The sequence below is a fragment of the Denticeps clupeoides genome, chromosome 12 (assembly GCF_900700375.1).
Source record: "Denticeps clupeoides chromosome 12, fDenClu1.1, whole genome shotgun sequence".
NCBI classification, from domain to species: Eukaryota; Metazoa; Chordata; class Actinopteri; order Clupeiformes; family Denticipitidae; genus Denticeps; species Denticeps clupeoides.
In genome coordinates, this window is record NC_041718.1 from 12,621,402 (window position 1) to 12,852,492 (window position 231,091).

General features: G+C 42.9%; 14 protein-coding genes and 1 pseudogene across 35 annotated transcripts; 10 read left to right on the forward strand and 5 right to left on the reverse strand.

Annotated features, from left to right (window-relative positions):
- Window positions 1–455: 455 nt before the first annotated feature.
- Window positions 456–3,786, reverse strand: fam217bb (family with sequence similarity 217 member Bb). Of its 3 annotated transcripts, none has more exons than XM_028998365.1 (5): window positions 3,269–3,786; window positions 2,960–3,100; window positions 2,498–2,570; window positions 2,293–2,345; window positions 456–2,207 (listed from the first exon to the last, which is right to left on the reverse strand). In XM_028998365.1, exons 2-5 carry the CDS (start codon window positions 3,025–3,027, stop codon window positions 989–991), a joined length of 1,413 nt encoding a protein of 470 aa, XP_028854198.1. In that variant the 5' UTR covers window positions 3,028–3,100; window positions 3,269–3,786; the 3' UTR covers window positions 456–988. The 3 variants fall into 3 exon arrangements, with proteins under 3 accessions (XP_028854198.1, XP_028854197.1, XP_028854199.1); XM_028998364.1 differs by having other exon boundaries at window positions 2,960–3,147; XM_028998366.1 differs by lacking the exons at window positions 2,960–3,100; window positions 3,269–3,786 and having other exon boundaries at window positions 2,494–2,545.
- On the forward strand, window positions 3,295–5,968 carry ppp1r3db (protein phosphatase 1, regulatory subunit 3Db). Its single transcript, XM_028998368.1, has 2 exons — window positions 3,295–3,731; window positions 3,810–5,968. The coding sequence occupies exons 1-2, from the start codon at window positions 3,653–3,655 to the stop codon at window positions 4,751–4,753; spliced, it is 1,023 nt and encodes a 340-aa protein (XP_028854201.1). The 5' UTR covers window positions 3,295–3,652; the 3' UTR covers window positions 4,754–5,968.
- A 5,773-nt stretch (window positions 5,969–11,741) lies between these two features.
- phactr3b (phosphatase and actin regulator 3b) lies at window positions 11,742–48,210 on the reverse strand. 6 transcript variants are annotated; one of them, XM_028998560.1, is made up of 14 exons: window positions 33,246–33,304; window positions 32,487–32,643; window positions 30,392–30,553; window positions 29,966–30,043; window positions 29,510–29,659; window positions 28,623–28,856; window positions 28,218–28,416; window positions 27,892–28,082; window positions 26,961–27,114; window positions 15,077–15,132; window positions 14,156–14,217; window positions 13,523–13,663; window positions 12,741–12,817; window positions 11,742–12,302 (listed from the first exon to the last, which is right to left on the reverse strand). In XM_028998560.1, the coding sequence occupies exons 3-14, from the start codon at window positions 30,546–30,548 to the stop codon at window positions 12,287–12,289; spliced, it is 1,515 nt and encodes a 504-aa protein (XP_028854393.1). In that variant the 5' UTR covers window positions 30,549–30,553; window positions 32,487–32,643; window positions 33,246–33,304; the 3' UTR covers window positions 11,742–12,286. The 6 variants fall into 6 exon arrangements, with proteins under 6 accessions (XP_028854393.1, XP_028854394.1, XP_028854391.1 ...); XM_028998561.1 differs by lacking the exons at window positions 32,487–32,643; window positions 33,246–33,304 and adding an exon at window positions 47,831–48,210; XM_028998558.1 differs by lacking the exons at window positions 32,487–32,643; window positions 33,246–33,304 and adding an exon at window positions 47,831–48,061 and having other exon boundaries at window positions 28,218–28,413; window positions 29,966–30,040.
- A 992-nt stretch (window positions 48,211–49,202) lies between these two features.
- acot8 (acyl-CoA thioesterase 8) lies at window positions 49,203–52,021 on the forward strand. Its single transcript, XM_028998741.1, has 6 exons — window positions 49,203–49,337; window positions 49,778–49,914; window positions 50,024–50,249; window positions 50,330–50,487; window positions 50,562–50,753; window positions 51,139–52,021. Exons 1-6 carry the CDS (start codon window positions 49,204–49,206, stop codon window positions 51,258–51,260), a joined length of 969 nt encoding a protein of 322 aa, XP_028854574.1. The 5' UTR covers window position 49,203; the 3' UTR covers window positions 51,261–52,021.
- A 79-nt stretch (window positions 52,022–52,100) lies between these two features.
- On the forward strand, window positions 52,101–56,021 carry srsf6b (serine and arginine rich splicing factor 6b). Its single transcript, XM_028998740.1, has 6 exons — window positions 52,101–52,348; window positions 52,738–52,937; window positions 54,198–54,319; window positions 54,402–54,604; window positions 54,900–54,977; window positions 55,100–56,021. Exons 1-6 carry the CDS (start codon window positions 52,242–52,244, stop codon window positions 55,536–55,538), a joined length of 1,149 nt encoding a protein of 382 aa, XP_028854573.1. The 5' UTR covers window positions 52,101–52,241; the 3' UTR covers window positions 55,539–56,021.
- Window positions 56,022–56,969: 948 nt separating this feature from the next.
- On the forward strand, window positions 56,970–60,347 carry ift52 (intraflagellar transport 52 homolog (Chlamydomonas)). 2 transcript variants are annotated; one of them, XM_028998738.1, is made up of 13 exons: window positions 56,970–57,391; window positions 57,489–57,576; window positions 57,672–57,801; window positions 57,874–57,949; window positions 58,064–58,135; window positions 58,563–58,689; window positions 58,774–58,857; window positions 58,937–59,005; window positions 59,093–59,247; window positions 59,331–59,418; window positions 59,708–59,816; window positions 59,916–60,061; window positions 60,138–60,347. In XM_028998738.1, the coding sequence occupies exons 1-13, from the start codon at window positions 57,273–57,275 to the stop codon at window positions 60,183–60,185; spliced, it is 1,311 nt and encodes a 436-aa protein (XP_028854571.1). In that variant the 5' UTR covers window positions 56,970–57,272; the 3' UTR covers window positions 60,186–60,347. The 2 variants fall into 2 exon arrangements, with proteins under 2 accessions (XP_028854571.1, XP_028854572.1); XM_028998739.1 differs by having other exon boundaries at window positions 57,287–57,391; window positions 57,500–57,576.
- Window positions 60,348–60,495: 148 nt separating this feature from the next.
- LOC114800987 (uncharacterized) lies at window positions 60,496–61,676 on the reverse strand. The gene is made up of 2 exons (XM_028998931.1): window positions 61,480–61,676; window positions 60,496–61,160 (listed from the first exon to the last, which is right to left on the reverse strand). Exons 1-2 carry the CDS (start codon window positions 61,505–61,507, stop codon window positions 60,496–60,498), a joined length of 693 nt encoding a protein of 230 aa, XP_028854764.1. The 5' UTR covers window positions 61,508–61,676.
- A 172-nt stretch (window positions 61,677–61,848) lies between these two features.
- mybl2b (v-myb avian myeloblastosis viral oncogene homolog-like 2b) lies at window positions 61,849–68,407 on the forward strand. Of its 2 annotated transcripts, XM_028997947.1 has the most exons (15): window positions 61,849–62,042; window positions 62,656–62,752; window positions 63,057–63,128; window positions 63,270–63,362; window positions 63,648–63,868; window positions 63,962–64,109; window positions 64,191–64,253; window positions 64,334–64,528; window positions 65,458–65,736; window positions 66,509–66,651; window positions 66,743–66,842; window positions 66,930–67,040; window positions 67,366–67,476; window positions 67,612–67,743; window positions 67,835–68,407. In XM_028997947.1, the coding sequence occupies exons 1-15, from the start codon at window positions 62,023–62,025 to the stop codon at window positions 67,961–67,963; spliced, it is 1,914 nt and encodes a 637-aa protein (XP_028853780.1). In that variant the 5' UTR covers window positions 61,849–62,022; the 3' UTR covers window positions 67,964–68,407. The 2 variants fall into 2 exon arrangements, with proteins under 2 accessions (XP_028853780.1, XP_028853781.1); XM_028997948.1 differs by lacking the exons at window positions 63,057–63,128; window positions 63,270–63,362.
- Window positions 68,408–69,115: 708 nt separating this feature from the next.
- Window positions 69,116–77,481, forward strand: rpn2 (ribophorin II). Of its 2 annotated transcripts, XM_028997945.1 has the most exons (18): window positions 69,116–69,180; window positions 69,492–69,682; window positions 69,783–69,878; window positions 70,078–70,253; window positions 70,546–70,621; window positions 70,814–70,948; window positions 71,080–71,256; window positions 71,812–71,930; window positions 72,872–72,977; window positions 73,930–74,021; window positions 74,114–74,228; window positions 74,379–74,573; window positions 74,656–74,742; window positions 74,845–74,940; window positions 75,123–75,198; window positions 75,333–75,462; window positions 76,336–76,427; window positions 76,762–77,481. In XM_028997945.1, the coding sequence occupies exons 1-17, from the start codon at window positions 69,168–69,170 to the stop codon at window positions 76,385–76,387; spliced, it is 1,932 nt and encodes a 643-aa protein (XP_028853778.1). In that variant the 5' UTR covers window positions 69,116–69,167; the 3' UTR covers window positions 76,388–76,427; window positions 76,762–77,481. The 2 variants fall into 2 exon arrangements, with proteins under 2 accessions (XP_028853778.1, XP_028853779.1); XM_028997946.1 differs by lacking the exon at window positions 76,336–76,427.
- Window positions 77,482–77,768: 287 nt separating this feature from the next.
- Window positions 77,769–78,873, reverse strand: ghrh (growth hormone releasing hormone). The gene is made up of 5 exons (XM_028998692.1): window positions 78,794–78,873; window positions 78,314–78,409; window positions 78,130–78,234; window positions 77,923–78,048; window positions 77,769–77,844 (listed from the first exon to the last, which is right to left on the reverse strand). The coding sequence occupies exons 1-5, from the start codon at window positions 78,868–78,870 to the stop codon at window positions 77,778–77,780; spliced, it is 471 nt and encodes a 156-aa protein (XP_028854525.1). The 5' UTR covers window positions 78,871–78,873; the 3' UTR covers window positions 77,769–77,777.
- A 678-nt stretch (window positions 78,874–79,551) lies between these two features.
- cdk5rap1 (CDK5 regulatory subunit associated protein 1) lies at window positions 79,552–84,051 on the forward strand. Of its 4 annotated transcripts, none has more exons than XM_028998687.1 (13): window positions 79,552–79,978; window positions 80,562–80,665; window positions 80,737–80,771; window positions 80,856–80,956; window positions 81,041–81,251; window positions 81,700–81,820; window positions 81,895–82,128; window positions 82,436–82,533; window positions 82,685–82,740; window positions 82,956–83,086; window positions 83,216–83,365; window positions 83,466–83,606; window positions 83,691–84,051. In XM_028998687.1, exons 1-13 carry the CDS (start codon window positions 79,786–79,788, stop codon window positions 83,838–83,840), a joined length of 1,725 nt encoding a protein of 574 aa, XP_028854520.1. In that variant the 5' UTR covers window positions 79,552–79,785; the 3' UTR covers window positions 83,841–84,051. The 4 variants fall into 4 exon arrangements, with proteins under 4 accessions (XP_028854520.1, XP_028854521.1, XP_028854522.1 ...); XM_028998688.1 differs by having other exon boundaries at window positions 81,898–82,128; XM_028998689.1 differs by having other exon boundaries at window positions 79,836–80,162.
- On the reverse strand, window positions 83,950–88,176 carry LOC114800851 (bactericidal permeability-increasing protein-like). The gene is made up of 16 exons (XM_028998691.1): window positions 88,072–88,176; window positions 86,786–86,916; window positions 86,583–86,697; window positions 86,365–86,496; window positions 86,116–86,271; window positions 85,934–85,997; window positions 85,781–85,841; window positions 85,544–85,635; window positions 85,275–85,451; window positions 85,133–85,192; window positions 84,868–85,035; window positions 84,699–84,766; window positions 84,552–84,594; window positions 84,412–84,475; window positions 84,250–84,326; window positions 83,950–84,168 (listed from the first exon to the last, which is right to left on the reverse strand). Exons 2-16 carry the CDS (start codon window positions 86,886–86,888, stop codon window positions 84,127–84,129), a joined length of 1,422 nt encoding a protein of 473 aa, XP_028854524.1. The 5' UTR covers window positions 86,889–86,916; window positions 88,072–88,176; the 3' UTR covers window positions 83,950–84,126.
- A 9,748-nt stretch (window positions 88,177–97,924) lies between these two features.
- Window positions 97,925–158,788, forward strand: LOC114800397 (band 4.1-like protein 1). 8 transcript variants are annotated; one of them, XM_028997718.1, is made up of 26 exons: window positions 97,925–98,112; window positions 132,151–132,224; window positions 132,709–132,876; window positions 136,635–136,739; window positions 139,854–139,896; window positions 140,643–140,718; window positions 140,961–141,179; window positions 141,399–141,486; window positions 142,013–142,165; window positions 143,634–143,731; window positions 144,366–144,541; window positions 144,785–144,969; window positions 145,324–145,359; window positions 146,037–146,072; window positions 146,744–146,887; window positions 148,105–148,191; window positions 148,544–150,163; window positions 152,013–152,069; window positions 152,317–152,673; window positions 153,014–153,121; window positions 153,571–153,648; window positions 154,214–154,273; window positions 154,817–154,912; window positions 155,329–155,409; window positions 155,561–155,677; window positions 156,261–158,788. In XM_028997718.1, exons 2-26 carry the CDS (start codon window positions 132,162–132,164, stop codon window positions 156,264–156,266), a joined length of 4,257 nt encoding a protein of 1,418 aa, XP_028853551.1. In that variant the 5' UTR covers window positions 97,925–98,112; window positions 132,151–132,161; the 3' UTR covers window positions 156,267–158,788. The 8 variants fall into 8 exon arrangements, with proteins under 8 accessions (XP_028853551.1, XP_028853550.1, XP_028853553.1 ...); XM_028997717.1 differs by having other exon boundaries at window positions 97,926–98,112; window positions 144,770–144,969; window positions 152,320–152,673; XM_028997716.1 differs by having other exon boundaries at window positions 97,927–98,112; window positions 144,770–144,969.
- On the forward strand, window positions 153,853–153,969 carry LOC114801501 (uncharacterized; annotated as a pseudogene).
- An 11,684-nt stretch (window positions 158,789–170,472) lies between the features above and the next one.
- On the forward strand, window positions 170,473–216,467 carry LOC114800709 (potassium voltage-gated channel subfamily D member 3-like). Of its 2 annotated transcripts, none has more exons than XM_028998415.1 (7): window positions 170,473–170,600; window positions 171,091–172,264; window positions 207,330–207,492; window positions 211,777–211,878; window positions 214,766–214,858; window positions 215,128–215,384; window positions 215,797–216,467. In XM_028998415.1, the coding sequence occupies exons 2-7, from the start codon at window positions 171,165–171,167 to the stop codon at window positions 215,990–215,992; spliced, it is 1,911 nt and encodes a 636-aa protein (XP_028854248.1). In that variant the 5' UTR covers window positions 170,473–170,600; window positions 171,091–171,164; the 3' UTR covers window positions 215,993–216,467. The 2 variants fall into 2 exon arrangements, with proteins under 2 accessions (XP_028854248.1, XP_028854247.1); XM_028998414.1 differs by having other exon boundaries at window positions 170,475–170,600; window positions 171,029–172,264.
- The last annotated feature ends 14,624 nt before the right edge of the window (window positions 216,468–231,091 follow it).

Sequence of the window (231,091 nt, forward strand, 5' to 3'; positions counted from 1 at the left end):
AAAAGGAAGAGAAGCCAGATGACAAATCTGTCCCACGATGATGCAGCTAAATCCTCAGAATACAGGGCTATAAATTGTCTGCTCCCATTAAATCATCCGTGGTGTTCTTTGTTTTCTTCTGGTAACATCTGGAAAAGCAGGTTCCCAGGTCCACTGCTGTGGGAATTTCATGGGATTAGATCCACCTGTAACTTTATTTATGTTTCTTTTTGCATGGCACGTGAAATATCCGGCGCCGTGGGACAAGCACAGCGAGGGCAGTGGCTTTTAAAATGTGCACATGGGGCTCGATCAGGCGGGTTTATTACTTTAAGTGATAAGCAGGTAGAAACGAGCACCTGACTTCAGATTTCACTTTAGAAGATGTGATAAACAAACTCATCTGGCCAGACCTACTTTCGCATTTGACCATTATCCAATTCACAGTTACACTTGACAACCATCTGCACAACAAATGAAGTGAAATTCCCGCAGTACATTTATTGCATACGAAAAAACCCAACCAACCAAAACACATGACTCAAGACAGAAGTGGAAACCGTGAACCTTTTCCAAATAAATACATTACTAGGTCACTTGTGTTGCTTCGATGAGTGCAAGTACATCTATTATTAATTCAATATCAATATGTTTACCTGACAAATTTTATGTAAGCAAGTAAAAATCATAGAACAACCAATCCAATAAATATCAAGAAAAAAATAAGTACAATCATATTAAATGGTCTTCAGAACACTAAATAATGTTAACATTCATCAAATGAGTCAAGAAACAATCAAGCATTGTTTAAATATATCAGACTTGTTTCAGTGCATCAAATACGATCTCGACATCCAACTGTAACTCTTTGCTATTTATGGAATAATATGTTAAGAAATGAAATACACGAATATGTAAGGATTGGCAGAATTGCCATATTGGCCCTTTTCAAGACTAATTAAAGCACTTATAACAGTGCATATCCTGTGTTGGTGGCACCTGCCAGTGCTCATTGTGGGACTTTGTTCCTGCATTCGGTAACTAATTCCGCACGCTTCGCCTTTCTGGGTGCTTTGGCAGTGGTAGAGCTCTTACACTGTGCTGGCTGCTGGGTGTTAATAGCACCAGTAACGCCTGTCCGTCTTGCCCCGGTATCTCTCCCACCCCGGCACGGGCCTCCCACGTCCACAGCATGGTCCATTCCGCTCAAGGCGGGGTGAGAATGGCGAACGGGACTCAAAGACGGGTTCCGGATGTTCCCCGCCGCCTGCATGCGCCTCATGTGGCTGCTCCCGTTAAGGCCGCTGGTCCTGTGTCCGCGGGACAGGCCGCAGCGCTCGGTGGCCTGAGCGCGGCTCTCGCTGCTACTCCTCTTGGGGAGGGCCGGGGGGGGTGTCCTTTGCTTCAGCAGGGGACTCGGCCGCGGATGGAGGTGGTGCGCGTGAGAATACGAGCGGCAGGCGAAGGAGCACAGGGGATATCGGCTGCGGCAGTTTGGGCAGGTGCAGCTCAGCAGCTGGATGGGTGGGGTGTTGGTTATGGAGGACAGGAGCGTGAGGGGAAACGCCCGCTGACACTGGAGGATGCACTTGGGTGAGCTCAGGCTGGAGGAGGAGGAGGGCCCGTGTGGCCGGTGTCGTCTGGCGAGCAGCTCGACGTCGGCCCGCCCTCCGCTCTCCTCCCGCACCGTCTGGATCTGCCGCCACTCCAGTTGCAGCAGCCGCTCCAGGTACTTCTCCAGCTGGCCAATCGGCTTGGGGCGAAGGACACCCTTTCCCTCCGTGTTGAGGAACACCGCCAGCTGTCGCAGGCTCCAGGCATTGAACGGTGGTGGAAGGAAATCTGGATAGCTCTTACTGACACGACCCTGGGTTCGAGATCCAGTGGACGGTGGCTGGAGGTCAGCCAGGTCGATGACTTCAGCTCTTAAATTCAGCTGTGGGGGCGCCGAAGGGGCGGGGAGCCCTGAAAGTCGCTCTGAATCCGAAAGGTCACTGCCACTATCTGTGTCCTCGTTTGACTTCCCACTTCCTTTTTGGGTCTCCCCCTCTGGAGAGCCCCTCCTGGTCTCAGGCCTCATCTTAAAAGACACCAACTGAGAGCACCGACCGCTCCTTGGACCACCGTTCGCCGAGTCCTTGTTACCTTTCCGCTGAGACTTGGGTCTCGAGTGCCTCTCTTTAACCTCCGATCTGAGGGGCGTCGAGGAGTTGCTCTTTGGCGGATTGCTGCAACAAGGTGATGGCGGTTTTACCCCTTCTCAAACAACACATTTTAATCTCGACCAACACAGTACAACAGTGCGAGTCTCACCTGAGTGCGTCCATGACCAGAGCTCTGTCTGGTTTGGGCCGCCGTCCTTTCACCTGGTGAGGTAGAGAATGCCGCATGGTTACATCTTCGCAGACACAGCAGCGCTCCAGGCACACTGTTCTACATGGTGCACGACACGTTGTGAGGTATTTGTGGACCTACAGATGAGTCGGTCCTAAAATACCACACTCTCTCACTCACTCACACTCTCGGGCGCTGGAGCTGCGCTGTCTCGCAATGGGCCGTGCGGCACACCGGACTTAGGACCGTTTCTACTTCTTGTTCACCGAGAAGAGGAAAATAAAATGAACAATAACCATCACACTTACAGCAGTAACAAGGATTCTGCAAAGTTTTTATCATTTTATTTAACATATATCAGCCAGTCAATTTCAGTCTGAAGTTATATATTTGTCTTAATTTTTTAAAATACTGTTTTTTTGTATACTTAATGTGTTCTTTTAAAACTATAATTCCTATTGCTATTCTAGCAGTGCTGCTGACATTACATTTTATTATGAATTATTACTTTTATTATTATTATTCAATAAAATCGATACTAAACAATGGAAGTTCGTCGTCTCGCGACGCTTTTGTAAGCCAGCCATCTTCAGAAAGGTAAAAGAAGAGCGTAATGCTGATTGTGATGAAGATGAACTGTGTTCACCTGGCCACGGAGCCGCCGCTGCACGGTTCCCTCACGGGCAGCTGATTCCAGCTGTTCATCACCGTCATGGCTGAGGATCAGTCCGACCTTCCACGAGAAGAGTGCAACGAAACACGCTTCCCGCGTCCCCTGTGTTGCATGCTGCACACGACAACGTCCATCGACGTGGATCCGAGGAGGAAAAAAATCTATCAATCGATCACCGATCAGATTCAACTGTCGAAAGCACCCAGGCCCCTTTTTTTTTTTTTTTTTTTTTTTTTTTTTTTCCCGCACACACGCGTTGCATGCCACGGGGTTACGACGTACCGTGTCCGTTCGTCCCGTTTATCGGTTTCCCCCGATTACACCTTCCAGCGCGCATGGCCTGTCCGGCGCGCCGCGAGGCTTCATGGGAAATGTAGTATCCATGTACTCAGCACCTGCGCCCCTTGACATTCCGAGCGCGTTTGGCCGCCGACCGGCATAAACGCGGAAGATATTCGACGAACGAGCCATTAGGTCGCACATCCGCGTCGCCGTATATAGAACGCGAGGCTACGTGCTGGCGAGCAGCTCCGCGGCATATTGCGTTACGCACGGTAGCCTGCTGGTAGTCTTCCCGACGGGATTTAAATGTCACGGGGGGGGGGGACAATGTCAACAAACGGACCGTAACTCTGGGGCTGGGGGCAGCCTGCGACGACTCCTCAGATGTGCCGGAACCCGTGCAGGACCTGGGGCTGCTCGTCACGGGGAAGTTTCGGGAAGTCGGAGGGAGACGGGCTTGCAAGTGAGTGGCGTGCTTTCCAGCGTCAATTTGGGTGATTTGGATCGTTTGGAGGACAGATCTGTTTTGTTTCGGTTTCAGATAAACACATGGGCACCGTGCTGCATGACGGGAACATGACCGAATCCGGCCCACTTCTGCAGCCACTCCAAACGAAGACTGGGCAAAATGTCCAGTTCACATCCGGCGTCAGCAGCGTGTCTCGGCCATTCGTGACCGTTCGTCTGAGGGACGTCTGGGACCCCAAACCTGAGGTCAAGAAGGAGCCGGTTAGGATCCGACCGCCCAGCCCAAAGCCGACGGCTCAGTGGCAGCCGAGACGGAGCCTCTCCTGTGAGCCCGCGCCCAAAACCATCATGAGGAGGCGGGCGCAGTCATTGCCTGCTTCCAGAAAGTCATCTCACGACCCCAGACACTTGCAGGTTCGGTTCGTGGACTCTCTGGGCCTGGACCTGGAGGAGGTGAAGGTTTTCAGGGTTGGGGAAGACCCTAGTGTGCCCATGCATGTCATTTCCAGGCTCATGATGAACTCGGAGATGTTTTGGGGCAAAAACCTAGAGCTGTCCCTGCCGTACTTCCAGCCATGCTTCCCAGAGGATGCGTCCACCCATCCTGGCTTCCTGGAGCGCCTGTTCCGCCAACGCGTGTGCCTTGAGCGCGTCCTGTGCTCCGAGTTGGGAATTATTGGTACTGTTCAGGTTCTGAACTTGGCCTATGAGAAGGAGGTCACGGTGACGTACTCCTTCACGGACTGGAAGAGCCTCACGGACACGAAGGCCGTCTGGGTGTCGACCGTACGGAGGGAGACGCCCGGACAGCTGGAATCCGACGTGTTCCGCTTCCGCCTGCCCGTCCCACCCTTCATCTTGCAGCCGGGGGCTAAGCTGGAGTTTGCCATTTGCTTCCAGGTCATGGGCGCAGAGTACTGGGACAACAACAGTGGCCATAACTACAAGCTGATCTGCCATAACTACAAATTAACAGTTCCAAAAGAGTGTGAGGACAGCATGGTGCACTTTATTTAGATTACTGCAGAAACGCAGGGATTATAATATGCACAATTAGATTGTTTGGGAATTTTATATGTAACTTCAGGAATCCTGCACTATTACATAAACACTGCAGCCGCTTGTTCTAATAGAGTTATTACACATGTGATATATGTACATTTTACACAATATTCTGCATAGTTTTATTTGTGAAATAAGTACCGTAAAATGGTCATTTAAGTTCTTTTCTGCTTTGCGTTTATATGTACACATTGTGTGCAAAGTTTTCTTCATGACACACTTTGAACGTAATGAAAGTATAAATATATGTAATTGAATTGATTAATTTAGCCATGGCCTCGCCAAATCACAACAAATGCGCATGGACAAGTCTACACAACGGATATTTATTACAAATCACTCTGGTCACTCCCGACCTTTCTCCTACAGAGCTTACAGAGACCTTTCTGGCAGCCGGGGGCATCTCAGGATGGCATTCTTCCATCTGCCATGCCCCACAGCTGTAGAACCGCGTGCTGAATCGTGCCGTGTGTTCTAAGAATAACCAGCTGCACACCACAGTAAACAGCCAAATCCTCTCATGAGTGACCTCTGACCGTTTTCACTTATAGGCCTTGGAAGGTTGTAGGTTCTAAGGTCATAAATCTTGCAGTTTATTAAAGCACACTGTGAGGATCAGAATCCTCTGCCAATGTGTATTATGTATGTCCAAGCATGTCCAATGCTCCTTATTCAAGAAACCGTCATCTTCATCTAATGCATCTTTATGTGCTGTCCACTCTGTAAAACCAGATTTTAACAGTGCATTTGGGACCTGCCATGCAACTTTGGTAATAAATGGCCTATTTTCTGAGGTTGAGGTTGAAGTTTATTGTCATATGTACAAAGTACAGCGTACAGAGCACAATGGAATTCTTACTTGAAAACCTCTCCCACGTAGACAGAACATAGAACATGATACATAGAAGACATAGAAGGCAAAGTGCAGCAGCAATAAATAAAATTTCTAGACTCACAGTGGACTCACAGAGTGACTCAGCTGACAAGATAATGCATGAAGTGCAATATGATGTTTTGCTTTACAAGCAGCGCTCATCTTCCTGTTCGAAAAGTTTGTTTGTGATTATATTAACTATGCACCAGCAGCACACGTTTTAGAACCACCTGTTTTCATGTTCTTTTGCACATTGTACGTTTCGCTGATGACTAATAAACCACATCTCACCGTGACGCCTTTCGTCAATTATTTTTCTGCACAGCAGATGGCAATGTTGAGCTTTTCAGAGCCAACCTAAAATAAAAAAATGTGAAGTGATGGTCCCATGTGATACACAGCAGCACAGCACACGGTGCACAGAGTAAAATTTGTCATCTGCATTTAACCCATCACCCTGAGTGAGCAGTGGGCAGCCATGACAGGCGCCCGGGGAGCAGTGTGTGGGGACGGTGCTTTGCTCAGTGGCACCTCAGTGGCACCTTGGCTGATCGGGATTTGAGCCGGCAACCTTCTGATTACGGGGCCGCTTCCTTAACCGCTAGGCCACCACTGCCACAAATGTACGAGCCAGCCAGGAGTCGAACCTAGAATCTTCTAATCCGTAGTCAGACGCGGTATCCATATCCATCCAAGCCTGTAAGGTTTCACAAACCAGTTGATACAAATTCTATTTATCTTTAGGTTCTTTTATTAGTTTTTTTGTAGACGTTTGTAGCTGATATGTTTTACCTTTGAAATTTTAACAATTCTATACAATTGTAATAATTTAATAATAGCAAAGCTTTGCACAGCATGTGAGCATTTGCATGTGGATTCAGAATGTAATCATTTAGTATTTCCTGTAGTTATTAGAATCAGAAAACTTTATTAATACCACAGAAATGTAAGGACTGTCATACCACACAAGAACACAAAGAGACAAGAGCATTATAAAATAAAGTACAGTACAGGCCAAAAGTTTGGACACACCTTCTCATTCAATGTGTTTTCTTTATTTTCATGACATTTAAATTGGTAGATTCTCACTAAATTCTAGTTTCTTCTAAATAGCCGCCCTTTGCTCCGATTACTGCTTTGTACACTCTTGGCATTCTCTCGATGAGTTTCAAGAGGTCGTCACCTGAAATGGTTTTCCAACAGTCTTGAAGGAGTTCCCAGAGGTGTTTAGCACTTGTTGGCCCCTTTACCTTCACTCTGCAGTCCAGCTCACCCCAAACCATCTGGATTGGGTTCAGGTCCGGTGACTGTGGAGGCCAGGTCTCCACTTTTTGTTAAGTACATAACTCCACGTGTGTTCATTCATAGTTTTGATGCCTTCCATGAGAATCTACCAATGGAAATGGTCATGAAAAGAAAACACATTGAATGAGAAACTGTGTCTAAACTTTTGGCCTGTACTGTCTGTCTAAATAAGAGCATTGCACAGTATTGCAGATAAAAAACGGACACACATCATAATAATACACATAGTCTTTCACACAATGACAGTTTTATGAATTATAAGTAAACATACAGTTTATGCTGTTGTTCTGTTAATACTGATCGGGTTTGTGTGTGTTTGTGTGTCACTTGTAGAATTACGACTGTGATGTGAGACTTAATGCTTCCCAGACTGGATGTTTTTACATAACTGTGGTCATATTGTGGCCATTTTCCCTAAATGAGGATGGATTGAGGCTTTGGGGCACATTGAGGGTCTGACTCCTATTTGATCATCAGTGCTACAGGCTGATTCAGGGCTCTTCTATGATTCAGCATGTCCTCACGTGTGAGTCAGAGCAACATATTTCTGGCTTGGTCCAGAAATCACAGTGTCAACAATTGATTCTAGAGAATAAATTATTAACTAATAATTTTCAATTTATTAAAAATGAAATAGGTTCTTACACATTTGTATAAGGAAAAAGTCGAACTAGTCCTAACTGGAAGATCAGGAAGTATTAAAAAAAATCCATATGAAGTACAGGATGTATTTGAGAAGAGTGTGTATGCATATACACATATAAAATTAATCCTAGTAAAATACAATTACAGTGCTTATATTGAATTTACATTTGTAGCATTTGGCAGATGTCCTTATCCAGATCAGAAAATGCAATTTATTGGTAAGCAAGATAAAATTCTGTGAGATATTATATCAAGCCAGTAAGACAATAAGATTTCATGACAGCCGCTTGTCACAAGACCAACACAACACATTGAAGGATAAATATAAACAGTTAATAATAATTCAAGTAATGATTTAGTTTTATACATTCTTTATATTGATGAAAATGAATCAGCCATGATTCACCCTATTTATGGCTCATGTTGCAGTCTGATTTATTTTTCATTTATTTACAGGGTAATGGAAATAAATCTAAAAAGCTTCAACTCCATCTTTCTGGAGAGAGAAGACAGTTCTTATTTTTTTATAAGACATGCCCTCGAACCAGACCTGCACAAAGTGTCAAATTATCCCAAAATTCATGAATCTGCTGTCAAAATGTACTTCTCATTTCAGCTGAATAGCCAGAATCCCTGAAGTGTCTTTCGTATGAATGTTGCTCAGTGCTTCGTACCAGACGGAAGATTCCATTGTGTCTGCACTTTTTCCTGCTCGCAAAGCTGTGACCCAGTTTGAAAGCGTCCAGAGGAGACAAGCTTGCCTTCCTCCCTGATCTTTATGTATGAGAACTAATTGTCGTCATTAATAGTGATGAAGCTGATACACGCTGTGAACTATGCAGACATGGCCTGTGCAGACATCTGAGGAGTGGATGCACAGAAATGAGTGCATGATGCAGAGAAATGAGCGCCAGATCCACTTTTTTTGTCTATAGCAATGAAACAATATTTGTGTAACACGTGTTTCTCACGGAATGAATAGGAAAAAAAGTCATTTCATCTGGGGAAATAAAGAACCGCAGCAGACAATACAAGAGTTCTGGGTGCGACTCAGGCAAAGGCGCTGTGAATGAAATGTAGGCCATGCATGGCTTTGACTGACGTGTCAGACCGAGTCATTCATCCCAGACACGGCGTAGGCTTGGCCTTACACCGAATAAACACGCTCTCTGTTTGCGGCCACAAAGGTCCCCACTTGGACATGCGCCCCCCCGCCGCTCCGTCTGAACCGGGGAGGGCCCTGAGAGGAAAACATGCTATACAGGACCGTAAAAGCCATTATTTACATTTTTAAAGTCATTTTGAATAGATTCTTCACAAGCGTTGAGGCAGCGTTGAGTTGAATGGATTTGTATGTCACACAACAGCTTTGTAAGACCACAGAGTGACAAAGGCAAGGACAAACTCCCAGGAAGTAAGAAGGAGGAAACCTTGAGCACAACTTAGCTGGGGAATCAGAATCTTCTCAGACTACAGGGTGGGCCATTTATATGGATACACCTTAATAAAATGGGAATGGTTGATGACATTGAACACATTTTATAAGTGGTCAGAAACTTGTAAATAACTCATGAAAGAATAGAATTTTAACGTTACGTTTGCACACCATTGTTTTTCTTGTGAAATTACCAATAAATTTGATGTGTCACGTGACCCTCTTCCAATTGAAAAAAACAAAAGTTGGATCCAAGATGACCGACTTCAAAATGGCCACTATGGTCACCACCCATCTTGAAAAGTTTGCCCCCTCACATATACTAATGTGCCACAAACAGGACGTTAATATCACCAACCATTCCCATTTTATTAAGGTGTATCCATATAAATGGCCCACCCTGCAGAACCAGTTAACAGAAGGGCTACACAGAGAAGAAAGAGACATGTTTAGTCTGAGACATTTTCAAAAGAAAATAATAAAGCAATAAATCCACCCACTTCCGATATTTTTTACCCCAGGCGCACAGAACTGATTGGATGTTTTCTTAAGCTCTCTCAGTGGTTCTGAATGCACGGTGCGAGGGAGGATGCCTGAAACCCGGCAATTTTTTTCTTGCGGAATTCACGGGATGAGCTGCTCCCAAACCAAAGTGACACAAGAAGAACACTGTGTGTGTGTGTGTGTGTGTGTGGGTGGGTGCACCTCTCCATGGATTTATATAAAAGGACATTGCATCCCCCCTCGGGGAGAAGGAAAGGAGCTACCGTGAGAGGCATCCCACTTCATTTTTTTACTTTGTCTTTTTCTTCCGTTCAGCCCTGGTCACTGAAGAAGAAGGAGGCATTTGGCTTCTGATTCACCATTTTAAATGCATACATAAATTATACATGATATTGGAAAAACAAAATCAGCATATCTGGCATATATTATAGTTTACTATAATTTATTCTTTACTGTATTTTACTGTGTAAACTCAAAATGAAATGGAGGTCATGTAGTGGTTGCCTGAGTGTGTGTGTTTATGTGTGTGTGTGCGTGCGTGCATGAGTATTGAGGACACGTCCTTAGATGTTGCTCAGACTGAGATCACGGCGAGGCCAGTCTTCCCCGTCCACCCACTCACCGCCCAACTTCCCCCTCGGCGAGCCGCGTCCGGAGCTGGATGCTCGGCTCCCGGTGGGACGGTGCCTGGGGTCGGGCTGACCACCTGGGCTGCAGTCCAGTTCATGCTCCACTTGCTCTCGCCTCGTTCCCGGCATCCGTGTCTCCTGTTTCACTACGTGTTGAAAACAGCGTTAACGCAGCGTCTCACAGATCACATACAACCTGTTTTCAGACTGTGTTTAGATCTATTTTACTGTTAACCATCCATAATATTGGTCCATGGTTATACTATAGTATTTTACACAATTGGAAAAAATTGCCACAAGCTTGGCACACCTATCCTTGGCCAGTTTGGCCCATTCCTCTTTGCAGCACCTTTCAAGATCCATCAGGTTGAGTGGTAAGTGACGGTGCACAGACATTTTAAGAGCTTTCCAGAGATGTTCAATCGAACTCAAGTCTGGGCTCTGGCTGGGCCTGTCAAGGACAGTTGAGTTGTCCTGAAACCACTCCTTTAATGTTTGAGGTCTTGGTTTTGTGATCTGGGTCGTTGTCCTGCTAAAAGATGAACCAATTTGTTTCTCATGGTTTGAGAGTTCTTCAGGTGGCTTTTGGCAAACTTGAGGTGGGCTACCATGTGCCTTGTACTAAGGAGTGGCTTTCATCTGGCCACTCTACCATAAAGACCTACTGCAGAGATGGTTGTCCTTCTAGAGAACCTCTGGACAGAGGGACCATCATGTCCTTGGTCACCTTCCTGACTAAGGCCCTTCTGCCTTGATCACTCACTCTGGTTGTTTCAAACTTATTCCACTTACGGATGATGGAGGCCACTGTGGTCATTGGGAACTTAAAAGCAGCAGAAATGTTTCTGTGACCTTGACCATATTTGTACCTCGAGACAATCCTGTCTCAGAGGTCTACAGACAATTCCTTTGACTTCATTCTGGGTTTGTGCTCTGACATGAACTGTCTACTGTGGGACGTTGTCCATGTAATTGTTTATTACACAGGTGGACTCCAATTAAGCTGCAGAAACATCTCAAGGGTAATCAGGAGAAACAGGATTTTGAAACTCAATTTTGATTTTCATGGCAAAGGCTTTGGATACTTATGTATGTGATTTCATTTTTTTATATATAACTTTGCCAAAGCCTCAAGTAAACTTTTTTCACATTGTCATTATGGGGTGCTGTGTGTGAAGACATTCATTAAACATTAAGTTCAATTATTCTACTCAGGGACACAATGGTAGTAAGTGGGGTTTGAGCCTGTGACTTTAAGGTCTTAAGTTTAGGTTCGTAGGCGAGCGTGTTACCCACTAGGCTACTACACCTCAATACTTGGAATATTCTCTTGCCAATTCATGCCCATGTGGTATTTGAGGTGAAGTCATTAGTGGGCGAGCATCAAGCCCACTCAAACTGCGTCCCTGACAGCTTATTTAAGACTGTCACTATCAGGCATGTCCAGCCCTAACCTTTACCAGAAGAGCCCAACACTCTGCTGTATGTATAAAATACTGTCTACACTAAAAATCCCCATTGAGGAAAGAAAGAAATAAACAGCACACAGAGTTAAAAATTCAAAACTTGTATTGTGCAGACAATAAATAGTGCTTACAAAGGTAAGACATGGACTCGTTTTAAGATCACCATTTACACAGTTGATATGAAATTCACTCAAATTTTCCCACGGTTTCTGAGGTGCGACTACCATTACTGGTGTGGGAAAGGTTCAGCAGGTTACATGCAAAAAATTCCCCCCAAGCCCACCCCAAGACCTCTTTCCCTCCCCTCAGATTGAAAACGCGACCTTCAAAAGGAGTCGTTATCATTTTAAAAAATAGTCTTGTATACAACACTGAGCGTTTGCGTCCCCCTCATGGACTTCCTGAAGGCTGCAGGGGGACGGAGGTGTCAGGCAAAACTGAGGTGAAGCTGCATGGGTCGCCTCCTGCGGCAGCAGCTCCAGAGACATAGCCTCCAAGGGTCACTGCGCCCTCCACCAAATCTCAGCACGCCCCACCCTGTGGGACCACAAGGTCGGGGCATCAGAAGAAGCCTCACGAGGTCTTCTTGGACAGGATTGACTTTGGCATTTCTTCACAGAAGAAACCTCGCTATGGCCGATGAAACCTGCAGGACAGGGACGCAAGGAAAGGCACAAGGTCATCGGTGAGACACGCTGATCACTGATCCTATGGCCATTAAAATCTGGGTCTGGCATAAGCTCATTTTTAGCGCAAGCTCTCCTCTTTGACGGCTAATGGCTATTTTTGCACAGCGAAAATAGGCTTTAACGTAAGCAAGACGTAAACCGGCCACGAACATGCATTTGTTATATTTGTCAGCCTGTGCTAATGTGGGCAGAATCCGCAGTCGCTGCTCCCATGAGAGGTCAGCATGGTTATATTTGTACAATTACCCTACATCATGAGAAGGACTGCACTATAAATAGCTTATGGGAAGGTAGCATTATTTATTTCTGGAGAGGTCAGTAAACCCCTAATACATCTCGCTTAAAGCAATATACGGTTACGCCGCAGTGCTGTGGAGCAGCAAACGCACGCTCACCTTGTCAAATGCTTGCTTGACGCATGCACCTCCATCTCGTTGCTCTTAAACTCGTTCAGCTCTTTCCGTATCGCTGCCTGCCAGGCACAAGATCAAAAACAACAGCGAACAACATTAATGTCGGCCCTCAGGTGCGACCCAGAAGCTGCAGGCAGCCGTGCTCAGGTGGCGACGCTCCGGGGGGGATCGGGAGGGGAAATGAAATGGGACGGAAAGAGAGGGGGGCACATCTGAAGATTCTGTTGTTTTTGTTCACTCCGAGGGCAAGTGTTAGCGTGCAATAGCTGAACCATAAACATAGCGCAGCTTAATGTTTAAACAGAGCAATTTTATAGCTGTGCACGGTTTATTTTTTCCTATATTGCATCTGCAAAAATCCAATAATTTTGTGAAATGCATAAATTATTTATTATTTATTCATTATTATTAATATAGAAATTATTTACATTTACAGCATTTATCAGACGCCCTTATCCAGAGCGACTTACAATCAGTAGTTACAGTCCCCCTGGAGCAACTTAGGGTTAAGTGTCTTGCTCTGGGACACAATGGTAGTAAGTGGGATTTGAACCTGGGACTTCTGGTTTATAGGCGAGTGTGTTACCCACTAGGCTACTACCACCCTAATTATATTAATATAAATGCTGGGACCTGTTTTTTCACAATTTAGCCCAAATCATAACCCAATGAGAATGACGTGGGTGGGTGAATTCCTGGATGGTTTTCTGAAACATTCAGGCTGCAGGACACCCGAGCGGCCTGCAAGGGGAGCCAGCGCTTACCTTGTCGGCAGCAGAGAGCCTGGTCCAGGGCTTGTCTGCTCTCCTGTCATAATCCTGAGCTTTCGCCACCTCTACGTAGTCACTGAAACGGATCAGGATCTTCCTGTCTCGCAGTTCGTCAACCGTGGGCCGCTGATTAAGCTGCAGAAAGAAAAACGGCGAAATGAAAAACGCCGTTACAGTATATCACACTGAAGCATTTATTATGAGATCAACTAGGTGTTTCAATTTATAATGGCACTATACACTGTGACATAAGGTGGTGAAAACCAACCCTCTCTGGTTCATTCATAGTAATTACCGTATTGGAAGTGACATTGGTGTTTATGCCTGATCTGTTTGCATGATGCCATTAAAATAAAGCACATTCATTCAAGACAAACAGAGGCGCAGCTGACTCATGCATGTGTCTAAAGCTCTCTAGAAACATATGTTTAGCGTGTTGATGCTGCATGGGTGTAATTTTTTTATGAGCTTGGTCGCTGTCGGGCCATCAAGACGTATTTTGAGTCAGGTGTGTGAGTCACTGGATCAGACATCTGTGTATTCGCTGTAGTGTGTGTGTCCGGCTGTTATCTAGTTGGAGATTAGTGACTGATGGGATTCTTGAGCCCGCTGACCGGTGTAAAGTACCTTTCGATTCAGCCGCTGCTTAATTTCCCTCCGCTCCTCCTGCTCAGTCTGGTCGTTCCTCTCTGCGAATCATAGGAGGGGGAAGAGAAGATAATCACATGTCAGCAGAAATGTGAGACACAGAGGACAGACGCACGGGGCCAGACTAACTGATCCCTTCAGAGTGCCACTCCGGGGGCATCAGACGGGTGCGATGGAATTGTACACGCAGTTCCTACATAATGAATTAAAAACTCAAGCCTGACCCCTAACAAAAACCAGGATCCGGGTTGACAGCTGTCCTCCTTACTGATAACACGAGAGCAGACAATGATCCAGAACCAGGACCCTGAGCAATACAGTTTCCTTTCAGAAGTCAGCCAAGGGTGCAATTTTGTGCTGAATTTGTTCTCTTTTTTTTTTTTTTTTTGATTGGTTAAAGAACAACGGATTATCAAAATCCAAGATCTGCTGCCCTGGACCTGAGAACATCGCTCTTTACTGGCGATCCCAGAATAAGAACACATAACGGAGCCTCTGTGTTTGGGAAGCGTCTCCGTAGCACCCTGTCCGCCCTGGATAAGGCTTAAGAACCGCTGCCTGGATTAGTTCCACGTGGTGGGACCGTGCCAACCTCCTGATCTTCCAGGTGCCACCACCCAGGAAGGGCTCGGAAAAACCTGTTCTAGATCCTTCAACTACCATGAGAATCATCGAGGTGCGAAATGTTACATTTGGTTAAATGAACTAAATTCTCCGACATAACAGCGTCTAATTTAAGATTTGCCATTCTACACATTGTATTGTTCGGCGCACGAAATGCGTAAGTGCTGCGCATGTTGTCGAAATGAAGGAGACGATAAAGACAAACTTTTCATAAAAGTGGTTTCAAATGTGTCCGCCAACAGAAGCTTGAGATGAAGAGGACACGAAGCGACTCACGTTTGAGGATGTTTCGGCTCTCCAGCTCCTCGACCGCCGGCCTCTGGCTCAGCCTCCTGCGGAAGAAGACCAAGATCACGTTCTGGACCATCCTCGCACTCCGAGTTCAGGAGAAGGAGCCTCCGAGAGCGGGTTTTTTTTTTTTTTTTTTTTTTTTTAGCAGTCCGGGTGCCTGGACGGGACGCGCCGCATCCTAAAGGCGCATCTTGAGTCCCGTCCCGGGTCCGAGCTGGGTCGGGAGATCCTCCACATCGGGCAAAAGCGACCCGTTTCTCTCGTTACCAAAAGCCTTCCCGAAATCCTCGAGTTAAAAAAAAATAATTATAATAATAATAATAATAATAATAATTTTGATTGCGTGTCGACGTGAAAAATAAAAGTCGAGAGGCGAACAAGACAAAGATTTTTTTGAGAATAAAAGAACCCCGTGGGAACGCCGCGCGTGGGGCGCGCGCCGCTGCTCCGCGTTCTGCTTGGCAACCGTGGGGCGCGCGCGCGCGCTCCCGCTTTTCACCGCGCGGTTGTAAAAAGGGGGCGGGGCCACGCGAGAGGTTTCCCACGCACGCTCGGTGCGCGCCCGCGGCGAGCGAGACGAGGGGGTCTCCTCTCGGTGGCCAGCGTGGTAGCGCACGGCCGGGTCCCCTTTTCGCATTAAAACCCGACGATTCCTCCTTTTTTTTTCTCCACGTGCTTCGGGTAAGAAAGTGTCTAAGCTCGGGGGGTGGAGGGGTGTTTCGGTGTGGGATCCACAGATCTAACTATCGGTCAGATGGACAGACAGGGGCCTTTGCACCATGCAATCATCAAGTGTTAAGAAAATGAGGAAAACAAGCTCACCCCCTCCCTTCGTGACATAATTTGCAATTCAAATTCTTAATGAGGGGCTCACGAGGAGTCTGGCCACGAGGATCTCCCGCACAGGTCCCTCATCGAGTGACACCGCTTCATTGGGGACATTTGTTTTAGCGAACACTGCGTCCCCAGTCTCAGCTGGTGGCAGAACGGTGGTGCGTGGCGGGAATTTGACGGCCGTGGTTGTGCCGAACAGCAGGTTTTGAAACAAAAGCATGGCTTCATTAGCACATATGGGGGACAATAATGAAAAAAAAAACCTGTTTGGCTCCTGGTCCAGGAACATTGGGCTCAGAATCAGTAAGCCGTACTGTACTGTACTACTACAAAAATATTTATATATACAGTACAGGCCAAAAGTTTGGACACACCTTCTCATTCAATGTGTTTTCTTTATTTTCATGACCATTTACGTTGGTAGATTCTCACTGAAGGCATCAAAACTATCAATGAACACATGTGGAGTTATGTACTTAACAAAAAATGGAGACCTGGTCTCCACAGTCACCGGACCTGAACCCAGTCGAGATGGTTTGGGGTGAGCTGGACCGCAGAGTGAAGGTAAAGGGACCAACAAGTGCTAAACACCTCTGGGAACTCCTTCAAGACTGTTGGAAAACCATTTCAGGTGACGACCTCTTGAAGCTCATCGAGAGAATGCCAAGAGTGTGTAAAGCAGTAATCAGAGCAAAGGGCGGCTATTTTGAAGAAACTAGAATATAAAACATGTTTTCAGTTATTTCCTTTTTTTTGTTAAGTACATAACTCCACATGTGTTCATTCATAGTTTTGATGCCTTCAGTGAGAATCTACCATTGAAAATGGTCATGAAAATAAAGAAACCACATTGAACGAGAAGGTGTGTCCAAACTTTTGGCCTGTACTGTAGATGCTGAAAATAATCAGAAGAGAGAGCTGGCTGATTTCCACGTGATTGGTGGACTAACGGAACAGACAGTTCTTTTTTCTTTAGGGCCCTTCATCTGAGATCAAGGGAGCCTCCCTACTGGCCTCTCGACTCTTGAAACGCACAGGCCGTTAAATGTCAAACGAAGAGATCTGAGCTGGGGCGCAAGTCAAAGGCACCACTTCGGTTGTGTGCGGTAATATTCTGTTGCATAATTTTAACACGAGCCGGCCTGCGACCAGCAATTTGTTACGATAGTACAGTACGGTCTGAGATGACGCATCTATGACATGGAGATGAACCCAAAACCTTTTGGAACATTAAAGCAATTATTTTATGCAAAAGTGAGACACTGAGCTATTCGTGACCATTCATCGGCACTGTTTGCAACATTTCTCTAATTTAGAAACTTGTGTTACGTCCCTAAGTACTTAGACCTTAGGCCTTAGTGTTCTGTTTTAGTTGTATGTGCCAGAGGGGAGGAGCTACTAATTCGCTGACTCCACCTACAGCACGTGACACGTCACCAGGAGACATTTGAGTTCATTGTGTTTCATGGTGTTTGTTTGTTCGTTTGTTTGGCAGAGGGTTTTTGTTACGTTGTACAAAGCGTTATTTGTCTCAACCATGTCACTTCAACACACTTGGCCCGTGTTTGTATTAAAGCCACCTGCCACCTCTCATTTGTTGGTCACATTCTCGGCCCCTACATGAAAACGTGACACTTGTGAAGCTCATGCACAAATCATACCAAAATAAGAAAGAGATTCAGATATTAACTCAATAAACCAGAAAGAGATGACAAAACAGAAGCCCACTGTACACCAATAAAACACACCAAATAATATTTGGACACAACTGCTGCTCAGGCTTCTAATTAAAACGACCCTCTGGTTCTCAGTTTAGGTAGGAAACATCTCATCTTACCTCATAGCTATTGGGTTTAAAAAAAAAAAGGGTCCATTTGCCCATCTGCCCTGATGAGGCATGTGCAGGCACGTTTTAAACATAAAAAAAATAATTTTTATGCTTTTAGGTCTATTTCCTTCTCAAATCCCTCAGACTTGTTGCAATATTCTTTCTGAGTCCACATTTTCGGACCTCCAGTGCAGTCATATAGAAGCTGATATGAAGCTGAGGAACTCTGGGTGGTGGTACAAGGGTCTGAATCGCTCGCTGACCTGCAGACGCGTCAAATCAATGAGCAGCCTTTGGGCGCAGACTACGATGGGAATGTCGGAGTGTGGCCCAGGACAAGGAAGCAGGATGAGTCAGATGCCACGGGCTGAAGCCCACCGAGGTGTGTCCTAATGTCTTGGACGCTGGAGTTTCTGAATGGCAGCCAAGTGCGCTGAAGATACCCGGAGGCTCCTGTTGTCAGGAGCTGTTAAAGCTGCACAGTTCGGCCCCGCAGTGCACCCAGCAAGATCTTATCTCCCAATCTGCGTTTTTCAATTGTAACCTGCATATCTCAAAGAGATAAAAAAAATATATAAATTCCGAACTGATATACCAGAGGGATTTCAACAAAAAGGTCAAAGCATCAAACCAGCTTTATATTTGGCAGTTCTCAATATTTCATCACAGGCGCGCCACACAGACTTGCCATTTATTGCAGACTGGCAGGCGGGAGATCAAGGGGAAAGGGGCCTGTGTCCACCCCGCCGAGGAGACGTCATGGGGCCCTCTTCAAACCGACGACGTCCTGTGGTCACCCTCCCAAAACCGTGGCCTTGCATGTACCCACAGTGACATTTTGGGAGGGGATTAAAACATAATCACGTTTTATTTACTTAAATGTCCAGATTACAGAATCTCACTACAGCCAGCAGAACGATCTCTGGAGCGCTCCCATCGGATTTAAACCAATTCGATTAACTTCCACCAACGAACCGTATCCCCACTTGCCCTGGACAGAAAATAAACACAACGGAAGAGCTATGTCCATTAGTAACCTAAATAAGCCCTCCGTCCTTTCCATCAATCAATTTTCCAATTGCGTCCATTTTTGCTCTAAACAGATTGTGGCGTTAGGTCTAAATAAGGACCAAAAATATACATAATATGTCGAATTTTCTAGTTTGGTGCAGCTCTAGTTCAAGAGTAAGAATAATAGAGAGAGTTTCAATGAGAACAGCGTTCATTTCCAACAATTGTTCTTTTAATTGCCGGGTGCAGTTAATAACTCGGCGTGGGCTGTGGGAGGAGCGTAGCTCCAGCTTGTCAAATTTTGAACGTGTACTTTTTTTGGGTTAACATCCGTGGAAACATCCGGCGTTTTTGCGTCACTCCTGTTACTTTGTAATATCTGCCAAACACAGTGATGCGGTGGGAACAGGAGTGTCGCCGCCGCCTGGGCCGCTGCCTGCGGAGCCTAATTTGGATGCGAGACTCGGCCAGAAACGCAGTTGATAGGATTGCCGCTCAACATGGGTGGATGCTTGACTCATCTTCACGAAATCCAAGGTCCTCTTTTAAAACAGAAAGTATCCAAATCTGATAAAGGCTTTTAATCAACTGTTGAATTTGTCATTGTTTTTTTTCTTGGGGTGCACTGATTTTTATCTAGTTATAATTTTAAAAAATGTTACTTGAAAAACAAGTTCTATTTTCTCTGGTCTCACAAACATAAGTAAAATTTAGCAAAAAAGGATGGTGTAAGAAGACAATTATAGTGTAATTACACTGACAAAGGATCCAAATCACTCCAAAACAAAGTGGTTACTCCTGTGACCCAGAACAGCTAAAATGATGCAGAAAAAAAAGAGAACACAGGGGTCCCCTTTAATGTCCATAATGTGCAAATGATGTGACGAGCCTGAGTCGTGCTCTGGGGACATTCACTGTCACGTCTCTTTCAGTCTTGAGCAAAGGCACATTCCATCTCCAATCACTGTGTCCTCCAAACACCCTCCTGCTAGTTCTTTCAGGAGATCTAATAACTGTACAGTTATTACAAATGCTTACAAAAATATCTATATTAACAACAAAAAAAGGGGGCACGATTTCAGAGTGATAAAAAAGAACGGGACATGGGCTCCTTGAATTATTTCTATGAGATTAAAATGGGAACGATTATTAATATTTCAGCAGATGAAACAGAAAAGACTTGTGTGCAGTGGCACTAGAACAACACAGTGGCCCATTATTAACCTGCCCCGTTGCCTAGCAACTGCTCGTGCCATTGAATGCATTTAAGATGAGTCTCCATGGAGCCTTCTGTTTCTTGAGAATTGAGTCGTGAGCTGAAGCTGCATTCTCTTTATTTAAGCACATTTATGGACAAAAACTGTAAAATATATATTTTAAAAATCTTGGCAACAAAAATTAACTACTAAATTATTTTGGCCAGATTTTAGGAGATTTTCTGTGTGCAACTCGTTACATAATTCCAGAGTGAAAAGAGACAACAAATAATCTGTAGTATTTTTAATTTAAAAGGATTTTTTTGTACAGTTTACTATATTGTCTAAATACAGTAACAAAGGCATTGCAGAGCAATGACAGCGATTCAATGCACACAATGAAAGTGTCTAAAATAGTCACCACTGATGTCACAGTCATGCCAGAAAACACTGAACAGCTTGCAGTGCCTTTATTTACACGGGCTTTTATAAAAGACGAACATGCGAGGAATGTGCGGATATGAGCAGCTGTGTGTAGGCGCCTGTTATTTTCGTGCAGTAACTGGAGCATCAGACGTGGACTTCCAGCTGCCCTCCTCAACCTTCACTGCCAGCTCCCCTAATCACAGTCCCACCTCCTGCTCCTCTTAGGCACAAGGAGAGTTTGTGTGTGCGTGTGTGTGTAAGAAAGAGAGAGGTAGAGGGAGGGCGAGTGCATGGCTTTCTTTTTTTTTTTTTTTGCAGAATTCAGCAGCCTCACAGTCTATTTATAGAAGCAGGCTGGCTCCGAGAGTGCTGCAGCATATTGATGCTTCTGCACAGGGCTATTGATAGTAAGGTCATCCCAGGAGGGGCTTTGTACAGGCAGTGGACAGCCTGAAGAGACAAAGGAAGTCGATCGGTACAGTGAACCACGTGCCCAGCGCTGGTACAATCAGCGCACTGGCAGGGGAACTGGGGAGGGGTTGGAGGGTTGGGAGGGGGTGGCAAAATCCAATTTCTCGCCCAGCAGAGTTAGCAACAGCCGTGTGGAAGGGAGGGTTGATCGGGGTTTTCTGCCGCAGTTTTTCAGCTCTGCTGACGATGCCGGGCTAAAAATAGCATTAAGAGGGGGGTTTCCTCAGTCCTGGTCCAACCCACTGCTCTGCATTCTGGTGCAGTCTCGCACAATCCTATCCTGTAACCGCATTACACAATAACCTCAAAGAGGAAAAGCACAACGCACATCACCCCAAAAAAAAATAATTAATAACATATTGCTAAAGAGAAGTGATAAAAACAGCAACAATGTCATCAAATAGTCATCTTGGCTAATTTAATTTGAGCAGAAAAACATATTTTTTCCTTTAATTAAGTGCCTTCATGTATACCTGCTTTGAACCAACCAAAACGCACATCTTTGAGCCAACATCTTCATACAGACATCAAATATATTCAGCTATAATTGAGTATTGTGTATCTATCCTATCTATTCATCTATTGTGGATCAAATTTATATGATGCTAGAGACAGTTAAAATGCAGCACAAATAACCACTTTGCATTTAAAGGGGGCAAGACTAGCTGTAGGACACATACCTAAAATGCTTGAATAAAAAAATGCGTCAATAAGACCTACAAAGGTCATTATCATTATTTAAATTTTTTGAGCTGTTAGAACATGCTAATCTCCCAGTGAAAGAACAAACTGTTAATAACAGGATGTGATGGATATGGCACCTATTAAGGCACATTAGGTGTCCTCCCATGCTGCCGTTTGAGTAAGCAGTACCCCCACATAACGTTTTAATGTTTAATAACCTGTACCATTGCTGGTCCTCTTTACGTGCCGTGCGTTATTGCTTTCCATGAATTCGGTGCATATTTAATAGCTGTGCAGTGCGCTAAAAACACGAGCATCTGATCTGACTGAACTCCCCAGGGCGTTACATGTTTTAGCACCAACGTCCCACACTCTATAAAGGAAATAGAGAAAATATGCCTATAATTGCAGAACAACTGAATAAAGCCGGTAGTGGGAGGGTGAGTGACCAATTGCCGTAATAACAACAGTCCCGAACTTGTTCATGAGAACATTCAGCTGCCAAAGTTATCGTGTTCCAGCTCCCCAGCTATCAGCAGATAGGAAGTACACACGGCTGTGAGCCTCATGCCCTCTGGGGCTTTCGGAGAAGACCCCTTGACCAGGATGGGACCTGCCCGTCATGTATACACCACGATAAATGATGCAGGATTTTTTTTTTTCATTTTCTTATTTGTAGGACATTCTTTTCTTCATCATTTACATAGGATTGTAGCTCAGAGAAGTGCCCAGCACTATATAGATTATTGGAGAATCCAGTGTGTTATGATATCATTGTTATCGTAGAAAACATATCAATATTTTATTGCAATGAGGAAATCTCTATAACTTCCACCCCTAATCAATAAAAAAAACAAGTTGGCAAAACCACAGGCACATATGCAGCTGACAGAAACTATATCCATTCCAAACCACTTAACCAGCACTCTCCAATCAATACTATACTACAATATGAATATCCATATAAAACACCAAACTGAAGCCAGTAAAACAGCCTGAAAAGTAATATCAGTATAATTATCTCTATTGTTATGAGTATGTGGCTCTCATTGGCTTCATGACAATAATTTCTTTTTAAGGCATATCAGCCAACCTTGCTGCTCTGTGGAAACATTCCTTCACAGCTAAATGAGTGTCCACTGCTCTCTTCTGACAGGTGGCCACTGCAGGGCACCGACCACCTGTCGCGGACGGTGCCGAGCCGCCCTGCACCTGTACTTATGAAGCTGTCATCAGCCCACTGACGGGCTGGGCTCGCCTCCCGCCAGCTTCTCGGAGCGCAGGGATTTATGGAGGGCTTTCCTGGTGGGTGGCTCTGCTCATAATTTTTTTTCCCTCCCCAATGCACCACAGAAGTTTTTCAAATTTCCAACACAAAAACCCATTTTAGTTCATGTTAACTTTATTTTAATGATTGCACATGCAAATAATTACTGGCCACATTGTTAGGACCTTTAATTCCTCGGCCACCAAGTCTGAATAGCTATAGACTGTAGGACATCTTCTGTCGATCAGCCGCTCACTACACCAACAGTGAGGTTCTGAGTGAATGGTCATTGCTGAGCACATGAGCCGAAACAACAAAAACGTAACTGTTTGCACAAGATGTTCTTTCCATTCACTAGTGATGATCAGCCCCATTAAAACTGTTTTATATCCCTTGGTACCTCATTGTATTCTGTTTTCCTTGCAGCACTTGCACTAGTTTTGTCATATTGTCACGTTGCACCACTCCTCCAGTGAAATGCTATTTCAACTATTCCAAGTACTTGCACAAGGCTTACTGATGATAATACCCTTAAACACAGGGTTCAACACTGTTGCTCCAGGACACAATGGCAGCTGCAGGAATTAGAAGAGAGAGGTTTAAACATTTGATTTTATGGCTTTGCTGGTCAATACACAGTGTTTACCAAAGTGTGGCTGCCATTTATGTCCCCAGAACTGTCATTCATTTGATGCAGGCGACTATTTACATTCTAACAAGTCATGCGCCTATTAACAGGACTGCAGGTGTTCTCCTGTCTCACATATGCAGCCCTGTTCACTAGGACACACGACTGATGTTGTTTACAGTTCTACCGAATAATCCAATAGTCCATCGGTGGGACATTCCACACGCAGTCTAACTACCCTACCCAGAACCCCCTGTCAGCATTCCTATTTGTAGCACACTTTCAATGATCAATGCATCCCTATGTACATTATGTAAGGTGGTCTATGGTCTGGCTTTTACGTAACCCATGCCTGCATTCTCACCACTGGTCCTGCAGTGGGGGTCCAGAGCAGAGAGCACCGTCAGACACCAGTCTGATGTGGTTTTAATGGGAAGAAGAAACTGCAGGGTTCCACTCAAACCTCCCAAAATTACTACCAAACAAAATCAAATTAGATATTTCAATTAAGTTATCTAATTTCAACTTCAAGTAAGTTGAAATTTGAAATTTCAATGAAGCATAATGCAACTTAGCATGCTCACATTTAGCCCCACTTAGTGTTTTGCTGTTAAATAGAAATGTGATATTGCAGCAAAGGTTCAGCATTTTCTTTACACCTTTCATGGATTTAATGCTAAGAATAGTGTGGTGAGTTGGCAGAATCGCTGCTCCTCACTGCAGTGCTGCGCCAGCTCTGGAGACCAGGTGTGAAATACCACAGGTGTGGTTATATAAAATTCACGTGTGGAGCTTGGGGCAGGAGTGCAATGGTGTGTGTGTGTGTGTGTGTGTGTGTGTGTGTATGTGTGACTTTGTGCCAACTCAAAGCTCAGATGATCCTCCTGATCTCTACCCGGCTTTACTCTCGCTCAGACAAAACAGCAGCTCAGCAGGCGCAACTTTAATTCCTCGAGACCTTGGTGGAAAAACCAATCATGTGGCATATTGGAGATTTGCAGGGTCTTTTAGACGTTAGGTGTTACAAGGGCCCTGCTCTCTCTTCTCTGGCTTAATTCCTAATTAACCAGCTCTGATCTGTTCTTGTACTGAATGGAGAGCCTCACCTACGCCCCACCAATGAGGTTTAGATCAGCTTTTTTTTGTGATTAGAAAAAAAACACAAGCAGCATGAAACAAATCACACAAAAAATAAATCAGTTTCTAAACATGCCTACAGATGGAGAGATGGGTAAATAAGGGAGGTTCACTTGAAGGAGATAACCAGGCGGAGAGCAGCAGCTTGGTTACCTAGCAATGGGTGCGATAGCACAATTATTGTATACGCAGTATAAAAAGCTGCCAAACAACCTAAATCACGTGGATGCATGTTTATTCGGGGAAAATGTATCTGCAAGGCCATGATCAGGAAAATGTTGTCAATTTTACATAATATTATTGAAGATACACATCCTTACTACTTTACTAATACTACTAATAATATCCTATGTATCATTATGTAGAACTGACCAGCTGAAGCTTGTTCTGTATTATATTTTTAATGAAAAAAATGACTTTTTGTAATACTAAATAGAGAAAAAATAGAAACTAAGATGGAGATCTGAATAATGAAATTAGTATAAAATTATGAACATTAGGGGCATTATGTATGCTTGTATTATAATATTTAGGGATATTTTAGTCAACTTTAATGTATAGTTTGGCATTTGTTTTCAATGCAAAAAGCCTGCAATAGCATCCCTGCAAACAGGCTTAGTGCAGCAGACATTACAGTAAATATTCTTTTCCCTATATGACAAAAATCACACCACTGGGAGAGGAGAAGTGCATTTGTCGACAAGCTTGCTCCCCCCACTGGTCGGTTAACACTAGAAGGGGGACTGACTGTGGTGAGGCACAAAATAACACTTTGAGACACAAAAGAAAACATAAGAAGAGCAATGCAATGCTACAAATAACGCCAAAAGCCAGCACATTCGAAACCAAAAATTAAAACTAGCAGATACTGCTGTGTGTGTGAGAATTCAGATCTTAAGACAGTTTTACAAAATGCTAAATTCTATAGATCCCTTTAACAGATTAAGTAAGTAGTTATTTGTAGTTTGCAGGACATTTTTGTTGTAATATTTTTCATAATTCTTACAGATTTTTGCTGTTTCCTAAAGAGGCCAATTAACACGCATTATTTCTGACATGTACAGAACTCACACCCAAAATAACATCCCTGAGTCCTGGGAAAGTGCAGAATGCAACATGAATGGGGAACAAGGTGCAGGGACAGTGTGCTTGCCCACACTGTAAAAAGTGAACACTGGCTAAACTTAAAAAAAACTTTATTATTCTGTCACACCTAATATTTTAGCCATGGCATAATCTGAATAAACCAAGCAAACCTGAGGTCAGTAGTAAAAAAAAAAATACAATTTACTCATAACCATTAATTTTAATTTAAAAAAGCAAACTAAAAAAAACACTGCAAAAAGTGAACACTGGCTAAAATCGAAGTAATCTTTTGCACTTAATATTTTAGCATTGACACAAAGTAAATTAACCAATTAAACCTGCTGTAACCTGTTTATTTACATCACATCAACGCTAAAATATTAGGTGTGATAGATTACTTCAGTCTTTTTAAGTTTAGCGAGTGTTCACTCTTTTCAGTGCAGCATGTCTGCTCAGCCACCTCAGAATGAATGAATGGATTATTAATTTCTTACTGTTGTCCTTACCAAGTGTTCCCTGAAATTGCCGGTACTGAATTTGACCTCTTTTTTTAGTGGTGAACAACCTTAATAAGCATTGTCTCGGTTGTAATATGAATCACAATGCTCTGGTTATATTTGTTTCAAAAACTGTATATACAGTACAGGCCAAAAGTTTGGACACACCTTCTCATTCAGTGTGTTTTCTTTATTTTCATGACCCTTTACATTGGTAGATTCTCACTGAAGGCATCAAAACTATGAATGAACACACGTGGAGTTATGTACTTAACAAAAAGTGAAGACCTGGCCTCGAGATGGTTTGGGGTGAGCTGGACCAACAAGTGTAAAACACCTCTGGGAACTCCTGTTGGAAAACCATTTCAGGTGACGACCTCTTGAAGCTCATTGAGAGAATGCCAAGAGTGTTCAAAGCAGTAATCAGAGCAAAGAAACTAGAATATAAAACATGTTTTCAGTTATTTCACCTTTTTTTGTTAAGTACATAACTCCACATGTGTTCATTCATAGTTTTGATGCCTCAGTGAGAATCTACCAACGTAAATGGTCATGAAAATAAAGAAAACACATTGAATGAGAATCTGTGTCCAAACCTTTGGCCTGTACTGTACTTGTGATGAGTCGTCTAACAAGAGGATTTTCATGCGCTCTTCAAAACATTGGTACAGATTCAGTAACCTTGAAAGGCCAGTGATGAGATGAAAGAGACAGTCGTACACGACCATAAGAACACACGGAGGCGGCAGACGAAATGAAATATTTAAGTCACGACGCAGAGGTGAATATGGAGGCAGAACTCACTTGGCGAGCTTCATCTCGATCTGCTGGCGGATCTCCTGCCGCTCCTGGTCGCTGCGCACAGGGAAGATGTTGCGCTCCTCCAGCTCCTGCTTGCTGGGCCGGTTACCCAGCTTGATGGCCAGCAGCTCTTTCCTTATCCTGCGTGGCAGCGTGCCTGTCACCACATACCATGCATACGTTACCTATAACAGCCGACTTTAACATACTCGTCAAGAGAGTCCCTCACCTACTCCGTGATGCTCCACAGAAACCAAACAAGTTATAACTGAGTACATGAGCATCGGATAACTGAGCATCTGTGAATGCAGTGCACGCACAGATCTTTTCATCAACTGAATAGCAGATGCTAACGAAACTGCTAATTCAGAGAGCAGCATCCATGTCTAGGGGAATTACATACATTTCACCAAATTCTTCTGATATTCTCGATTGATTTCTTTATACCCCTCTAATATTCATGTTCAATATTAATGATTGCCAGTTCATTCCTTAATACAGCATGGCAAATGCATTATTATTCACCGTCTGGAAGACCATATAACACACAATATAAGTGTTCATTTGGAAAACTACTTTATTCAATATTTAAGAAAAATTTAGATTTTGCCTTTTTTGCCTTGATAGTGCCATTTCCCTCTCCCTTTTCCGGTTTCTGCATCCTACTCCCTCGCTCCCCACTGACCCACATGCGGTGAGATCACACTGACCAAGAACTAGGGCAACAGATGTTGCTGACCAATCAAATCCTACCAGAGCAAACACTGCCCTTGCATTCACTAAACCAAATCTCTGGCTGGTCACTGAAAGCTGTGTTCATGTGACAGTGTGAAATCTGCGATTACTCGCACCCATCCAATCACTACTGTTGATGTTTAGGGGTTAACACAAAACTAATCTAAGCTTTAGAAAATGCTCACGGTCCCAGACGTACCAGAGATGACCGACTCATTCCAGCTGTCTGGGTCATTGTAATATTCGTCCAGACGCATATTCTCCTTGTTCTCTTCTGCTTCCTTCTTGTTCTCCACTTCTACACATGGCTCCTTCTCGGTGCTGGATGTGCGGGACAATCGTCCGTCCGAGCGCCTCTTGGGTGAAGAACGGACTTCCTTCCCGTTGAAGCTACAACGTAGCGATCAAACACAGAACTATTAGACAACCTTCTTCAGCACATTCAGGAAGGAATTCTGTGCCCCCTGTAAATGCATTACTTGCATGTGTGTGTAAGGGATTGTATCGTGAATGTCCCAGCCCCACCTGTCCTGACGATGTTTAGTGGCCAGAGCACGGTGCAGCTCCTCTATGATGCAGCTAGGGGGCAGCTGCGGGTGCATGCCACCCAGGTGAGGCGAGCCCGTCGGGGTGGAGATTTTCCCACGGAAGGAGTCTTTGGGGAGAGTGAAATTCCTGGGTAAGGTAGCCGGCGATGGCCTCACATGATTGGACTGGGATCCTGCTACACACAGGAGAAAAAAAAGGAGACCCACTTTAACACAGAGGTCGGTGTTGATGTGTAGACCACGTATGGTTCAGCCCGTGGGTAAAACGTATCAAATGCTGGGAGACTGAGATACTGCACCCTCCAGGAGAAGGAGACAGTCAAGCAAAGAACAAGAATTGAATCCCACTGCACACTGCCAAAGGTACGATGAGCCCACTGACCATCCAGACTTCCCAGTCGGGTGAGCAGCTTGGCTGGGAGGCTGGGAGGTGGAGGCGTGCTGGACTCTTTTTTGGCTGGTTCCAGTCTAGCCTCCTCCTTGATTTCCTGACTCTCAGTGGCCCCTATGCCGTTCCCGGTGATCACGTTGCTATAAGGAGCCTCTTCCTCCTCTTCTTCATCCTCATTTTGGCTGTGCTCCCCCATGGTCTCTATGCCTTCTGTGGTATCCCGTGCTGGTGGAAAAAAAAGCACGTGTGAGCATTTATTATCTGCGGTCTCTGTCGCCACCTAGTGGCCACAAGGGGTTTACTGTAACAATGTAAGCTTAAAATGTAGATCTTTTACATAATCATTTACTATTTTTCAAAGACTCTCTTCTATAGTTGAAAGTAGGAAGATTTTGAATGCAACAATTAAGACTACTAAAGAAATGTTTCACCATGGTCACCATATTTGCAGTTTAGATAGATTTTATCTTTGATTTCTAAGTTTTTAATTCTGGAAATATTATGGAAGGGCAAAAATACCTGAACTGCTATGAGTGCTGAGTGCTATGGACAAATTCCTGAGTTGGGGCAAGAATATAAATATATATTTTTAATTTAATTACATCAGGCAGTAATGTATGTTGAAAAGCAACATGAAAATGGTTTAAATGGGAAAAATATATGACATTTGCCTGATAGAGAGCACACACTGCATTTTAATTAATCCATTTATGGCTTTTGGCTTCACAAGCAACATTTTAAATCAACAATAGGGTCAAAGGCTATTCTGTTACCACCACAAAGGCCAGTAGGCTATGGTTCCTGCTACAGTGTACAGCTTTACTATATCTCACCAGCAAAGAAATAATGCTGGTTAGATACGGCCATGGAGGCTTCACCTGTAGATGTATTGTCTTCATCAGACCCTAGGTCCTCTGCAGTGCTGGCGAGTGGCGCCACCAGCTCCTCGTCTCTCTCCTCCCCGTCAGAATACTCCTGTGTTGGAGAGCCAGGTTCATCCTGGTTCCCCCCACAAGCTAAGGCCGATTCTGTTAAAATAATTGGAAAAGCTTAACCAGAAAAAAACTCAACTTTTTAAATACATGAATGTACTGAAGTTACATTGAGAAATAAAAAAAAACAGGAGTAATACATTTACAGCATTTATCAGACGCCTTTATCCAGAGTGACTTACAATCAGTAGTAACAGGGACAGTCCCCACAGGGTTAAGTGTCTTGCTCTGAGACACAATTTTAGTAAGTGGGATTTGATCCTGGGTCTTCTGGTTCATTAGCGAGTGTGTTACCCACTAGGCTACTACCACCCTAAGCAGTAATCGTTAAGTAATATATACCTGGTCCAGTGACTCCAAGTCCCTTCCTTGTCAGTTCATCTCTGTTCTGTCGTGCTGCTGTCTTCCTTTCTTGAGCTGCTGAGAATGAGACACATTTTTCAGTTACATTCAATGGCAAACAACATTACAAGACATTCCCCCCTTCTTCATCTGTCCCTCACAAAGGATTTCTCACACTCTCATGTGCAGTCATGTCTGGGTGATGCTGCATGTGCACTTCAGTGGATGTTAATGTCTCCGGGGTGAACAGTGAATAAACAAAACAAATGCTTCCAATGATGTTTGACGGTTCGTGTTCATTATGAATGTGTGATTGTAAGCCTCAATTAACATCTTGACAAGTAAATACTTAATGCCATTCCATTATTTTGGGCTAAAAAAAATTTACTTAAATTCAATAGAACGGTCCGGAATGCAGAGCCGTACCTGTGGAGCCCTGCTTCAGCTTCTCGTTTTTCTTTTTCCTCCATTTCCATGGCTTGAAGATGCGGCCCAGGCTGGCCAGCTTGCTGTTGCGGCGGACTGGGGGTGTGCGAACGCCCGTCACCAGGCAACCAGAGTGCAGCGCTCTCTGCTGGTCCATCACATCTGTAAGAAGGGAGAGAGATCAAACGGTGACAACACAGAACCACACAAATACCCACCCTCGTATTTATTTATTCACCTCAAGCAGCAGGCAGTAAGTAAGTAGAGTTAAAAGAATCTTATAGCAGTCTTACAGCAGATCCAGTGGTGGGACAAAACCTCCAGCGGTGCTTAATGAGGAACGCTATGGATTCGCTCAGAATAGAATGCACATCTGGGTCACCTCCTTGGGCAAAACATCCACTCTTAATTAAAAAAAGGAGCTAAAAAATAATCACCTCAAATTGTTAAATGCTTCTTCCTTTGCTGCTGACTTTTTCCTGCGATCCCTAAAGGTCGCACCAAATGCTGCACACGGCTCTTCCACACAAACATGCCAGCAAATAATTAGTCAAGGAAAATTGAGTCAGCTCTGAAAGGAAAAAAGGAACCCCCTGTCCATTTAACACTGAGGGGCAGTTTGTCCCTTATCAGTGGGCAGTGGTGGCCTAGTGGTTTAGGAAGCGGCCCCGTAATCAGAAGGTTGCGGGTTCGAATCCCGATGTGTCAAGGTGCCACTGAGTAAAGCACCGTTCCCATACACTGCTCCCCGGGCGCCTGTCATGGCTGCCCACTGCTCACCAAGGGTGATGGTTAAAAGCAGAGGACACATTTTGTTGTGTCACCATGTGCTGTGGTGCACTGTTTCACAATAACATTTCATCAAATTCCTCTTGTCAATATGAACAGACGGGATACGGGGAGGGGGTTCCTCTGTAACATGGGACCCTGAGCCAGCTCTCTGCTCCGCTGTGTCAGATGACTGCATGGAAAGGGGAGGATGAAAATAGGCCCGCCCACATAGTCTGGTTCAGACCAACACCTAAGGGAACCTGCAGATGAGCAGTGGGCTGCGCCGCTTGTCTCCCTCTGGTTCGTTATGTCACACCTACCGGCTCAGAAAAATAACACCTGTTCTTTAAGACCGGCGCGCCACTAAAGCTGCGATGCACTGTGGAGTTCCAGGTAATTACAGAAGGTGAGAAACGTTGTGCAAAATTAGAAGCGGTTTTAATGGCAGAAACTGCAGAGCAAATAACGACGTTATCCTGCAAGTTAAAACCTAAACATTTTTTATTACCAGTAATTACCAGAATCATCAAAATAATCATGATTCACTAAAATAGTCCATGCTGTTTTAACATGATGTCAATCGAAATTTTCATGAAGAAATCAATGGCCTTTGCGTAGCGTCTGTCTTTTGACGCTTGAATAAGGGTATGCCACACATCCCGCTTATTCAGAACATGCACAGATGCACAGATCCATTCCACAGAGAGTAAAAGGTGTGTTTCGTACAACAAATGTGTGTGTTGTGCATTTTTTAAGCAATGCTCCACTTTCCCCCCACAGCAAAAATAACTCACTCAACCCAGTCATTAAATATTCAGACTCCTCATACAGGGCAAAATGTGGTAATGAAGTACCGCAATGCATTGTGGGGGCATGTGAGGCAAGGTACTCAGTAATAAGGAATGAAAGAGGAACCCTGATTCCTCAACCATGTCTCGAGCACAGGGCACAGGAACTTCATAGGACCACCACACCATCTCCCCTACAAAAACACAGACTTAGCGAATCAAATGACAAAAAACAAAACAGTAATTGGACCACATTACAACACATCCATAACACTTTAACAATCCAATCTTCACAGCTTAGTTCCTCACCACAGTCATTCATTTGCAAGAGAGGTCAATGCATTCAGTGCACCATCAATACAAATAGACATTAGATGCCTACAGGGCCAGTTAAACCAACATTGGCCCGAGAAGCCAAACAACAACAAAAAAAAGAGAGAGAGAGAGAGAGAATGAGAAAGTAAAAAGCTGATCTAGGCGTGTCTGTGTCTCTCAGCCTTGAATGGAACACGTCCACAAACGAGGGAGACACTTGCCTCTGAACAACGAGAAAGAGGTCAGATGCACATGTCTTGTCTGCCCAGCTCACCAGCAGTGCAGAATCCAGGTCAAGCCTTTAGCTACAGCGGCGTGCAGACCCTGGGTCAGACTGCCGTTGCCATGGTTATTGCTGGGGATGCTGCAGAAAAGCCCCTTGGAGGCAACAGAATCATAGGAGCATAAGAGAAGAGGGGGTTGCTGGGTGGAGAGGGAGACTGTTGCCACGCAGAATGACAGGGAATGTTCGGGAACCAATAAGAGCCAAGTTATACATAATGCAAGTGTGGCATTCCTCTATTTTTTATTTTTATTTATTTTTCTGTTTCTTTTCAATTAACAGAGCATTAGAAAATAGGTTTCTGTCTTATATGAACAGTTATCAAAATGCATACATTAAAAAAAAAATTACAATGGTCATATAATATAATTATCAGTTTTAATTGAACACACATTACAATGTAAATGCAAATTGCTAAAAAGAAATTACTTTTTGTATGCAAATGTTTAACTGACCATGAGGATATTTGCATATTTGCATCTAAGTTGCATATATGAGAACAAGTACTGCAGATCGTGGAGAAATAACAGGCAGTCCCGCTCCACATGACAGCCACATGGAAAGCGCGGCAGCCGTGCTTCTTTCTACACAATCCCGCGGCCAAACAGGAACTGCGCAGCCTCAGATGCAAACAAAACGCACACACACACACACACACACACACACACACACACACAGCAACATCAGCAAAACTCACATGACATTTCCTCCGTGTCCGAACACGGGCTACCCGTCCTCCTCCCGCTGGCTTCGAACCTCAACTCACCACTACACAGAAAAAAAAAAATGCTGGGCGTGTAATGCCATCGTCAGATGTGGGAGGAGGAGGGCCTTGTCTGCAACAACCCCCCCCCCCCCCCGAGATAAGAGAGCTGAAGCGAAATGACATGAAACTGATCCGCTTCCCTGAGTTTTTCTCTGCCCGACCGGACCCACACCGGACTGTGCCACTGGCCCGGGCTACACTCACCGAATTAGAAAAGATTAGATCACACTGTAATTAAATAAGCTTAAAATAACAATGAAAATCATTCTTGTCCTTTTTCATGTTCATTTCAAAACATGCAACACATTCTATTTCCAATCTATTCCAATTCCAATTATTTTAAATATCAGAATTCAGTATTCTTTATCAGAAACTGTAAAAAAAAGACTGTTGTGGCCAGCATGAAAGTATACTACACACTGTAATGAAACATAAAAAGGACACGTCTACAAGGAAATATAAAAACTGTGGGTCTGATGTGGGTCCAGTTTCTAACAGAAAAAGGGCAAAACACGGCTGTCTGTCTGATTGATGAAACACGCGGGGGGAAAGAAATGTCGAGGGGTTGGTTCTGTGCCATATGCCACGTTTTTCTGCATGCTTGTTAACAAACTGGCTAACCAGGGCGTGCACCAAAATTGATTGAGTTAGGGCCCAGTTTTTAAGGTATTGCCTTTGCCGCATTGATCTGGGGCCCGAAACGCCATGGCGTAATCGGAGAGCTTCAGCCGTGGCCTGCGGTTTAGGCATGGGCAGTTTTATCTGACCGGTTATTGTGACAGCAATCAATGTCTTCAGAAACACAACCCTCTGCGGTTTGCAGAGGAAAAAAAAACTGACAATGCGAACATTAACGACGAAATGAAAGGCAGTGCTTAGAAATCCAATACAGCAAAGGAATTTAGAGCCTGTGCGCACCCCTGGGACCGCAGATCTGTAAGTAAAGAGGCGGTGGGGGCAATGAGGGAGGAAGGCACCGTCGCTGTCTCTGTAAACATGAAATAGAGCTCATACAATATTAAGACAAGCGGTATTGAGCACGAGCGATGAGTGATGGCGGTCGGGCGGAGAACAGACGGACCGCCTGTAATTCTGAGTGGTGCCGAGTCCCTGGGGAGTTCGGGTGGAGCGGGCAGCCGCCACTACATCAGCACAAATCAAAGCTACGCATAAAGGGGGATCGTCTGTTCCATGAGCTGGAGCTACGGTGGCTAAGTGCTTTACAATTGATTCAGCCGCACGACCTACAAACTGACCTTAACTGAACAAGGAGATAATTATTTATGGACATATAAAGGCAACAGAAAAATGTTTATAGCTGACACCAAATTTTGAGTGGCTGCAGAGGACCATATCCTGAAAATGCAACCCATACAATCATATATTAAACATCAAAAGCAAACCCAAACATCTGCTGGTAATTCAGACCACGTTTCCAGACCACCATTACAGGAAGGTACATGGTCCATGCTGGGATTTCTGTTATGATAAATGTATAGAGGTATACTAATCTTTTCATTCGAACCCTGCATCTGCATCCTCGTGACTATTAACGCTGGTTTAAGAATGTACTGTGAGTGTACTCCATTCTATGGATATGATGGTTTGCTATAATCTTATCTGCCGATTGACCCCGGTGCGGACATTTATTTAGCTTGACAGAGAAACTAAACGAAATTTTAACAGATGTATACAAAGCTAACTTAATGCTATATTAAAAAAGGGTCACGTATATTTACTGAGGTTAGCATGCTAACCAGCTAGCAGTAACCAGCTCTGCTGTTTAATACCAATGAGTTATGGAGGGCTACTACAGCATCGTGACTGACTTCAGTCTCACCTCAGTGTACAATGCGTGCGTCTCAATTTGAGAGCTGCGAAAGACATATTTGACGACTGGATGTAGTGCAAGAGGAATGGAAAGGCTTTCCCATTTGGCAGAGTCTTTCAAATGCATCCTTCATTTCCCAATGAGTCCTTTGAAGACCACCGATAAGCTGAGAAAAACACTTTTAAATCACATGAAAGGGATTGCTTCGTCATTGTGGTGCACAGCACACGCACGGCACACTACAAAATGTGTCTTCTGGGCAGCCATTAAAGGTGCCTGGGGAGCTGTGTGTGGTGACGGTACCTTGCTCAAGGGGACCTCAGTGGCACCGTGTCATTTGGGGCTTCTTTCCCCGCCAGGAAACCACGGCCCCACCACTTCATTTTATGCTGCAATGAAATTGTTTGTAATGTTTTTGTCATGATTGCAATTGTAAGGCGCAGCACTTCACGATTACCTCTAGACTAAACATGCAGAGACTACTGCTGTCAATAAATGCGGTACATCATTGCCAGGCCTTTGTGGACCAGGTCATCTGAAGATCTCATCCCACTAATGGAGTCACAACCAAAGAGGTAACATTGTTTCTTTTATTGACAGGCAGTCAGTCATTGATGGTATCATATTTTCTTCACTGCCTTCACAAGAGCTCAGAAAATTAAGATTCCAGATGTCTGCATTCTGTCATTTCAGACAATGAAGACCCACACAAACCTTTCATGAGACGTCAGCAATGTAACCCGTGTGCTAAGTATTATGTGTGCCAGTCTATGGTAGGTCTATGCTGTTAATCAAGACAGTGGTGTTATTCCAAGATCAACAGAAACACGGGGATACCGAATAATTAAAGAGACAGGACAGTTCTGCTTTAATCTACTCAAGGTTTGGCAGTGTGTGTGGAGGGAGGGATTTCTCTGAAGTACATGGAGTAGCTCACCACTTTGTTTGAAAATTGAGCCAGTTTCAGCAGGCCGATCTTGGCACCCTCTGGCTTGGGTCCAGGGGGAATGAGCTCAGAGGATGACATCGCCAGATCAGGTGCTTGTGTCCGCGGCGTGGTGGAAACAACAAGCCAGAGCTGTAATGAAGGTTGTCTGCAGCACTGTGGTTCTCGGATCAAGTGTGTCAGGTTATACACAGTATCACAGTACATGGGCCAGATGACTTACTGTGAAGCTGCAGTATAGTGTAACCGCTCTTTGGGGGTTAAAAAATGTACAGTGCCTCCAGCACAACAAGCACAAAATTTTAGCTCTATGCTCTATAGCTCAATATATACAAATATCTAGTCTAATATAAATTATTTAGATTATCCTGTTCTTTGCAAAAGAACAGCTATTCTAGCTGTTTGTGTCAAGTAAATATATAAAAGTAAGTTGCACCAATCTATTTGATCAACTAAAACACTTGCCTTTGAAAGAATGAAGAAAGAAGAAAAAAAGCTCATGATTAAAAGCATCTTTTTGTGCATCTGTGTATTCTTCAAATTTGTATTGTTAAATTGTGTTCTTTTGCGATGTGTTCTTTTGCGATTCTTTGATTTTCAGAAACACAATATTGATTTTAATTCTAAAGGTTTGCTGTGCTCATGTCAGGATTGCCTGCAGCTGGGCTCCACACCGGAACCCAATCCTGACGCCCCATAAATGCCGGAAGTTTCCGCCCGTTCGGGGTCGCTGGCATTTTCGTGAACTCTATGCACGAACTTGACCTTGTTTAGTTTTATGTGTTTTGAGTTCTGGCAATCGCCACACGCCTACGGGTTTGTTTATGTTCTTTATTTAAGTTAAATTCGTTTTCGGCCACCGCGCCAGTCTTTATTTGTGTTTATTGTTTATTTGTTAATAAAACCCCCTTCCCAGCATGTCAGACCTCTGCGCTTCCTTCCCTCGTAAGTCCGTAGACGTGACAGCTCAGTTGAGCATCCTAACAAAATGGCCATACTGGTTATGTTAACATTAGCACACGTATGTCAATAGCTGACCAGCAACATTATTTCTAACATGAAATTATTATTTTTGACATGAAAGCACATTGTAAGTCGCTCTGGATAGCGGGGTCTGCCAAATGCCTTAAATGTAAATTTCAATATATTGTAATATATTCAATAGTAATCTATAGGGGTGTTAGAAAATATGCATGTCCAATATACAACCTCCACTCCTGTAGATGGTGATGTACAGCTGGGTACTTTGATTTACTGCTTGGCATTCATGAAATTGCAAATCATGACAGACCAATAACCGCATATTGTATATCAGCTTTGCTTATACATTTTCAATGAAATGTATATTGTGATATAATGGTATCGTAACCCATGTGAAAAGTGAAAGTGAAGCGATACACTGCAGCTCAGCACACGGTGACACAACGAAATGTGTCCTCTGCATTTAACCCATCACCCTGAGTGAGCAGTGGGCATTCATTACAGGTGCCTGGGGAGCAGTGTGTGGGGACGGTGCTTTGCTCAGCGGCCCCTCAGTAGCACCTTGGTGGATCGGGAGTCAAACCCACAACCTTCTGATTACGGGGCCGCTTCCTTAATCACTAGCCTAAATGTATTGCAAATTAGTTGCCTTCATTCTGTTTGGCAGTGTTACGTCGCATCAATGATCACCTTCACCTTGACTTACTTTTCGGTCAGTGGTAGCTATTATAGAAGCAGTGTTACTGACGACCCCCCCTTTCCCACACCGGCACTATTGCTTTGTATATTATTCAGCCGGGAACTGTCCACAATGAGAATAACTGTGTCGTAATACGTACTGTATATATTAACAAAAAACAAAAGGCAAAGGATTTCAGTGCCACAAGAGTTCCCCGCACCTTCTAATCTGACTGACTTGCCTCTGTCTTCAGCATTAGCAGAGCCTCCAGATGTCATCCCTGGAAAGCAGTGAATACATTAGAAATACTTAATGTGGATTAGCGCAGCCTCTTAGGGATGCCCAGGATGGATGGTTTACACTTGCTCAGTAGTACGCATGGCACTGTGCGGGGGAAAATATCCTTTCCTATAATTTTATTACAATGTGACCTTGGCTTCAGCTTTTAGCAGGACAGCCCCAAAGGCTTTTGCTCTTTTGCACATAAAGGTTAAGCAATTCATTATATTTAAAGCGATGGCTATTACAGTGCTTTCTCACAGAGAGCAGCTTGGCATCCAAAATTAATTGCCTTCATTCTGTTCGACAGCGTTACGTCGCCCCAATGATCACCTTCACCTTGACTTACTTTTCGGTCAGTGGTAGCTATAATAGAAGCAGTGTTACTGACGACCCCACCTTTCCCACACCGGCACTATTGCTTCGTATATTATCCAGCAGGGAACTGTTTTAAAAGTACGTCGATAATGACAATAATTAGCATGCAGAAATGAGTCATGCTGAAAACTACACATCTGTCTCACATTTAAAACCAAGAATTAGTACTGTGGATTCAGGTTTAATGTGCAGTTTTAATCACGTATAGTTCAGTAGAGTTAATTTTTTGAATACTTGACACTTGCCTCTTTTAGAAGGATCCCATTATTTTCCTGTCCTGTACGTCATAATGAAAACCCACCAATAATGTCATCATTTAGAATTATATGTTTATTTCCATAAAAAGAATGCTGTGGGTATCAGGTGGGTGTGTTATCATGTGCAATGTGATGCTGTTATTCGTCTCTGAATGCATTTAGGTCAGTGCATGAAACTGTTATAAAATATACATACTAACATGTGCATGGCTGATGGCTCCGTTCAGCCAGACTCCCTGAAGAGCAGATGAGCCCATGAATGTTGTCACTAAGCAGAATAATGCCTATGCCTGCAGCACATTCACGCCCTCAAAAATGTCTGTTTCAAATGTTCTCATCTTTGCAAACAAACCGCCAGAAATGGCTTAAAAAAAAAGAAAAAAGCCCAGACTGCAGTCCCACCATGTACATCAAAGGGCAAAGCAAGCAACGGTGCTGAGTTACGTAACCCAATCGAGTTATCCACATAATAACCAAAGACATATCAACCCTTTGCGATGGAAGAAAACAAACATTATTGGAAAGGGCTAGATGGGCTCGGTACGTGCAACAGAAACGCAAGCAAGTTCAACCCGGCTTCACTCAACGCATTCAGCACTCAGCGCTCTCTCACTGCTGTTTTCCTTTAGCTGGATCAGAGCTGTATTATTTAGCCCTATTCCTTCCCAGGCTCTACGTGAATCTGGGCTATTTAATGAAGTGCGAAGACATCGGAGTGATGACTGTAATTTCTAATTTCCCTGCTCTCTCAAGCCTACTTTTGCAAGCTGGCAAGGTTACTTGTCTGCAAGCAAACAGGACTGCTGTCCCTGTTCAGCCTTTCATTAGCGCTGAGGCTTGGTCAGTTGTCACCTTCCTATTGACACACAGCCTGCCCATCCAATGGGGGAGCTGGAGAACAGCCCAGCATCTGCGTTTTCTTTTTTTTCCCGAGTTTGATTGGACCTGGGTGACATCATCATTTTTTTCACCCACTGTGTGGCGTTGCTGTCTGTGGTACTGAAGTCGGTGGCGACATCTCTGCATGGCGCTGCAGAATGGGCGACGGCCAGAGGGGTCCATGCTTAGTAAGTGAATTATCAGGCTCTCTACAAGGGACCCAGTTCAGCTTTACAGACATCTGTAGTCAGCATGACACCCTACATCAGCTCCCCAGAAAGAGGCCATTGTTCTAACAAATGTTCTAAGAAAGAAACATATAACTAACCCAAATTAGTGAAATCCCAACTTTTTTGCAATATTTTGTAATATGTGCCTTTCCCCAGCAGTTATAAAAGGTTTGGTAAAAGGATTTATGGGTATTCTGGCTTTGTGTATGTGTGCACTCACTATTCATGATATGAACCAAAAGACCACAAATTCACAGTTTACTTACTACCATTGTGTCCCTGAGCAAGAAACTTATCCCTAAGAGGGACTGTCCCTTTAACTACAGATTGTAAGTCGCTCTGAATAAGGACATCTGATAAATGCCGTGAATGTAAATGTAAATGCAAAGCCTCCCCCTCTCTTTCCACGTGACGATTTCAGCTCAGGCTCCCCTACCCAATGCCAAAAATGGAAAAGCTCCCTTCTCCCCCAAGCTCCTCTTTGTTCTCGCAATCTCCACCCCCACCTTGCAGCTTAGCCTCAATCTTTTTCCCTCTGCCTCTATTTCGCCTTTGCTTTTCATGCATGTCTTTCCATCCCCAAGATCCAGTGGCAGTTTGATGTTTTGAGCAGAGGAGAGAAAACACACCGGGGTCCCGATCCACCGTGCACGAGTTTCTGTGATCCTTGTACAGGCTTAAGGCCTGCCTGGCTGTGCGGCGTAGATGTGTGAAAGAGTGAGCCGTGCTGAAGGACGATCCTTGTGCTGAGCAGACCAATGACCTTCAACGGAGCTCAGACCAAACTGTACCCCCTGCTGCCAACCAGGTGGCAAGATGACCGCCGGGCCTGGGTTCCAGGCGTAAAGGGGAACGTGGTGACCCTGACATGGTGGGCAATGAGAGCAGGTCCCCGGTCACGTGGCGTGTCCTCTGTCAACGCTCTGCTCGTCCCGAACCCTCCTCTGAGTAGCTGGCCTTGAAGGGACCTCTTGCCGAGTGCGTGTAATTGTTTTCCCTGCAGACAACTTTGGCAGTGCAGCTCCGCTTTAACCTCGATCTTCACCGCTTGTCTCTCTGCCCCCGTGGGACTGGCCAGCAGGTGTCCTGTTCTTGGCAGAATTTCCTTTTTTTTTGTGCTGACAACTCAACGTGGGCCCAGAAACGAGGATATAATCTACTCTGAAGATTTTAAACCTATTATTTAAAGGGGAGGCGTGGTAGCTTCTCTTAAGACATCAACTCGGCTCATGCCATAAGCTGCTACCTACTTAACATACCCACAGAATTCAAATGGCTCCCAAGCTCCCAGCTGCCTATGAGGACAGGAGAAACTCTTTAGCCTTTCTTGTGATGAACCAACTGGCTTTGTTATGTAATGCAATACCCTCAATCTTCTTCCCTCTGCCTCTATTCTGCTTCCTTTTCAAGATCCAGTGGCAGTTTGATGTTTTGAGCGTCCCTGTCTGGAGATTTCTTTCAATCATTTCAGGCCGGCAGGCATGGTGGCAAGGCGGTTACCACTGGGGCCTCACACCTCCAAGGTCTTGGACCCATGTTGTCTCCAGTTTCCTACAGTCATCCAAAGGCATGGACACTAGGTGGTTAAATGTCCATAGCTGAGAGTACAAAAGTGAATGGTGTGTGTGTGCTCCCTGCAGTGGGCTGGTGCCCTGGGTCAGTTCCCGTACTGTACCCATGTTCCTGTACTGTACCCGTAGCTCTATACCCCTGCTATAGAAAATTAATAGGCGGTTAAAGAAAGTCATTTTAAGGCATTCATAGAGTAGGTTGATCACTTTAACCAGGTATATGCGCTCTGGCTGGGTGTGTACAGTGTTACGGGAGATGTTCAAAAAGCACAAACCGGGCACTATTTTAACATCTCAAACCACGTTGAGTCAAGCTAGCTAGCTCAGCATGCGAGCTGGAGTCAACCACTCAGCAATAGACGTTGCATTCATCTCAAATAAGCATGTTGCACAACAGACGTTGCACACATTGTCTGTACTTTGACAGTGGCAAAAGTGCCCGCTGCACTAGAACGTATCTGTTGCTGTTTTTGCATAATTAAATCACACCCCACTACATTCATACGCAGACATCCCATGTTCCCCAGACAGACACCCCATGTTTCCCAGACGTTCTCCTGCATATTGAGAGAGGCTCCGTGATGCCTGCAGATTGAATAAAATATCCTGGATATTACAGCAAGCCAACACAAGCATGCATGCGAGATAGTACCATGTGCATTGCAATGGACACACAATGGAATGTGAAAGAGAAAGAGAGAGAGCGCATGCATCACTACATGCATTGCCCTAGCTAGACAAAGAGCATCCTGATTGGCTTATTTTGTTAAAGAAAGTAATCAGAATGCAATGCTGGTGGAGGGTGACCTCCCTGAAATTAGTCTTTGCAGGTTGAAATGTCTGCATACAGTAGATATCTTTGTGCTGTATGGTGTCACTGTACTTTCATCTTTATGAAGCCCTCCAACCTCCAACAACTGCACGTCGCACTTTTTCAAACAACTGAGTGTTCAGCAAAATGACTAAATATAGCCCTCAAATTAATAAAACTTGAAGACTGTCAAAGGAGCCATAATCCCCAGCTGCCTGGGGAATATGTGAGAGAATATCTTGCTTTGTGGATTAATGAAGGACAGTAGCCACGTCCCACTTGCGGTGGACCATTTCATGCTGCGGCATGGCAGATAACACCATACGCAGGGGTGGCTCATCCAAGTGACAAAGCCACCTGCAAGTCTTCACAGATCACCATGTGCTGTCAATCACTTGACCGGCAAAGCGAATGCTTAATTCTCAGCATGGGCTGACTGGTGTTCGGCACCTCGCGTTTGCTGATACAAATTCGAAGGGTTTGAGAAGCAGCGTCACCCCTGGCCTTCTCAACTGTGGCCAAACGTCAGAGCTCATCGCCATCATCGCTCCTCACTTGACGCTGCATCATGGGGGTAGAAACTAGAGAGGGATGAGTCACGTCCTTGTTGGTTTCATAAGCCGACCCCTGAGCGATGCAGCCAGTCTGTGTGAACTGCTGCACCGAGGCCTGCCACCTGGACCGGAGGAACTGTGACTCTCATAATGCATGTCTGCTGGAGGACATAAGACCAAGGGACAGAAGGTCTCTTACTCTGAAACCCAGTGACTCACGGAGAGTCCTTTTTGTGGATCTAAGGGAAGTACAACGTTGAAAAATAAAAGTAAATCTTGTGTTTCTGCATTTGAGCTGTTTGTGGTTCACTTTAAGCCAATACCAAGAGACCTGACCCTTCGTACTGAACGCTGGTTATGTGCTGAGTGGAAGACAGCCAGGGTGGTGCTAAAAGTAAAATATTGTCACTACGTGACTATGACGTGTGCATGTCATTTTGGCCTCATAGTGATTCCAAAGGCGGTCTTCCTCTCAGTCGTACACATGTAACTATCGTTCTGTTTCCTTCCCTCCAGACCGCCAAAAGCGTGAACATCACATTGGAGCATATTGCCTGATGACATAGTGCAAACGTGCAAGCTTATTTGAAGTGGTGTCCGTTGGTCTCACGTCAACACATACAAACAATTACAAACAAATTCTCCGAACAGGTTCAGACCAAAGTCTTTAAAACCCTGTCCGCTATGAATATCTTTCAACAGACCACTGTATACCTCCTTTATTCACATCCGTGTCTGTGGCGCAGTGCGATCAGTCGCAGCTTCCTGAGTGCAGGAACCATGTTAATTAAAAATGGACACAAACAATTCGTTTGTTTCGTTTCAATTGATGATTATCCAGTGCTTGGTGACTGACTTGGGCGTCTATTTCTTAAATGGACCACTCAACATCTGCAGGAAACACGCACAGGTCACCAGGCCACCATGCAACCAGGGCCGTCAATAATCGAGGGCATTTTATTTATTAAATTATTATTTCTCAGACCCGGTAATAAACTCTCTGGCAACCAGACAGTCCGTAACCGATATGTAAACCGCCACACGTCATAGTCATACTCAATATTTTAATCAAATTCACCGTGAAGTGCGGATGCAAGCATATTTCTCCACGTGCTTTCAGCACCGCCCTGGCGGTGTGGAGGGAAGGTTTCTCATTTTCTGTATTCTGGCTTTTCGAACAGCGGCTCTCTTCCTCAAGTGGACATTCAAGATTGGGGATCAAAGCGACGGCGGGTGTGCGGAAGGACTGAGAGGCCTGGTTCTGAGCGCGGGGGAGGGCTACCGGGCAGTGCTGCATCAGTGCCAGCCCACATCAGGCTCAAGTGCACGGCAAGCAGGCAGCGCTGGGAATGTGCTTTGACGCAGTGGGGGGGCTGAGCTGCGCGCGGCAGAACAGGCAGGAGGGAAATTAATGGGATCCGACAGGACGGCGCTGGCCTCCACATCTCCGACGTACCAAGATGTTCCGGAGCCATTGTGTCACTTCGCATCGCAGAGCTGTGGCATTCCGAAAAACAAATCGGATTGCACACGCATTGCTTGAACAAAATTGCACAAAAAGAAGACATCCTAGATCTGAATGAATGAAACATTCTCATTAAATACTTTGTTCTTTACAGTTGAATGGGCTGACAAAACAATGGAAAAAATCTAAAAGCCATGGAGGTCTGGATTTGGAGTCACACTCAAAATTGAAGTAGAAAAACACACTACAGGCTGATCCAACTTTGATGCAATGTCCTTAAAACAAGTCAAAATGATGCTCAGTAGTGTGTGTGGCCTCCACGTGCCTGTATGACCTCCCTACAATGCCTGTTCATGCTCCTGATGAGGTGGCAGATGGTCTCCTGAGAGATCTCCTCCCAGACCTGGACTAAAGCATCCGCCATCTCTTGGACAGTCTGTGGTGCAACGTGGCATTGATGGAGCAAGACATGATGTCCCAGATGTGCTCTATTGGATTCATGTCTGGGGAATGGTTGGGGCAGTCCACAGCATCAATGCCTTTGTCTTGCAGGACCTGCTGACACACTCCAGCAACATGAGGTCTAGCATTGTCTTGCAGGAGGAACCCAGGGCCAACCGCACCAGCATATGGTCTCATATGGTCTGAGGATCTCATCTTGGTACATAATGGCTGTCAGGCTACCTCTGGCGAGCACATGGAGGGCTGTGTGGCCCCACAAAGAAATCCCACCCCACATCATTACTGACCCACTGCCAAACCGGTCATGCTGGAGGATGTTGCAGGCGGCAGAACGTTCTCCACATCATCTCCAGACTCTGCCACATCTGTCACATGTGCTCAGTGCACATGCCAAACATGCTGCACAGTGTTGGACTGTGAGCTCAACCCCCACCTGTGGACATCAGGACCTCCTACCACTTTCATGGAGTCTGTTTCTGACCGTTCGAACAGACGCATACACGTTTGTGCTCCTCCTGTTCCTCCTTGCATTATGGCGGAGGTAGCGGTCCTGCTGCTGGGTTGTTGCCACCTCCATCTCTCCTCCAGCGGTCCTGCTGCAGCCACCTCCATCTCTCCTGATGTACTGGCCTGTCTCCTGGTAGTGGCTCCATGTTCTGGACACTGCGCTGACAGACACAGCAAACCTTCTCGCCACAGATCGCATTGATGTGCCATCCTGGATGAGCTGCTCTACCTGAGCCGCTTGTGTGGGTTGTAGTCTCCTGCTACCACTAGAACGAAAGCCCCACCAGCATTCAGAAAGGACCAAAACAAACAGCCAGAAAGCGTAGGAACTGAGAAGTGGTCTGTGGTCACCACCTGCAGGACCACGCCTTTATCAGGGATGTCTTGCTAATCGCCCATAATTTCTACCTGTCGTCTATTCCATCTGCACAACAGCGTGTGAAATTGACTGTCGATCAGTGATGCTTCCTAAGTGGACAGTTTGATTTCACACAAGTGTGATTGACTTGGAGTTACACTGTGTGGTTTTAAGTGTTCCCTTTATTTTTTGAGCCGTGTATATCAAAACAAAAGCCCCAAGCCCACTGTCATGGCAACCGTGACACTTTACCTTTTCCCCCCACTTGGTCGGCAGCACGTGAGTAATGAGCTGAACATGTGAAGCGCTGACAAGGCGCTGGCGGGTGTTATACAACAATATTTACAGAGATGTTAATGCTGAGGGCCTGTCCACGGGCCCCTCCGTTTACTGGACGTAAAGACATTACGCGCAACAGAGCCTAGAGGGATCCCTCTGAAACATCACCTCAAAAAAAAAAACATCACCTTAAAAGAAATGCAATGCTTTAATGATGTAATAGCAAATGCACAGCGGCCTTCAGCCGGCTCTCGGCCCAACGTGACATGATGGAGCAGTGGTGCTGCTCCAGCAGTGTATTAGAACCTGTGGTGAGTCGTGCTCTATCAACGGCTGCCTCCTGATTAGACAATTTAATGGCAGGCTGTCCATGAAGCTGACCGTCAATGTAATTTCACCCAAAGCTCCTGGCAAGCGACCGTCACCACAGCCACCACACATTCCCAGCGAGAGAGCAAGGTAAAGAACGCGATAGCAATGAAAACCAATCGAGAGTTACCACCGGTGTTGATCACTAGACGCGGTGCTGGTTAAGTAAGGGTCTTTAATGATATATTAAGACAAACGTTTGCGGAACCAGGGTGGCATGCTAAGGGTGACGGGGCAGACGTCGTTTCTAATGACTGGCCAGTGCACCGAAAGCCATTTGTTTTGCAGGATCTGGAATACGAATGCAGATTTCATTTAGTACAAAAAAATAACGTTTAGAAACGGTGGTATAATAGCCAGCATGGTTCTGGCTCGAAAACTGCAAAAACAAAACCACATACAAATATGTTGCCATGGTAGCAGACCTTAAATTGAGTCCTGCACTGCTGCAGTGTCTACAGGTGGAAGCCCACCTCACCAGCCCCTGCGGTTCCGGGTAGAAATTGGATCGTGCTAAAAGCTTGTTGTTTGCGAGCGCTCAGCAGCTGCCAGTTTAACCTTGCTGATCACTTAGCACCATTAAAACTGTCCTTCCTCCATTATATACGTGTCGCATTTTATTTTTAAAATGAAATATTTACACATTTCGCGCTCATTACAATGCATGTATTTATTTTTTCAGTTTACCCTTTGAAGACTGCTGTACCGATGACACCTTTTGCAAAATGGAGCAAGAATAAGCCGAATGGCATGCAGTTAAAACATAAATAGATCGTGCAAAGGCGTCTGGTGCGGCTGAACCTGCCCTACAGCGTGTCGGCTCCATGTTTCCTTATTGACTCCAGCGAGTTTTCTTCATTGGGTTATCAAACACAATTACAGCGTAATCCATATTCATTGGAGCAGCCCAAGGAATCGCCGTCTCTCTCCTTGCAGGTTGGAGGCTCAGTCCCCTGGGTCACCATGGAAACAACCAAGCACACAAGGAGCACTGTCATCGCCACAGACGTCGGCTCTGTCCTGAGGTTCGGCCCTCCTTGCGCTGAAAAGGCCCAGGCCACACACTCGCCCGAGAGCCCTTGATTGATTTTAAAAAAGGGAAAGGGGGGGGGGGGGGATTGATGAATGGTGTCTGGGCGAGGATCCTGGCAAATTACAGAACATTTCTGGTGTTCTCGAAGAGAGCAGGGACAGAATTAGAAGTGCTGTGGGGGGGTTGACTTGAATGCATCAAAAATTAAAAAATTAAAAACGGTAATTGGGTAAATTTCCAGTGAAACCCTGCAGTTTAATTAAATCCTACTGCATCGGACAGGGTGACTGCGATGACTTGGGCGTTAAAACGGGGATGGCGCAGGGACTGGAGACGGTGGACTACACGTTTTGTCCCCGCTGCGACGATCTAATGCCCGTTTCTCCGCGGACCGAGGGGAGACCCGCAGTGCACGTCATTGGAAGCGTCTCGTCCAGGCGTCGCTTGCCCTGGACTCTCCTGAATTATTCAGCGAACCAGCAAATCAATTCCGACCCGCTGCTAATTGGCATCAGATTTATTCCATTTCCCCTGTCCCCCTATAATTATATATGTATTTTTTATCCATAAAGAAATGTTGGACGAACACACATATCCTCGCTCCCTCACATCTCGAAACGCGCCATCGGGGCCACCGGTCCCCCTACCTGCCCCGTTGGTGTAGATGATGCGCGCCTCGGCGAGGACGCTCGGGTCGCTCTGAGACCGTCCACGCCGCACCACGCGCGCGTCCGGGTCCTCCGACGTGGCCATGCGGGGCGGCGGGGAGCGCAGCCCGGTGGCGGCGTCTAGTCGGGTCCGGCGGCTGCAGCCTTCACCATCGGAGAGGCGGGTTGCTCGGGAAGGAGGGATGGGGTGAGGGGAGAGAGAGAGAGAGAGAGAGAGAGAGAGAGAGAGAGAGAGAGAGAGAGAGAGAATCCCGGAGGACGTGGGCGCGTCCGAGCGGACCCGCGTCTGCGCCAACGAGCGAAACGTAAAGGAGTCGCGGGTTATTTTGTCGCCTGAATCATTCACGGGACCACGCGAGGCCGTAGTGATGCGGGTTGTAAACAGTGCTCACATAAATCCCCTTATGTAAAAGCAGGATTTTTTTTTTTTTTTTTTTTAGATTTGGAAATATTGTAGAAATGCTGTACTGTCGTATTTTCCTTGACTCGCCCCTGGAGAGACGCGCTCGCGTTGATTCGGTAAATTGGCCGACGCTTCCATCTTGTGGCAGAAACGAATCACTGTCCGATCAACGCGAATTTCTCGCGAGTTGAAACATACGGACGTGCGCCAAGGCCGAGTCATCACTGGAGGTATAATCGAGACCAAATTTAGCAATGTAAATAAATCCATATTTAAAAAGATATACAGTACAGGCCAAACGTTTTGGACACACCTTCTCATCCAATGTGTTTTCTTTATTTTCATGACCATTTACGTTGGTAGATTCTCACTGAAGGCATCAAAACTATGAATGAACACATGTGGAGTTATGTACTTAACAAAAAAATGTGAAATACCTGAACTATGTTTTATATTCTAGCTTCTTCAAAATAGCCGCCCTTTGCTCTGATTACTGCTTTGCACACTCTTGGCATTCTCTCGATGAGCTTCAAGAGGTCGTCACCTGAAATGCTTTTCCAACAGTCTTGAAGGAGTTCCCAGAGGTGTTTAGCACTTGTTGGCCCCTTTACCTTCACTCTGCAGTCCAGCTCACCCCAAACCATCTGGATTGGGTTCAGGTCCGGTGACTGTGGAGGTCAGGTCTCCACTTTTTGTTAAGTACATAACTCCACATGTGTTCATTCGTAGTTTTGATGCCTTCAGTGAGAATCTACCAACGTAAATGGTCATGAAAATAAAGAAAACACATTGCATGAGAAGGCGTGTCCAAACTTTTAACCTGTATTTATATATATCAAAATATGATTTATTAATATATTAAAATACATATTGAAATAATAAAAAAGTGGGCGGTTCGAGTAGGCGCTTCGCCCGTTTCCGTGTCTCGTTTGTCACGTGACGCGTCACCATGGCGGAGCTCGGCGAGGAGAGTCCGGCGCGGCGGCCGGGGACGGAGGCTGCGGCCGGCGGCTCGGCGGACCTGCGCAGCGTCCTGGTCACCAGCGTGTTGAATTTAGACGAGCTCGACACCGACCTGTACAGGTCAGTGCGGCCGAATTTGGATGAAAATGCCCCTGCTGCAGGCTGCGTGTTATTGAACATGTTAGACGCGTCTGCGGGATGTGACAATGGTATCCTGTTTGGCGTCATTTATTGACAGTCCAGGTTATCGCGTCTGCTATTTAAATTGTGTTAAATAATGTGATGAGTATAATATACGACGATCAGTACAGGGAATTGTGTTGAATTCCAAGTTACGTTTTAACTCATTGGATCCAACCCAACGAATCGGCAGCTAATAGTGCGATCAGACCACGTTCTGTATCTCTTAAAGGAGCAGCAGCTCATTACTGCAGAGTCGAATTAAAACCCCTTCCAGGTTTTGGCTGACTCACTGTGTCAGGATGACTATCACCACTGTATTAAAAGCACCAATATTTTGCTGAGATTGTGATTTTAATCTTTTTTTTTTATATATATAGAGGAACTCATCACTGGATTCCTCGCACTCAACGTCTTTTTGGAGGCCAGATCATAGGACAGGCCCTGGTCGCCGCTGCCAAGTCGGTGAGCGAGAAGCACTTTGCGCACTCCCTGCACTGCTATTTTGTTCGAGCTGGTGAGGATCTCTTGTGGTCGGAGATATTTTGTTACAAAAGGGATTATCATGGAACAACTCTGATGAACTTTTGCTTTTTTTTCTCTCTCTCTCTCTCTCTCTCTTGCAGGAGACCCCAAGGTTCCCGTCTTGTACCAAGTGGAGCGGACGCGAGACGGCCGCAGTTTTTCGGTTCGTTCTGTGAAGGCCATACAGCATGGGAAACCCATTCTCATTTGCCAGGCATCGTTTCATCTTAACCAGCCGAGCCCGCTGGAGCATCAGTTCACGATGCCCACCGTCCCTCCCCCAGAGGACCTGCTGACGGTTGAAGAGCTCGTCCAGCGCTTTCTGAGGTGAATGTGGTCCGTCTTCTGCAAAGAGTCGGATTAACCTCACACACCTCGCTGACCTCAGAATTGCTCTCGCTTTCCAGTAAAACTGATTTGGCTGAGACTGCCAGACATGGGCTCAATAAAATACTGGCTGAGGAGGTTCCCATCGAAATAAAACCGGTCAACCCCCCAGATTCATTAAAGCACTTTGCCATGGAACCGAAGAAGCTCTTTTGGGTTCGAGCCCGAGGACATATTGGTAAGGATAAATGACGAAAGCCACTGTGCTGAATGTGTAAGGTGAATTGAGTAACCAAGCTCTTTTTTTACCAGGGGAAGGGGACATGAAGCTTCACTGTTGCGTTGCTGCCTACGTGTCTGACTATGCCTTCCTTGGCACTGCTCTGCTGCCGTACCCAAGGCACAGAGTCCAGTTCTCGGCCTCGCTGGATCACGCCATGTGGTTCCACAACAGCTTCCGGGCGGACGAGTGGATGCTGTATGAGTGTGACAGTCCTTGGGCTGGTGAGATTACAGCACACACGGTTCTTGATATGTGCTCATTGGGGTGGTAGTGGCCAGGTGGGTAACACACTCGCCTATGAACCAGGTTCAAACCCCAATTACTGCCATTGTGTCCCTGAGCAAGACACTTAACCCTATGTTGCTCCAGGGGGGACTGTCCCTGTAACTACTGATTGGAAATCAGTCTGGATTAGGATTTCTGATAAATGCCGTAAATGTAAATGTAATTGGCCACTTTATAGGCCACTACAGGAAGGAGGCATTGCAGCAATACTGCTGTGGTTTGTGCATCCTACAAACACGTTGTCAACATCATACTGTCAGGTCTGAAAGTGTGCGACTAAATGACAAGGTTTCTAACAGAATTTGTTCTGTGTATTTACAGGGGGCAGCAGAGGCTTGGTGCAGGGCCGCTTGTGGAGAAAAGATGGGGTGCTAGCAGCTTCCTGTGCTCAGGAGGGCGTGCTGAGAGTGAAAGCCAACGCGGAAAGCAGATCCAAACTCTGAGTTCAGCTGGCAGACTGTTTAATTGTTCTGCTGCCTAGTGTAAATGGGCTCTGTCGAATTTTGCACTGTTGAAACTTGTTGATCAAGATTCATGATTTTTATTCATCACATGCATAGTTGTACAAGTACAACATGCAGTGAAATGCATCCTGAACAGCTCTGTTTAGGTTGTGCATAGTTAAAAATATAAATTATATAAAACAAGTCAAATAGAATAGCAGAATTAGAATGTTCATGTAAAATGAAATAAAATAGTGAGTTACAGGGTGAAGATTCCAACTGAAGTGCGTTGTGCGATAACCAGTGTAGCAGTGACCGATGAGTAGTGATGAAACGAACAAACAGCAGTAATAAACAATCAGCTAGTCCGGGTGTGAGGGCATTCTCCTTCGTTCTGCGTTGTCCAAATTGATCTTGAACTAATTTCATGTAAGCAGAGCTGTAAGTTCGTGAGCAATTAAATCTTTCGAAATGAATATAGCAGAGTTCCTGTAATCATACGCCAGTATACAAATGTATGAATGTTCTTTTTTATAATCTTTATTAAATTTTTATATCATTTTTATATAATTAAATAACGTTTTGATATTAACTCCTGTGGGGCAATTTAGAAATGAACATGTTGAATTAATCAACCTATTGTCTGAATTTACAATATAACTGCAACCCTTAAAGTATTACATTGTCACAATTGCATTTAATCATTTGTTTATTTAATGTCTTCATATTGCTTCCAAGTGAATTAAAATGCATATTTTAAACCACAAATATATTTTTTGTTCCAAAACAATAAAAAATAAAGCGCAGCAACATTCCGAACCGGTAGGGGGCGACGTGCATTTCGGAGGTGCGCCTCCGGAAAAGCGAAGAAAATCCCAGCGTTCCGCGGAGTCGACGTGTGCGCGGCGATAGATAGATTTCCCCCCCAAAAAAAACTTATTCCGCGGGGAAAGCGAGCGCGTCCCGCGTCTCCGGACCGCCATGCCGCGCGTCTACGTCGGCAGGTTGAGTTACCACGTCCGCGAGAAGGACATTCAGCGGTTCTTCAGCGGCTACGGCAAGCTGCTCGAGATCGATCTGAAAAACGGGTGAGGGGAGAGTTCCGACCACGTTCCGGTTCGGTTGGCGCTGCGAATACCATTTTACTTTTTAACCGGGGCGGGCTGAACGGAGCCGATTGAGAGCGGAGCGTTGCGGGCTCCGCGGCTTCTTTGTCGCGGGCCGTGGACAAAATGGCGGATTGTCGGCGCTTGAGCTCCTGCCATTTTGCCTCACGACGGAGTAACATGGCCGAACGTCCAGTGAATCGCTTCACTTTTGCCTGTGTACGTGAACAGACAATCGAGCAGAATCGGAACTGTTCCCACGTTTACTCAGTGTGACCAGAATGAAAAACGAATATGATGTTCGTATAGGATTTTACCACCTGGGGGCCAGTACTGTGTTCTGAAAGGCCTCTTGTCTCCCAACTTTGCAGGTACGGCTTTGTCGAGTTCGAGGACAACCGCGACGCCGACGACGCGGTGTACGAGCTGAACGGGAAGGAGCTGTGCGGCGAGCGCGTGATCGTGGAACACGCCCGGGGACCCCGCCGTGACCGGGACGGGTACGGCGGGGGTTACGGCGGCGGTGGTGGTGGTGGCGGCGGCGGCGGAGGGGGCGGGGGCGGCGGCCGCAGTAAGTCACGGTCTCATTCCAGACCGGATCCGGCAGAAACGTGTCTTGTGTTGCAGGTCGGGAGATGCGCGCTTGCTCATGTTCTCGCGAGATTTGACCGGCTTGTCTTGGTTGGTGTGGGAGGCGCTCCGGGCCAGATGCTGCGGACACCCGCTCACCGCCATCCACAATTTATCCCATGAGATCTGTACATTTCGTTAGATTCATGTGTACTACGTTACCATTTACTAGTACTAGTTTAAAAGTTTTATGCCGCGCAATGCTGAGGTCTATAAGAAGATTTTAATTTAATTCAAATGGTTTACTCGAGGGGAATGGAACGAAGAAAAAAAAATGTTAATTGTTTACATGACAACTGTGGAGCCCCTACTCTCATTTTGTGGAACACTTTGAATAAATGTTATTTACTGGAGGCTGGTTGCCATGTAAACAAACCGTTTGACATGCTGTGTATGTACATATATCATTTGAATTCAACATTAACAAAGTGCTTGATGTTTCAATTTGAAAGAGTCCAGTGCGGGCTGAGTCCGAGTCCATTGAGGCTAAGATGACTGCCTGTCCCGTTTGGCCTTGGCTTTCACCTTACAATGTGTGTGTGACCTTTGCCCTTTGACCCTTGGCTGACCTAACCGGAAGCCATGATGACAGCAGCCTTTTGCCAATAGACCAGGGTGATGGTGAGGAAACCCATTGGTTTTTATGTTGAACGAAATACTGGAGCAGTAAAAGCCAAAACGAAGCTGCCATCTAGTCCACTTAATTTGTATTAAGCAGTGGAGGCCATTGCTGTGTGCCATTGGCTGACGGTAGACTGTGGTAAAACCGTCTGCATCTTTTTTCAATAAGTAACCACTTTTGCATTCATTCACTCTTGGTTTTGTAGGGGTAGCACACAATTACAGATCTTCTCTCACAAGGGTATAAACTAGTTACATTGTGCTTCAGTATAAACTCAGACTTAAATTTTTGCTTTTTGGTTTTATAAGACTATATTGGGCATTCAGGTTGTCCATTTAACCATAACAGATTGTCATTGGCTGTATATGGTGAAATACCTCTGCCAAGGCTTTTCAGATTGCATTAGTCACCAGAATGTGAGAGGACAATGGTGTCATTTTACTTTTGCTTTTTTTTTTTTCTTTTTTTTTTTCCCCAACAAGGCATAATGGGTACAGAGGTAATGCATCCTTAAGTCTTAATGTAGCTGGAAACCAGTGGTTGGCATGCCCTGACCTTTCTTTCCGCTGTTGTTTAAAGGTAGTAGTGGTTACAGCAGCAGGAGCCGCAGTGGTCGAGACAAGTACGGGCCGCCCGTTCGCACAGAGTATCGCCTCATTGTGGAGAACCTGTCCAGTCGCTGCAGCTGGCAAGACCTAAAGGTGAGCAGATTATGCTATAGCTTCACACACCTTATTATGGTGTCTGTAGACACATTTGCTCAACAAAGAAATTCTTTTGTAGGACTTCATGCGACAAGCAGGTGAAGTGACGTATGCTGACGCTCACAAGGAACGGACGAATGAAGGAGTCATTGAGTTCCGCTCATACTCTGATATGAGAAGAGCTCTCGATAAACTGGATGGAACTGATATTAATGGCAGGAAAATCCGTCTAGTGGAGGACAAACCCCGCCGACGCCGCTCCTATTCTGGTAGCCGATCAAGGTACGTGCTTTTGACACATTTTATAATTTTGGGCCTGTTAACAAATGAATCATTGTAATGTATTAAATACTGATTTCCTTTCACGTGTAACTATATAAATGTACAGAGGTTTCATTAACTATTCCTAGATGTCTGGTGGTTCTTTTTTCAATTCATGATTGGATTCAGAAAATCTTATTCTGAAGTGAACCTTTGTAAACCTGAAATGGCCACCTCTGGAAAGGACTAAATTGACTATAATGTTGATTTGTCTGAAAACATTTCACTGACAATGAATTTCTTTCCAACTCCTCAGATCTCGCAGCAGGCACCGTTCTCGGAGCCGTAGGAGCAGGAGTTCAAAGTCTCGCAGCAATTCAAAGTCTCGCTCCCGGTAAGATGACCTTAGAGCAGCGCTTCTCAAATAAGGAGCACTGCCTTAGAGTATGTTTATTTGTGAGTTATGAGCTTTTGTTCTAACTCTAACCAGTTAACCATGTGACTTTCCTCTTGCAGATCTCGTTCTCGCAGTAAGCGGAGATCTCGATCCAGGTCTGGGAGAAAGTCTCATTCCAAGTCTCCTGTCAACAAGTCTAGGTCCAACACAAGGAAATCTCGCTCCCGATCTCGCACCCGCAAATCTCTCAGTCGGTCTGTAAGCCACAAGTCTCGTTCACGGTCTGCACGGAAGTCTCGTTCCAAGAGCCGTTCTAAAGCAAAGTCGGACCGAGATTCCCGCAGCCGCTCCAAGGAGAAGTCTGTGAATAAGAAGTCTCGAAGTCGATCTGTGTCTCCAGTCGAGAATGGAAATGGGGAGCGTGCCAAGTCTGCGTCCCGATCTCCATCCCCTCAAGATGAACGCCATCCTTCAGCATCACCAGCTGAACGTTCAGCCTCCAGATCCCCGTCACGGTCCAAATCCCGTTCGCGGTCCAGGTCTGCGTCCCAGGATTAAACGTCTTTATGCATTTTAAGAGTGTATCTTCTGAAGTAGAAAGCCACAATTATGCAGTTTTTTTTTTTTTTTTTTTTTTTACAATCTGCATTAAAATGTGTGTGTAGCCATATGGAGACCACTTTGCATTGCATGAAAGCCTTGCAGCGCAGCTTTGATTAGTGGAGCTGATCATTCAGTTTTGTTTTCCAGGTATTCAGGGTTTTCACTGCCTGGCAGGTTTTCTTTATTGTCAACTAAAATGAAAGAAATTCTCAGTAATGACATTTGAGACCTGATGTTAAACGTTTTACATTGGAGACTTTCAGTAGTTTATTTGTTTTGGAAATTTGATTTCATGTTATTTGCTTTCATTGTCGTATGCTTCAATGTAGTCAAGCTGTAGCTACCTTTTCCCCCTTCCAGAAATAGCGTGCTTTGTAACTGTTCATAACTGTTCAACCATTTGTAATGTTTTGTTAAATAAAATGCTTGATTTAATTATTTGTGTTGCATCTGTGTAACAAGAGCATATGAAAGTATACTTAGTCAATAGACTAGAGAGGTTATCAATCACTGAATCTGAAAAAAAGCAGTGGACACCAATAATTTAGCACATACACAATTGTGAGGATTTATATATTTAGTGATTGTACATTTGCCAACACTTGGAAAGACTAGACAAGTTTGCACACAAAACATGTCCTCTGCATTTAACCCATCACCTTTAATGAGGATTGGACAGTCATGAAAGGTGCCTGGCGATCAGTGTGTGTGGACCATACATTGCTCAAGGTTAATTAGGTGACACCCTTTAATTACATGTCCGCTTCCTTACCCACCAGGCCACCTCAACTTATACTGTATTATCTTATTTAGGTAAAGTCTTATCTGTTCCAAAATAGCACTTCTTACTGTATACTGTGGCAACAACACAGTATTTGAACAGATTGCCTCAGTGTCTGTTTGAAGTGTCATTTGTCCATTATATTTCTGTTTAATAACATCCCGGGTTCGAATCCCACTTACTACCATTGTGTCCCTGAGCAAGAAAATAAACCCTAAATTGCTCCAGGGAGACTGTCCCTGTAACTACTGACTGTAAGTCGCTCTGGATAAGGGCGTCTGATAAATGCTGTAAATGTAAATGATTGTGTCTGTATTTAATAAATATTCCTATAATTATTTGACAGATTAACTGTAAATATAATTCAAATTATTCATAAAGGTCGGGTATTTAGAGAACACATTTCATAGTAGTTAATGATAAATGTAAATGCTGTAAATGTTCATGCAAATGCATGTACATTTCATTTTCCTCAATGAGAACCTGTAAATGTTATTGTTGCCAGATTACTTGACCAGTTACAGCTCTTTTGCCACTTAAAAAACCGTACTTAATTTTTTCAGACCTGGCAACCATGTTGCTAACATAAAGGCGGCTATAGTTACTGTTGTGGTTTCCCAGAATCCTCCTCGATACGAAGCTAATAGACCTAGCCTGTAGCTAAGTTCTGCACACGAAAATGCCTACAACAATGCCGAAACACCGAGTTACTTGTATTATTTGAATGCAGATTTCTTTCCCGCAACCTTCGCGAAAGTCAGGCATGGCGGCGGAAGCGAATCGATAAATATCCAGGGCTGCCCGTTCACCGATTTGTCGACCACTACGGCCGCGAGCCAAACGTCACCAACCCGGCAAGCTGGTGTCGTGGCGGGCGCCTTGCGCCTCGAAAATTCTGCGGACGTAACATGGACAAAGAGCCACGCAGCGTCGTTATATTTAACTCGTCCAAAAGGGAGTTGTACTCCGCGAACAACGGATACAAATCCATGCAGAAAAGGCTGCGGACTCAGTGGAGGATTCAGAGGTAACTGCGGTGTCTGCTGTGGCTCTTTTCAAATCACGTCAGCTCTTATAATAACTATTGCGTGTGTGTGTGTGTGTGTGTGTGTGTGTGTGCGCAGTATAAAAGAAGACCTCACTTTGGATAAACTTGCAGGTGTCAAACTGTGGATTACTGCTGGTCCTAGAGAAAAATTCACTGCTTCTGAGGTTGGTTTGAGGATCTGCATCTTTGTAAAGATTCCCCTTCCCTATTGTATGTATTATGTAATAAGGATGTGGATTATGAATGCACTTTTATACAGCTGGAAGTGCTTAAGCAGTATGTGGATAGTGGTGGAAATATCCTTGTGATGCTGGGAGAAGGAGGAGAAAGAAAACACGACACCAATATCAATTTTCTCCTGGAAGAGTTTGGCATCATGGTGAATAATGGTGAGTTTGCTGGAAAGAAGTCTCTGAGATGGGGAAGATAGAGGATAATTTGTGTTGTTGGCTTTCTGACAGATGCTGTGGTGAGAAATGTTTATTACAAATATTTTCATCCCAAAGAAGCGCTTGTGTCTAACGGGGTTTTAAACAGGTAAGGTTTACTGCCATGCATCAAGTCTGAAATGGTTTTACCGCTTCATCATTACAGGCTGCATTTATCATGGTTCATGTTGTGTGTTTTTTTATTTTTTAATTCGCCATTTAGGGAAATCATTCGAGCTGCTGGGAAAGCAGTGACGGGGGTCATTGATGACGAAAATGTCGGCAACAACGCACAGTAAGTCCCTTAGGGCAAGAATTAGCTTCGTTTAGTTGTGTGGATGCCGCATGGTGGTGTGGCATTTAGTGTCGTGGCCTCACACCTCCAAGGTTGTGAGTTGGGACCTTGTGTGTGGGGAGTTTGCACGCTCTCCCCATGTTCGTGTGGGTTCCCTTTGGGTTCTCCGGTTTCCCGACATCGTACAAAGGCATGCAGACTAGGTGGATTGGCGACTCTAAATAAATTTGCCACGTGCGTGTGGGCGCACACACAGGCCTGGATGCGTCCCGCCCTCCGTCCAGTGTTCTAACAGTGGATAGTGAGTGAGTTTGGCGGACATCAATATGATATCAGATATACGGACAGATACGGAGGGTTTGGTGGACATGAGATAGTGATATGTTGTGTGCAAATAGCCAAACCCTATTCTTTGTTTGCTGTACAGGGCACTTACCTTCATTTACCCGTATGGAGCGACTCTAAATGTAATGAAACCGGCAGCAGCTGTCCTGTCCACGGGGTCGGTCTGCTTCCCTCTCAATCGACCTGTTCTCGCCTTTTACCAAGTCAAGGTGAAATCAGAATAAATTCAATGTGAACAGGATTGCTGTTATTTGTTGTTGCCTTGCTAATAATTGGTTCTTTTTTGAATTAAGGATGGAGGCAAGTTGGCTGTCCTGGGTTCGTGTCACATGTTCAGTGATCAGTACTTAGACAAGGAGGAGAACAGTAAAATAATGGTAACTTTGGGGAAAATACATAACATGTTAAAGCAACCAGCTTTGTGATTTGTCCTAATTCATCATCCCTGTGGGCCAGGACGTCGTATGTCAATGGTTGACGACTGACACCATCCACCTCAATCAGATAGACGTAGACGACCCAGAAGTGAGTTCGCAGCTCCAGTTTCATGTAACTTTTTTTTTTTTTTAAATAACTTTTAATATGTGACCATAAAATGTACCGTTTTTCCAGGTCGCCGACTACACAATGTTACCAGACACAGGACAGCTGTCAGAGAGACTGCGCGTGTGCTTACAGGAGCAGGACGAAAACCCACGCGATTTCACCTCTTTGTTTAACACATCACTCCTGAAATTGTCGACAGACAGCCTGACCCACGTTATCAAGTGAGCACCGGTCTGACTGCATGTCCGGTTCGCGGTGCATTTCATGGCGGTGCCGAACTGAAAACCGCGCGTTTGCTCCGCAGTGCTTACAAGCAGCTGAACGTCAAACACGAGGCCCTGCAGCTCATCCAGCCCCAGTTTGAAACGCCACTTCCGCCTCTGCAGTCAGAAGTAAGCGACTGATGCACAGCTTTCCGGCAAAGTTAGAACCTTTACAGGGCCAAAATATTTTAAAACAATCACCTTGAATCTACCATGCATCCTCAAATTTAAATGCACTGGTTTAAATCTTAAAGCAAAGGTAAAGTCAAATCAGGGATGTTTTAAAGCGCTCTTTTAAGTCGTTCTGGGTAAGAGCATCTGCCAAATGCTGTAAATGTGGTGATTTAGAAGATGAATAGGTATGCCAACTCGACCTTGTGTACTTCTACATGAGATTCCTTTGGCTCTCTGAATGCAGGTCTTTGAGCCAGCTTTCAAAGACTTGCCCCCTCCCATGCTTGACCTCTTTGACCTCGATGAGACCTTTTCCTCTGAGAAAGTACGACTGGCTCAGCTCTCAAACAAATGTGAGTCTACAGGCTTACACTCATAGTCACAAACATTATTTCTTCAATTCTCTAATAAAACTTAAGGACTTTTTTTTTTTTTTTTTCCCCTGCTGCTAGGTTCAGATGACGATATGGAATTTTATGTGCGGAAGTGTGGGGACATACTTGGGGTGACTGGAAAGCTGGACAAAGAGCACAGAGATGCCAAGCACATTCTTGAGCATGTGTTCTTTCAGGTCGTGGAATTCAAGAAACTTAATCAGGTGAGCTCAGTTTGCGAAGGGCAGAGCAAGACGAAGACTAAAGTAGAAAATAAAATGTGTTTATCTTGGTTCTCAGGAGCATGATATTGACACCATGGAGGGACAGTTCTCACCCCACTCCTGAACCAACACGTTGGGAAGCAGAGAGAACATATGGAAGCAGCTGCGCACAGCTATCATATTTACAATAAGGCTTATTTTTTTTAATAAACTTATCCAGGTACATTTAAAAAAAACAACTTTATTTACTTTTGTAAATTTACATTAAACTTTTTGATCATCAAAATTCGAAAGTGTCAGTTTTGTCTGGATGTGCTTGTTCCTCGTGACTTATGGGGAGGGGGGGGGGTGTCAGTGAATTCAATTATTTTTTTTTTTTTTTTTTTTTTTTTTTTTTTTTTTTTTTTTACACTGACTGTCACCTACCAATTAACTCAGAGACCCAGGTTCATGGATGGGTGAAGCTGTAGCTCCTTCTCTGCCTCAGTTATCAAGGAAACCTCGTCTGACTGCAAGAGGAGCGCCTCCCTCCACGACCGCTGGCCCTCAGACAGGGTGGTGAAAGGTGGGGTGCAGGACCCGATCAGAGATGAAATCTCACCCAACAAGCTGCACACAGGGGGCGCGGATGCGTAATTTGGGCTCCAGGTAGAGTCCAGCACACTCGTCTCCGGCCCAAGCTTTGAGCCATCTGTAGGCTTAATGAGAGAGACTTCCCACGACGGATGCGTGCTGGTCAAGTCGATGCAGGACAAATTAAGCGAACTGGCTAAAACTGGCCTTTTGAAGTGAAAGCACGCCTGTGGCGTCGACGACTTGCTCCCCACAGCAGACAGAAGGCCAAGGCTCTCAGCACCGAGGTTATGCAGAGGTGTACTCTGATTGGACACCAGCGATGGGGACAGCAGGACACTTGGCGATTTAGCCAGGGGCGTCACAATAGTCGGGGAAGATCCCGAGTATTCCACCACAACACCCACAGTGGGATTCAGCCTGCTAGACGACGGTTCCACTGCTGCAGCCAACATGGAGGAGCTCGGGTCTAATACAAAACCTCTGTCGAGATCTGAAAGAGACAGACTCTCATGGCTCCTCATGTCTGGAAAAATAGCAGAAACAAAACGCCAGGCGTTACAAGGCTTCAACACATGTCATTTAAAAAGAAATCTACATTTACGGCATTTTCTTATCCAGAGCGACTTACAATCAGTAGTTACAGGGACAGTCCCCCTGGAGCAACTTAGGGTTAAGTGTCTTGCTCAGAGACACAATGGTAGTAAGTGGGATTTGAACCTGTGACTCTGTAGTCTTCTGGTTCATAGGCAAGTGTGTTACCCACTAGGCTACTACCATAATTACTATTAATAAACGTGTCAAAAGTAACACTATCACAGCCATAGTTAAAACTATTTCCTTACCTGCCGCACAGATTCTAGCAGCGTCCATGGTGCGTTACGGCAACGTTTTAAAAGCGTTCAGCTTGTATTTATAGGGCCTGTTAATCATGTCGGAAGTTTGGAAGAACAGCGTCACCCATGTTTAGGAAGTGCACGCGGCACTTCACCTGTTAGCAGTCATTTAATTACACGGTTTTTTTTTTTCCCAATTACATTCAATTACACCCCCAAACGTCATATTTAAAAAAAAAAAAAAAGAAGAAGATAAAACCGATAAAATCCTGCGCCCGTGAAAAAAAAAAAAACTACATTTCCCTCATTTGGGCGCGGACGGAGAGCCGCGCTGCGCATGCGCACAACTCCCGGGAAAACTTACAAAAAAAGAAGCGCGAGAGCGGACGCCGCGCGCGCCGCCGCTATGACCGTCCCGCGGCTTTCGGTGTCACAATAACAGCTCCCGGCGGCGCGGATTGACGCGATTCCAGACGACGACGTCGCGTTTTGTCGCATGCATCAGTCGGATTTGCTGCACCCGGGTTTGCCTTTGCGGGGCTTGGCGTGGAAATGTCCTGGTGGTCGCGCGGGTAAGCGGTAACACCATTGTCACCTCTCGCGGTCCCATTGTCCCCGGTCGCAGTTCGGTCGGGATTCCGCGGAGTTTTCGTGTTTGCCAGCTGCCGACCGGGCCATTGCGGAAAGAGCGGGTTTCGACGGGCCAGCAGCCAGGTTAACCTACACGATTAACGCCCCGACAGACCACCTCCAACCTTTTTTTCCCAGCTCAACTAATGTCGTGCTTGTCGTGGTTTACTGTACAGTGCAGCTCCTGCGTGGTGGTTGTGAATGACACACAATTCACGGTGGAGAAATGCTCGGCGCGAACAACCAGTTCATCCAGCACGACTAGCCCTAAATTGGAGGGAATTCAGGAATCGTACGATCGCCGATCGTAAACGTCAAGCAGCGTCGCCGTGATTAAAGATTGCCACTTGCAATTTCCCAATCGAACGGATCGGGTGTTTTTATTATTATTATTATTATTATCATTATTATTATTAAGACCTTGTGACAGCTTGACGCTAAAAGTCAACACGACGCCCGGTAATGGGGTTGGGGGCGAGGGGAACAGCGCGATTTCGTGTCAGTCGGCCCTTTAGCGCCCTAACACGTTGCTGCGATGCCGTTTTGTTCCCCCAGTGAGGACGGCGAGGAGGCCATGTGCCAGGACACCGACTCCGATGTGGCCGAGCAGAGGGACTGTGGGAAGGTTAAGGTGAAGTGGACGCAGGAGGAGGTGAGTTCGCAGTGGATCCGTTTTTTTAATGCGTTCTTATTTATATTTACTGCATTTACCAGACCCTCTTATCCAGAGAGACTTACAATCAGTATTTACAGGGACAGTCCCCCCTTAAGGTTAAGTGTCTTGCTCAGGGACACAATGGTAGTTAGTGGGATTTGAACCTGGGTCTTCTGGTTCATAGGCGAGTGTGTTACCCACTAGGCTACTACTTATTTATCCAACCCCATTGTTCATATTTACACCTTAAACATTGATCATCCCTGCAATTTTATGTGTTGACCCTCCCCTTTTTTACTAGGATGACAACCTAAGAATTCTGGTCCAAAAATGTGGCTCCAATGACTGGAAAAAAATCGCTGGTATCTTGCAGGTAAGTGAATGACACTAAATGACACGATGAAGTGCATGCCCTTTTTATGTGATTGTTAACAACCAAAATAAGTTAACAAACACACAAACTAAACTTGTTTCAAACTAAACTTTTTTCAAACTACTTGTTTCATTTCTTTAGAACCGTACAGAGCATCAGTGTCAGCACCGCTGGTGTAAAGTCCTAGATCCAGACCTGGTCAAAGGACCATGGACGAAGGAAGAAGATGAGAAAGTAAGTTTAACCATCATGGCCAGTGAAATGGTGTTGATCAGCGCGGTAGTCCCTAGTCAGGTGAAGAAAGTCCTCCGGGAACAGAACAGCTTGTCCGACTAAATGGTTCACTATCTGTTATAACACAGTTTCAAACCCCACTTACTACCATTGTGTCCCTGAGCAAGACACTGACCCCTGAGTGTCTCCAGGGGGACTGTCCCTGTAACTACTTACTGTAAGTCACTCTGGGTAAGGATGTCTGCCAGAAAAAAAAAAAAAAAATTTTAATGTAAATGTTCACAGGTTATTGAGTTGGTAAACCAGTACGGCAACAAGCAGTGGGCCATGGTGGCGAAGCATCTGAAAGGCCGTCTGGGCAAGCAGTGTAGAGAGCGCTGGCATAACCACCTGAACCCCAATGTGAAAAAGTCCTCTTGGACTGCAGAGGAGGACCTCATCATTTACAAGGCCCACCGCGTGCTGGGTAACCGGTGGGCTGAGATCGCCAAACTGCTTCCTGGAAGGTATTTCAGTTGCTCATGTAATCAGGTAATGTACTATGTTGTGTATACATGTTTTTATGACTAACATGTATATATTTTTTAAAATAAATTTAGAACGGACAACGCTGTGAAGAATCACTGGAACTCCACCATCAAACGTAAGGCCGAGATGGGTTTCTATGCCATGGTGGACCCATCCTTGAGAGTGGTTCATCAGGAGGAACTTGGAGAGGCAGTTCCTCAACAGAGCAATGCACAGCAGGTTGGCTTGACTATTACAACTCACCGGTGAAGGTGTCCTTCCCTACACATCTGCCTTGAGACTGATTCCCTGCTTTGACAGGTGGAGTTGTCTTATGACAGCGGATTGGAAGTCACTCCTGTTGTGGGGGAGACTCTGCAACAGGTACCTATGCTGGTTTATATGGCCTGTCACTTGAGCGTAAAAGATATGAAGAATGCCTGTTCATTTTTGTATACCTGCAGGAGACGCCAACTCCAAAAGCTGAAATTGTTCTGTGTAAACCCGAATCCCCACCATGTCGAGGAAGAGTGACCCCTAAAAGTGAGCCAGACAGCGCTGCAGAGTCGAGCACCAGTAGCTGGGTCCCAGACGGCTCCGGCTTCCTCTCTCCTTCTACAGCTCCTGCCTTGAAGGAAGTCATGGAAATGATGGAAGGGGTGAGTCTTGTGCTTGATTCATGTACATGAGGTCTGGGTTTGTCTCCCCCAATGAGGTCAGATGTAGACAAAATATCTGCTGTAATCTTTCATGTTTCCAAAGTTACCGGTTACCATAACATGCACTACTTGGCCATATACACACTACTGATATAGTATTATGTATGTTAGCTGAAGGGAGTGAAGCCTACAGTCCTTAGATTAGGTAGTAGCCCAGTGGGTAACACACTCGCCTGTGAACCAGAAGACCCAGGTTCAAACCCCACGTACTACCACTGTGTCCCTGAGCAAGACACTTGCTCCAGGGGGGGGTCTATCCCTGTAAGTCTGACTGTAAGTCTCTCTGGATAAGGTTGTCTGATAAATGCTGTAGATGATGTAGATAAATAATATTAATAGGTTTGCAGACCACTTGACCACCTGTAGCATAGAGGTGTGAACCTTCACTGGTCTCACGATTCGATTATGATCATCAATGTGTTGATATCGATGCATTACGATGCAATTTTCTGCTTAGTCATGAGGTTTTCAAATGCAAGAGTTAAGGGTCAACTGTGTGGACGCTTTGATTTGCTACAACGAGTAGAAAAACGGGTCAGTTTGCACTCCCCTGATTCCACAAACGTGGAAAAAGATGTCTGTGACGTCAGGTGAGCGTGGACTGAACACAGACCATCTGCTCATTGGAGAAAATCTAATCTAAATCTTTCAGAACTAACCATTTTCCTCCATTCCCATCATTCGAAGTTCAATAAATGAGCTAGGTGCGAGAACAAGGCCGCCGGGTGAAACTCTGACCCGGACCGGTGCTGTACTCAGATCAGGCTGCCACAGTCACTACCGCCACTACTTTTTAACGAGAATTTTAAGACCGCCGCCAGAATTATTAACGAGAATTATTGAAATCTCTCCATTATCCCCTATTTCAGGACATAGAGGGATGGAGTAATCTGACCGATGTGACATTTGACCTACCTGAGGAGAACCAGGGCTCCGAGGTGCTGCAGTTCCGTCTGGAGGGCAGCACGCTGCAGGAGCTCAGCAGGGCCAGTCGAGGAGAGCTGATCCCCATTTCACCCGGAGGGGTCACCCCACCTTCCATCCTGACACGCCGGAGCCGCCGCCGCATTGCCCTGTCTCCTGACCCAAATGACTCAATGACTCCAAAGAGCACTCCAGTCAAGATTCTGCCCTTCTCACCATCACAGGTAGTGAAACTAAGCAAACCAGCAAGTTCAGAAAAGTGTACCAGACATTTTTGCTATAAGCTTTATTTGATTTGTTTGAAGGTCCCCTGTCATGAAAATGTCACTTTGTGAGATGATTTAACATTAACACGAGTTCCCCTCACCTGTCTACGGTTCTGCAGTGGCTAGAAATGGCGATAGGTGTAAAGAGTACTTTGGTCATTCTGCTTCGCCATTCAGAGAGTGGCAGCTCAGGCAGTCGGATCTGGAATTTGTCCCCTTATGTCGTCACCTTTCTATTGCTTTGTCCGCCCAGAGAATTTCCAGCCCCTCCCCTAAAAAAAGTATCTCCACCGACCATCATGGTTTGAAAACGCGCAACGCATTGCAGTTGCCCTGTGATTGGATGTAAAAAGGATCACAAATGTATTTTAGTTCAGTCACACGAGACTCTGAAGAACCAGTGGGTTAGTTAATTTTTTTCTGGAAAAACGGCGACAGAATTTCCTTTTTGCGCCAAACTAAAAGTGTTGATGTAATTTCAGTGAACGCTCACTCGCTCCTCTTCCTCGTCCCGCCTGTCTCCTCCTAATTTGCATTTAAAGCTACAGACACCAAAAGTTTGCGTCCTGGGGAAATCTCATTGTGTGACGGGTGAAAAGTGGCTGTAATTCTGCACCGCCGGCGAATTTTGGAAAGAGACAGTGTTAGGGGACCAATAAGACCGATACAAAAGCAAAAAAAAAAAAATCATAATAGACAACCTTTAACATTTTAATGTTTCATTTTATAGTTCCTGAACATGTGGACCAAACAGGACACCCTGGACCTGGAAAATCCTTCTCTCACGTCAACCCCTGTGTGCAGTCAGAAAGCCATTGTCACCACACCCCTGCACCGTGACAAAACTCCACTTACTCAGAAGGAGAACTCAGTGTATGTCAACAAAGCATAAATGGGAACTTTAGCAATGAACTATGGATTGTATGGAGCAAATTGAAATCAGATTTTTGCTGTCTTTTTGCAGATTTATCACTCCGAACCATAAGTCTGATCTGGACAACATGCCTCGTACTCCAACACCTTTCAAAAATGCAATGGAGAAATATGGTCCGCTACGTCCTTTAGTGAGTATTTAAAATTACTCATTAATTTCCAGCAAATGTAGCTTTATCTTTTTTTCCAGCTTTATCTGACAAACTTATCATTTTAAGCCCCCTACTCCAAATCTGGAAGAAGATTTGAAAGAAGTTTTGCGTAGCGAGGCTGGAATTGAACTAATCGTGCAGGATGAGACTCCACCTGAGCAGAGGCGCAAACAGGCGGTGAGTTTGACTCTGAAATTTCTGAATTATTCTTTAAAATGTGGACCGAAGCATGGTTGGGCTTCATTATAAGTCCAGATTTTCATTATCACTAAATAACGCTCAAAGACTGGAATTTGGTAAGAAAAAACAGAATGGTTAAAAATACCTGTACTTGACTATTAAAAGAACCACCAAGATACTAGCTTGTGGCATCACTAAATCAAAATGATTTGATGATCAAGATGAAGCATTTTCACTGATATTTTGCCTATGCCTATTGTCTATGTCTGGGAAAATATTGAATTTAAACTTGGCTATTTCCTGCATCATGCATGTTTACCAGCATCGCCCTCCAATGAAGAAGGTGCGCAAGTCTCTGGCCCTGGATGTCATTGATTGCAATGAGCCAGTCCGAATTCAGCCTTCAAAGCCTGTTTCCAAACTAAATCCAAAGGTTTGCAGAATTCAATAAGCCTAACATATTCTGTGAATGTTAATATTTAATTTTATTAATAAATAGTGTCTTATTCATTTATTTATTTATTTGTTTGTTTATGTATGTATTTATCTATTGTTAACATTATTTTAGGCAGAAACATCACTGCCAACATCATTCAACACATCTTATTCCTTGAAGAAGGAGGACAGTGTGTTAGATCAAGGATTTATCCTTGGACCACCTGAAGTTGGAACAAATGCCAGTTCAGGATTTCCAGTGCCGGTAAGCTTAATAGTGAAGTTTAATATACATTTATAAACCTTAAAGATAATTAGGTAAATGTTTCTGATATCCTTTGTTGGTTTTTCTTTAGATGTCTCAAGAATGGGAAGAAGTTGTGTGTGGACGGACGAAAGACCAGCTGTTCTTGACTCAGAGAGCCAGACGATTTCTCCGTTCCCTCAAATCTAACGCACCCAACCGAGCTCTTATCCTGTCTTGACCATTCATTCAGAACCTTTCAGGCTCTTTCTCCTTAGTGCAGATCCCATTTGCTTGTTTTCTATGTAGTTAAACAAGGTGCTTAAGATAAGGGAAAACGTGATTACTTATTTTTGTCTTTGAGTCTTTTTTCAGGCAGTTGTCCTCTTTGTTTTTTTTTTTTTTGTTTTTTTTTATACATGCATTCTATTGTGTTACCTTATCTCATGACAATTAAATTGCTTATGTTCCCTCGTTGACATAAGGTATACATTACATTACGTGATGAGCACTCACTTCAGGATATTGAAAATGAACATGTTCAAATAGATTTCTTATTGTCTGGACCTGTGGTACTCAAATTTTGAAATACTTTTGAAAACTGCATGAAATGTCCATGTAAGCTGCAAATCAGGTAGACCTGTCATAGTGCTTAATTGCCCTAAATTACAACTGAAGTGAAATATGGAGTGAAGTGAATTTCTTTTTTTTTTTTTTTTTTTTATAAAGGAATGATCACTTTGCAATCGTAGTCCCTTAATTTAAACTATAAGTATGATGTGGTAAAACTTGGATCATTTTTGTGATCAGAAAGAAGCTTTGTATGTGAATATTAAAAATTTATTATTGCACATTAGGCTATAGTGTTTTCATTGTAACTAGTGAATGTTTACTCTGAAAATGCTAAATAAAATAGTTTTTTTTCTGCTAATAAGTCCTGTAGTTTGTGTAGCCCTGCTATGACAGAGGGATAAAGGGGGCGGAGTTAAAGTGACGTATCTGATCCTCAGCCAACCAAAAAGAGACACAATGACCAAAAAATGCCCGCTCTCCCTAGACGTTGTCTTATTTATTTTGAATAAGAATGTAGATAACATTGTGCAACCACAGGTTTTCTATAATTTTCCTTTTGGTGTTTTCAAAAACAAATATTATTTAAGCGTTTGCTTTTTTCCTTGTACATTAGAACCATTCGGCGTCTACCAACCATCCTTTGTAGGGGTGTTAATGTTCCGAAAAGCTCTTATAATATTGAAGCGTGTTGGAAAATGTGAATTGAGATTTGGAAATAAAAATATTTTATTTACTATAATGAACTTAGCTAATTTTAATATGAGCATTTCACCCTGGATACTTCCAAGTTGCTCTATTCGGCTAGAAATGGTACGGCTCACCTCACAACCGGAAGTGTTACGCGCTCTTTCGGTGACGCTGCTTTCGGCGACATGGCGCTGTTCCGTAAGTTAAATTGCTTGGCTTTCATTAATTACACGTTGCAAAATAACATTGTTGATGTAAACCGGATTGCTTTATCTGCTACACAAGTCTGTTGAGGCGTGTTTTGCCCTTAACCCTCATAGTGGGAGAGAGTGAGTGCAGGAGTCGTGCTAATGAATGGCTGCAGGCTCTGTGCATGTTGTGTAAAACGGAGTCGTCATCCTGTGCACTGCGTCTAATTTCCAATTTGTAATATTGGTGGCGTCTCGTGTAATAAAGACAACGTTTTATAATAAGTGTGTGCATTTTATTTTTCTCTTCTTTCCTTTTAGGTCTGTTGTCAAGTTTGGTGCTCTCAGGTCTTGTCCTTGGAGCTCACGCCCTGACTCCATCTCATCACCTGGCTGCGTCGGATGTGGCAAGACTGGAAGCTGTTTTGAGCCAGAGCTTCACAGACCTCCAGTCGGCGTACTACTCTATAGTAGGCCTCAACAAGTTGGGAGTGTCTGTCGCAGACACTGATGTAAGATTTTGTGTGGTTGTGTGCGATCACCATATGAACCTATTCATATTTTTTAAATAATAGCCAGCGTCTCTGACACTGATTTGCCCCGGCCCCTCAGGAAGCTTGCCGATTCCTTCAGTCAAATGTAGACCCCACCAGCATCGCCTCCCTCTTCTATGCAGCTGAAGCAAGCCAGTCTCTGTCTGGGTGTGAGGTAGTATTCTACATTATTCCTTGCATTATCAAAGTCAACGCTGCATTTTTTGTGGTCCTTCACTGTGTTGTTTCAAATTTCATAAATATAATGGTATGAAAGAATCAGTGAGTGCATGTTTATTTAACAGTGCCTGTGATACTTAATGCTTTGCTTCCATGTTAGTGATGCCCATGTATTTGCATTTTGGGTCCTCCAGATCCCAGTGTCCAATGAGACCCGTGATTTTCTACTTGCTGCCGTTAGTGAGGACTCCACCATTTCCCAGATCCACAATTCAGTCAGCACCCTCAGTTCCCTGGGCCTTCCATTGGCTTCCCAAGAAGTGGTCAGTGCCCTTACCTCTCGCATCACCAAGGAAGACAACGTCTACGCGTAAGTTTACTTTGCCACTTATTTTTTAAAAGTGAAATAGAAGTGATTGTTATTGTGAAACACTGCAGCACACAGTGACACAGTGAAATGTGTCCTCTGCTCTTAACCATCACCCTTGATGAGCAGTGTTTTTGGACTGTGCTTTGCTCTGTGGCACCTCAGTGGCACTTTGGTAGTTTGGGTTTCGAACAGGCAACGAGACTGCTTCCATTAGGCCACCACTGGGATTATCTGGGAATGTTTCCCCCCAACCCCCTCATTCACACTTAATTGTGTTCTGTTCTCTCTGCAGAATCACATTAGCTCTCCAGACGGCTGCCCATCTATCCCAGCAGGCTGACTTGTCTGGAATCCTGGAGGAGATTGAGGTGCTATTGTATAACCTCTATACACATTTCTATACCTTCATTTGAAAATAATCCATAGTCACTGTTTTGTTTAATTAACTATAATTGTATAATTGTTGTACAGAATAATTTTAATTTACAATTTCCTTTAATTATTTGCCATTTGATTGCCCCGTACTGCACCTTTTTATTCACTTATTACTCCTTTCTCAGGATCTGGCTGCCCGCTTGGACGATTTAGGTGGAGTTTATTTACAGTTTGAAGAAGGCCTGGAAGCCACGGCTCTCTTTGTTACTGCCGCTTATGCCCTCTCTGATCATGTGGACATGGAGCCTCCACTTAAAGAGGTTTGCTCTTTCTTGATTTCTCAACTTCTCTCTGACTGTTATCCGGCTTGCCCATTTTAAAACATTGGGAAGAAAACCTGACATTATAGAGTGGTTCCAGACCTTGTTATCAGCCAAACTGTTTTTTCCAGGATCAAGTCATTCAACTGGTGAACTCCATCTTCAGTAAAAAGTCCTGGGACTCCTTGTCTGAGGCATTCAGTGTAGCCTGTGCCGCTGCTGCCCTGTCGAACAACCGCTTCCATGTACCAGTCATCGTCAGTGCCCTGGGCCCTGCTACTGTGTCCCACAGACAGCCACTCCTTCAGGTAAATTAAAGAGAAGTGAGCCGATTGTCATTGTGATGCACAGCACATGGTGCACACATCGAAATTTGTCCACTGCATTTAACCCATCGCCATTAGTAGTCATTGGTAGTAGCCTAGTGGGTAACACTCGCCTATGAACCAGAAGACCCAGGTTCAAGCCCCACTTACTACCATTGTGTCCCTGAGCAAGACACTTAAGTTGTCTTAAGGGGGGGGACTGTCCCTGTAACTACTGTTTGTAAGTTGCTCTGGATAAGGGGGTCTGATAAATGCTGTAAACGTAATGTAAATGCGCCCTGCGGAGCAGAGTGTGGGGATGGTACCACAGCGGCAACTTGGCGGTTTGGCATTTGAACCCTTCCACTGTTAATAAATGACATTACCCTTCTTCAGAATCTCACTAAGAGGCTTAAGGTGGTTCTCTTTTTATCAAAACTGTCTCATGACACTACAGACAACAGTTTTTTTTCTGTGACTGCTTTTGATAGGCTTCACAATGGTATGTCCTGTTGTTCTCAATGTGTTAATAGCCCTTTCAATTTTTCTGCTCTACAGCTTCAGGTCACGAATGTCCTATGTGATCCTCTCACCTCTGCCAGTGTTGTAGTGGAGTCTGCTAGCTCTGTCACCACCAAGAGCGCCATCCTTAACCAGTCCCCTTTCTCCCTGAGAGAGTAAGCATTCCTTAATATGTGTCTCAACATAGCTGAGTATTGGGGATGTACTGCAGAACATATGAATGTTCATTCTGACAATTGAAAATGATGATTGTGATACAGCATTATTTGTATCATATATTTAATATCCTCTATAATGATGGAATTTAAGTCCCTTTGTTCAGTCATATCTTGCTTTTTTTTATTGAATAATACAATTAATTAATAATTAATACAATTAAAAAAAATAATAGATAGATGCCTTTATTTTTACTATACAAGTACAGTGAGGCAACATTTGGAGCAGACTAGGCTTTCAAAAAAGATGAATAGAATTAGGGCTGCAACTCTCGAATATACTGTCATCTTTTTTTTTTTTCAATAGTGTGTTATGCAACATGAAAGGCCTCTTAAAATGAGGAAGCAATTTGCTGTTATTTCTCGCAAAAAAGGTTTTTATTTAAACTCAACTTTTTCCTGTGAAACAATTATGTGCATGACGGAATACTATGAAATACAACTTCACAAACATATTAACCTAAAATATAAAACCTAGTTTTATTTTAATAAAAAAAGAACAAGTGGTGTACCCCCTGCTATAACCTATCTGACTGACTGAGGTACAAAATAGTAAATAAATATATATATATATTTACACACACACACACACACTCCAAAGACACATAGAATAAAGTGCACGATTACAACATTTAATAACAATAAGGACAGACAGGATGTGTGTGCGAGGTTAGTCGTTTTCTTTTAATATTGAAATGTCTGATAGGCCTGAGGATATTTCTTTTTTCCAGTATGCAACTTCCACCAACCAGAAGAAAAATTATTGGTTTTGATGTTTCAGTAATCATTTATCATGTTGGTTGCCCATATCCACTGAAAAAAATAACTGATTATATCATAATTGGATGTCAAGTAGTCACCTTATTCTTTTTTTATTCTAGTGGGATATTTGAACTGAACTTCATGAACAGCCAGCCTGCCAGTGGTTACTACCAGTTTGCTGTTGCAGTCACTGGAGACAGCCGATTGGTTGCCAACCACATTGAGGTCTCATTTTTTCTTTTTCTTTTTTATGTAATGAAAATCTTTATTTATTAAATGAGATGCATGGTTCATGTAATACAGCACAAAGCAAGGGTATAACAAAAAGGAAGGTCTTAGAATACAATTACATATCCATAGATATGTAGAGTCCAAATACAACATTGACACACTAATCAAATCAAATGTTACAATGTTTCAGGAATAAGCGCGAGTAACAAAACTGTAACCCTCAATTTACACACATAGGGTTACCCCAAGCATCAGAACTGAATATGTATCCTTTGGCAGTGTTGGTATTTCTGTCCTATCCCCCAGTAGGCATAAAGGTGGGGACTCTGGCAGGACCCCCTTTCCCCATCTCCAAAAACCCTAGTATTCCATTATATGCCAGAAAGGTTTGACCATGGTACCTTCCCATATTAGGTGCAAGAACATGCCCGCCTCCTTTTTACATTTCCATCATGTATTGCTATTTATCAATGCCATCTAGAAAAGCCCAATAGTATCAATGTAAAACTTTATATTGAATAAATTTACTATTGACTTCCTTTAATATATTTGCCATTCAGGTCTCACTTGTAATTTTTCTATACAGTCCTTCCCACCTTCTCTGTGGCCATGCAAGGCCTTGTTTTCTGGCACTGGGGTGAATAAGTGTAATGAGTCATTTTTCAGTTTAGACAGCTTTATTGCATATAGCTCATTTGCTTGTCAGGTTGTGGGAAATGTCTAATTATTCAGAGGTCTTTCCTTCACTGGCAAGGTCAACTGGGCAAGTCAACTTCCCATTGTTTGCGAAAGGTTGCAGGGGTGAAAACAGTTGACCGCAATTTCTCTTCCAGACTAGGTCATCATGGCTTTCTGCATCAAAAGCTTTGAAATATGTTACCATTTAAGAGCATGTCTTTGTCGAACTGACCTGTTTAAATTATCATGTCCTTTTTTGTTACCTTAGCTCAAAGTAAAAGTCTCCACTGAGGTGGTCATCTCTAATATGGACCTGTCTGTGGTGGATAAGGATCAGAGCATTGGAACCAAGACTACAAGGTTGGAGAACACTTTTCAAGTTCTGTTTGCTTTTTAAAAATCTAACACGTTCTATCCTTTCCTTATTATTGAATGTGCTTTGCTTTTTTCAGGGTGGACTACCCTAGCAAGGCCAAGAACTCCTTTGTTGCTGATAGCCATCAGAACTTTGCCATGTCCTTCCAGTTAGTAGATGTCAACACAGGAGTGGAGCTCACTCCTCACCAGGCATGTATTATAGCTCATCTTTAGATCATCCTTTCCATATTGCTTCCACTTTGGATAGATTTAATCAGGTTTTAATCCACATATTTGGCTGAACACACCAAGAGTACATGCAGCATTCAGGTTTACAAAATGTCTTTGTTTCTTTCTCAGACCTTTGTGAGGCTGCACAACCAGAAGACTGGACAGGAAGTTGTGTTTGTGGCTGAGCCAGACAGCAAGAACCTGTACAAGTTTGAGCTGGACACAGCTGAGAGGAAGTCAGAGTTTGACTCCATATCTGGGACCTATGCTCTTTACCTGATTGTAGGAGATGCTACCCTGGAAAATCCGATTCTATGGAATGTGGTAAAATAACTTCTTTCTTTCTTTTTATGTAGCTACTTGAACTTCTTAGCATAGTCATTAACTTTACTGAGACCTTTTCTAGGCTGATGTGGTGCTGAAGTTTCTGGATGAAGAAGCTCCAGCCACAGTTCAGACCAAAACCCTCTATGTGCCCAAACCCGAGATCAAGGTAAACTGTTCTCTGCGAGCCTTATTTGTTGATATCACCCCCCAATGACATTGGTCTCCATGTTTTTGGTGTTCTGTGTTAAACCAGACTTTGTTTTTCTAGCATTTGTTCCGTGAGCCAGAGAAGAGGCCACCAACTGTGGTTTCCAACACCTTCACTGCTCTTGTGCTGTCACCATTCCTTCTGCTGTTGATTCTGGTAAGGTCTAATTTACTGTCTTGAATTAAATGCTTATGCACTAGTTTATGCACTCTATTGTCAACAGATTCAATAAATTGTTAAAATAAGCCACAACAGGCAGTTGTTTAGATGGGCTGGACCATTTTCAATACTTTTGCATTACTAATTGACTATTAAACGCTGTTGTGCTTCTGTAACAGTGGATTAAGCTGGGAGCCAACATCTCCAATTTCAGCTTCTCTCCGAGCTGCATCCTTTTCCATGTGGGCCATGCTGGTGAGTTGAAAATTAAGTTGTTGTTTTTTTTTTTAAAGCATTAATTACAGGTCCTGTAAAAACTGTTATCACAATAAAAAGTCAATTATTACATCAACATGATCATTGTTAATACTATTATTGCTTTTTTCTAGCCATGTTGGGTCTTATGTATGTATACTGGACCCACCTCAACATGTTCCAGACTCTCAAATACCTAGCCATCTTAGGGAGCTTCACGTTCCTGGCAGGAAATCGCATGCTGGCCCAGAAAGCAGTGAAAAGGTACTTGAGACTATCTACGTGCAATAAATTAACATCCAAAAAAGGCTGTAACCTTCCGCAAGGAACTGGATAAAAAGGAACCTATTACATAGTAATAATAATAACTTAGATTTGTATAGCACCATTCAAGGAACCCAAGGTCATTTTTCACAAATCAGCCCAGAGCGAGAAGGCCTTAGACAATAAGTGGGTTTTCAGCTGGCTCTTGAAAATGTCCAGAGATGGGGCATTGTGGATGTTGGAGGGGAGGGAATTCCAGAGAGCATCATTGAAGGCTCTATTACATAAGGATGGAGAGTAGTCCTTTGTCCGTGGACCTTAGACTCCGAGATTTGGGGTGTAGGGGGAGCAATGGGTGATAAATACTGAGGGGTGAAGAAGTGGAGGCATTTGTAGGTTGGGAGGAGGTGTTGGGAATTGGTTGGGAATTGCAGATAGGTAGCACGTCATTCATTGAAGAGTCCTATTTAAAGTTTTAGTAGATTTTCTGGAGGAACAGGAGTGAGAGCGGTATGCCAGCATCCTCCCTTCACCTATCCTACCCTAACGTGTTCTGGTGTGACTGTAATGACCTGGTACTTAATCCAGTTTTCAAGGAGCCGAGGCAGGCTAGGGTTTAGGCAGAGTCGGGTCTTATCGACCCTGTGTATTGGTCAGGATCAAACTGGCATATGTTGAAACCAGTCCAGCACGCCTATTTGTGTGTCAAAATTAGCTGCTATCACCAGGTCCAAAGTTCCACATTGGATTCCCCTTTCGTCTTCTACTTTAGTGTAGTGCTTTTCTTTTAACCTTCCACTCTGTCTACTCTTTTCCTTTTTCCTCTTCCTCTCTCTCTCTCTCTCTCTCTCTCTCTCCCCGCTCCTGTTTCAGGATTGCCGCAGAGCAGAGTAGTAGGTTGGCAAAGTATAGGAGCCTGCGGTAAAGGCTTCTTTGCTAGTTAAAAAGCAGTCTTCCAGACTGAAGTAAGACCTGTGCATCGCACCTCTTCTATCCCATCCTTGTCTCTTGTGTGTGTGTGTGTGTGTGTGTGTGTGTGTGTGAGCACGTGTTTGAATGCATGAATGAACGTTCATTGAGAATCCTTGATCAGCACAATACAATCATTGCAACTATTCATTCTTGCCATCATGTGAACAGCATTAACATTTAGGCGCTTTCTCTGTTTGCCTGCACCCACTTTACGCATCGCTCTGTTAATACCACGTCATCTGCAATCGCCCTCTCCCCCCCTTCACTTTATTGAGAATCCAAACAATGCATAATTTTAAAACGTGTTTCTTCATTTGTATTTTCCAGACTCACTATGAAGTGATGACTGAACATTCAAAAGAAGACTTCAGGTTGTTCATTATTTTATTTAAACAAAAAATGTCAAGAAAACATGGTTGGACCTGGTTGGAAGCAAGACTGATGCAGTGGTGGAATGCACTTGTTTTTTTTTTTCTTTCCCTGTTTCTTTCTTCAAATTGGCAAGTTGAACCAGAAAAAAATGCAGTTTTTTAAATGCACTGTATGAGGTGGAATTTTGGATTTGACTGCTTATGCAGACCATCGCTATGTTTCTATTTTTTATTTTTTTGGGAATGTATGGAGAATACTGGTGCAACGTGAGGCTTGAATGGATGTCTACTGGATGTATTTTAATGGACGTTCATTTTCACTGTTTTGTGTGTTGATCTCTACTGAATCAGTGGATCAGTTTTTTTTCCTTTTTTCCACTTTGAAATTGGCTCACTGTATTTGTTACTGGGGGGAAATAATTTACACTAAAGAAATGATAGACATGGGCGACCTAATCCAAGTGGCATCCATGTGTGTTTTTTTTATGCAGCTCAGTTTATTTAGCGTAAGGTTTGAATGCCTTAATTAGTTACTGGATGAGGAGTCATCCTGAAACACCTCCCACTGTGGATCTGGTCATCCATGTCTGTTCCAATTATATCTCCTTTGCCAATACACAAACCATGAGCATTTTTTTGTAATTAATTGGAATAAAATTAGGTGGAATGGTTCAAAGCGTTATTTAGTTTTTCTGTGTGCATGAGTGTGTGTTTCATGAAAAAGGGTATCTTCATTTGCATGAAACAATATAAGTAATACAAATATTACATATTTAATGCACAGCATGTTTCTGAATTACACTTAGCTGGTGTGATGAGAAGGGATGACGTGGACATTTTGTAATACAATATATTTTATTTCATGTTTGTACATTCCAATGAATGCTTACATAAGAAACATAGACTCCCATATTTACAGCAGCAAGGAAACATGTACAAGCAGGTGAAATGACAAACTGATCAGTCCTTCAGTCAAAGTCGTTTGCTGTCTTCACTCTGCCTACAGTTCCCCCTTATGGCACGTAGAATCAAACATTGCCTGGAAGAAAGAGGTCGCAGTCATACACACCAGTTGGCACACAGTAAGTCAAATATTCAAGAATGACCCGTGACTCACCTGAGCCGCTTCACACCCTGCTGCTGACCCCTGAACCTTTCTTCTTCTTTAATGGTGGTGAGATCCTGTTTGTATGAGTCCTCATAAATTGCTGATTGACGTTTCACATACCCTTCCATTTCTTCCCTGATGACAAGAGGGACAATTACTAATACACATTATTTAGTTTTTTTTCCCACCATTCTTAGCACGTTTTACTTTACATACCCTGGCCTTTTCCCCATTATTGTCTGAAGAAACTTCCGGGCAGATATCTGCCCCAGTACCTTCCTGTAGCTGTTAGTGAAGATGGCATCAGCATGTCTTCCAGACCTGAGGTAGAATATAAATGATTGGAAGTGATTTGTCTTTAATGTGGTTTCACCATGCTTTAATCTGGTTTTAATCTCACCGAAATACTGCATTTTTGGTTGGAGAGGAGCTGTAGTCTGATGGAAGTTCCTCCAGGGAGGAACTCATAAGGAATGATGCTGCCCTCTGACCAAACCTGATGGTCAAATTTAATTTTGAAGAAAAAAAAAATAGTGATGCAAAGTGTAGGGAAAAAAATGTCTACTTAGAACTAAAAGTTTCAGCAAATTTCAAGATGACCTACTGTCGTCTCAAGGACAAAAATGGATTATTCTTGACATCCAAATGTTTACAATGAAGGCATACTAATCAAGGTGTGCTGAATTTGCCATATTAATAGTCTTTGCTTAAAATTCAAAATATATCCTGATAAATTCTGAATAAAATGTTCATGATCAAAAAAGTGACAGTATAAAGCAGTTGTAGTGCATGCAGAATATAATATATTTTGTAAGAATATTAACATATTAGCAATGCATTCAAATGTACTGGGAATATTTTATAAATATTTAGTTCATACCTCAGTGATGGATGAAGAGGTGACGATGACAAAGGAATCACCAAACAGAGTACCAGCAGCGCAGATCTCTCCATCATTTTAGAAAGTGCTAGTGATCAAAAGAAAACAGCTTTTCACTACAAAAACTCCGAATCAAAACCTTTTATTCTGACCCTCTCTTGGCTTACTTCCTGCATATTTCTACAACACAGTTTTTATGGCGAGTTACAGCAGGCATATATTTAAGAAATCATAGAATCCTTTTTAAAATGCATTAAAGATGTCTGCATAAGAGTTTCCATATTGACCTTGTGACATATTCTGAAGCAACTTTACCTGAATAAGTTGTGCTTGGTCCCACGGTAGTCCTGGTAGACCAGATGGCTCTGAATGAGCAAATGACTTTGGCTAAACGACGTTCTTCAGTCTCATCACTAGGCTCCTGATGATGATGATGGTGATGATGAGAACAGTGGTGGCTCTGAGCAGCTCCCAGGGAGGTGCAGGAACAGTCTTGCAGTGGGTGAAGTGCCCCTGCTGACCATCTTTTATAAGCCTCCCCATCAGAGGCCATGTGACGTTTCGCATTTCAGCAGTACTACTATTACTACTAATTCTACGAATCTGCTAATGCTACTGCTAATAACAACATCAGTCATACCAATACGTTGTTATTCTTGTTATTACTAAGTGTTCGCATGATTATCTACTTGTTTTGTCAGGATAAAAAGTTATACGCCTCATAGAATGTGTACCGCCAGGAGGCGGAACGTTGCTTAGCGGTCAGTAGATTTTAGGGGGACGTGTAAAGCTGTCGGACCGCGCCCCACGTATGACAAATATAAGGCTTTTTATGCGCTTTATTGGAGAATAATGATTTTTTAAAATCAGCAACACGCTGTTCTCGTGTATTATTATTAGCTAAAGGCTTAATTCTGCATTTACGTGAAGCTGAAAACCGCGAAGAACTCTTGGCTGCTTGGTTCCATATTTAGTTTAAACCGGCTCCGGCCATGCTGGCGGTGTTCATAACCCGCACCGGGCGCCTTCTGTCGTCCGCCGCTTCTGCTGGAGCCGGACGGAGGTGTAAAAGCGGGCTGCCCGGCGGCCCCGGCTTCCGAGACTTTCTTCGTCCCGCGGAGGAGGACGGGGAGAGGCGCGCTTATCCCGCCGAGGAAGGAAGCCCGCTCGGGGACGCGCGGAGAGGTCGGTGCGCTGGGCGTCGAGGAAAAAAGTACAAGGAAAAGGTTTCCTTTTCATTAAAGCAAAGAATTGGCTCGTTAATTAACTTGGGAGCCACACACAGGATGAAATGCATTTCTTTCCTGGTCTATTTTTTGAAAGCCATGAATAAAAAAAACATTAATGCTGTGCTTTTCCCCCCATCCTGGTAAGTGGGTCTGGATCTAGAGGGTTGAAATGACACTTTAAAATTAAATATGAAATAAGAGCTGAGTGGTAGTGAGTCAGTAAACCCTCTTTTAAATTCTTGTTTCGTTACACCGTATGGAGTCGATTCGTTTCTCCAGCCATGTGTTTTTTTTTTTTATTATAATATATGTATTTAATTATTATAATTGTGTCACAGATGTAGTGCAGCCGTCTTGCGATGTATGGAACATGTCACGATATCATTATTACAAGTGAGCGTGGTTGTATCATGTCGTTTAGGTTCTGTACAGGTGTCCATGCCAAGGAACAATTACTGAAGTTTTATCCAGTCCTGTATTAACATTACCCCCCCCAATATAGACTTTATTTTAATGGTGTTACTGTTACTCGTTTTCAGTGTTTTTTGAAACCTATGGTTGTCAAATGAATGTCAATGATACTGAGATTGCCTGGTCCATACTGCAGAAGAAGGGGTTTCTAAGAGCAGACAACCTTGCAGAGGTACGTCAGACAATTCTGGACGGCCCGGGCAATTTTTCTATTTTTGTGATTAATTAGCCTTTGATTTCCAGGCTGATGTGGTTCTCCTCGTCACTTGCTCGGTGAGGTGAGCTTAGTGGTGATGCTATAACCTCGCTGCTCTCATCCACCTCGTAAGGTATGAATCAGTAATGTGCTGTTCTGTGTTCAGGGAAAAAGCCGAGCAAACCATCTGGAATCGCCTCAAAGACCTTACGGCACTCAAAAAGAAACGGCGCAAAGGTCAAGTTCCTCTGAAGATTGGAGTGTTAGGTAAGGTGTTTTCAGGTTCATCCACATAGTGTACATAATCTTTTTGATTATTTGATGTATCGGTGTATGTTTGTCTGATAATAGGTTGCATGGCTGAGCGACTAAAATCGGAGCTGCTGGAACGAGAAAAGCTCCTGGATGTTCTGGCTGGTCCGGATGCCTACAGGGATCTCCCTCGCCTTCTCGCACTGGCTGATGGAGGCCAGCAGGCCAGCAACGTGCTGCTCTCTCTTGAGGAAACCTATGCTGATGTTATGCCAGTACACCGGGCTGCTCAGGGATACAGCGCTTTTGTGTCAGTACTCCAATATTTGGGAGCGTAGATTTCTTGTGGCCATGCTTTCCCTGTGTTGGCGTAGGTTTCCTTCAGATTCTCAGCTTCCAACCACCATACAAAGGGCTGTATGCTAGTTTGATAAGTGACTCTAAATTGTAATATATATTTATGATGTGAAATACATTATCCACTAAACACTTCTATCAGTTTATATCATAAAACGTCTAGTATTTTCCTGCAGACTAGTAAAACATAAAAAATGCATATTTAAAAAAAAAAATATATATATATATATATATTTTTTTTTTTCTGCATCAATCTGGTCCTGTGTTATACGGATTTGCTTTATACCGTTTCCTCGTGGATAATCATTCTACTGCTGCTACTGAGTCACTCCAGAGATGGAATCTCTGATTTTGTACATCAGATTACTGTGATAACGTGAATGTTTTTTTTTGTGCTGTAGGTCTATTATGCGTGGATGTGACAACATGTGCAGTTACTGCATTGTGCCATTTACACGTGGCAGGGAGAGGAGCAGACCAGTGTCCTCCATTTTGGAAGAAATCCGAATCCTGTCGGAGCAGGTGGGATTAATCTTCACCCCTGGTGAACTTCTTCTTCTGATTAAACGTTTAACCTGAAGTTGCTTGATTTCCAGCAGGGTGTGAAAGAAGTGACTCTGTTGGGTCAGAACGTGAACAGCTACCGGGACACATCGGAACAGCAGTTTTGTAGCACCGACTCTGCTCCACTTAGCCGAGGGTTCAGCACAGTATACCGGACAAGACAGGGGGGTCTTCGCTTCAGTGCCCTGCTGGACAAGGTGTCTCTCATTGACCCTAACATGAGGATCCGGTTCACTTCCCCTCATCCCAAAGACTTTCCAGATGAGGTACTTCTGCAGCCGTAATAAAATGATAAAATTTCATTATAATGTTGTTTTATTAAATTATGATTACAATGATTTTTTTAACAATAGAAAAATTATTTACACTCTGAAGCAGTCTGAAGCATTAATTCAGATTAAACTTCAGTACATCATTGGTAGATAAAATGTAGTATGTATGCAGATTATGTAGGAAGTACTGAATGACTGAAATGTGTGAGACTCTGCATTTGTGTGGATTGTCACCTTCCAGGGTGATTTCATATGGCTCTCAAAATTTTCAGCCAAATCAGAACTGTCTGTCTCTCTGCAGGTTCTGCAGCTGATTCAGGAGCGACCAAACATCTGTAAACAGATCCATCTGCCAGCCCAGAGCGGCAGCAGCCGGATGCTGCAGGCAATGCGCCGCGGGTGAGAACCACTTCCACCTTGAGTGCTTAATGTTCAGCTTTTTGTTCTCTATCTTTGCGAATGTGATGTGGCCTGGAGCATTTGCTGTCTTACAGAACAGGACAATAAGTACTCGATCACTGAAAGCAGTGCAATTTTCCTTGAGCTGCAGGTACACCAGAGAGGCCTACCTTCAACTGGTGGAAAATATCCGCAGGATAATTCCTGGTGAGTTGTTCTTATACTGTTCTAATAAAGCTATATTATCAATCTGTGGCAATACATTTGTAATATATTATTCCTCATTTTGAATATTTGTTAGAAATTGTTATATAGTTAATATTAGTGTTTAATGACGTTATAAAAAAACTTATAAAAAGTTGAAAACATTCAATATGCAATTGAGTAACAAAAGTTCCTTGCTGTTCTGCTTTGGGGTCCAGGGGTGAGTCTCAGCAGTGACTTCATTGCAGGCTTCTGTGGGGAGACTGAAGATGACCACCAGCAGACACTTTCTTTGCTCAGGGAGGTCCAGTACAATGTCGGCTTCCTCTTTGCTTATAGTATGAGGAAGGTGAGAACCTTGGTATTATATTATTGTTGTTGTTGGTTATGATCCCACCTGAAATAAAAATAGATTGAGGCACTGAACAGCCTTATGGAAATTATTGGCCACCCACGGCATTATTTTTTTTGTGTATAGAAAACGCATGCATACCATCGTCTCCAGGACGACATCCCATCAGAGGTGAAACAGAGGAGGCTTGAGGAGCTAATTGCGGTTTTCAGAGAAGAGGCAACTAAGATCAATGCCAGGCTCATAGGCAGCACACAGCTCATCCTAGTGGAGGGAGTAAGTACAGCAGGGCCAGCATTAAGGTCTGCCACCTCTGTCTGAAATCCCATATTATTCTTCTGTGCTTTGGAGGCTCTGATTTATTTTGTGGTTCCAGGACAGCAAAAGATCAGGGCAGGAGCTTAGAGGCAGAAATGATGGAAATGTGAAAGTGATCTTCCCCAAACAGGAAGTGCCTGTTCAGACCTCAGACAAGCGCACTGCTCCCATCAAACCTGGAGACTATGTACTGGTCAAGGTATATCTTATACATATTGTGTACAAGCCATCTGTTTGTATAAAGTCACGACTTACCTGATCTTCTGCATCATCTTTCTTGCAGATTACATCAGCCAGTTCCCAGAGTTTGCGGGGCCTTGCCCTGAGGCATACAACTCTGAGAAACACTCATCTGTCTGAGCTCCAGCTCAACAAACAGCTTTATGAGAGCACAGAACCTTCAAATGCTTCCTGCCTCAACACCTTAAGCTAATGTCAGTCTTTGGTGTGAAAATGATGAAGATGTGGTAGGACAATGTCAGATTCATGCTGTTGCACATGTTGTTGTTTGCTTTTCCATAATAAGGACACTGTCAAGTTAAGACTTTCAGAAAACTTTTATTGATCTTTGACCACAGAATATGGCAATGTCTTGTACATCAAATAGATCATGTAATTTATTAAATAAACTGAAATGTCACTCATGTGTTTCACTTAATTATTGCAGTGTTAATTTCCAGGTTGATCTTTGGTTGTTTGAGGAGCATGTCAAGTGAAGCTCATCCAGTAAACTGAACATCAGTTCCAATCAGCATGAAGTCCTAATAGAATACAAATGGGCAAAAAAAATAGTTGTAAATTGTATTTAATATTTCTTTTGTAAGCTTTGTATGATATCTGACCTTTAAAACCTGCACCCGTGTGTTGACAAGATTCATTTTTCCAATTGAAGGAAGGGGAAAGCCCTGCTGCAGACGAGCTTATAGAGAGAACATAGTTTTGAAATCCTTTACAATCTCAGTCCTTTATTCAAAGGTAGATCTATATTTCAGTAAAACTCTTACCATTGACCTTGGGTATCACGACCATTTTCAGAACCATCAGAACTATCTTATCCAGAGATTTAACCTATTTGATATACCATATTATTATTATGACTGAATGGAAGACTCTCTGTGCTACATTAAAACATTGTAAATCTCACCTGAAATGGACCCACGTAGCTTTGGCCCAAGGTCATGTCCATTCTAGTGTTTAAGCACACATTTGGTAAGAATGAAGGCCTGATTGCACATTGGTGATGTGTGACATCACTAATGACTGGTGACATCAGTTGATGTGCTATACTTACTTATTAAGGCTCACAGTTCCAGATAGCTTCACTCCAGTCACATAAACCAGAGAGCTGAAACTAACCCCCTGTGGGCAGAAGATGCAGGCAGGAGAAGGGAAGATGATTTTATGAGATATGAGAGGTTCTACTGAAGATACAGTGTTGACTTAAGATGTGTGTGGCTTACCACATTGAGGATGAAAAGGGGAGAGAGGGTGGTGTTGGGCTGGATGGCGTAGGCCGTTATGGTCCCTGAGGCCTGAATCGTGGTGATGTTCTGCTGAAATGTGATAGAAGGTGCCTTCACCATTTTCACCAGGAGCTTCATCATCATTCTGGGGTACCGCTTGGCAATCTGTAAAGGCAGAAATGTCCTGTTAGGTTCTAAAACTTTCTGCATCAAGCTTTTTGATTCCCATCTCCAAGTTCACGTCCAGGTTTCTTTTCATTACCTGTGGAATGAAGGCCCCGAATGTCCTGGTGTTGAGGCGGATGGGAGAACTGGGAGGTATCTGTGATCATACAAAAAGTACTTAGTTCCTCTCATTCCATCTGTCCAGCTCTCAATACCATCTCCAGCACGGAAAGACCCACCATGTCGTCTGTGATGAACAGGCTCAGTGCTCCAGCATTGTTGTAGGTGAAGCCTGCAGAGTTGGCTGTGAATTCAGACACCCCGATGTAGAGCATGTTGCTGGCCAGAGGGGGAAGTGAGAATGTTTTGGCGGAGAAGGGTGGCTCCTTGCGCTTCCCTATGCTGTAAAACTCACCCTGCGGAGGATTAAACCTCAGAGATTTCAGAAATGAGCGATGAGAAATGTTCCTGTGTTCACTTCTTTACATAAAGAATGTTTGCATCTTACCTTTAAACTGAAATCGATAGAAGACTGTGTAATAACAGGTGACTGAACCATAGAATACTCAACTACAGCGTATTTGTCTACTTTGGCAAGAACTAAATGGGAGAAAAATCATAATTTACATAATAAGCATGAGACACAACAGACAACGTATATTGATTTTCACATTATGATTCCTTTTAGCTGAGGTTGCATAGACACCCATATGAAAATAGGTTCTTGTTAGGTTAAGGCCCGTACCATTTAGAGTTTTCAGGTGAGGGTTTACCTCCGAAATGCCAGCAGCCACCAGGGGGCAGATCTGAAAGTAAAAGCCACAGCATTAACCTCTGATGGACAATTTTCATCACTGATTTATGAGCTGAAAGGACAGCACTGTCCCCATTCCCTCACCTGCTTTTGCAGGGTATCGCGTATCGCCTTGTCAATGTAGCTGCTGAAGAGGCTGTACAGCCAGCTTTAAGAGGAACAAGGAAGTTGTTATGTATAGTAACAGCTACAGCTCCATAGTACATTGCGTTGCATTTCGTGTATTTGTAATATGAATATTATGTAACAGCATACTGATATGTTACCTGGCTCCACCACGAAACTTGACGCTGGCACTGCTTATGCTGTCCGCACAGCTGGCAATGTTGACCTCGGGCCGACCTGTTTCATCACTCTTTAAACCTATTCCGCTAGTGATGGCCAGTCCGTTGACAAAGAGATCAAAGGAGCCACTGTCCTTTCTGCAGGGTCAGAGATAGGAAGTAAGAATGATCTGTCCTTCAAACCTCAAATCTTGACCTCTCGACCGGCTTATAATAGTGCTTGGTACCCACACGATGTGGAGATATTGGACCTTCCAGTTGCCATGCATCCTGATGTAGGCCTGTCCTATTGAAAGGCTGATTCCAGTCCCAGGCACCAGTCCCACAGCAGACTTTGGTAGCCCCAGAGCTGTAATTTGTATTCTTCCATCCCCCCCAAATAAAGTAATTATGTGTAGGATACGTACAACATTAAAAAGACACCTGATATGCTCTGCTGTGTTTCTCACCCTGTTAGACTGTATTGTACTTTGCCAATAGGAGACACTTTCTCTGCCCCTGAAAGGTCCGGCACCTTAATAGTCTTCAGCTTCTCCAGCAGAGTGGCAATGGCAATTTGCCGTCCTGTCGATCAAAAAAAAGCATTTCAATATTTATCTTCTGGAAGTGAATTCAACTGCCCACTTTTTGTCCATGGATCCACCAGACATACCATAATCCAGCCCCTTCTGTGTGATTCTGACCTTCACACCAGCGTTCGTGGTCTGTGTTGCAGGCAGCAACATGAGCAATGCAAGCACTCTCCACAAAGACATTCTGTCAGCAGTCAGTTGTGGCAAGGACCTGGATGAAGATAACATGATAATATGGTGGAAAAAACGGCATCTAAAGGCTAGCTTCAAGGTTCTTCGAAGTTCTTCAGTATTTTAAGGCACCTTATAAAGTTAAAGAGCATTGAAGTGCATGATGCATTGTGTCGTTAGTAGTGCTACAAAAATATCTACTTTTACAGGACATTGTACTAATTCTGGCTCAGTAATAATTCAACTCTCAACTGTCTGGTTAAGATCCTCCTTTTCCCATGGCTATGGGTGGAGCTTCTCAGATTTACAAATTGTTCCCTTCCTGATTTTGTAGCTGTACTTTGCTTTTATTTGCAAAAGAAGTAGACTTTACAGTACCGTATATTACATGAATTGCAATGACTCCCATTATTACATTTCAGCAGTAAATTACTCAATTACTATTGTAGCAATTACAAATACAGATGATGATGCTGTTCCTTGTAAAGCATAAAAAATGATTTCTGTGGGTCATACATGTATCTAAAATGTTTTCCTATTAAGTGTGGGATGCCCTTTACTGGTCTGGTTTTTACCACAAACATCATGTGGGGACAGGGGCGTTGGATGATATTTTAGCAGTTTTGCTCCAAACTACGCTTAATCAGTTTGAACAAGAGCCACCACGACAACAACTATGGCCATGCAACAACCGCATGTTTGTCCAGCAGAAAGTGCCACATGACCCGAGGATTGGTACGCCTTAATGATGGACATGGATTAAATTATGTTAGGTCTAAATTAAAGCCTTTTAAAAGAGAAGATTCGGGGGTTGCCTGTCTCAAATAACATCCATGTGACACAATAAGTGGAGGTTCTGGACCTGATGTAGCACTTGAGAGTGAAACTTCACTGTTGCAAGTTCATATATACATTTATTTATATACATATTTGATTTTAAAATGTACATTCACTCTGTTACCTGCTTTCTTGATTGTTATGATAATTACATCAAATAAATCTTGTTATCTTGAGTTCAAACTTTCAGATAAGAAGAACTATCGAATGGCCAGTAAAGGACAAATATATAGTCATATATCCTCACAAAAGCTTTAGGTAGCCCATCTATCATATTACAGTCATTATCACTGAGGAAAATATTCCAAAAGGTGTAACGCCTACAATACCAAAAGCAACAGACAATCGCTCCACTTACCTTAGGTCTGAGGAAGTTGTGGCGTAGCCTCTGTGCTGTGGTACGCATGTGACCGGGGCAGGCAGCTGTGCAGAGTGACAGTGCAGGAGAGACGCATGGCCTTTAATTCTCAGCACCCAGAGGGGAAGGCTGAGACTCAGGCCGCTCTGCATTCCTGATGATGTTACGCACATTATCTGCCTCCTTAACTATAACAACGTGATTTTTTGCACTGGTGTATCAAATGACCCATGATGATGTTTTTTGTGGAGTTATCTTTTAATAATTTTTTCATGTGTGTTATTTTACATAGCATGAGTCAAATCCCAGAGAAAATTTTAAATGGAAATTTCTAAAATAGGAACATCAGTATCAACAAAGGGTATTTTCCTGTGCAGTAGATCCCATTTGCGGATTTGCCTGAAGAAGCCTACTGAGCCACAATCTGCATTTTGAGTTAATTGTTAATTGTAATTAACTTGTTAATATATTTGCTAATAGATTACAGACTAGACAATATATTTGAATACTACTATTTTTGAATATGGTTTCATAATAGAACAAACCAATGATAACATTAATAATAAAAAATATGCAGTACAACATACTTGTGAATGTGCCAGCAGGTGGCTGTATTACACAAAGATCACAACTTGCTGTACCAAAATTTCACCAGCAAAGGATGTGAATCTCAGCCAGCAACAATTTATCATATTACTTGCAGATATGTTCTTAAAACTTGTGAATGTGAATTACAGCTATTGGATAATTACCAGGTTGTATTATTTGTACTTATTACATCTTATTTCTGAAAGTTCTAAGATTAAAAAAAAATAAAAAAGTTATCAGAGCCTTGCCCCATATAAAGGTTTCTAATTTTTGCAGTTCATCATATTTTTTGGTATTTTGGGGGAGACATTTCAATAACAAAAACATATAAAAACAGACCTTATCACAAATGAGTGCATTTGTAACCAGTTTTGAAACAAATTGGTAATTTCTGTAATGATCGATGGCCTGGCCTTGACATCTTCAGTTTTCTCTGCATCTTTTGATAAATGTAGGCATATCTCAAACCACACACACACAAGCACCTTCTAGTCAATGCCCAAAAAGCAGAAGTCAAGCCATGTATTCTTTTTTTTAAAACACAGATCATTCTGATTTATCATGTCAACATGCCGATTAAAAGCCATGTTTAAATTATTAAGTTACCAAGGAAGACAACTCATAACTCATTGTTACGGCTCTGAAAGGTTGAGCTTTCATTCCACATGGGGAGGTAAAAACATGCTTTTTTTGTGATGGAGTACAACCTTCTCTGACCATTAGCACAGTGTAGCCTTGTGTTTTGCTCTGTTTGTTTTATCTCTGCCAGATCAAAGACTGGGTTTCTGTTCTGTTCTGTGTGGCAATGATTATAGGACATCAAGGGTATATCACTCACGGAAAACGGTAGGCTTGTAACCTGAAAAAAACAGAAACTGGGAATCCTTTTCCTTTATACGGACCACTGGCATGGACACAGCATAGCATCTGCCACAGCAGGTCCAGCGCCCCTGCTGGCTTGTGACAGTACAGGTTTAGGTGGAAATTTAAGGATTTGAGGATTAAGAATATATATATATATAATGTTGTAAGCCAAGGCAGACAAAATTGTACAAAACAGGAACAGGAAGCGGCCTCGTACTCAGAAGGTTGCTGGTTCGACTCCCGGTCCACCAAGGCCACTGAGGTGCCACTGAGCAAAGCACCGCCCCCACGAGCTGCTCCCCGGGCGCCTGTCATGGCTGCCCACTGCTCACCAAGGTGATGGGTTAAAAGCAGAGGACACGTTAAACTAGACTAGACAAGTTAGACTAAACAAGTGTCCATCAAACGATATGTTAACAGGCGTGTATAAATGAAAACAAATAGCAGCGCAGGGTGTCGTGGAGGATGTGTTTCAAGGACAAAACATCTCTCCATCCCAGTGCCTAATTTAAACAGTTCTAGATTCTCCTAATTTGTTTCTGTTGTATAGTAAGGAAGTGCAGATACTGACTTGCTCTGCTGTGCAGATTCCATTTTACGTGACCGATTCCTGCATTACAGAACTCTGCATAACTTCTATAGAATGGAAGGCAATACAGTTCTTGCCCAGTTGATCGTTTAAACCAAACGTTCTGGATGTCATTTCTGTGATTTGCCACTGCTTGACCCACAGAGGGCTTCGGAGAGCCCTTCACCCCACATCTCATCTCAGTCCTGTGCATCGGCGTACCAAACGGCCACTGCATCAGTTGCAGCACGCCGAGTGAATATGAAGGAGTCTGGACTGGGGCTGGAAGTGCCTCCCCATCGGTCCGCTCGCGTCGCCAGAGCACGCCAGCGGCTTCATTTCCCCATAAGCCGCTGCACAATCCTGCCTTTGTCATTGCCTCGCCACAAAGGACACGCAGCAGGGAGGTGTGCGGGACCGGTGCCCAAATGCATCTTGGGCCTCGGCTCTGCAGACCCGAGATTATGTAGCCTTGCGTCTGTATCTCTGCTGCCCTGTACGGATCCTGCCGTTTCTTTCCCCACCTACGGCATGACTTAGCACTCGAACTGTGGCCTGCAGCCTACTGATGCAGCATTTATGTCACGTGTCACCCGGCTGCTACACCTTGAAAGGTCAGTAGGTGGGAACGACCCACTGCGAGGTCACGCCTACTTTCGAGCTTACAAGCATGGGCTGTCGGGAGTTTCTCAGGCTGTGGATTCGAGGCCCACCTGCCTTTATACATTTTTATTTTTCTAATTGCAGCAACCTTAATGACACCTTAATAAGAGACAAAATCCGTATATAGAAGCGTGCGGCAACAAATGCCAAACATCAAACAACCCCAAAGTATCTCTTCGTGGAGAAAGCAGATGCTCCTGTGATTTATTATTCTGATGCATCTTCAGAGCACTGTTTATTTCCTAAGCTCTCACATTTGCTTTGTGGGGAATTCATGAGAAGACAAGTAAATTGGTGTGTGCCAGGTTATGCCTCCGGTTCCTTAGCAACCCAACAGTCGGTGGGTAAAATCTTCTTTTTTTGTAGTGAAACAGGGTGTGAAGCACTTATTGATTAACATACAGCGCCACCTCTGTGTGTGAAATTTCATACAATGAGATTTAGCGCCACAGGAGCGCTTGGATTCGCTCAGTCGTGTGCCGTGCTGCAGGGACAGGGACGGGCGATCAATGCCCCTCTGTGTGAGGTATAAAAGGGGCAATGTGCCCCGGAGAAGGGCTGCCTGTCAATCGACGGCACTGCCACATGCAGCTGGCTGGCCCGGGCACGGCTCCACGCTCCACTGTCGCGGCCTGAGCGGAGGTGGGGGAGGAGCCAGCCTTCCCGTACGGTGCCAGCAGTCAGGTATGTATCTGTGAAGGAGGTGTGTGTGTGTGTGGGGGGTGAATGCTGCAGTCCACTGGGACCTGCAGGCTCCATGGTGACTGTTCGTCTCCCCTGGGTCCGCTCTGGGCCAGCTGTCACCGGAATGGAGAGTTGAAGGGTAGCGAATCTAATGAGCATGTCAAAAAAACACACACACACACACACATATTCACCTCTCAGTTTGAATATTTTTCTGCTTGTTTATAGTTATGCTGGGATATGGCGCAGTGTGTTTGGTACTGTATGTGAATTTTGTTTCCTCGTGCAGATATTTGCATTTGATTCCCCTCTACACATACACACACCACATCAAGTCACAAATCCCGAGCCCTGAAGCACCACTGTGCTTTTGTGAGAGTCCGGGGGGAGAGAAAGTCGGTCTGATGAATGTGCGTCTGTGGAATCTGTGGAACAGTGGCACACCCTCAAGTTCCAACTGGCTCTCCACCACGCAGACCTGGCGTACATGGAGAGATGGGCAATCTGCACCTACCCTTTACCCAACAGAGGACCTTACTCTGACTTTGAGGAGCAGCCAATATACTGGATATACTGAAGACCATTTTTTTCTCCTAACGTCCCTGTATAATTGTTGATGCTGCATCAATAACGGTATTTATTTTGAAGAATCCAATGCAAGGAACATATTTAGTATTTTGGTAGCAGGAGACTTTCACGATTGCTTTTTTCACTGTTGTTACCATCAAGACCCACTTCATTAGATGCTCATTAACTTGAGTGAATGACAAGAAAATGTTGAGCATAAACCTTCAGGACTGTTGGTAACCATACCCATTGTCTAACCTAAGGTGGTGGAGAAAAGCCAAGACTGAAAAGCTCTTTGTAGAGACTCAAATGTTTGTTTTTTTGTTTATTACCTAACGTAATGTGTGTTATTTCATAGTCATTTGTCTGCAATCTTGTTCTATAATGTTAAAAATGCAAGACACGTAAATGAGTAGGTGTGTCCAAATGATTGAGTGGTAGTGTAAATCTGGGGAGCAATGGAGAGTGGGATGGTGTCCCATAAACTATATAAAATAGTATATGAAAACAGAATTGCTCTAGCAGTCCTCTGAGAGGTGCTTTTTTTTTTTAATTAGATTTGTGACATGCCATGGCTGCACTAATGCCTGAACTGTTTATCCTCTTTTACTTGTCTGTTAGGGACAAGTCTTCCCTTCTTGGAACTGTTGGTTCACATCCTTTCATAAGACAACAGCAGAACACTCCTTTTTCAACTCGATGAATGAGTTTTTGAAGTGAAAATTCAGGTATGCTCTTTTATTGGAGAATTAACTCAAAGCATTGCTGTCATCAAGCCACCATGGCAAATTTGGCAGCACAAACACAATGCGTCTCCCTTCAATGTCTGTGGACCTGGCTGGCTTCTGAAGCCAAGACGTTTGCTGCCCAATATCCTCACCCATATCCTCACACTTGGCAATTATTTCTGCTTCTAACACATCAACTTTGAGAACAAAATGTTTGCGTGCTGCTTAAGAGCAATAATATTGTGATGAGAACATCAGTGTAACTCACCAATGATCTGTGTATTCTACAACAAATTGTTGGTGTAAGTATTCTTTTCTTTTTTTTTTTGTCCTCTGCATTTAACCCATCACCCTGAGTGAGCAGTGGGCAGCCATGACAGGCGCCCGGGGAGCAGTGTGTGGGGACGGTGCTTTGCTCAGTGGCACCTCAGTGGCACCTTGACAGATCGGGATTCGAACTGGCAACCTGCTGATTACGGGGCCACTTCCTTAACCGTTAGGCCACAGCTGCCCCGCCCGGGGAACAGTTTATGGAGACGGTGCTTTGCTTGGTGGCACCTCAGTGGCACCTCGGCGGATCGGGATTCGAACCGGCAACCTTCTGATTACAGGGCCGGTTCCTCAACCGCTAGGACACCACTAGCCCAGCTAGGACACCATCAGAGATGGGTTATCAGTTTGTTGGAAAGGACAAACTGATCTAATGAGTAGCTTGTATCAGGCTTTTGGACTTTTTTTCTACAGTTAGGACATCTGAGGATCATTCAATACTAATTTGTTTATTTGCAAAATTTAAATAATTTCAAATGCTGATCACGAATCAGGGATTTGTATGTTTGTTGCTTATGGTTTTTCATCTGAAAACATCACAGCTGTTTGAATTCTGTTTCTGTACACACTGTTGGCCCCAGTTGTTTCCTGCTGTGAATTATGAAGGAAATACAGAGTTGGAGAGGATTCACAAAATAGTGTAGGTCATTAGCATTTAGTTTTGTGCATGAAGGCAGAGTTACTTAAGCAAATGCTTCAACATGATTCTGGCGAGTGTAACATGTCCTCACAGAGGAACAATTATAGGATCAAAGTAGGTGGGGCTGAGCCAGTACATTCCACAGACACCAGGGTTATTAAAGAACTTTGTTACATGACATGAAGTGAATGCAGTACGTATGAACTCATAAGTGTCCTGCAACGCCGAAACGTAATGTTTCCAAAGCAGACTTTATTCTCAGGTAATACACAATACACTTGACAGCAATAGGCGGCCAGAGCTCTGTGCAGAGCTCTGAGACTCACCCAGGGCGGGGCACAAGCCCACCGCAGACGTTCAGTGCAGATGTTCACATTTACAGCATTTATCAGACGCCCTTATCCAGAGCGACTTACAATCAGTAGTTACAGGGACAGTCCCCCCCTGGAGCAACTTAGGGTTAAGTGTCTTGCTCAGGGACACAATGGTATTAAGTGGGATTTGAACCTGGGTCTTCTGGTTCATAGGCGAGTGTGTTACCCACTAGGCTATTACCACCCTAGATAGTGTGTTTCGTTTGAACGATTGGGGACAGGGCATGGGCTCCTGCAAAGGTATTTTTCATATAAAATATTTCCTGTGCTCATCTGAGAATTTTTGGAAATGTGTATGTGGATTAAACCGGTATCTTACATTGTTACCAGTGTCTCATAATATAAAATGTCACTTATAAGTGGACTGGACTGCCTGAAAAAGGCTATGTCTAGAAAGTAATGGCTAGCGTAATTGTCCAGTGACCAAGCTAATGCAGTACTTAGCATTCAAAAGACTTGTTTCATGTGGCAAGGTATAAGGTTAATTAAATCCCCATATTGTCTTTAAGTAATCTAACAGATTTTCATTGCCAATTTAGAAACATTTACATTATGTTTAGTTTAAACTAATTGTACAGGGTGCATACCAATGTACTGCCAGGAAACTTTCAGGGGGGGGGTTGCAGGAGTTCAGTTATTGCAGCGTTGCTGCACAATTGCGCAGAGTCATGTATGGAGCCATTGGTGACCCTGAACACAATTTATCTTCTTCCTGTGCAGCTGTCAGAAGGGCGGCCGCGCTGCCATCTGAAATACCCGGCCTGCCAGGATGCACATGGGCAACAGGTCATGACAGGGAGTGTCCTCCCTCCCCCACATCTGATGGCAGATGCCGGAGAGATGCACACAGTGCCCGAATGTAATCTAACCCCAGACCACGTAGCGTCAGACATCCAAAGCATCTGGGTGGCTGAAATAGCTCGTTTCGATTTATATACAGTACAGGCCAAAAGTCTGGACACACCTTCTCATTCAATGTGTTTTCTTTATTTTCATGACCATTTACGTTGGTAGATTCTCACTGAAGGCATCAAAACTATGAATGAACACATGTGGAGTTATGTACTTTACAAAAAGTGGAGACCTGACCTCCACAGTCACCGGACCTGATCCCAATCGAGATGGTTTGGGGTGAGCTGGACCGCAGAGTGAAGACAAAGGGGCCAACAAGTGCTAAACAGAAAAACACACTGAATGAGAAGGTGTGTTCAAACATTTGGCCTGTACTGTATCTTCATACATATCACAGAGGTATCCGTTTTAAAACAAAGGCTAAACCAAGAGTGGCAGAGGGAAACGCTGATAGGCGGAGACAGCGCAGGATAAGATTGTGAAGAGACAGGATGCAAGATTTTTTTTGTTCCTTTGCAAAATGCTGCAAGTCATCCATCACTATTGTCTCTCAGCCTTTGCTGTACAATGGTTATATGCTGGGTGTAAGTCTCCATTTAGTGTTGCTACTTACAAAATTACAACATTACAACAACGTTTGCAACGTTACAAGACACTGAGGCACTTAGCATAACTGGATGAAATGGAAAGACACTAGAGGCAGCAAAATTGATTACTCATCTGCATTAATCTGCTTTGCCCGACACACACCTTGTGAGCTGTGATCTGATGCAGCACCGCATCTCATCTGAATATTCCCAGTTTCAGCAGTTCTGTAAGCCACAGGGCCGGCCAGCCAAGGGCGACTCGCAGCAGCCTGAGCACAGCTTCCAGAGGGATGCTGTTCCTTCCAGGCCTCAACTTCTCACAGCCCTTGAGACCTCCACCCCGCAGGGGAAGGAAGGAGGAAGACGGTCCAGCGCATTGCAGCTGATAACGGGTCCACCCTGCTCGGGCGTACGTGCCACACATCTATCTCAAATCTGTGCTGCCAAGATATCAGCTGCTTGTTTAAAGGTATTGTGCACCGACTTTTATCGGAATTCAGATAATCAGGAAGACCAGAACCCTGACCAGTGTCAGCTATTGATTTCTCCTTCGCATAATCGCAGTAGCTCTGGCTTTGCCTGCATATGAATGGTGCTCCCGAGAAACAGCGCCACAACCAATTTTTTTCAGTGCTCTAATTGTTGAATTAAAGTTAACAAGCACTTACTACCTCTTCAGCCTCTTCACTTCTTTCTTCAGAACAGCTTTGGAAATGCAATGTATGTGTTATTCTCTGACAAACACAATAGTCCTTTGGGTGGTGAAATGTACTTCAAAGAATAGCATGAATGAGGTTAAAAAAAAAAAAGTGTAGTTCATGTTCAGGAGTTCAGAAGAACCCTGCAGCCTGCAGATTTGGAACCAGGAGACGAACAACAGAAAGATAAAGGAAAGTGCTGAATATGCGCATGTGATTGTTTTAGTTTCGAGAGGGTAGGATACATGTGCTGATCCCATGGTACAGTGTCCTTTTTTATACTGCAGTAGGTGTCTTGTGTCAGTTTTTTTGCTTACGTGAACAAGAGGGACCATGTGGCATAGCCCACTATGTGCAATAATTATTTTGTGGAGTATGCAGATCGTCAATGAAGGTGATTAAAGGAAGTAATGAATACATTCGGCGGACAGGGGGTTCTGCAGACACACTTTCCATGCACTTGTATCTTTAGAGGACAGTGTGACTGCAAATCAATAAAATGTGACTGTGAATAATCATCCATGTGAATCATTGGTGATGTTGTGAAAAGTTAAAAATCACTGCAAAGGACCTGAACATATTTCCTTTCCTTCCTGCAGAGTAACAGAGATGCCCTGACATGTGCCAACAGTTCAAATGCATCTTCAATGGCCATAACATTGACAGTGTCTTTATCTGATGCATATTTCCACTGAAAATGGAAATATGCATCATGCTTCATGCTATTGTTTTAATGTTTTGGAAGTTTTTTTCATGGATTTCTGCGTGCAAGTGACAGGGATTTTACTGATATGGTTAATAGATAAAACGTGTCTCTGCAGATTCCCCCTATTAAAGTGTGTGAGTGCATGACTCTAATTACAAATATCTTAATTAACTCTGCACAGTGATTGCACTGGCCACTGATTGGAAGTGAAGCACTTGAGCTTCGGAGCTGCTGCAAAGGTCATTTCATTGTGCAAGTTAGAGGTCAGAGATTGAAATGAAAGATGTTCAGCCGATTAATTCCGAGAGAGCAAACCTCACAGAATGTCATCTCAGGCAGTTTGGAATCAGGGGGCCCGGGGTGGTCCGCTCACAAGCCCCATGCCATGCAAACATAAGCCTAGCGGCATAAAGCTAGCCCGCTGCAGGCCAAATCCACCGCTGAGACACAGTGCGTTTGGAGGACACATCGTCATGCCCAACATCACCACCCTTCCATTAAATGTCTGTGCCATCACCCACCGCAGCAAAGTTTGATTTTGAAACATCAGAACAATGCTAAAAGGCAGGTATTATATTATTAGCTCCCTGTTCATTGAATGAATATTGCCAATTTAGGGTCAGATTTTCTGTACAGTGCTCACCAACCATTAGACAGGCAAGCAAAAGGGATGCATTTTTAAGACGAAGCGTCATGCTGCACAGACAGAAAAACAAGCAGCCGAGGTGTTACTGAGATTCGTTGGATATTATCTGCTGAGCTTGTCGCAGCACTTTTCCAAACATTTGGGATTGTAAATGACAGGGTGTCCACGTGGCCGAAGATTTGCTTACTAGAACTGTGATACACAAAGTAAGCTGGCCTGACCTCTCAGTCTTCATCTTTCCACTCTATGTGCATTCGAAGGCATTCATCTCGTCAAACCTATTTATATGTTAATAATAATAATAATGATGATAATAATAATGGGCGATCTTGACAGAATTACATGTACAGGTCAGTCTGCCGTTGAGAGGCTGTGTGAGAGGCTGTCTCTCTCTCTCTCTCTCTCTCTCCCGCTCTCTCCCTCTCCCTCTCTCACTCTTCACTGCTTCGGACGGTACGCGCGTCCCCAGCAAGGCAACAGTGGCGGGATTGCGGCGCGCCCAGGACCCTCGATGTTCCGCACCTGGTCGCGGGCTTGACGGTCACGGTAAGGCGCGGATCTGAGATTTCGCCCGTTTTTCAACCTGTTCGTCCACCAAATTGTTGATCTTACGCGCCGGGAACGCCGCGCGTGTGACGGTGTGTTTTTTTTTTTTTTTTTTTTAAACCCTCCCATGCTTCTCTGCTCAAGCCGATTCCCCACTTCTCTTCTGCACAGTTTTGCACCAGGGACCCGTTGCCGGCTGCACATGTCTGCGATGTGCGCATGACGGACTTGGGTCGTACGCAGATGTGACCGCGGGGCTTGTAATGCGACGGTGGGAATAAGAGCGTGGAGGGGCGGGAGGGGAACATGTGAACATATGACGATGACGTTACGCAGGAAACGGCGGCCAGCGGGCGAATTCGCGGAAATAAGGACCCGGGACTGGGATTCACGGAAGGGCTGTTTTTCTTGGGCGCGAGTGACAGCTTTGAACAGCGGGCGTGCGTGTTGAAGCGCCGCGCCTATTAATTCTGGGGGACCGAGAGTGCTGTTGCCAAGTCAGCTGATTATAAGCGAAAGTGATTTATCCCCCCCCCACCCAGAAAGTCGCTCTGTTGTGAGATTAAATAGTTGTGCTGTAGAGATAGCCCACAGCACAACATTTATTTAGTTTCATTTATAGTTCATAGTACTTCAGTTTTGAATAAAGTCAGTATTAGATGAGGCTCTTTGTATAAAATGCACTGACCATTTAGCGCCTGCTCCCTAAAAGACAGAAATAAATAAAAAACACAGAATAACTCACAGGTACATATTAACACTTCCTCAGTGTGACTGGTAGAATGTTTTTTTTTTTTTTACGACGAGATCTGGCAACCCCGGTTGAGACCTTAATTCCTTATGGAATGGAGTGGTGATGGCAGAACTATCCATGGTTGGCAGTGGCAGGGGGTGGGGGGGTGCAGAGTAAACATCACCATTCCATGAGGATGGTCATCAGGGCTCCAGGAGCCTTATGTAATATAACGACAAAGAGAAGTGCATGTGGAGACTGCTGCATTCAGAGATCTGAAGTGTTATGTGCTGTTCTGGTCTTAAAGGCTAATGATGTTTTTAAAAGAAATGCAGAAATGCATGAGAATGAAGCAGGCCTAATGAATGCAAGAGCCATATCTAATGGACATAACCGTGCAGATCTAATTGATTCAGTTTAATTATTACTACATTAGAACTGCAAAACAGTAGCAGTGTTTAATTATGCAGGCCATTTGAAAACAATAAATACTCTATAGTTTACTGGAATTGTAGCATGGATCTTAACCTGCAATGAAAATAGCTTTTGTTTGACCCTTTAGCCAGAGGCGGCATGTCACCTCTCCTGCAGGTTGGCCCTTTTTAACATTCCTTTGCTGCCCTGTACTTGCGTCTCTCACTGTGCCGGGCCTTTCTGATCTCAGCAACAACCTGAAGCATGTTTTCAGGCACCTCTGGTCTGAAGGAACGAAGCCGGAAGAGTCTGTTATCAAACATTAATGGTATTGTTTAGTTGGAGAATTAGTTGGTGAAGCAAGATAATAAAAAAAAAGAAAAAAGAAGTGAAGAATGGGCATGTGAAAAAAGGACAACCTTGCATCATACTGGCAGAATAGGGATCATTCACGATGTCACATCTGTCCTTTTCAAAGCCTTCCCACAATTATACACCTGCTGTGAGAAGCTGTGCGGTCGTTTCTCACCTCTTGGACACTGTGTGATTCTTTAAAGAGAAAATATTCATCTAGCACATTGCCGAGCACACACACGCGCTGAAAATGCAAGCCCTCCCTGGACGGAATTCTGGAGTCATTTCACGCCGCCTCTTGTGACGGCAGCATCGTTTATTCATCTGCCTGGATGGAACTGTCTCACGTAGGCTGCCAGCGTAAATTGGATTTTTTGACTTTGACTCAAGCTCCCGTGACACACGCGCCATTCAGTTCTGATGCGGTCCAGTCACAAACCCAGCACAAATTCACCAACGTTAGCGAACACACACACACACACACACACACACACACACACACACACACACACACACAGCTGTTATGCTAAACCTCACACCCTCTCAGACACTGGCAAACCCCTCCAGGCAGACAAGTTCACTCAGGCTGCTGGAAAAACAAGCAAGACGGAGTGCCTGCACCAACGCTTTATAAAGTGCATGGGGTACAGGCCCTGGCGAGGCAGCACTAGGCTGTCACCGGTAATTGCCGAGGCAGTGCATTATAAAAAAAAAGAACGCTGTAATTAAGGTGTTGTTATGGAGCAGGACCCGGAAGAGTCACATGGGCCCGAGCGTAAACACTGGCACGTTTTTTTTTTTTTTTTTTTTTTTTCATATATAGTGCAGGGCTCAGTTTCACCCGACAGCGCCGAAGCACCAAGATCATAGTAACGCAGGGAGCGACTGACGCCTTCTGTAACTGATACTCTCTCCATTCATGCACTTGCGCCCAGCAGACTGCGTACGGGTTCTGAAAACGCGTTAGCCATTGACAGCTCTCACCGCACTTCTGAAATGTCCATTTGTTCTGCCTCCACGTGGTGCTCCTGCTGTTCGGGGAGAAAAAGAAAAGCGCATAAGTGCATTGCAGAGATTCTTCTTTTCAGATTCAAAGCAGAATTGCACCGGCCTGAGTAGCATCTCATCGCTGACTGCTTTTACCATAATAAGTGCCGGGAACATGCAGCGGGGGAAAAGATAGATAGAGCTTAGAAATGATCATAGATCGTCTTCCTTTAGAACAGCTGGGCAGCCCAGTGCTGTACGAAATCCATGCAGTCTAGATATATAAATCTGGATATCTTCTGTAGGCCCATTAGGGGTTTTGTTAGATGCCATGTGAAGAGTGCCATTTGCTATTAAACAAGGAAAGAACAATAGAGACTGTAAGAGACTGTATTTTTCAATTTGGCTTGTGTAAAATAAGATCATGTAAAATCATGTTCTTATGTATCAATGTTAAACAATTAACTAAATAAGTTCATGTCCACTATTACATATAATATAATATTAGTAATGCTTTAATTTGGGATGAAATCAATAGTCAAAACAGGATGAGGTGTCTCTTGTTTTGCGAAATTTTGTAGTTTAAAGGTTTTAAAGACTCATTTCATGATAGTGGGGCCATAGAAATAGAAAACCAATGTTTTTTTTGTGGTGTTTTTTTTTCTTTTATGGGGTTAAAGTGCCATCACCAATGGTTTCCTTGCACACTTCTCCAATAATCCAAGAACACCTAACAACTGTTAGTTCCGGAGTAAATTGGCCAGGGGAAGTACACCAATTTCTTGTGTAGCCCAGCCTCAGTTGGCTTTAACAGACCTCTTTCCATTCCCCAGCCTCAAAAAAATGTAGTGGAAGAAAAGTGCAAGAAACCTAGGGAGAGGTCGAACCCACCTGGGTGGGTTGGAGGTTGCACAGTTGCTTCAATATCTGTGAATGTAATATGTTTTGCTGATATGAAATGATTTTGTGACTTCTGGAAAAAACAAAAACTCTCTTTGCTGTGGGTTGAGTCAGGTTGTCAGGCTTGAGACCAGAATGTGTAAAATCCACCGGACCGTAGGTTGTGTCTGATTAACTGCCTAAGCGACGATATAGAAATCGATACTCCCCTCACCTGACACACCATCCCACACGGTCCATTCTCTGCTTATTCTGCTTTCTACAGGCTGTGCCGATATAAATCAGTCTTAAAAAAACCATTACAAATTATGTTGCGCGACACTTGGGTACAACAGGTATGTAAACCGTATGATTGCGACTCCGACTGCTAGTGTTCAGTTTCGCCAGCGTGAATAAACCGAACATGAGGTATCACGCTGTCATGTGTGCGCATGTGTCCGATGAGCCAAAAAAAGTTTACAATGTATGCTGGGCCTCAATCTGTATCGTAGACACTTAGTACAGACACTGGGGCGCTCTAAATCAGAATCAGAATCGTGTTTATTGGCCTCGTATGTGCAAGCACATACGAGGAATATGATTCCGGTATAAAAGAAAACAACAACAACAATGTGTCAGGATGTGTGTAAGTGTTATTTGTACAAGTTGTAGGATATGTTTATACTGTTTATAAATAAACACATACACTGAATATAAATATATGCATGAATGTACATAGGTCTATAAGTGCATAAAGATGAACAATGTGCATTACAATAAATAGGCCGAAAATCGAAATCTTATAAACAGAGTGTACATAAAGTGCAGTGTGCAATCTTAAGGTGATTAAATGTGCCCTGCTGTACGCTTTGCATTAGTGTTATGATGCAAAAAAATGACACCTGGTTTATGTTTCATCACCTGCAGCCCCGTGGCACCGAGAATTAATGGAATGCGCGGCTGGGCGGGGCTCGGTGCCTTTCAGCCGTTTCTGAAACCAACGACATTTGTTTGTGACATCTGAAAATCCGAAACAGGCGCCGCCCACGCCCGATCAGATTCTGCTATTGTTTTAGAGGGCTGTTTTTTACAGAAGACATATCATGCAATGAGTACAATAACTTGTTTAATTGCCGTGTAAAAAGATTGTTATGCCTTTTCTTGAAAGTAAAACACAAACAAACTATTTTATTTCTAAGGCACTTTAAAAAGTTCACAGTCAACCAAAGTGCTGTACAGAATCCAACTCAAACCATAGCTGAAATCACGTAGGACACGATTACAGTTAAAAAGCTAGACTAAAACATTGAATTCTGCGCGCATCGTGGATGTGAGACGTCGAACGGAATGGGATTAATCTCTTTTTTAACCCGGGAAAGCCTTTTATTCGCCTAGACAGATCGTGATGACATTTTGTCTGATCTGAGGAAAGAGAAATGACTTTGCTTGTCAAACTGCTGATATTTAGGCCTTTGAAATGCTCGCGATGCTAAGCACAACTGACAGTTGGAAGGTAGGCTCGAGCAGGGATTTGTGACATTTTGCGAATAAGTTTGCCAGCACGGGGCACACAGGAGAACTCTTGACCCGTCACCCTGTTGACAGGGATTGGCGTCCCCGAGCGACCAGCCAGCTGCCTTTCTTCAGATCCCGGCTTCAAAGCTCTTCCCTGCCTTTTTTCGCCGCCGAAGTGGCGCATCTGTTGTAGTCGGGCCTGATAGTTTCTGTGTGTGTGTGTGTGTGTGTGTGTGTGTCTCGGCATGCACGGGCGTCCCCGTGTGTCACCGCGCGCGTCCTCGATTGCACGGCCCGGGCGGCTGCTTGCCAGCATTTGCAACGCAAATCAGCCGGCGTCAATCTCGGCTCGGCGAGTGTACCCGAGGATGCTGGGATTGATTGTCATCTCATCCCCCTTACGTCCGACTTGCATTTCCCAGCGTTCGCCTCAAGAACCCTTGCGTCCCCTCCTGCCGTTTCTCAGAGGACTTCATTTCATGCATTCTAACCGCAGCAGCGTCGGAGGGACGGGTCTGTAGCAGCTGCCATCATGACTTCAGACATATTCATCAGTCTCAGTAATGGGGGCTGAATGGAACGTTTGGGGGTGTCTCTGACTTCCTGGGTCTGGGGACAGGAATGGGCCGGGGAGTGAATGGGACGAACGACGTGCCTGCATGACTGTCGTTGCTGGCTGCGTGTGAGTATTTAGTGAGTATCTCTGGTATCCACCATCACCGCCACAGGGGGCGTAGAGCAAACAGCATCTCCCAATTCTCAGCTGAGCTCAGAATGCAAATAAACATTACCCATCCCCCTCCTTACACTCTCTCTCTTTTTTTTATTTAGCCCCACTCAAGCCATTACACAGCAACCACCGAAGGCACGGTGACGTCCCACGTGTGCCGCGCTGCCGAGGTTAATAAAGCGTGGGGTACTTGGTGTCCATTAGTACCTATCATTGTGAGGCTCATGCCAAATTCCTCATCGCGCCAACTCGCACCCTGGGGCTTCCGTCTCGGCCTTGCGAAGGGGTGGTGATGGGATAGCGGTGAGGTTTGCCCCCCCCCCTCCGAAGGCCCCGGTCACGTTGCTTCTCATGCACCCTGCGCCACTGTGCCACCCCACCCCGCCCCTCTCTCTGAGGGGCTATTTTTAGCGCGGCCCAGAGCTGTCCATCTTGGGCTTTTTCTTGATTTTTAAAATAAATGTTTTTCATATCCTGCACGATGCCTGCAAGTGGGGGGTGTAATGAATTGCTGCCGCTTGAATGTGGAACGCACAGCAACGTTGATGGATGCGCCGGAGAGGTTTTGCTGAGGCATGATGGGATGTGGCGGGATGTCCTTCTGAAGGGGAGCCGGCGAAGCCTCGTCAGAGCCACGCCGCCGTGCTCCGCGGGTCGCAGTGAGTCAGCAGATTCGCCGGAGCCAATTTACCCCCCCCACCATTGTCTTTTTACGCTTTCTTATCCCTTCTTTTCCTCCAGACCAGCCTCCTCTGCAGGAATCGTACACTGAGGTTGCCTGGCTGCTGTTCCCCTGCGACGTGTTCAGTTCGTGGATCATTGTCTTCAAATGCGCTGACAGTGGGCTGCTTTCAAGAATAAATTACGCCTATAATACGATGTTCGTGTCGGGGGCTGCATGCGCGCATGGGCTTCTTCTTTAATATTCCCCTCACCTGAAGGTTTGGGAGCTCAGATTTAGATTCCACGTGCTGGCACTGTTTCATGTGAAAAGCGAGACCCCCATCCCGAGAAAAATAGATAAAGGGGTCCCGGGTTTAATCATGTTCTGTGTGTGCAGCTTCCTGCAAGGTGCTGGAGCCCCACATCATTTTTTCATTGTAATTGGACAGGACATTGATCAAAAAGGAGTCTTGTTGTCTCGCTCCGTTCTCACCGACTGTGTGGGATGTCAGCAGGGCTTCATGTGCTTTTTTTTTTTTTTTTTTTCGGGCAGTAAAGACTGCACCCCGTCCCTCCGGGGCCTTCCTGTGGCTCCCAAACCGGTCCAGCTGGTTTGACACAGACAGCTCTCCCTCGTTCTCTTTCCGGCATCTGCGCCTCCTCTATGAGTTGAGCAACACTGCGGTCCCCGGGCGTGAAGTGGAAGGCGCGGTTACACAAGGCGGTTTCAGCACGATGCGCTCGGGAGCTTCATTTTCCCTTAAATCCCGCTTTTGCCTAAAGGATATACCATACCACTCACAGGCGAACAGGGAAATAAAGTTCTTTTGATAAATTACCTTCTTGTACTGATCTTGCAGAGACATCACTGGTCCGAGAACGTGAAAAGAACGGCGTAATTGCACAAAAGCATCATTTAGTTGGTTGCTATTCGCATTTTGTCCTTCATTTATTGGCTGTGATGGGGTTTCAGCGCCATTTCCAAGCTAGTTTTTCACCGTGAATCAATGACCTCTCCCGTGCAAAATTACACCGAAAGTGAGCAGTATTTTAAATCAATTCTGCTCCGTCTCACAGAGACTGCCACTTAACAGGCAGATCTTTTTAGGATTTGTTGAATTTCATTGGCGAGGGAGAGGTGCCAGTTGCAGAGGCAAGTATAGACACAAGAAAAAATTTGTTCCATGGGTGGAGTTGTGGAAGTTCGACTTTAGCCTGGCATCTCATTGCTTAGTTTAATTGCATATTAATACTGAGGTGATTCAGCCGGTATTATCCTCCGTGTATAAATATTTCATTCATTCATTCATTTATTTATTTATTGCTTTATTGCGAGATTCTTCGAGATTGTTCGGCTCTGTTGAACAGCGTTTCTTCTGCGCTGTAGCACCTGTTACCAAGCTGTGAAAACAGTCTTGAAAATAAACCTCTCACCGTGTCACTGTCAGCTTCAACACTGCTCTCCAACTCAGCCACCCTTCTCAACAGCCAGACTCGGCACACACACACACATACACACACACAGCAGAGCCAGCAGACCGGCTGCTTCTGGGCCCTTTCCAACGGTTAAAAAATCTGCCGCTTTTTACATGCACTTCTTTGTCTAGTTCATAGAAATTTAGAAGCAGTCAGATTAAGAATGGCTCGGTGACAGTGGGCACTTGAATGTTGCATCATTCACAATGAACAGAATGTTCCAGATCTCTTACAAAAATCATTGAAAGTGAATTTTTTTTGTGAAACTGAAGTGATTGTCATTGTGAAACACTGCAGCACAGCACACAGTGACACAACGAAATGTGTCCTCTGCTTTTAACCATCTTCCTTGGTGAGCAGTGGGCAGCCATGACAGGCGCCCGGGGAGCAGTGTGTGGGGACGGTGCTTTGCTCAGTGGCACCTCAGTGGCACCTTGGTGGACCGGCATTCGAACCGGCAAACTTCTGATTATGGGGCTGATTCCTTAACCGCTAGGCCACTACTGCCCCAAAATGTGGAAAATGTGCTCTACATAATTAATTATTGTTTTCACATTTGTACGTCCTCAATTTATTATACAGTTATTAAAAATGCTGTGAATGGATCAATGATATTTTGGGTCGCAGACTACAGAATGCAACCTAGTGAATCATATGAGCAAAATGTCTGAACTATTCTTTTAAAGCAGTGGTTCTGCTTTTCTCAATGAGCTCCACCAACCTTTAGCTCCCTGATTAGTCTCATTACGACTGGCATTAAAATTAAGTAACGAAGGCCCAACTAAACACATTGTTTACATTTTAGTTTAAATATGAATATTATTGACTGTTGACCGCAACAAGTTATAGCAATAAGAACAATACTACATTAATACAGTCACAAGAGAGTCAGATGTCAGCTGTAGTAGTACATTACCTGTGAGAGTTACAGTTAGAGTTACAGCGGTAGGTGTGGATGGGGGTTAAAGCAGCATGGGGCCGTTATCAGTGTCTTTGTGTGCATGACAACATATCAGATAACCCTCCCATGTGGATGCAAGTTTTTTAAAAACTGAAAATGTACCTCAAGTTATGTATATACTATTTATATTTTTACACACACACACACACACACACACACACACACACACACACACATATATATATATATATATATATAGCATATACATAACTTTCAGTTTTAAAAAAACTAACATCTGCACCGGAGCGTTATCTGATATGTTGTTCAAGTGTGTGTGTGTGTGTGTGTGTGTGTGTATATACTCAAAAAAGCAGTATCAGTTATTCTACAAATCTTTTATCTATAAAAACTAGTACAGATGCTACAGTAAGGCATATATATGGACATGTTGGCATGTAGATCAACTTTAAACTGTTCTGAATTTATGACAGCTGCTACACACTGATGTCCTGTAACTGTAATATTAGCTGCTAGTTGGAGAAATGGGCACTTTATTTTATGGAGAGACACCAGACACAGCGGTTGTTGTCAGTTTTGGACATGTCCTTGTTACTCGTGATACTCATGCCTTTAGCGCTGAGCCGGGCCACTCTCCCTATCTGAAGCGCTCTGTCACAGACAACAGTAACACACAGGGTCCCTTCAGCCTCTGCTCAGCCTCGCAGTGATCCTAAAAAGGACATGAATGGCCCTTTTACAAACAGGAGAGTGTTGGAGCCGGCTCTGGAGCCCGGCCTACCTTCCGTCTCACTGAAGGCGCGGCGTCCATGCACAGAGAGGAGCGAGCGAGCTGCAGAACCAGGGCTGACGATAACATGTGAAATGTTATCAGCCGACAGCTCAGCCAAAGCCAAGAAGGGCTGAAATAACATAAAACACACACGCTGGCATAAACAAACACCTCCTCTTCCTTCTGTAGGCACTGAGTTAGGGCTGAAGCTGCCAGCTGACAGTCAGAAGAGTGACTGCCTACTGGTGCCCTAGGAGTGGCTGTCAGAAAATGACAGACGGCGTGTAAGAAGTCATTGTTTTCGCAGTTTTTTTAAGTAGAGGCTACAGCAGTGTGAGTCTTCGCCTGGCAACTGAGCTTTTGCCAGTCACAGTTTTGGATGTCTTCAAGGCCTTCACTTGAAATGACTAAAGCACATTTACATGTGTACATTTATTTATTTAGTGGTGTTTTGTCACTACAAATTTCAAAAGTTTTACTACAAAGTTTTGTTCTTTATGCAATGAATTGCATTCACTGCCTTTGAGATTGTGTAAGAGATTTCAGAGAGCTACATTTGCACATTTTAAATCCTCCTGAATGAGGTAGTGGATGTGTGAATCATCCATGTTGGCAGCTCTCATTTTGAAAATCATCATTGAAGTTCATCTTCTGGTGTCAGAAGATGAACTTTCTTTCTTTTATGATTGCACTATGTGTGTGAAACATTATTTCAATGCACGGTATACTGTGTATACTGTTGTACTGACAATAAACCCATCTTGAATCTTGAATAAATTATGAAGGCATACTTGATATGACATTTGCAAAGGACCTTGAAGCTTTGGGCACGTCACAATTCAAGTTGGAAATGAATGATGGCTTAATGTCCATAAAATGCTGCCCTGAAATGCATCTTCCTTTTGTCAGTCTATAAGAGATCTTCCAGTTGGATCTGTCGCAACTTATCCCAAGATTCTGTGCCTTTTGGCAACTTATGAGGTACATGTACAGTTGGCCAGACACACACACACACACACACACACACACAGTACAGGCCAAAAACACACCTTCTCATTCAATGTGTTTTCTTTATTTTCATGACCACTTACATTGTAGATTCTCACTGAAGGCATCAAAACTATGAATGAACACATGTGGAGTTATGTACTTAACAAAAAGTGGAGACCTGGTCTCCACAGTCACCGGACCTGAACCCAGTCGAGATGGTTTGGGGTGAGCTGGACCGCAGAGTGAAGGTAAAGGGACCAACAAGTGCTAAACACCTCTGGGAACTCCTTCAAGACTGTTGGAAAAGCATTTCAGGTGACGACCTCTTGAAGCTCATCGAGAGAATGCCAAGAGTGTGCAAAGCAGTAATCAGAGCAAAGGGCGGCTATTTTGAAGAAACTAGAATATAAAACATGTTTTCAGTTATTTCAGTTATATATGTTAATATATATAATTTATATTATTTATAGTGTACAGTGAACTTTTTATATTATACTGTCGGCAAAGCCATTATACAATTTATTTTTTGCTGCACCTATCTAGTACTGTCTTCACAGTGTAAATTTCCCACTTGTGGGACTTATGGAGGATCATCTTATCTTATTTTTTCAAAAATATATGTAGGCTAGACCACACATGAAAGTGAAAGTGTCATTGTGATATACAGCACAGTGCAGCACGTGGTGCACACAATGAAATGAGTCCTCTGCATTTAACCCATCACCCTTGGTGAGCAGTGTGTGGGGCGAAATGAGACGCGTCTAAGGTGCACTGACCTCAATATAAAAGAACATGAGCTGTCTAAATCTTGCATCTTGCCAGGCAAGAAATATAATACCAAATTACTCAAGGAACCAAGCATTGAATGATTGTCATGTCTGTTATGCTTTCATTCATTCCTTGGATTCAGCCCAAAATGTGGAACAACGCTGTCCTTTCATCATAAAAGGAACCAACTATTCTTTCCAATGGAATGCATTTTTTTAAATCCAAATTTTCTTTTAAATTTCTTCTGAAACACAACAAGCTATGTACACATGACTGTCACCTGGCTGTCCACATGACTGCCAGCCGCATTTGAGTCCAACCCCTTTGGCAGCAGTAGACTGGCCTCTCCCTTGTCAATCTGAAGTGTAGGAAGTGTGTAAGTTCTTCGCATGAATTTTTCACAGTCGAGTAAACATGGCAACGATTGAGGCCAATCCGTCTTTTCTTCCCTGATCGAAGGCCCTGCTAATAAAAAATAACTGTGTTGTCATATGGTTTGTTTAGTCAGAGCCCAGCGTAATTCCCTTAAGGTGCAGCTTGAATAGCCTCAGGGCATACAGATGCCTGGATCAATTCCTACTGCTTCCATTTCCTCTAAACATATAAGTACCATGCTTTGGTTTTTACTGTATGCCAGCCATCCTCCATCGCAACCGATGTCTGATTTTGGCTCTGAAAGCAAAGTCAAAGCCTCATTTTCCCCTTTTCATTCGGGCAGAAGCTGTACCTGTTTCCCTAATGTCAAATTAAATGCAGCACGGCCATCTTGGAAGGGCATTTTATATTCTCCTCAAGCAGCACTAAATTGAATAAACCTTATCTCCACTTTGAGAAGCGGAATGCATTTTCACGGAGCCGGAGTTGTGTCTGCGTTTCCACAGCAACCGGGATGATTTGCAGCTTATGGTCTGTGCAATGCTATTTGCAGTCTTTCCATCCATTTGTGTATACCCCTCCGGTGAGTCTGATGAGGGACTCCTCTCCATATTATTTTAGTTAATTATTATGACAATAATAATTACGCTGAATCTCCCTGATTGTTTGTCAGTTTTCACAGCAGGGGCATGTGCGCACAGTTACTGAAATGAACTGAACTGAAATGGCTATATTTGTCATCTAAGGTCACACCAAATGACTATCGAGCAGGAGTAGAAAAATACAGCACATTCAGTATTGACCTACTGAGTCAGAGGCGCTTCGCTCAGAAGAAAGCTGAGCTGTTTGCCCGCATGGGTGGTATAAAACGAAAGCACGTTTCGATGTTGTTGCATGTTTAATTGGCTGTGCTCAAAAGCCAGGTGACACGGCGGCGCTCTGAGAGCGCACAACAGATTGCTCGGACCTCTCTGTGGATAGTGCCACAATCAGTGTCATGTCTTTCGAACAAACAACTGTTCGCTTTAAACATTTCATCTGCAGCCAAAATTCAGTACTTCATATCAGAGCCATTCAAATCATGCCTGTTCAGGTCTGGGCCCTGCTTCTACGTCGCTGATTCTGGTGGCGTCATGGCTGTGGGCAGTTGCACAATTTGCACAATCAGACACGAGTGGTTACAAGAGAAGGGCTGCATTTGCATGTGAAGGCCATGCCTGGTTAATGTTATGTTACTGATCATGTAGGAGTATTCAGAAAAGAAGCAGCTTAGTTATTTTATGTTCTGCTCATGCAAAGGTTGTGCAGAAGGCCATAAAAGCAGTATTCATTCAATTTGTAATACTTATCTAAAATATTTTAGATGTGCTAGGATTGGATTGCATGACTTTGCTTACAAACATGGTGTAATATTTCCCCTGAATTCCAAGACCAATATAATTTTTTTTTATGTTGTCTGTTTGTGTTCCTGATGCCTGATTGTGTGCGTCTGATGTTAAGGGTATAAATATAGTCTCATTGTCTCTATTCCTCTTTGGGTCATTGTCTGGGGTTAATAAATCCCCTGTTTTTGGTAGTCGAGTGTCTTTTTTTCCTGCCCTGTCCTGCCATCGTTTTTTTTTTGTGTGTGCTGAAAATGGCTCAGAACCCCATGTGCTGTTTGAAATTGTCAAAGGCGGAGGCTGACGTAGGGTGTACCATACGTCATGGTATTAACACGGATCAGAGGTGGATGTTTCCTGCCTCACACAGCCACAGCCCCATCCTGGGGATTACATTACACTTTAATCAGGTGATATTATATTGAAATGTATTAAATGACAGTATTGGCAGCGTCACTTTTGCCTAATGGCATACAGCCCTATAATGCAAATGATGTCAAGAAAAGATGTAATAAAATGGAATAGTCAGTTTCATGTTTTAACTAGCAAGGTTTTCACCGCTAATGAGTGAGTTGTTTTCCGTCTAGCCTCTGTAATGCTGCTGCACTGCTGGCAGAATCAGCATGGCGTAAGCAGCAATAAGACATTGAGATTGATGAATGTGACTGCAGGAGATGGGAAAACTCCTCACCCCCCACCCCCCCTTCTGACCTCTGAGCACCACCATGACTTGGTGGAGAAAAAAAATTGGCCCTGTGGCCTGGGGTTGCCCGGCAACACACTTTCCTGAAGGGTTATGCAGTGACCTTTTATTTCCATGACTGCAATGCTGTCATGTGTTCATTCAGCTCCTATTTTATATGATTAACCACATCGTGGTGCACCACTTCATCTGCATTTTATTTCAGGTTTTATTTACTAGGTGTATCATGGGTGTTACAGCTTTAAGATGCAGATTTGCATGAGGTTCCGTTAAACACAATCCTCTTGGGTTTTAAAAACTGATATGATCTGTGTGATCTTTTGAATTTATTGTCCCATTGATCAGCAGTTGTTAGCATTACCTGTCATGCTTCCATCTCACACAGATGGGATCTCTGGGTGTTGATCAGAAGACATGCTTCCAGGCACCAGCAGGAACACACTTTAGGTGTGTGCAGGCTATTTCCAGACGTATTTAAATGTGATAAACAATCAATTTAGCAAAACATATTAATCATCATTTCACACAATTGTGTATTGGCAAAGTGAATAGGAACTATTATATCTTTTGAATGTTTTTTATGTGTCTTTGCGTGTTTGCATGTTGCTGCATCCATAAAGAAATGCTTACGGGTAAAAACAGTAGAAAATTTGCCGTGGTATATTGTTTAATTCTGCCTGATATTGCTATACATTCTTTGTTCATTATTGATTTATTGCTAGTCAGCTAATTACTTACTCTTTCCATTGCAACTTGACTTCGTACAAAAATGTATTAAATGGATATTTAATACAATCTGACCCGGTCGTGACTCTGGCTTCATGTTCTGGTCCTGAAGTTCATGTTGTCTGTGGCTTTGTACCGATTCCTGTGTAAAGGGACTAGTGTGACCTGTTAGATGTCCTGTATGTCTGTACTCAAGTAAGAATTTGTTACTCCCTGTTTTCCGTGAAGTCGGCCTTTTTCTCCTGCATCCATGACTGAATGACCCCACCATCTTTGAATGCAGCCGATTTCCCCCCGAAGTCTTGCCTGGACTTCAAGTACACCCAACAGCTCTCTGCAATGGACCCTGCACTGCTCCTGACATGGCAGGAACTCGAAGGCCCACTGAGGCTACCGTGGGGTCAAGGAGACCTGTTGTACTGCCCCTGAGGCAAGAAAGCCACCACGTGGTCGAGGAAACCTGTCGCATGGTTCTGGTGCTCCTGGGGTACCCCAGGCAGGGAGATCGGCAGACTGCCCAGCGGGGGGCTCAGACTCTCCCAGGAGACACTCCTTCAGAGGGGGAGACACGGTCTTGAATCTGGTGGGGTACTCCAGATACGTGTTCCGTTCTGGAGTTTCGAACAACAAATCCTGATCACTGCCTAAACTGTGTCCTCTGTTTTCACATCCGTAATGAGGAAGACTTCTGATTAGTGAACTTTCTTTTAATAAGACATTGACGAAATGTTGGATTAACGTTCACTCTACTTTTTTGACGGATGAAAAAGTGTATCGTGCAGAATGCTAAGCGCGTTTTGGGGCTAAGAATGTTGCGGATGATTAAAAAAGACAGCGGTGAGCTCTCTTAACTGGAGAGATAGATTACTCATGATGGATTAGAAGCATCAGGAGGGCTGAGGCTGATGGAAACGACACTGCCACTCTAATGGCTCATTTGAATACCTTCCAAAAAAACTTCTGGCCGACAAAATTAAGGATGACAAGCAAATTGGAATGCGGGAAGTGGTGAGAAATGATTAAATACAAACTTCTTCACGTGGCTCTGAGCGTTTCGTCAGCACTTTCCAGCCAGGGATTATCCACTTGAGTGGGATTATGGGTACTCTGTGATGGATGGCACCTCCCTGCTCTCCCTGTCCTTTGATGTGTCCAGAGCTCATCGCTCATTCAGCTCTGTTTGATGGTTTTTATACCCACCACCGTTTTACTGAAGGTCCCCAATTACTCTGAGACGGAGGGCCAGCATACTAAAGAGACTGGAGTATAGAAATGCCTGGGCTCAGATCGATTCGCGCCACTCTGATCATATCGGTTGCCTGTGGCCCCACTGGCCGTCTCCACATGACCCACGGGGTGTGTGTAACGGCGCAGAAACGTTCCTCACCGACTGAGTCTTTGAACTTGTGTTTGTTTATCCAGCCAGGTCTGGTAGGGTTGGGTAAACATGTCTGATGTGCAGCGGCGATGGCACAGAACTGAGCTGTCCACTGGGGTCACCAGGGTCATCTGTGGTGTGGGGAGAGGTGGGCAGGTGGGCTCAGCCTGTGTACAGCATCCAGATATCTGATCAGTGTGGAGCTGCACACATACACAGACGCGTGAACAGGTTTTGACGTGTGTGTGAGAGGGAGAGGAAAAACCTAATAAATAATTCTGTGCCTGTGCAGTTGAGATGCTGCCCCAAAACAGCATCTTTGTAGATTTGATCAGTTACAGTCTGTGTAACAATATGCACTTTTTCAGACTAAAACAAGCAAAACAAGTAAAACAGTTTTTTTTCCACAGCAAGACTGAAGAGCAAGTGACAGGTATAATGATATATTTTGCCAAAATCAAATTCATATACTTAAGGATGTGAATCCTTAATGATTGAGATCACAGTATTCCACTTTGTTACATATAAATATCTTTGTACAGGTGCACACGCATGTCACACAAAGTTTTGGCCCATGGACCTCTTCAATATTAGCCAAAAAGCAGAGTGGCGGTGACAAGCATGACCAATATCTTACTGTATAGCACAATCTTGAGAGCATTATTGGAATTATACCAAATTTGTTCTGTTCTGACAGATAAACGAGAAACCATAATATCTCATCCAGTTGTTCCTTAGCAGCAGGCAGCAGATGGTCACATGACTTTGTAAATGAATGTCTCTTATTTCATTATTGTGAGACACTTTCACTATTAGGATGTGGAATAATAAATATGGAAAATGGAATGGTGATTTTTGCTCCCACTCTCATTCACACCCTCTCTTGTTTGTAAAAAATATGAGAACAGGGAGTAGGCAGTGCAGAGATATTGCAATATTTATGTATTTTAATCTTTTTAGATATGTGAAAGTTTTGCCGGTCGCTGCTGTGAAAGGACAAGGGGGACAGGACAACCCTTGGGGTTCGGTAGGCACCCTGCAAAGAAAAGAGAGTCAGGGCCACCTTAACAGACGCCACTAAAATGCCACTGATAAACGACCAGGGGGAGGGACGTTTAATACGTCTGCAGATGAATGGCAGGGGAGCACGGTGAGAGGTTGTTCCAGTGAAGCGAACCCAAGGACAGTAGCTCTCCTTTCACATCAGCACCATCCGCTTTTTCACCTTCATTTGTTGGATATATATTTTATGTGTTCTTTGGATGTAAAAAATGCTTATATATGTAATTATTTATATCTGTGACACAGTTGGGCACAGCTGAGCACATCTTCACTCAGCAGCGATCCACACTCCATCAGCAGGCATTAGGAGATTAATTTAATTTAAATCATTTAACAAGATTTACTGAGCACTGAACACGCTAGAGATTCTAAACATATGCCGGTCAGCAGCAGACATGTCCAATGCATAGTAAATCAAGCAAAACTGTGAATGTGAATCAAATTAATTATCTTGTCTCTTGCACAGTTTGCTTTAAGTAACACCATATATGCCAATGAATACATGACATGTGCATCCATTATATGCTGAATACAGAAACAAAGAAGCAGCATAGTCAGGACTTGCAGAGGCTCCATTTCTCCCATTATGAAGCTATTGTCTGTGGTCATGTCCTGCGAGCAACGCCTGCCCCTTTCCATGTACATATTTGCTAAGGGAGTGTGAACTAACGACTCAGCATGAATGTTCAACCTCGACCTGGCCAGCTGCCTCATTTACTGGTACACACTGTTCATTTACATTTACTTTTACATTCATAGCATTTGTTCATAAAGTCAGCTTCTTGTACCGATGAATTCCAATCCAAGGAAAGACTATATAGGTGATGCATTGACTGTAGATAGTGGAGACCAACGCCTCTTAAACAAGACACATATGTTCCTAGAAGGGCGTGAGGGACCGAGCAGGAGTGCACAGGTGGTTTTAGAAAAAAAGGGTTTTATTTAGTGGCAAAAAAAGAACAAATCACGAATTATTAAATCATGTTAAGGGCCCATAAAAGAGGTCAACAAATCCAAAATAAACTTAAACTAAAGGTAACGTAGAAAAAAGAATTGCAACTGAACAGATCAAGGTTAATAACATATTAACCTACCAACCTAACACGTAGGAGAAAAATATAATGGCTGATCAGACCATTAAAAGACACACCGGGATGAACAAAAGCAAAGACTACTCACGAACAAACCCAAACAACCGAACACCATCTTTAACCAGTCATATGAGGCAGTGGCAGTGGCAACCTGGCAGTGGCAACCGTAACACTGTTAACTCAAAACCAACTAAATTGATCCAGGGAAACAATGTGACTGTCAGCTAAATGTGCTACTACTGTGTTAACAGAAATAAATGTGATTTAAATGAAACCCAATTGTTCTCCATATTTCAGAAAATGATTGTATAATGAATTGTGTAATGTTAACATAATCTACATAAAATTGATGAGACAGAAACTAAATTAAAAGTGTTCCGTGTATACCGGTTACCACGGCAGCAGGTGCTCAGTGGTACTCAGTCCTGAACCTCCACCTGTACAAGCGCAATATTACAGTTTATCCCACTATACTGAGGCTGCCAGGCAGAAGTGTTTTTTTTTTTTATTAACGTCAAATATCAATTGCCATCCATTTGATTGCCCAGGAGTCACCAGTCAAGTCCCTGGTGATTCTAAGGAATTCTTCAGATCTTTTTCACATAAATCTATGTGTCATTAAAACATCAGTGTCAAAAGAGCACCGTGGAGCTGCTGATGACATGAATTCAAATGAATATTTTAGTATAGCAGTGATCCCCAACCACCAGGCCATGAACCCGTACTGGACCGTAGATCCTTTGTTAATGGGGCTGTTCTTTTTTTTAAATCTTTGTACAGACTGTTATATGAGCTGTTATTAGACTGTTTTGGAGTGATTTGTAGTCAAATGGGTGTAAAAGCAAGAACCATGACTAGCAAGAGTCATTGCATGGTTATGGAACTGCAAGCAGAATTTGCTGTTTCCATCTGGCTTTAATTTAGCTTCTTACATGCTATAGAACTTGTTTTTTTAAACATTTTTTAAATTCTGGGTGCTTTCAGTGTTTAAAATTGGCCACGTAGACATTTGCAATAAAAATATACAATAGTGTAATGCTGTACTAACGCTGTTATAGTTAACTACTGCAGTGAAATGCATTGTCCAAAAACGATGATTCTGCATTGTGGTAAGTTGGATCTATTTTGCTGTATTATGTCATGTCTACTCATTCTCCACTGATGTGAAAATGAGCTCTTTGCAGCTATGAACTATGCAGAACTGCACTCTGGAAAGTTTTCCGTGGGAGGTATATTGGCTTCACTGTTTTCTAAAGGTGTGTAAATCCCAAATAGACAAGTGCCCACGGCAGCGTGTGACATTATTTCCCTAAAGCTCAAGGTGAAATGAGTGAAACACAAGAATGCTTAACGGCCGCCGCTGACTCGCATCCACCTGGGGCAGCATGGTGAAGGAGTGTGTTTTCCCCACAAATCCTCTCGGTGGCGCGAAGGTGACCTTGTGTCATCACCGTTTATTTCCTCCGACAGATTGCGCCACAGATGTCTCCCGTTGGCGCCAGGCGCTGAGATTTCCATTTTTTAAAGTTACAGCCTGGCATTCACAGACTCATTGGTTACAAGTGATGCATTGTTGCACACTTTATGATTATAAATGGCTACCTGTGTCATTGTGTTTGAGCTAAATTGATTTGGATTGATTTTAAAATCAGGGCAGCGATAATCCGCTCCGGCCCAACGTGCCCAGCAGCTCCACATGGAGCCTAGAGCCATTTATTAGGAGACGATTATGTTGTGTTTGTTTATTTGTTGTGTGTCAGTGTCGAAGGCATTTTAGTTCCAATTGGGTGAGTGGTCCTGTCTCTGCGTGAATGACAGCAAAGATGAACCGATTAAAGTCTCAATGCTCAGAGACTGCAACAGACAACGAGCAGTCGGTAATTAATCACCAGAGATCAGCACTCGTTCCTCAAAGACAGCCAGAGAGAGCGGGTTTGTGTGTGTATGTTAGCACGTACACACATGCCTTTGTACTTCTGAGTATGCGAGTGAGTGTTTTGAAGAAGGCTCACAAATTGTGTCATTGCACCACAGCGCCTTGAGAGATTTCAATTCTTGGTTTGCTGCAGCTCTACATTTTATTGGGCTTTTCCAACGGACGCTGGTTGTCAATAACCCTTCATCACCGCGTGGCTCAGTGACAGGCCTTGCAGAAGAGGTGCCACCCAAACTAATGCAACACTTGAAATAAATTGCTAAGTGTCAGCACTGTTTAAGTCAATGCAGGGACAGTATAGGTGGTGAATAATAATTCAATGATCATCAAGACAACATTTTTCTTTTCTATGCATGAAGACTTCTGTTATGAGCACCACTTCAGTGAAGACAATAAAAAAGATTTTGTTCACATATTGTAAATATCACTTGTAAATGATACATTAACTTAACCTCTGGATTCAGTGTCGTTTGATTGAAAGTCTCATATTACAGTGCTGAAGAGGCTCTCTACTTGCCATGAGGGTTACATCAAATTGACCCTTACACCATCAGGGAGCCACCCAGAAGTGTTCCACTGTCAAAACAACAGCCCATTCATAGCCCATGTTTCCCCTTGACTACTGATGACTGAGGGAATCACACAGTTTTCTATTTGCAAATGGAAGTTTTGGCTGAAACCAAATGAAAGGAATCACTTGGCTGAAAGCTGAAACACTGAAAGAAATTTCATTGAAATGGCAATTTTTGTGTCATGGCTGTTTCTGCTGGGACTCCATATACTAACCTCATTAAAGTCAAGGTATTGCAATTGCATAAATTAACATTCATACTCAATAATGAATAAATGACAAAATATGAGTGGTCTTGTGATGCACCCTGCAAAGCAGCCAGCAATGCAACAAGCCTCTGTGGACACCGTGGTCAAAGAAGAATTTAATTGAATGTTGATCTCTGCACATTGTGACACATTGATGTGCGACCAATAGAAACAAAGCATAGCATATAGCATATTTTCAGTTTGTTAACTGAAATAATGAGGTACAGTTATAAAAAGCATTATGTGGTGGGATCGTGATGGTGGTGCCCAGTAATAGCATTACCCATGTCCAGTTTTTGAGCTGAACCCTGTGGCAAGAAGGGTGCATTCACTAGATGTCGTATTTTATTGTTTGGACTGAAAGCAGAAGTGCAATCTCCGCGGTGCACAAAGTGCATGCTAATGGCGTAAACCACGCCTACTTTTTTTTTTTTTTTACATAAAAAATACTCTAAATAAAAACTCTGGATGATGATGTGCCATGTTATTATATTTGTAGTGTTTCCAAAATAATTGACTTTACTGTAACAAAGCTTGCATATGACATTTTTATCAAGTTTAATCAAGCTCTTTCTTGCCATTCGATGTTGTACAATACGAAATGTGCCCAAACGTGCACCCTAAATGAGGACAGGTGAGGTTGAATGTAATTTTCTGCGGTGTTTTCCATTGCTTGTCTATCGATTGCACACACACACTCACAGGTTTTACTATCTGAGAAGAAATCACCATTGCGCCATCTATAGGATTAAGCCTGCGCCATTTAATTTTGAATCTATAGAGACACAATCGTGATTCTTTTGTTAATCGATTTTTTTTTCACATCCCTGTTTCTCATGTGTCGATAAAGGTTCGTTGGTGAGATAAAACTTCTGAGTAAATTTGTATTTCAGTCACTTTTATGTACAATCCTTGCAAAAAATAAAGTTAAATGTCTGACATGGGGAGGAAGTTGTGTAAAACATTACTAACATATCTCTCATCTTAAGGAATTACATGGCAAGGAATTGCAAGAACAGATAGCAAATTTGCTTACACATATCAGACCTTCTGAAGACCTGTGCTTAAGTGTTCTGTAACTAATTTCAACCAAGCCCTTCTGCGTCAATGGCTGATCACACTGGGTGACCCATATGGCCTGGATGGCAAACTGCCACCTATATCCTCAGCCAGTATTTGGCATTCTAGAACCATACCTGAGTGTGCTGCTGCACTGGTAGTTTGGTTTTAAACTACTTGAAAGAGCACCCTGCCCGTTTGCTGTCATGGGTGTGGCTTATATTCTTTATTCTCTTGCTCACATACTAAGGAGATGTAGCCTATGACTCTTACTACGTTACATTAGGCAACCCTCGACTTGTTACTTTTTAGAACCATTTATATGCTTTATTTTTGTCAGTAGGATAGTAGATCTAACACATCAGATCAACAACAGCAATAATGAGCAACAGAAATAAATTGCAAAAATGTGTGTTTCTGTGTTTTCTGTCAATATGGGGTGCTGTGTGTACATTAATTAGGAAAAAATGAACTTAAATGATTTTAGCAAATTGCTGCAATATAACAAAAAGTGAAATTTAAGGGGGTCTGAATAATTTCCCTACCCACTGTATTTGATAGTTTGTATGCTCAGATTTAGTCCATTAATTATTACAAATACTTGAGTAACATTTTTGGATACTCTACCGACCTCTGGTCATGTGATGAGGGCCTGCGAAATTTTGCATGCATGTGTAGGGATGGCCTCAGCCATGTCCTTTGAGGCACTGTGTAAAGTTTGGAAGTGGTGTTAGGAATGACAAAGGAAATGATTGAGCCTATTTGCATTGAAAGGGAAAAAAAAAAACACACACACACACACACACACACACACAAACTATATGTCAAACAAGATCTTTCTATCATTCTGGGGCAGTGGTGGCCTTGCTGGCAAGGAATCGGAAGGTTCAAATCCTTGCTCAACCCACCAGCGCCACGTTGTACCAATGACTGTCCATTAGTTGGTGGATGCTTTAGTCCAGGTCTTTGGAGGAGATCCCTCAGGAGACCATCCTCCACCTCATCAAATGCATGACCAGGCGTTGTAGGGAGATCATGCAGGCCACACACCTGTAGTGTGTTTTTCCACTTCAATTTTGAGTGTGACTCCAGATCCAGACCTCCATGGGTTGATCAATTTTATTCCCATCAATAGTTTTTGTGTGATTTTGTTGTCAGCACATTAAACTATGTAAAGAACAAAGTATTTAATAAGAATATTTAATTAATTGAACTCTAGCATGTCTTATCTTTGTGTTCTCTTTATTTTTTGAGCAGTGTGTGTGTGTATGTATGTGTATAAGTTTCATTTGATCAGGGACACAAAAGAACACACACACAAATGAACAACATAGCTACAATCAACTTTTTGACTCAAGTTACATGCTGTGCCATACTGAAGTATCCAGCTGTGTTAGAATAGTTTTAATGTTTCTAAACAGCCTGAGGTGTACATCAAACGTTTGATCCCTTTTCAACGTGCGGTACGCTTGAAAACAGAGCAGCATCTGAAGTTCCACAGGGGTGTAGTACGTTCTGCTGTCGGAAACGGTGAAAATGCAGAGAAAATCTCACCTCAGCCCCGGATTGTGCAGCAGGTCCTGTCGCGCTAGCCGGCTCTGCAAGGCAATACCAGTTGCAGGCTGGCGGCTTCCGTCCGGACTTCAGACCTCCATCGGGTCTCCCCGGTGACTGGCGCTTATTCACAGGCCCACTGTAATTGGATGATTATGCAAATTTTTGACTTCTGGAGGGCTAAGTGGCGTGCAGACGGCACATTTTAGGGCTGCATCAAAATTCAATGCTTCTGGAGGCTTTATTAGTTTAACTGAGATGACGCGATGATGGGAAGAACAGGCTTTATTGTAGAACTAACACAAAAGCAATGAAAATCATATATTCTTACGTTGTTATCTTTTTCCTCACAAAGAATTTAAGATTTGGACAGAGTTATTGAAGCGCTACCTGAACAAAGCTCTAAAATGCCACCAAGTGTCAAGATTTGCCAAAGCAATGTGGGTCCATTATAGTCAGCTCGTTTGAAATAGCCTGTCTGTAATATTCAGACTCGCCTCGCAACAGTGGACAGAGGGTTCAGAATTCCCTCTAAAATTGGCAGTAAGAAGACAATCCTCCTCCACCTGTTGGGGGATGGAGAGATGTATCATAGCCCTGGGCGAACCTGAGGATATCAGCCCAGAAGTGAGGTGGGGGCGTGGGTTGAGACACGCTTTTAGGGCAATTTTGAAGCTTACTTTTCCGCACCCCTCCTTCTCCTGATATCTCCAGGTCCGCTCAGAGGAGTGTTTTATCTCTGTGACAAGCGGAGTCATTTCTGCCACCCCTGGGACTGGGTAATCCGGGAGCTCTGAGTTATTGGAAGGAAAGGAGACTTATACTGATTCGCTACCTATGCATTATGCAATGCAAGATATAAATATATTTTACAATATCCAAGGTCTGAAAAAAATGATCCTGTGCTGGTGGAAGGGATTTGTAATGCCACGGCGGGTTGAGAAGTAGGTGGCACAAACACTTGACATTGTGAAGAAAGGTGTGTCTTTAATAAACGAAAAAGCGTGATGGGCAAAACAGACAGCAAACAACCCAAAAATAGCTTACATCTTTCAGGGTTCAGTGCAGCACAATCCATGGTCCCTCCTGGTCCTGTGAGTGATCACCTGTGAGTGAATGGGTGACAATATGAATATGAATATTGTCACCCATATGAATGGGTGACAATGGGTCACCCACACTCTGCTCCCCGGGCACACTTCATGGCTGTCCACTGCTCACCAAGGGTGATGGGTTAAAAGCGGAGGACACAATTTGTTGTGTGCTGTGCTGTGTTTCACGATCACTTCACTTTCGGAGAGTGTGGTTTTGTAGGAGCCGTGGACAGGGAGGAGTGTTACTCAAGGTTAACAGAACTGCCTCCTTAACCACCACTGAAAATCATATTTAATATTTAGAAAATGTTTAAAATGTTCTATATACTGGAAAATATATAAAAAAATGCTGTGCTCAATTGACTGGCTTAAGACAACCTGTCATTTTATTGAATAATTTGCGAGACTGCAAGGTATAAGTTTTGGACTTCAGACGTCATTTTCCATTCGTCTGAGTTTGCTGTGCAGTGCGCCCATCCAAAATGTCGGTTTCCAACTGTGTGACTCAGCAGATGATTACCTCAGGACCTTGTGAGTTGTGCAGGAGAAGTTGATGGAGAGGTCTTAGTCTTAGGCTGTCTGCCGGTTACGATGCTGTCTTTACTATGTACCCCAGAGTCGCCCCTATATCAAACTCTTATTTATACAACACTACAAAGACACACGTGTGAGCTTGCTTGCTGTAGCCTGTATCAGGGCAGCTTCAGGCATCTGAATTTAAAATGAGTTTTGGGTCTGCTGACAGCTCTGCGGATGCGAGGATGTGGGATAAAGTCCACATGAGAGCATTTTAAGGGACGCAGTCGCACTGGGCCTTTATGAATTTCTCCTTTGCTACTCTGAGGTAGCTTGATGGATATGTTATTCTGAAGAAGTGACTTAAGAAGACGAGTGCAGGAGGTGTGAGCCGAGGACGCGGCCTCCGAAGGCCCCCAAACATCCCCCTTGCTCTCACCGTTCCGCCACCTTTCCACCGTTACATGATTTACAGCAGATACAAGCAGCAGCTGTGTTTCATCATGCTGCAGACAACTGAGGGGCATTGGCTCTGGAGATCCAGCCTCCATCTATGCATCACTTACAGACAAGGCTCCCCCCCCATCTCGACCAAAAATTCAAAAATTCATACATTTAATTTGCCTCTGCAGACTGGCTGCCTGCTTCTGTTGACTTGTTACTTTGTCTTGTGCATGTCCTGAATGAGCCAAATTCATTTCTTTTACGGCAAACTTTACTTAGGGGAGAACGTAATCCCAGGGCTATGAGGGGAAAACAAAGAGGCCATTGTGAGACAGCCAGGTCATGTGACGAGATTCACTAACAGTGACATCTTAACTTAAATTTCCACTGAAGGACATGAACTTCATAACAAAGGTATGTAATAGTGGGATGTATGTGAGGAAATGACGGTTTTCAACCTCTTTGTTGACATGAATGCTGATTATGTCGTGGAGTGAAACATGGAATGGCGTAATCAGATCATGGGCACAATGTGCCTGTGAGCACGTTGACACACTCTGTCAACTTCAAGCTGTTACCACATCTCAGCTGCGGTTATTGTGGAGATAACCGTGTTGTCTTTTTATATATGACACAGGATATATATATATATATATATATATATATGTGTGTGTGTGTGTGTGTGTGTGTGTGTGTGTGTGTGTGTGTGTGTGTGTATATAAATAAATATATTTATATTTGTTCAAAATAGTTACAGATAACCTCCCCGTATACCTTTTATATACACTAACAGAAACATCTTTTTAGTCCTTTGAGATAAAGCAGCTTCATATGGATTAAGATAATTTTCTCTGCAGTATGGATCCAACTAAGGCATAATATAAAAAAAAAACAATGAATAAACGCTTCAATGAACACATTCCTATTAGAAATATCAGACCTCTTTCATTTGCCTTCTTTTGTCCAATGTCTTAATATTTTAAGGAGTTGGGCTTTGACCCGCATGTGTGATATATTATCATATATTAAAATGTTTTCCTCTCATAAAAAAACCCTCATACTTTATGAGTTTAGTAAATGAAGCAGAGTACAATGATTGAGACCTTCACACTTCTTAATTTCACTCTTCGCATGTCTCACACATATGCATGAGGTTTCTATAAATGGATTTCACATCTTGTCAAAAAAGCAGTGTGGAATAAGTCAGTTTCCCGTTCATGGATTAAGCCTAGTCCTAGACAAAAAGAGAACTTCAATTAAGTTCTTCATTCAAAAACCATTTTAGTCTTGGACTAGGCTTAACCCATAAATGGTAAACCCATACATTCAAAGCTAACCCACTATTAGAATTTTGCAATCGGAATTTATGCATGTATGTCTGATTTTCTGCAATATAAATGTGAACTGTAGGTCCGAAACCACAGTTGCATTGAAATAATTCAATAATTTGGGACATTTGTCTATCTTTGTGACTTTGTGAAAACGTTCTGTCTCATTTGAACAGTAAATGCTCCAGACTGCTCGCGGGGATCTGTAGTAGAAGTCTGGAGATCTACAGCTAGCTGGAGATCTATTAACTGCAGCATTATGAGAGGTCCAGGCTGTGAAAATTACAGGCGCGCTGCATTCAGGAATCTGGCGGCAGTTTGCATCGATGACAGGAGGGTGCAGTTGCTGTGCAATTATAAACACTGCAAAAGTGTGACGCCCAGGAGCCGCTGGGCGATCGCAGCAGGCGCTCCTGCACCTGATTATTGGAGTCCTGGTCCATCCCAGCAGAAACCAATTAGACTTGATGGACCAGAACCAGTAGGTGCTGCCACATTAACATGGACCTGTTCTTAACTTTGTGTTTGTTTTCAGCTCCTGCCTCCGGGTTGACTTAAGTTCTTTCTGTTTCCTGTTGGCCCTCGTGCCTTTTTGTTTGTGTTTATTGAAAATCCCTTTCATCCACAATGTCCTGTGCCTGTGCTTTGTTCCCCCTCCTTACCTCAGACGTGACAAAAGTGTGCAAACAAAGGCTTCGGGCTTTCCTGTGGGCTATACCAGGTCAGGACCATCATTGTCGTTTGTACCTTCTCCTCCCCGTAAATCAAGTGCACAATTGCTTGTGGATTTAATAAGGAAGCCCACATTTCTTCTTGACATCCTTGCAAAAATGCAGATGTGTTAGATATTTTTTAACTTTAGGTCAGTAGCTTAAATAATTAGAGGAAACATAGCAGGGTATCGTCACCTCCGCTTGTAGATACCCCATTCAGTCTAAAGTGATGTTATGCACTGTAACTTCTGCGATTCAATACTGCTCAGAGTATATCCATATTTTAATTATATGGTTGTTATTGGAATGTCCAGATGTATTTGGAATTTTTTTTTACTACTTCAATGACTCACTTATTTTTTTTACTTGATTGAGAACATACAAAACGAGATTTGATCTGAATATGCAATTAAATTTCAAATGGGCATTAAGTGCTATCTCCTTTTCAGCATTTTTTTATGTTGAAGGTACTGAAGGTTAATGGGAAATACTGAAGGTTGTCTTTGATCGTAAATAACATAATCGCAGAACAACAGTGATATTGTGTGAGTTATTTCCAACCCCTCCTCTCGATGAAGAGACGGAGTCGTTATCTTTGTTGTTTTTTCCCCCAGCAGCAGAGAAAATGCTTTCAGCTTTCACCTTAGTTATTACCTCTCTGCCATTGTGGTGAAATCCTGTTCAAAGAAAAAGGGAAAAAAATAACAGTTATACTTTGCCATGGCTTTTGCAGGCTTTGTTGGACAAGACCGATGAAATAGACGGGGCTGATGCGATGGAGGAGCTGAGAGATTAAAAATTGATTTGAAAGCGGATATGATGAAGATAATGATGGCCATATTCAAGGCAAGACTCAGAACCAGAGGCTTACAACAAATAGCTGAGGATGTGCTGTGGGCTTATTTAAATTGACGGAGATCAAAAGCTCTCTGCTCGTTTCATGTAGTGCTGGACTAATTCTAGACTAGGCAATAAACCGAATTGAGCCATAGAGCTATGGAAATATGACTAAAAATGAAAAGAGTCAAGAGAAGCACAAAGACGAAGCTGTACATTGGGACAGGTATACGCATGATAGGTTACTTTGAAAACCATAACCATTGATATGAAATTCATGAAGTGAAACTTCCAGGAAGATGGGTGATGAAAATGTTGTAAATTATGTGAAATGGCCTTCAGATGCCAGACACAAACCCAATTTTTGACTGACACATTAGACATCATATAAGAAGCGAAATTAACCAGTAAAGGTGGGTTTGCATCCCACAAAAGGAAAATCTGTACCAATTGGCACCTTGGTGTTGTTGTGGGGTTTTGTGGTGTCCAACACCCTAATGAGACAATTAATGCTGATTTTCTCTTTAAACAATTGAACTGAATACCTCATACTACCAAAGTTACTCTTTCAAAGATCTGATGACTGTGGGGAGGGTGAAAAAGTGCATTGCTGTCATGTCCAAATGCCTCATTCACATGTGTTCACAGCTGTCACATTAGAATGTTAGCATTGGAAATTTAGCAATTGAAACTTGGACTACTTTTTATTGGCTAGCTAGCAATTGTTAAACGAATCAAAAACCCTGCACTACTACGCAGCCAAATTTCCCGCTACTGACTGGCTGGTACTAAAAGTGATGTGATTCACAATTCGAACCCATAACCTTCTGATTACAGCTCCGATTCCTTACCCGCTAGGCCAACCATTGACCAACGGTGGGTTGGTCCTAAATAAGCAGGGCCACTTTCATAGAGCATTATCCCACTCTGTTCTTTTCAGGTCACTTTTCCTACACGCTGTGAGCATCACCCCGAGAAACGCCTGGCACGGAGTGGTCATATGTAATTGGACTGTTTCCTTTTCATGCTGTGGACATTCTGTAATGCTGGTAAATGTTAGATGGGGAGATGGAGGCTGACGGGGTCAACTGTTCAGTGTCTTATGTTGTTTAAAGTTTGGCCCAATGATAGCTGCTGACAAAAAGGTCAGCTTGCTATTATATTGCAGGCCATTTTTTTAAAGGCTGAAATTAAATATCCCAGCCCGGACTCGGGTGTAGTTTTTCCATATCCCTTATATGTCTCATGGTTTGATCGTTCGTGTGTTGCCTCACTGCTGCCGGGGCTTGAGGCATGGTGGAGATGAGTCTTGTTCAGCGTCCTCATGTGTGCAGTAATGGAATGAGAAGCATCCCCCGTCCGTGGCGAGACGCTTGGGGCACTTTGCCTGTAGTCTGCTCCTATCAGAGCCGATCCCGCAAGTTTCCACAAGCAGCAGCTGACAGAGCCAGCCTCAGCGGTGCTTTTTGGGTGGATTATGCCCTTACGTGTTTCCCGTGCGTACGTGTGTGGGGGATGAGTGATGTAGACGTTGGGGAGGAAGCAGTCACTACACACGCTGCACACGTTTCTGTGGCAGCATGTTGCTGTGTGGTGTCACTAAAGGGTGATGAAAGCTGAACAGGTGAGATGTAACACTGACGAGTGTGTCACGGAAAGAGTTGGAGACAGAAGGTGGACCTGCCAGAACAACCAGGCTTCACGACAGAATGCCGATCGTCTCAGTCTACCTGTCAGCGTCTCTCTGTCTTTCTCTTTCTCCTCATTTCAAGTTTTGCTGGAACAATACAGTTCTGGTGGGGGTGGGGTCATTTTATCTGTATGAAAGTGCAGTGATTGTCATTGTGAAACTGCTGTCCCAGATCCAGTTATCGTTCTGGTATAATATCAATATGACCAATTAGGTCTTCGCTGGACATCTGATAAACATGAACTAAACATTTTGATAACTAACTGAATGTGTGGTTGAGATAAGAATGCACCTTTCATGTTTCTGCTATGTGGCGGTGCCTTATCCTGACTGAACACACAGATAACTGCATGTGGTATTGTTTTTAGGTATCAGACCAAACCCTTGATATTGTTATCAGTGTCTGTGCGTCGCTATTGATTTTCATGAGATGCTCGTATTCTTGTATTTGACTGCTCGTTTAGAGAGCTCATTGCACTGACATTCAATCCCATACACACTGATAATTGCCCATTTTTATTTTGAAGCAGTGTTTGATCTTTGGCGATCCCTGTTTGAGCATGCTTGGACAGTGCATTGTTTAATAAGTATATTAAGGTAACTGGCTAATGCTCCCATCCCACTCCCACCAGAGACACTGCAGCACATATGGCAAATTTATTGCGCTGCACATTTGCAAGGAGGGGAACAACGGACAACGGGATTATTTGGGAGCTGCTGCTGTGCTGGGTGGGATTTGTGGAGGGGTTTTGAGAGGTGAGCCGGATGATGTAAGTGTTCTTTTTACTGCAGATGCATTCAGATGCTGTGCCATAGCATGTTGAGCCAGGTGAGCCAGTGAGAGGTAGAGACATAGGGAATGGAAGAGGGGTGACGATTCAGCCATCAGCTGTCTAGACAAATCTGTGTGGAGTCGTCCCTAAATATCTGTGCAGTCTTTCTTCCCGTCTCTCTCTTAAACGGACTTACTACGTTTGCCTTGCAGAGCTTTTTATGCTTCTTTCCCCTCATCCCAATTTTACCGTCAGTATATCTCCTCCCTCATCTCTTTGCTTACTCTGTGTATACTCTCTGTGTCTGAGCATGGACAGCTTTGTCACACATAGCTTCAGAAGCTGAAAAAAATGTTCAGTTCTGTTTCCATGGCAACTGAGCTGAGCTCCCCCTTTCTCTTCCACTCTCAGTACCTCCAGCATTAAAAAGAAGTAGAGAAAGAAATGGAGAGGGGGAGACAGGAAATGGACCATAATTATTTAAACATTGGTTGAATACATTTCCCACTGTACAGTATACACAGGTTCTATAGACTGTGAGTAATGCATTATATACACACAGGGCTGCAGACTGGACAGGGATGTTCGGCGTGTGAGGCTTGTTTGGTCAGATGTCTCTCTGGTTCTTCTGACTCTTTGTCTAGATGCTGGCCATTGGTGATGTGTGACAACGAATTGAGTTGGCGCATGTCTCTCTGAGAGCAGGTTCTGCTAATTTGGCAATTATGAGGGGAGCAAATCCATTACAGATCTGATGAAAAGGGACCTAATGAAATCCTTGGGGATAAAGGTGTGAAAGTAAATATTAAGAATGCATTCATTTCTAAAGGCCTAGGTGAATTTCTGTGCAGCAGAACGCCCTCACGAAAGATGCTTGTTTATTCGTGTCATGGTGTCACATGAATTGGCAGCAAGTGATTAAATGCTTGAGGGAGCCTCTGCCTCTGTTGAAATAATGAATGATTATTAGCCAAGAACATGGTATTTCTCACCGCCTCCTCATTTTCGAATGCTATTTCTGACTAGTTTGTGTCATTATTTTATGCATTATATCTTTATAAACAAACTATTTTTTATTCCATCTATGGCACATTCCAAATGGTTCAAATGCTGTTTAGCACGCACCACAAAAACATTTTTTATTGTATTATTAGAGTATTACCTTTTTACTTTCTATTTCTCTATATCTTATCTATGGGCTGGCATTGTGGACCACAGGACCACAATCTCATTACACTATTGTACTAAGCATGATTGTGTAATGATAATAATGTCTTTAATCTTAATCATTTAGAACAAACCAGTGCCCCAGTCCTGGCAGCCCATGGCCACCAGCGGGTGTCACTATGATGGATCCAAAGTGATGTGATAAATAAGGTCCATTTGTGTCCAGTAACCTTTCTGCCTATCAATACATGAATTCATTCCTGAGTCATGTGCTTCATTTTGTCTTTTGTGTGTTTGCAAATATATCTTCTAATAGTTTGTTTGTTCACCTGTATGCCAATGTCCTTCCTTGTTTGCTTGTACAATAAACTGTTCCATTGATGTTTCGATTTCATTCCGCACAGTGTGACATTTGGACATTTGGCTGTGTCCAGTCCAAATCCAATATGTTCTTATCTCCAATTGTTAAGCGGTGAGTTACGGTGTTTTTTGGTGCTGATAATGTGTAGAGACACCTGTTCAGATCAGACCTGTGCCAAGCTTTGTAAAAAAAACTAGCAGCCATTAGCAGTGGGCGCATATCATTATTGTTAGCAGACCCAGGACGTGGGGACGGGGATAAAGGGCACCGAACAACGCCTGAGAAACACACTCGTTTGCTCAGCCCCTTGTTGGTTTTTTTTTTTTTTTTTGGATCTCTTCCCACTAAAGGAAGTGTCACCGCACACGAGGCTGTGCCACGCTGTAATTTCCTGTTTCAGCTGCTGATGAAGAATGGATTTAACCACGCCGCTCACAGCTCAGCTGCATCCGGCAGCTGGGAAAAATTACACACGCTCTGCCATCGCGTCCCACAGGGAGCGAATTTATGTGCTTTTGTTGTGACGCCGAGTAGAGAGAATCGTTTCGTTTCCTTGGAGCCGATCTGGGACCTTCTGACCACCTTCGTACAGCAACCCTGTCACGTGATAACCTTCTTCTTTGAGAAGGGGGAGCACTTCCTCTCATTTTTAAGCCCACCGGCCCCCAGCAGTGCCCGATCACCGGACTGAGTGATATGTTGTTGTGATTTGCACCAAAAGGGCAGACAAACCCAGGAGGTCAGCAGGAGATTGGATTGCATTGAGTGTGCTGAGGATGGAGACACTTAATGAAAGTGACTGACGTCCCCAGTGGAGCCGCTAAAGCCAGAGTCCGCTGAGAGCTGCCATCCAAGATAATGTCAGGCTGCTTCTCGCTGAGCTTAATGGCAGAGTGGGTCCCTGTGTCCGGAATGTGTCTGGATGCGGCCTGAACCGGATAACGGGGGAAATAATGAGAGGCGACTTTCATCTCGTTATTTTGCCTGGCTGTCCATATCTCTGTTACATATTTCAGTTTAAGTATGATGTCTCCTGAAAATAACTGGAAAAAGCTACACAAATATACATTTTAAGAACCAGAGCATAAGTTATTTTCAGTCCTGTTACTTCCCCCTGGTCTAGGGGGTTGTGGTGTGGGAGGACTGGAGTGAACCAGGTGACACAATATTCCATGAAAAAGTGACAGGGTTTTATTTACACTGCTTACAATATATGTACAATCGCAGGAAAACCCACCAAGGGCAGCACTAAAGGAAAGAAATAAATGAACAATTCTATCCCTCCATAACCCCCAGTCTAACGTGCACGTGGACAACCGCGCTGCCTACATGAGGTGGGTTCACAGCTCTGTTGTATAAAGGCGGGGACGTCTCAGGCCCGATAACAGCACAGGGAATAGCAAAGGACATACAACTAGTATGCACACACACAAACCTCTCAGATACCCTGTGGACGATCGGTGGCGATGCCCATTGGTTGAGGCCATTTTACTCGCCTTGGCTGCGGCTCAGGCCAAGTCAATCACCATCATTGGGAGGAGCCTGGAACAAAACAAAAATGAACCATAAAGCAGCATCCACACGTTAAGACATCCATTAATAAAAAATAAAAGAATAACATGGGATGTGAGATGCGTGCAGTACTCAGGAAAAAGTATTTCAGGTGAAGTCAAGAAAATGTTTGTCATCTCCTGTGACCTGTGGACATGACTAAGACATCAATTTCAGCAAGAATTGAATTAGTGTAACCTGCTGAACGTTGCTGATGATTCAAAGAAAACAGCTAATTGCCTTTTGTGTGTGTCTTTCTTTCTTCTTCTTCATCTTCAGAAAGAGTTACCATGATTAATGAGACTGGCCCAGAGGTGGGCATACAAGACCCAGATGGCAAAATGTCAAAGCAGGTGGGAAAAGAACGAACAAGCTGTTTAAAATATGCTCCTGTTGTCACTTTTTTATCCAGTATATATTAATTTAAACTAAATTACAACTAAAACCTATTGAACGATCATATTTTAATGCTGCATGTTTGCCTGTGTCACATACAAAGAGGAGCTAATATTCTGAAAATCTGTTGCCAGGAGAGGATAAATGCTACCCAATCAGCACTTTTATGTTTGCTTGCTTTCATTTGGCCAGAAAGGTTTGCAAATATGGACAAACAGCCCGATTAATTTGTAGTATTAGCATATAACTCAATTTGACATGCAAAAGAAAAATCAACACCTGGATTTAAATGAGAAAACAGGCAAGAGCCTTTGATTGGTTAATTACTGAAGCAACATATTATTTAATATAAAATGGATATGGTTATTAGTTTATAGTATGTAGTTGTTCAGTTCAAATGTTCAAAAAGAACCTTTCATCACTGTCACTTTCTTTTTAAAGGATCAAGACAGCAAACTTCTTGATGATCACAGGAATATAGATGATGCTTCTGACAAGACGACCCCTGGCAAGATGGCCAAATCCCCACAGAAGTCATCCAGGCGTTCGAAGATGGCTCCGTTCAAGGTGGCACTGTTGGACAACTCAGTTTACGACGGTGTAATTGAAGTAAGCGCATGTTTCATTGACTTTAGTTACAGCTGGTTTATTATGAAATTAGTTTTCTTGAATAATAGCTGCACTTACACATACAGTATATATGAAGCATGACACATCACACTTTTTAACTGTCCTTGAGAGGACTGATTCTGTTATTAATACCGTAATTCACAATATTTGGAGAGCGTGTGAAGCAAGACATGCTTTTATGCTTTCATGTGAAAAATGAAACTGCTATAGAGACACACACAGCACACTGGGCACACTAATGAGAAACACAACGTCAGGTTTCAGCCACTCTGACAAGTAAATATGTGGCATAAGAAGTAGTACTCCTGTCTAATTACACCACCTTTTTGAGCACTTTCACAGCCTGGAGAGGCGCAACTAGACTGAGACTTCTCACCCTTGAGTATGACTTGTGATCTTCAACCCAACTCAGGCACTTATATTCCTAGAGAAACTGAGCGAGACTGGAGCGCCACGTCCAAGTGTTAGTTTTTAATTAAGCTATGCAGCGTTCAAACTTTGCACAGGGTAAGACGTGGGTAAGCAAATTACTAGTTGGCAGCAGCTTGTTTGTTAGTTCTGAATACGAACAAAGCACATATAACATTGTAAATCGTTTGTTCTTTAAAACATTATGTACAGCATATCAAAAAACAAAACTTTAAATAAATTAGAATTACGGCCTGCTGAAAAGTTTCACAGTCCATTTCCTTTCTCTGACCCCTAAATAATACTTGCCACTTGATTGTGAAATGATGTGAATGTGAAACATTGCAGAAAAGCAAACGGTGACAAAACGTGTCCTCTGCATTTAACCATCACCCTTGGTGAGCAGTGGGCAGTCACGGAAGGCGCCCAGGGAGCAGTGTGTGGGGACGGTACCTTGCTCAAGGGGACTGCAGTGGAACCGTGACGGCTCAGGATTTGAACCCACAAATTTTCCAACTAAGAGTCCGCTTCCACTGCCCCAGATGTAATTCTACATCTGTGATAACACATTATTGTACACAATTTGTCATCCTCTGATGATTCTTCACTTCACTTACATAACCAGCAATCCCACTGGTGCAAACACAGGAGCATCATAAAAAAACCTGATGCTGTGAGTGCCCTGGACTTCAACCTCTGTGGAAGTGGACTGCAAAAAATAGCCTTTTAAACCAAAAGGTATTTAAAAACCCAGGATGTAAATTACCACATCGACTTTCACCTCTGTGTCATCATGCCGCTCATCTGCATCTGTTTGCAGGTGCAAAAGCGGCAGTTGTCGGTTCCAAAGGTACAAACTCAAAAAGCTTATAGCTGCACATATGTATGCTAGAGGCAAGGAGAAGCAAAAGCTGTTGAAACAGAACTCACTTTTAGAGGGAAATGAGATATAGGGGAGAAAAAGAAGAACATGATGGTGAACACAGATGAAACACCGCACCTGTTGTGTTTCTTGTTTGAGAAGTATTGATCATTTTGTTGCTGCAAAAACATGTTTCATTGACTCTGATGTAAGTCCCGGTGATGGACTCTGCGCTGCAGGAATGGCTGATGTAAACAGCCCGCACTCTCAAACTAATCCACGTGCACCAGAGCACAGCATGTCCAAACGATATCCTTGCTATCTTCTTCTCCCCATTCCTTCATCCTGTGAATCAGCTCTGAATGCAGCATACAGCATGGTGGGACAGAGATGCTGGGTTCTTGTTAAAGTTTCAAATGTCACCATGTGATGGGAAACCAGGCCAAGTGACGGGGAGAATTGAATTGCAGTTTATAACCCAGCTGTTGCCTGGGTGGGTAAAACACTGGTCTATGAACCAAAAGACCAAAAAGTATACAGGTTAAAACCCCACTTACTACCATTGCGTCCCTGAGCAAGACACTTAACCCTGAGTGTCTCCAGGGGGACTGTCCCTGATTGTAAGTGGCTCTGGATGAGGGCGTCTGATGTAAATGTAATCTAATGTAATACCCACACGCTAAAGGGCTATGTTTGTGGATAAATTAATATGACGTATATAAGCTACCAAGGTAGTAGGATAGGCTGCAGTGGCTGACGTCACATTGGTGAACTAGCCCCCATAGGCACGCATGCCACCATTACATTACAGCCCCGCATTGCAAACAGATGCGCCATCATTATTCTGATCCTAGTCTGTTAGCGTTTCTCCGCTGAGCTGGCACTCCAAATGTCGAAATGGCCCGGAGCTCAGTGACCAGACTGGGGCTCATTATACCAACATTTCTAGTTGCAATAAAAGTCTCTCTCAGATATCAGGGGGTGCGTTTTTCAGAGGGCTGCTTCCTTATTTTTGCTGTTAATTACAGGGTTAGATGTCAGCCTCGTCTTATCACGGCGCACGCACATTTCTGGACCGTTAATAACAGCGGAGTCGTGAGGGGAGGCAGCCAACACTTTGTGTCAACTTTTCACTGGAGGAGGAACTGAAGGTGGGACCAGATGCAGGGGTTAATTGGTTCTATCTTGACAAGCTTAGAGACACTTCCTGCTACCCCCTATTTGGAGTCGTGGAACATGGGGACGGCTCGTTGAAGAATCTTATTTAGCGTTCGGATGCCACACATCCGTTGTTGTTTTTTTCTTGCCAAATTAACTTCCATCTTTGTAATCAATAAATTGAACTGGGTAGCTAATTGCCAGTAAAGGCATTATTCGCCGCACCCACTTTACCCAATTTGCAGTCATGCTGAGATATGAAGAGCTCTGAGAGGCTTAAGAAATGCATCTTCCATTATCTTCCTACTCCTAATCCCCAGGGAGGAAAACTTCACTGAATGCCGGGCCTTGGGAGAATACAAAGGGATGTGAGAGAGAGAGGAACACCCTACATTTGTTGCCCTAGCAACGGCTTGCATCGCTCTGGCACATTGTCACCAAGGCAACTAGCTGCCTGGAAAGCAGACAGTGAATCTGAACAGACAGGCCATGCCTACACGGGACCGATTGCAGCAATGGGTGGCTTCACCAGCCTCTGAGGGCTGGGAGGGTGGGCAACGTGTGCATGGTGACATCCATATGGCTCAGAGGCACAGTGACAATATGCACACTCCCATTGTTTTTGTCAGCAGTGACAATAGAGATGATTCTTTTGTCATTTAATGTAGAAAGGACAAGTTTGGTCTTCATTTGTCTGTAGGGAATGTGGGAAGTTAATTAGGTTTTAATGACCAGCCACATGTAGAATAATAGCTCAAGGAACACATATTTAGTGAATAACAGTGCCTTTTTAATGGTCTGTGTATTTGCAGTGGGTGAGAAATGAAAGGAGAGTAGTTAATTCATGTTTTCTGGTGAATTTCGCTGGATTCAGTCCACTGGTCCCCTTAGAGGGAAAGATCACAGCAGATCAATACACAACAAATCCCGTCATTGTGAGTGATCACCTTATGATGAACCTTGCACCTTATGATGAACCTTGCAAACATTTTCTATCCTGATGGGAGGGGTCTCATACATGTACACACATTACTGAACGGTTGATATGAATGAAACGGTAAAAAATTATGTGGACTTGATTCATCACAGATAACACCCCTGGAGGAATCTGGATGAGTGTCTAAGACAGTAACTCCATTAAAACTCACTTTACTTTAACAGTGGTCACCAGTCTCTATGATGCACCTCACAAACCATTAAAAGAAACTTGACTTATATTTTTTAAATTCTTTGTAAAACTCTTTGTTAAAAAAAAACTAAAAGAGATGGTTATTATATTCATTATTTGTGTGTGGGTGTGTCTTCACAGAAGCATTCCCGAGGGCAGGTACTGCTCGATATGGTGTGTGAACATCTCAACCTTCTGGAAAAGGACTACTATGGACTGACCTTCTGTGATGCAGAGAGTCAAAAGGTGAGTAATTAGTTCTTAATCTCATTCATGTGCACGCTTTCTTGCACTTGAACCCAGATTAATAAAACAAGTGTAGGTAAACTATTCAATTGCTGTGCTTTTGCTGAATTCAGTTGGGCATCTTCAATTTCTGCTTGTTACTTCATTGCAGGTGTTTTCTATATGACAATGAGCAATCATATATAAGGACTCTTGTTTAACCATCCTGTAATAGTGAAATATGATACATGGGAATTAAATGTCAGATGTTGAGAAAATTAATTAAAATCACTTATTTTACGTTTTAAAAGCAAAACAGTGCACAATACACAGTACACAGTACACAGACGACACCGGGGAAAAGGCAAAAGGAGGAATCAGGATAATCAGAGAAGAAATGAACAGGCAGGACAAAGGCTCGGTTTATAGTCTGGCATAGTGCCTAGTTTTTTAAAAAACACCAAAAATACCAAATATCAAATATCTCCATTCACCAAGGACTAGGTTGGACCATAATATCAACCTTATTCTTTATTTTATTCAAGTAATTTTTACCAATACCTGAATTAATTGCTGAGGAGTGCTAACTAACTAATAGCAATTAATAACTGCATACGATACTTTAATAATAATCATCCTTGCAACCTCTTTATAATACTTTTGCTATAGGCACAATCATCATTATGAACCGAATGACCAACTGTTTAAATTTTCACCACTGAAACACATAATGTGTTTGAAAATACAGCTACATCAGCCCTTTTACACTATAGGGTCCTGAGGGGAATTGTCTATTCCACAGAGGTATTTGAGTTGGAAAAGAGCAATTTCTAAAGCAAACATAATGGCTGTACAGGGCAAGAAACAATATGGATCTCTGTAATCCCTCCCACACTGCAAATAAGCACGGCACACATCACAAAAACCTCTGTGCGCATTTAGACAATACATTTGTTCCGTTTGCTTGAAAATCAGCTTCGGGCTGGGCAATTGTAGCATAGTTGGATAATCTGGGTAATTATATGTGCTCTGGCTCTGATTGCTTTTTGTGCTGCATTGAATGAATTTGCTGGATCTTCCTTCTGTTGACTAGACTGGACGTAGTCTGGCTACCCTGAGGGAAAAGATGCCACTGGGGCTCAGTGCCATTACAAGGCCATGGTTATTCATGAATATTTTCTGGGTGCGACTGGGTTTGATTACTGCTTGTAGAAGCTAGTGGAAGGTATGGTGACATGGTTGAGGTTGCAGAATCCCTCCTGAGAGAGAAGAGATGGCAATTCATCCTCACAAGTTTATTTAGTGTGATTGCGGTGAGGCTATCTGCTATCCGTTTTATTCTGCTTGTCATTGTTGAGCTATGACTGGATGTAATCTGTGCACTTCCTGACCAACCAAGCCACAGAAATGACAACAAAGGGCAACGGTGCTCAGATAATTGAGTTCTCTTTCCTGGTCAGTGACAAAAGAGATTCTAGCAGATAATGAGGACTTGTCTCTTATTAAGGTCTTCAGAGTGTCAGAATGCAGTAGGGGCTTGGGTAATGTGATCATTATGTGGCAGATTTGTGTTTCAGGATTTGCTCAAGCCTGGGGAAGGTTAAATGAACTGGTTGCATTGCGCCACACTTCACTGTTATGATAGCCCTTGCTCCTTATTGCCAAGTGGCGTTTCATGCATTCATTAAAAGCTTTTAGAGGCAACAATATACTGAGCTTTGTGACTCATGCCATGTAAGTAGCTTGCTGGAGTTTTGTTATTGTTCATGCTGCACACACTGTGTGAACAAGGAGGAACCAGGAGGACCAATTATGGTTGAATTTTTTTCTCATGCTGTTACTGTAGCACCTGACTGAAAAAGACCAAAAAAGACTCCATCCCTTGTGGTCTTACCGACAAAGGCCGGATAGAATGAGGGTTATGGTTAGATTTGAGCATGTTTTGAATTAATAAATCAGTAAAATTCCATTGAGGACTGTGTTCTCAGTGACTGAATGATCGTGTAATGATGCTACTTGTCATCTAAGGGATTTATAATATGAACTTCGGTGATCCCACGCAACCTCGAGGTAACCATGGACAATTCCTCACATTGCCAACCTTTCTTGCTCATGTCAATTCCTTCTGTAAAACATTAGAAGAATTTGTCAATTATTATTAACACAGGCTGCACAGATACTTGTCCAATCACTGGTCATCTCCAAATGGGACTACTGTAACTCAGTTGTGTCTGGTCTGTCCCTACACACTATCTGATCTCTCCAGTTGATTCAGAATGCTGCAGAATGACTTATTTTCAACCGCCCCAAATTCTCCCAAACAACTCCATTGCTACATTTTCTCCACTGGTTTCCTGTAGCTGCCCGCATCAGATTCAAAATTCTGATGCTTGCCTACAAAATGCACCCTCATACCCTCTTGCCTTCCATGAACCCTCTCTAATGATTTCTAACACTCCAGCACTGCTTGACTGGTACCATCATCTCTTGAGGTACTTAGAAAGCATTCATCTAGACTCTTCTCTGTCCTAGGTGGTGGAATCAATTTACATTAGTTGAGTCACTAAAGAGTTTCAAAGAGCTTTTTTAGGAATTGACTAGATTAAATGTGGCTCCAAGACATATTTCATTGAAAGGTTGTGTTCTGGTTTGGGTCCTAGTGAACCAAATGACGGATTAGACATTACATCATGTGAGACCCCATGGATGTGGTTCATATACATGTAAATTCGATGACGCCTTTTCTGATCATTCATGATGGTTGAATGATCAACATTCAGGTTCCTGCAAATGTATTTAAGCTTCCAGACTTAACATGTTGCAATATGTGTCTTAAAACTCTTAACATCCAAAATATATTAGCTGACTTAATGGTGTTTTTTTACATAGCCAGTAATAGACTTATATTAATAAGATCTAATAGAGGTATGCAGCTCTGGTAAAACAGATGCTCCAGTGTGTCTCCTCAAGCTTAAAATTCTCAGCAGGGAAGGCCCCTTCTTTTCTTTCCTTTCAATTAAACCATATGGAGAAGCTTCCTCCGGAAACATTCTTAGCAATTAGGCAGAGGCAGCAGAGTGTGCATTAGCCGCTTACCACTCGGCACCAGTGTGAATTCTCGATTGTGCCTTTCAGAACTGGCTGGACCCTTCGAAGGAGATCAAGAAACAAATGCGCAGTGAGTGTCTCCATGTGCACAAGCTGAAATGTTTAACGTACAGTATATCTCTTCAATTCATATGTCAAGCAACTCAAGTGTGTTTAAAATGGTGTTCAATAAAGACTTAAAAGAATGTTATTTAGACCTTTGTAGAGATCTTTTTCCATTTTGTGTATTATATATAAGGTTGTGTTTTTTTCATGCATTTATATTTAAACAATTTTGTACATATTAATATCAGCATTTTTCTGTATTAAAAATATTTGAATTTATGAATTGACAAACAATGGTGAGCTGCACGATGATCTGCTCAGTGAAATTATGATTATTAAAGTATTGAAGTATAACAATACGACTATGCACAGAAAGTAGAATTAATTTTATTAGCATACAGGGTCATAAGGAAGTTTGGGCAGTATAGATTGGGCAGATTGGACAGTATAGATTTTAGATCACCCTCCCTTGTGGTAATATTATTCTGTTAAAAAGAAGGCCAACTGAATCGAAAGTCGAATATAGGCATATTGCATTTTTAATCATCATAATGCATCAGTGCCTTAGTGTCAAACATATTGATGGAATTAAGTACAGATCAATATATTGATATCGGTAGTGTGTGTGAGTGTGTGTGTATACCACCATATAGACAGTTTTCCAAATGACCTTCTCTTTAATGTGTCTCACAACTCCCTCACTTTTAGTGTTCATCCGTCTGTACTGCGATCATAGTGCATTCATTGTTTTCCCTGCTTGCTTCTCTGCAGCCTCAGCCTGGGACTTTGCCTTTGCTGTTAAATTCTATCCACCCGACCCCTCTCAGCTCACAGAGGACATTACCAGGTAAACCCAGATTACTCTACTGATATTCTCATCTTTCTAGACACTAGAGGTTTTGGTTTGACCTTATCTGTCACTGATAATTGGCATAAAGAACCCCACAGGAGATTCCATTTTGCTGTTCAGTGTTTTACCAGCTTTTCATGTGTAGTATAAACTCAAATCCTCTATTTAACTCCCTTTGTTTTCCGAGTCATCCATTTTTGCCTCTATTGTTCACACTGTTCTCTCTTTTGCTCTGGCAGATACTACCTGTGTTTGCAGTTGAGGGATGACATTCTGTCTGGACGGCTGCCCTGCTCTTTTGTAACCCACGCTCTGCTGGGCTCCTACACGGTGCAGGCGGAGCTCGGGGACTACGATCATGACGATCATGGCCTGGACTACATCAGTGACTTCCGCTTTGCCCCCAACCAGACACGGGAGCTGGAGGAGAGGGTAATGGAGCTGCACCGGAACTACAGGTAAATAAAGTGGGTGTGGGAACGCCTTGCCTTATCTGGAAAACAACACACTGGCAGTAAAAGTAGCGGCTTGTAGCTCAGCTTGCCCAGGTTGGTATCAGCAAGGTGTCACATACCCAGGTCATGTTATTTAAGCACACACCCTCCATCAGTGCGTGCTTTGCATTTCATTAATGAGTTGCTACGAGTTGGCATGACTAATTGTTTACTTCGGCTCAGGGGAATGACTCCTGCTGAAGCCGAAATTAACTTTCTGGAGAATGCCAAGAAACTGTCCATGTATGGAGTAGATCTGCATCATGCAAAGGTATGATATAAATGGAATGCATTACATTATTGTTATAACACATGAGTGAAAAATGTGTGAGTGACAAAACTGAACCTATTAAAACTGTATTTTTCACCATAACAGCTTCATTGTGTGTTGCTGTAGACCAATCTTTTCTAGAAATTAGCAATGTGTATGCAGGCTTTCACTGCTGCACACACAATTAGATTACTAATTAGAGGACTGAAATAGATTTGGGCCACTGACCTAAAAAGTTATCCCAAAAGCCATGATAAGCACCGGCCTTGTTTAGACCAGAACAGAAACCTCTCTGCTTGTGCCCCGTGAATAGGTGCTTTGTCATCCTGGAAGACATCAGAAGCTTAAAAATGATCACTTACCAAGAACTTTGATTTTGCTCTCATATGTAGTGACGTTGACGTTGATATTTGCGTTTGTAGTTCAGCCTTGAGCTCTATTAGTATTCTGGGTATCGTGCGCAATGTTTACTGTATTATGTTCCATGTGCCTTTGCTCATCTTTGCTACTGCATGGTCTGATCCAGGACTCAGAAGGGATCGACATAATGCTGGGAGTTTGTGCCAATGGGCTGCTGATTTACCGTGACCGTTTGAGGATTAACCGATTTGCTTGGCCGAAGATCCTCAAAATATCTTACAAAAGGAGTAACTTCTACATAAAAATTCGCCCAGGAGAGGTAAATATTTTATTATTCATGTCTTAGATGCATTCGTTATGTTTGTACGATTGTCTGTTTCTGTGCGATTGAACTTTAGTGCCATCTACATGGGGCATTAGGTCAAGGACAGCTGTAGACCTCAAAAGTGAAATTAAATTCCCGAATTTGCCTCGTGACATGTATCAGCTGTAAATCAAAAAGGGGTTTTCCTTGGAAAATTCCACATCTGTCCTCCAGGTTTCATGGAATTAGACTCGCTAGTTTCTGCATGATCTTGAACAACATAATCTTAGCATAATATTGATAAACTGAAAACATTGGTGGAGGTAATAATAGAGCAAAATCAATATTTTATATATATGTGGAGACAGCTTCTGCATAAATAATCCTAATTATGTAATTATGGAAACAATAACATAATTTTAGTTTGAACAATAGTTTCATTGGAGATTGTTCAGGTCTTGCCAAGTTGCTTCAGAGAAATATCGGTCACTGTTGCTTTTTCCTTCTGTCAACTGGAGACAAATGAAGTAGAAACAAAGTCAGCAGAGGAGGAAGAGGAATCCTGATGGGGGCCGCAGAGGTCCAGGACCCCTCTCCCGGGTGTTCAGCCAGGCTGGTCCTAAAGCGTTTGGTCTGAATATATCTCACACTCTCCGCCCTGCTGCTCTGGTCAGCCTGCAGCATGACAGGACCATTCCACTCATAAGCGAGGGCTAAGGAGCTCACAGTGAGCCTGTAAAAGAGAGCCAGATAAAGGGCTTTTTAACCACGGCCAGTGCAGCTGTGTCGCGACCCAGAATAAAAGGATAAAGGGTGTAAATATAGCGCTATAGCATTGCCGTGCTTGTGCTTGTCTCCCCTGTTTATGTCTGGCCATTATCTCCTTTTGGCACACTGTGGTGGTCATAGGAGAAGAATATGATGAAGCAAGCCACTTTATTCCATTTTGTGTAAATGTCATGGACATGGGTGCTCCAGATCCGCGTCCTGAGATTTCTGTGGACTGTGTTCCCCACATTCCTGAGTGTTTGCGCCTGCTCTTATCTGTATAAATCTGCTTTGTTTGTGTAATGCCTTTGTGGGGTCCAGTGTTTCCATGTTTGTAATAAATCCCCCTTTAAGTTTACAAGTCAAGCGATTGCGTCCTCCATGTCCACGCCGCCACCTGCAACTCTGACAGTAAATGTTGGTAGAGCCACAACAGACCATATGTTTTAACTGTGCATTAGTCGTTTGTAATCCAAACCCACATGTGAATTTTTTATGATAGAATGGATGACGGTGCAATAATTTATTTCTTTGCAGCGTTCAAGTGCAGGACACAGCAACCCTACTAAGTATTTTTTAAGAACACAGAAAATATTGTCAGGATTCTTGTGCTTCTCTGTAGCTATCTGTGTCACAACACATTTAATAATCCTTGGTTATATTATGGCATGATATAATTACATTGTCCCCCGGCCTTCTTCTCCCTCTTCTGCAGTATGAACAGTTTGAGAGCACTATCGGCTTTAAGCTGCCCAACCACCGTGCTGCTAAGCGACTGTGGAAGGTCTGCATTGAGCATCACACCTTCTTCAGGTACATATGCATATTACATTTCGTCTTTCTCCACAGTCTGTTCCCACTGGTGATTCATTATGTTATGTTACAACAGACTCATAAATGGATTTAATACATACATGCTCGTTGAAGTTATTTTCTAAGAAGAGCGTATCAGCTCTTACGCAGTAAGTCTAACATGTTAGATTAGTCTAAGACCATAAATGATAATATGGGGTTGAGAATTGGCTAGACAGTGTGGGTCTGGATTCCAGTGCGGATCTGTAACAATCCACTCTTCTTCATGGGAATATCATTGACTTTCCAAAATGGGTTACCTTAAGATAGAAATCATGACTTCTATCCATGCCCTTATCGGACAATCGTAATCCTGTTTTGTGGAACACCCCTCGAGGCATTTTGCCTGACTGAAAGAAAACGAACAAACAAAAAACTGTCCCTTTATACCACTGACCTGAAGCTACAAATTTGGGGTGGATTTTCTGTCTTACATTTCAATTTTTCTAGTGGTGTCTGGGCTTGTTTACATCAATTGCCCATGTGTGTGAGGCATAATATTTCATCAATTATTCTTGTTAGGGTTATTTTATAATTATAATCAATGTGCTTTTCAGTTCAGAGTTCCACCATACCTGCATTCCCTTTTCTCCAGGCTAGTGTCTCCAGAGCCTCCTCCTAAAGGATTCTTGGTTATGGGCTCCAAGTTCAGGTACAGCGGGCGAACTCAGGCCCAGACACGACAGGCTAGTGCTTTGATAGACCGTCCAGCTCCACACTTTGAACGTTCTACAAGCAAGAGGTATCTCCTGTCTCGCAGCTTGGATGGAGGTTGGTGGCAAGATGTGCTTAGACTCTCTTTTACTCCCAATTTCTCTGTTCTTCCTATCTAGATGCAACTTCAGTAATGACTTCCAGTAATTTATTGAGGATTATGATCTTTTTCTCATCTTCTTGCCAGGATTTTCTTGTATGGCACATAGGGATGTCCTCTTTTGATCTCATTCTCTGTTTTTTCTGGGTTATACCACACTACAAAAACACACATCTGACCAGCAGAATTCTCCCACCCAGCGTCTGGCCTTGGGCATGATCAGGATGGTCTCTCCCACCGCAGCATGAGTGAGTGTCCACAGTCCCCCATCGGGGATGACGAGCCTGAGACCGACATCAGCCAGGACCTTGATCAAGACCAGAAGCAGACAGATGAGGAGGACCCCAACAGTGTCACCACACCAACGAAAAAGAGGGACATTAAGGTACTTGTGTTGCAGTTCACAAAGTAATGGATAAAAAAGATTAAACATAAGGTTAAAGATCCAACTTTCCCACTCTACTTCCTTCTGAAGACTTAGACATTTAGATTTAAGTCATGAATATATTGTTACTGATACATTCATGAGATATTGGTGCTCAGTTCAGATTAGTCTTCATTATCACAGATTAGTCTTTATTAACCTGTCTTTCTTGTTTAATATGCATGCCGATTGTTCTCCAGCATTTCTGAAACATTTTCATCCTACTGTTTCTGCAATTTTTAAAAACTTGCTATGAAAATTGTATATGCTCTGCCACGACTGCCTTGTTTCTTCTTGAACCATTGCTGACCAAAGGAGGCTGCTGAGTCACCTCTTGAGGAAAAACAGGAGGTATTTGTGATTGGCATAGTAATTGGTGCTGGTCTGTTTTACTTTGTCCAATATATGTCTTTGTCCAATCATCAGATGTTTGTTCCCTGTGGAGAAGCATATTAGCATGGATCACAAGATACACAATACGTTGTACTTGTGTCGTTTTTTAGTGTGTGTAAAAAATGTGTTGCTATTAGAGAAAGTAAATACCAGTCAAAATACCCATTTGCGCCCCCCCCCCCTCACTCTGCGCATTTATATATACACACATATATACATACATACGTGCATATATATACGCACATATGCTGTCAGAGTAACTTTGGGGTTGGTGTCTGAATATTTAGATGCTATTAAGTTAAGTTGAGCATTGAATGCATTTGTCTTGAGTTGTGTCTCATTCCCCCCTCTTCTGTGTGGGGCAGGGTTCTTCAACTCATGGCCCTCAGAATACTATCCGTGAGTCAGGTGTAAAGCCTCTTTGGCCAGTCAGGATCAGTCATTACTTAAGTTTCTGCCTAGAAAATGTGAATAAAATGGACTTAAGGTCCAGAGTTGAAGAACCTTGGTGTAGGCTCTGTCTAGCTGTCTAGCCCTCTGCTTGCCACCTAAACTCACTCCCTTTCTATCTGTAACTACACCTCCTGTTTAACTTCCCTCCACTGCTGTTCCCTGTTAAACCCCTGTCCCTTTAGCTGGAGCTGGATTCGACCCCCCACCACAAACAAGAGGTACTATTCACTGTGTTTCACTGCAGTATGAGACCCTCGCTGGTATAAAGGAAGCATTTTTCTGAAGCTTTACTGTTTAACATTCTACAATAACATTAATAACAGTTATAATCCAATGGTGGCAAAGAATAAAACCGGTTTAGCAATTTATTGGAAGCAGCAATTTACTACAATAGCAAAATTATGTTAACCATAAGCACAGTTAGGATTCATTTAGGTATTAACTTCCTCTTTTAGGATAAACTTTAATGGCCATATTTACTTTCAGTTGCCCTGTGATTTACTGTGAACCCATGCTCATTCACCCACTCACTCACTCTTTCACTATCCATTGAGTACCTCTGAAATAATTGTGTTCAGCTTCTTATCATTTGCATTGAATTATTTGCAAGTGGTTAAATTTCGTCATGTAATTAGCAATCATTATTAATTGTCTCTGCAGATTAGAGTAATTATTTCAGTGGTGTAATGTGGTGTAAATTACTCTACTGTATATTTATTGTTTCCTTTTTTTGCATCTGCTACTAATGTTTCATTCACATATTCATTCTTTTGAGTTAATGGATCAGGCATTTGTAATCCAGCATCATTGCTCATTTGAATAGAAAAACATTCAAAATAAATTGATTAATGTATTCATCTCTTTTTCAACTCTTCTCTTTATTTTCTAGTTTTTAGATAAGTCAGAGGATGTCCTCCTGAAACACCAGGCCAGTATCAATGAGCTGAAGAGGGCCCTGAAGGAGCCCAAGCTGATGAACCGGGAGAAGCGTCTGTCCAGCACATCCCCAGGCGGCACGCCCGAGAAGAAGGCTGTGAGTATGAGATGGAGCAAAGAGAGTTAACAGTCACCTGTGTCTGTGCAATCCTTTTTGAATTTTGTGGCTCCGTTGTTACACAAAAAGCAAATGTAGAGCATAGACTTTCCTGTTTTTGTGCTGGGCAAACAGTGCATACACAAACCATGACGATGGTGCATATATGCAAATGCTTTAGCTTTTTATTTATTTTTATTTGTTTACCTTTGGCATATTTTCTATATGTATGTACTTGTAAACAAGATTGCTGATTTTTCTGTATATTATGTTTGAGTGGGCATGTGCGCCACTTCAGTCATGCTTTTAAATTATTTAACTTGTAATCGTGAATTGTTTTTTTTGTTTTTTTTTTTAGGCTGTGTGCTAGATTGAATAATACACTGAATGAAAATGTGTTCAAAATGATGCATGAGATAATCTGCAATTTTGCCGTTTTGCAGCAGACCTCAAGTAACACCTGCAAAATAGGTTTTTATAGAAAAAATAATCATATGTTCAGATACTGATTCTTTTTATTGGTTGTGGGGAATGGAACAAAGTGTGTTATGTTCCGCCAGAGATTGTCTCTAGTCAACTAGGATTTAGATGATTGTCTATTTCCATTGATTTTATGGTGGTTAAGGCTCCTGTAGCATTAGATTAAAGAGGACCTAGATGCTTTGATCACACGCTTGAGATAACAGGATTTAATTCTGTCCATTAATATGCTTTATGCTCTGTTTTGACTCCAGTTTTTGGTCTGAGAACATTTCTGTTGTTCCATGCATGGTCATGGATGCTTTCTCCATGCTTAATTCTTCTCGATTGTTTTCTCTATTCTGAGATTATTAATGTTTAATTTGCTTTTTATTTGTATTTTTTCTTTCTACTGTTCTCAGATTCTTTTCTGATATTTAGCTGGAGCCATTACAAAATTACAAAATTTATCAACAGAATGTGAATTTGTGATATTTACTGCATGTTTGCCAGGTAGCATCTTGAAGCTCAGGATGCAGTACTGAGTTACTGAAGTGTCAAGTCACCTATGTGATCATTCCGTTGTTTTTTGTCATTGATGTTCAGAGGTCTGTATGGACTAACATTACAAATAGCCCAGTAGCAATCCACTCTGACCTGTCTTGACGTTAAATTATAATGCATGCCAGAATGCCTCTAATGCCTCTAATGGCCATTCTCCCATTTCTTCTGCTGGCTCTGTGTTGGCCTCCTATCAGGAGGTGGGTGGAGCTGGGTGGACAGATCCAGTAAACAGCCTTTGTCTGGAGGGCTTCACCCAGAAGACCTTGCTGACTTCCCCTGAGGTTGCGATTCTCAATAACATTTTGCATTTTCCGAAAGCTAAGACTGATTATGTACAATAGAATTGATGCACTATATGCTTTCCAAAGATTGCAGTATTCAGATGTAGTCAGAGGATTGTAACTGGAACCAAGTGGCATGATTTATTTAGACGTTCCCCATGAAATGTCTGCTGCTAAGTTTCTATATATACACAAACATATTTTAGACTAATTTGTTGAGTAGAATTGAGGCATGCATTCTTCTTGATCTGGCATATGGTGACTTTGACAACAATATTGAAAGCTGCATGTAAAAATATTTTGAAATATACAGTCCTGTAAACTAACTTTTTAAATTTATATCAACATATAGGGCTCTGAGGAATGGGTATTGATTGAAAAACAAGATACTTGCCTACATGACTATGTCTCCAAGGTAGAAGAAGAGAATAAAGGTGACCGAAGTTTGTTTCCTGTAGCTTCTGAGCCTTGTATGGGAAAAAAGAAGGAATTAGAAAAAGAAGTTACCAAAATGATACATATTGAGGTGACTGGGGAGGATGATGAAGAAACAGCAGTTCAGATGGACGCATTCCCAACCCTTACACTCACACCTAAGGAAGACTTTATGGTGTCAAGGATAAAGAATGATAACTGTGATGAAGGTGAATTGGCTTCAATAGGAAAAGCATTTGAATCAAACCAAGACAAATCACAAGGCGAACCTGCAGTGGACTCTTGTCTAAATAAAGAAAAGTCACCTGTCTCAGATGTTAAAAACGACCATCAATCGCACAGAGTCCGAAATGAGAAGAGACCCCGCAGCCTGAACTTGGGCATGTTCACTGAATTTGTGTATGAGAAAAAGACTGAAGGGTCCAGTAGCAAAGAGGAAGATGAGGTATCTGATGAAGAGAATATGCCAGTGGAAAAACAAAATGACCAAATCACTCATACTGACGAACCCTGGAGCAGGGTAGAGCAAAGAAATGAGGAGATGACTGTGAAAATGAACATACCAATGAATGAAGAAGACACAAAAGTGCCTGTTTCTAGTGCAAAGATGGGTGGACAGCACAAAAAAACAGAAAACACAGCAATAGACAAAGACAAAGACTATGAACATTCGTTTAGGGGACTGTCAACATTTGGTTCAGTAAAGAAGCCTGAACAGGATCTTTTGAAAAAAATTGATAACCAGTCAGAAGGCCCTGTTGCTAACAAGGTGTCAGAGGTGCAGGAATATGAAGGAAAATCAAATGTTCCATCAAGAAAATTGATAATGATTGACAGTGAGTCTCACGAAAGCCCCAAAATGAACCAGTTGACGAATGACTGGATGGCTAGTGTTCCTTGGAAAGAGAGGCCCAGATCAAATATATTTGAAGAATTTCAGTTGCAGGCAGACAAAGGGCTAAAAAGGAGAAGCACAGGAACTACACATGTTGAAATAACAAGGATTGTGCCTCTCAAACCTGAAAGATCCAGAAGCCTAATGAACAAGGAAGACTCTGAAAACATCTTCAGGGTAGAGGAGCCAAAAAGACTGAGTGGAAGCTTTAAAAGAGAATGTGTTCTACTGAATGATTCACCTGAAATGTCCTCTATTATGAGCAAGTACGAGAACTGGACACTGGACAGACCCTCTGCTGGTGTCAACCCCCCCAACACCAGCCAAGACGAATCTTCCTACTCCGTTAAGATGACAGAACAAAGCATCCTTCATAGCCATAGCTGGGAGGACCAAAGTTTGAAAGATGAGGAAGAGTCACTTGACAAGCTTGGCAAACCAGCATGGGACAATCTATCCCAACCAGACCGGGGAAGTCCTGAAACTCAAATGTTCAGTTCAAAGGGCTCCATGTTGCAAAAAAATGCACCCCCAACTCCTCCTGTCAAAACCAAGAAGGCCAAAGAATCTGGACTCATACTACGCAACAGTCGCAATGCCAGTAAGGACCCAGGCCTCGAAGGTGTCAAGAAGCAGCTTGCGGTAACTCAGCTTGGCATCTCTTCTGCTTTTCAGTCATTGGAAGCAAAGCATCGCATGAGCTTTAAAATTGAATTCCCACACTCATTTATTTATTTATTTATTTATTTATTTTTATTCAGTGATCTGAATGAATGTAACATTTTAACCTCTGTGTTTGCACATGAAGAAGGGGTTTGGAGAATATGCCACGCTTGTTTGGCTTTGTGTCATTGGCTAAGACGGCCCTGAGTTGAGTTATGGAATGTCCTTCCCCCTTCTCTGGCTGCACATATTCAGTTCCTGCCTTTACTCCCCTTCCCACTCCACAGCACACCTGTGTCACAACTGCTTGTGCATCAGTTCAAACCACAAAAGTGTCCATATTCTCTGAGACTTTTCATGCTTTAGCTCGTGGCTTTGGTTTTAAGACCCTTTGTTGCTCCATCTGATAGCCTCTCTAACTTGTCCTCTGCTTTGTTGAAAGGTTGTAAGGAAAAGGCTGAAGCCTGTTGAAATTCTCTGTGCTAACTTTAAGAAGTCAGCGATTCGAGATGTTTTGAGCACAAAACCATTCAGGAAGCGTTTCACGTAACTGTCAGGTGGCCTGTCTTTACAGATTTTTAATATGTTTGCACTGAAACGCACACTGCTTAAGTAAAAGGGGATTAAGCAAAGGCTTTTGTATATCCTGCTGCCAACTAAAGGCAAGCTAAAGTCACATAGCATGAGAACTCAGCTGCAGAGATTGCTGCTCAGACGCTGTTATGTCACAGTTGCAGTAATTAGCCGTGAGCACATCCTTTTTCAGCGGAATAAAAAGAATTTAAATCAAGCCGAGATCTGACAGCTTAAATAATTTCTCATCTTTCATGTGACTCAAAGTCCTGGGAACCCTGGCACAAACAGCCATGGAAAATAGTGGCAAGTCATGGTGCATGAGCTGTGGCATGAGTAGTGACAAGTATGTGAGGGCAGGGAGATTTGAGGAAAGAGCAAGCTCTTGCAAATAGAGCTGCAAATCACCATGATCTTGGTGGCTTTGATTACCAATGCTGGCCTAGCAGCTAAGGAAGTGGACTCACAACCAACGGGTGGCGGGTTCAAATCTCAGAGGTGCCACTGAGGTACCCTTGAGCACCCACACACTGGGTGCCTTTCATGGCTGCCCAGTGCACACAAGGTGATTGGTTGAACACAGAGGACAGATCTTGTTGTGTGCACCATAGGCAGTGCTTGCATAAATTGTCACGTTTTCTTCCTTTTTTCTGTCGGGAAGACGTTTTAAACTGATGATGAGTCCACCAAGCTAGCATGAAAATTGTCCCTCACTGGCTATGCCTAATAACCTAAAATGTCTCATTGTGCTAGTATTAACCTGGCGGTTGAACTTCTGTTTCATTTTTGTTAGTGGACAACATTTTGCCCAGACCAGGCCAATGGACAAAATGTTGTCCTTTTTTGTTTGCCATGCATTTCACTGGTATGTAAGTATTGTCATTGTCTAGGTCCTGCCTTTTTCCTGCAAGGAAACTCTTCAGTTCTCCTGAAAAAAAGAATTTTTAATAAGATTTTTAAGAGTAAAAAAAAAATGCACCAAATACAATTAAATATGACTCCAAATTTAGCAATAGATGTGCAGAAAAATCTGATCTGCAAAAATGCAGGACCATTTTATATTATTTACTCTACACAGAGGGAAATTGTTGGGGTTTCTGCATGCTGAAAGGCATTGTGCGTGGCCTGGAACATGCTAGGCTCCTCTCAGGATTTGTACTGTTATGTGTACTTGAAGCACCAAGGTCTCCACTTGTTCTCCAGGAATTATCCTTGACTTATGCATCATCTGGTTTTGTGCCCTTACTTTTTGCAGGACCGTCTGCCAACTCCTGCCATTAATGAAGAACCTCTAGCTGAAGGTCTAGAAAAGGTGTCCAGCTTTCATACCTTAAGCTTCACTTACATTCATCCATTCCATTAATTGTTCTGTTCAAGCCATACTCTGTTTCAAGTCAATATGAATATATTCTAGTGGATGCACATTACCTTCCGAGGTCAGCCACAAGGTCACTCCATTCCATCTTCCATTTATGACTTCCTCCTAAAAGGCTAATCACCTAATGACTTGACTTAAGCCTTCTGGCTCTGTATGTTCTTCTTGTCTCTGTAACACTCAGAAGGCCCACTGGGAGAAACAGCCTGGCATTGCCTCAGAGGATGACCAGGAACGTGAGATGGTCTTCATCAAGGATTCACAGCTGGGCATTGAACGCAAGTGCTCCAGCATCACGGTCAGCTCCACATCCAGCCTGGAGGCTGAGGTGGACTTTACCATTATTACAGACATCCACTCGGGGGTGGAGGAGTTTTCTCGGGGCATGAGCGAGTTGGGTGAGAAGGAACATATTCCAGAAGTGGGCCGAGACGACTTTGTACAGACTTCCCACATGTATTCAGCTCGCCTCATGGCGCAGGACAAGTCCCCTGTAGAAGAGTGCCACCCAAAGGATCGAATGTGCCATGAAGTAGAAGCTGTAAGCTTAAGGACACCCAGAACCATTCAACTTTTAATTTTTTTTATCACTGAACTTGCACAAACCTGCCATTTGAATGGACAATTTCATTTTTTTTGTTGTGATTGCCATCATTTTATGTTTTATTACATTTCATGTTTTTTTGTTTATTATTATTTGTTTTAATTTTGTGATCATTTTCCTGTCATAATGCTCAAACATTCATGTTTTTTGCAGCACATCTGTTACCTTACCTCTTTCAGTTTCAGCTATAAATATATGAATACAGTAAAACTGACCACCACAATTGTTCTACACGCTGCTGCTGTACTCATGTTCTGCTGCTCTGCTCTTTCACCAGCCTCCTGTTGCAAGAAAAGACCCCAGCGCAGTAAGCGTAGCACAGTCCCTCAAGAGGGCCGATTCAAAGGTGGATCCACATTCAAATGGGTCAGAAGTCCCAGAACAGGTATTATAGAAAGTTGTGCAACATTATTTTGGGCCAGAGTAGGAACTTTACAAAACCTAAAAGACAATATTCAACATGCCGCATTCCCTTTAGAAAAGTCTGTCATATTTAGTGCCGCTGGCATTACGGCATTGTAGTGGTATGATGACAGTGTCAACACAAAATTAATGAGGCTGATTACAGAAGGAAGGACCTCCATTCATCTCCCGAGACAGTATGGAGCTGTGTCGGCTCCCACAGGTGCCTGATTAAAATGTAATTACAGCCTCTCCATAGCTCCATTCATCTAAGCACCATGACGAGTCTCGCCAGTAATTCTCGGATGTTGCCTTTGAAGTTGGGTGTGTTGTTGAAGTGGCAGTGGTCATAAGGTTTGGAGGACAGTTTGTCCTCTAATAACACAATGTGTTGTGGCCTAGTGTGAACGTGTTTGCTGTACATATGTGCAGAAAATACAGGGAGAAGTCAACTGCATGGAGACAAAGGACACCAGCACTGAAGTTGTTCAGCCACAAGAGGGTGACATGGTATGACATGCTGTGTAAAACTAATACCAATAGTAATGCATGTGAATAAAAAGAACTAACCGGCATGAGCTTCTTGTTTAGCACCAGTTGTGTCATGTTTTCTGAGTGAATTGTTGTTGGTAAAAAAAAAAAAATTTGGATAGTTCATCTTGTACACAGTCATGTGTCAATAGTTTTGAGAATGACACAAATACTGGTTTTCACATCTTTGCCCAGTGGCAGTGTCGTAGCCTATGAGGTTAATCTGAGGCGCGATTATTGCTAGTTGAAAACCAGGGGCAGTGGTGGCCTAGTGGATAAGGAAGCGGCTCCGTAACCAGAAGGTTGCCGGTTCGAATCCCGATCCGCCAAGGTGCCACTGAGGTGCCACTGAGCAAAGCACCGTCCCCAGACACTGCTCCCAAGGGCGATGGTTAAAAGCAGACACAATGAAACACATTTCATTGTGTGCACCGTGTGCTGTGATGCAGTGTATCACAATCGCATCACTTTCAAAGTTTGGACCTTAATCCAGTTGAGAACTTGTGGTCAATGGTGTTGTGATTGTTCCTATTTTGTGTTTCAGAGCCTGAAAGACCAGAGAGAAAAGGAAGCTCAAGCCACTGGTAAAGAGAATGGCTCTCCCGTAAGTGTTCACTCTGTGCTATGTTCCCTGGGGGATCCTACATGTGATTTTAAGCATTTTGACATTTGCTCACCATTAGATTTGGTGCAGAATGCAGGGAAAATTCAACCATGCAACATCACCAAGATACGCATGATGCACCAGAGTGGGAAAAATGATCTTAACCAATTATCTTAGTTTCACAGTCTAAAACAGAAGAAAGCTTTAAACATTTGGCGGAAAAACCACCTGCAAACGAGAAATGAACTTTTTGAACCTTGATTCACAAGCATATTCAGTGTCATCATGAGACCTTCTGTGATTTCAGGCATATTTTAGATCAAAGCAGGGCGCATCACGATTTGTTCACTGTGACGCTACTGTCTTTGTTAGCCACATCACAGTCCACAGTCTAAATGATTGTGCCTTGAAAGGTCAGCAGCAAACTGGGTGCATACATTGCAGCACACATTGCACAAGTCTTCATAAGACAACTTCACAAAGCATCCTATTTTCCATCACTTTATGTGCCTCTCATGTTTTTGTATTGTGCATTCTGTCCAGGTGAAAGTGGGATCCTTTGGAAGAGAGTCTGCCACGTCACCACTGACTGTTACCACTGAAAATGTTACTTCAGCAACCACAACTCAAGTAACAAAGGTTACTGTACTGTACTGGCAATTTGTGGGACATGAGGACTGGCCTAGTCTTAAAAGAACTTTACTATCCAGATTATGTGCAGTTCAAGAGGCCTGTTATTATTCAGAAATTTTGGAAGTTTTATGATCAAATTCATCAATTCCAAAACTACATTTTCAATGATATTATACCTCAGATTTATTGGTTTTGAGAATTGTCTCCATTTACAGCAGTCGAAATGCAGTTTTTCAAAATCAAAACGAATCATGAGATAATTATAGTGCCCATCATATTACATTTATTGAAAATTAATAACAAGTATAAACCTTTATCACATTATACTGAGTGCTCTTTACAAGCCTGAACACTAGTGCAGATTCACAGTTTTATCCACTTTTGTGCTATGAATGACTTTATTGTTCATTGTACAATTTCAGACCGTGAAAGGTGGCTACTCAGAAACCAGGATTGAAAAAAGGATAATAATCACAGGCGATGACGATGTGGACCAACATCAGGTAAAGTTCTCTTGCGTACAAAGCAGTATGCCCATTCACATCCTGTTTTCAGAACGATAAAGCCTGCTGCTTCTTTATTTACCCCCCGTGTTAAGGAGATAATGTGTGCTATTGCTCCAAATGATCTGCATAAAATATTGCCTCTCACCAGGCCCTCGCCATGGCAATACAGGAAGCCAAGCAGCAGCACCCTGATATGCTGGTGACAAAGGCAGTGGTTGTCAGGGAAACAGATTCTTCATCAGAGGACAAGCACAGGACATCTGAGGTGAGTAAATGGTGATTTGCATGTACAGTATAACAGCATAAAGCCAAAAAAGGACTATTTATACCATTAGAGCAGGATGTCAAATTTCATGCTGCGTATAGTACTGTAAACTAAATAATTTAGTGTTCAAAATGCTCCACTCCAGTGGACTCTAGCGGCTGGGGACTGTAAGGGCTGAGATGTTTGTGGCTTCATGCCACTTGGTGGGTCGGTGACTGTAAATTGCCTGTGTGAGCGAGTGAATGAATGAGCCCCCAGGAAGCCAATGTGTCAACCACTGTTGCAGAAGAATCAAAGCACTCTGGGACAAAACCCATAAATTCCATCAGCAAATATTTGGACACCGCAATGCAATTATACATTCTGGCTCCGCAATGTAATTATGCATTCTGCCAGTTGATTTATTTGTTTCTGTAACTTATTGCTATGATTTGGCTAACACTGTTGCGTTCAATATGTAATATTCCTCACAATATAGCACTGCATTTACTGGTCTATGCAACTCTGGAACCACAGGATGTTGCCCCATGTCTTTTAGCATAAACGCTCAAGCCCCTAAATGTTTTTTTTTTCCCCTCCACAGTCTTGATCACTGGTGTTGGCTCAGGGGAAAAGGGACAGAGACATTAGCCAGAGTCCTGCCAATGCGCCGCCACCGCGAGAGGATTCCCTGAGCTAGAACACAAAGCAGCACCATACATGCAACCCAGAGAGACCCAGCGTCCCGCAAGACTCACCTTTCACTTTTGGCAGTGCAGCCACAGTCTGTGGAAGAAAAAGAGACAGCGAGAGACTGCCTCGGAACTTCCCTTCCCCTATCAACCTGGTTCCTCCTTGTCCCTGCTCTCCGTTTGGCCTGTGCCCCCCAAAATCTCATGAAGTGTAGTCTTTTTTTTTCTAGTCTGCTAACAAGTTTGCCCATGATGTCTAGAGATGTGTTTTGGTTGAATTGCACTACGTTTTGCTGTTCTAGCAGATTATTTGTGTGGTAACTCAAAACCACTAAAACCACTAGTGCTTTACCCTAGTTCCATGTAAAACCACCAGAACAGCATCCCTGGAGATTTTAGCCTTACTTTTGCTGGCTTTAGTTAGACGACCAGATGTTTGAGGTAACAACAGGTTACAGTACCACGCCCGACCTCTAAATTCCCTTAAAAAGGTCCTCACACATAGATTATCGTCTCTTTTGCTTTCATGCATGAAGCATGGGAAATGAGTCTTTTGAGAAGGTGGTGAGGCCTAGGTACCGAAGCTGCAGTGACAGCTTTTTATGCTCATTCGTCACCAGTGTGACTCTTATACTCAACCGCTATCTTTTTTTAGCTTTGTAAGGATTTTAAACTATTAGACGATCCGGTGTAAAGTCAAGTCTGTGCTTGTAAATGCCAAACAAGACCCTGCAGTATGTTGTCCGTTTAGACTGTCATAGTCATGTGCATGATTGAAAATTCAAGAGGGGCCGGCAGAAGCGACCATCCGCTCTGAGTCAGTTCAGGAGAACATATCAAAAGGGACCATGGACAAGTGGGAACTTTCACCTCTGTGGACTTATCTACATCTTGGCACATGCTTCAGCAAAAAAGAAAAAAAAGTGGACATTTAAATTTTGCTTAGATTTAGAAACCCTGATTCCTTTTCACAATGTCTACCACCATGCAGTTAATCTTCCATTACGTTGCAATTAGCCAGATGACTATAGGAGCCTAAAAACAAAAAGTGGAATTTAATATAAACATTTTATCTACTAATATTATAATGTGAGGATATGCTTTTATTTTCTATTTGAACCGTTTTTTTAAGTTATGGTGTGTGTGAATTTCATATTTGTATTTATAAGAATGGTGAATGTGAGCCCCGGGCGCTTCTTTTATCCATTTTTTTGACAACAGAAAACTGGGATTCAGCTTCACCTCCTTCCCATGGACAGATGGACGTGTATGAAACATAGCAGAGCTCACTTCCCCTGGATGATCAACATGACCTGACCCCAGAGTTTGTATCATGAAACATAGATGCTGGAACATACTGCTTGATATATTTACACACTATGCATTTGATCCCTGTGTAAAAAAAAAGTCGAATTAGATGTAGAAAATGAACGAATCGGACAGGAATGCCTCTCGCAATGCCTTCATTTGGGATACTGTGATTCATACTTACTCGTGCAATAACTCTCTCTATTGTAGCCATGTCACTAGCTGTAAAGCAGTAATTTGTTTCACTTGAAGTTTAAAACTGTGAATGCCCAACTCTATAAATATATACAGTATATACATAAATATATATACATTTCACCAAAAGCATTTAAAAATTGGTCAATTATTTTGTTGCCTGCATTAGTTGCAGCTATGGCTGTTCTACCGACCTCCGCAAGCAAAGGGAAGGCTCTTTTTTCATTTACTGTAACCCAACCCTTTAATTTTTCCATTTCATGTTTTGTTTTTAAATGAATTTTGAGGGCTTGTTAGAGGTGGACTCGTTTTTTAGATATGGACACTCGGGAGTCACACTGCTGGTCATCTCTTTGAATCCCTTTCGGTGTGTATGATTATTTAGGCTCACTTTATTTTGTCAAATGTTTACCCGCTTCAAACTTGGGGAAAAAAGTTTGCCATCTGTAACTTTAAATGGTGTGTTGAAGGGAGGAATGGCAATAGAACCGGAGTGCAATAGGCTCTAGAGGACAGGCTCTACATGCAAGGACTGTTACAATGTCCCTGTAACTGCTGTCATTACTACTGGGTGCCTTACAGCTTGAGCCAGTGCCAGTGTCGGCAATTAAGTTGTAGAAAAAAAATGGAAGACCTTGTGACAGTAAGTGCGAATTGTCTTCGGTGGCAGGCCTGTGACCTCCCACCAACCCAAGGTTGCCAATCTCCGGTGCATTCAGTAAAACGGCACAGATGCATCTGACAAGAACGGAGGCAGCTTATGCTCAGCGCATGGCGTGAATTTTATTAAGTCTCCTCCCTTCGACTCACCCTGAATCTGCTTTACACCGCACCCCCTCCTAGTGCTTGATGGTGTGTTTTTTGCTGTATTTGCATTTAGCCTAAATGGAATACATGCATACATTAATAAATGTCCCAGTATAATATTCTTGCTTGATAACGTATCTGTTGCTCATTTCATTTGTTCTCTAAAATGATGACCATGCAACTGCCAGGTTTGGTGTGATATATCTGTACAGTGAAGCACACATTCACATTCATCTGCAGCGGGGGAATGGAAAAAGCCTGGAGGAAACCATGCTGCAATCAGCACTGTGACTCGAAGGATGGCCTGACTTCTCTGTGGAAAAAAAAACTGAATGTCCTGTGCTGAAGTGTCCAAAAATGATGCAGTGGTAGGGACACATCCTTCAAAAGGTGCCAGAGAGTGTCCTGTCAAAGTTAAACCTCTGATTAGAAATGCGAGACTGAGTGTTTTGTCATTGTGATACACAGCTTAGCACATCACATGGTGTACACAATGAAATGTTCTCTCTGTATTTAACCCATCACCACTGCTCCCATTAGTTATAGAAGCAAATGTTTTTCTTTTTTTATGGCTCATTCATGTCTTAGAATTTTGTTACTGTACCTTTCTCTGCTTTACTTTGGCCCTTCGTTCATGATGAAATCTCTGATATAAGTGTTGCTCACAGGAACAGCTGGCTGTGGTTTTATGTTGCCATCTAGTGGTCTACAGCTGTTTTAACAGCGGTCCTAATAGGGTAGTGATCAGAGGACAGATTTCTGAAAAGGGGTAAAGCAGCGACTAAGGTATCAATCAAAAATGGGGGAAAATAAGCCTGACAAACTGATCAGTTTGATCAGCTCTTGTTGCTAATAAAGAAAAACAGTGGCAAAAGAAATGAAAAGATTTTTCTGTCAGTTTCATCATAATGCACGTCAAACAGCATTATAATCAAGCAGAGTACTTTGAGTTCAGCCTGAGCAATAATGAAAAGTGTTGTTACCCATTGCCTTTGACTCATTCATTTATTTGGCGTAATAGTGATAAATAAGATAAAGGCAAGATCAACTAGCCAATAGCGTGTTGACAAGATCATTACATTATAATAACATAATATTGTTGCAATGTTGGCCTGGCTTGACATCATCTGTTATTTTGCAGATCCAATATCCCATATTCATGTCCCGATTGAGTCGCCACCCTGTGCCCGGTGTCCTTGGTTGGCTCCGACAGACTTGACCCTACATAGGAATTAGTGATTGGAAAGTGTGTGAGGGTACGAGTGAGAGTGAGCCTTTTGTGACAATCTCTATCTGGTTGGTTGGGGGTCTTCTTCCCTTCCACACCTCCGTCCAGCTTGTCATCTCCGGCTCTGATGCAGGCCAGTCTTAGATTACGGTGTCTGGGATACATGGGAAATAGAATGGGATCACCATTGGGGGTTTTGGACCTGGACGTGGTTCAGGTTTATTTACGTTTATCCCACAGTTGATCTGCCTCATATGTCCATCTCCCTCTCCTCTTCTTCCCACAATTCCAGAGTTCCTGTGCATCACATGAGTCACACATTATTCAGACCATTACAATATCCCACAGCTACACAATTGTACTGACAACTCTGAAATATTTACTCCTGAACAGCATGTGTAAAATCTGCTTTTGCACCTCAAACACTTTCCATTTCCACAGAAATCCAACATTACAGGAATGCAAATGAATGCTTGGGTAGTCAATGATATTGTGGAAAATGTAAAAAAACAGTAACAAGATAAAGGACATTTTTTAATACACACAAATATTCTTTACATGGATAAATTTCAACAGTTTAAATCATATTCTGTATGTTTTCTAACTGTGCTACTGGTCATAAATAAATTATTTAAACACCAACACCAGAGATATTTTGAGCCAGTGCTGTCTAACATAGGAAGAGCTTTGCTCTCCTGCAGTACCTTGCATCTGCCTGCAGAGAGAAGCATTATGCTTTCATAACCCCGTTCCCAAGCTAGCGTACTCGTCTCAAACAAAGAGCTTTACAAATAATTCAGAAATATTCATCATAAATCATAAATTCTTTACTTTTTCTCAACAACTTTGCTGATTTAAATTTTTTTGGTCAGCTTTTGTCTAAGAGGCTATAGAATGAAGTTCATTGAAAAAATAAGCACCTTTTTTTCCATTAAGATGCAGCCATTGTTTCATGTTTAATAGTCTGCTCAAGCCACAGGGTGCGTTAATGAATTTACATGCATGATATGGCATATTGGCTTTCCAGATAAGGCTTCAAAAAATAACTCAAAGATCTACCTGTGTGATTCACACTCAACATTGTTATCAAATGTTACGCCAAGGTCTCTCAAGTCAGACATCTGATGTTTAAATTTCACCCCCTGACAAAATGAGAAGAAAAGTGTAAAAGTAAAGTCAGCATCTCATGGTCGTCCACGTCAGGACAATGCTGCCAGCCTTGACGTTTCTGCTGAAGGTGCTTATTTCCATTGTCCTCAGTCCCTGGATGTGTTGGGATTGGCAAACAGACCTCTGACCTCACCAGCCTATACAGAACTTAAAGGCTGACCCTCAGTTTGATTGCTGCTTTCTGATCTACCCTTTCTGTGCCATTTATTAATGTTTAAAAAATTCTCGAAAAAGGGCGATTTAGCAATTGTGTGGTATAGGTATTTTACAACTCATACTTCATACTTATTGCCCAGAACAAACACACAAGCAGATCATAGCAAACAACACAATAAGACCAAGGTTCCAGTTGGAAAAGAGCCAGAGGCCCTTACTAGACTAGACATTAAAATTCTGCTCACAATGAAATAACATCGATCAAGCTGTACCATACGCTGCAGGGATGAGTGCTGCTTACTTTCACTGACGTGGGATCATTAGCTCTGTATTTTGGATAGCCCCCCATGTTTGGGACTTCACATGGCTTTAGGGAGAATTCATTCCTCTCCACTAATTCCACGTTCAGCACTCTACATTTTCAAAAAGGAGAGCCGACACATCAATTAATTCATAATGCCACAATTGCAAGTTATCTAAAAAATAGATAATATAATGTTAACTCATCTAATGCTCTTTCAGTATGAAAGTACCTGGTTGTGCACACGTTTCAAACATTTAAACATTTGGTCTGGAAAAAAACAATGTGCATGTAGTTTCCTGGGGTTGTCTTAATGCTTCAAAGCCTTGAATTTCAATCTCGTCCTCGTCATGTACTGCAGCAAACTCAATTTCCGAGATTTCAAAATCAATTATTTACTGTGTCAGGCAAATGACCAGTCTTTATGATCTTGTCTGTTTTAAATCAAATCAGTAGCAGCAACAGGAATTGTGCTTCAGTTTAGAACTCCAAAGACAGATTTTAAGGTCCAAATTCAAAATAAATTATTGTCTTATATTATTGAGATCTTCAATCCAGAACTCATCTGTAAAATCTGTAATGACACTAAATTAAGTTCTGGTTCTGATTCATAATGCTATTTGTACTTGTAAAAGGCATGTATATTCACAAAAGCAAGTCAAGCACATCAAGACCTACATGAACTCAGACTGAAAGGCCCCTATTAAGCTGTCACTTCATATTGAAGCACTGAAAATGTGTAACATTTACTTATTATTTCATAAAAAAGCGGTTTTCAATCAGTACAGGCAGGCAGGAGCACATGAACACAAGTTTGGTTGTAATTTCAACCATTAAACATCCAATTGGGTTGTGTTTGCAGAATACACTCAAGACACAGACATTTGCTTCAAAGCTCAGGCATTTAATAAATTGTTTCTGAGGGACCTGAGTGCAGCGTCGTTTTTTTCTATAGTGTACGACAGTTAATACCTTCAGCTGCTGTATGTTTGGATGCGGTATTGACGACGGAGGACAGTCAGTAATAAACAATATTCAAATTAAGAATAAATTGACCTTTTGTGTGAACTGTGAACTATGCTACTGGTGCTTAATCCCAGTAATTATATTGGTACTTGGAAAGCAAAATATTTTCTGAGGTGGTACTCATTGTGAAAAGTTAGAGTGTCACTGTCCTATATCATCTCTGTCTTTACACCATAACTCTTATATAAATATTGTCTGGGAATAAACAGTATCCCTAAAATAAATAGTGTTCCAGACTGCCACAGAGACCCTTGTCACATTTTATTTATCACTCCAGTTTTATCCGGGGAATTTTGAAGATGATGAGTTCCCCCGCTTCTGTGAGGAATACGTCTTAGATAGATATCAAAGAGGCTGATGGGCCATTTAGTAACAATACACTCATGTCAACAGTTACTTTTTTTAGCGACATATCCTTGGCAATTGAAAAAATTATGGATTTTTTTTTCACTTATTAATAAGTCATTTACACTCTCCATCATTCCCATATTTAGATAATATTTATAAGTCTGTACGTGGTTAAGTGGTTAATGAGCCATGTGTTTTAGACAGAGAGATGGATAGAAAGACAGATATATACTGAACCTGCATTTTAATCACATCTCAGGGTAGAGAAGTTACAGTGAGAGCCCTCATGCGCTCTCTGCGACTGATAAGGTCATCATTCCCTGTGTACAGTAGATTGATACAAAAAGATGCCATTTCAAAGAAGAATGCCTTTGTTCCCATTGATTTTTGCATTCATTTTACAGATTGATTGCCCCCAAACCAGCAGTTAACTATAAATCATTCTTTTATTTTCATATGGATTTCACATATAAAATTAAACCAAATGCGAGTGCAGTGCAGAGAGTGGATGATGATGTAGTAAGGTGGTATTTTAAACTTTTTAAAAGAAGCATTTTTCACAAACACAGATCAGTCATAACATTATGAACACCAAAACGGGGACGTGAATAACACTGACTGGCTTGATACAGCAGAACCTGGCATGGTCGGGATATGTTGTGAGTGAACCTTTTTATGGTTTGGATGAATGAAAAAGGGACAAGCAAGATGTTTTAAGCAGCACTGACATGGACCAAATTGTGATGGCTGGATCAGTGCATCTCCAAAACTGCAGCTCTTATCTGATGTTCCTAGTCTGCATTGGTCAGGATCTAAAAAGTTACCCAAGGACAACCAGTGAAATGATCGTAAACAGCCAGGGCTAAAGACTCAATTTTCAGTGATGTATGTGGGAAGCGAAGGCCATAACAATGATAATGTCAATAGTGTGTTAAATTTATATTAAGAAAGAACATTTTCATATTTTATTGGTTTATAAAAGTTCAGAATTATAAAGAGGATACATTTTGGAGATTCGAGGTCAACAAAAATGTCAAGATGCAGTGAGTCATGGGGCACTTTTGTTATACATGTAAAACACACTATCACTTACATAATATCAATAAACTGGTGACTTGTCATCTTAACAGTTGAGTAAAGTTGTGCAGTGATCTGTAAAGCTGGAACCATAAAACAATGGATGTCTGTGACATTCTATGATTCAGTCAGGAAAGTTTATCTGCAGTGGATCCTCTATTTGAGGATTCTAATAATAGTAGGCTAATTCATTATTTTGACATGTCTGTATTTCACTCCATGGTCCTCAACCTTTTTAATTTAATTAATGCCCTGATGTTAGCCCTGCCCTGGCAAAACTGGAGAATAATTGATTACACAATTTCTTATTTATTATAGTTTTAGTAATTGATCTGTCAATCAAATTGACATAAAAATATAAAACAAAGTATAACAAGCATAATCTTAACAGACTATAAAGGAATGATTAGAGTTAAAAGTGGCAAATAAATGTCATCCAATCAAAGCATTTACCTCAAAATATCTAATAACGGATAACATTGGCTCATGTTTTCTCTGTATGCAAATACAACAATCTGTGTGGGACTATTAATTGTTGTTGTAATGGTAGATTTATGCTTTCATCGTATATACTGTATATCGCAAACAGGGACATATTGGCTACAAGGACTGCTGCTTAACATTTATTAGACACCACGTTTCAAACTATTATGCAAATTATAATTTTCTACGTTTTTCATAAGCAGTCAGTGCATATGACAGCCAGCCTAAGTTTCAAGTGAACAACTATTAGAGTATAATATAAATTATAATAAACAACTAATACTACTAGAGTTTCAAAACACTTCAATCCAAATCTAAAGTGTTATAACTAAAAAACATCATATCACAGGACCCCCTTATTTAATAGCAGCTTCACATTCTTGAATCCATAGAACTTTTTTGGAGAGCTTCTGCTTGAATTTCTTCAGAAATTCAGAATAGTCTCCCAGACCTGCTGTTTGGATGTGAACTGCCTCACAGCCTCATAGATCTTTTTGCTCGAGGATGCTCCGAAGGTTCTCAATAGGAGGTCAGGGGAGGATGGGGGCCACACCACGAGTTTCTTTCCTTTCTGTGCCCGTAGCAGCCAATGATGCAGTGTTATGTCCTTTGGGCCGTAGTGCTCGGTTTCGTGTGTGTGCTTCCCTTTTCGGCTGCTGGAGGGGTGGAGCATTGGTATTGCCTGCGCCGCTCACTAATCAACCCGCCAGAGGGACGTTTTTAAGGACTGCTTCGGTACTCGTCTGGGACGTTTCGAGGCAGAGACGGACAGAGAGGAGTTGGTGTTGTGGTTGATGTGAAGCTAGAGAAACCCAATGGTCGGTGTGGTGTTGGTGTTAGTCCCTTTTCCCTGCCAACTGTATATATATCTCCTCTTGCGTGTGTGTGTGTGTGTGTGTGTGTGTGTTCTCTCCCGTTCGTGTTGTGTACAGCACTACAGGATTTAGTTGACTGATGTAAGCACATTGTAAATAAATGCACACTGTTTCACTTCAGGATTATGTGTGTGTGTTTGTGTGTTCCTGCCTCACTTATCCCTCTCGTTCGGGGCCCACGTTTCCCTATTCCCTACATGCAGCACGAAACTCCACACACCATCAGAGACGCTGAAGAGGCAGTCCAGCCCTCTCCCCATGATTCAAGCCCAAAACATAACTCTGCCACCTCATTGCTGACATCACAGCCTTGTTTGGCAGGGGACGTTCTAGCCTGTTTGGGTGCCCTTACTCCCCACCATGTGCGGAACCCCTCCAAAAAAATGTATAGACTGCGCGTGTGTTTGCTGACCGCTCATTTACTGCACAAGCTCCGCCAGACCTGACCCAACCCGAGTTCAACTAAAATGACAGATAGCCTGAGCCTGAACCCAAGATTTAAAGCTCTACTTCACATGCCTGTTCGCCTTGTAATGGTATTTTAGCAGCTGCTCTCTCCAATGTATTTTGCTGGCAGAAACCTTCCTCATTGTGTGATCTGAATCAGCCACAAACCTCTTAAAAGTAAGATGATCATGCATACGTTTCTGTGAAATATTTAAGGTTTTCTAAAGTTTGGCAGCAGAGGTCAGTTTTCTTTCCAATAGTGCTTGAACATGATGTGGAACGTCTGTCTTAAGTAGTTCTTCCTTTAATTTGGCTCTCCTGGCAAACTAATTATCACAGAGATCCAGGAATAATTTCCGTGATCTAAAGGGCCCAGATTTAAACGCATTTTACGTATGGCATGCTTAGTTCATAATCTGTTTAATATTTGTAGTCTTGGTCATGTAGATGAAGTCTTCTGGGTCTTTGTGAGTCACTTGACATTGTCATGTGCCTGTTTAATGCATCTTAATGTCCTCTGCAGTTGTAGACTAATAAGGATTAAACCATGCTGATCCGTGCACTTTTTGGAAGTGGTGTGTATTTGTCTGATCTTGTTTAATCAAATATTGTTAAACTGTTGGATCCTTTTTTTGCCACTTAGTGTTTAGCAGCCTTTTATGTTGCTTTTAGGCACATGAATGCAAAAAGACCACGTTGAAAGTGTTCGCTAGGCATTGTGCTGCGTGACAGAAAGGTAAATAACACATCTCTGAATGACAGTTTCTTTTTTGTCACGAGGAACAGCATAAGGCTACAGTGACTCAGTCTTTACATTATGTGCATGGCACCCAGACACTCACAAACTGGCAGCCGCACAAAAGAACACTCGTCATGTCCCTGCTGAGAATACCAAGAAGGCAGAGAATGCCAAAATTAAGTCAAGCAATAAGAGATACCTGGATATATGGGGTATACGATGAAACCCAGACAAAAATAACGTTTAATCCTTCGGTTCACATTTCAATCTAGAAAAAAAAATGTCATTAATTTGCAAATGAGATGCAAGTGTCTAGATTTTATTAGCTGTGGACATTTATACAACACAATTGGTGTTTCTTCATTATCTTGACAGTGGAAAATAACCCTTCCTTCCTAATAAGAAACCGGGTGACCTGTCTCTCTAAATACCTTTGTTATTGAATTTCAATCCCCCTGACTTATCAGAGCGAGATGCTCACTCTTTTTAATTCATTGTTTGCTGAATACCATTAGGGACGTGTTTTGGTGACAAACGAATGTCACGTGTGCAATGTATCACTTACACGTTGTTCCAACATTCTGCATACAGGCAGCTGTGATGACTGCCACCCCACCATGAATATGTTGCACATTCTAATAAGCGGAGAGAAAGAGTAAACCATTATGAATTATAGATCCAAGGACAACAATCTTGTAAAAGTTTATGGAGATGAGGTAGTGGTGGGATGTAGTAGTGAATGCTTACCTAGTGATCTCTCTGGTTAAGCCAGTCTGCTAAATGAAAAAATACATCGTGATCAGCCATTCAAGTTTACAAGTGGTTTAAATGTCCCCTATTATGAAAATTTCCCTTTGTGAGATTATTTAACCTTAATACGAGTTCCCCAAGCCTGTCTATGGTCCTGCAGTGGCCAGAAATGGCGATATGTAGAAAGAGTGCTTTGGCCATTCTGCTTTGCTGTTCAGAGAGCGGCAGCTCAGACGGTCGGATCTGGAATTTGATCCCTTATGTCATCATAAGGGGAAAGGTTACCTCCCCTTTCTCATGCTTTGTTCGGCCAGAGAATTTCCCACCGCTCCCCAATAAAAGTAACTCCACCGACCGTCATGACTTCAAAACGTGCAAAACATTGCAGTATCGTGGTGACTGGATGTAAAAATGAGCACAAATCAATTTTTTTGTTCCATCGAGCGGGACTGTAGAACCAGTGGGTAGATTTGTTTCGGGAAAAACACTGACACGACTTCCTGTCTGCGCCAAACATTGTGGCTGGTGAATGGTGTGGATGAGGTCAGTTCTGCGAATGCCCGCTCAACTTCTATTGGCTGCTCTCCTCCTCGTCCCGCCTCTCTCCTCCTCACTTGCATTTTAAGCTACACACACCAAAATGGCGCATCCTGGGGAAATTGTGTGACTGCATAAAAGTGGCTGTAACCCTGCACCACAGCTGAATTTCTGAAAGAGACTTCAGATGCAGTATTAGGCGACCACTAAGACCGACATACAAGCAAGGGTACCTTAAAATAATTTGATGTTTACGGTCTAGCCGAACAGCCAGTAATTAAATTCAGTTCAGTCAATGACTACAAACACACAGTATTAACATATGCAGAGTGTAAAATGTTTTATTTTTTTTAATTGTTTGAATCACAATGAATTTGTGAGGACGTTGTGTGTGCAGAGATTGCATGCTCTCCCTGTGCTGCCACATTTCGCATGTGTGAGTGTGTGAGTGAATGGTATGTGTGTGTGCCCCTCGGCGGGCTGCACCTGCGACAGTCGCAACTCTGGGTTAACGGTACTGAGCAGTTATGAGTGAGTGAGTGATTGATTAATTAATGAGCTGTCATAGTTGGTGTACAGCTTCCTTGTAGATTGAGCTGAAGCACTGACCAAGGTGCTGAAAACAGTCAACCACAAAACAAGCCTCAGGCAACGCAGTGTGCATTTCAGCATGCAGCTTTGCAATGTATATAAGAGCACCCGACACACGGACTATCCCCCGGAGTACCATTAAGTCTTTATTAAAGGGATATGGCACAGAATCTGTCTAGCATATGGCACTATAAATCGGTTCAACCTCAAAAAACTGGCATCCGTGTAAAGGAGGGCACAAATGAAGAGCACTAGTCTAAGATTCTTTACAGCTCCTGTAAGATAAAAGACTGTAGGCGTTAAGAACCCCCCCCACGAGATCTTGTCAATGGAACGAAATGTAAAGTGTGTGTGGGTGTGATACAAATAAATACAATCGCTGTCAGTTTTAGCTAATTGCCATATGTTTTGTGCCTGTCTTTACCCCTGGCTGTATGTCTATATAAAAGCTTTGCAGTGTTTGCCAGTATGTGTGCCCCGTTGAAAATCCTAAAATGCAGTTCCCATGTAAAACAGGAACTAAAGCGCAGGCTTTATGTGTAATATAGATGTATGAGAGCTGTGCAGTTGTGACTGCAGCAGGAGAGAATATTATTTGGGATGGAAATGAAGTAGTATTTGGTATTTGAGAGTTTTTTTATGCTCCCAACAGAACGGGACTGAAGGGCTGAAAGCAGGTGGAGGTGAACTCCTCAAACGTTGGAGAAAAAGAGTAAAGTAATCGTCAGCAAATTAACACTGCAAAACAGGACTTGAAAAACAAGAGGGGCAGTGGTGGCCTAGAGGTCAACACTAGAAACCAGAGGTAAGTAATCAGATGGTTGCCGGATCGAGTCCCGATCCGCTAAGGTGCCACTGAGCAAAGCACCGTCCCCACACACCGCTCCCCGGGCGCCTGTCATGGCTGCCCACTGCTCACCAAGGGTGATGGTTAAATACAGAGGACACATTTCGTTGTGTCACCGTATGCTGCGCTGCAGTTTTTCACAACGACTTCACGGAAGAAAAAAAAAAAAAAAAAAGAGATAGAAACCAAGAGCACTGATCATGTCAGGAGAACACGTTAAAAGCTGAGCTGGACAGTGGAGCAGATTGCTTTTTAAGTTGATATGATGGCTGCACAGCAGGGTCAGAATTTTGTCTTTTGTTCTTTGAGAGAGCCTGTCAGCACCAGCACCAGCGTCAGCCTCAGCAAATCGATTCTGATCGAATGCAATCGGTACAGGTTTTTTAAAGTCCCGGAACATTGGATCGACGTAACACAATTAATACTCTCACTCTGGTTGGGTTTGGGCCATTTATATACGCAAAAACGTTTGATTAAATAGCTCAGCGGGGGATTAAAATTCTTCATTTGGTGAGAGACTCGTTGCCACTCATCTAGCAATATGTGAAATCTATCGAAAGCATTAAGCATTAAGGAAATGTTGATCTACAACGTAAGGTGCAACTGCACTGAGCACACATTTTCACAAGCCTGGTACAGTTATTACAGTTAATTTCAGGCAGCTTCCCAACCACCAAATTGTGTGTGTGTGAATGAACAAAAGACAAGATTTACGAACCCTCCTTATTTTATCTCCAAACCGAGCATGCGCTATGCGACAAGTGTGTTTCAAAGAACCAAGCCACATCCGCTCTATAATTTATAATCATCATCATCATCATCTTCACAACCATCATCATCGGAGTAGTTGCAGGAGTAAGCGGGGAACTCTTTACCCAGGATCCTATGATGGAATGATGGCTTGATGAAGAGGAGGGGGGGGGCTCCTAATAGGTCTGATGTTGCTGCAGCTTATTTAAACATGTCAGCTGACACGTGTGGGTTCCTCTATTTACATCCATTTACACGAAGGTCGCCGATGTAACGTTTCTTCTTCTTTTTTCCTGGTGGCCTCTCATTATAAAAGAAATCACGCCTTTTCCGCGGGGACTGTGAAATTTGCCCCCTGCGCGGATTCCTCCTGCGTGGATCGGACGAGCGGACGTCCAGCGGGACGGATTCGAAGTCACTTGTCACTTACCGTAGGGGCGGGGCGAGGAGGAGGAGGAGGAGGAGGAGGAGAGGGAGACGGCAGGGTGGGTGTCCGGGCGCCGCTCACACGTAGCAGGTACGGAGAGCGGGCGTGACCGAACCACGAGCGGAGTCCACGGCGGACCCGCCTCCACCACCGGGACTTGTCACGACGGGCGCGGCCGATGTCGCCGGAGGTGAGTGGCGACCGCTAATTGACGCGTCTCTAATCGTGGACCGGCCGGTTCGAGCGGCAACCGGTTGTCGCGACAGTCGCGACGCGGAAAATTAAATCGTAACAATTTACGGACGATCCGCGGCGTGGAAAGGGCTCCGCAGATTTTCGCAGCCGATTGATGAAAATGAGTTTTTTTATTTTATTTTGTATTTTTCACGCCCGCCATTCAACAGGTCGAAGCGCGTTCGATAAAATAGATCCAGAAAGTATTTAAAACGACAACTTTCACAGACCGGGATTGCGCGTAATGTCCTTTCAGCGAAGTGCATCACAGACACAGAATACAGACACCGAAAAATATGCATAAAACTTTTGGTAATGTTAAAAATACCGACAATGGAAATTCGTTTCGACAATGTTATGACAACGTTTGGTTTCACTCTGCAGGAGAAAGAATTGAAAACGGGTTTTTCACTAGAGACCTCTGTACACTTTTCCCTCCTTGAAAGATGGCGGGCGACCTGGAGCCGAGCCGGGCCTGAACTTGTCCACCTGACCCCCTGACCCCCGAGCCGGACCCGCCATGGCAGCTGGAGTTGCGGCATGGCTCCCCTTTGCTCGAGCGGCTGCCATTGGCTGGATGCCGGTGGCCAAGTGTCCCATGCCCATCGCCCCCAGGGACGACAAGAGGCAGGACGAGCTCATCATTCTGAACGTGAGCGGGCGACGCTTTCAGACCTGGAGGACCACCCTGGACCGCTACCCCGACACCCTGCTGGGCAGTTCGGAGAAGGAGTTCTTCTACAACGAGGAGACCAAGGAGTACTTCTTCGACCGGGACCCTGACGCGTTCCGCAGCGTCCTCAACTTCTACCGAACGGGCAAGCTGCACTACCCTCGCTACGAGTGCATCTCGGCCTACGACGAGGAGCTGGCGTTCTTTGGCATCATCCCGGAGATCATTGGCGACTGTTGCTACGAAGAGTACAAGGACCGCAAACGGGAGAACGCGGAGAGGCTCATGGACGACCTGGAGGAGAACAAGGACTGCAAGCTGCCCGATATGAGCTTTAGGGAGACCATGTGGCGAGCTTTCGAGAACCCCCACACCAGCACCATGGCTCTGGTCTTTTACTACGTCACTGGCTTTTTTATCGCCGTCTCTGTCATCACCAACGTGGTGGAGACGGTGCCGTGCGGCGCTACGCCAACCCAGAAGGACATGCCCTGCGGGGAGCGCTACATGGTGGCCTTCTTCTGCATGGACACCGCCTGCGTGATGGTCTTCACGGTGGAGTACCTCATGCGCCTCTTTGCCGCGCCCAGCCGGTATCGATTCATGCGTAGCGTCATGAGCATCATCGACGTGGTGGCCATCCTCCCTTACTACATCGGCCTGGTGATGACCGACAACGAGGACGTGAGCGGGGCCTTCGTGACCCTCAGGGTCTTCCGCGTCTTCCGGATCTTCAAGTTCTCCAGGCACTCGCAGGGCCTGCGCATCCTGGGCTACACGCTGAAGAGCTGCGCCTCCGAGCTGGGCTTCCTGCTCTTCTCCCTCACCATGGCCATCATCATCTTCGCCACCGTCATGTTCTACGCCGAGAAGGGCTCCAGCTCCAGCAAGTTCACCAGCATTCCAGCCTCTTTCTGGTACACCATTGTCACCATGACGACTCTGGGGTGAGTTTGTAGGAGCGTCAGGTTCCTCACGCGATTCAAAAGTAGGTGACACGCGTGTGTGTCGTCGCCATGCATGTGTGTGTTGTCGCCATGTGGTGGCCAAAGGTTCTGGGATGGACTATAACTTCCAGACCACCCCTGGGGTCATGCTTGGAAAATAGCTGGGTGGAATATTGTTTTTTTTTCATGCAAGGAATATTAATGCAGAGCAATAACAAATCCGTTTGATTATGCCTAGTGATTAAAAAAAAAAAAACACCACGCCAGGCCTCGTTCTACTGCAAGGTAGGGCCGATTGACGGTGAATTAAATATATATCACGTCTAGAGTCCCTGCACACACACACACACACACACACACACACTGTATCTGGCCTGTGTCAGTGCCGGTAATCCATGCGTTTAGCTGCTGTGTGGGTTTGAAAGGGCGCGAAGTCGCCCGGGTCTGTGTTCGATATTACTGTAATGTGTTGCAAAAGTGGAAAATGGATTCGAGCCAAACAAAGACACAGATGCCTCGCCGGGAAGAGGTGAGAGGGGGGGCGGAGGTAGAAGTGGCTGTCACTTTGACTAATTGTGCGTATTACCACATCCCCTGACAAATATAAACTTTTATGACATCTGCTGTTTATTGCAGTGGTGCCGGGCCGAATAAGGACATGAACGGCATGTGCCGCACGTTTGCTCCGTCGACTGGTGCGTCTGCGGATGTGTGACTGCTTGTGTTGTTAATTCTAATATCTATATTTTTTCAAATAGAAAAGAGGGCTCAATACAAACAATATTAAACTTCTGTTCCTATATCAGCATTATATAAAAATTGCCATTGATAATATATTTGGTTTCTGTCCAGTTACAGGTCTGTTGCATGGTTTTCTTAGAATCCATCAATTTTTTTTCCCCACACAATTGATCAAAATTGTTGTGTATTTTACCACTATAGCATTACTATTAAATAATAAATGCATTTGTGGGAACTTTTTTTTTATTCCTTTAAATAATATTTAACAGCCTAACAACAATTTAAGGGCAACTGTCCCTAACGTTGATCTTGCCCTTTTTTTATTTTTTTTCCTAGTCTACATAAATACCTTTAAAAAATACCTTTTCTTTTGCTGGTAGATTCTAGGATTTATGATCTCTTGTGACAAATGCTTTTTTTTTGTTGCAGTGCTTTTGTTATGCCTGGTCCTGTGTTCTCTTTTTGTACCAATCTACCAAGAATATTCATATATTCAAGTATATTCATACATTATCATACTGAGACTGAATAGGTTTGGGCTTGGCCAGTATTTGAATGGGAGCCTTGGTAGCTGCTGGAGGAGGTTGTTGGTGGTGGCTGCATAGATCCCAAAAGGTAAAAGTAAGGTCCCCACTCTTCGAGGTGAACAAAAACCCCTCAAGGTGTTTTTGAGTGAGGGTTAAACTTCTTTGAACTATCAAGATTTTTTCTTCTATACCCCTCATACATGATGTGTTGAGTTTTAGGGATTGTGCTAAATGCATAAAATATGTACATAAAATATGAAATGTTCTGCTAAATATCAACTAATACAATTCAAAAACAGAATTTTGTCATTTGCTGCACTTAAAATATTACTCTCTTCATTTAGTTGTTGTGGCATATGGCATAAAAAGTGAAGCCACAGTCCCTGTTGTAAAGCTTGGCTTAATGGGTGCCTGTAAGTCAGAATTTCACACAGTTACAAGTTTCCCGGTTTCCTGCCAGCTTGTTAGTGGAGTAGCCTCTTAGCCTTCTGGACGCCATGGGTGAGGGAATAAGTGGTGTTCGTGGAGTCGTGTTCGAGATTTCACACTGTCACTTGGTGTTTCTCACTCATGTATACTCAGGGCGTCTGCGACTGTACAACCCCAGATACCGGGGGGTGGGGTGGGGGCTGCATTTAATACAAATTGTTGCACCAGTAACGTTGTTAACGTTGTTTATTTCACTGCATATCATACCGTGTATGACTATGTAGATGACAAATAAAATTTGAATTTGTGCTGATTTCCCTTCAGTCGTTCCAGGAACTTCATTCCAGCTACTTGCAGCAGTTAATCGTCTATGCAGTTTAAATACCACATGACTTGGACTGAATGTGTTGCACAGTTTACTGTCGGATGAACTTGAAAAAATAAAGAAATAAAGACAGACAACATAGTTGGCACTGGAGAATAATCAGGAAACGTAGTTTAAGGCGTGAAAAGGGGAAGAGCTTGAGCCAGTGTTGTAGGCTGTGGAGCATTTTGCATGGCTGAGCGCCCCCGAGCACGTCTATGGATCCTGACATGCTGCTCCTCTTGTTCTCTTCCGTCCGTCCGACTCCATCTCAACTAGACTGTGCAGCTGAAAAAGCTCCATATTGACATGTGCTTGTGTACTTATGACATCTGTGGTAAAAGCCTGGCGCACTAAAGTCTGGCTTTGATGTCTGAATAAACTTTGCCGTTGCAGTGATAATTGTCGTCTCAAAGGGAATATTGTTGTTGTTGCTTTTTCCATTTTAGCAGTCACCCAGTAAAATGTCTCTCGATAATAATGCATAGAAATGCTGCAGTAGTATCTGGGTCACTCTTGCAGATTGTATGGAGTAATATTCAATGCAGTTATTCTGCAAATCTTCCCCATCGACACCATTTTACTGTTGGCATGTCTTTTGGGAATGGGAACAAGTCAACGTGGTTGATCCGTCTGCTGGTGACAAAGTGACATTAATGTTAGTCTTCTGACACGGCTTTGGGGCGAGTTTGCTGCAGTTTTTGTCATGTGTCTCATCTGTTGCCTTTGGATCTGCATGCAAATTCCTTCAAATTGTGGGATTTTTTTTGTACTTGGCAGATGTTATAAATAGCTTGTGCCTGAAGTGAAGTCTCTCAGCAGAGACGTGATGAAGCTGGTGCCATACTTGTTAACTAACTAGCTAATGACTCAGCTTGGGCCTTGCGCAGTGATGCGGAGGGTGCCGCCCCGTGTGTTACATCCGATCTGGCATGTATTACACGTCTCATGGAGGTCTGAGCTCCAGAGAAACCTGTTAAACTCAGCCAGGTGGGAATACACCACACCTGTTACTGTGTTGGTATGGAAGAAAAAAATCTGATTCAAAGATTCAGACAGGTAAAGGAACACAGTAATATACATCTCCTCATTCAGGGGGCCAGTCACTAATCTGTCCAGGTTCTGTTCTTTTCTATAATAGAATTATAGTTCTGATAAATGAATAGGTAAAGTACTAGAATAATATATGTCTCCTTCTATGGTAATATTATGTAGTAGAGTACTGTGTGAAGAAAAAAAAAGTAATGTACATCTAACATTTGACCTCTTTTGTGTATAGATAACAATTATTATTCAGGGCAATTGATTGTGTGTATCAAGTGAACAAGAAGCTTGCCTAATGCGGTGAAACCACATAAAATGGGTGGAATAAATGGCAAATCGATTAATTTAACATGTCTAATGTGATTTATCAAATCTGAACTCAATTACGGCAGAGGTAATTGTATATTATAATAAGAACCGCTATCAGGTATCAGCCACATTCACATTCGCTTGTGGGATGTCACTCTGTTGGAACCAGGATTCACATGGCTTCGTGTTTCATAAAGTGAATTACATTTTCAGTGAATTAAATTTTTTTTCTGTAATAGACATAATGTGAATAATATGACAGAATTACAGTTTTGGGATTATATTGGTAGAGTGTTGCATTGTATCATAAGCAGAACAGTATAAACTACATTGACCAATAAGTGCAAATCAAATGAACATTTAAAAAAACAAATGTATAACTTGTGAAACACTTTTACCAACCACCAAAACAAATTTCTCAATGGCAAGGGTAGGTGGATGTGCATGTTGTAAGTATTTTGTAAGTATTTTGTATATTTGAAACATTTGTCTAGGTGATTTCTTAAAGTGTGTTGCATACAATGAATTAGTTTTATGAAAAAAAGCCAATGTAATAAACTATGCATTACAAAAAAGATTAAGTAGGGATGGAGAACACATTGCATCTATGTCTCAGAAACCAGTCAATTCAGGAGACCTTCACAGTCTGAATAATGAAATTTAAAAATTCGACAGCCTGTCATACAAAGTTTTGAAATTCTGCTGATTAATTGTTAGTCTGTCATGACAGATATGGGTTTACAATAGCTTGCAGCTATAGCCCCCTAAATTCTAGTTGTTTTACGGGTTTATTCCAGACAGCTCTATCTGTACTCATTTGCGGGCCCTGCCCTCTTGGTAGCCTGCTGAAGAGACATATGTTCAGGTGGTGAGATCATGGAGGGCCCATCTGGTTCCTTATGTAAACGCCAGTGAGAGAGACTGCTGCGACACAGATCTCACAAAAGTTTTTAAAAGTCACGTGATTTTGGAGGCTGGTGTTAACCCTCATTCTGTCAGTTACTGACCTCATGTTTGAGGTGCACACCATACTCATATATTCACTTCATTGGTAAGAAAACAGCAGCATACAGACATACAGTACAGGCCAAAAGTTTGGACACACCTTTCAATTTGTTTGCATCATATGAATGAACACATGTGTACTTAACAAAAAGTGGAGACCTGGTCTCCACTGTCACCGGACCTGAACCCAATCCAGATGGTTTGGGGTGAGCTGGACCACAGAGTGAAGGCAAAGGGACCAACAAGTGCTAAACACCTCTGGGAACTCCTTCAAGACTGTTGGAAAAGCATTTCAGGTGATGACCTCTTGAAGCTCATCGAGAGAATGACAAGAGTGTGCAAAGCAGGAATCAGAGCAAAGGGTGGCTGTTTTGAAGAAACTAGAATATAAAACATTTTTCAGTTATTTCACCTTTTTTTGTTAAGTACATAACTCCACATGTGTTCATTCATAGTTTTGATGCCTTCAGTGAGAATCTACCAATGTAAATGGTCATGAAAATAAAGAAAACACAATGAATGAGAAGGTGTGTCCAAACTTTTGGCCTGTACTGTATATACAGATAGATAGATTGTTTTAAAGAGCACATTTTACAGAATCTAATATATGATTATTTCTAAAACATATTACATTAGTAATGGAGTATTTATCCCTAATTTTCTGAAAAGGGTTGACCGGCCCAACTGAATTGAATCCCAACCTGTCAAAATGTTATATGGCCAGGTGTTGTGCTGGACCTTCTACCTTTCTCCTCATAATACCCATAGTACATCACTGCATCCACTCCCCTATCAAGCTACACAAGCATTATATTAGGCATTCCAGTGGGTGAACTAGTGAATGTGACATTAGTTAATTAAGTTGGGGTTGAAAATTGATCCTTGATTAAGCAGTCCTGCATCCCTTTTAAAAACACTGCCCCGAACGACCTCAATGCCCTTCCGCCATCCTCTGTCTCCTGGTGAAAGTGGAGACGCCTCAGCCATGCAGGTAATGGGATGGACAGCCCCGTCGATTGGGGAAACCTGTATAATCACATCTCCGCTCGTAAGAAGCAAGAGTGTTAAATCAAACCCCGGTGGCTGATAAAACGCTCGTGCTTGTCTCTCAGCGGGAGCCATTTGCGAGTCGCTGGATGTCCAGTCGCCGTCTGCATCAGGACCGAGTCCGTGAGATTGATGAGAGGGGAGGAGGTCCTTTTGCTCCTGTCCCAGCGCTGTCCCCGGGGGGAAGGGCTATTTTGGGTGCATCAGCTGTGTATTTTTTTTGCCTTCCTCCCTCAAATTGTATTCTGACAGCTGAGGTTTCACCCATCTCGCTGTACCTTTAAGGGCCGACACAGTACCGTCTTGCATACTTCCAGTTTTGTCACCGTCTATACAAAGCACCACTGTAATAATGGGGAACACGTTGGCCAAATATGCAGTGACAAATGACACTGCGTTATAATTAGTGCAATTTTCCCAGCAGTAGAGCCCTGAATGTATTCCTTAGCAGATCGTAACGTGAGAGAAATGTTATGCATGTAGGTCATGTTCCCGTCTGTCTTAATCAGTGGCTATATATAATCTGCTTCAGAGCAGCGTTTAGCGCTCTCTCTTGTGCTCTAATCTATAATTCGGAGACATAAAAGATGGGAAGTGCAGCCGGCCGCATGAGCCGGGAGCTCTCTCTGGCGCGTGAATGCTGGACCCCCACTGTTATTAGGGGTCAAGCAATTATATCGGGAGGAACATCTCTGGATGGGAACGGTTTCGAGGTTGATTGGAGGGGATGGTGTCTTTAATGAACACACACCCACATTGTGCTCGTTTCACACTTATTCACTTACTTTCGTATTAAAGCTGCTCGCCACTATTCATCATGCTGGTGAATAATGGTCAGGATCTGGTTTGTGATATTAAGAGCGTATCTGATATCAACCTGTTGATCCTTGAATGTCACTAGTAACATGGTGAACTTTCCAGGGTCAACATGAAAACAACATTTAACAAGACACTTAAAAATTTTTGAATATAAAATCTCATTGATTTTTGCACAAATTTAAAAAAAGTAGGAACCAGTATTAAGGTTTGACCCAGCTTCAGCATTTCGGATGATTTAGAACTGTTGTCAGTACACCTCTTGCCCAGTGTTGAGCAGCATCTGCTCCTTGTCTCCTCTGTTTCTCTTGATACCCTTAATATCCCTAATGCATCATAAACGGCATCTTGGGACCTCTACCAAGACAACTGCGCATATTATCATGCATTCTAGTGGCTGAAGTAGGGCATGTGTTTTTTTTTTATTGCCCATAATGAATTGTCTACAGCTGAAGGTCAGAATGGAAAAGTGGAAAATGATTCGTGGTCAAGCTAGTATACCCATCTTTCATAAAAAATCTTCTAAAAGTGCTGGTCTGTTGGTGCCAGTACATTTAAAACCTGGTTATTTAAGATGGTTAAAATCTGGACCATTTGTAGGCCAATCAACACATTTCATACTGACCATGTTGCCTTCTTTGTGGGAAAGCTCAGGCCACAGAGGATTCATCATCATCGTTCTTTGGGACAGTCATGGGATAACATCAGGTAATAACAGGTTTTGCTGGTCCAGTTTGACCTCTTTTAAAACTTTCATCCGCAATGATAAAGGCTTGAGCACCAAAAACCCTGCAAAATTATTTACTGTGTATATAAAGCAGAAATGTCATTTTCAGCAGAGAAATATTTTACTGATAAATACTAGGATAGTAATCACAGTGTAAATGATGAATGTGCTGGTTTGGTTGACTTTAATGTTTACGAGATGAGAATTATTTCATAAAACTGGTAATAGGTGACAGTAATTGTCTTCTAGCATCTATAATGGCTTATGTTTTATTAGAAGACAAGAATTTCAGGCATATCAATTATAAGAAAAAAAGGCACAAAGTAGGCAGCCTCTTACGGGAAACAGAGCTTCAAATGGAATTTATGCTGCATTCGAGCACCCTACAGGCTTGCGGATCAAAATGAGCCAGCCTTGTAAGAAAATTAAAAATATCCCCCTTTATCAGAAAGAGAACTTCAAGCCAATTTCCCAACACAGGCATCTTTAATGGGAGCCTTTCTAATGATAGCTGTGGAATTTAATTTAGCCCTGTCAGAGGTTCATTTACCGCCTAAACTCATTTAAAAAGAATTACACTTACTGACGTTGGCCGTGTCTGAAATACTAAACGACCTGAACACTGTGCTCTCTAATTCCAAGTCGTTTAGTGTCCTTGTCCTTTTTTGGGTCGCCACAATTACCCTCGAGTCAGAAATATACACTTCCAATAGCACACATTTTAGTGTTTAAACAGGTTATTCTAGCATATGTTTAGTGGCTTATTTTAGAGACAAAAGACCACTTAGGGGAAGTGCCTGCATAAATTATTGCACCCTTCTTTTATCCTTTATATTCACTAGGATGCACAGCTGGATGAACACTGGCAGCACAGTTTCTGCTAATTTATCTCCTTCAATCAGGTTATTATGGCCCGAAACTCAACACAACAAAAAAAAAATAAAATATCCAGACCATCTAACGTCTGCGGGCTCTTGTAAACAAGTCTGGCCACGCTGGAATGAGGACAGACGCGAGTGCCAGTCTGAGCACAGCTGCACACAGTCTTTCTGGGTGAAGCCGGGCCGAGCCAGGGTGTTGCTAATGAAACACACTCATCCGCCTGCTCTTCAGCAGAGGTGTGCTGGGCTCCGACTCCACTGATGTGTTTTCCATTGAAGGACTGAAGCCTTGAGGGGGACTGACCTAAGAGCACGTCCAAAGCAGCAGGGTGCTTTTGAACTGCACTTTATCTGGCTGAACAGGTGGTTGAGGTCAGCTCAGGGACACCGGTTTGGTTAGAGCCATGCTAGTCTGCTGCGTGGATGTGCATATATGGGAATTGCGTTGCCAGGAATAAAGATTATAACTTGCGCCTGAGAAAGTATTTCAGTAACATTTAAGTTCACCAAGGACAAAAAGCTTGGGGTTTTACAGTTATTGCAATTCAACTGCAATTCAGTTGTTTATCTATGGTTTGTTTCATATATACATCATTTCAGAACCACACTAAAATAAAAATGAATTGAATCTAAATTAAATTTCATGATGCATTGAATGTTGAGGCTGAGAAATATATATCTTTCATCAGTGCTAATTTGGTTACCTTCAAATTATTGGTTACATGGTCTTGTTATATTATGTTTAACACAATGAACACAGATTTTAAGATTTTTCATCTTCACAAATTGAAATTGACTGTCATCTGCGTCTCTGTGGAACATGTGGAAATGCTCAATTATGGGATGTTTTGGGATGGGTTTATGCTACAGTTACACATTATAAATCTCATTATCCCAATCAATACATGTTTGTGTTTGAAGAAATCAGAGAGTGCGTTTCACATTCTTTATCCATTTCAACACTCATTCACAACTCATTCATATACACTGGATGTAATGCAAAAATTACATTTTGAATCAATGGGTGTAAGTACAGTACGGCACTTTGTAGAAATGCATAATTTTCCTCTGTGTACTTAAGGCAAGTGATGGGTAAAATTGGCATATTTTTCAGCTCGAGGCCACAGCCGAATCCACACACTTCCTGCTGCTCTGCCTCGTTCGTTTCTGTGGTCGGCACTGATTGAGCACCTCAAGTTATTATAAGACCACATGTTTATTTATTGTGGGTTGATGTGATTATATTACGGTTATAAATACAGCTTGAGGAAGGCATAAGACATAAGCCATAATTTTCAGCCGCATCGGGCCCAAGTAGTCATTTAAATTCAGAAATGAAAAAGGCACACATGCAAATCCATTTTAACATCTCACCTTAGATTCAGTGACGTAAAGCGCTCATTCAAACATTCAGCCATAGGATTAAGTTGTAGAATGTGTTACTCAAGTTACACAAACTGACCCCCTGATTGGATTAGAGGGTGTTGGGCAAATTGCCTTTATTTTACAGGCTGACACGTTTAAGGCTTGCTCCCGCTCATTAAAATTCATAGACTTGATAATAAATGAGTATCACAAATTATTCCCTCTGTCAGCAGGCTTCATGTGGGTTCTTGAAATTCTTGAAGATGGTGGTACCTAATAATTCTTTTTGGAACGCGTTGCATGCGGGCAACTTAAGCTGTGGCCGCTGCAATTTAAGTGATATCAGTCCAACTGAGTTATAACACAATATGAGGACTGAACTAATGTGACAGACATTTATTTGCTGTTATGAACACTCTGGTAGTAAAAAAAAAAAAAATTATGAACTCAGCATAATTTGCATATTTAGCAAGGCTGGATTTTGATCAATGATAAAAAAATTCTAATAAATGAAATAAGTATTTACAAATATAAATCCCTGCTTCTGCATCTTTACCAGATGTTGTAATGTCAGACATTTACACACATGCTGATTGGGCAGAAAGACTCAGAATTGCCAGTATGCTTTAGGGGATTCTCATATTTAAAACTCCATTAATTTATTATTGTATTATGTAGGGTGTAACCTAGTATAGTTTTTTAATTTGGTGTGTGTTCTTACTTTTACCTCATATCAGCCTAGAGGAACATTATGTGATGTTGGGGTGTCTGGGAAAGCAAAAGCAGCTTTGGACATGGGTCAAGGCATATAAGGACATGGGTCAAGGCATATTAGGCATATAAACTACCAGTCAAAAGTTTGGCCACCTACAGTTATGGAGACTAAGATGGAGCCATTTTTAAAGATTTCAATGCAAAAACATACTTAGTATTTATTTCACATAGACTCCACCCCCTTTCCCCCTGATTCCCATGAGCCATCATTAGTTGATATTTTAGATATACATGGGCCACCTATGCACTTCACAGATGTATGTTCATTTATTGACATCCCCTCTTTAAATTCATTAGAAGAAATAAAAGGACAGCACATCGCTAACATCTTGCAACATTTTGAACAGTCACACTTTGGAAATTGGATTTTAATTGAATACGCTATTAGCATTGGATATTTAGTGAATTCATGCACCACTGTGATATTATTGTGATCACTGTATGATATTTGCTTAAATCTGCTCGTAGTATTATGTTGCCGTTTTATGCATTATGAACCAGCAACTTCATTAGGTTGCATTGCTAATTGAACTGCCTGACAATATTGCAGTGTTCTCATTTATTCAGCAGACAGCATATAACTAGACCTTTTGTTAGGAAAATTACGAAGCTCATAAGGTGCTGTGGGTTGCTGTTAGTCACTGTTGATAAAACATGGCAAGTCACTGCTAACACGCACATTGGCTTACAACAGGGGAACACAACATGACACTTCAGTTGCATAATGGTTATGGCTGCCATCATTTTAAACTGCTTTGCTATAATCAGATGCAATGATTGCCAGAGCTTGGAGAGAGAGATTGATGAAAATGTGCAGCACAGATGGCATGCTGATATTTGTGGGCAATTGTATCAGTTAATCACCGTCTATTTATGCAGATGAGTGAATTCAGTCTAACTCTCCATCATAATGCACAGCCGTGACCTTAAAATAAGTCACAGCACTTCTGTGATTAAACTAATGGGTCACAAGTCGCTCAACCTGCAGTATCTGGAAGAATCCCATTTGGGCTCTTGTTTTATATGTTTCCAACAATGCAACAGCCCCTGAATTTAACACAGGGAACTATGTGTTTTCTACCATTCCTACAGCACTATTTGAATTCCATGCTTGCCATTTCAATGAAATGACAATGATATAATATATAAAAGTGGCTCATTCTAGAATGGAACCAACAGTATTATTATGAGACCTTAATGCTCACCATTATGGGAGCTGAGTGGCATTTTGAATCCATCAAGGCAGAATCGCCCTTATCTTAATAGCAGTCTGGGTATGCGGACTGTGTGTGTCATTGGGGAAAGTGTTTCAGAGACACTTTTTAGAGTCTTTTCACATCACAAAAACTGGTCTTACTGTAAATTTAATTTGATTTGCTCTATATGGTTAATTGTTCTGTCCTCAAATTTACATAATAAATAGATAAAAAAGAAAGTACTGCTTGGTAGCTATCTGTATAAGAAGAGAAACTAAATTGGCGTGTAATTATTTCTGTCACCCAGAACACAATCTTTAATTATGTTTTTATATAAAAAAAAAAGTGAGCCCGTTGACTGATGACTCTCATAAACACTTCCTCATTCTGCATGATAGAAACCAGTGCTCATCAATAGGTCAATAGGTTATCAATTTATCTTATCCAGAGTATGATTTTGACCTGAAAAATTGCGCCTCACTGTTGCCCTTATTTACCTTTCATGATCCTGATGCGCACCGACATTTCAGGATGATGCTCTATATAAACACCCTGGAACGGGCTATATGTGACTATGCTGCCCACTAAGCAGTGAGTCATGCTCCCTGCCCCACAGTTGAGGTGGGGAGGGCAATCTGTGCTGTCCATGTGTCCCTTCACAGTGGTCCCCGTCCATGCCAAGTCAGTCTGTCTTAATCTCGCCTATGTCACGGAGTTGACCAACCTATGAGAACTATGTATCCTGTAGTAGTTGTTCCTTTTGCATGGCAACATCTGTTGCCAATGTGCAACACAATTTTTTTTTTAATTCCAGTTTTAAAGCAGATATGCATATTTGCAGTTATACTTCTTCTAAATGGAACAGTAACAACTTTTGGATCATGCCACTCTGTAGGGATTTGCCTTCCATGAAATGGGATAATGGCATTACACTCTTTTTTTTATCACTGGGTTTGACAGAAGTGTAATTGTCATTGCATCTGCTCACAGCCATAAAAAGAAGCCAAGGCATCCACCAGGGATTTGTATTTGTGTATGCCTGCTCCACTGACTCACTTCTGAGTGCAGAAATATGCCCCGGAGTTCCCATTACATTGAACATGACGAAAGATTGCACCTGTAGATGATGGAATGAACTTGAGGAAATCTAATGACTTTGCTCCTCCTCTTCCTCTCCTGACTGAATCCCTGAAGACAAAGGTAGCAAAAATAAGCAGACCCTTTACCCTTCAGGCTGTGCTTCACCCTAGAAAGACAAATATGGCTGTAGGAGGAGATCGTAAGTGTGGAATATATGGGGAACATATGGGGAATATGGAAATCCACATAACCCTCCAAAGTCATCATTTAGAGTTTAGATTTGTCAAGATTTTATGGCAGAGTGAAGTGCACAGATCCATGTACCTTCACTATACCCTTGAGAAACAGTATGGCACACCCCACAACACAAACAACATCCCTCCCCTGTCACATATGAATATATTTTGAGCACACTTTCAGATAAGCGAAATTTGATTTGGGGGAGTTGCAAACCCCTCTGCGGTTGAAGCATATCTGGAAAAATGCACCTTTTTTTTGTGGGCTCACTTGGGAAACCTGAAATTTGAAAGGCAACCTGTGAGTTTCAACAGGCAATTTTCAGGGCGGTTCATCTGACATTAATATGCAAAGAACGGTGGGCCACAGTGTGCACTACTGTTGCACGCAGACTTCATGTAGGAAAATAAACATTAGGAGGGTGACTGCATAATGAAATGACCCATGTGGGGCTTGGGATACTGACAAGTTGGTTTTCCTGCCACTTGTATTTTTTTAATAAATAAATAACTCATTTACCTTTACATAAATCACTTATTATTATTGTTATTATTATTATTATTATTTAACAATAAAGCCATTGATTATTGTAACCGGTCCTCTTTTCACAGTGTAGATATAGCTGATGCATATAATGTATACAGAATGTCTTTCTGTATAGACAGTTACTCTGGGATTTTTAGGCTTCAGGTTCATAAATATATAAAGGCCTTACAATGGTCTCCAATTTGGAGTTTTTAGTTATGTCCTAGTAACGTAGACGTTCCCATAGTAACTTTGAATAGGATGAACCCCTGTGGAAAGTGAAAAATGAATGAGGGGACATGAACAGGAAATGGAATGTGTGCCCACATTTAATGAAGCAAAATGCCAGATGCTATCAAGACCTTAAAGGAAATTCAGTTTTGTCACAAGCCCATGGGGTAAGTGACCTAAATGACGGAGATTCTTTTGTTTGACATTTCATTAGTATCAGAGGGCTCTGCAGACTGACGCCACATCAACTTGTACAAATCCTTTCACTCCACGTGTTCACAATGACGCTAAAATGTGAGTGTTGAATATTATTATTATTGTTATTATCATTATTATGAATGTTATTTTAGTGGTAGCAGAAGAAATATAAAATAATAAATCCCACATGAAGTTCCTATACTGTGAATTTTTCACTGTTCATGAATAAGCGCTTGTAATATGTGGGGATATTATAGATTTTTTAAAACAAATCCTCAGTCCTTGGAGTCATGGCATGTCCTCACCAATATGAAGCAGACGTGTCTTTGATGTTAAACTGTTTCAATTTGGACTCTCTTTAGCGCAAAAGTGTCTCATCTCTTTTTCATCTAAAAGCATTTTTCCTGAGGAGTTTCAGTAGAGTCTCCATTACTCCTCACAAGTCACGAACAGCAAACCTTTTAGTCCACTGCAAACTCCAGTCCATATTAATCCATATCCCTAATAATAATGTTTCTTACTAAAATCAAAACCAGGTCCACAATTGACCATATGTCTGTTTTTAATGTGACAGATGCACCGATGGGGTCCGGAGAGGCGACTGAACTGCCCTCTTGTGCATTCTGTTGGTCGGCGATAAGACTTGAAAACAGAAGTAAGGCCTCCATATCTTTTACCCGGAGATTAACAAACAGCTCCTTTCATGTGCTGCTCACGGAGCAACAGAGCTGACACTGCAGTATCCAGAATATATGTTAGGTCATACCGGGAAAGTTGCTGAACCCTCTCTCAAGGGTCGCCATGGATACATCAAGCTGAGTGCTATATTGTCTTGCCCTTTTCGCTGACTCCCTTGACTCCAAAGCATTTTCTCCTGCTATATACTGTTGAATCAGTTGTGCATTCTCAACCCAAATCTCCATATTTTTTTAATCATATTGGTTTTGTTCTTTTTATTTTTACAGAAACGGCTGATTCGTATTCTTCTCTTTTAGTCATCATAAGCGTTATTTGATTCATTTTTTTTAAAAAGGTCAAATTCTAAAATAATGGCAAGACTCTCCCACTCTGCTGCCTATTAATTTGAAATTGGGGGAAGAAGTAAACATATTTTGATCATTTTGATTATTGCTATTGTGCCACACTTAAGTGCCAATGATTGGTTGTTGTGCCAATAAAGGCAGAAAGAATTGGATTTTGTTTTCTACAATGATCCAGCTGTTGGTTGTGTTGCTAAGCAACCTCATTCACTGAAGAGCAGATGTTTGTCAGTTTAAAATTGGAGTGCCGGTATCCTAACTATAAATGCTCCAACTTAATGCAGTCTTCCTTAAACTGCCTGCTCTCGATGCTCCTTTGTCTCTTGCGCCTGTTTCCTCTTCTTGCATTTTGAACCTCTGATTACAACCCGGTTATGATCCACCTGCCCGGAATGCAGATGCTTTTAATTGCCCCTCGGTCTGAACATTTTGTTCAAGAGTGTATATCTCACATTATTGTGATATTTCTGTTTCAGTAACAGGCCAGTCTAATTTGTCAGCACATCGGTCAAAAGGAATCTGACATCGAGCTATACGCCAAATTCTCAGCAGAAACATTGGAACATTTGCATGATACAATTATACAAAATACAGTAAAGCAACAGTTTCTTTGAGACTTTTTAATGCTGTTATTATGCATTACGTTATCTGCATTGCTCTGTTACATGTAGTAAGGGTATTTTATTCAAATGAAGTCCCGTTGGCAGCACTGCAATTTGTAAAGCATTATTTGTGAGAAAAAAGGGAAAAAAATAAATTAATTCAGACCTGGCAGAGCAACCTCTGATGAAATTGACATAAAAGCATTGGGACGAACATTAAAATATACAGCTTCTTGTTTTAATGAGCTGAATTATATTCTGAATCCTTTTGAGTTAGTGTTAACGGCTGCTAGAAAAATTCTAATCTCCCGAATCCGTTCTTCTTTGAATGCTTAGGATGCTGATCATTAAAGTAGTTTCAAATGCAGTGTGTTCCGAATCTAATACTCATACTCTCTGGAGGTGGAAATTTCACTATTAAACGTTTGACAGCAGAAACTTTTTCATATTTTCCAAGAGAGTTACGCCCGAAGATCCCCCAGAGAGAACAATGAACTCTGTTCCTCTCTTACATCTGATTATCGGAATCTGCTGATGTGGTGGTGTCTCTGTTATAAAGTGTTATCCCTGCTTTGATACTTTGAAAGGTGTGATTCGTCCAGTTTTTCCGCTCTGACTGAACTGTGCTATTTACTGAATCTTCTAGATGTAGAAGGGCCAGTTTCATAGTAAATGGCTGCCTCGTTCAGTGGTGGACTCCTGGCATCTTTTTCATCCGGTGCAGGCTGTGGAAGGCAGGGGTTAACTAATCATTGTGGGACCCTGGGGGACCTTGAAGGCCACAGCATACAGATGAGTATGCCAGCAGCATGCTGGAGTTCTGGAGGTCTGTGTTGTAAGATGTGGTGTATTTTTAGGCTATTTCCCTTAAATTCGAAGTGTGGAGGGTGGATTAAAATACAAGTTAAAATTACAAGTCCACGGGGCTCAGTAGTTAGTTCATGCACTGTAAAATGGGGCTTTATTTTCTAGTTATAGTTTGACTTATCTAACATGCAGGCCATATCTCCTGCAGCCTGCAGGCCCGTGAAATTGAATGCTGTACATTCATGATGCATTTTACATACATGAAGGTTAAGATTTCTTTTCTTTTTCTGACTCTTGGACAAAACTGCACTATATAATCCAGCATTTGGGGACCGCAGTGGGGGTCTAGTGGGTAAGGAAACCGACCCACGATCAGAAGGGTGCCGCTTCGAATCCAAAACCACCAGGGTGCCACTGATGTCATGGCTGCCCACTGCTCACCAAGGGTGAAGGGTTAAATGTTGTCACACATGACCACACATATATGCAGTCATACATATATATTTTTATAGAAAAGAGGCAAAAAACCTTTACTGCTTAAAATTGACAATTTATTGTATGTAATCAAATATAAAATGCATAGTATTATATTGTAAACAAAACAAAACATTTTTAGAGAAACTGTGCAACTAAAAACACATTTTATGTTGAAAATAAATATGATTTCTGTAGGTCACCAATCATTTCTTAAATTAAGTTATGAATTCTTATGTGGTCTTCTGGTTAAAAACCAAAGCAAACTATTAAAAAACATTAATTTCATATAGATACATACTTTTTACAAAAATAATAACAGTGTTGATCAGTAATAACTTATTATTATTATTCTATATTATATATTTATTATTAAAAAAACCATATGATCATAGATGCACCTGCTAGATGTACTGTACAAGTAGCTGCAGACCCATCAGAGTCCTCTGTCTACCACTGAAAGTGTCTACTGTGGGCACCATAGACCGAAAATGGTCTTTGGAGATATCTGGGAAGGTGGTTTGCTCTGATTTTCTTTTGCTGTGTGGCATTTACTTGATGATATTTGGCAGCAGTGTGATACACTGAGTGATGTTCTGCTGAGAAACCTTGCATGGTTTAATGGTTTATGAAACACTGTGTTTTTATTAATGACACAATCATAACGAGTCTTGGGTGTCACTGTACGTCTCTCAGCTGTCCCTCAGACCAAGAAATCAGTTTGGCCTCAGACGCTGTGAGATGACTGTGCTCTAATTGTTAGCTTGTTTCCTGTTCATCTTCTCTTCTGGTGAGGTTTATGCTAATCGGCAACCCAAAGAACTCAGTGAAATTACATATTTGGCCTAAGAATAGTGTAATATAACAAGTCTCAAAGGAAATATTCAAGCGAACAAATGAATGATTAGAAGATCTACACGCCTTGGGCACTGTCTTTTCTTCAGTAACCCCTGATGAATAGAAATTTGGATGGGTGGTATTATTAATTACACAGTCGGTTGATTTCCAGTTTTTTAGGTCTAAATCAACTTGTGAAGCATGCTCGCTTTCAACTGCTTTGGCTTTGTTGCAGTTTTGCATGGCCATGGCTTTGAGCCATTTGAGATGAGTTGCCTTGCTTAGTTCTGAATTTCCTTAGTTCTTGCTTTTCTCCTTTTTTTTTTTTTTAAAGTGCACCTTGCCGCCTGACATAATTATACACCATACCTAACCATACCTAATCATGTGATTGTCACATGTGATACACAGCAGCACAGCACACGGTGCACACAGTGAAATTTGTCCTCTGCATTTAGCCCATCACCCAGAGTGAGCAGTGGGCAGCCATGACAGGCACCTGGGGAGCAGTGTGTGGGGACGGTTCTTTGCTCAGTGGCACCTCAGTGGCACCTTGGCGGATTGGGATTCAAACCGGCAACCTTCTGATTACAGGTTCGCTCCTTTAACTGCCCCACAATTGTTCCAATATGTGCAATATGTGTAATATGTCAGTGCTTTATGTCTATATCTACTCACTCTGTACATACGTAAAATTTCACAAATATATACATTATGTATATACCCACATTTATTTCTACAACTCACATTCACTGGTTTGTTTTTTCTATTCTAGGACTATTTATTTGCTTATTTGTACATTGATCTTTTGTATATATACAGTTGATAGTGTCTGTGCTATTGTTTTTTGCTGCTTTTATCTTGTACTGTCCACTTCCTGCTGTAAATGTAAATTTCCCACTTGTGGGACTAATAAAGGATAGGTAAGCTTGTTTTATCTTATAAAAAGCAGCTTCTCTCAAAGCTTGATGAATTGAAGTTTGAAATGACACTATGAAATCTTATTTTTAAGAAAGCCTCTGAAACCAACAACCTGACTTTTTTTAAATCCAACTTGAAAATATTGTCACTAGAGATTCACCTGGAGTGTAAAAAAACTTGAACCCAGTAAAGGTCAGATTCATGGGTCCACACAACCGGGTAAAGTACTCAATATTTAGGGATGGTGCTGTCCAGAAAAGCAGCAGCCACTGCTGCACAGTCTCTTGGGCTCCAGTCTGGGAACTGTGTGTCTGCCACACTAATCCAGTGGTCTGTGAAAGAGTAACGTGAAATAGTTTTTTTTTTTTCAATTTGTGTATTTGTCAGGAACTAAAAAAAAAACGAGAAACCTCAGAAAAAAAACGTATTATCAACATGCTGTATAATTTCTGTTAGTTACTGTTAACAGTTTGCATATCCAACACTGCAGGAAAAGACCTTTAGTAAGGTAAGGCAGGGAATGGCCTGTAGTTATTTTACATGGCATGACTTTACACTCCATTTGAAAGATGCTTTTATACAAAGCAACTAAAACTGGGTCAACAGTTCTACTATAGACTATATTTTACTGTGGAGATTTCTTTTTGGTGCATTTTGGTCTGTGTTCACACCTGGCCAAAGCAAACCTAGCCTGAGGAAAAGTTTGAAACCACCCTAAAATTCGGCTTTGTACCACCCATCAACAACCACCAGAATAAAGTGGCTTGAAGAATAAAAAAAAAATGTCTCATGAGACAAGGTTAAGTCTTTATGTTTCAGTAGAAGTAAAAAAAGATTGGACTCCAGATTGAAACATTTGAAATTTGGAATGATTTAAAGCAAGCTCTGACCAAAGTGATTCACTCGTGGGAGCCAGAGACAAGGCTCCTTCATCTTCCTCTCGTTCTCTTATCCCATCTTGCATCTCCCTTCATCTTGCCTCTTTGATGGACTGCTTCCATCGTGTTCCAATTCGCCCTCAGAGCACGACAACCTCGAAGCTGAAATCAAAGGCAGCCCAACCACAGTGCATGGCGACTGGCTGCGCTGCAATTCCTCCTCGAGGGAGGCCATTATTACATCAGAGGCGGGCTTCCAGGTTCCAGCGTCATGCAGCTAGGTTCCATGGCTACATCCATGGAAAATTGCTCTTTCCTGAATGAATAATAATAAATAAAAAACCCAAGGTGATTATCAGATACATGCTTTAAAAAAATCATAGAAATTGGAAAAAGTAAGAAGAAAATAATCTATTTCTACAGGATCAACAGTAACTGTGTACTTTTAAAATATTTTTCTTGAGGACTTTCTCAGCTTAGTTGTTGAGACAAGGTCAGAAATAGTCTGAAATCGTATTTTCATTTAGTGTCCTTTGTGCCCCTTTTGCCCTTGACTGCCACTTCGCATAGCTCTAAAGCGGAGATGCATTGTGTGATGCTGAATTGTGGAGTAGGTTTACGGGGGCAGAAATTTTGACAGCAGAGTGCCCTTAGAGACCTGATTAATCCCATGGCAACAGCGATGCTGCATTGCAACATACTGACTTTGTCTATCCGTTTGGTTTATTAATGTTTTTATGCCTCAGTGTCAGTGACAGGTAGGCATTATGTTCTCAGTCTTGTTTGTTTGTCCATCCTGTTCGTGTAAATGCTGTATTAAAGCTGCAACTATTCCCTTCAAATTGATCAACTGGATTAAAAAATCAACTTCTGGCTTCATAGTCCAGGGTTCATGCAGATAACATATGCCATGTTGCCATGTTTATGTCCAACATGATAATTTTGCTCCGTGTTAATTAAGCGTATTAACATGGAATAAAACATGCACATGTATTTTTAGACCCTGTCTAAAAATATTGCAAGACCCTGTCAACAACAACAAACATGAGCTCAACAACCAAAAAACAAAACTCCTTTGAGCATGAAATCTGAAATTAAGCATGGAAAAAAAAAACACCGGCAGACCACACAAGGAGAGCTGGAAACCATATATATTATCACATATTACCAAATCAGACCTAATGGAATTTCTTTGTAAATTTTGTTTAAGTGTGTGGTGATGGTCACCTGTTCTGAGCAATGCCCTAATCCCGAGTTCCTGATATTAAGCACATTATTTTTATAATGAAACTTTTGTTTAAAAAGTCTTCCCAATCTGGGAAAAAGGTTTTTTTTAGAATGAACTGCTGGGTAAAAACAGCTTGAAAATTCTAGTTTCCGGCATGCCGCTGTTTTCCTTTAGCACAAGCATCCACATATGACCACTGTCTGAAAGATGTCAGGGGTAATTCATTCACAGAAAACCGAATACTTGCAGAGTCTAATGTCTTAATACTTCAAGCCTATCTTTATCGTGCAGCTGTGTGCTTTGAGTCACGGAGTGCTAAATTATGCTTGTTTTCAAGAACTTAGCTTGTCGAGGTTGAGCCAAAAGCAATTATACGGGCTAAATATGACCTGTTCAAATCCTTGTTTAAGGACATGCAAGTTCCTAATGGTATATGTGTAGCCTGCTGACGCTTGCCTTTTTCCTGGGGATCAGTATTCATAACCATAGTCAATCCTTGCAGAATATTGACAAGTGTTGCTGCAAATTGGGTATAAATTACCCGTCTAAAAGTAATGGAACAGCAAGGCCACTTAAGTCGTTTTTGCTGTGCATTAAAGACATCTGTGTATAGATTAATTAAAAGCCATTGGATATTTAGTCTCAATCCATATGGACTACGCTTGAAGTTAAGTGTAGGCTTTTATAAATAACAGTCAGGGAAAAAATTATTTGAGCCCCTGCTGATTTTGTAAGTTTGCCCACTAAGAAAGAAATGATCAGTCTATAATTCAAATGGTATGTTTATTTGCACAATGTTAGACTTTGCATTTTCATGAAAGAAAGAAATATTTGACCCCCAAACAGTAAGATTTCTGGCTTGTACATGTGCTTTCTTGAGCAGGGGGACCTTTTCGCCACTGCAGGATTTCAGTCCTTCACAGTGTCATTCTCATGACCATGGCCTATTGGTTAAGGAAGTGGCCCCATAATCAGAAGGTTGCCAGTTTGAATCCAGAGCTGCCAGTGTCCCACTGATGTGCTGCTGAGCAAAGCACCGTCCCCACACACTTCTACCCGGGCGCCTGGCATGGCTGCCCACTGTTTACCAAGGGTGATGGGTTAAAAGCAGAGGACACATTTCGTTGTCTCACCGTGAGCTGTGCTGTGTATCACAATCTTCACTTTCATCATTGAAACTCCACAAGGTGAGATCTTGCATGGAACTGTGAGGGAGATTGGCAGATATTGTATGGTTCTGCCGATGGTCTTGTAACCCATTCCAGCCTTGTGTAGGTGCCCAGTCTTGTCCCTGATATCCTTGGAAAGCTATTTGGTCTTGGAAATTGTGCAGTTTGGAATTTGGATAGATTGCTTCTAAGGATGGGTGTTTTTTTTTAATTCAGGAAACGAGTTGAGAAGTTCCCAATGTCAGCTCTGTATAAAATGCATCTGGGAGACAGAAATATTGCTGATTGATTGATTTTTCAGAATTTATAACTATTTTGAAGGCATTTTTTTGTTTGTTTTGTCTTACACTGTTAAATAAAAAACTACCATGGAAATTATAGACCAATCATTTCTTTGTAAGAAACGGGGGTTCAAATGATTTTTCCCCTGACTGTAAAAGGAAAAAATTAAGAGGGTGATATTTTGTGAAGGGATGGTTGCTGTGAACCACTGCCTTTTTATCCATGAATCACCACCAGGGGGGTTGCAGACTGTCACATCGTACAGTCATATTTTCTGAGAAAGAAAAAACAGAGTACCTTCTGTGCCATTAAATTTGCATAGACCGAGTAACATTCAACCCTCTTGGTTTTAGCCTCTTGGCAGCGAGGAAAATCTAACACTGTTTAATTTATGCCTCACTTGTCAGCTATATGTTAAGAATCGGCCATTGGTTTCTTAACTCTTGCACAGACGACACAATTTCTTAATCAATACCGTGTGTCATTTGCCATGACGCGCTTCACACACAACAGTGTGGAAAAACAGAATATTCCATTCAAAGCTCCGAGGAGAGTAACCAACCATCCATTGGGGCAGCGGTGACCCCGGGGCACCGGTGCACGGTGTGAAATTGTTTTGTAGTGAAATTATGTGGAACTAAGGAGGCATAATAACGGCATTTGGAATTAAAACTATGCATTCAACCTTTAACCCGGACTGTCAACAGAGTCATTTTGCAGCTTATTTGCTGCTGATTGTTCTGTGCCTGCACTTGACCGGGGTGGTTAGTTTGGCGGTTTTAATATGTCACCCTCACCAGACCCCGTCAGACAGGCATAATTTTGCAGTTGGGTGGGACACTGGTGCGTTTGCCGTTTCACTTAGTCCTGCCTGCTGTCATGGTAGGAAGTATTAGCAGTCAGCGGGTGTCTTTCACTGGGTGTTAACAGTGAGTCCAGAGCTCCGAATCCGTACAGAAAGCAGAGTCTCATCCTGTTTGTTGGATTACTGTCTGAATGCAGCGGCGTGCCAGAAGCCAAGTCTCTCCATGCCGAAAAATCCAGCAGCTGAAGCACCAGCTGTCTCCACTCCTCGCCACCCAGCCCTGCATCGGGAAGGCCCAGCATTCAACACCCACAAGTGCATGAATAACCGCCAGGGTTCGATCAGGATAGGGTGGGGAGGAGCAGGAATACAAAGACTTCAGCGCCTACCTCAGCGCCATCCTGTTTTTCCACTGAGCCCAGTGTGTAAGCGCACAGTCGAACGTGTACCTTCATGCTGGAACTGGAGAGAGCTTGGTGTAAATATTGGAAGCTTCTCATTGTGAGGTGCCAGTTTATTCATGTCACTGCCAGTGTTCGTATTTGGCTTCTAAAAGCATTTGCCACTTTAATTCTAACAGCGGCAAAAATCCTATAGATGGAAAAACTGGGAATGATGTTGAACATCCTAATGAGACACATTTTGGAGGAAAGATTCTAAAATGATACCACTGAGGAGTCCATCAGGGAAAGAGGTGAAAACAGTCCGTAAAACCCCTGCAGACTGATGCCTTTTCTTTGTTTTTAAACCTCTGTGTATTTTCTTGTTAATGGCTTCTTACTGATTGTGTTGTGACCTGTTATTCAGTGAAATAATTTCAGCACTTGCCATTTACGAATAAAGCAGACCAATCACATGCCTCAAGACAGCACCAGAAACATTATAGAGAAGGGGAAAAAAACAAAACAGAATCTTTAAGAATCTTTAGAAGAAACGTCTGTGGTCCGAAATGCCGAAGAAGGAGGTGGTATGCAAATGACATGCCCCTCCTCTCACCAAAAATTAATTTGCTAATTACCAGCATGACTAGCAACAGTTTAATCCAATGGCATTACTACACTGATTCAAAAGCAAACTTTCTAAGCTTTGGGGTTCAACACCGAATTGTCTTCAGTGCCCAGTACTAAGTCTCAGTTCAAGTGCCTGATTTATTTAGATCCTGCATGAGTTGTAGTACACTGCATGTGCATTTCAAAATTGCGCCTTCGGCAGGTGATCAACTAAGATTAATGCTGCAAATAGCAGCAATATTTGAATGAGGATTTGCTTGTTCTAATTCTGCCACACACAGCCTGACTGCTCAGAGGAGCTTCATAAATAAAATTAACCTCACATTTAAACCATGCAATCCTCAGTACCCATTGCTAGAAGCCTGCACATTTACTTGTGTGTTTTATCAGGTTATAGTACACACATATCAGTTCACTTAGTAAACCAGCGTTTTGAGTAAAAGTAAGCTAAAATAGATGGCTTAGTAAATCTCTTATTCTCTTATGTTTGCTTCCTTCTTGGCAATGCTTTTGTTCTTGAGCTGTTTCAGGCCCCTGGTGTCCTGTCCCAGTTTCCATAGATTGCTCGTACTTGTCCCAGCACCCTACGACCCTGATCTGGACGAGGCAGGTGGGGAAATTGGTAGAGGGGGGGTTCTAACATTCCACATATCAGAGTTTGTTAAGCAGGCGGTGGCCAGGGTGTGTGGGATCAGAACCAATTTTTATTCCTACTTGTTGGCTGGAATGGAAAAATGCTGGTCTGGGGTCTCGAGGAACAAGATTGAGAACCACCGTGCCAAAGTTAAAGCTCCCTCTTAATGAGTTTCACCCCTTGCAGCATTTGAGGAGAGGTTTCACTCATTGTGACCAAGTCCTGATTGCTTCCATAATCCCATTATAATACAATTACTTAACCCCTTTGTGAATCACCGTCTTAATAATTTCCATCCATCCAGCTCCTGCAAGGTCATAGAGGTGCTATAAACTTACATGGCTGCTCCAATGTTAACTATAATGATCTCAATTTATGGTTAAATTAGATATGCCACAGTACAGCCTTAAGTAGCATGGAGTACATCTGCACTGTCCTCCTACTCTCTGTACTCGCTCATTCTACTCACTGTCATTCTACTCTCTCCTTTAATCCAAAGCAATAGACTTGCGCTCCCAGCATGCGTCGCATTAAATTCATATGACTTTTTTCTTTTTGGATCCAGCTGAGCCAATCTCCTATTATCCCTTTTAATGAGTAAAACGGTTTGGTTCTAAATAAAAGCTAAATGATGTGCATTAGTATGGCAGAGAAGGGTGTAGCGCCTCAGCTCTCTCGGTGCCTGAATACAAACCTCTCACATCTCCTCCCGATATCATCTGTGTGCTCTTTTCCTTGCTCTTCATGCATTTAACATGCTGTATCATGTCCTACACCCAGACTTATCTGTCTCCGAAGTGTACTCTAGCCGCTCCCTGCAAAACAGCAGTGCTCTCCTGAGTCGCACCACTAGCCCATTTCCTTGCGTGTAACCTATTTAGGAGCCTTTTTAAAACATCCAGAGAAACTGGTCTTTTCTGCACAGAGGGAGTGGCTATTAATTAGAAAATGGTGAACTCCCTTTATATATAGCTTAGATGTCATAGGGGACAAGGTAGGACAGGCCAGGTGAACCTGTGTTTTGGCCATTTGTAGAGTATAGCAGATTACATTGCTGAATTCCATTATTCAAAGATCATGACAGAAACCCATGTTTGAATCGGGGCTTTAAAGAAACTGCATTCAGATACATCGACTTTAGTACGGTTAGTCGCCTCTTTGCAGATAAAACAGTTTCCACTCTTCCTGTAAACAACGTGATATGTTGAAGTAAGAGGATTAGCACCTGAAACACCGCCTCACACGACTATCCCTCCTCCACCAAATGCAGTCATGTAGATAACGTACTGCCGGCATCCGCCGAACCCCAGACCAGACCATCTGGCTACCAAACAGAGAAGCGTGATTCGGCAGTCCATGTTTCCACATGCTTTACACCACTCCATCTGACGCTTGGCACTGGACGGATGTGAGGGTTGTGTACAGCTGCTTCACCAAGCAAATCTATTCGATTCTATTCCATCCCACCATCTGAAAATTCATGAACCATTTTGTTGCAAAGGTGACATCATATGACAGTACCACTCTTGAAGTCAAAGAGCTCTTCAGAACAACCAATTTTCTGTCACAAATATTTTTAACTGGAGACTACAGTTGCTGGTTGAGATACCTGACTTCAATAATTAAGAGCTTGGCATTTTTGGCAGTTGGCACCACAGACAGAGGAAGAAAAAAGGTGTTTCTTAATACTTGTTGTTATTAATTTGCCTTAATATGAAAAGCACAAGCCCACATAAATGTATCTGCTTAGTATAGCCTATTAAGTGGTAGTTGTAATAATAATAATAATGATACATAACTTTCTGCAACCCCCATGTCTCCGTAGCCTTTTCTGTCAGCTCCCTGCAAAATTCTACTATAAAAAAAAAGCCATGGTGTTAAAAAGCCATTTTGGCTGCGTTCACACCCCATATTCGTTCTGCCAGTCCCCAAACAAAAAATAGTCTAGACACACCCCTGGATGCTATTATATATCAGTCTATTATTTATTCATATGGTTATTTCTTAAATTATGTCATATTTACATTTTTTACATTTTGGAGTTCCATAGGGTGCATAGAGGGTTTCAGCTAAAATCTTGCCTAGGCCTCCAAATTTGTTAGGGTCGGGCCTGGGCTTAGGCTCAAGCACACTACCAATGTCGAGACCAATGCTTGATCTGTGTTACCAAAATGTACTCAAGCTAAAGAGCTCACAATAGTTCGAGATTGTTGGTGTCTGCATTTTTTTTATATCACCATCATGTTTTAAAAAGAATTGAAGGACCCTTGAGAGTGAGGTCCTTATTATGTATGTACAAACACAGACCTTAAATAGGATTGGAACTTGAACTTGTTGGCAAATGGATTTGGTTTCATTTTAGGAGTTGAAGGGGTGTCACTTAACTAAATAGTGCAGAAAAGTGCATCTCTCTCAGATTTAATGGACTTCAATTATCACTGTTATGGACCTCAAACTTCATAACGTATGAAATGAAAGTTGAAGACAGGTGGGTGGGACATTATGAAATTGCCTTTCAAAGACATAAATATGATATCCAGCTGATCCTGCCTAATAGTTGAGACAGGCTGCTATTTGTCAAACGACTATAGTGGTTGTGGTTGCAGCAAAGAGTGTTGGGCTTAATCGATCAAAGCTGTTAGATTGTTTGAAAAAATGCCAGAAAAAGGCAATTGCTTAATTGTCTCTTTTTTCTACCCCCCCGACACCACACTGGAGCAAGTCTCCAGCATAATTACAAATAGTCACCTATTCCATCATGTTGCCACATGATTCAGACACCATTGACTGCACAGAAATGCGAATTTAGCCAATGGATATTAGGCCCATGAACTTACTGCAGAGAGGATAGACACTAATTGGACCAAAGTTCAATCATCGGTAGCTATTACTTCCCATCTTGTGGAGAATTAGGCCCCCTAGATATTTCTCTAATTCCAATGGAAATGGTATGGAATGTTATGAAAGAAACGTTAATGAATTTGCATTAACACATCTGCAAGCAAAACGTAGTGATATTTTGTTTCCCCAATTGCGAACTAATAATTTCTACCTCGGGGTATACTGAAGGAGCAGATGTTTGCATCATTAGTTGCATAACCCATAGATATAAAGAGATAAAATCTCTGCATGTCTACACGCCAGGTCAGTTTAATGAGGATGATATTGGACTATTGGTGTATTTTCAGGTACCATGAGATTGCTCACGGCAAAAGAGCCTCGCTCATCAAATTAATTGGATGAATCTCGTTTTCTTATTCACCACCATGCTGTCCTGTCCACCCAAGCCATTATTTTGGCCCTCATGAGAAGAGAAATGTTTACAGGTGAATCCTGTTGCCATCTCCCTTGGTGCAAGGCTCCTTATTTCATTTGCAAAAGTTATCCAAACAAAAGAGTTGTCGACATACCTCCCAGCAAGTGAGGATAAGCACGCAGCTCTTGAAAATTTATGAGGTAACTGACCAGTCGAGATAATGAAAATGCTAAGTACCACTCTCAGTAAAACTTCAATCCTTTTCTATAATGGCTATAAACACTTTGGGCTTTGTAATTCTTTGTGGATCAATTGCACTTTGCAGTTTCCTATACTACTGTCTGAAAAAGAAAGTGTGGCATCATGTATGTGTACATTATCATACATCTACTAATTTATATGCTCAGCCTCTCTTCAACAACTGGAGTTTGTACCGGCTGACAGTTCTTTTTCCTTCCGGAAAAACTAATTAATTTGCATCATGGCTATCATTAACAATTGTATTGATGTGGATAGGTAGACCCCACACACGTGAAGTAGGCATATTTGTTAACAACTTATGACTTTTGTACAAAGATTTTATCCCAAATAAATCCTAGTTTTTAAGAGAAGATCATGCTTATCAGATAAAAAAAAGTCCACAAAGACTAAAAGTACGTGGAAAGTAGGTTAATGTTCAAAAATCAAAATATCAAAGTAATTTTCAATTAAAACGATGCATTTGTATGTCTTGGTTTGATCCTTTTCCTCTATCTTTTTCTGCAGTTATATCCAAATGCATATTTAATAGAAGTGGATGATGATGCATGTCTAGAGAAGTGATAACCTGAGCGGATGTCTTTGCAATGATATGCATCGTCTCATCATTTATTGCACTGATAGCACTCCAGAAGCTGGGGAGAAATACTCTGGATTTTCATTGCATTATTTTGAACTATGCTTCATTGCCTCTACTGATTGCACAGCTAATGAATATGGAGTCACAGTATGCTTTTCAAAATGTTCGGGTTTTGGAAGATGTTTGCTCTGTGTTTCTTCATTATGTTGTGATGATATTGATGTAAAAATATGTAAATCAAGTAAAAGGTCCAGCTTTGTAAGTAATATGGTGGTGAATAACGTCACTCATGCCAAACTGTAATCACGATTTAGCATTTGGATTGTAGTATCCTAGTGGGTAACACACTGGCCTACGAACCAGAACACCACAAACCCCACTTACTACCATTGTGACCCTGAGCAAGACTTAGATAGAGACTTAGATTGTGTACTGCTTTTATCATAAAGAAACTGCTGGTTTCTGGAAGGCCATTAACAAGTTACCCACAACAGACTACAGTGGTTATGATTATTAGTATTTTTGTTAGAGGCTATTGTTAAACACATAGGCTGTATGTGGGTGTTTTTTTTTTTTTGCTGTATTGCAGGGATATTGTCTGTTATGACGGAAGGAATACCTGTGCAGAACACGTGTGCTTGTGTTGTAACTGTCTGTGTTGCTGGGAAATTCTAATTACAGTACGGTTGGCTGAAAGGGTGTTGTGGCATGATAGATGACTGGGCTTCTACAAAGTGAAGCAATCATGTACCCTTCTGTGGATTACTTTCCAAACCACACCAGCTTACTAAGATTTTTCAATATCCTCTTCCTGCTTCACATTTTAATGAACACACTGCTTTCTTTTATTCATGGGTGCTATTTTCAAATAGGCGCAAAGCGCTTCGAGACCAGCGTTGGGCTTGTTTTCTTGTTTAAGGTCAAAGGAGTCCTCAGAATTTACATAAATAGATTAAAAAAGAAAGAAACACTTTTTAGTTTTGTGCATCTCAAAGAAGGTAAGTTAACTACACTTTTGGCTAGTAATTATTTCTGTCTATTCATTTATGTAAATCCTGAAGACATCTTTGACCTTACACTAGTGAACAAACTACACTTACAAAACACCAATTGAAAGCAGTCTTTTATAAAACTGCCTACTATTCTTTTCAGTACTTCCTGATCTGTTTATGCCATCCGTGTTCAAATGATTGTATATTGCCTTACTGATGATTATGAGACTTTATCAACTGTGTTTTCATTCCTATGGTTTATCTTATTACAGTAAGTGACAGGCAGTCTGTTACTACAAGCCCTGATAAGAATCAAAAAAGATAAGCATGCCTTGCGAAATGTCAAAGGATTGAGGATCACACAGGTTTAGTGGATTCTCGTCCTGTTTTACATCCTGTATGTAATCCTGTCTAACACAAGGTCTCCTGTGAGAGGAGTTTGAACTTTGCAGGTAATCATTATAAGAGATCACTGTTCCCTGAATGTGCGTTAATAGATTTCTGGGGAGCTTGAATGCATTGAAATGTTATTTAATCTGCATGTCAAAGGTACACTTATTCACGACCCATGCATGCTGCCTGTCAGTTCTGGGCTTCTGCATTTGTTTACTTGACGTTCAATTAGAGGGCTGAAGGAGGCAGCTAAAATCCCAATTATCCTCAGTCAGAACCCAAAACTTGTTAAAGTCACCAGGTCCCCTGTTTAACAGCGAGTATGTTTGACTTTTTTTTGCAGCAGCAGCAGCAGCACCTTGTCTGGATTGTCCTTCTCACTTGCATGAAGACGAGGCCTGCCTGAGTCCCTGCGGCTACAGACAGAAATTAGACTTCTCCCCAGATTCCTCGGCACCATGAATAGATCCACTTTGATTTCACCTCTCTCATTAGCCTTCATGCACTCTGCCATAAAGCATAAGGTTTGAGTAGTGGAATGGTTCCGTACTGTCTCGGCACTGTGTAAATATGAAAAGGACAATTATTTTTGACTTGGTCTATTGTGTAAACAGCGTGTTGGATGTATTTGTGACTCGCATTAGGAATCAAATTCAGAATGCCCTATCGCTTCAATTCGGTCATTGAGGAAAAAGAACCTTGCCAGCATCTGCTGCATTTGTTGTAAGAAACCCTATTGACATAGTTTCGAGATTCATCTGAGTCCAATCAAGGAAAACTTGCTTGAAAAGATTTCAGTCATGAGGTGGAAACGATTGCTCAGATTTCGTCTAATGAAGACTCAGATAGAGAACACCACATGATAAATGCCCTTAAAATTGATTTCTCTCTTTCCAATTCCTCTTCCTCTGAGACAGAAATGGAGGGAAAATTAATGGTAGATGAGAGCTGACAATAATCATTATTTATGAAGCCCGTTGGTAGGATAAAAGAAGAAAAAAACAGCTTAATCTGGATCTGGCAACAGTTTGTAATTACCTGCAGTCTTCAGAGGCATGAGCCCTGCTGTTTGTTTTCCATTAACTTCAGACACGCCCAGAGAAGGGCATTCAGGCCATAAAAATCTGCTCCTTTGTATGTCTAGCGCTATAATTCAGCCAAAATGTGAATTAAAACAAAACAGCCTGTCTGCTCAGGTCTTAAAGTTCTGAAACCTTTGGGAAATCAGTAATCATTTGGTTTTGCCGGGCCCTCTGTGCCCTTTGTAATGTCTGAGTATTTGTTTTCATTATGCATATTTAAATGTCTAATTGGCCCTTCTACATCAGGAGTGATTTGCTGGCTTGTTGATTTATTATAATTAGCCGTTTGCAATCGGGGCCCTTGATGCTAACATTTGAAACAGGGTTAGAAGCTCTGGGCTCCGATTGCACGCCTCTGATAAAAGTGCCGGGAGTTGCACATGATGTATGCACGCTGGCTGCTGAATTCATTACGCCTCATTCATCTGGTTTCCGCTACTCGTGCATTAGGGTGAGAGATGTTTCCTAATCAACTATCTGTAACAGTTATGTCCAATTCACGCTTGCAGCTAATGCTATTTGGGCAGACCACAGCTGCGAGACTGCCTTGTTTCGAAAGGGGATGGGTGCAATTTAACCCAGAATTGGTTTTAGCCATTTTTTTTATTGGCCCATATTTTAAGTGGAAGCAAAGTAAATGAATCAGTGTAAGGTCACTCCTACCACAAATGGACCATTTAATTTGCATGATATTTGCATTACTCCATTTTGAAACTGGAGCTGATTTACTTAACATATCTAATTGTAATATATTTCCATGAATCACCCTTGGAATGGCCGTATTTCTGACCCTCCGGGCCAATTCTTCTTCTTCTTCGGCTGAAGTTTTAGGGTCTCCCATCAGGGAACTGTAACTGCCAAAGACTTATTATTATTATAAACCGCAGGCAAAAAAACTCAATGCGCCGAATGCCATTTTTCACAGACTCGGGTCTCCACGGCACCAGCCCATATGTCTGAGGGACAGAGGCCGAGGGGATGTCATCATTAATATCATGACAGGCGGCACGAGCTATACTGTGAGTGTGCGACACTTCCTTTTTTGGCAGCCCAAAAGGCCCCAGCGCACCTGCCCCGGTGCTTCCGAGGCAGGGCAGGAAGACCGCGGGGCGGGAGGAAGGGGAGCGGAAAGAGATTTCACGCTCTCCTTTTGTCCTTCGGCTTGTGGATGTGGAGCATGCGCCAAGGTCACTCATTTGCATTTAGGTAAACAATTACAGCAGCGCCTGGGGCTTCCCACACTGCAGCGAGCGCGATACCGGTCCTCGGGTGGAGAAACCGAGCTCTGCCGGCTGCGGTCATTTGATTGTGAAATTGGTTGGTTTTTCATGTTGGATCTCACTTGGTTTGTGGCACAACAGGATGAGCAGGAGTTCCTTTTATTCTATTACCGCCTAACTTCGCTGTAGTCTTTTTTTTTTTTTTTGAGGGGGGGTTATTATATTTTTCATCTACTTCATCAATCTAGATTGTTGGCAACTGTTGGTGGAAATAAAAGTGTCACCATCAGCGACCGCTGTGCCTGGAACGGTGGATCTAACGGTAGGGTGTTGCACAAGGCCATTTTTCAAAGTGTCTATGTGAAACAGTGACAGGATGTGGAGGGTGGTGGAGTTTGTAAGCCCTTTCCCTTAAACACTCCCATGGACCTTGAAGTCAACAGCATGTGGTCTACCTGTCGTCACAGAACCACTTCGCTCACTGCGCAGAAAATCAATGGCGAGCGCACTTTAAAAGCATTATCTGGGCTGTTTTGGAGTCGGCTCTGAATGTCAACGCATTTTCGAGTGGCACTTTGAAGCCCGAGTATCCTTAAAGGCGGCGCGCTGGCATTTTAATTTCATTGAAATGCAGCACACAGCTTTGGAGTCACTGGCACTTCTCATTTCGTCCTGTGTTCATATCGGTGCATCCAAAAAAACGCTGTCATTCTCCTACAAAAAGGACCTGTGACATGTCCACTTAAAATTGATGGGTTCATTTTTTAAATGTATCTTTTTAAACAGGATGCAGCAGCATCTTTTCAGCTTCTCTGGTGCTGCCCTTTAATTCTCTGTGCCCAGGCACAGGATCAGTCGGGCAAATCCATAATTAATCAGCAACAGAACTGTCACACCACGCTGTCCTCTCTTGCAAATAATCTGGAAGATTTGGAAATGCAGACAGCTCCTGGCTCAGTAATAGGATACCATTACTTTAGTGCAGCGAGCGTGAAGGCGGTGTGGCTTTATCGCAGCAGAGATGGAGTTTTGTTGACGGATCATGTATCGTGGCAGAATGCTCATGTGTTCCAGGGATCTGTAAATGGTGACCTACCAGACATCATCTTTAGACATCTGTTTGATTTTGTCTGAGGTCTGAGACAGCCAGAACACCAAGTAGAGGGATCACACCCCTACACTCATCTAATGTATATGAACTGAGTGCGGTATGTCAGATGATCCTATGTTTGGGAACAGAAAGGTTTTATCTTATCATGGTGGTAGTAGCCTAATGGGTAACACACTATGAACCAGAATACCCAGGTTTAAATCCCACTTACTACCATTGTGTCCCTGAGCAAGACACTTAACCCTGAGTGTCTCTAGGGGGGGGGGGGCTGCCACCGTAACTACTGATTGTAAGTTGCTCTGGATAAGGCCGTCTGATAAAGGCTGTAAAGGTAAATCTTATGCTATGTCTATGCTAGGCTGTTTTATTATTTTTATAATAAAGTTATATTAACTTTTAAGTTACAGCATTTAGCAGATGACCTTATCCAGAGCAACGTAACTTTTCGTAAATTTTCATGCTTAGTTTTAAGTGTCTGGTTCACAAGTGAGTGCGTTACCAACTAGGCTATTACCACCCACAGCCAGCTCAGGATCACAGAATGCACCGGATTCAGTTGGTGCTCTATAGGACAAGCTGCTGTAGAGCAGTGACCTTGATCTTTAACAACTAAAACCAAACCAGTGAATGCCAAAGTCCTTTATTGCTGTTGCAATACACCATGTCACTTCTCACAAGTACCAGCAAACATATACACATCACATCAGGAGGACCTGAGAAAACGGAATCACGTGGGAAAAGAGGAGGAAAAAATACACAGTGACATTAAAGATTAATTGAATACAGTTAAAGGTTGAGAGCATGTGAAAATTTGCCCAATGTTTTCTTGACATGATGCATCCAACCGACACTTACTGCTTTTGGCCATGGCTTTCTCTAGCACTGTTACACCCTGCTGTGCCAAAAAAGGAATCGTTTAAAGTCCCTAGACAACAGCCCCTAGAACTGTTGAGAAACTTATTTCTGAATAAAAATGAATAACATCTCCCCTGTTCTGTACACTGTGCAACCTACACAAGCATACACAACTTGCCACATCATATGATACTACCATTTTCTGAAACATTTCTGTATTTTATTCTACACATATGATTATTCTATAGTGCAATTTGTCAAGCCAAGTCAGTTTATTTCTAAAGCACAACAGCAGTTGACCAAAGTGTTTAAAAATGACTGAGTATAAGATAAATGATAATGAAAAATAATCAACAATAACAGGCACACAAATATATGCAGTCAAAAGCCAACGTATAAAAACGTGTTTTAGCCGTGACTGGTCACACATTTTGTGAAATTATACACCTGACCAGTAGGTGGTGTCGTGTGTACATGAAGCTCTGAGAAATTTACCTTTTGGCTCAAGTGGTTCAATGCCTCGTGAGGCTTCATCTCACCATCACTACTGACAACCACACAGCTCTCTCACTATACAAAGTCACTCATGAATTTGTAGTTCATTTCTCCCTCATTTTTCCACCCCACTTGTCATTATGTGGTTATTTAAATAATTATATTTCACTTGAAAATGGATTGTTTCAGGTTACTTAGCCTTCTGGACATTTACTGCCTCTTGGCATCTCCTCTCTGCACAGGGCCCAGGCTGCGGCTGATGTCCTGGGGACAGGGTTTGCTATGAGAGCTCCAGGGCAGACTTTGATCCGTTCTGCCTGAGCAGGACAGATAGTCGCTCTGCCCACTCCCTTTCTCCCACCGGTTAGGGAGTCTTTCACAGACCTTTCCTCTGTAATTGAATTATGGCCGTACAGAGCAGTTGGATAGGCAGCAGGTTATTGCATTGCAACAAACAAAAGAGTGGACGAATTGAAAGAGTGTGTTAAAAGATGCCCCCGGACTGGAAAAATACAATGACTTGTGCTTTGATTTTTATCGAATAGTCCATCTCACCCCGTTCTTTCCCTTGCCTTTGTCCATTTTCTGGCAATTTTTTCATGTTGTCATGTTTTTCAAATCTCTCTGTGCCTCTATTCAGCTATGGAGACATGGTGCCAAAGACGATTGCAGGGAAGATTTTCGGCTCCATCTGTTCCCTGAGTGGGGTGCTGGTCATCGCCTTGCCCGTGCCGGTCATTGTGTCCAACTTTAGCCGGATCTATCACCAGAACCAGAGAGCAGACAAGCGGCGCGCTCAGAAGGTACAGCTCAAGTTCTGCCCTCAGACGCTCATAGGAAGCCAAGGTCATGTGTAATTGGTTATATCTGAGTGTGTTGGGTTTTTAAAAAAAAAAGTGTGTGTGTGTCTGTGACCGCTATGAGAGTATTCATCTCTACATGTACGCAGATATAACATTCACTAACAGCCATTTCCAGCTACCAGAGTCATTTACAACATGAACAATGTCTGGACTGGAGTTTTCACCCATTGCATGTCTTTCTATTGCTTCTCAATCAAAAAAGAATTTCTAAATGATGTTTAACATTTGCACGCTAGTGTATAACAAAGAATATAACGTGACGTGTACAGTTACGTGTGAACGTTATTGATGTTGGTGTGTGTGCACACACTGACAAACGCCTGGCCCATACTGCAGAGATGAGGCTGACATGCAATACCCCCGCCGGGCGAATGTCTTTGTGCCAGTGCCCCGTCTCTGCAAGGACAGCCACCCTATCATGTGAAACATCATTAGCTCAATGACAGTGTCTCAGATAAAGGTGAATAAAGGCTTCATTTGCCAAAGGATGCGTTGTGTTAACCACACGTGGTCAAGAGGTGAAGCCGAATGTTCCTTAGAAGATCTCTATTAAGACAAACCCTAACAGATTCTGTGCAACCTTGCATAAAGCTGCAAGAAACAATCTCCATATGAAAGCACAGCAAGTAAAATAAAATATAAAAAAAGCAGCTGTCTGGCTGTCAGGACTTATCATGAAGAATGCTGGTGCACCATTACTGCTCCCCTATTCATTTGTATTCTAGCAAAGTTCAAAGCTTGTCTGAACAAGTAAAATACACAGTGTGCATCTGCCGTCTGGGTTATTGTTGGATCATCAACAGCCAAAAGTGCTCCAGATCCATATTTATCTACTTTCCCATAAGATGTAAAGCATTTATTGCAGCTAAAGGTGACAAAATATGGGAGTTTTATATATATGATATTTTATTCAGTTATAAAACAGCCCAGTCACTGCAGTAGAGCCAACACAGAACATCTGTGTTTTGAAGAGAAATGTCACACAGAACAAGATTATCCATATTGAAAATAGGCAGTGTACAAACAAAACAGCACAGTGCTTTATACGCCTACCTGCTCATTTAAATAATAGAATAATGAATAAATAACTCTGTTACCTCCACCTAGCTTGACATCCTCTTGACTGCTTGCTCTCCCATGCCCACAACATTTTATTAATGGAATAATTACAGCTGTAAACAAGGTAGTTTGTTGAATCGCTGCTTAATTTTATTAAATATTCTGCGGTTTGCAGAGCTCATGAGTCCACACGAAAACGTTTTTGGGTCTTTAACTCCCCTCTCACTTGGTGCATTCACAGCCCTGATAGTGCTGACCTTTCCTGTTGGGCTGATCAAAGTAGTTTGGAGCCATAGAGCAGGGTAGGGGAAGAGCATCATGGGAAATGCCTGCTCTTTATGGTGTTCTTTTCATAGCACATAGCGTGTGGACTCATGCGGGCAGTGGTGGCCTAGTGGTTAAGGAAGCAGCCCCGTAATCAGAAGGTCGCCGGTTCGATTCCCGATCCGCCAAGGTGCCACTGAGGTGCCACTGAGCAAAGCACCGTCCCCACACACTGCTCCCCGGGCGCCTGTCACGGCTGCCCACTGCTCACTCAGGGTGATGGGTTAAATGCAGAGGACAAATTTCACTGTGTGCACCGTGTGCTGTGCTGCTGTGTATCACATGTGACAATCACTTCACTTTACTTTTTACTTTACTTTTTTACTCACCAAACGCTCAATGGGAAGCTGGACAGCAACGTCCTCCACAGTAACCTTCACCCACAGGAGTAACAGCTCATGTGGGAGCTTGTAATGCTCTGGGGTTATTTGTCCAAATGTTGCTGTTTAAATCGTGGACATTTCGATTTCTGTTTGTTAATGTGAATTGATCAGATCAGGAGCAACCTTGTTTATTCCACAGCTCTGAAATGTTAAATGAGTAATCTTACAGGGTTCACCCCCTCTGCTGAGACTCATCTGTGATTACCTTCCCCTTCCCTTAAACAAATAAATGAATTTAATCAAATTCAATGACAAATAATGAACTATTATCAACCACTGACATGTTAGGAGTGTCACATCCAGGCGATGCTGGGCTCACCCGGCTGTCACCGGTTAGCCTGATCATTGGGTCCTAATCGATCAAGCGGCAGCTGCGACAGCAGGATCCAATAATCAGGCTTATCAGGACCCTTTATAGGTGTGTATGCAGGAAGCAGTGCCAGTGCCTGCCTTGATGTGTCTTCAGTTTAATATGTTTGCACATTAATGTGGTTCCAGACAGCAGTCACATGTTTTTTTTTTGTCTTTGTTCTTCTGTCATTTTGGCCTTTGAACTGTTTTAATTTCTGTTTAATAAATGTACTTGTTAATCAAATGCCAAGCTTTGGCACCTTATCCATCCTTCACCCATACACCATGACCAGGAGTTGTAAGAACACACAGTAAAGAGGTTAAGGACTGAAGAGGGGAGAAGGCATTTTTTGCACAGAAGGGAAAGTAGGCATCAGTAGTTGTGATGACCCAGGGAGAGGGAACCCTTCATGGCTAACTGACCACCCATAGCTGACAACCTTATCTTAAAAGTATTGTTTAAGTTGTGGCCACAAGGAAGACTCTCATAACGTTTGGGAGAGGTGGGAGGCCTGCTTAACCACATCTTTCATGCATCTTTCATTATAGTCCACATTCAGTATATTAGGTGGGGGTGATGGAGCCAGCTTTCTTCCAATCTCAACAGAACAGACCATATATTGGCTCAATCTGCTTGACCAAAGTACTAGTTTTCTCTCATCATTCTCTCATACTTGCTGTTGCTGGCAGTGAAAAGTTTGAGTCCAGCTTGTTATTTGTACCAAAACAAGTTTAATTACTTTTTAGGTTTATTGGAGCAGAGGGGTGAGGGATTATCAGCCTGTTCTACACCAAACATGGTGTGTCCAGGGGTCACATTGCTACAGGAGCCAAGCCAGAACTGCAAACAGGGACTCAGTCCAGATACAAGTAAAACTGTCAAACTGGATATAAAAGTGCAGAGAAAGGACTGTGAGAAATTTCAGTGTCCTTTCCCATTAAAGATGACCTTTGGTGGCTGTACAGCAGGAGGTGATGTTTCAGGGCCTGCCTAACTCACAGTGCAGTAGAAGGTGGGGCAGTGTATTAACTGACAAGCAGAAAAATGTTTTATGGAAAGACTGCTGAAACCAAATGATGAATATTGTTATGTGTGAGGGACCCAGGAGTCTGCGATGAAGACATTTTGTAAAAAAAGCTGATTTATTACACAAAAAATATCATTACAATCCATCATTGTCAAACCTAATCAATCTAAAAATAAGGAAACACTAAAGAAAACTCTAAAAATAAATACTAATTAAAAAAATCTTACTGACCTATTAAGCAAACATATAAGGGCACATTTTAACAAAACTATCTGGTTTAATTACATAGACACACAGACCTAACACAGACCTAACATATAATGGTTTACCCCTCACTATGTTACCCCGCAGTGGTGTAGTTTCTATCAGTCAGTGATGCAGGTACAAAAACTAATATACTCTCAAAAAAAATGTAATCATTCTTTGAAATCAATAAAAATTATAAAAACAATTCATGAATATTGGGACAATTGATTTAATGTTACTTGACTTTCTTCAGAGATCACACTTGATAGGAAATACTTTTAAACTTTTTTTTTGTTTGATTGTTTGTTTGTTTTTTTATGGGACGTGATCACTTCTGAACTTTGCCAGCAGGCATCATTAAGTTTTGAAATAGATGGATACATGCTGTGAATGATAAACCGTCAGACATCTAACACAAGCATGTGCTGGAATAAGCTACTTGAGTGAATGATTTGTTTTTGTTGACTGACATTAGGTATGGATTTATTCCAGTTTTAGTGTAAACTACACTGGGTTCAACTGTGATTCGGGCCCATGTGCTTTTCTAATGCAGTTTTATCAATGCATATTTCGAACATGCTGTGATGTTTCTAAATTGCTTCGACTTGACAGTCTGAACAGTACGTGTCACCTTTCATGAGAGGTTGCAGTTCAGATTTATTTTTTATGCTCTAAGTACAATTGTCAATGTCTCAGCACATCTAAAAGCCATTTGTGGCACAGGGCGTAAGTCAGTGGTTGCCCTTGGATGGGAGAAGTGGGAATTAAGGCACATTAGGCAAAACATTACTCTTCCTACTCCTTGCCTGACGCTTTAACCTCTGCCCACACAGAAATCCAGAATGACTCGGATAAGAATAGCCAAGAAGGGAAGCTCCAACGCCTACCTTCAGAGCAAGCACAACGGCCTCATGAATGAGCTGCTGGATCTGACGGTAAGGCCAAGCTGTGGGTTTTCTCTCATACCTTTGGCTGTTGGTATGTCCAGAATTTGTCTAGCTTGTTTAAATTACCCCCACCTATCCAAGCTGGACTTGTTAAAAACAATGCCACTAAGCAAACGTGAAAGCTGATCCATTAACCAAAAATTACGATTTTAATTGTGAGAGTGTGTGTGTAAGATGTAAGAAAGTTCTTGTTTTAATAAATCTTTGAGGTGAAGTTCACTTGGGTCCACCAGCACCAGAACGTTTTTTCCGACCATAAAGCACAGTCAAAGAACATATTATCAATCTACCATAAATATACAGATAAGAAGAAACAGTAAAATAGCCTAAAATGGTTTAAATTAGAAGTGTGGTTTACATTCAGGATTATCCTTAACTTGTTCCCAATATGATTAATTACAAATTATTCATATTGGGTGTTCTCTGGATTCCTCCCTTCATCCAAAGGCATGCACACTATGCAACTCTACATGGTCCATAGGTGTGACTGAATAGTATGTGAGCCATGCAGAGGGCTTGTGCCCCACCCTGGGTGCGTTATGGAAAGTGATACAGGGCATAATAAATGTCCAGAAAAAAGAGAATACCATTGATCTGACTGAGCTGATGAGACTCTCTCATCTCCGATTGTTTGGCTGTGCCTTGTTCAGTAGCACCTGCCGGAGTGCATGGATTTGAAAAGAGGTTGTGTTGAGGTTGTGAGGGACCTGTAATGACTGTCTTTGATGATCTCCTAATTTCCTGGAGGGTGGACAGTGGAGTAAAAATTATTTTTCTGCAGTACTTAATGTTTGCTGCAGTCTGTTCCTGAGCTGTTTTTGGAGTTTGCTATTACAGACCATAGTGGATTTGCACAGGACAAATGAGATGACTCTGCAGTTAATGTTTACCATACTTCCACATTTGTTCTGACTGTGCTAAAGCTCCAGCCGTTCAACTGCTTGGATTAGTCCAATGACTGTAGTATTGTCTGAAATTTCGAGGGATTTAAGTGGTGGGTTGTAGTAGCCTAGTGGGTAACACACTTGCCTATGAATCCAGAAGATCCAGGTTCAAATCCCACTTACTATCTGTGAGTTTGGAGAAGAAGAATACATTCCTCGCAATCGAGGTGCTGCAGGATGTAGTGTTGGCACGAGGTTTACATGTAACCAGAGGATGTGCTTGGCTAATGGTTATAATAAATTGAAAATGTTTCCCAACTGTCCTCATAACAGTTAGACCAGTCACTGGAGACATGATAAAGCAACGAGAAACTAAAAATAAGTGTCAGAAAATGCCTTTAAAGACTTTAAAGAATGGCAGACTTTAAAGAATGGCAATAGTAGGCCTGATGCTAAAAGGGTTACGAGTGATATTCAGTGGCAGTAGTACATTTGGGGTTAGGGTAGCAAAAGGGAATAAACTTGGGAAAAACATTTCACAGAAACCCTTTAAATGGGTTTTAAAGGAGAACCCTGAAACAAAAATGTCATCCATCCATTTATTATGACAGCTTGTCAATTCAGTGATGGGGACTTGGAGCTGTCCGTGTAGTCTAAGGGCAAAGGTAGATCACATGCAGTCTAGAGACAATTTTGAGAGCAGCAGTTCACCTCATGCTATGTTCAGACTTCCCAAGTTGTTAGATCGCAGTGCATTTAACACATATCTGATCAAGTTGCAGACCAGTCGAGAAGGCCATGTTCAATAGCCACCAGTCCAGTATTTAAAAAAAAATGGGCTTAAACAAGGCAGTGGATGTTTGGACTGTGGCAAGATGCCCGAGGACACAGGAAATACCCACATGAGCACAGGGAGATTGTTATGTTTGGTGAGCTCCCAGGAGTTGAACCTAGAGCTCTTCGGTTACCAAGGGCAAATGTACTAAACACTGTTAGTTTTCATTCAAATCTTCACCTGACGTTGACAGAGACTGCTGGCTAAATCTCAGCGGTATTGACACCATTTTGGTTCAGTCTATTGTGCGCTCATCAAGGGTGAAGACTAAGGTAAAGATAATGAAATCAGGACACAGCGTGCTTGCTCTTCATTTTAATTAGAAGTGCTGAGAAATTTTAAAAGTCCCCAGTTGTTTTGTGGGGGGGGGGAGTACTCGGAATTGACTTTCTTTTTGTCCTGTTCATTTACTCCCTCTATGAAAGTCACAGCACATTTAAGGGCTTCTGACACAAACCTGAGAATAATACATTCAATTAGCCGTCATTAGAATTACTTCAGTGGTGCCTATTATCAAGGCCATTTGAGAGGGAGCTTTTGTGCTGGGATCTCAATATTTTATTTAGGAGGAGCTCCACAGTGCCTTTTTGTACTGAGCGATTTGTATTGTGGTTCACTGCAGTAACCTTGGTTCCACTCTTATGCATCACCAATTCACAATGGGTTCATAAACTCCATTTGTTTGTTGCTTTTTATCTGCTGTTTAACAGTCACCCATGGAATAGCATGAAATGAACCAACATGCCATGGTGTTTTCTTCGCATGTCACACCGTAGGATTGTAGAACTGTGTTCTTCCTGGAGCACCGCCAGCTGGAATGTTTTTTTGACACAAGAAAGAATGTAGCAGAAAATTTCATTTTAGGCTATTTATTAATCTCATACAAATATGTGGTATGTGAATATATAACATGTCATGCACGTCATAGTAGAGGTGAAATGAAGGGGAAGCAATTATCAAAATTATTATCATCGAGTGATGCAACAAGTGTGAAAGTCATTGTATAGCTAGATTGATCAATAGATAGGCGGATAAGATATGGTATACAAGATAATACGGCAATGGTAAGGTTGTAAATTTAAGTGCAAATGACAAAATATACAGTTGTATGTACTGAGCTGAAAGTGAAAATGTGGCGTTTGTGTTCGTTATTCAGGGCTCAGAAGGGGATCAGCTGCACCTGAACAAGACTTGCTCCTTATTAGAGAGTCAGCACCACCACCTATTGCACTGTCTGGAGAAAACCACAGTGAGTCTACAGAAAACGGTTCTGCATATTCAGCTGCTGCATTCAAACAGAGGCTTTCATGCTAAGCCTTTAGCCCAGAGTTTATCAGACAGATGTAAACTACATCTGTAATAAGATCATAGAGTAAGTCTGATTGTTGAACAGTGCTGCTCTCAAAGGGGAACCGGCAAACAGGGATGAATAATCACAGTATGTCAAAATAAGCCCTTGACTGAAAATGCATTGCTGATATGAAGTCTCTCACTCTCTCTCTCTCTGACTTTTCTAAGGCCCACGAGTTCGTGGACGAGCAGATTTATGAGCAGAACTGTCTGGAGAGCGCCCTACAGAGCTACCCCTCCCGGACCCCTTCCATCTCTAGCCAGGAGGGGCTGACGGGGACCTGCTGCTCCCGCCGCACCAGAAAGAGCCTTCCCCTGCCCAACTCCAGCATGCCAGCCCTCCACACCCTGTCACACACCCAGGGCCTGCAGGAGCTCAGCACCATCCACATGCACTGCCCAGACCCACAGACCCGCGTTGTCAGGTCAGGGAGGCATGCAATTACCATATGTGGGATTACAGAATTGAGGAAGCATGTAGGTCAGTGGCAGCGGTTAATAGAAGGAGTAATTTGTGAAATTTGTATGCAATATTGACAATTGGTACTTTGGTAGTTACCACCTAGTGGCTTGCCTATAAACCAGAAGACCACAAAGGCACAGGTTCAAACCCCACTTACTACCATTGTGTCCCTGAGCAAGACCTTTAAACCTCAGAAGCTCCTGGGGGACTGATTGTAAGTCGCTCTTTATATGAGTGTCTGATAAATGCTGTAAATGATATCTCTTTAACCCATAGCATCTCATGGCTAGTTGCTTTATCAAAATATAAGTGGAAAATAATTTAATTGGCTGGTAAAATAGATTTGAATCTTCGATCTTGTGTTCTCACTCTAGCCGTTCCAGTCTCAACATGCAGGCCAACGAGGTGGGCCGGATCCACGCCAAGGAGCGGCAGACCACTGCGGCAGTAATTAGTTTCCAGACGAACCCCTCAGTGACAGCCGAAGGTGATGGACACAGGTCTTCTAATGTCAGGCCCAGCATCCAGACGACAGCCAGCTCTAATATAGTCAAGGTGTCTGCTCTGTGAGAATCGGACTGCCTGCAGCATGGTTGGTAGAAACAATGGAAGCCCATCTGACCAAACAGCACATAGCAACTAGGGGGCGCCCTGCATTTGAACCATGAATCCATGGGGAGAAAGGACAGGAAGAAAGAAGCTTCAGGAACTTTATTAATGATGCTCAACTCATGTGGGACATCAGCATCGGATGTATTTAATAGAGGGAACAGAATGGACTGAAACATTGTGATTTGGCCCATTTTCCACCCATCTTCATTTGCTGGATTATCCCAGATGTCAGTGCCAGGGGAATGTGCACATGCATTATTGGGAGAATTTATTTCATTACGTAAATGACACCAATGATAAATGTTTAGTGCTGTTTATTCACATGTACTGTTTATATTCACCATGACATATAAATACTAAAAAAAAAAACCTGAATGTATGAGGAGCTGTGAAGGCAGCTATGAGAGCACCGAATTTATCACTTTTTTACATTCAGATGAAACTTTACTGTTAATCTTTTTTCGGCTTCAGTTTCTATCTCTCTCTCTCTCTCATGCATACAACATAAAATTAAACAGTGTTTGGGTAAAAGCTTCACAGCACTTTGTTAAATATTATGTCATCCAAAAAAATTAATAATTAGTCTTTCAGCATTGTCTGTGTTGATCATCTGTTCGGCACAAAAAGCGATGGAGCTCTACATTACGTGTCCTATGCGTTGTGTTTTTGTAAAAAAGAAAAAAAAAAAAAAAACGGATTGGAATAGACTTTGCATTTCTATGTTTGTTAGAGGTGAGAATTTGAGTGTGACTGTCGACTGTTCTATATTTTGTCTGAATTCTGTTCATTTGTGATGTTTTTTTAATTACATATTTTATGTTTACATTGCACTGGATACATTATGAGATGTGAACAATAAGTCAATAAGTAAGGAAACGGACCCGTTATCTGAAGGTTACCAGTTCCAGTCCCGAACCGCCAAGCCGCCACTGGTGCCGCTGCCCACTGCTTATCGAGGGTGATGGGTTAAAAGCAGAGGTCACAATTCGTTGTGTGCACTGTATGCTGTGCTGTGTTTTATAATGACAGTCACTTGTGACAATTCTCTTCACTTTCTTTTTCACCAATATTGGCAAATTTGCCACTGGCGTTCTGTGCTCTTCACAGCAGGTTCAAACTGAGCTCATGTGACAAAGTCTGGAGATGCTGTGGAGATCATTCTGCTGCCTGCAACATCCCCCAGCATGACCGGTTTGGCAGTGGGTCAGAAATGGTGTGGGGTGGCATTTCTTTGGGCGCCGCACAGCCCTCCATGTGCTATACTCTGTTGCGGTTGGCCATGGGGTCCTCCTAATGCAAGACAATGCTAGACGTCATGTAGATGGAGTGTGTCAGGAGGTCCTGCCAGACGAAGGCATTGATGCTATGAACTGGGTCACCCGTTCCCCAGACCTGAATCCAATAGAGCACATCTGGGACATCATGTCTTGCTCCATCCACCAACGCCACGTTGCACCACAGACTGTCCAGGAGTTGGCGGATGCTTTAGTCCAGGTCTGGGAGGAGAGCCCTCTGGAGACCATCCTCCACATCATCATGCGCAGGTGGCATTGTAGGGAGGTCATACAGGCATGTGGAGGCCACACACACTACTGAGCATTGTTTTGACTTGTTTTAAGGACATTACATCAAAGTTGGATCAGCCTGTAGTGTGTATTTATAAAGAGTGACTCCAAATCCAGACCTCCATGGGTTAAAAAATTTGATTTCCATCCATAATTTGTGTGATTTGTGTGATTTTGTTCTGCACAATCATCATTCATTCAGATCTAGGATGTCTTATTTTTGTCTTATGTCTTTTTTTGAGCAGTGTATAATAGGAGCTTTTCCAGACAAAGGCTACATTCGTATTTCACCTGAGAGTGTTATTGAAATGACTCAATGTTCATTGTTTTGACACTGGGGTGTGGTTTAGAGAGCGCTGGTCTACTAAAAGAACACTTAAAATGTGCCCTTCATTTTGACATCATCAGCAGATTAAAAGAAAGTTAATGTATTTTTTCACATCATCTATGAACAGCTGCCTTGCAACATTAACCTTGCTGAAATGAACTGCAAAACACTTGCTAATCGCGCTGTGGAAAATTAATCTTTATAGGTCTTCTCACATAATGTCTTCATTGCTGAAGGTGTAATTTGCACCATATTTGAAAGGATGTCATTTCATCCAACTTTACAAGAACCTGTCATTGTTTAGCTTGCTAAAATATAGACATATTTTGTTTACTGAGTTTGCAGTAAGGTGACACCAAGATATGATATGAATGGGATTATGGCTTTTTTTTACCATTCAAAATTATTAGTGTGAAGAGAAGCATGACCAGTTTTATAGAAAGGGGTGGTTTTAGTCTTGTGATAACCAACGATGTTCTGTCTGGTGAGCACATTTTTATCAGATGCTGATTTTGTTTTATGACTTGTCCCAGTATTTGATAAAATGGCACATTAAGATCTATTCTTTCAAACATAGACCTGGCCAATCTGCTTATGTCATTTCTGTCATTGCCATGTCTCAATTCAATGTTGTGTTCCAAAGTGTTTCATCTCATTATACCAGGTGAGGATTCATTACTGCTGTGTTGACTTTGTGCTATGATTAAATGTTAACAATCATGTACTTCTGGTATATTTTAGAATACCTTGGGTATAAAGTTTGAAAGACAAATTGTTTTGATCATCTATTGTATCTCCAGGGTCAGAATCGCATCTGAATCATCTTGCATTAAAGGAATTTTCATGAACTGGTTGCTTCTTGGCATTTAGGCATAATTGTTCTCAGGAGAAAAGAAGTGTCCTGTGATGAGAGATTTTTTTTACAAGGAAGACCTTCAAAGAGACATGTAATTTATGTGCAATATATACACCAGTATGGCTCCTGCCCATAATTGCTTTGAGTACACCTTGTAGAGACGACATGCACATCAAGATCATGTGTTCCTTGAACTTAAACTTACATTTTATTTCAGTGACATATAAGGTAGCACAACTAGATGGGATGCAACAGTTCTTGAGAGCAAAATATTAGTTCATGACCCTTTATATCACCCTCTTGTTTTTTTGCAAAGGAACTTATTCCACTCTACATTCAGCTGAATGAAAATGACTAATTTCAATACAAAATCTCTAAAATAACATGAACAATATTTGAGTATAATATTTTAGTATTCCATCAATGGCATCCTTTACAAAGTTACTGAGTTGGATTAGCATCACAAAGACTGACATACAGTACAAAATTTTCTGTATATACAAATTTACTCCAGATTGTTGAAACACAATATGCCTGAGCTAAAGGCTTTTGAGGCCATTTTTATACATCAAAGCAGACTGCAAATGCATCATGCTTACAAAGGGGACCCCGTGGGTGGTTCTGCATGGATTCAAAAAGTTCATTTTGTGTGTCCTCTTTTTTTCTTCTTCTTTTAGATGTGAAGCAGGGTGTGTGTTTTAATTGAAAGTGTGGAACGTATCCGCTCGTTAGAAGACTTCCATCTGGATTCTCTCTTATATTCTCTGTTTACCCGTTTTGAATACAAAACCTATAGCAGATGTAAAGTTGATCGTTGTAAAAGACAAGTGATTCATGCATTACCTGTCCTGCTCAGTTGGCTGTAGACCAAACACAAGGAGGGCCAAGACCCTGTTCAGTAACTACATTGTATTTATGCATGACAATAAACTGATGCTCTAATGTAATACTGGATCTAAATGAACAAGTAGATAAAACAGAATTTGACAAATGTCACAGCAGGGGAACGATAATTTTAGTAATGCTAAAACGCGGTATTCGAAATGTCAAATAAAACAAATCCTAATTAGCATTTACACTGTGTGGAACGCATGTTTTACATGCAAATTCAAGACATCTGTCACGACTACGGACTTACGGGGGAAGGAAGCGCAGAGGTCTGACATGTTGGGAAGGGGTTTTTATTAACAAATAAACAATAAAGAAATACAAATAAACAATGGCGCGGTGGCCGAAAACGATTTAACTTAAATAAGGAACTGAAACTAACCCGTAGGCGTGTGGCGATTGCCAGAACTCAAAACACATAGAAAACAAAACCAGGTCAAGTTCGTGCAGAGTCCACGAAAATGCCAGAGACCCAGAACGGGTGGAAACTTCCGGCATTTATGGGGCGTCAGGATTGGATTCAGGTGTGGAGCCCAGCTGCAGGCAATCCTGACAGAGCCCCCCCTCCAAGGGCTACGTTCTCGGAGCCCCAACAGTACCATCAGTGGAGGCGGCGGGGCGGACGGCGGCAACCACAGGGCTCCTGCCCTGCTGTATCCTCCCCTTGGAGGACCCGGTCCCTCGGGCTGGCTCCCCGGCGTGGTCAGGCGTGGCGGCCCCGGTCCCTCGGGCAGGCTCCCCGGCGTGGTCAGGCGGGGCGGCCCCGGCCCCTCGGGCTGGCTCCCCGGCGTGGTCAGGCGTGGCGGCCCCGGTCCCTCGGGCTGGCTCCCCGGCGTGGTCAGGCGTGGCGGCCCCGGTCCCTCGGGCTGGCTCCCCGGCGTGGTCAGGCGTGGCGGCCCCGGTCCCTCGGGCTGGCTCCCCGGCGTGGTCAGGCGTGGCGGCCCCGGTCCCTCGGGCTGGCTCCCCGGCGTGGTCAGGCGTGGCGGCCCCGGTCCCTCGGGCTGGCTCCCCGGCGTGGTCAGGCGTGGGCGGCCCCGGTCCCTCGGCCTGGCCCCCCGGCGTGGTCAGGCGTGGCGGCCCCGGTCCTCGGCCTGGCTCCCCGGCGTGGTCAGGCGTGGCGGCCCCGGACCCTCGGCCTGGCTCCCCGGCGTGGTCCCGCTTGGCGGCCCCGGACCCTCGGCCTGGCTCCCCGGCGTGGTCCCGCTTGGCGGCCCCGGACCCTCGGCCTGGCTCCCCGGCGTGGTCCCGCATGGCGGCCCCGGACCTCCCGTACCTGCACACAATAATCAGGGCCGATCCATCTGGGTACGTGTGGGCCCTGTCTCCACATGTTCCCTCTGACACGTCTTGTGTCACCCCCTGCACCGCGCAGGGAGATTGTCCCAGAGCCTCCGGCGACTGTTCCAGGCACCCCAGGCTGGTGCCTTCTGGGACTATGCAGCCCCTCTCGCTGCCCGGCCCTGGTGCCAAGGGGGGGGGCATTGCCAGACCATCCGGCTAGCCCCTTCTGCGTCCGTTGGGACAAGCAGGCCCTCTTCCTGCCTGTCCCAGCTGGGTCCTCATGCCTACCCGGGGGCTCTATGGCGCTCCACCCCTCTGGAGGCAGACGCAGGCCCATGCCTGGCCCGCCCTCCTCACTGGCTACCGGAGGACCCAGCTCCATCGCTTCCCCACCTCCCCTCCCCTCAGGAGGAGTCCCCAACCCAAACTGCACCCCCCCAAAAATTTCTTTGGGGGAGCACCCCCCCCGGCTGGACTTAGGGGTACCTTGGGGCTTGTCCACCTCGCCTTGGACCAGCACATTCGGGTCAGGAACCTCCTCCCTGGGGTTCGGCTCCGCGGCTGGGTCGCCATCTGGTGGACACAAAGAGGGGAAGTGGGGGCGACATACGGACACATATGCCACACAGACACACACAGACAGAGACAGACAGAAGAGAGGGTCGTCTGGCTCCCTCTCTGGGCTCTCCAGGACCTCCTCAGGGGGCACAGCCAGGATCTCGGGAGGTGCGACCTTCTCATCGCCCGTCAGTGCTTGGTCTTCTTGCCCCGGATCCTGACTGGCGCTGGACGTGGTGGAGGGGCAGAGTTCGATCCCGGGCTCAGGCTCTGGCCGATCAAACTCCGCCCTCAGTCTCTGCTGGAAGTCCCGAAAACTGCTGTCTGTCTCTCCCTGTTGCCAGAGGGCTGCGCTCCAGCCCCATGCTGACCCAAGCAGACACGAGAGGATGGTGGTGGTCTTATCAGTGTCTGCTGCCCCACTGAAGGGTCCTGGGACAATTGGGCTGTCCCACATGGGGCTGGGCACGTCGCTGGAGATGGTGGTAGGTGTGTGGTGTGGAGGGGGGTGGACGTCTTCTCCAGCAGGTGTGGGCGCTGGTGCTGCGCTGCCATTTCGCTGGGGAACGTCCGGGCAGAGGGAAGGCGGGTCGGCGACTGGAGCAGGAATGGAGGATTCCCTGCGAGGCAGTCCCGGCAGCGCAGTTGCTGGCTGGCGACATCCCGTCACCCTCTTCCACCAGCTTTCCTCACACTGCTGGGAGGGACGTGGGTCTCCACGGACCTCGTGACGATCCTGGATGGGCGCGATGGGCGGAGCCATCCCGGCACCGACTGCCCAAACGGCGTCATCCTGGTCGTCGTCCGTGTCCACCTCGTACCCCCGGAAGTCACATGGGTCATCACGGATGCCGCGATGATCTCGGACGCGCACGCTGGGCGGAGCCATCCCGGCAACAACCGCCCACCGAAAATCCACGTCATCATCGCTTTCGTCATCCGTGTCCTCCCACCGGTGACTCCAAGGGTCGTCCACCCTGCGGACATCCTGGACCCATGGCGCGATAAGCTCCCATGGGCAGTACTCTGGCCATTCGGGCTGGAGGCTGCCCACCTCCTCGCTGGAGGAACGCCGCCGTTGTTGCCGCTTCTCACCCCCCTGGAAGTGACGTGGGTCCCCACGGACCTTGCGACGATCGCAGACTGGTGCGATGGGCGGAGCCCAACTCTCGTCTCCCGTGCTCTCGTCGTCGTCCCAGTCCACGGGGAGCCTTGCCAGCAGAGCGCAGAGTTCTTGGCTCGACATGGCGAAGATCGTGGGGGTCGCATCTTCTGCGCTCGCTGCCCACGTCACTTCCTCGCTGCTGCCGACGCCAACGTCCTCGCTCCGCCCACTAACCCGCCGACGTTGTCGCTTCCGGGTTTCGCGGAGTTTCCCGGGGGTGACGTCATCACACGGCGCCGCGTACCACGGCTTCTCGGGGAGAAAACGCTCCACCAGAACGGGCGGCGCGTCTCTCCCCTGGCGTCCGCGTTCGCCGCGCCGGGCTGCGTCCTTCGCGGCGTTTCTTCTCCTCTGTTTTCTACCTCTGCGCTTTTGGGTGGGTCTCTGGCATTCTGTCACGATTGCCAGAACTCAAAACACATAGAAAACAAAACCAGGTCAAGTTCGTGCAGAGTCCACGAAAATGCCAGAGACCCAGAACGGGCGGAAACTTCCGGCATTTATGGGGCGTCAGGATTGGATTCAGGTGTGAAGCCCAGCTGCAGGCAATCCTGACAACATCAAACCATATTTATCAGATGTTGAAACAAATTCTCTATAAGAGTTGCCGTAGACCCACTGTAAATGCTTTAGGATATTTTTCCATTAGAAAAGGGTTGATTTAATGATTTAATCAACAGATTGTGTGCAAAGGAAACTTTTAATAATTCAGTGGTTTTCTAAAAATGAATTAGTCTCTGTGACTGGCTGCAGATAATGTTTTATAATGGAAAATGCAGACATTACAGCTGTTTAAACAAAGTGAGTATGTCAAAGGTAGACATGAAGGCTATTAAAAATTAAGTAACCAAACAGTAATTAATTGTGTAAATATTTGTGGATGAGGGCTACATGAAAACATCAATGCAACAAAATGAAGGTCAAAGACATATTAAATAACATGTAACTAAGGTAAATCAAATGTAAAATGGGGTCTTAAAACTGATCATTTATAGGCGTTGAATGAATTACTGGGCTGAAAGTTATGTAAGTATATCTCTTGTTTTGTATATATTTCTTTGTATCTAATAATTATTTTATTTTGATAATTATACCTTTCAGTAGATACGGTTGATTAATTAATTGATTAATTAATAAACTATCAAATAATTTCTGGGACAATGAATATTGAATGGTTCATCCGTTAATTTGCTGAAACTTGGGGCAGTGGATGGCAGTGATATGGACCCAATTCGGAAGGTTTGAATGTCACTGAGGTGCCACTGAGCAAAGTACTGTCCCCAGACACTGCACCCTGGGTGCCTGCCCACTGCTCACTAAGGTGATGGGTTAAATGCAAAGGACACATTTCGCTGTGTGTACAATGAAAATTACTTCAATTTCACTTCAAATGGATTACTTTCCAAATACTTTCAGGCATGTGACGTTAAGCCTGCCAACAAAAGACTAATACACAAGATAATGGGCAGCATTATTTATTTTTAAAATGATTTTATCTAAAGTTCTGCTACAGTAGACAAATCTGTCTTTTCATAGTTCATAGTAAAACTCTCCAGCCAGCCCTCAGCAGCAGTTTTGCAGTAATATCTCACAACTCTAGGTGGTGATGTTGCTGTGCAGCTTCTCATTTGTTCTAACTCTTCTCCCGTGGCATCATGCTTGAACTTTTAATCTTTCATGAACTCTTTGTGAATAATTGAGGAGAGCAAATATTGTTATTCAAGTGAAAATGATTTTTGGATTTTTTCAGACTTTTGGGGTCTGAAATTTTGGCGGTGAAATAAGTCGGCTGAGCTGAAACATTTGCAGCCCTGAAGACCGCTCATTACGTTTAAGTGAAAGATCACCCTTTCCTGCCTTGGTGATTAATGAAAGTCATTAGGCAGGCCAATGATTTCATACCAAACAAAAGATATTCTGTGAAATGCAATAGTGCGTCTTTTGTACTTATGAAAATAAAATCTGATCACTGTATAAAACTGAACTGTATGCACTCGGTGCACCAATGCCATTGTGACGTCTGGGGTTCCTGGGGGTCCTGTTGTTCACAGAAAGAATAATAGGGTCATTGTGCCCACCCCTCTTCGTCTTAACTGATCTTGGGTTATTTGATTGCAACACAGATTTCAAAGGTAACAGAGGGTCACCTGATCCTCCAGGCCAGGGCAGGGGGTTTGCCTGTCCTCTGTTTTGAAGGCTAATATAAAGGTGGGGATGGTTTACACTCCACTACAGAGCCAAACCAGGACTAAGGTCAGGTCCTTCAAAAGAAAAGTACCAATCCATCTCCCCGTCAGATTCACTGCTCGTGGTCTTGTTGTGTCTCGATTGGCATGATGCAATTTTAAAACTGCCCTGAGAAGGTCTGCCTTCAGAGCAACGAATCACACTCCTGCCTGTACTATAATGAGGTGGACAGATTCTTGGTGATATTGCATTTTAACACAAAGACAAACCCCAAATGCCTCTCACAAGCAATTAAATTCAAGAACAATGATGATTGCTCCACAAGAGAGTCATGTGGTGAAAAAACGTGAGTGCTTTTTGTAGGACATTGGAGTTTGGATGTCTTACTTGTTACACATTATTCAGTAGTCCCATTCATCTGTTTCATGGATTTATTGCACTTATCACCAAAGATTGTAGTGTAATAAAAGGCAAGGATTTATTTAAGGGACACATGTTTATTAACTTTCTACATCAGTTCTGCTTGCGCTTTAAATGTCAAGCATTATGCAGTATTTTCCTTCACATTAGGAACAAAGTTACAAAACTTTCTGAACTTTGTCCAAAACACTGTCTTGGCAGTCAACGCTGAAGTCTTCCAAACTTATCCAAAAATCACAAATGTATCATAATTATTTGACATTGATGCAACACTGAAGAACATTTGAGTTAATTTTTCAGTAACTATGACAGACACAATCTACAAAGCATGCTCATATTGTTCCAAGCAAAATATCTAAGATTTTGTGTTGAAAAATGTGAAACGCAGATTCCCATTACTATTGTCACTTGAATTTTACCACAGAATGTAAGAATATAACAATTCAGTGTAGCCAGAGTTCTCTCAAATTATGATTTTTTTTTTTATGATGAAAAAGAAAATATTTCTCTGAAGGCCAGTAGATTATTAAGATGGACTTTAGAAGTGGAGCAAATCCCAGGCTACCTTTCCCTGTGATGAAAGCCCCTCTCCGTTTATCATGTCTGGTTTGGGTCACACAATATGGATACTTTTTCACCAGTCAAATCCCATTCTGTGCGACTTCCTCCATCATCTGCTATTCATCAAACAGTGCTGACAGACCTAAAGGCATGGCGATAAGAAAGATTACACAGAAGCTCACTGCAGTTCCCATATCAGTTTAACACGCTCGAGTGTGAGGGCAGATGTTCTTCACAGCAGGTCGGCATCGCTGGCAGGACCGGAAACAAGGGCCCAGCTGGAAAAAACAGAATAGAGAGATGACAGGAGGAGACCCGTCTCTCACCACAGCACCAGTTATTCACACAGAAATAAAACGTCCTTTAATGGTTTATCTGAATGGTAAATGGTAAATTGTTAAATGAAAAAAATAAATAAACAAAACAAAAAATACATTAACTGGTACCTTTCTCTTTGCACAAATGTACATATGTATTACATTTAAAATGTACTATTATTATTCCGATCCATAAACAGAAAGAATTAAAAAAAGACAATAATTTTACAAACTAGTGTAATTCAAGGGGGCTTTTCAATGGTAATGTGTTTGGTTCTGCTTAAAACATCAAGACCTCAGCAGCATTAATTTACGATCTGTTTACACCTTTCAGCATTTTACTAATTGTCATTCAGATGAAAATTTATGGACCTTTAAAATAAGCTATGGAAAGGCAGCACTTTCAAAATACATACAATGCATGAAAGGTGAATGGTGGTCCATTCATAATCTTTGAGCACATGTGATTCTTCTGCATTTTTCTTTTTTTTTCAATGAGGCAAATATTTTGGTATACAATCAATTTTTTTTCTCAGAAAGTTTACTTGGAGTAAGGAGGTTCTTAGACAGGACAGTATTTGAAAAGACCAAGACAACTTGGTGGGGTCATCCAATATTAGATGCTATAAAATATATATTTATGCTATAAAATGGCAAGTAACAAAAAAACTTTTTGTTAAAGTTTGTCCACATTACTTATGTTTAGTTTAAATGTTCTCAGTAACGCAACCTTATACAAATTACAAAGGAACTTCTTCATTCCTTTTATTCCCGCTGCCCTTAAGTAATAATATCATGTAACATTATTCCTCACAGATGTAAAGTAAGATACGATAAGAGATCAACCTTTATTAGTCCCACAAGTGGGAATTTGCATAAGTAAACGATTATTTAATTGTTAGAGCAGAATGCATGTATCTGAACCACTAAGATACCACAAGAAGATGCAATAGTCTCCATATAATAAAGTGTGACCAGTAGTTATTTTTGTACTCCCAGGACTTTGCCAGGACACGCTGGAAGAAGAAGGTAAGCTGCCTGAGGCGATATGAAGCTCTGGCCAATGTTCTGCTGGAAAATTGATGTGATGTGGCTGTGAATGGAGAGGCTGTCACCTGGATGTAAATTTGCCGCAAATAATCAATCCGCCTTTAAAATACTTGCATGTTTTATCTAATTATTTAATTTAAATGTGATTGATTTAGGCAAAAAAAAAACTAAAATAATAAAAAAAATCAAAGAAATCTGTGAAATGTTATGATGTGTGTGTGTGTGTGTGTGTGTGTGTGTGTGTGTGTGTGTGTGTGAATATGCTTTTCAATCTGTGGTTTACTTTGATGCGCGCTTCAGAGATGACAGTTTCTCAGAATTCTTGTGGAATCTTAGCCCGAAGAACTCTTCACTGTCTGGGACATCAGAGTAATCGAAGACATGGTGACGGTCAGTGGCTGACCATCATAAAACCTTTAATATCACAACGAAGGAAATGTCACTGACACATCCCAGCCTTGGCTTTCTTAAAAAAACTATCATAAATCCAAGACAAATTGAGTCGGTTTCAGAAATGTCCAAAGATGCCCTTAGAAATCCAGACAGCTCAATGCTGCTTTGCTCTGTGGACTTCATTGTGTATTCCATACAACCAACCCTCACACTTCTCTCTTTATTTCGTAAATATCAGCAGGGGATGGAGCTTCTAGGCTCTTGTCATGAAGTCGTGATCCCTTGTTTATATCAAAGTATTTCACACCAACACAATGAATGTACCAGCAAATGCACATTGTTGTAACAAAGTTAGGGTCATTACACCATATTTTATTTCATACATTTGACAAGTCCGACAATCAGAAAGGATATGGAAATGGTAATTTATCCTAGAGGAGAACTGACATTTTTGCCTGGCACAAAAGTGCCCACAGCAGTGAGATTTCTGAAATTCTCTCCAGCCATCATTTCACACAAAGAGAAGAGAAATATAATCCAGTGTGGAAAGCAGGCCTTTTTGTCAAGCACAACATGGACATTGTCCTCAGGCTTGTCTTGCCAGGAGTGAAAGGCTATCTCGCCTGGAGCTCCAGCCCGCTCGGGGTGAAGAAGGTTCCATCCTCCGAGCCTCTTTACAACTTTTGTCTGATGACTGTGATGAGCAGCCGTATTAACGAGGCAACAAGAGACACGGTGCAGGCATCCAGGTACATGGAAAAGGAATTTGTCACAAACCAAGGATCTGATTGGGCGAAAGTGTTCAATTTGATATAGAAATGAGTGAATGCAGTCGTTTGGTCCTCATTCTGAGTAGATGGAGAGGTCACAGACGTCAGGCAGGCTTCTCGCTGGGCCTGTTTACACAGATCTGTGAGACTGGGGTTAAAAACCACCGCTGTGCACAACCACTGCCTGCACAATCAAAAGCTTCAAGCTGAGAATCACTGTCAGGTGGCTAAAGGGCAGACAAACTGCAAAGCTTCCCCATGGCGGGATACCACTGCACGTTTTCTATAGTGCACGTTTTTATTTTTTTGCTGCCCAATGTGTCGAGGTAATTCATTTCAGGGGTTTCATTGGCATGAAAGCAGCATTAACTCTTGACTCTCAAAATGTATGTAGCATACACCTAAATATGATGAACTATATTACTATGAAACTAGTCCGCTGTATTTATATTTGCATTGTATATTGCACATTGCACATTGTACATTATATTTGCATTGTTTATATTTGCATTGCACAATATTAATTTGTTTGTGGCACACAGTTGTTTTTTTTGTCAGTATTGCTACGGCATGTGGCCATCGATTTCCATTTCGGCAGCTTTCTGACCACGCGTCTCACTGATGACATTACGCGGCTCATATTGCGGCATGGTGTGGCAGTCACATCTGACACCGATCTCTTCAAAAGTGAGAGCCTGAACTCACATCTCGGATTCTTCCATTTCCCCGTTTCCACGTGCCTCACTTCATGCCCTTCACTCTAAGCTACTATAATGCCTTGAAACTTGAGTGAAGAAAAGGATTGTTTTAAAACTTCTAAACGTATTCGGCCACCAATTATGGGCTTTCAGGTTTCAACAAATTTCTGATTTTTACTGTTTGTTTGTTTGCTCTCCCTATAAATATTAGTATTATTTTTATAGTGCCTTGGGAAAGTGTGTTTTGGAATGGCCGCATAATTCTTTGGATATGACCTTCGGTAAAAATGTCTGACAAACGCCAACAGATTGTTTCCATTCTCAAAGTCTGGTTGTACTTATTGTGGCCAGTCTGGTTAATCACTGCCATCGCTGGGAAAACAGGACTGCTTCTGGAACGCCGGGATCAGGGGGCGGCTTTTCTGACATCTAACTTTCACTTCAATTTCCCTTTGGGATTTTTATGCCTTTTTGCTAAACATAAAACGTGAATAGAACACTTATATGTATATAAAAAAGTGCTATAACATCCAGTGTTGTTGTGTAGCGGGAAGGCAATATTATCTTCAAGACAAAAGGGAATCCCACAGACTCAACTGACAGTAATTACGAACCGCAGGCTTAAAATGATCCATATGTGAGGTTATGCTTTCATTCCGATTGCTTTCATGCCTAAATGTGTCTGAAGAGGATGGAGACGGCAATTAGCAGCACATCGTGTGAGACTGACTGACAGATCTCATTGGCTAGAGACACTTGGCCCTGTGCATGATGGCCCTCCACCACTGTCTCCCCTACAGAAGCAGGAAGAACATCTGCCTTGGATTTATTTGGGGCGAAGGGGATTTGACCTGTGGAGAGCTCTCTGTGAGAGTTCAGGTACATCTGAGACACCCAGATCCTATCCCACGGGCTTCCAGATGTCTTTTTAAGGACCTGCCACACAGAAAGGTAGATAATTATCTGTTATTAAGACAATTCAGCCAGACCATATCCTGCAGTCAGCTCTTTGCTAACTATCACAAATTCATCTTTAGACGATAATGATCATTAAGGGTGCAAGGAAGACTCGCAAAGTTCTGTTTTTATTAGTACATGTCAAGTGGCTTACTGCAGAGGTCTGGGAAGTAGGTTGGCTCACTTGGCTCAGGCTTAGGAGGCAATAATAAGTATCTAAAAGTGATTTGTTTAGGACAGTATGTCTGCTGGCTGCCCTTTGCTCTGAGAAGTCAGGAATTTGAGGGTCTAAGACCATGGGCCACATTCCAAGAGATAAGAGGTCCTCTCTCCCACAAGGGGTGTGTGCTGAAAAGGCAAGGCCTTCTCCAAATATTTGCCAAATGTCTGCGTTGGCCAGACTATCTGAAGCCCACCACTTAGAAGGATGTGATTAAGATGCCTTTCAACAAACAGTAGGGTGAGACCAGGGCATTGTAATGGGGCCAATTTTCTCACTTACAAAGACAGCGAGAGATCTTTCTTTTGACTTACAACCTTATAAATTATGGAACCTGACAGTGACGATTTTTCAGGTCTATTTGAAATACTGATCTTGCTGCCTATGCGTTCATGAGCCCTCTGAAGGAGTAGCCTGAATTGCATTGGCAATATGGGGCAGGATGTGATTTTAGCATAACCCTTAACTTTATTAAGGATATCTGAATAATGCAATAATGCAACACTTGTAAGGTAAAAATTGAGGCAGAATTAATGCACAGTGAAAGGTACCTGTTTATAATATGACTTGGTAGTGATGTAATTCTTTTTGGTCTTTGTCAAGACACTATTTGGTCTTGTCTTGTTCTCGACGGGATGGGGAAAACAAGAGAGAACAGTGCAAATGCAACCAGTCAGATGCGTCACAGTCCACACACATCATACACATCGCATCATAGCAAAGTTGGGAAAGAAATGTGTACAAATGTCCACAAAGTCGTTTTTTGATTTGGGCGGCATCATGGCCAAAATAATTTATTTTTTGCAGTTTATTTTTTGGTTTTCTATTGCCCGTTTACGTCTG

Bases quoted from the DNA above. Each gene is read 5' to 3' on its own strand.
- fam217bb (XM_028998365.1), bottom strand. From the start codon at position 3,027: ATGACGGTGATGAACAGCTGGAATCAGCTGCCCGTGAGGGAACCGTGC. The intron at 2,571-2,959 runs GTGAACACAGTT...TCGGTGAACAAG, and splicing joins AGCGGCGGCTCCGTGGCCAG to AAGTAGAAACGGTCCTAAGT. The intron at 2,346-2,497 runs GTGAGTGAGTGA...CTACCTCACCAG, and splicing joins CAGCTCCAGCGCCCGAGAGT to GTGAAAGGACGGCGGCCCAA.
- ppp1r3db (XM_028998368.1), top strand. From the start codon at position 3,653: ATGTGCCGGAACCCGTGCAGGACCTGGGGCTGCTCGTCACGGGGAAGT. The intron at 3,732-3,809 runs GTGAGTGGCGTG...TTTCGGTTTCAG, and splicing joins GGAGGGAGACGGGCTTGCAA to ATAAACACATGGGCACCGTG.
- phactr3b (XM_028998561.1), bottom strand. From the start codon at position 47,936: ATGGCCACGTCGGAGGACCCGGACGCGCGCGTGGTGCGGCGTGGACGG. The intron at 30,044-30,391 runs GTACGGCTCTGC...TCTCATTCTCAG, and splicing joins GCTGAAGCAGGGCTCCACAG to CAGCTCAAGAAAGGAAGACA. The intron at 14,218-15,076 runs GTGAGTCGCTTC...TATGATTCGCAG, and splicing joins GAGCCGAAACATCCTCAAAC to AGAGGAACGACCAGACTGAG.
- acot8 (XM_028998741.1), top strand. From the start codon at position 49,204: ATGGCGGAGCTCGGCGAGGAGAGTCCGGCGCGGCGGCCGGGGACGGAG. The intron at 49,338-49,777 runs GTCAGTGCGGCC...TTATATATATAG, and splicing joins CTCGACACCGACCTGTACAG to AGGAACTCATCACTGGATTC. The intron at 50,754-51,138 runs GTGAGATTACAG...GTGTATTTACAG, and splicing joins GTGTGACAGTCCTTGGGCTG to GGGGCAGCAGAGGCTTGGTG.
- srsf6b (XM_028998740.1), top strand. From the start codon at position 52,242: ATGCCGCGCGTCTACGTCGGCAGGTTGAGTTACCACGTCCGCGAGAAG. The intron at 52,349-52,737 runs GTGAGGGGAGAG...CCAACTTTGCAG, and splicing joins GAGATCGATCTGAAAAACGG to GTACGGCTTTGTCGAGTTCG. The intron at 52,938-54,197 runs GTAAGTCACGGT...TGTTGTTTAAAG, and splicing joins GGGCGGGGGCGGCGGCCGCA to GTAGTAGTGGTTACAGCAGC.
- ift52 (XM_028998738.1), top strand. From the start codon at position 57,273: ATGGACAAAGAGCCACGCAGCGTCGTTATATTTAACTCGTCCAAAAGG. The intron at 57,802-57,873 runs GTGAGTTTGCTG...GCTTTCTGACAG, and splicing joins TGGCATCATGGTGAATAATG to ATGCTGTGGTGAGAAATGTT. The intron at 59,248-59,330 runs GTGAGCACCGGT...TTTGCTCCGCAG, and splicing joins AGCCTGACCCACGTTATCAA to TGCTTACAAGCAGCTGAACG.
- LOC114800987 (XM_028998931.1), bottom strand. From the start codon at position 61,507: ATGGACGCTGCTAGAATCTGTGCGGCAG. The intron at 61,161-61,479 runs GTAAGGAAATAG...CTATTTTTCCAG, and splicing joins TGCTAGAATCTGTGCGGCAG to ACATGAGGAGCCATGAGAGT.
- mybl2b (XM_028997947.1), top strand. From the start codon at position 62,023: ATGTCCTGGTGGTCGCGCGG. The intron at 63,363-63,647 runs GTAAGTTTAACC...AAATGTTCACAG, and splicing joins CGAAGGAAGAAGATGAGAAA to GTTATTGAGTTGGTAAACCA. The intron at 66,843-66,929 runs GTGAGTATTTAA...TATCATTTTAAG, and splicing joins ATGGTCCGCTACGTCCTTTA to CCCCCTACTCCAAATCTGGA.
- rpn2 (XM_028997945.1), top strand. The intron at 70,254-70,545 runs GTAAGTTTACTT...TTCTCTCTGCAG, and splicing joins AAGGAAGACAACGTCTACGC to AATCACATTAGCTCTCCAGA. The intron at 75,463-76,335 runs GTACTTGAGACT...CTCCTGTTTCAG, and splicing joins GCCCAGAAAGCAGTGAAAAG to GATTGCCGCAGAGCAGAGTA.
- ghrh (XM_028998692.1), bottom strand. From the start codon at position 78,870: ATGATGGAGAGATCTGCGCTGCTGGTACTCTGTTTGGTGATTCCTTTG. The intron at 78,410-78,793 runs GTATGAACTAAA...TTTGACCATCAG, and splicing joins CCTCTTCATCCATCACTGAG to GTTTGGTCAGAGGGCAGCAT. The intron at 78,049-78,129 runs GTATGTAAAGTA...TCTTGTCATCAG, and splicing joins ATAATGGGGAAAAGGCCAGG to GGAAGAAATGGAAGGGTATG.
- cdk5rap1 (XM_028998687.1), top strand. From the start codon at position 79,786: ATGCTGGCGGTGTTCATAACCCGCACCGGGCGCCTTCTGTCGTCCGCC. The intron at 83,087-83,215 runs GTGAGAACCTTG...TTTTGTGTATAG, and splicing joins TTGCTTATAGTATGAGGAAG to AAAACGCATGCATACCATCG. The intron at 83,366-83,465 runs GTAAGTACAGCA...TTGTGGTTCCAG, and splicing joins AGCTCATCCTAGTGGAGGGA to GACAGCAAAAGATCAGGGCA.
- LOC114800851 (XM_028998691.1), bottom strand. From the start codon at position 86,888: ATGTCTTTGTGGAGAGTGCTTGCATTGCTCATGTTGCTGCCTGCAACA. The intron at 84,767-84,867 runs GTAAGCCACACA...TTCTGCCCACAG, and splicing joins CCCTTTTCATCCTCAATGTG to GGGGTTAGTTTCAGCTCTCT. The intron at 84,595-84,698 runs GTAAGTATAGCA...CTTAAACACTAG, and splicing joins GGAACTGTGAGCCTTAATAA to AATGGACATGACCTTGGGCC.
- LOC114800397 (XM_028997716.1), top strand. From the start codon at position 132,162: ATGATTAATGAGACTGGCCCAGAGGTGGGCATACAAGACCCAGATGGC. The intron at 142,166-143,633 runs GTAAATATTTTA...CCTCTTCTGCAG, and splicing joins TAAAAATTCGCCCAGGAGAG to TATGAACAGTTTGAGAGCAC. The intron at 144,542-144,769 runs GTTGGTGGCAAG...TCTGACCAGCAG, and splicing joins GTCTCGCAGCTTGGATGGAG to AATTCTCCCACCCAGCGTCT.
- LOC114800709 (XM_028998415.1), top strand. From the start codon at position 171,165: ATGGCAGCTGGAGTTGCGGCATGGCTCCCCTTTGCTCGAGCGGCTGCC. The intron at 207,493-211,776 runs GTACAGCTCAAG...CTGCCCACACAG, and splicing joins ACAAGCGGCGCGCTCAGAAG to AAATCCAGAATGACTCGGAT. The intron at 214,859-215,127 runs GTGAGTCTACAG...GACTTTTCTAAG, and splicing joins ACTGTCTGGAGAAAACCACA to GCCCACGAGTTCGTGGACGA.